We start from the raw sequence: 282,881 nt of genomic DNA on the forward strand, positions 1-282,881 counted from the left end.
AAAGCAAAACCTGAGGCAGCATGACCCAGGTCCAGCCATGAAGTTGAAAAAGATGCTCTTGAATATAGTAAACTTGAAGACCTCCAACTAAAAATCCTTATACGCACTTATTCCTTCAAATAAATGTTTTGTCCGTTCAACTTATGGATTTAACGTGGCAGTGCACCATTGGAACAGAATGAGAATCCATAAGCCATGCAACTTAACCATTTAAGCCATTCCAGTCCATCCCAAGCCAGTGAATCTTCCACTACTTAAGAGAACTAGTAGAATATGAAATACATTAAACTGCAAGTCTGAACTTGCCTTTCTGGAAAGAGGGCAGTTATAGGCAAGTTTTAAAGAATTTCCTTAAGAGAGATAACTAGTTTTCATCTGTCTAATTTTTGCAGGTTGAGGACTTATGGTCATTGTGGTCATGGAGTGCTGATTTATTCACAGTAGATAAAGCTGGCAGCAGGAGAAATCAAATGCTAAGGTAAGTTTTGAAAGCACTGGCCTTTCAAGGTTTAAATAGTATTTGTAGCTTTGCCACTGTCTAGCTGTGGTGTTGGCAAGTTTTTTTTTTTTTCCCTGATTCACACTTCATCTGCAAAAGGGGATAATATACAACTCTTGGAAATTAGGTTAGATTATTTAACGTGTGTTATCTGGCACATCCATTTTTTTTTTAAAGAGAGAATTTTAATATTTATTTTTTAGTTTTTGGCGGACACAACATCTTTGTTTGTATGTGGTGCTGAGGATTGAACCCAGGCCGCACGCATGCCAGGCAAGCGCGCTACCGCTTGAGCCACATCCCCAGCCCTGGCACATCAATTTTGAATGTAGAGGGAGGTTATATAGGTATATTTCCAGTAATATACTATTAGTCATGCAGTATTCTTGGCTATTTAAAACCAATTGCAAATCTCTCTTCATATTGCAAGAGTTCTCTTGACAGGATCTGTGTATACAGGTAATACTTTGGTATGTGAGCAGACTTTACATGAAGTTTGGGCTTCAGTGAATTTTCTCAGTGCTTGCTTATTTGTATAGCCATAATACAAACTGACTAAATGGAGAGTTATTGATATCAATTACAAGAAAAAGCATGTATTTAGGAATGGTGGGGGGAGTGGGGTACTATGCAGTATAAAACAAATGCTTTACCTTGTAACTTGATCCCATGCTTTTTTACAGAGTTGTTGAAGCAGAAGAATGCTGATTGTCGATCAGTCACAGCAGTCGCATAAGCAGTGCTCATCAGAATTGGTTTGGTGCAGGCAATAGATTTTTGTCTTCAAGGGTTCTTGTGGATCTGAGGAAGGCATTAGTGTTGGTTAACACTCTTAACTAGGGAGTGGTAGTTACTTAAAATTGACCAAATGGAGAAAGGGAAACAAAGAAATTGGCAAGTGGAGGTACTCAGGAAGTTCTTGTGGCTATTTATGTAGAGTTTATAGCTTTGGCTTTCATTTTGATCAGCTGAAGCAACTCTGCAATTTAGAATTAAGTATCACTGAATTTCAGAAAGTTGAGTTAGGGGCTGAGGATGTAGCTCAGTTGTAGAGCACCTGCCTAGCATGCCTGAAGGCCCTGGGTTCATCCCTAACACTGCAAAAAAAAAAAAAAAAAAGTTGAATCATGATAGGCATTAAGTGGTAACTTGTAACTCTCTTTCAAGTAATATCTTGATTTTTTTTTTCCAGCAAATGAAACTTATTCTGGCATTAGCTTATCAGGAATGAGGGTTCAGTTTTACAGCAAAACTAAAGCAAGGAGTAACATGGGGAAAATGAACGTAACAACTGGAAACATTGCTAGAATGGTGGAAAGCACACTTGAAACTGGAAACAAATTGGTCACTTGGTTATTGTATCGTTTTATAAGCTTACTTTACCCACAGCTCCCATTCTTGGAAACAAATCATGGTAAAACCAGTTTATTGCTTTGGAAACTAGAGCCAATATTTTAAGTATTAATGTTCTCAAAACAGAGTTGTTGCATTAGAGGAAGCAACTCAACTTCTGAGAGTTTTTGCATAGTATAATACTATCACATTTAACAACTGTGATTCAGGAAAATAAATTTTAACCCTCATTGGTCACATTCCTAAGTCATAGACCATGAGGATACTGACCAATTAAGTAGTTGCACTTGAATAGCTATCTTAGCTCAAGTCTTCCATAATCTAATTACTTGAGTTGGTGCTTCTGTGAGGACTTTTTTGGCTCTTGAGATTTTAGTTAGATTTCTTGAAGACAGTGTAGAATAGACTAATTGTAGTATGAATACTAAATTCAGAGTAAGGAGTATGCTTAAATTACCAGATACTTTTTTAACAGATAACTAAGGCTTAGTTTTTCCATTAGTAAAAGAGTTAGTCTTGATTCATTTTACTTTATATTGGTTGTAAAAGAAACGGAATGATAAATGTTTTCCTTATTTGACTGGTAGTTGAATATAGAACTTAGGTATTATAGATCATTTTCACTTTTTGGAATGTTTTGTATTGAGACAATAAAACTTAAACCGTGCATCTTTTTTTGTGGCAGTGGGTTCTTTTTTCCTGTTTTTAAAAAAACTTTTTGAAATTACAAATTATTTAGGCTTTGGAGTGTTTTTCTTTAAAAAGAAAAAGTCCCACTTACATTAGTTTTGATATACTTCTGGCACTTGATATGTTGAGTCACTGATTTGGCCAGCTTCTGCAACTAGGTAGCTGTCTTTATTGGGGAGTAAACTTAGATTTACATCAAAGTAATTAATACAATGAGGAAATTCAGATGATTTCATTTAATTTTCACCCCCTAAATTTAGTGGGAGCAATCGAATTGGAGACTAACTAATAATTATTAAATTATTTCTTTTACCTCTGATTTGCTTTTAAATATCAAGAGGAAAAGGTTGTAGCAATGAATCCAAAGCACTTTTGACCAAAGTCTTAGTGATGCTGTTGACCCATATGTGCTTTACCACTGAGCTGCATCTTCAGTCTTTTTGTTTTTGTTTTATTGTCTAAACTGACCTTGAACGTGTGATCCTGCCTGGGCCTCCCAAGTCAGATTATCGGTGTGCATCACCATACCCAGCTTATTAAATATACATTTGGCTAATGGATGTTGGCACCTAAATGGTAACATTTGTGTTAGGAAGCTAAGTTGAATGACAGCCCCAAGTAAATTAGCATGGGGTTTATACCAGTTTCAGAAAAAAAGCCTATCCATCCCATCAATTCTTTAGAAAGCTTAATAACCAATTCAGTATTTATGAATTTCAGGATAAAATTTAACTCATGTCCCATCATTCCCTTTATGGACCACCTAAAGATCTTAAATTGACCAACAAATATACCACTTAAGAGTGACTTTGAAATATTTTTTAAGTTTTTTTTTTTTTTAAGGTACTGGAGGTTTAACCTAGGAATTTGCTCATACTAGGCAATAGTTATATTTTGAGAAAATAGGTGAACAATTAGTGATTGTATAATTAATGTTAAAGTTCAAGATTATTTCCAACCTATTTTAATGCTTGCTTTGAAATATTTTCAAACTTAAGAAAATACTGAGTGTATTGAGTTGTGAGGAAAATGCATATGCTCTTATAAAGATGGAAACCATTGCCATTCCAGAAAGTTAACCTTCTGGCCCTTCTCAGATAATTCCTGCCTTCATCCTTAAAAGATGCTATTTTTCCCTCTAATATCTACACATTGGTCTTATCTCTTAGAACATTAATAAATGTAGTTAATCATGGGGCCTTGTAAAGCTTTCGGGAGAGGATATCAGTAGTTTTTATTGATAAGAATGAGAACTTAAAATTTATTTATGATAAAAACCTGGGCTTTTTCTAGTTTAGGGACTATTAGGAATATAAAGTTGCTATGAATTTTTCAGTACTGGAAGTTGAACCCAGGGGCATTTTGACTATTGAGCTACATCCTTAGCCCTTTTATATCTTGAGGCAGTGTTCCCTAAATTGTCCAGCATGTGCTTGAACTCTTCCTTAGCTTCCTGAGTATCTGGTATTTCAGGCAGGTATTACCTTGGCTGGCCATACTTATTTTTTAAATTAATGAGGATTGAACCAAGGGATGCTTTACCACTGAGCCTACAACCCCAGCCCTTTAAATTTTTTGTTTTGAGATGGCCTTGTGAAATTGGGGCCTCACTAAATTGCTGAGGGTGACCTCAAACTGTGATGCTCCTTTCTTGGCCTCCTGAGTGACTGGGATTATAGGCACCCAGTCTGGCTATGTTTTAAAAATATAATACACATTTATTATTAAACATACATAAATTATCAAAATAATTATGGCAAAATACACAGATCTCAAGTGTGCAGTTGGATCAGTCTTGAATAAACTTCTCATTTAGATTAAAATACAAAATATCCCTTAATTCCCAGAAAGTTACTGTGTTCCTTCCCAGTTAGTAGAACACTTCCCAAACCCAGGGAAGCAACACTGACCTGGTTTTATTATAGAATAATCTTGCATATTTTAATAATATAACATTTTTTTGTCTAGCTGCTTTGAGCATATTTTTGAGATTTGTTTATGTGGTTGCACGTATCTGTAGGTTTTTGTTTTCTGTTTTTACTGTGCTGGGGTTTGAATCCAGTCCTTGTGCATACTAGGCAGGTGCCCTCCAGTGGGCTATCCCCCCAGCAGTTCATTTTTCATTGTTGAGTAAAATTTCAGTGTATGAAATATACGTCTATTCTATTGATGGATATATGGACTGTTTGGTTTTCTTGGATATAAATAGTGCTGTGACTTCTTGTATGTCTTGACTGTATATTTTCATTTCTTTTGAATAAATATTTATTCAAGTTAAAGTGATGGGGTGATAGAATAGACAGTAATATTTAATTTTAAGAAACTGCAAAATAGTTTCCTAGTGGTTGTACATTTTATGCCCTCAGCAGTTTATGAGAATTTTGTTTGTTCAACAATAACCTTTCTCCAACATTTGCTGTGATGCTGAACACTTTTTTTAAAATAAACTTTTGGGATAATTTTTTAAATTTTCAGAAAAGTTGTAAAGATAGTGTTTCTGTATATGTTGCACCCAGTTTCCCCTGATTTTATTTTTTAACCCCAATTTTAATGTTGTCAATGACTACTATATTTGTCAAAACTAAGAGTGTAACATTGGTACATTACTGTTAACCCTACTTTATGATTCCATGTTTTCTATTGTTCTCTTTCTGTTTCAGGATCCAGCCCATTATCTCACATTGCATTTTATCCTGGGCAATACCTCATACTATTAAGCCATTTGTATAGCTTTCATAAAGTGTCAGTGTTTTGTCCATTTTAAAAGTTGGATTGTGGATTGCCTGTTTTTTTAAATGTAGGATTTTTTTTTACATATTCTGAATTATAAATTGTCAGATACATGTGTTGTGAATATCTCCTGGTTTGTCTTGCCTGTTCTCATTTTTTCTTGCATAAATGAAATCTTTAAAAAATTAGTGGTTCCTGTTTCCTGTGACCTATCAAGGCTGTCTACTTCATGGTCATGAAGATTTCTTCTAGAAATTTTGTAGTTTTTGCTTTTATGCTAAAGCTCCAGTACATTTTGAATTCATTTTTAACTGTGTGAGATAAGAACTGAAATTCATTTTTTCCCAACTATAGTTACCCATTTATTCCAGCGTCTTTTGTTGAAAACACTACCGTTCCATTGAATTACCTCAGAATCTTAGTAGGTCCCATATAAACCTGTGTCCACTACTGTACTTCACAATGGATCCGTACTGTCTTTTTATCTTGACTACTGTAGTTTTACAATAAACTCTAAAGACAATTTTTAGTTTCTTCTTGCAGAGTATTTTTCTCCTTCAGAGTTGTTGTTGCTGCTTTCTTTTCTACTTCAAACATCTTATTGGGGCCTTTCAAATGACTGGAATTTTTTTGCTCTGCTCATGATTGCAAAATGGGATTAACATGTTTGTAATCTCTGCGGGTTTTTTAACATTGAGCTTCACTGAGTATAGTTTGTTAGATAACCCCTGATGTCAATTTCTTTAGTCTTTTCCTCTTGGCTTGGTCAGATCCTCACCTTGAGAGTATAGGATGAGTTTATACTAGCTCAAGGAAAGGGTTGGAGTTTCCATGTATGCTCCCTTGTCCAGTTGGGCTCTAGTGCTGCCTCAGTCCAACCCACCTCCAGATATCCTGGTACCACTATTGTCTGTCTTGCAGTGCTGATGAATTAGGGAATGATCTTATCAGCACAATGTTGGAGAGTCCACAATTAGAAATTTCTTCTCTAGTTTCTATCCTGTATGCCTCTTGCATTTTAATCGACCCTACCCTGACTCCATCTTCATCCTAGACTTAATCCTCTCCTGTCTCTTGGTGTTTCTTGGTTCTATCTTCATTGACTTAAAATTCTAGGTTTAGCATTACTGTATGTCAACCTTGGGCAAGATCTTAAACTCTATATACTTGTGGATAATAATAGCATTTATCTCATGGCCTGAGAAGATTAAGTAATAGTGGCTGTCTTATGGTAAATGCTGTATAGGCATTTGATTTTATTATTACTATTTGTCAGTTTTTCTCATGTGTGTCATCTTTGAGACAGATAAGGGGGAGAGAGCCAGCACCTTACATTAAGATGAGCATCTTGTGAAGCACTAAAGTCCTGGCTAGAAGCTTGAGTTTCTTTTTTAGCCTGAGTTAGTCATACTCCATTTTTAAAAAATTATATTATGGTCAGTCCACAAAGCTTTTCTCATTTAATTTCACTTTTATCTCTGTTCCCCCCCCCCAAAAAAAACCTGGCAACTATTGAAACATATTCATTGAATATGTTTTTGTGTTCTTATTGAACAAATATATATTTTTGCTATGTTGGTGATTGAACCCAAGGTTGCACGTGTGAAAGACAAGTGCTCTGCCATTGAACTACATCCCCAGCTTTACATTGATGTTTTATATGTATTTATTTTTGCTACTGGGGATCTAACCCAGGATTGCTTTACTGTTGAGCAACATCCCCAGTCCATTTTTAGTTTTTGAGATAAAATCTCAGTTGCTTAGGCTGACCTTGAACTTGGAATCCTGTCTCAGCCTCCCAAATCACTGCAATTACAGGTGTATGCACTGCATCCAACTCCCATATATACATATATATAAATATATATAAATTAATGTATATAAATAGCATAGCATATATGTCTCTTGTTCTTTATGAACTGGTTCTCAGCACGGTTTCAAGGATTTACATATAGTGAAAATATGCATCTAGTTCCTTCTAGTTATAGGATTTCATGGTGTGCCTGCACCATATTTTCTCTATCCACTCTTCTCAGTTTTGTGTGTAACTTTTCTTCCTGGCTTCTGTTTATCTGGCCACCCAGAGCATACTGAGATTTGACCCTAGTTAAATGGTGGTTGTGATGGATCTGGAGAATAGTATCTTCTTTCAAGGAGTCTTCCCAGGCAAAGTTATCACAAAGGAAGACTTATTGCCAGACATTAAGGCAAGTTGCTTTTGTTTATTGGTTGCAGATTTAAAATGACTTGAAGGTTCAAGACTCAGTTTCAGCTGGGTCTATACAAATGTCTCCCAAGTTTCAGAGTACTATTTCATATCAACCAATGCTCTATTTTACGTGAGAGACTTGACAAGACTTAAATTCAACTGTAATTATATTCAGCATTCTTTCCAGCTGATCTTCAGCAGTACCATCCCTGTAGCTACAAGAAATGAGCTTTTGTCATGGAAGCTCCCTGATTTTCAGACTATGACTTGTGCTAAGGCTTAATGGACTTGAGCTTGTGATTTTTTCTTGGTAAGCACTCAAGTGAACTCAACAGAATTTACTCAATGTTACGGTCCTTATAGTCATCATTCCTTTATAACAGTGAAGTGCAGAAGTCAGTTGGGTTCTCAAAGCATGCACACATTGTGAACTACAATGAGATAGTTTGATTGTGATGCTTCTGCATGCCAAGGATTGCTAGTAGCGCATTTCCCATTTGTAAAAAAGTACTGTGCTCAAGACAAAAGAATGAACAAATCAATCCCCAAATCCCATTTCTGTGGATCTGTTCTGCATCTGTCCAGAGTCTTCTCTGGATACCAATTCAACATCAGTCTGGGTTCAGTCAGGAGAAAGAAATGACACAGTATGTTGGAACAAGGAAGATTTGACAAAGGATTATTATGGGTAGGTAATCACCTAGTGAATAGAGAATTCTAAAAAGTATAGGAATAAGCCAGGAAGAGTGGTAAATACCTGTAATCTCAACAGCCTGAAATGTTGAGATGGGAGGATTGTATCTCACAAGTTACAAAGTCAGCCTCTGCAATTAAACAACTTAATGAGACCCTGTGTCAAAAAGGGCTGGGGATGTGACTGGTTAAGTGTCCCTGGGTTCAATCTCTGGTACCCTCCCCCACACGTATAAATGAATGCCAGATAGAATAACCACAGCATATAAAGCTATGATGCAATAACAACAAAAATCACTGCTCCTAGGACTGAAGAGTACCCAAGGAAGAAGGAACACACACGAGTATCCAAAGAATACCCTTCCAGGGCTGTGGTACAGGATCCAAGGAAGAGTCGGCCAAAAATAACTGGAGAGGCAAGGCTGTGCCTTGTTGAAGAGTAGCCCCAGTGGTGCCACAATGACAGAACTTACTATAAACTGTCCTCTGGAGTGCAGGAGAAACTACATTGGAAGGTGTCTCACCAGAAGTGCCGAGCTATAATAAATGTTCAAAGACTTTTTGGGGAAGCTGCAAGCACTCTAGAGGCTGGAGAGACTACCCCAACTCCCCCACTGCAGAAGCCCAACTCTAGAATTGTCCCATCTTAGAGAAACATGCTGGAACTAGGAAGTATAACCTTCCTCTGCAGTCTCACTAATAGTATTTAGGGACAAAACCTGGCATCTTGCCAATTGGCAAAGGAATATTTTTAAAGGGCTTAGATTTCATTTTCATGGAGCAAGAAAAAGAATTTAGAATTCAGAGGTAATAACTGGTATGATGGCTAATGCTGGCCTCAAACTGAAACTGAATTAGGAAAATTTTTTTTTCCCTGTGATTTTTTTTTTTTTTTTTGGTACCAGGGATTGAACCCAGGGGTGCTTAACCAGTGAGCCACATCTCCAACCCTTTTTTAAAATATTTTATTTAGAGACAGGGTCACACTGAGTTTCTTTAAGACTTTGCTGAGGCTGGCTTTGAACTTAAAATCCTGCCTCAGCCTTTTGAGCCACTGGGATTATAGGCACGTGCACCGTGCCTGACTATTTTTTTCCTGTGAGTTTAAGATTGGTATTTTCTTTTTTCCTTAAATGTCAGAATTCACTAATGAAATCCTCTAGGCCTGCAATTTTCATTGTGGGAAGATATTTTTATGTTGCATATTTAGGTTTAGGTCTTTCAGTTTTTCTAATCCCTTTTGTGTCCTCTGTAGGCAAGATTCCATAATGGCCTTTTCTGGTTTCCCTTCCTTTATCATCAATAATTGGCATGATTTGTCACAAACCTGTGATACTTGGTAAAAGGGATTTTGAAGATAAAGGTTACCAATCTGTTTGAATTACTCAAAAGAGAGATTATCTCGTGCTATGACTTGAATGTGTCCCCTCCAAAATTCATGTTGAAACTTAATCTCCAAAGCACCAGTTTTTGACAAGCCTTATGGGCAGAAATGCTTCATCTACTATAAAAGGAGGAAAAGCAAAGAATGTGAGTGTACAAAGCCAGGGGTGGTGGCACACACCTATAATCTAAGCAATTTGGGAGGCTGAGGCAGGGGGATCATAAGTTGAGGGACAGTCTGAACAATTTAGTGAGACCCTGTTTTAAAACAAAGAGGACTGGTAGGAGTACCGCTGGGTTCAATCCCTAGTACTGTGTGTGCATGTGCATATACTTAGAATGTGGGTGTGCATTTTGAAATTTTGGTAGATTTAATTGTGGGACAATGAGGAAAATTTTTAATTGTTTTTTATTCTTTATACATGACAGTAGAGTGTAGTTTGATATACATGGAGTATAACTTATTCTAATTAGGATCCCATTCTTGTGGTTGTACATGACATAGAGTTTACTGGTCATATATTCATATATTACTGGTTTTAGTTGTGTAGTTAGCTGAGAGTGAGCAGGATGAAGGGATGGAAGTCTAAGGAAAGTTAGTAAAAGTCATTTTGAAAAGTTACAAATTGAACGAATTAGAGAAGTATTTGGTACTGTTGATTCCCACTTGAGATTTGTATCATAAATTTATAGAGAAACCAGTCAGCATGCTTGTGTATTTTCCTCCAGCAACATTACTGCTTGAGTGCAGGAGTAGGTCCCATGAATGAAGTAGTCAGTGAGGAAGAAGTAAATCCCCCAAAATAAGCTGATGTATCAAGAAAAGGCAGGGTGGACATGGAACAGTAAAATCAACAATAATGAAAATCCAGTACACTGCAGCATCCACATACCACCCCATTTCCTTGTTTTCCTTTACAATACAACTATGCCTGCTGTAGCAAGTTCTTCCTCTTACATCCTTTTTAATCCACTCCATTCCCATGTTGACTCATCACTTCACTGAAACTGCTCTTGTCAAGGTCACCAGTGACCTACACATGGCTAAATCAACTCTAATCTTCACTTGAGCCTCAGCAGCATTTTACTCAATTGTTTCACTCCTTCCTCACTGATAGAATTTCTTCATTTGGATTTCAGGATACCACACTTTCTTAGTTTTTCTTTCACTTTCCTGGTCAATCTTTTGTGCATCCTTTTCCCTAACCTCATACTATAGGAGTGCCCCAAAGCACAGTCCTTAGTTCTCCTTTCTGCATGTGCTGCCTAAGTGTTCTCACCTAGTTTCTTAGCTTTATATGTCATCTATGCACCTATAAATTCCTATCAACTATCTCAGACCTCTTCTCTAGCTCCAGACTCTCATATTGACATCATTGAATATCTACATCTCAAAGGCAATGGGTCCAAAAAATTTTTTGGTAGTACTGGGGATTGAACAAAGGAATGCTCTACCAATGAGCTACATCCCAAGCCTTTTTTATTTTTTATTTTTGGTACTAGGGATTGAACCCAAGGACATTTTACCACTGAACCATATCCCCTAGCCCTCCCCCACTCTTTTTGGGTACCGGGGATTGAACTCAGGGACACTCAACCACTGAGCCACATCCCCAGCTCTATTTTGTATTTTATTTAGAGACAGGGTCTCACTGAGTTGCTTAGTGCCTCGCAGTTGCTGAGACTGGCTTTGAACTTGTGATCCTCCTGCCTCAGCCTCCCAAGCTGCTGGAATTACAGGCATACACCACCATGTGTAGCATGAGTTCAAAACTTCTTTCCCCCCTAAACTCTTCAAATGTTGGCAAAAATCTTTAGGATAATCGTTGACTCATCTTTCTTACATATTACATCTAATTTGACAGGAAATTTTATGTGAGCCTCCTTAAAAATATATCCAGAATTCTACCACTTCTCACTATTACCATTGCTACTATCATAGTTAAAGCCACTACCCTTTCTTATCTACTCCTTCAACATTCTTTTCAACATTCTTCAGACTGGTCTTTTTCTTGCCCCCTAACCCCCACCATTTTAAAAGCAGTAACTAGCCTAAGTGGTCCTTAAAAATATATCACTTCTTTGCTAAAAACTTAACAATTACTCCTCGTTTCTTTCAGAATAAAAGCCAGCATCTTTACAATGACTTTCAGGGCCCTTAATAATCTGTAACATTATCTGCTATTATCCCCCACCCCACTTACTGACTTTAGTACAGCCATTCTAGGTTTCTTGGTGTTCCTAAACTATTCAGGTACTCTGTGGCCCTAGGGGTTTTGCTCTGGCTATTCTCTCTTCTTGAATCAATCTTCTTCCCGGATACCTACTTGACTACTTTCTTGTTTCCTGAGTCTACTCACGTCTTGCCTCAATGAGGCCTACAGTAACTGTCCTATTTAATACTGCAGCCTGTCCATTCCCTTTTATATCATGCTCAGTATGCCTGAAACTCCATCACCCTACTCTAGTTATGTTACCCTATAACTCTTACCACATTTTTAATGTAATATTTGCTATGGTTAGGTATGGTTCAAGTATGTCCCCCAAGAGTTTATGGTCTGGTTAAAACTAATTAGGTTATTTGGGGCACTGCTTGGAAGGAATTGATGTAATTCTTGTGGGACCCTGGTTCATTCTCATCAGAGAGTTGTTATAAAACAGCAAGACTGACTTCTCATTTATTTTCTGGCTTCTTGTCATTCCATGTCATCTCTTGTGTGTGCTTCCACTATCTGTTTTGAGGCCCTCACCATAGTTAGCAACATGCTTCTTGGACTTTCAGACTCCAAACCTGTGAGCTAAATAAACTCTTTTCTTTATACATTACCCAGTCTTGGGCATTTTGTTAAAGCAATGAAAAATGGACTGATACACTACATAATTTACCTATTTTTGTATCCATTGTTTATTTTCTTTCTTTCCTGGTTAGTACATAATCTCTATGAGATCAGTGATCTATTTTTTTTTAAAATTGATGTATCCCCAAAGCCTAAAATGGTGCCTGGTACATAGTAGAAGTTAGACAAATACGTGTTAAAAAATGAATGCATACACTTTATCCTCCATACCTATTCTTTCAAAAATGTCACTGCCTAATAGTTTTACAATCCCAAATGTACTGCTCTGTTGCCACCCCAAAGAAAGATAAACCAAAAATTTTTGAATAATTACATACAACTCCAAGGGCAGAATCTCTGGAATCTTTTTTTTAGAGAATTTTTTAATATATATTTTTTTTAGTTTTTGGTGGACACAACATCTTTATTTTATTTTTATGTGGTGCTGAGGATCGAACCCAGTACCGCGTGCATGCCAGGCAAGCACTCTACTGCTTGAGCCACACCCCCAGCTCAGAATCTCTGGAATCTTACCACCAAATGTTCCAACATGTGGAGTAAACTTGTTAAATTTATCCCCAACATTATACATCAAATATTGGGAAAAAAGAAAACCAGAGTATGATATAGTAAGGGAAAGAATTTAATTGGAGTCCACAATCCTTGCTTAGTTAACTAGTCACAAGGTCACAATAGGTATTTATAATGTTTTTTTTCTAAATAAATTTATTTTATATTCCTTTTTAACTAGTGAATGGTGGTACTTGGTAGTGTGACCTAGAACTTCATTCTTTAGGGTTCTGAGTCTCATCCTAAGTGACTATAAAACTGAACAAACTATAATGAGGCAACTATTTTCAGGCATTGCACAGTAAATATCATAAGAGAACAATCCCCAAGAAAGGGATTGAGAGCAGCCCCATGTTCACTCTAGTTCTCTGCCTGAGGGAAATTTTCTCACTGTAGCACCAGGAGGTACAGTCCAAGCACAGCATAGTGTTCGTAATAGAAAGAGCAGAGTTCAGAATTTGGATTTCAGAGAAGGATATACACAGGCCCTTTAGAAGTCACTGTGGGGTTTCCTCTTGGGGCATTTGTTGAGAGCTGGACTGCATATACAGAGTGTGACATTCTGTGCAGCCTGGAAGAAATCAGCAGTGGGGTTGAGAGAAGAATGTAGATAATAGAGGTGGCACAGTGCTGGGAGATAATGGAATTCTGACTTAAACAGAGTGGAGAGAACTTTAAATCCCAGTCATTCTATTTACATTTTAAGGAGAAAGAACCTCTCCCTAGAGTAAGGACTACTCTATATTTGCCCTAATAAAGCCTAAATTTACCTCACCTGGATAAAGGATCAAGTAAATTAATTGCCTCTCAGAAACTCAGTACTCTTCAAGAGATGCAACATAAACCAGCTTCCTTATAATGTCTCACCTACAGTGTGCAACATAGAATAAAACAAAACAAAAATAGTAATCCCAGATACCCTGGAGGTTGAGGCAGGAGGTTGCAAGTTAGAGGTCAGCGTAGACAATTTATCTAGGCCCTGTCTCAAAAAGGGTTGGGGACAGGAAGTGACAAGACTAGCTATGGTTGGTATTGTCACTTCTGAGCATTCCTGCATCAAGAGAGGAGGTTTTGGGAGATACATCCAAACTAAAACAATATGCCAAGATAATCTCCTTATTCAAAGTAAACAATTAGCAACTTTAATTCCTCTGTCATATAACACAATATATTCCCAGGTTCCAGGGATTAAGACACATCTTTGGGTGGTCATAATGCTGCCTGCCACATGGTGTATTACTCTATAATGGAACCAAACTAGAAAGCAATAGCAGAAATGCAAAAGGAAAATCACTTACTGCTAAATAATCACAGGTTAGAGAAAGTCTCAAAGGAGATTTAAAAATAATTTAGTTGCATGAAAATGAAAATGCAGCATCTCAACATATGTGGGACCGATAGACAAATATTTTGTACATACCAGTTTTATTGAGCTATCACTTACCATTTAAGGTGTATGATTCAATGGCTTTTAGTTTATTTAGAGAGTTGTACAACCATCACCACTATTTTGAGAATACTTTCACCACCCCAAAAAGAAACCCCATACTTATTCACAGTCACTCTCTGTTTCTATGGATTTGCCTATTCTGTACTTGCATGTAAATTGAATCATTCATTATGTAGCCTTTTGGGATTGATTTCTTTCCTTTAACGTGTATTCAAAGTTAATCTAGCTCTATACCAGCACTTCATAGATTTTTGACAATCAAATAACATTCCATTGAATGGATATATCACTTTATATTTATTATCCGCCTATTGATGAACATTTGGGTAGGATCACTTTTGACTATCACATGTTTTAGCACATTGGGTGAAAGAGATACCTAGGTGAAAGGGATACCAGGTATATCTATGAGGGTATTTTCAAAGGAGACTGGCATTTGAGTTGGTGGGCTGAATGGGGAAAATCTGCCTTCAATTTGAGTGGGCACCCTCCAGTCAGTTGGGGTCCTAAATGGAACAAAAAAGTTGAGGAAGGGCACATTTTACTGTCTCTTTCTGAGCTGGGATGCCTTCTTCTGCCCTCAAATGTCAGTACTCTAGGTTCTCTGGTCTTTGAGCTTCAGAATTCATACCAGCAACTCCTTTGGCTCTTGGGCCTTTGGCATTTCACTGAGAGTTACATCATCAATTTCCCTTGTTTTGAGACTTACAGTCTTGGACTGGTCCGTGCTACAGGCTTCCCTGATTCTTCAGCTTGCAGAGAGTGCCTATTGTGTGACTTTTCAGCCTCTGTAATTAAGACAGTTTCTCTAATAATTCCGTTTCTCCCTCTCTCTCTCTCTCTCTCTCTCTCTCTCTCTCTCTCTCTCTCTCTCTCTCTCACACACACACACACACACACACACACGTATATATGTTTATAATATATATATTCTGGAGAACACTGATTAAAGCAGATTTTGAGGTTTATTTCAGTAATGCAAGACTGGTTTCTATTCAAAGATCAATTAACATAATCCACCATATCAATAGACTAAGGAAGAAAAGAATATAATCATTCAATTATTGCAGAAAATATATAAAAGCTCATTGTAAGATTTGTTTAGGAAGGCACAGGACCTAAAATACATAAAACAAAATTGGAAAATGAATAAAATGGGAGGAATGACTCTACTTGGTAGTAAAGTTTGATGCATAATTATGGTAGTCAAGACAATGTGGTATTAGTAGAGGGATAGCACAGCAACCAATGGAACAGAATAAAGAACTCAGAAATAGACCCACTTAAATGATTTTTGACAATGGCATAACAGTAATTCAATGGACAAAGACTATCCTTTTCAACAAAAGGTGCTGGAACAATTGGACATCTAAAGAGAAAACTAACACTGACCTATAAACTTCATGCCTTATACAAAATTAATTTCAAATAGGTCTCATATTTAAATACAAAATGTAAACTACACATTTTTTTTTTGTCCTGGGGATTGAACTCAGGGGCACTCGACCACTGAGCCACATCCCATCCCTATTTTGTATTTTATTTAGAGACAGGGTCTCACTGAGTTGCTTAGTGCTGCACTGTTGCTGAGGCTGGCTTTGAACTCACGATCCTCCTGTCTCAGCCTCCCAAGCCACTGGGATTACAGGTATGTGCCACCTTGCTGGCTTAAACCATAGAATTTTTAGAAGATATATATGACAAGATTTTTGAGACTTTTTTTTTTAAAAAAGAGAGTGAGACAGGGAGAGGGGGGGAGAGAGATAGAGAGAGAGAGAGAATTTTAATATTTATTTATTTATTTATTTATTTATTAGTTTTCGGTGGACACAACATCTTTGTTTGTATGTGGTGCTGAGGATTGAACCCGGGCCTCACGCATGCCAGGCGAGCGCACTACCGCTTGAGTCACATCCCCAGCCTCTTTGAGACTTAAGGCTAGATGAAGTGTTTTTTTAATTTAATGCCAAAGCATAAACTCCAAAAGAAATAAATGGATAAATTGGACCTCATCAAAATAAAGATTTTGTTTTGCAAAAGACCCTCTTAAGAGGACAAAAAGACAAGCTTACATCTGGGAGGAAATATTTGCAAACCACACATATCTGATAAAGTTTTGACATCTAGGGCTGGGAATGTGGCTCAGGCGGTAGCACGCTCGTCTTGCATGCGTGCGGCCCGGGTTCGATCCTCAGCACCACATACCAACAAAGATGTTGTGTCCGCCGAGAACTAAAAAATAAATATTAAGAAAAAATTCTCTCTCTCTCTCTCCCCTCTCTCATTCTCTCTTAAAAAAAAAAGTTTTCACATCTAGAATGTATAAACAACCTTCAATATTCAATAGTCAAAAATAAACCACCCAATTAGAATTTAAGCAAAAGATAAACATATTTCACAGAAATAAATGACAAGTCAGCATATAAGAACAACATCATTAAGCATTAGAGAAATGGAAATCTTAAAATGCAACAGTATATCACTATATATATATCAGGTTAACTAAAATTTTAAAAATTACAGATAATATCATATACTGGCACATACTAATAGTATAACCACTCTGAGGAAATATTTTGTTAGTTTCCTAAAAAACCATACTTACCATATGATGCAGCAAGTACACTCATGGCCACTTATTTCAGAGAAACTAAACTTTATGTTCATAAAAAATTTATATATGAACATTTAAAGCAACTTTATTCATAATAGCCCAAACTGAAAATAACTCAAATGTGCTTCTGTGGGTGAATGGTCAAAGAAAATATACTGTACCCATACCATGGAATGTTATGCAAGAATAACAAAGAATGAACTATTTAAAAAAAATTTTAGTTGTAGATGGACATAATATCTTTATTTTTATTTGTTCATTTTTATGTGGTGCTGGGGATCGAACCCAGGGCTTCACATTTGCGAGGCCAGCACTCTACCAATGAGCTACAACCCCAGCCCCAATAATGAATTATTGATAACCACAACTGCCTAGAAAAACCCAGTAAAAATATTGAAGTAAGTGAAAAATGTCAGCCTCAGAATTTTAATTAATGTATAATTATATTTAAATAAAATTCTCAAAATGACAAAATAATAGAAATGGCAAACAGATTATATATGTAATTTATCTATTTTAATGCACTTAATATAAATATTTTAAAATTATACTCAGGCTTTTAAAATATAATGATGTGATATATGTGACAATAGCACAGGGGAGGAGAGAGAGAGTAAAACAATATTAAAGTAAGTAAATGATACCTAACAGTAATTTGAAACCACAAGAAAAATTGAAGAATACCACAAATGGTAACTATGTGGGTTAGTGCAAAAGACTTGATCAACCACTAAGAAAAATAACAACAAAAATAGTGAACTTATTTGAGAAAGAAGTTTAAAAAGTGCAATGAAAATGTGTTTAATACAGGATAAAGCAATAAAAGGGGAACAGAGAACAAAAAAGAATGAGACATGTAGAAAAAATTAGCAAAATGGTCAACATAAATCCAATCCCATCAATAATAAGATTAAATGTAAATGGGTTAAACAACCTAATTAAAGATAGATATGTGTGTGGGGGGGGGACAAGAAGATCTAACTATCTGCTGTTTATAGACATGCTTTAGTTTCAAAGACACAAATATGTTGAAAATTTTCTTTTTTTAATTAGTTGCTCAAGACAATACAATGATCTTGACATATCATACATTTGATTCAAATGGGGTATGAATTCTCATTTTTCCACATGTACAGATTGCAGGATCACATTGGTTATAAATGACAAAATAATAGAGATGGCAAACAGATTACTGGTTGCCAAAAGTTAGGAATTAGGGCAAGGGAGGAGCTGAATGTGGCTATAATGAGACTGCATGAAAGGGATTTGTGTTAATGGAACAATTCATTTGGGTTGTGGTGATGATTCCATGACTCTACACATGTGGTAAACATGTGGATTAACATCTGTCTTCCCAGCAGAAACAGTTGAGGCCACAAAGCAGTGGAATGATATACTCAAAGTGTATTTTTAGGGCTGAGATGTAGCTCAGTAGTAAAGTGCTTGCCTAGTATGTGTGAGGCCCAGGTTTAATCCCCATTACTAGAAAACGAACAAACAATACCCCATGTAAACTTGTTTGGTAAAATAGACTTTAAGATAAAAAATATTACTAGGGACAAAGAAGAACATTTTCTAATGATTAAATGTCAATTCATTAGGAATATATAATTTTAAACATGCATACATCGAACACTAGAGTCCCCAAATACAAAAAGAAAACTGAAGAATTGAAAAGAGAAATATAAATGTACAAGTTCATGACTTCCTTATTATTCTCAATAATGGATAGAACAAAGATAGCAGGGACTTGAGCTTACACTGGCAGCCAACTTGATCTAACATCTATGGAACAGTCCACCTAACAGTAGCAGAATATACATTCTTCTAATGCACATGAAACACTATCAAGGACTGATCATATGCTAAGCCATAAGTTTCATTGCATGTAGTAAATGAGAAAATACAAAGTATGTTTTCTGATTACATTGAAATTACATCAGAAATCGAACAGCAAAAGGAATACTTGGGGACTCACAAGTATTTGGAAATCAAATACTTCTAAATAATCTATGTGTCAAAGAAGAAATCGCAAGAGAGATTAATATTTTTAGATGACCGAAAACAAAAACAAGATAATGGAATTTGGGGATGCAACTAAAACAGTGTTTAGATGGAAATTTATAGTTGAAGATATCTAAATTACAAAAGACTAAAAGGATCTCAAATCAGTGACCTAAGGTTTGACCTTACAAAATTAGAAAAAGAAGAGCAAACTAATCCAAAATAACAAATATTAGAGTGAAGATCAAAGAAATAGAAAACAGAATAGTAGAGAAAAACCAATAAAGCCAAAAGTTGATTCCTTGCAAAGTTTAACAAACTTGATTTAAATTTAGCAAGACTGTAGCTCAGTGGTAGAGTGCTTGCCTGCATGTGTGAGGCACTGGGTTCAATTCTCATCAGTGCACACAAATAAACAAATACAATAAATGTTCGTTGACAACAATTAAAAATATATTTTTTAAATTAACTAGACTGACCAAGAAAAATATCAAAGAGGGGCTGGGGTTGTAGCTCAATGGTAGAGCCCTTGCCTAGTATATGTGAGGCATTGGGTTTGATAAAAAATATTAAATAAAAAGTATTGCATCCATCTACAACTTTTAAAAGTTAAAAAAACCAAAGAGAAGACGAATATTACTAAAATTAAGAATAATGAGGAGGCATTGCAACTGATGTTACAGAAATTAAAAGGATTGTGAGGGAATTTTATAAATGACTTCATGTGAATAAATTAAACAACAACAAAAAAAAATAAATTAAACAAAATGGACAAATTCCTAGGAAACCACACGTTGAAATCGATTCAAATAGAAATCTTAAAAAATTTAATACATCTTAGCAAGTAAAGAAATTTGGTTTTGAATTTAAAATCTCACAAAAAGAAGCCTAAGCCCACAGAGCTTTACAGGTGAATTCTTCCAAACATTTAGAGAATAATGCCAATCCATTACAAACTCTTCCAGAAATGAAAGCATGAAGGAGGAGAAAAGAACATTTCCCAGCTCACTCTTTTTGTTTTTTACTGGGAGTTAAGTCCAGGGGTACTGTCACTGAGTTTCATCCCCAGGATCTCCATAAGTTGCTGTCTGGTCTTGTACTTGTGATCCTTCTGCTTCAGCATCCCAAGTTGCTGGGATTACAAGTGTGTGCCACTTGTAATCCTAGCTCCTAGCTCATTCTGTGAGGCAAGTCTTATCCTGTTATCAAAGCCAGAGAAAAGTATTTTACACACACACACACACACACACACACACACAGCTCAGTATCAGGAATATAGCTACAAAATATTAGCAAACTAAATCTTGTGACATAGAAAAGATTATAAACCATGACCAAGTGAGATTTATCTCAGAAAAAGTTGGTTCACTATCCAAAAGATGAATTAACAGTATATACCATATTAATATAGGAAAAAATTCACATATTGTCTTAATAAATGCAGGAAAAATCATTTCTCAGCATCCAACACTTGTTCATGGGGCAGCTTTTATACCCTCAACAATCTACAGTTAATTCACACTTAATGATAAAAGACTGAATTCTTTTCTCTTCAGATCAGGAATAAGACAAGAATATCCACTCTCAACATTCTAGTGAAGTTTGTATCTAGTGGCATGATGTAAGAAAAAAACATAAAAGTCATCCAGATTAGAAAAGAAGAAGTAAAGATATCTCTATTCACACATGATATAATCTTGCACACAAAAAATTCTAAGAAACACAGAATTAATAGACAATTTCAGTAAAGTGTGTTAATCAAAAAATAAAATATTTAAGTTCAAAACCAATTGTATTTCTATATGTTAGCAGTGAATAATACTGAAATGAAATTAAGAAAGCAATATTATAATAAGAATAAAATACGGGGCTGGGGATGTGGCTCAAGCGGTAGCGCGCTCGCCTGGCATGCGTGCGGCCCGGGTTCGATCCTCACCACCACATACCAACAAAGATGTTGTGTCCGCCAAGAACTAAAAATAAATATTAAAAATTCTCTCTCTCTCTCTCTCTCCTCTATCACTCTCTCTTAAAAAAAAAGAATAAAATACTTAGAAGTAAATTTAATAAAATGAATGTAAAACTAAGTGTGCACTGAAAACTACAAAACAGTGCTGTAAAGAGTAGGGGATGTGGCTCAGTGGTATAGTACTTACCTAGCATGTGCAAGACCCTGGGTTCCATCCCCATCACTACCAGAAAATTGCTGGAAGAAATTAAAGAAGACTTAAATAATTGGAGAGAAATTCATGTTCCTTGGATTGAAATTCTCAATATTATTAAGATGGCAATTCTCCCAGATTTATGATTCAGTGCCAACCCTATCAAGATTTCAGTAGGCATTTTTGCAGAAATTAACAATCTAATTTTAAAATTTATATTGAAATGCAAAAGACACAAAAGGATTTTGAGAAAGAAGGATAAATTTGGAGGTTTTAGATTGCCCATTTTCAAAACTCACTAAAAGCTACAGTAATCTAGCCATATGGTACTGATACTAAGATAAATGTGTAGATCAATGGAAGAAAACAGAGTACAGAAACAAATCCTTACATTTATAGTAATTTGATTTTCAACAAGAATACCAATAAAATTAAACAAGGAAAGAACGGTCTGTTCAACAAATGGTGCTTAGACAATTGGATATCAACCTGCAAAACAAAACAAAACATAAATTTAGATCCTTCCCTTAAAACACACATAAATCACCTCAAAATGGATCTGGACCTAAACATGCAGCTTAAAACTATCAAACTTTTAAAATACATCAGGAGAAAATCTTCATGACCTTGGATCAGGTAAAATAAGAACTTACATAATACACCAAAAGCATAATAGAAAAAAATGGGAAAATTATAATTCATAAATAAGGAAAACTTGTGTTTCAAAATACTCAATAAAGAAAACAAGGAGATAAGACAATGACTGAGAGAAAATATTTACAAGTCATATATGGTAAAGGACTTACATCCAGAAAACGAAAAGAACTATTTTAAAATAATAATAATACCCAACTTAAAAGTAAGCAAAAGGCTTGAGACATTTAACCAAAGAAGATACAAAATGACTAAATAAGCATGTGAAAAGGTGTTTAATATTACTAATTAGGGGAATACAAATAAAATGCACTTGCCAGTATGACTATGATATAAAGGACAGATGTTAAATAACAAGTTAGAAAAAATGTGGAGAAATTGAAAACTATATTCATTACTGATAGAAATATTATATGGTACAGGCTCTGAAAAAGTTTAAGAGTTCTTAAAACTTCAACATAAAGTTACTGTACAACACAGAAATTCCATTTCTAGTTATAAACGAAAGATAAATGAAAAATATATATTCACAGGCAGATTTATAGATAGTTCTATAGTTGGACTTCTGAATGTCCTGCAAAGAACATGTTAAAGGCTTGGTTCACATCCTGTGGTGCTACTGGGAAGTGGTAGAACATTTATGTGATAGGACCTAGTGGGAGGCCTTCTAGTAATTGTGTGCATATCTTTGAAGAGGATATTTTGACCCTAGTCCTTTTATTTTCCTCTCTCGGTCTGGCCATGAAGTGAATGGTTTTGCCACATACTGCTGCCATGATGTGGTACCTTGCCACAGGCTCCAAAGCAATGGGGCCCACCAATCATGGACTGGAAACTGCAAAACTATAAACCCAAACAAATCTCTTCTTGTGATAAGCTGATCATCTCAGATACTTGCTATAGTAATGGACAGTGAATGTACAGATATTCACATAAGCTTTGTTTATAACAGCCAACAATTAGAAATGATTCATCAATGCTGGGCATGGTGGCACATACCTCTAATCCTAGTGATTCATGAGGCTGAGGCAGGAGGATCCCAAGTTTGAGACCATCTTCAGGAACTTAGTGAGGCTCTGAGCAACTTAGCAAGATGCCATCAGGGGATTTGGCTTAGTGGTGAAGTGCTCTTGGGTTCAGTCCCTGGTACCAAAAAAAAAAAAAAAATTATCAACTAGTGAATGGATGAATAAAATGTAGTTTCATTCAGTGGAATGCAATTTATCAATAAAAAGAACAAACTACTGACACATGTTACAACATAGATAAACTTTGAAAATTTTCAGAAACCTGATGCAAAAAAACCACATACTGTTATTATTTAATTTATATTAAATATCTAGAAAAGACAAATCTATATAAACAGAAAATAGATTCATTTGCTGTTGCCTAGGCTTGCAGGAATGGAGAATAATTGTATATGGACACAGGGATATCCTTGGGTTGATGGAAAATGTGTGGTGGATTGTGGTGATGGTTGTATAGCCCTGTAAATTTACTAAAATTATTGATTTTGACAATTACAACAGTGAATATTGCATGTGAAAATGTTTGCTTTCTGTGCTGGGGATCAAACCCAGGGATTCATGTATGCCAGGTAAACTCTCTACCACTGAGCCACATCTCCAGCCCTCTGTAGTAGTTTTATTTTATTTTTTGTTTTTTGAGGAACTTCATACAGTTTTTCATAATGCTGTACTAATTTACATTTCCACCAGCACTAATTTACATTTACCCTTTCTCCATGTCCTGATCAGTATTTCTTATTTTTTGACAATGACCATTCTAACTGGTGTAAATGATATCTAATTTTAGTTTTTATTTGCATTTATCTGATGGTTAATGGTGTAGAGCATTTCTTCATATACCTGTGGGCCATTTGTATGTATTCTTTTGGGAAATGTCTGTTCAGATCTTTAGCTCCTTTTTAAATTGAATTTTTTTGTATTGGCTTGATTTTCTTATAAATTCTAGATACTAAACCTTTGTTAGATGTATGTATAATTTGCAAATATTTTCTCCCATGTTGTAGATTGTCTCTCATTCTGTTGATTGTTTCCTTTGCTATGTTGAAACTTAAATTTATTGCAACTCCTTTTGCCTACTTGGGGATTTGTTTCTTGTGCTTTTGGTGTCATATCCAAAAAATAAATAAATAAGTCTGTGCCCAATTCCAATGTCCTGAAGCATTTCCCCTATGTTTCCTTCTCATAGTTTCACACTTTCAGGTCTTATGTTGAAGATTTTAATCCATTTTGAGTTGATTTTTGTAACTGGTAAGAGGTAGGGGATCCAGTTTCATTTTTCTGCTTGTGGCTATCTGATTTTCTCTGCCCCCATTTACTGAAGAGACTACCATTGCCCATTGTGTATTCTTAGCTACTTTATCAGAAATCATTTGGCTATAAATGCATGGGTTTATTTCTGGGCTCTCTTCTATGTTCCATTGGTCTGTTTTTATTGCCAGTACTATGGTGTTTTGGTTACCATAGCTTCTGAGTATATTTTGAAGTTAGTGTGATACTTTCCGCTTTGTTCTTTTTGCTAAAGGTTGCTTTGGTAATTTGGGATCTTTTGCGGTTCCATACATATTTTAGAATATTTTTCTATTCCCGTGAAAAATGTCATTGGAATTTTGACAGATTTTATTAATGTAAGTATGGATATTTTAACAATATTAATTCCTACAACCCGAGAGCCTGACACATCTTTCAATTATTTATATCCTTTTCAATTTATTTCATAAATGTTTTATAATTTTCATTGCAGAGATCTTTTACCTCTGCTATCATTTGGATGTGTTTTGTCCCCTTCATGTATTGGAAGCTTGATCCCCAGAGTGACAATGTTGAGAGGTGGCAAGGAACCTGTAAGAGGTGGAGCCTGGTGGGAAGTCCACTGGGAGTGCTGTCCTTGGAAGGGATTAAGGTAGTTGCTCTGGGACCTCATATTTAGTTCTTGGAAGAGTGAGTTGTTATAAAAACTTTAGCCTGATCCTTGAATCACTCTGCATCTCATGTCTGGCCATGTGATCTCTGCTCTCACTTCCGCTCTCACTACTGTGATGTCATCCATCAGGAGAGTTTCTAGCTAGAATCAAACTGATGATGGTGCCATGCCTTTGAACCTGTAGAACTGTGGGTTAAGTAAACCTCTTTTCTGTATAAAATTACCCACCCTCAATATTTTATTGTATTAACAAAATGGACAGTACAATAAATGTATTAACAATATAGTCTCTTTTGTTAAATTTAATCCTAATTGTTTTCTAATGGACTATTTCTTTTTTTGTCCTTCTCTCCCACACCCCTTCTTTCTTCTTTTTTTTTTAAGAGAGAGAGAGAGACACACACACACACAGAATTTTAATATTTATTTTTTATTTTTTTTAAAGAGAGAGTGAGAGAGGAGAGAGAGAGAGAGAGAGAGAGAGAGAGAGAGAGAGAGAGAGAGAGAGAGAGAATTTTAAATATTTATTTATTTATTTATTTTAGTTCTCGGAGGACACAACATCTTTGTTGGTATGTGGTGCTGAGGATCGAACCCGGGCCGCATGCATGCCGGGCAAGCGCGCTACCGCTTGAGCCACATCCCCAGCCCCAGCCCCCTTCTTTCTTCTTTTGATGGAACTGGAGGTGCTCTGCCATTGAGCTGAGCTACGTCCTTAGTCTTCTTTTTCTTTCTTTTTCTTTTTTTTTTTTTTTAATTTCAAGCAGAGTCTTGAGACTGAGTTTCCCAGGTTGGCGTCAAACTTGAGACCCTCTTGCCTTAGCCTTCGAAGCAGCTGAGATTATAGGCGTTAAATGGTTGCTCCCTGGATGAACTCTTTTATTACAGGTAGGAGATACAAGGTGCAATAAACTGTCATTCATTTTGGAGGGAATGTCCCAGCGTTCCCCAGACCCTAAGGCCACTGGATACTCAATGACTCATATGATTCATCATTGAATCTTTTCAGAGTTTATCTCTTTCTAGAGTGTATGTATTATCAGGGTATCCAAAATACTTCTGCTTCTTGTTCATCAGGTCTGGTTTACATGATACCATCAATATAATGGACCAATATGATGTTCTACAAAATACTCACATGGTTTAGGTCCTTTGAGATAATATCATCGAAGAGAACAAGGGAAATAATCTAGACTTGGGGTAAGAATGTGAATATATAGTGATATCTATTCCATGTTAATCAGACTGTTTTTTGAACTTCTTTCTAGATAGGAATAAAAAGAATATGTGTATCCAAATCGATGTCCATATACTACCCACCAGAGGTTTAATATGTTCTGAAGATACCACATCCAGCACAGTAGATTGAATTGGGACTATTCCTAAGAAGGTGCCAGACCTATAAATTAAGTTGGGATATGATGGGGCCACTACCTAATGTTTTAAGGGTGATGTTAATCCCTATCCATCTCCCAGTTTGTGATTTTGTTTTGTTTTGTTTTGTTACCTGGGATTGAACTCAAGGGCACTTGACCACTCAGCCATATTCCCAGTGCTTTTCTGTATTTTATTTAAAGATAGAGTCTCACTGAGTTGCTTAGTGCCTCACCATTGCTGAGGCTGGCTTTGATCTTTCAATCCTCCTGCCTCAGCCTATGTCAGCTGCTGGGATTACAGGTGTACATCACCATGCCCTATTTTTTTTTTTACAGTGTCATGTATTAAATTCAGGACCTTGCACATACTAGACAAATGATCTACTACTGAACTACATCCCTAGCCCTTTTAAAGGGTTTTTAAGCAAGACAGTGTCTTGCTGAGTTTCCCATGCTGGCCTCAAACATGTGATCCTCTCATCTTAGTCTCCTGAGAGTAGCTGGGATTACAGACATGCACACCATGCCCTGCTTGTTTTTTATTCATTATATTGGCCGTTAGAGGGCTTTTTATGGAGGAATGAGTTTCGGGGGCTCTCTCTTTTTTCTTTTTTTGGTACTGGGGTTTGAACTCGGGGCACTAGACCTCTGAGCCACATCACTAGCCCTATTTTGTATTTTATTTAGAGACAGGGTCTCACTGAATTGCTTAGGGCTTCACTAAATTGCTGAGGCTGGCTTTGAACTCATGATCCTTCTGCCTCAGCCACCTGAGGTGCTGGGATTACAGGTGTAAGCCACTGCTCCAGGTTCAGGGGCTCTCCTAATTCAAAAGCTTTTACTCCACAGATCAAGGAAGTGAGGTAATGATTCTGCCAATGGATAATATATTCATTCCAATTATTCATTTGGGAATCATGGAGATCACTACTGGGCCCATTGTGAGACAGATATGGACCAATACTTAACTGACATCCATAATCCCCTTTCTAACAAGGGGTCACAAATACAGTTTGGATTCCTGGATGTCAGTATATAATTACCTCCTTGGTAAAATCTGTGCATTCTGCTTTCCCTACCTATCTGAGTAAACGATCATAGATTCTTTTGGAGAGGACTAGGAACACTGCTGGATATACTTGCTGTGTTGTTGTAGGATACTTTCTCATGGGCCACTCCTTCATTTTATTGGTTCTGGGTCTGAGAACTAAAGTAGGTCTGAAAAGTAGAAAAGGAATTATGACTTTGTTTTTTTTCCCTCTCTTTTTCGATATTGAAGCTTGAACCCAGGAGCACTTTACCCCTGAGCTGCATTCTCAGCCCTTTTTATTTTTTATTTTGAGACAGGTCTTGCTGAATTGCTTAGGATCTCATTAAGTTGCTGAGGCTATCCTTTAAATTGTGATCTTCCTGCTCCAGCCTCCCAAGTCACTGAGATTACAGGTGTGTGCCACCACGCCTGGCAGAAGTTGTGACTTTTATTGTGGCAGTTCACATTAGACTTTTGCTTACTGAATTTTTTTTTCTTTTTTTAAAAAAAGATTATACGTACAGCAATGCCCTTAATGGCTGTTCTTCTATCTTGCCCCTGGGAATACAATATTCTATTATCCAATTCATTAGATCTCTGTGGGTCAGGAGACATAGGTTGCCATTCTGTTATGGTTTGAATATGAGGTGTCTCCCCCAAAGTTTATTAGGCAATGGAGCAGGAACCAGTGTTGAAATGATTAGATTATGGGAGCTGTATCCTAATCAGTGGATTAATCCATTTGATGGATTAATAATTTGAAATGGATTACTGGGTGGCAAACATAGATAGGTTGGGTGTGACTATAGGAAGTAGGTCACTGGAGGTGTGCCCTTGGAGATTATATATATTGTCTTTCTTTCCCTCTTCCTCCTCCTCCTCCTACCCCTCCCCTTCTCTTCCTCCTCCTCCTTCTCCTTTTTTTTTCTGGGGTGTGGGGGGGTACCAGGGATTGATCTCAGAGGTATTCAACAACTGAGCCACGTCCCCAGCCCTATTTTGTATTTTACTTAAAGGCAGGGTCTTGCTGAGTTGCTTAGCCCCTCACTGTTGCTGAGGCTGGCTTTGAACTCACGATCCTCCTGCCTCAGCCTCCAGAGCCTCTGGAATTACAGGAGTGCACCACCACACTGGCTCTTCCTCTCCTTCCCCTCTCCCTCTCCCTCCTGCCTCCTTCCTCCTCTTCCTCCTCCTCTCTCTATTCTTGCTGCCATGAGCAGCTGATCAGCTTGGATTAAGAGATGCTAGTAATGTGGAATGTCTGTTGCTGAAGAAAAATGCTGCCTACAGAGAGAGTCAGCCTAAGAGAGAGGCCACATGGGCTTCAACCAGCAAGATCAAAGGAGCATGACAGCACAAGCTCTTTGGTGAGCATATCTCACCATCATGTGCCCTCGGTGCAGGGCATGGAGCTATAGGACCTAATGTTTGCCCAGTTGGGGTTTGGTCTGTTTTGGTCCCATCCCTTTTTTTCTATGTCCCTATTCCTCCCTTTTGGAACAGGAATGTTTACTCTGTTCCATTATATATATTGAATATATGTAACTTGCTTTATCTTTACAGGGGCTCTAGCCAACAGTTTGCCTTCAGTCTCAAAGGAGACTTTAGATTTGGACTTTTGTGTAATGCTGGGTATGTTAAGACTATGGGGATTTTTGAGGATTGACTGAATACATTTTGCATGTGATACGGACATGAGATTTTGGGGGCTAGCGGCAGAATTTTATGGTTTGGATATAAGGTGCCTTCCCACAAAGCTAATGTTAGGCAATGTAGTAATGTTCAGAGGTGAAATATTAGATTAGAAGAGCTATAACCTCATCAGTGAATTAATCCATTTCATGGATCAATAATTGAAATGGATTACTGAGTAGTAACTGTTAGCAGGTTGGGTGTGGCTGAATAATAGTCACTGGGAATGTGCCTTGGGGATTATATATCTTGTCTCTGGCCTTTTCCCCTCCCCTCTGCTTTCTGGCTGCCATGAGCTAAGAAGCTTTCCTCCATCACATACTTCCACCATGATGTTCTGCACTCAGGACCAGAGCAATGGAGTCAGTAGACTGTGGACTGAAACTGAAACTGATTACCCAAAAGAAATTTTTCCTCCCCTGAGTTTTTCTTATCAAGTATTTTGGTCACAGCAATGAAAAGATAACTACCATACATTCCAGCATTGTTGCCCTTATACTCATCTTGCTTCTGATAGTTAAGTGCTGCTTCATGGCATCCCCTATTCCAGAATTTTAACAACCCTATGCTACTAGGAAGCACACTTTTGTAATAGTATCTTCTACCATCAACTTTGGCTCATAGAGGACAGCTACTATGCTGGTGCTCCTTCTCCATCATATTATTATTTTTTTCTTTTTTTAGAGAAATAGAGAGAGAGAGAGAGAGAAAGAGAGAGAGAGAGAATGTTAATATTTATTTTTTAGTTTTCGGCGGACACGATATCTTTGTTGGTATGTGGTGCTGAGGATCGAACCCAGGCCGCACACATGCCAGGCGAGCATGCTACCGCTTGAGCCACATCCCCAGCCCTCTGTCACATTATTTATCACTTTGATAGGTGAAATATTTTGTGGGCCCCACCAAAGAACTTAGTTTTCATTAGCTGGTAGGTCTTGTTTGATAATTAATCTGTTTTAATGGATTTTCATTTATTCCTTCACAGTCTACCATTGAGTTCTAGTGTTATGACTTCATTTAATGTGAGCCATTAATTTTTCCTCCCTTCTAAAAACAAACAAATATACACACAGTAATCATCTCAAGGGCCTTTGAGGCCCTTACCAGTGTATGGAACCCAGCATCATCAAAGAGTACCTCCATATTAACATGCTTTTCCTTATCCACTTTCATAGGTCTAGCACCCTCAGATATAATCTTCCTGTTCTTGCTAATGAATATCAGCCATGTTCTGCAGCTTTTTAAATGTATAATTGCTCTTCTCCGTCAGCATGTCAAAATACTTCTGTCCTCCCTTGTTAAAATTTGACTGTAGTTATTATTCTAGTTGCCCAGAAAGGAGAGGGACAGAACATTAAAAGAGCAGGCAGCGTCTTGGACTTGAATATTCAAGTTCTTTTTGTGATCTTCAATCAAGGAATGACTGCTGTTCTCTAAAGGGGGAATTAAAGCCTTCTACAGGCCTAGAAGTTTCTGGAGGATCATGTGGTTCAAGGATCCCAAATGCATATATCCAGCAATCCCTATCACAGTTATCAAGGTTCCATGTTTTTTCTTTACTAGGTCCCTGATTTTGATGGAGGAGGGTCACTGAAACTAAGAATTCAACTTTTTCTAATTTATGCTTCTCTTATGATTTGATGTTGTGCCAGAGAACAGTCAGTTCTCTGTCCATAGAAGATAAGGGGATGTTTAAAGTCTGTCAAGAAGAGTTTACAGCTCCACATTTTGCTTTGCATTGGTAAATGATTAACTCACAATTTCTTTCTTTCTTTGGTGTCTTCAAAACCATCAGTTGTACTCAGCAACAGCCACCCAACAAATACTACAGTACTTGTGATTACTACTTCCCCATATCTTTTTTTTAGTTGTAGATGAATATGATACCTTTATTTTATTTATCTATTTTTTTTATGTAGTGCTGAACATTGAACCCAATGCCTCACATGTGATAGGCAAGCGCTCCACCACTGAGCTATAACCCCAGTCCCTTCCCCATACCTTTTAATTTCCAGAGTTTACATTATATGCCATTTCACCTCCATTCACCTGTATCCTATCCCACTTTACCACAGATGAAAGCCTTAATAATTAATTGCTACGGAAGGTCAGTGATTACCAGTACACCAACTACCACTAGTTTTATTAATAATATAATAATAATAATTATTGTTTTTGTACTGGGGATTGAAGTCAGAGGAACTCTATCAGTAAACTACATCCCCAGACCCTTTTAATTTTTTTTTTTAATTTTGAGAGAAGGTCTTGCTGAGTGTGGTCTGGAACTTATTTATGATCCTCCTGCATCAATCTCCCAAGTTGTGGGGATCATAGGTGTATGCCACCACACCTGTCCTCCAACTATTTCTAGTAACAGAGTTATCAATGCCAATTGATTGTCAGGAAACTCAATTCTAGAATGCCATCCTTTGACTTTCACTTCCTCCTGATTCCAAGTGTCTTTGATTTGGTTTTTAGAAATCCTTAGGACAGGGATTTGGGTGCTTGCAATTTATGGACAGAGTGCTTTTTATGAAAAATCTGTAAAATTTTAATGGAAGTAGAATAGGGCAAGATGCTAAGTAATAATATGATCCATGGTAAAGTCTAGCTTTGGCTGGATTCATTGGCACAGGAAGGAGGCGTCTAGAATTACATTGCATTGCAGTTTGTCCCACCTTAGAGCAAAGAAGCTGGACTCTTATATCCCCATATTAGATACTGGTGGCCCCAGTGAGGAGGTGTATGTAACTTCCCAAACATCTCTGGGCATGTACAGTGGTAGTATAAGGACTAATACAAATTAAGAATAAGAGACTTAATTCTTCTGTTGAAAATAAGGAAGGAGATTTTCTTTCCATCTCCCCCTTTTTAGTGGACTTTAGAAAACTTTTAAGTACTTTCTCCTCTCTGTCAAATGTATATAAATCCTTTTGAAGAGTACATATGGGAGGGTAGGAGAACAACTTTGGTGGAAACCTTGCTCTAAGTAAATTAGCTAAATTAGCTAAATACCATGATACATGGTAAAATCTAGCTTTGGCTGGATTCATTGGCACTTTCCCTTTGTTTCCCTTTGTTCCTTGCTCTCCCTCCCAACCCCATTTTGAATCACCTCCCTTATATCAGAGAAGACATTCGGCATTTGTTGTTTTTTTTTTTTGGGGGGGGGGGATTGGCTAACTTCATTTAGCATAATGTTGAGAGCCACAGCCAAAGGGGCCCCAGCAAACTTCCAGCTGCCAGCAAGCTTCAGACTGCCAGCTGATGATTGGTTCACAGTGGCCCCAGCAACATCTAGCTGATTGGCTCCTCTGCGGTGATGTTGCTGGGGCATCCCTTCTGCTTGTCATGATCATTCAGCTAAAATTTGGGGGTCAACAGAGGTGAGGCAAAGAACCTCACCCCCCCCCCCCGCTGAGACCTCTCCACAGGTGTGGCTATATACTGGACCGGTAGTCAATGACGGGTAAGATCCAATTACAATGGTACCAACCTAAGACAGGAGGCTGACGCCCTGAGGTCAGCTCATCCAAAGATGGGTAAGGACCATATGTAGTATTGGACAACCTAAGGCAGGCACGGTCCCTAAGCCACATGCTTGTTGTTTAAACAGAGAGGGGGAGATGTTGAGAGCCACAGCCAAAGGGGCCCCAGCAAACTTCCAGCTGCCAGCAAGCTTCAGACTGCCAGCTGATGATTGGTTCACAGTGGCCCTAGCAACATCTAGCTGATTGGCTCCTCTGCAGTGATGTTCATTGGGCTGTTTCCCTGCCCTTCAGACTGCCAGCTGATGATTGGTTCACAGTGGCCCCAGCAACATCTAGCTGATTGGCTCCTCCACGGAGCTGCTCATTGGGGGACTTCTTTGGCTCCGCCCACGCGACCCAGCCAATCGGCCTCAAGAGAGGAGGATTGTGGGAGGTTGAGAGGTTGGTGTGGGGAGAGGCTTGTGGAAGCCGGTGGTGGCAGTTGGGCTCTGAGGGTTTTTTCCCTGAGGAGCTGTTTTGTTTGACATTTGTAGTTCTAAAAATAAAGTTAGTTTCTTTTTGACAAGTGGCTCCTGATTTGTGCCAAGCCAGACTTCGGCAGCATAATCTGCTCTAATGCCATCCATTTCCCTGCAAATGCCATGATCTTATTATTTATACATGCCACATTTTTTTTTATCCATTTATCCACTGAAGGACATCTATGTTGGCTCCACAGTTTAGCTATTGTGAATTGGAGGTGATGTTCCTTTCTGTCTTTGAAATCTCTTAGCTGATTGCCTGGGACATGCATTACCTTCTGGCTTAATGCTTATTCAATAATAAAACTATTTTCTTGCCTTACTACCATTGTGAAGAGAATTTGGGGGCTAAAAAATATTTTTTGTTTTCATATCTCTCCCACAATTGTGTGACAAGGACAAGGAAGAATCTGGTAGTTCCCAATTTGAACCCAAAACTTAAGGTGTATGGCCACAGAACAATGAGATAAAGAGACCCTGAGTTATAAAATCTCCCTTCTAGTTCTCCCTTTTTTTGGAATAGTAGCTAGAAAAATCCACCCTCTCCAAATTAAATTATTTTATTATTAAATAAGCATGGGTAATATGGACTCTAAAATTCCTTCAGCATCAATGTATAGTTAGATAATATGGGAAGTAGGAGTGTTTTCTACTGGTCTTTCATATAAATGGTTATTCTCTCTCTACTGCATGATAATACAGTCCTATATTGGCCAAAGGAGATTTTTTTTTTGTTGTTGTTGTTGTTTGTTTGTTTGTTTGTTTTGGTGCTGAGGAATGGAGGCAGGGCCTTATGCATGTGAGGCAAGCACTCCAACTAAGCTATATCCCCAGCTCTAGGACAGTTATTTTGTTTTGGATAAATGAAGACATCAGTGGAGTTTCTTGTATGTCTCTAATCCTAGTGAATGAATTTCTGGTATTAATGGGATGAATATTATTTTAAAAGTAAAGTTAAGAATGATTTAGAGGGAGTCAGGCATGGCAGCACAGACCTGTAATCCCAGTGACTCAGGAGGCTGAGGCAGGAGGACTGCAAGTTTGAGGACAGCCTCAGCATGCAATTTGTGAAGTTATAAGCAATTTAGAGTGACTCTGTCTCAAAGTTAAAAAAATAAAAAATAAAAAGGGCTAGGGGCTTAGCTCAGTTGGAAAGCACCTCTGCTTTGATTCCCAGTACAAAAAGAAGAAGAAGAAAAAAGGGAATGATTTAGAGGGATTGGGGTTACAGTTCAGTAGTGGAGCACTTGCCTAGCATGTGCAAAGCCTTGGGTTGGATTCTCAACACTGCAAAAACTTAAGTTTCATATGATTTCAATGTAGCTAGTGACCTAATTAGCCCCGCCTGAAGTTCATAAAAATAAAAAAAAATAAAAATAAATAGCCGGAGGTGAGGTGTTTTAGTCTGTTTATTTATTTATATATTTATATTTGTCCCTATGGCCAGAACACTCGGCAAGAACAACTTAGAGGAGGAGAAGCTTATTTGAGGGCTCATGATTTCAGTGTTCTCAGTTTACTGATACTAATGCCATAGTTCTGGGCCCAAGGTAAAGCAGAACATCATGGGGAAAGGGTATGGTGATGGAATCCTGCTCACCTCATGGCAGCCAGGAAGCAAGAGAGAATGAGGAACAGGTCTCAGGGAAGATGCACCCTTCCAGGGCACACTCCCAGTGACCCACCTGTTCCAGACGCAGCCCCCCTGCCTATAGTTACCACCCAGTCAGTCCATTCAAACTAGGATAGACTGATAGACCATAGCTCTCATAATCTAATTATTTCACTCCTGAATATTCCTTCATTAACAGGAGTTGTAGGGGGACACTTCATATCAAAACCACAGCAAGAGGGAGAAACCTTTGTTTCTCCTCAATATCCTTATCCCTCACCAACTCCTCTCTTGTCCCTTCCTTTCTACTCTCTCCCTCCCCTTCCTTCATTGTTTTTTTGTTTTTTGTTTTTGTTTTTAGTGGACAAATCTAACTCTTGTTTGCTTTTGCTTATGAAGGAGTCCACTATCTAAGGCAAAGAGTTTCTCAAAAGTTCTGAGATTCCTCTTTATAGGAAAACTAAGAAAAATTTGCTCCACCAGCAGCTTCTCTAGTTTTTCAAAATGTGGATGATTTGCTGGTAGCCTCCAATGAAGACCAATGAAAATTGACTTCTTCTTTTTTTTTTTTTTTTTACAATTATTTGCTTTGTGAGAGCCTAAGGCCTCACTAAACAAATTGCAGTATTGCTTTTCTAAGGTAAAATATTTAGAGCGTCTGTTATTAGCTTTAGGCTACAGAATGTTACAGTCGAAGAGCCATTCTGTTTTGCAGATCAACTGGCCAATGGGAAAAAATGTAGTGCTGCTAAAAAATAACAAGATCATGGCATTTGCATGGAAATGGATGGCATTAGAACAGATTATGCTAAGTGAAGTTAGCCAATCCCCAAAAAACAAAGACCGAATGTCTTCTCTGATATAAGGGAGGTGACTCAAAATGGTAGGGAGGAAGAGCATGAGAAGAAGATTACCTCTAGATAGGGAAGAGAGGTGGGAGGGAAAGGGAGGGAGAGGGGAATTGCACGGAAGATGGAAGGAGACCCTCATCGTTACACAGAATACATCTATGATGATGTGAGGGGGAAAAAAGAAATGTGTCACATTAGATTGGGTAGGGAGAAGTGATGGGAGGGGAGGGGAGGGGAAGGGGGATAGGAAGGGCAGCAGAATAAAATAGACACTAGTATTGCTGTAAGTATATACGTGACTGCATGACCAATGTGATTCTGCAACCTGAACACTCAGAAAAATGAGAAATTATATCCCATTTGATTTTAAAAAATGTAGTGCTGTTTTAGTCAGCTTTTTCACTGCTGTGAGTAAAGGATCTGACCAGAACAATTTTAGGGGAGGAAAAATTTATTTGAGGGTTCACAGTTTCAGAGTTTTTAGTCCCTATACAGCCAGCTCCATTCTCAAGGGCTCCAGATGAGGCCGAACATCATGGTGGCAGAGTGGGGGCAGAGGGAAGCAGCTCACATGGTGATCAGGAAGCAGAGAGAGAGGGAGAGATCTCCACTTGCTTAATACAAATATGTACCTCAAAGCCATGCCCCTAAAGCCCTGATTCCTCTAGCCACACCCCAAATGCTTTCAGGTACCACTGAATTAATCCCATCAGGTGATTAATTCACTGATTGGGTTAAGGATCTCACACCCCGATCATTTCCACCCTGAGCCCTCTCATACTGTCTCACATATGAACTTTTGGGGGACACCTCACATCTAAACCATAACAAGTGCTAGGATCTGCATTTTTGTGTTCCACCCGCAATTTATATATGTTGAATCCTAATCTTTAATGTGAGGATATTAGAAGGTGGGGATCTGGTTAGGTCATGATGGTAGAGCCATTATAAAAGAGCTTCTAGAAAGTTGCTGGCCCTTCCACCATATAAGGACCTAATGAGAACTTGCTGTCTACAAGAAAGCCAGCTCTCACCAGACACTAAGTTTACTGATGCCTTGATCTGGGACTTCCCAGCATCCAGAACTATGAGTAGTAAATATTTTTTTGTTTGTTAGCTATTCAGCTTATGGTATTTTTGTTATAATATCCCGTGGGCTAAAGTAGGTGGTTTAGAGCCAATCCAGTATTGTAAATAGCAGGTCCCAGTTTTTGCAGAGCGGACAAAACCTCCAGTAGAGCAATTATATGACAATCCTACAAATCTAGTTTGGTCTCTATAATCTGGATAGTCTTTTGAATACTAAAATTGGTATAGCCTCTTGTCCAGCTTTGAGGAATCCAAAACTGAAAAAAATGACTTAATTTATATGATGTTCCTGTTCAAAATGAAGATTTAATAATATTTATCAATTTGTAATATATCATGGCTAAAAGTGCCTCATGTAAGGTTCCCTAGCTGTAGTAATTTATCAGACATCAGTGGAAGCTTCTTTTCATCTGGAATTAAACCTGCATAAGCAGATGTATTAATATCAGTTACTATAGCTATAGTTCTTGATTTTGGACATATATATATATATATATATATATATATATGTTATATATATAATGATATGTATGTATATAATGTTTTAAATCCAGAATACACACACACACAAATAAAAATATATGTTTAGGGGCTGGGGATGTGGCTCAAGCGGTAGTGCGCTCGCCTGGCATGCGTGCGGCCCGGGTTCGATTCTCAGCACCACATACAAACAAAGATGTTGTGTCCGCCAATAACTAAAAAAATAAATATTAAAATTCTCTCTCTCTTTCTCTCTCTCCCTCTCTCACTCTCTCTTTAAAAAAATATATGTTTAGTATCTGTCATGTAACATAAATTTTTTAAAAAATACAGATTTTTAACTTCAGTAACAGCTAAAAAAGTCACGGAAAATTCATAGATAATTTGTTAGACTTTACAACTCCCTACTCAGATACCAGAAGGTCATTTTGCTGAAAGAGCTGCGAAACTCCATTTTGTGTGTGTGTGTGTGTGTGTAGATGGACACAACACAATGCCTTTATTTTTATGTGGTGCTGAGGATCGAACCCAGACACCGTGCTAGGTGAGCACTCTACCACTGAGCCACAATCCCAGCCCCGAAACTCCATTCTTAATACATTGAGAAATCATTGGTCATTATTAAAAATGCACTTCACAAAAGGAAATGGGCAAATTGATTGAAGAAGCAAGTGTTGTTTTGGATCTGGAATGTCCCCCAAAGTCTCATGTGTTGAAGGCTTGGTCCACAGTGAAGCAATGTTCTGAGGTGGGGTTTTCAGGAAATGATTGGATCAAGTGCACTCTGACTACATTATTTGATTAACCCATTGATAGATTCATAATTTGAATGGATTATTGGGAAGTAGTAGCAAGTATACAAGGTGGGACCTAGTTGAAGGGGGTGGGTCCTTAGGGCCATGCCTTTAAGGACTATATCATGTCCTGGGTTACTTCTCTTTCTGCTTTCCAGAACTCATGAGCTGAGCAGCTTCCTCAGACACACTTTTCTGCCATGATGTTCTGCCTCACCTCAGGCCCAGAGTAGTGGATTCATCTGATTTTGGACTGAACCCTCTGAAACTGTGAGCCAAAATGAATCTTTCTTCTTTTGAGTTGTTTTTCTCATGAATTTTGTCACACTGACAAAAAGCTATCTAACACATGGAGTAAAAGAAATTGTACTGGACTATGGAAATTACCTAACAATAATTCCTATACCTTCATCCAAAGTTGCTTGGTTAGTGTTATCAACAAAATTGCCTGAAAAAAGAGGAATTCTGATGGCACTAGACCCTTACTAGGCCTACCAAAAATATGAAATTGTTAAAAACATTTTAAGAGGGCTGGGGATGTGGCTCAAGCAGTAGCGCGCTCGCCTGGCATGCGTGCGGCCCAGGTTCGATCCTCAGCACCACATACAAAGACGTTGTGTCCGCCGAAAACTAAAAAATAAATATTAAAATTCTCTCTCTTTCTTTCTCTGTCTCTCTCTCTCTTTAAAAAAAAACATTTTAAGAGATATGTTATCTGCCTATAGAATTCTTTGTGTGTGTATGTGGAGGGGGTGGAGGTGGTACTGGGAATTGAAACCAAGGGTCTTATGCATGCTAGACAAGTGCTCTACCAGTAAGCTATGTCCCTAGCCCTTATTATTTTATTTTGAAACAGGGTTTCAGTAAGTTGCCCAGTCTAGCCTTGAACTTGGAATCCTTCTGTTTCTGTCTCCTAAGTAGCTAGAATTACAGGTGTGCATGACTTCTTCTTTTTTTGGGGGGGTGCTGTTAATCAAAACCAAGACTTTGTGCATGCTAGGAAAGCTCTATACAACTGAGTTACAGTCCCAGTCCTGCAGCAGAATTCTTTATAGGCCACCTCCAAATTAAGCATAGGGAGGTCTCCCTAACCAGCTTTACCAGGAATATGGTGGTAGCTGAATTTCACAGAAATATTGCTTGTATTTTTTCTGGTCATGGCATTTATGTCATTTTTTTTAAATACATGACAACAGAATTATTACAATTCTTATTACACATATAGAGCACAATTTTTCATATGTTTGTATAAAGTATGTTCATGCCAATTCATGTCTTTATACATGTACTTGTTGTTTTGCATTACAAATCTTACTATACATATATACCATAATTTTCCATGTCTGTTTGTATATAAAGTATGTTGACACCCAATTTGTGTCTTCATACATGCACTTTGGATAATGATGTCCATAACATTCCACCATCCTTGCTAATCCCCTGCCCCCTCCCATTCCCTCCCTCCCCTCTTTTCTATCTAGAATTCATCTATTCCTCCCATGCTCCCCGTCCCTACCCCACTATGAGTCAGCCTTCTTATATCAGAGAAAACATTTGGCCATTTATGTCATCTTGGTGGCCTGAAATCTTTCCCTCTGCAAAATCTGATGTTCAGTTAAGCAAGATTCAGCTCTAGATATCTGCTATAATACTGTATTTAAAAGAGTAGATATCTTGCTGAGTGATCTTACTATCATAAAAAATAATAAAAAGGCAGTGTTCAGGCATTGATAAGGGCTCTCTCACTACACACAATTCCCACCTTTAGGATACCAGAGCATATTGACAATGGCAGAGGAATCTATATCCTGCCTCTATGGATTTGCCTGTTCTGGATATTAAAAAATGAAGTTATATAGCATGTGATCTTTTATATCTGCCTTCTTTAGCTTAACATAATGTTTTCAAGATATAACTATGATGTAGTATGTATCAGTAGTCCATAATCATTATGACTAAATGTAACTAAATAATATTCCATTGTAACATGGACATTTGAGTTGTTTCTACTTTTTGGCTATTATTAATATTACTATGAGCATTCATTATAGGTTTATGTGCATACATATATTTTCATTTCTCTTGGGTATTTCTAGGGGTAGAATTGCTGGGTCAAATGGTAATTCAATATTTAATCTTTTGAGGAACAGCTAGTGATTTCGTTCAATTATACCCATCTAGTAGATGAAATGACTTGGACAAAGAGGTTTTACTGACTTCAGGTTGAGGTTGTGGCTCAGTGGTAGAGCACTTGCCTAGCATGTGTGAGGCACTGGGTTCAGTTCTCAGCACCACATAAAAAAAGTGAAGGTTTATTAACAACTAAAAAATAAAAATTAAAAAATAAATAAGTAAAATAAAGGCATTGTGTCCATCTACAACTAAAAAATATTAAAAAAATTAGTGATTTCAATGCACTGTTTTGCTGAAATTCTCATTCATTTAAAAGCAAGATTTCTGACGATTTCACACCTTGCCTTACTGACAGTTATTTCTCTGAACAGAAAGAGGAAGTAATAGGAGGAAGTATTACTTTAGTCTCAATACTGACAAATATGGTGGAACTCTGAAGTGGCAGGAACCTTGGGGAAAATAACCATGTCTAAGAGTTCATGCCAGTCAAGGAAGAAACACTGGGTAAAGTGGTCTGCCTCAATTTTAAGGAAAAAAGTTAAGAAGCTGAAAGAATATGCAAATATATTGTTAGGTCTTAACCTTGTATTCTGAAAGGGAAAATGGTTTGAGGGTAGGCTCTTGAAAACTACTATTTGTTGAATAAATATTTATCAATTACCTACTGTAGGGATAAGTGTGACCATGTAAAATACGATTCTCAACCCTATTTGATCTTTTATATGGACCATATTTTTGTGTACTAAGCAATTAGCACCTAGTGGTACTGGAAAAAAATTGTTGAAAGCATAGTTGATTCCCATTGAAGTTTACCTCTCTTTTTATTTTATTTTAATTTTTATTTATTTATTTATTTTTGGTGCCAGGGATTGAACCCAGGGATGCTTAACCACTGATCCGCATCCACAGCCCTTTTTAATTTATTTACAGAAAGTGTATTGCTGAGTTGCTTAGAGCCTTGCTCAGTTGCTAAGGCTGGCTTTGAAATTGTAATTCTCAAGTCTCCAGAGCCATTGGGATTACAGGCATGTGCCACTATGCCCAGATTTCACCTCTCTTTTTACATTATAAATTCTATGAGGGTTGGAAACATATCTATAATATTTATAGATGTATCTCCAATGCCTAGAACTGCAGTGTTCGATATGATAGCCACATATGATTACTGAGCATTTGAAATGTGGAAGTTTGAAGTGAGATGTACTCTAAACATAAAATGCATACTGAATTCAAAAGACTTATTATGAAAACAAAGTTTACAAAGTATCTCAATAGGTTTTTTTTTTCTACTGAGTATATATTGCTATGGTTTGAATATCCTCTTCAAAACACATGTTGAGGTTTTATATCCAATATAGTGATATTGAGAGGTAGGGCCTTTAAGAGGTGATTAGGTCATGAGGGCTCTGTTTTTGTGAATGGATTAATGCCATTGTTGTTGGAGATGGTTAATTATCAGGGGAGTGGGCTCCTGATCAAAGGATAAGTTCTATCCAATACCTTTTCTCTGTGTCCCAAATTTCTGTTTGCCCTATTATAACAGCACAAAGGCTCTTGCCAGATGCTGGTGCCATCATGCTACAGTTTGGACCCGCAGGGTGGTGTATTGGGAGGTAGTAGAACTTTTAAGAGGTGGACCTGATAGGACATTGGGGTAGTGTACTTGAAGGGGATTCTGGGACCCTGACTCATTATTCTCTCTTTCTTTTGCTTCCTGGCCATAAGGTTAGTGTTTTTTCTTCTTGATGTGCTCCTGTCATGTTGTACTGCCTCACGGTAGGCCCAAAAGTAATGGGGCCAATTGATCATGGATTGGAATCTCCAAAACTGTGAGCTAAAACAAATCTTTTCTCTTTATAAGTTAATTATCTGAGATACTTTGTTAGTGATGGAAAGTTGACTAACACACATACTCTTGAACTTCATTATCTCCCAAACCATGAGTAGAATAAAGTTCTATTTTTGTAATTTACCCAGGATTCTACTACAGTAGAAAAAACAAACAAACAAAAAACAAAAAAAAAAACCCCAAAAACAACCAATCAACCAACCAAACACACAAACAAATAAAAACCAGACTAAGACATGGTACAATGACAATATGTTGGATTGTTTGGTCAATATATCATTAAAATTATCTTTCCCTTGCTTTGAATGTTGTTGTTTGAAAATTTTAAATTACATATTTGACTCACATTTTGTTTCTATTGGACAGTGCTAGTCTAGAACAATGCATTGCATAATCAAATGTGTTTCCATGAATGAGGGAGTAAAGAAAAAAGATAGTCATACAAATTGATGTCATTATACTGGGAACTCTGGTGAATTCATATTTTAAGGATAGTTAGGACAATAGAAGGAAGAGTATCTAATAAAAGATAGACTTAAAAGGACAATTTTGGGAATATTAAGCATCAAGATAAACTTTAGACTCCAGAAACACTGATGACTCAAAAAATCCTCCTTTTTGTATGTTCAGAGCAAGAAAAAAAAGAAGAGGATATCCCTACTTTTTGGAATAGGTGAGATATTATTAACAATAAAATTGTAAAAAAGAGGCTCATTCAACTTTTGTTTTGCTTACATAATCTTAGACTTGACACCAGATCTATGTGTTATACATAACAGGAAAAATGGATGAGTTGGACCACATCAGAACTAAATATTTTGCTCAGCAAAAGTCTATGTAAAGAGGATGAAAAAACAAGGTATATATTGTGAGAAAATATTTATAAACTCCATTTCTGAAAAGAACTAGTGTCTAAAGTTTATTAAAATCTCTAAAAATTCAACATTAAGAAAATAATCTATTAAAAATGGAAAAATATATGAACAGACATTTCACTGAAGAGGATATCCAAATGGTAAATAAAGCTCATGAAAAAATGTTTAACATCCTCAACCATCAGGTAAATACAGTCAGGGTCTCACTGAGTTGCTTAGGACCTCACAAAGTTCCTGAAGCTGGCTTTGAACTCATGATCCTCCTGCCTCAGCTTCCTGAGCAGCTGAGATTACAGGAGTGCGCCATAGTGCCCAGCTTCTACTTATTTTTTAGGGAGTATGAATTAAAGCTATGTGTTTATGAGTCTCAGAGGACTTCATTCTTTACAAACACCATAGCATTCATTTCTCTATTTATGAAAGTAATGTTTTCTTATGATACGCAATATAGACAACACAGAAAGACATAAAGAATAAAAATCAAGGGGGGAAAGGAAGGACAGCAGAATTTAAAAAAAAAAAGAATAAAACTCAGCCACAATACTACTACCCAGAGATTAGTACTGATAGTATTTTAAAATTTCTTATTAGAGAATAATTTGCATATAATAAATTTCAGTAAATTTTTATATATGAATGCACTTGTGCAATCATCACCCAGATCAAAATATAGAATATTGTCATCGACCCATATGCGACCTCATGTACCTCCAGTCTATACCATCCACGAGAGGCAAATGCTATTCTAATTTCCATCACTGTAGATTAATTTTACCAATTTTAAAACTGATATACGTGAAATTATATGATATTTACTCTTTTATATGTATGTCTTCTTTTGTTCAAAATTATATTTTTAAGATTGATCCATGTTATTTGTGTCAGTAATTCATTACTATTGACATTCTGATATAAATTTCAGAAGGTTTTCCACACATACTCAGACACAACTATAAACATAAGATCAGACTATGTGATAACATTTTTCTCCTTTTATTGTCAATATATATATCTAAAATTGCTTTGTTCTGATTACAAAAGTAATATATGTTTACTATATATACTATATATATACTTACTATATATATATATATATATATATATATATATATATATATATATATATATATATATACTTACTTACTGAAGTATATAATTTACAAAGAGACTGTCTCCCATATTTTCCGTAATTTCAGCTACTCAAAATAAACAAACAAACAAACAAACAAATAAATAAATAAGCAAGCAAGCATTTAGAAGGCCATGGTACTTCTTTTGTGGCAGTTTAAGGGACGGAATTTAGGGCTCATACATATTTGGAAGGCACTGTATCACTGAACAACACCCCAGCCCCATGGAAATTCTGACTACTTTATTCATGAACTTAACACTCATTTATTGAATGCATTCTATGTGCTAAACATTTTTCTTGACACTGAGGTTATAGCAATGAACCAAACAAAGTCTTTGCCATCATAAAACTTACTTTATAGTGGGAACTACTAACAAATATACAATTAAATAGTAATATTAAGTAATACTTGATAAGAGAGGTAAGGATATTAAAAGAGTGATAGGATACTCAATAGTATTTTTTAGAAGAAATTATATTTTATTGTCAGAGAGAAAATGAAGGCAAAAGTCCTGAAATTGGAATGTGTTTGGTGTGCAAGGAGACTGGGGGAGGGGGCGGGGGGAGCAGACAAAGCAAGGGGAAAAGTAGTAGAAAGTGAGGTTTGAATGTAGGTAGGGTGTGTAGAGCCTAATAGTCTGGGATAAGTCCTATGGGTCTTATTCCAAATATTATGAAAGCCATTGGAGTAGTGGAAGCAAGTGAAAGAGATGATCTCATTTTTGTTTTAAAAGAATTATTCTGCTCCTGTGTAGTAAATAGACTGTATAGGGGCAAGAATAGAAGTGTGAACCTCAGAGTGATGAGCTATTAGCAGTGATCCAGGTGAGAGGCAAAGTGGCTTAGACCAGGGTGATAGCAGTGGAAGGGGTGAGACAAGGATGGGTCCTGGACTTGTTTATTGGTGACAGGACCATTGGTTACCTGGGTGTGAAGTGTAAGAGAAAGAAAAGGAATCAAGCATGACTAGAAGATTTTTATGCTTGGTGATTTCAGTATTCATATAGATGACCCATCCAACTCCCTCCCATCTCAATTCCTTTAGGCTTGATGTGTGTGTGTGTGTGTGTGTGTGTGTGTGTGTGTGTGTGTGTGTGTGTGGTGGGGTGGGAGGTCACATACTCAAGCTGAGTCACAATGAGTTTGAGGTTAGATCATTCAAGTGAATATGGTGAGTAGGAGTTGAAATATGAGTCTAGACTTCAAAATAGATGACAGGGCTGGCAAGTTACAGCCACAAAACTGGATGAAATCACCCAGGGAGTAAGTATTGATAGAAAAGCGAAGAGACCCAAGGCCTGAGACCTGGATCATTCCAATGTTTAACAATCTGGAAGAAGGAGGAGGAATAAGCAAAAGAGATGAACAGAAACTAGTGAGATCAGAGGAAAACAGTAGAGAGTCATGGAAGCCAAATGAGGAATATGTTTCAGCAGAGCCACTGCAAGGCCATGCTACTCTTTTGTGAAAACATAACAAAGCAAACAAAAGCCATCTCTTTCTTAAGTAAAAATAAATTCAATTACTATTGTATTTACTTTCCAGTAAGAAGAAATACAAAAACCATAAAGTCATTCTGTGTAGATTATACAAATCAAAATATTGAGCACAAAAGTAGAGACAATTTGCAAATTTGGTCACAGCAATTAAGAACTCAAAGCCACCAGAGTATAATAATTTATTATAAAAGAATTTCATATCTTACTTTTTTTCAGAATGGACATCTTTGTGGCAGTTTCAGTGCTTGCTTACTGTATTTCTATAGGATGGTGATTGTGCTGGAGCCCAGCCCAGGAAGATGGCACCTTCAGCAATGCTGCATCCCTCTTGTGGCTGCTGGTCCCACTGAGGTTCCCAAGAGGCTCTTAGCAGTGTCAAAATCCTACCCGAAGGAGCCACAGAATGTCAAGTTCATATAACTATCATTCTGACTTTGAGGTGGGAATGTATCGGGAGAGTAGAACCCTGGGTCTCTGATAACTATGAAGCCACATGCTAGGCTTGGACCACCAAATTCTGGCTGTGTTATGCATGACAGTGAGATAAAACATCTTATTCTTTAAAATAAAGAACTTCTGTTCCTTAAATGCACCATAGAATGAAAAAAAAGAGAGAGAGTAAGACTATATTTGCAAACATGTATCTGACATAAGTTTAGAATCCATAATGTATAACATTTATCAATTGGTAACAAAAAGATGACTTAATAAAAAATGGGCATAGAAATGAGCAAGTGTTTTACAGAAGAGAAATATATATGGCAAATAAACATATTAAAATACCCAACCTTAATATTGTAGTAATAATAGAAATAGAAATTTTATATCCACAATATAAGAAAAATTTAAAAGTCTGAAATACCAAGTATTAGCTATGATATGGTGCAATGGGAAATTATACCTTGCTTGTGGTAATGTAAATTCATATAATTTTTTTTCTTTTATTGTTGGTAGCATTGGTGTGATAGCTAAGAAGTCATTGTCTCATCATTTTGGAAAACAATGATTTGGAAATCTGAAGTTATGGAAAGATGGTAGGAGTAACTGAGCAAGTGGGTTGGAAATATAGGTTGTCTAGTAAATATGAGAGGCAGAAAATTTTGTGTGATGACAAAGTATAAGGTGAAACCTTGTACATGGTTTGCTAAAGTGGAATTGTTCTTTGAAGATAACAAGGTATATTAATTTAGATTCCATCAGGATAGAGAAACCCCACAGTAATTTGAACAGAAAAGGTTTAACATAAAAAATTAAGGATAGGGCTGGGGATGTGGCTCAAGCGGTAGCGCGCTCGCCTGGCATGCGTGCGGCCCGGGGTTCGATCCTCAGCACCACATACCAACAAGGATGTTGTGTCCGCCGAGAACTAAAAACTAAAAAATAAATATTAAAAATTCTCTCTCTCTCTCTCTCTCTCTCTCTCTCTCTCTCCACTCTCTCACTCTCTCTTTAAAAAAAAAATTAAGGATAAAAAATAAAAAGGGCTGGCAATGTGGCTCAGTGGTTGAGTGCCCCTGGGTTCAATCCCCAATACAACCACCACCAACAACAATAGAAAAAAAGAAGTATAACAGGATTGGAACATTGAGGGACTGGCCTAGTAAGAAAAAAGGGAACTCTAAAAGAATATAGGAATAGCAGATGTAATATTGAATAACAGACAATATAAAAATAACATGTAGGGGCTGGGGATGTAGCTCAGTTGGTAGAGTGCTTGCCTCGTATGCACAAGTCTCTGGGTTCAATCCCCAGCAACACACACACACACACACACACACACACACAAAGACAAATAACGTGTAATAGCCAATACTCGTAGAACTGTGATAACCCTCCTCTCTGATATCTAGGCCATATATTAGAGAAGTTGTTTGGTGCTGAGTCAGTGGAACTTGTTGGACATCTGTCCTCTGGAACTAGCCATAAATATGCTCCTCTAAGATACTAGTTCGCAAGGAAGGTGTCTTAACAGAGACAATTAACTACAGAGCTGCCCAAGGGCAGTGCCAAGGGAAACAGTACATTTGGTACATTGTGTCCTGGGGAAGCTAGTGCTTCAGAAGGTGGGCAAAGTAAAAATGTTTCAAAGTTCAGGTCCATTTTCACAGAGTAGACATAATGGTGCACCAAAAGGAAAACTGGGAGCTCAGCAAGAGTATGTGGAGGGAGCACACAGGAAACAGGAAGTAACCCCCCCCTTACTGCAGTGTCTCCGCACCATTGATTACTGGTAAAATTTAAAACCATACAAGCTGGCAAATCAAAATATATTTCAAAGTTCCAGGTCTATTTTCACAGAACAGACATGAAGATACACTGAAAGTTAACACATTAATTACTGGAAGAAGCAGTCAAATGACTGAGTATACATGGTGTTGGATTGTTTTGGTGGAGTTGAAGTGAACTAGGTGTTGGCAGAAACTGGAGTACACTAGAAGGTCAGAAATCAATTTATTTCTTCAAGTGTGACTGTGATGTTGGTCTATCTGCTGCAGAATCAAGTGTGATATTAATAATACATTTTCCTTTCCCCATTGCACATCTTCTGAGTTAGAATATATTTGGGAATTGGGCCCCCAAACCTTCTTTTTAACAAGTGTGCCATTAGATTTGAAATTTAAAAGTACATCAATTATGACTATTGCAAGTAGATAAAAGTGAAGGAAAAAAGTATAACAGGTCCCAGTGTACCAAATATCCAGTTTTAACAAACCTTCACACTTGCCTTATTTTCTGCAGATATTTTTATTTTACATCAAAAGCTATTTTAGTTCAAGTTCCACTTACTCATTCCTTTCTCATTTATCACTCTTAGGAGGTGATTATTCTGAACTTCCTTGTTTGTCAATCACTGCTTTAGGCTATGGAGAGCCTTTGAGGGTTTTGAGTAGGGATGTTAATGCTAGAGGTGCTTTTGGAAAATTGGTAAAAATGTGCTCAGCTGGAAAACTCATAAAATGAGAAGGGGAGGTGGACAAGTACTCCAGAGGCAGGTTCAGTGTCCCAGAGGGTGTGGTCCTAGACTTTTGCCCTTTTTACTCATGCTCATGAAGTCTGCTCTTTGTGTTCCTGTGACCTCTAGTATTCCCCTGCCAACCTTATTCCCCTAGTTCATTGGTTGCTTTAGCAAGCCAGCTCAAGTTCCACGATTAGTCATTTCACCAAGATGCTTGCCACTGCCCTGAAATTCCCTGCTTTTTTGACATTATACCATACCAATTGTGACTCCAATCTTTATGTTTTTTTTAAGAGAGAGTGAGAGAGAGAGAGAGAGAGAGAGAGAGAGAGAGAGAGAGAGAGAGAGAGAGAGAGAGAGAGAGAGAGAGAGAATTTTTTAATATTTATTTTTTAGTTTTCAGTGGGCACAACATCTTTCTTTGTTTGTATGTGATGCTGAGGATCGAACCCAGGCCGCACGCATGCCAGGCGAGCGCGCCACTGCTTGAGCCACATCCCCAGCCCCATCTTTATGTTAATAGAGCTGTTTCTTTTGTCTTGAGGTGGTGACCTTGCTTTCTTTTCTGGTTCTACTTTATTCCTTATATTAATTTGCTATAGCCAGCATCCAAAATGAGGCAGATTTTCATCCAGGTGACCTCAATAAACTCAAGCCTATTTTGGACTAGGCCAGGTTCCTGAAGTTACTCTTGCTTTGTTCTTCATTAGAAAATGAAATTGATACCTTAATAATACTGCCAAATTTTGTTGTCTGTAGAGTAAAATTTTGATGAGCAATTGTGAAAATTGTCCAAATGACATATAAAAGTGTTTATAGAGGTCAGACCGGGGAATTTAATTTCTTAACAAATGAATTCTGTTTTTATTTCCATTACATAGATTTGGCCATGGGTCAAAGGCAATAAAACATTTGACTATATTTTTTTGCTTATAAGTATATCAGCCAAAACATATGGGGGTCAAATCCCTATTATATGGATAGACTATGGATAGACACAACATGTATGAATCTCTAAATGATGATGTTGAATTAAGAAACCCCATGAAGTAGAACCAACCTAGATGCCTTTCAATAGATGAATGGATAAAAAAGTATGGCATATATACACAATGGAATATTACTCAGCAATAAAAGAGAATAAAATCATGGCATTTGCAGGTAAATTGATGGAGCTAGAGAAGATAATGCTAAGTGAATTTAGCCAATCCCCCAAAACCAAATACTGATTGTTTTGTTTGATATATGGAGGCTGATTCATAGTGGGATAGGGAGCAGGAGCATTGGAAGAATAGATGAACTCTAGATAGGGGAGAGGGGTTGGAGGGGAAGGGAGGGGGCATGGGTAATTAATGATGTTGGAATGTGATGATCATTACTATCCAAAGTACATGTATGAAGACAGGAATCGGTGTGAATATACTATCTATACAACCAGAGATATGAAAAAATGTGCTCCATATATGTAATAAGAAGTGTTATGCATTCTGCTGTCATATATAAATAAAAATGATATTATTAAAAAACAAACCCTATGAAATGAAGTTGTGTGCTGTATACTTCCATTTATACAAGATAATTAAAAATACAAACTAATCTTTTTTTTTTTAACCAACTAATTTAAAGAGACTGAAAACATTGGTGTTTGGTTGTCTGAGATGTCAGAGAAAGGAAGAGAAGAAGGTGTTAAAAGAGCACAAGGACACTTTGGGGGGTGATGGAAAGTTTATCTAGATTTTGTGTGTGATTATATCAAAAGTGTTGCATATGTCAAAATTCATTAATTTGCATGCCTTCAGTATTGCAGTTTATTATGTATTAATTATATCTCAATAAAGTCACAAAAATAATTAGTAAGACTGTCTTATGTCATTTAAAAAAAAACACAAGATGCAATGACACACGCCTGTAATATCAGCAGTTCTGGAGGCTGAGACAGGAGAATCTGTAGCTCAAAGCCAGCCTCAGCAATTTAGGGAGGCACTAAGCAACTTAGGAGATCCTCTCTCTAAATGAAATACAAAATAGGTCTGGGGGTGTGGCTAAGTGGTCAAGTTCCCTTGAGTTCAATCCCCAGTACCAGAAAACGAAAACATAAAAATAAAAAAAACCCTCCCAAACAAAATCCTTGTTATAATCAAGTGTTGTCTATACCTGGGACACCATCTGAGTTCATTCATTCACACATTCAGCATTACTGAACATCTATGGTGCATACCAGGCACTCTGCTGAGAGCACAGTGTTAAATAAGGAGATGAGAGTTACTCTAGGAAGCTTACATTGTGGCAGAGGAGACAGGTCAACAAATAATAACAGTGTGATAAGTGTTCTGACAGAGCAAGAAGGGGCAGTTTTGAAAATGCTTATCAGGATTATCTGAGCTGATTATTTGATAGTAGATGCCTGAAACTGTGTTGAAAAGGATTCTGAAGCTTAGCAGGAAAGAACTGTGACTGGATGTCCCCCAGGCATCAGGGGTAGTGATTTTGGTGAATGACATACATTTGCCAATGTAGAGCTATCCTATTAAACTTGGCTTTATTTAAATTTCTCAATAATATGACTATTTTAACTGGTTCTGAAAATATAGTTGAAAATAATAGAGCTCTCTTATTATGGACTTGCTTTTTTTTTTCAGAGCAGTATTTTAAATGCAAAGTGTTTCTTGTTGGGGAAACATGAACCTTCGAGCTGTAGTATAGACAGAGGATGAGTGCTTTTTTGTTCTCATACATTGTTTTTAAGTGTATTTTACCCACTTATGTGACTGTGTCTGAGCCTTTGCTAAGGGTACTGCAGCTGGATTGTGTAGTGGAACCAGATCCAGAAAAAGAATTGCTCAAGAATGCAAGTAAACAGGATGTCAGATGTTATCCTTAGCCTATTTCCCTAAACATAGCTTTTTGGCTGCAAAGTAAAATGCCATTCTTCTAACTTCTGCTTATACACAGTGATGGCTGACAGCAGGCACAATCTTCATTTGCTTGGCACAATGTCACTGTGCAACTCAATGTGTTTTGCAAGGAAGGATCATGACACCCAGCATCTCTCTGAGATAGTATAAGGACATCCGGTCATGTTTTGGAGGTACTTTCTCAGCCTGCCTAACTTTTCCGAGCTTTGCTGTGCCAGCACAGCTCCCCACCAGCTTAGATCTGTCTGCCCTAAGAGCCAGTTGGCATCTTCCCCCTAACAGAAGCCAGATTTTCACTGAGGCTACACTATTTATTGATAGTGTTTTCCCTGAATGTCTCATTTCTAAGGTCCCTAAAGTGCTGGCTCACCTCTGTTTTCCACAGCACTTGCTTCCTTTTCTTTCCTCCCTCCCAGCATCCTCCTCACTTCCTTTCCTTATAGCTTCTTGAACTGTTGGTTTTGTGTGTGTGTGTGTGTGTGTGTGTGTGTGTGTGTGTGTGTGAGAGAGAGAGAGAGAGAGAGAGAGTGAGTGCATGCATGTGTGCTTCTTCTTCCTTTTTTATCCCAATGAATTTGTTTTTCAGATTTTGAAAAAGAAAACCAGTTTATCCAGGATTCTTATCTGGTTTTTTTTTTCCTGTTTTCATATCTTTGTGTATGATCTCTGTAGTTTTCAGATCCCACGTTTTTGTATGGGTTCCACTGTTGTCTAAGGAAAGTTGTTTTAAACCTTTGCTCTGCAAGCACCAGCAGAGAACTCAGAAAAAGGAAGACAACAGCAGATGCAATCACGGATGTGGCTTAGTCCTTGCAGCTGCCCCAGAGAACTGTTCAGAGTGTACCATCCACAGTAATGAATCCAGAAGAGCGAATCGTGACATGGCTTATATCTTTGGGAGTTTTAGATTCCCCAAAAAAGACCATCTGTGATCCGGAGGAGTTCTTGAAGTCCTCGCTGAAAAATGGGGTAGTGCTATGCAAACTGATCAACAGACTTATGCCTGGCTCAGTGGAAAAGGTAAGGTCAATTTTGCATTATCTTTGGGATTGCTTGCCATCAGAAAGCAGTAATAATATAACTCTCAAGATTTCCCACTACTAGGTTGAGAGAATCTCCTACTTGAATATGTTTCTGAAAGTTAGACATTCCTTTGTACTGCTTTTGTAGTTTGAAATGGTCAGGAAGCTAAGTGTATTCCTTCAGTAACTGGCCCCCAAATTTTCACAGAATAATAACTTATTACACTACTGGCAAGAGGGGACAGGGCAACACCCATAACACAAATTTTCTGTGTCGTGGAGATGCATACTGCACTTCCCTGTGTATCTCAGACATGTTTAAAACTTGGGGTGCATATGAGTCTTTGGAATAATTGTATGATTTATAGCAGGTCTTGATGATATTTACTGACAGGCTGCCTAAAAATTGATGTAAATTTCCTTTTCAAAAAATTGCCATTGAAGAAGGGACTATTTAGCAAGCAGAAGTGGTCTAAAATGTCACATAAGGTTTGTGAAAACAAGAGAAACCAAATATATATTTTGAATGCAATGTGTGTTCAAAGTGAAACTAAACTTACCCTCTTAAAAAAAATCCCAAGATTTTTAAAAATATTTTTTAAGTTATAGATGGACACAATACCTTTATTTAATTATTTTTATGTGGTGCTGAGGATCAAACTCAGTGCCTCATACATGCAAGGCAAGCACTCTGCCACTGAGCCATAATCCCAGCCCCAAATCCCAAGATATTTTGATGTTGGGAGCCCATGATATTGACAATAGATAATTTCTAAGTTAGGCCCTTGAAGTAAGCTTAATGGTAGAGTCCTGAAATTATTTTCTTAAGCTCATCATGGAATATGACTGAGTAGCATTCTTTTGTCTTCTTGAACCAGTTTGTATTTTTATTGAGCAAGTAGATTTAATTTATAATCTCTTAAACCTGAGACACAGTGATAAAATGGGGGTAAAACAGAGAAATATAATCAAATTAGACAACAGCCAAGGGAAATAAGTTTTTAATAATTTGTCATGGGGAGGGGAGGTAAGAAGTATTGCTTTCTTGCTTGAAAGCAAGAACTGAACTCAAACAAATACTGTCTTGGTCTCTCTAAATTTGTTATCACCACCTGAAGGTTGAAGGCATGAGAAAACGCTCGTAAGTAGAAGTGGCTTGGTGACATTTGAAAGAAAAACCAACCATTTAGATTTTTGCATCACTTCCTTTGGTGGTTATTTCTCTTCCTGGTTTGGCAGCAGCATCACCCTCTGCCTTATTTAGCTATCAGCGAATGATGAATATGGTTTGCTGGACATGGGATGACAATCTCCAAGTGACATTTGACTGTATTTCTCTAGTATTGTCTGGAGCCCCAAAATGAAGCCAGCTGCATCAGTAACATCAATGGCTTCCTGAAAGGATGTGCGACCCTCCAAGTGGAGGTAAGCCTACCCAGCTTATTTTCCTTGTTGTCACTATTTTTGCTCTGCTGATAAAAATTGGTGAGTAAGAGTACTTCATCGATTTTCACTGCCAATGGCCACTGACTTAAACAGGAGTAGTATGTTATAGAAATCAGAGTTGAGATTGGTGGCCTGCAGAGGTAGATTGCTAGTGTTGGTCTTTTCCATAAACCAGTTCCAAACAAAACTCAAAAGATGGTGCTGGGGTTGTAGCTCAGTGGTACTGAGCTCACCTCGTGCGTGCAACACCCTGGGTTTAAGCCTCAGCACCACATATAAATAAATAAATAAATAAATAAATTCTGTCAACTACCAATAACAGTGGTGCCTATTACTATTATTATTATTTTTATTATTATTATTTTTCAGCACTAAGGATAGAACTCAGGGTCTCAAGCACTCTGGGATAATGCTCTACCACTGGGCTACATCTCCAGCCCTAAATTATGCCTTTTAAACACACATCCAATTCCTTAAAATAGGCTTCCAGTGACAGAGCTTTTGTGGGTGTTCTTCCCCACAAAGGGGAACCAAAAGTGGGCCACTGATAGCTGAAGAGGGTCACTGTAATTCCCTTGAGTTGGGAAGCAAAGAAAGGCTATTGCCATTCTTTCCCATTAACTCCTCAGACCAGGGGTCTTGAAAAGTTGAGAGAGCCTGGCCTCGAGATAAAAATTATATATTAAAGTATGTTGCATCACTAATGGGTCCTTACAGCTTTTATAATGGTGTTACTGAAAAGGAGGTGATGCTTCCACCTGTGTGTCAAGATACTTAACTTTTCTGTGCCTTGATGTTTTTATCTGCAAAATGGACATAATAATAGTTACTTTTCCTTAATGGATCAAATGAGACACTGAATAACAATTTAGGGCTAAAAGCACCAACCTCATGAGATAATTTATGTAATGTCCTCAGCATAGGGCTGGGACAAAAGTTTCCTTTATTAGTAGATTAGCATTAGCAGTGTTCCCTCTGGACAGGTAGTAGTGTTTGTGTTTTAATTTTTTTTTAGTTGTAGTTGGACCCAATACCTTTATCTCATTCACTTATTTTTATGTGGTGCTGAGGATTGAACCCAGGGCCCCGAGCATGCTAGGCAAGTGCTCTACCGCTGAGCCACAATCCCAGCCCAGAGTAGTAGAGGTTTGAGCCTGGACTCTGGTGCTAGATTTCTTGGGTTTAAATCTCAATTCCAGGGCTGGGGATGTGGCTCAAGCGGTAGCGCGCTCGCCTGGCATGCGTGCGGCCCGGGTTCGATCCTCAGCACCACATACCAACAAAGATGTTGTGTCCACCGAGAACTAAAAAATAAATATTAAAAATTCTCTCTCTCTCTCTCTCCTCTCTCACTCTCTCTTTAAAAAAAAACAAAAAAAACAAAAAAACAAAAATAAATCTCAATTCCAGGGGCTGGGGATATAGCTCAGTTGGTAGAGTGCCTGCTTAGCATTCACAAGGCCCCCTAGGTTCAATCCCTAGCACCACCAAAAATAGAAAAAAAATCTTAATTTCTCTTCACTAGTGGATTTGTGATCTCTGGCATATTACTTAAATATGCCTCTATGCTCTTGTGAAATGGGAATAATAGGGGCACCTATGTTATAGGACTGATGTGAAATCTCAATGAATTTAGTCATATAAAGCCCCCAAACAAGTTCTTGGAACATTTTCAAGTGGTAGTTATTCTTCTTATTAGCAGTACTAGGAACTTTACCCCAGATACTTAGCTTGCTTCACAATTTTCCCTAAAGCTAGCCCTAGTGTAAAGCAACACCTATCTCAGAATATCTTATTCCAGTTTTCCCTATTGCTCAATTTGAGAGCTGTGTGTGTGTATGTGTGTGTGTGTGTGTGTGTGTGTGTGTGTGACACACATGTGCATGCATGTGGCTTTTGGGGTAGACATGGCTTCAGACCACCACTTGATATTTCTTATATAATGATGTCTACTATGGAACAGATCATGGTATTTTCTTTTTTAATTTTTCAAATAAAAACATGGTGAAGTTGCCAATGATTGCTGTGCTCTGAAGCTGCCAGAAGGTAGACTGAGCTTCTCTGCAGTTCTAAGAATACTAGATGGTACAGAAATACCTCCTGGGTCTGGAATTGTTGGGGATTTTTCCAATAACTAATGCTTACTCCTTTAAGCATAAGTGCTTAAAATATTTTTATCCACTTTGGGTAGAAATCTTTCTAAAAAGTGCATCACAATAATTCATCTTCTTAAAAAGGATTTGGCATATTTTCATCTCCTTTTGATAATTCAGGCTGACCTGAGTGTGTTATGAATATGGTAAAAAGCAATATCTGCAATTGTAGTTACTCATAAGCCTTCCCTAGTTTAATCTGAGTTAGAGTCTTGGCTTAGTCAGTTACTGACTCTGGGAAAAGTTACTTGCCATGTCTATGCTCCTGTTTCCTCATTTGTATAATGAGGACATTAGCAATATGTACCACACAGGATTGCTTTGAGGATCAAATGAGATGATGCATCCAAGGCACTTAATATATCACTGCACAAAAATATGAATACTGGCTGTTCTTGGATGTGTTGTTACTCATGCCTGTAGGTGATATACAGGTGCCATACTGGGGCCCTCCTAGAACCCTGAGAGAAGACTCATAAAATTAGTAAACAAGGGATGAGACTGGAAGCTGAGCTGGGAAGCTCCAAGCAGCTATGTTGACCATAAAGTCTCAAGCCAGGAATCAGACTCAAACACACAAATATTTTCAAGTGTCACTAGACAGAGTATCTGTCAGGCCTAGCATAGTGCCTGACATAAGGCATGTCTAATGAAGTTTTGTTCACTCTATGAAACTGTGAATATATTAAAAGAAAGAAAAATCAGGGCTTGACTATTGCCCAGAACACACCGTTACTCATCTAAAGAATGAGTGCCAGCTTGAAATGGTCAGTTTGACAATGTAGAAAACATGGAGCCTGAGATACAGTTGGGAATCAGATTCTGGGGCATAGGGACCACATTAAAGAGCTGCTGCCTTCTGGACCTCTGAGGCCATTTGGTTTTTTCCAGATGACTTCTATCTTTGTGTTCTCATATTGTGACAATGTCTTAGGATCTCCAGAGGATCACACAAATAGTAACTGATGGGGGAAGTCTGCTGAGACACCTGGGTAACAGTGTTCTCTGAAGCACTTCCCCAACTTTGATAAAATCCCTTGAAACACAAAAGTTTAAAAAATTCTGATGAAGTCAAATTCATTTATTTTTTGTTAATTTTGTTATTTGTATCTTTCATATCATCTAAGAAACCCTTGCCTATTCAAAGGTTATGAAGATTTACTTTGATTTTTCTTTTAAGAGTGTTACAGTTCTAATTCTTACACTAGGTGCCTTGATCCATTTTGAGTTAATTTCTTTATGTGATAGGAGACAAGAGTCTAAATGAATTCCTTTGCATGCACACATGCATTTTTCCTCAGTATAATTTATTGAAAAATTATTCTTTCTTCAATTGAATTGATTAATGTAGCTTTTTAAAATCAGAAGGTGTGAGTCCTCAGCTTTGTTCTTCATTTTCAAGATTGTTTTGGCTATTCTGGATCCCTTATATGTCCATGTGAATTTTAGGACCAGCTTGTCCATTTCTGTGGGGGGAAAAAGCCAGCTGAGATTTTGATAGTTATTGTGTTCAATCTGCAGATCACTTTGGGAAATATTGTCATCTTGATAACTTTTCAGTCTTTGAATCTATAAACACAGGATATCTTTCCATTTATTTAGGTCTTCTTTAATTTTATTTGACAATGTTTTGTAGTTGTCAGTGTAAATGTCCTATGCCTCTTTGGTTTAATTTTTTCCAAAGTATTTTATTCTTCTTGAAGCTATTATAAATAGAATTATTTTCTTAATTTTGTATTTGAATTGTTCATTTCAAGTGTATAGAAATACAATTGATTTTTTATATTTCTATTCAACTTTGTATAAGATTATGTCATCTGTGAACAGATACCATTTCTTCTTTCCTTCCAATCTGGATAACTTTCATTTCATTTTCTTCCTTCATCTGTCTGCCTAGAACCTCCAGCACAATGTTAAATAGAAGTAGTGAGAATGTCCTTGTCTTGCTTCTGATTTTAAAGATTAAAGCTTTCAGACTTTCACTACTGAATATGTTATTAGCAGTGTATTTTTCATAGATACCCTTATCATGTTGAGGAAATTCCCTAACACTGCTAGTTTGTTGAGGGATTTTTTTTTTAAATCGTAAAAGGGTGCTGGATTTTGTCAAATGCTTTTACTGCTTCTGTGAAGATGATCATTGTTTTTTATATTGATATGTTCTATTACATTCATTGATTTTCATATGTTAAATCAATCTTCCATTATGGATAAATTCCAGTGAGTTATGTTGCATATGCACATAAAAATTGTGTACAATTGTGATTATTCTTGAAGAATCTTTCTCAGAAGTGGAATGACTGTGTCAAAATTTGATAGATAATATTCTTCTAGAAAAATGCTATCCAAAGTTACACTGCCACCAACAGTTAGAAGTGTCCTCTTCCTTATGTGTATGACAGCATGGGATATTATTTATCTTTAAAGTTTGCTAAACTAATGGATAAAAACTATATTTTATTTTTTGCTGTAATTTGTATTTCATGATTCCTAATGAATTGGGACATCCTCTCCCTTATAGTCCATCTGTATTGCTTTTTCTAAACCAAATATATCTTTTTTAGTTTCTTACACAATGAAGAAGGCCAGGGGGTGGTATTTGGGTCTGAAGTAAAAACTTTCCAAATCCTCTATGGAAAAAAAAAATCTTTGTTTCCAGGTAGTGTAACTAATGTGACTAGGAAGTCTTTCACAACATGACAACATGAGTTCTAGCAATGATAGATAGATTTGTTGGTGTTTTGCCTTTGGACTCAGAGGGTATCAGGGACACATATGATTCTCATCTGTTGGAAGTGACCTATGTAGTACCTCCCTGCATTGTTCTGGCAACAGCCACAGGACTGACTGGTCTTCGAAACTTCCAGCCTTATGGCTTTCCTCTGCTTAAAGGACCAGGCCTTTCCCCTGCTTCATCCCCAATAGGTACTCTTGTTTTGTCCTCTACCACCACTGCTACCTACTCACTGCTAGGGACATCCTAACATCTCGTATTTTGCTCCTGGGACCAGCTTACTTTTGTCAAAGGATGTTTTGCTCATGAAGGGTTTCATTGAATGAATATGAGGCTCAGTTAGTGTTTCTTTCACTTTCTCTCTTTCCCTCCTTTCCTTTTTTTCTTCCCCCCTCTCTTCATTTCTTCCTTCTTTCTTCCTTCCTTCCTTCCAATACCAGCTGGAAAGTGTATGGCTTTTTCTCTGTCCCCACCCCCTCACTCCCTCCTGTCTCCCTGAGTCACTCCATCTGCCTTGTCACCGGAACAGCATGGGTGCCTTCCCCAAAGTGAGGCCTGTGGGATGGACGATTTGCCATTTCCCAGGGGCTGCTCTGCAGGGAGGCAGGAGTAAGGCAGCTCTACTAATAATCATGAATCAAGGAGAAATCTCCAACCAGCCAGCTCCAGCTCTTAGGAGAGCTGTACCTCCCTGGAGCATGGACCCAAGGCCCAGAACCAACCCATAGCTGTAATGGTACAACAGGCCTTCTTCCAAGCCCTGACCCTGTCATCTGTGTGAAGTCGGAGCCTCCTCTCTAGGCCTCAGTTGACTCACCTGTGAAATGAGACTAGTGTAGGGCTTGGGTAATGTCTAATGGTCTGAGACTCCTCTTAATTTTTCCATTGCCATCATTCTCCAGTGGGCAAGCTTTGCATAATTAGCTGCTCAATTTGACTAGTGACAAGACTAAAGAGGATTTTGGTAAGTTTTTCTTCTCCTGCTGAGCACATATGACACACCAAATGGAATTTCCACAACTTAATTGAATGTCACCCATGACTCTGGCCATCCTAATTTTTTATTGACCACATTGTATTTCTGTAAAAATTAGACTTCAAGTAAGGTTGTAAATATTTCCCATCTATCAGGAAACTGATTTATTCTTCCTCAAAGAGACTATTTGATTTGAGGTCTGTTGTCAGAGAGCTTAGGAAGGGCATCTAGGGTAGTTCAGGGAGGGGAGGTATGTGAAGGGCCACTGAAAGCTTTGTGCTTGGGTGTCTCATAGCTCAGCAGGAAGCTTGGGGGTTCTGAGTAGCATCTGGGGGTGGGGGAGAAAGTGGGCCACTACTAGGAATGTCTAGTCCAGGATTCCCGCCCGAATCTTTGGCAGTGGCCCATGGCCAGCCAGGCACTGGTAGCCCAGGGCTTGGGACTGAACCCGGTGGTAGCAGCATGCGCAGTGTGGCTGCTGCTGTTCTACCACGGCTTTTGCTGCTGCCACAGCTAGCCAGGCTGCTGTTGTTGCTGGTGCTGCTGCTGCTGCTGGTGCTGCTGCTGCTGCTGCTGCTGCTGCTCTGCCCTATGCCGCTGTCACTTCCAGTTCCTACTTCTGCGATCCAGGTCCGGGTCACTGCTTCCCTGCCGCTGGCCCAGTCCCTCCAGGCCGCTTCCCCTCTCGGGCTCTGGGTAGGAGGGAGGTCAGTGCTGGCAGAGGAGTGGGGTCCCATGGAGCCTTACGAGCAGGCTCCCTGAGTAGCCGCTCCCCTCCCGCCACCGCCCCACGCGCCCTCACCAGGCTAGTCGCCAGCGCACCCAGCGGGGCGCGCTTCCCGCACCCCCAGTTGGGCCCCGAGGTCCCCCGCCCCGCTGAGCCGCACAGCTCTGGCAGCAAGAACTTGAGGACAAGAATGACTTCCCTTTAGATTAAAAAAAAAGGGGGGGGGGTTGAAAAAATCCCTGGACTGGAGAGACTGGCGGCGCGGCACGGAGTTTGGAGACGGGCGCCCCCTCCTCGCCCGCGTCCAGGAGCAAAGTTGCAGCCGCCCCTCCCCGCTGGGGCGAGCCGAGCCCAGCTCTCCAGTTTCGCTCTGGTGGCGGCCGTGCTCAGGGCAGGGTCCCAGCTCTGGCTGAGTAGAACGGTTCCCGCAACCTTGGCACAGGCTCGCCCGCCCGCTCGCCGGCCCCGTGACTTGGGAGGGCGAGCCGCTTCCAGGAGGCGGCGGCGGCGCGGCAGGAGAGAGCGAGCAGCTGGAGGACAGGCGGGCAGCGGCCGAGCCAGGTGACCTGCCCCGGGGCAAGGGGTCAGGGGTAGGGGAGCGCGTGAGGGCCGGGGGCTGGGTGCCGAAGGAACCGGTTAGAGAGGAGCCGCCCTTCCTCCCCAATTGCCACGGTTCCCAGCCCCAGCCGCGGGGTCCGTTCCCTGCCAGGGCCTCATGGTGCACTGGGATTCTGGGTGCCGCGAAAGGGGGGGAGCGGGGGCCGAGGGCGCCGAGCTAGGACGCGCCAAACTTAGGGGCGAGTTGTCCAGCTCTGGCCTCGGGGGTTTACATCAGACCGGATTCTTTCTTTCCCCCGGAACCAGAGCAAGAGTCAACAGTACTATTTCTGCTACTAATTTGATGCCCTCCCAACCCCAAGCATCCATACATTTGGGGATGTTTTACACTGGTCTGTCGCAGAAATGGTTTGTGGATGGGAAAGCCCTGTACCGAACAAGGTATTTCCTAGTGTTCATGGTTAATTTCGAGTTTTCATTTTCTAGTCATTTAGGAACCCAACAGGTATTTGAGCTATTACATTTCTTAGCTCCAGAGTGGCGAGCCCTCAAGTTTATCTGTCTCTTAAAACATTTTTATTTTCGGTTTGGCATTGTTTTTAGATATAGGGGAGACTCAATGAAAATTTCCCCCTTTTCTTAATGTGTAGAGGGAGTGAAAATACAGTCAGGGAATATATTTTCCTGTACAACTAAGGTATATTTTTGTCAAAACCTTCACATAAACAACAACCAAAAAAACCTTACAGAATAGGATGAATTTCACTTGATGTTTTGTAAAGTATTCATAAATTTTAAGACAGAATTTTGGATCTGAAGTGCTTTTCTAATTTATATTTGTCTGAAAAACCTACAGTTTGTCCTTGAACTTCCTATCTTAATTTTGACATTGGCCATGGTAAGAGGATCTTCGATGACATCATTTTCTCCAGCCACAGTTTGGTGTTCTGTGACTGAGAGTACCTCTATCCAAAATATACAGCCTGGGCCTGTCCTTGGACTTCACATTTTCAAGGAATTCTATTAAGCAAAGTATTATGCTACATGCCAGGCAGTGCTGCAGTCCCTTCTTACATAAGTGAGCTCAGGCCGGTGTAGCTCCTGGTGTGCTCAGAGTAGTTAAAACAAGAGTGTCTGTCTCAGTCTGGGGCAAAGTAAATTTCCAGCTAGTATTCTCATCTTGCATTTCTTTGGAGCTTAATTTTTGAATGCCTTTTACTTATCTCAAACTCATTGGGTCCTTATAAAGGATGTAGGAGAGATGGCATTACTTTCATTTGACAAACAGAAAAGTTTGGTTTTCCAAAGTCATACAACTTATTATTGCTAGAGTCAAAACTCTAACTATCTCCTGTTTTCAGCTCAGATTTTGTTTTGTTTGTTTTTGCGAAAGCATGACATTTTGTACAAAAGTGTTCATTTGTCATTTTATGAATAGTATGTCTTCTGGATTACTAGTTTTTTTTTTCTATTCTTTTTGTCAACTCACATTTTGGCCTCATCTTGACTAGCACATTCTTAGAGGTGAACACAGGGGTGAAGTCTTCCAAAGAAGGTCTGTGATTTGTATTTATCTATGATCTGCCTCCTCTCCAATCACACTCAGGGATAGTAGGTGCTGAACAGAGTGAGTGCTCAGGGTCCAGAAATTTCCAATATTCTTTTGGCATCATTATTCCAACTATAATGTTTCTTCAATCTTTAGAAATTCATTCAGGAGGAGAAACCTGGGAGCATGAGTTTTTGTTCATTTAGGGCAATATGTTCACCACTGTGCTTAGCAACTCAGATGCAAAGGATGAAAAGGAGTTGAATATCTACCATTTCTCCAGCACCTACTATGTTGCAGGCACTGTGATAGATGCTCTAAGTATATTATCTTATTTAGTCCTCACAACAATCCTGGGAGGCAGGCGGCATTGCAAACATTATACAGAGGCCGAGACTGAGGTTTGAGCATGATCCAGACAAAAGCTTCACGTTGCCAGCCCAAAGCAGAACCACTTTTGTGGTTTACTGATGTACCTTATTCCAGAGCTCATTTCTTTTATCATGTGCTGGGCTGCTGCCTCCAAGGAGCTGTTTACAAATCCAGGAACCAACTAGCCCCTTGGTTTTCAGATATGATGATACATTAGAGTCATCTGGGATGCTTTTTTTTTTTTTTTAAAGACAAATCTTTGAGTCCAATCACCCACAGATTCTGAGTTAACTAGCCTACAGTAAGGCCTAGGCATTGGTGTTTCTTTTTTAAAAAAATGTTTAAGTCAGGGCTGGGGTTGTGGCTCAGTGGTAGAGCACTTGCCTAGCACATGTGAGGCACTGGGTTCAATACTCAGCATCACATAAAAATAAATAAACAAATAAAATAAAGGTATTGTGTCCATCTATAACTAAAAATATTCTTAAAAAATGTTTAAGTCAACTTTATATTGAAATATAAAATACATTCAGGAAATTACACAAATCCTAAGTATTTAGTTTGATGAATACTCCTGAACTGAATACACTATATAATCTGCACCCCAATTAAGAAACATACCAGTACAGACATCCAGAGCCACCCTCATACCCCTTCCCAGTCACTCTCTCTCCTTAAGGGGCACTACCACCCTGAATTCTAAAACAATAAATTTATTTTTTCTATTTTATTTTATATGAGTAGAATCAAACAGTATGTACTCATTTGTATAAGGTTTCTACTACTCCGAATAATTGTACTAGCAACCCATGTTGTTGCAGATAATAGTGGTTCATCCTTTTTGATGGCCGAGTAGCATTTAACTGCACGGACGTACCATGTTTTATTTTTCCATTTACTTGTTGATGGATATCTAATTTCCAGTTTTTGGTTGCTATGAATGGTGCTGTCATGAATATCCTTGTGGGTGTTTCCTGAAGAACATATACCCATATTTCTGTTGAATTTATAATCTGGGTCCTAGGGAATATAACATTCAGCTTTAGTTGGTACTCCCCAACAGTTTTCCAAAAGGATCAAGCCCTGTGGTTATATTTTTAAAAGCTCCACAAGTGATTCTTATGTGTATCCAGAGTTGAGAACCAATTCCCTGGTTTATGCAGAGTTCAGCAGTGTGACCACCTCAAACATCTACCACCTGGCTGAGAACCATAAATGAGATAGTAGCCTCCTTTTCAACCTCAGATCTTCTAGATTATCTTCTTTGCTAAATTACACAGCTTGCATCAATTTCCCCATAATTGCTTTTGCCAAGCTACCCTCACTCTATTCATCCACTCTGATTTTGGTCATATTCAACACACCTGTATGCTAGTCTTAGACCTTCTCAAAGGCAGGAACCAAAGTTTGGTCATCCTTATAACCCTAGCACCCAGGATAGAACATGGTACATAGAGGTGCAGAGTAAATGCTTCATCAATAGGATGACTGAGTAGTTGGAGAGGATCTAGGCTGGAAAGAAGTCCTATCTTTGCACCAAGACTTATGTACTTTATTCCTAGGAGAATGCCTCAGGTCCTCACTCACAGCTTGATTGTTTTAACTTATCTAAACATGTTAGCATTATGGGTACCCTGGTTGTTCATCTTAAAGCTGATTAGAAATAGAAACTTAGATGAGATGAAGTAAGGTATGTGGAAGCACTTTATAAACTGGAACATAGCATCTAAATAGATAGAGCTAGGCATGTTGGTGCACAACCTGTAATTCCAGTGGCTTGGGAGGCTGAGGCAGGAGGATCATGAATTCAAAGCCAGCCTCAGCAACTTAATGAGGCCCTAAGCAATTCAGTGAGACCTTGTCTCTATATAAAACATAAAAAGGGCTGGGGATGTGGCTCAGTGGTTAAGTACCCCTGGGTTCAATGCCCAGTACCCTCCCCCCAAAAAGCAGACCCACAAACACGTATAACTACCTGAGGCCCTTTAGTGTGGGGTCAGGCATAATCTGTGTAGGTCTAATGGCAAGAGCTTTTCCCTTTCCTTGCTTTGGTCTGGGTTTGATTTCTGGTTAGGGTAACTTGTTTTTATTTTCCTTTGAAAAGTAGTACAGTAGCGCCAAGTCTGAAATCTTGAGCTTTGGATTTGAACTGACCTGGGTCAACCACTTAGTAGTATATGCTAATCTCCTAGATGGTAGTGGTAGGGAATACCATTTATAAGGTATGTTGCTACCTCTAGAGTTAAATGAGAAAGCAAGAATGCACCTAGTACAGTGCCCGACACTAAGTAAACTCTCAATGAAAGCCGGTTCCTAACTGGAATTTTCATGTACTTTAGTAGACTGGTGTTCATAAATGGTATTGCATTATCAAAAAAATGTTTACTTAATTCAGTTATGTTAAGCTAACTCTGTTTAACAACTGAGTCTTTGCTTTTTAGAATGATTTCCTCTTGAAATCTTCACATTTAAACAAATTGAATGCAGAGAAGGATAAACTGTGGGCTCTCTAAGGGTTCTGAGATTTTACATTAGTTACATTGCAATTTTAGACAGGGATGAAGCTTGAAATAAGAAAACAAAGATCCAGCCATCTTGTGTCTCAGATCCATGTACTATTTTGGCAGAGGTTACTTGTTTTTGGAAAAATGGTTTAAAAAATAAAGTCAAAGGTGAAAGCCCCACATATTTTTGAATACTTAATACACCTCTTCAGAAAGAAAAACAAAGTTGAATGTTTCTGGGTGTTTTAGATGAATAGTGATCATGGGCTTGGCTCCTGTTCTCATGCTCAGCAGCAAAAATAATCCTCTCAATATCATAAGCATCTTTCTTTCACTAATTGAAGTACCTTTTTTGAATATTTATTTTTTAGTTGTAGTTGGAAACAATACATTTATTTATTTATTTTTATGTGGTGCTGAGGATTGAACCCAGGGCCTCACACATGCTAGGCAAGTGCTCTACCGCTGAGCCACAACCTGAAGAATCTTTTTTTTTTTTTTTGAAAAATTTTTTTGGAGGGGCTGTGGCTGGGACTCAGTGGCAGAACACTTGCCTAGCATGTGTGAGGCACTGGGTTCAATCCTTAGCACCACATACAAAAATAAGTAAATAAAATAAAGGGATGCTATACATCTATAATTACAATTTAATTTTTTTTGTAGTTATAGATGGACAGAATGCCTTATTTTATTTGTTTATTTTTATGTGGTGCTGAGGATCAAACCCAGTGCCTCACACATGCCAGGCAAACACTCTACCACTGAGCTGCAGCTTCAGCCCTGAAGTACCTTTTTATTTTCCTGAACTTGAAATTCTCAGTGCCTTTTATCATAGAAAATAATTTGAATTTAGAGTGTTTTGAAATATTTTTAAAATCATTTAAATATCATATTTAATCTGTGTATTTATTTGGACGACTACAGTAAGTGTAAATTTCAGTGATATTGGAAATTCCAGTGATGTCCATGGATACAGTTTGGAATTTAAATTGTAATTTTAGACAATAGATGCATAATCTTAATGACCTGGTTATAACGGTTCTTGTTCTCTTTTCTGCTTATTGTATTGTTCTCAATGCTTAGCGGAGTCAATTTTTTAACTGATGAAATCAATTTGTATATGGTTTCCTTTATAACAAGTCAGGACTAGAAATGTTTGGGGATCCAGTTGTAAAGGGGGAACTGGAGAAGGCAAAGCAACTGAACTCTTCAGAGACTATGAATTATTCAGTTGTTAACCACAGTAACTTCTTTAGCTACTATTTTGTGTTCTAATAATAGAAACAGTTTGGACGGATTCCTTTTGGAGTTGAAAAATCAGGAAAGCTTTTCATTCTTTTCTAGTCTACACATAAACTAAAAGAATGTGAGAAAAGAATATTTGCAGCTTCTCATGTTTACCCAGATGAAGTAGTTTCACCTTTTTGTGTGTCTTTTTAAACAGTTTTATGTATTGTATAATTAAAATATCTCAGAAATTTAAAATACACCCCAGAGAAACATGCTCAATGTTTTGGTTAAATTAAACAATTAAATGAATCATCTTTTCTTTTTGGTGATTACTGACAGAAACGTCCCCCCTTGCATTCAGGAAATAAGTAATAAACCTGTTGAATTGTGCATAGCTGAGGGGAAATCAGTATCAATGGATCCCATTTGAAAAAAAAATAACAGTATATAATATAATTTCTAAAAAGGAAATACGATGTTTCTGAATTGAGTTGAATGTACCAAATACATAAGAAAAGGAAAGCATTTTGTTAGAAAAAATTTGATCAATGGAATTTTCCTAACTGGAGATGTAAATTATTTTGTTTTAAATTGAACTCTCTCTAAGTTGGTTTTAATGCTGACTTTAATCCAGACTGTTTCTGGAGGCAACAGAGCACAATATGTCCCACAATCTTGGCCAGCTATTCTCTATTCCAGCTCCATTATAATTTGGACATATGTGTCACTGAGATGGCCACCAAGATCAGTCTAAGAGATAATGCTGCATTGGCAGCACACAGCATAAGGTATGCACAGCAATTGGTGTGCATATATTTGGGGTTACTACAAAAAATATGCAAGGTCTGCTTTTTGAATTGCTAATGACTGAAGTGTGAAGGCATTTGCCAGTTTCTTGGGGTCCTTGTTTACCAACATTTTAGAGGGGGTGACCTCCCCTGAGTCCAGAGTTGAAAAATCAGAAAAGCTTTTCATTCTTTTCTAGTCTACACGTGAACTAAAAGAATGTGAGAAAAGAATATTTGCAGCTCTCCCTATCTGCCTTTCAACTTGGACATTGCTTTTTTTCTTTGCTGTCATCTGGAAGAAAGACACTGCCAGACTTCTGTCTGATTAGCTCCAGGCTTTGTCAGATCCTGGCAAACTGTACCCTACCAAACAAAGAAGTGTATGGGTTCAGAGATATGGATCATCCAAAACAGCATAGAGTCACACCTCATTTCTGTTTGACTTCTGGCAGAAGATTTACCTTCCTAATTAAGTTCTGCTTAGACAAATAGAGTAAAATCCCAGTTTTATATTTTCTTGGGGACTTGAATATTATTACAGAGATCAGACATGTCAATTGAGGGATTGAATAGGACAATAGGGAAAAGAAAGAATTAAATTAAGGTGAGATGAAATGCAGCAGTTTGCAAAGTAGCAAGTAAAACCGTTAGGAAGCATTTGTCTCACCCTCAACAATAACAAAGACATTTTCCTACTCTCTGGAAGTGTGGACATTATTTTAAGAGGCAGCTTTAAGGTGTCAAGATCCTAATATCTTTTATGAAGAGTCTGCCTGTGAAGCAGGCCTGAACACTAAGAAGTATTTTGTTTTATAATTTGTTCCTCATGTCTTGGTCTATAGCAAAATGGGGATATTTACTAATAGTGTCTGAGAAAGGTATACACGCCAAAAAAAAAAAACAACACAATATTTTATTTGCAAAAGAAATTTAATATCTTTTGTGGGGAAAATATGCATTGTGATAGTATAAGCATCTACATTGTAATTTAATCAGTTGCCTTCTCTGGAGGCATTTGGGAATATGTTGGGGAAAATATTGTTTTGGGATTAAAAAGAAGGACAATGAGCAGAATGGAAAACAATAGTTTAAGGGTTGGTATACTTGTGGGTGACTTCTTCATTTGCTGGATTTTATATACTGTCCTTCAGGGTTTTTTTGTACAGGGATTGAACTCAGGGGCACCTGATCACTGAGCCACATCCCCAGACCTATTTTGTATTTTATTTAGAGACAGGGTCTGGCCAAGTTGCCTAGGACCTTACTAAATTGCTGAGGCAATTTAGTGAACTCACGATCCTCCTGTCTCAGCCTCCTGAGCCACTGGGATTACAGGCCTGCGCCACCGCACCCAGCTGGATTTTTTCTCTTAAAATGAGTTTAATTATTAGTGCCTGGCATGTATCAGGTGTTCAGTAAATATTTGTTGAATACATAAAAGTAGATCTTGGAATAGAAATGAATTTTTAGAAATTCTCTTTGAGATATCAGCCTACATATAGATGATCAAGAGTTGACTTTTATTCATAGAAATGACTCTTTAGTGTATAAAAGAAAGTATAAACAGAAAGTATAAAAAAGAAAGAATAAAAATTAAGCCAGGGCTCCCCTAACATAGCATTACTCAGAGTCTCTATGCCAAACTAAAGTACCTATTTCATGTTTTTTATAACATTAAAATAATAAGGTTTGAGAGGTTAGGTAGCATGGTTCATATGGAAGCTCTTCTCTACTTTTCCAGTCCACAGGCTGCTTCTTGTTTCTTATATTACCCAAAGTCTTTTGATTTCACTGAGCTTTCAAGTTGTGAGCTTTGAACGCAACCTCCCTAAGCTGTGACTTTCTCCAAAGTGATCCAGTCAGCAACCTCACTTTCTTTTGGTGGTGTAGGTGCTCTGTCAGCATTCTTCACTTCACTCAATCATATTCTTTTAAAAGAATAATTTATTTTAGCAAGTGATGGAAACTATATGAACCATGATTTATCCAATTCTACAAGGGACAAAAAGGTTTTTCCTTTTTCTTTCCTTTGGGGAAAGGCATGCCAAAAGGACAGGTGTTTCAGGATAATCTGAATTTTAGATTGGGAAGAAAGACTGATATTCACCATCTAGACAGTGAGTACCAGGTGGGCTTCTGCCTGTGAATGTATGAAAGAGTGGAAATTAACAGGGTATAGCCATGTACAGCTGGGTGTCTAAGCTAGGGGATCCAGAGTCTAAAGCCCAAATGCAAGAGGAGTTCAGAAATAGGAAGGCCCGTTGTAAACAGAGGAGTAGTGGTTGGAGAAAACCCAACTGATGGGAGTGATTTGGGATGGTCTCTGATGAAGAGCTCAGATTCAGATAGTTGAGGGAACTTTCAGAAGGAGAAGTATAAATATTACAGAGAAGCACAGCAAAGCAAATGAAACATTCAGGGGAATACAAGGAGAACACGGTGAAAAATGATGGGCTAGGTTGGAGTCAGCTTGAGAAGAAATTTGGATGCTAGCCTGAAGAGGGTAGACTTCATCTTGTAAGTAGTTGTAGGCTGGGTCACATTCCTATTTTGCTGCATAGAATTTCTGTGCTTTGCGACGTGAGTGCTAACAGAAAGCATCATTCCTGATGTCTCTCATATCTGAGCTCCTGAATATCCACCTCACAATGTTTGGATTGTTTCTGAGGTGCAAATCCAGATTCTAAAAAAATGTAGCAAAATTGATTTATCAATTCATCAATTAATTGATGTCTGTTAGACATTAATGGTGTCTCTGAAAATGACATACTTGACATCTGTTTTTTTTTTCCTTATGTTGATGCTGAGGATCAAATCCTAGGTTTTGTGCATGCTAGGCAAGTGCTGTATCCCTGAGTTATATCTCCAGTTCCTGACAATGACATGCTTTTGAAAAAGTGACTCACACAGAGATAAAAGCATGGAGTGCCAAAAGTCTTTCCCAAATGAATTACTGAAGGTGATCTCTAAAGAAAGAAAGAAAATGATAGTAACTTTGGTACAACATCCTTCTTGCCCAAATTAGCTGGTGTTAGAAAGACTTTGGGCGTGTGCTTTATAGTCTTTTAAATTATTTGTTACCCCTTCTTGCTTCTGGTGAGATATTTTGCCACGCCCTACTATGCTCTGGCTATAACTTGGAGCTGGTTTTAGAGCACAGTATAGACAGGCGAGTGTAGCTTGTAGTATTTGTTATTTATTCTATTTTGTAATAAAAGTTAAAAAAAAATACAGCCAATTTCAGCAAAGCACCAAAATTCCACAGTTCTTTCCTGTTTCCTTCATCATAATACTTAGTTCACAGTGTTTGTGGTGGGATTGAAAGGAACTTCTATTGCCTGGAACAGGCAAGCTATTGTGGACATTGTCTATACTTGGTACATGACTTAAAAAATCTATGACCATGGAGGTGGAAGCACCTTTGGTCACCTCACAGTCACGGGGCTTAGTTTTGTAGATGGGAACAGATTTATCTCGTTTTATGTAATAGACATTTCCTGAAAAGTTGCATGGATATTGATATTTTCTTTCCTAACTATTATTTCTTTCTGAGTTTATTTTACTTCCAGAAATTCTTTTTCTTTAATTATTATCTATTAACAAGAGCATCTACACGCTCATTAATTAATCAAATGTTGATTGAGTTCCTACCATGTTATAGGAACTCTTCTACAAAGTGAATATACAGAGGTGAACAAAAATTATACTCGTGTCATTAAATTTTAGGCGTAATGTACCCATAAGTCTCTTTGAGAGAGCACTCTGTTGATCAATCAGTGAATAATTATTTATTAAGTATTTCATATATGTTGAGTATTAGGTCAGGAGTGCAGGGAAATTTGGACTTCAAAGAACCCACCTCCTACTTGGAAATCCAAGAATCTTAACACACAGAGACTAAATAAAGATTTTTATGCTGGTAGATCATTGAGGGCTCAAGTGTGCAGCAGCACAGCAGGCTGGAGCTGTTCAGAAGAAAAAAATGTAAAGGTAGGTCAGTGGAAGACTTGATAGAAACTACCAGAGGAACTGCTACTTAAAGCAACCTGCAACAGTGCCTTTGCTTGTGACCCTTGTCTCTCCTTGATCTTTGTGCAGAACTCATTTACCATCTGTCTCTCCTGTACCTGGATTACCTAAGTAATTGCTTCTACTAGGTTCTAGGGCTCCAACCCCAAACCATCAAATACTTCTAGGAAATCAGGGGCTGAGGGAGCCCTCTCTTTGTAGGTAAGCATCTTCCCTAGCTGCCTGGACAATTGCAGAGGTAGTTACTTTTAAAAAAAAATTTTATTAGTTATTAATGGATATTTATTTATTTATTTATTGTTCTGAGAATCGAACCCAGTACCTCACACATGCAAGGCAAGCGCTCTACCACTGAGGTACAACCCCAGCCCCAGAGGTAGTTACTTTAAAAAAATTTTTTTTAGTTTTAGATGGACACAATATCTTTATTTTTATGTGGTGCTGAGGATGAAACAGAGTGCCTTTCATGTGTTATATAAGAGCTGTATCTCTCTACCACTGAGATACAACCCCAGCCCCAGGCGGTTATTTTATTTTATTTTTTTGTACTGGGGAATGAACCCAGGGGCACTTAATCACTGAGCCACATCCCCAGCCCTATGTTGTATTTTATTTAGAGACAGGGTCTCACTAAGTTGCTTAGGGCCTCTCTAAGTTGCTGAGGCTGGCTTTGAACTCACGATCCTCCTGCCTCAGCCTCCCGAGCTGCTAGGATTACAGGCATGCGCCACCACGCCTGCTTCAGGCAGTTACTTTTAACTACTGACATTTTTGAGAATATTCTCATAGTCTTCATATATTTGCCTGGTTCTTTAATCAAGGAGAGTTCTAAAATAAATAGTACTATGAGTGTTTAGGGCATTTGTTCATCTGTTTTATAAAAGGACAAGGGAAAAAAAACCTAAAAGATATTGGACATTCATTGGAAACACACATCCAAGCACTCTTCAAAATGAAAATGGATTATTTTCCAACAATTTATTTGTGAGTTACTGTTGGGAACACAGAAAATGTTTCCCTGCAGAAACAAGGTTCTACATGATGATTATTTTAGTTGGCCCACAACAGCCTGTTTAATACTTAATGTCACTAAACTATAGAACTAACAGAGACTAAGTGACAGGTGTGATGCTGTGTCTCTGGGAAAATGTGTTCTGCATTCCAATTTGGAACACTAGGAAGTCAGTCCCTTTCTCTGAAGGAACAGGGGGGTGTTGGGAGGGTACCCCCACTCTGGTATACAGACACTCCAGCAGCTGAGGTATCACTCATCCACCTGCATCCTTTAAAACTGGCAGCCAGTGTGGCTCCTGCAAGGGCTGTGGTGACAGGATAATGGGAGGAGGGGCAGGGGCAAGCCACACTGGTTGGCTGGCTGAAAGTCAGCTGGTTTTAAGCCCTCTGCTTCTTGACCTTGGCTTGGCAAGCACTACTGACAAGAAAGATTTCATCTTTTCCTTTCCTTCATGCCTACTCTCTTTTTGGTGAGATTATCCTAAATCAGTTGTTCTTTTGTGATCTCTCCTTTTAGACCAACGTGTCTATTTTATTCCTCATTCATCTTCCTCTTTCCTGAACACTTAATAGTCAACTGAAGATAAATCTCTATTGTGGAGAAAGCTGAATTTCCCCTAAAGGAGTGCTAACAGAAGAATGGAAGTCATAAGGTGTGTTACAGTGACGGGGGTAGGGGGCAGGAAGTAGATTTGGTAAATTTAAAATGGGGAGTAAACAGTGAGGGTTTAAGCTCACATCTTGGCTCCTACCACAGGAGCTCTATGGAATTGAACTTCCTTGCTTCGAATTATATGAGGTTCAAGTCATTCAGAAGCCCATATTAGTTACATAAAATAATTAGAGAAATTCATAGAGACAAAAGAACATAGATGGTTTAAATTGTCCACAATCAAGTCCAAATGCCTCTTGGCAGCAAGATAGAGGTAGAATTTATAAATAGGTCATTTTAAAATGACATTTGAAACATCAACTTATAAAGAGATAATAATTATCTCAGTCTATAATACCCAAGACTCTCTTGTTCTCATTCTACATTATCCAACCCATTTATAATTATAACCTGACTTACCAGGTGGATTTATGTATGGAGAGAGAATGCCTGGCCATGAAATGAGAGTACCCAGTCCTTTTAGTAGTTCATTTTATCCAAAATTAAGAAATTGGCATTTTGGTTTATGTGTTGGTCTTTGGTGAGCTTGGCTAGTGTAATGCCATTCTCAAGATCCTTGAGGACTGAAGACCAGATTTTGGACCCGGGAGACCCAGCTAAGCTGCTGCCTTTGAGAGCTCCTATTCAAAGATGCACCATCAGGCCTCTCATTGATTTCCTTAAGCCAAAGATACCTCTCAATTTTCAGATGGGAAAGCCACAGAAAAGTAGTGCTGCCTCCCTAAGGTCCTTATAACTGCTTAGGAGTGACAAACCTAGGATTGGGATCAGGGTTTTCTGACCCCCAACACCAGTTTTCTTTTCAATATACCTCGGTTGCTGCAGCTATAGTACAAAAGTCAGATCTTGTTCTCTAAATTTCTGAAACATAGAGAAATGGAGAAAACAAAAGTAGAGTGCAGACTTTGGTCTCTTAAGTTTGTTCCACATCAATAGGAAGAGTTATTATTTAAAACCAGGCAGGGTACAAATGCCATCCACTGTATTCTATTAAGTGGAATGCCAGTGGGCAATGAATCAAGTTTCTGAACTAAGAACATTATTTTTACTGACTTTGTGACTGCTATTAGTAGGAGCTATGTGAAAGCATCCCAGGTCAAGTTCCCAGAGCCAGGCACAGTATTACCCAGTGAGATATGACTAAGCAGCTCAGATTTGCTTGCTCTATCTCACTATGTAATGACTTTTCCTCCAAAGTTCAAGGGTTCAGGTGCTCAGCTCTGAGGATTTATTTATAATCTATGTCAATTTAAAATTTTGTTCAGTAAGCTGGGTGTGGTGGCACATACCTGTAATCCCAGCTACTCTGGGAGGCTGAAGCAGGAGGACAGAAAGTTTGAGATCAGCCTCAGAAACTTAGGGAGACCCTATCTCAAATCAAAAGATCTGCGGATGGAACACAGTGGTAAATCACCCATGGGTTCCATGTTTAGTACCACATGAACAAAACAACAATAACAACAACAACAGCAACAAAGATTTTGTTCAATAAGAGTAAGAAAAATAAGGAAGAGCTGAAATGTTCTTAAATATTTGGAATCATTTTTTTAAAACGTAAGTTGTATATCCTTGTGGTCCCACTGAATCACTTGCTTTTCAGTTGATTAAATTTCTTAAAGTTGAGTGATGGAATCGACTGTGATCACCTCAAACCATAAGTTATCTTTAATGGAAGTTGATTGGGTATTACTGAAGCTAAGATGACATTAAAGACATTACTAGTTCTGAGTGAGAATAAAGTATGACTTCCTTTCTTAACCAGGATGTGGCTGGAGTGCTGTGACTGGTTGACTTAGATAATCACAGCATAATACCAAGGAAATTGGGGGCTGAATGTCACTGCATGTGACCGATACCTTGGGCCTGTTTGCCTTAGTTTGGTCCTGTAACCACAAGCTGAACCCCACCCTATTAGCAACTCACAAAATACCGACTGTGTAGCTCTTCCCCACTTCTGGCAAAAGTGGCCAAGTGCCTACTTAGTCAGAGCTATCCCCTGAAATCGGAAGGACAGCACAGGAATTAAGCAAAGCCCCTTCAAGACAGTCTAGGCATGTGGAAGATTTTCTCTTCCCCACGGTTAGTTGAATTAGTCATTTTACAGGTTGAACCAACTTGCTCCAGATGAGGAAGGTTCTGCTTGTGTTGACAGCAGCAAGGGATTTCTTTTTGTGTAGAAATCCACAAATTGCTTTTTCATGTTTTTCTGTTTCACAGAAACATAAAGCCTGCACACAGAGCTACAACACCCCTCAGGGCACTTATGTGTGTGTTTTTATTGGCTCTATCCCTTTCTTGTTCTGTGACTTAACTACTCCAAGTCTTATTGTTTTCCTAAGAAATGAAGGAAATAATTGTGCCCCTAGTGCAGGAGTTCTGGGAGAACCAAATGCAATGAAAAAATACACATTTTAGTCCATTTTTGCTGCTATAACAAAATACCATAAGCTGGATACTTTATAAATAATGGAAATATATTTCCCATGGTTCTGGAGGCTGGGAAGTTGAAAATCAAGGCACTAGTAGCAGATTCACTGTCTAGCGAGGACATGCTTACTGTGTCCTCACTAGGTGGAGGGGGCAAGACAGCTCTCTGGGATCCCATTTATAAGGCCACTGATCCCATTCAGGAGGGCTCCATCTTCATGAACTAATCAGCCTCCAACGACCCCAACTTCAATTACCATCAGAAATGGGATTAGGTTTAAATGTAAGAATGTAGGGCCTGGGTACAAACAATCCAACCATAGCAATATATATGTAATCTCCACATATGGTGTTAGGCACATGGTAGGGGCACAGTAAGTCAGTAATTGTAGCTATAAGATTAGTGAGGGAATGGAACAGGGGATCAGGGGAGTTTCTTCTCATGTGCTTCATTGCTTTTGTCAGTTTAGGGACAGTGTCTTAAAATAGCACATATGTTGAAACCGAAAGCTACTCCAAAAGAATCTACTTGTAAAGTCATAAAAATATTAACTTCTGCTCAATTTGTACTGACAGATCCCAACATTTCAGAATTATCACCTGGTGTTTAGTGGACAGAAAATAGATTTTGTTGTCATTGTGGATATCCAGAGTGGAAAAGTGTGGGGAAACATAAACATTTAAAAGCAAAATGTCTTTATATATATATTTCAATTCTGTATCTGCTCATATAGGATTGAACCCTAGGCTGGCAATTTATAAATGCTTAAAAAAATATTTAATGAAGTTTAGTCCCTGTCTCTCCTATTACTTACACAGAGTGGTGTAAATATTTTTGCTGTTGTTACAGTTGAATCTTGCCTCATTCTGTTGCAAAAGTGGTACTTTGAAACTATCTCTCTGTAATCTAAGAAGCAGTCCTTTTTTTTCTTGTTGGCGTCACAGTAGTGGTAAAATGAATGGGGGGCAGAAATCCTGCTGTTCATCTGATCTTCACAGATTTAACTGGAACTAACTAGCTTATTTCTGCTGCACAGTAGATGTTAAGAAAGTTCAGAGTTAGAGAAGATAATGCTAAGTGAAGCTAGCCAATTCCCCAAAACCAAATGCCGAATGTCTTCTCTAAGGAGGCTGATTCATAGAGGGGTAGGGAGGGGGAGCATGGGAGTAATAGAGGAACTCTAGATAGGGCAGAGGGGAGGGAGAGGAAGGGAGGGGGCATAGGGTTAGAAATGATGGTGGAATGTGATGGACATTATTATCCAAAGTACATGTATGAAGACACGAATTGGTGTGAGTATACTTTGTATACAACCAAAGATATGAAAAATTGTGCTGTATATGTGTAATAAGAATTGTAATGAATTCTGTTGACACATATAAATAAGAAAAAAATAATTAAAAAAAGAAAGTTCAGCTACTCTGGGACTCAGTTACATACTAGAGATGCTAAGCAGGCTAGTGAGGCTTGTACAAGATGCCAGAAGATGGGTATGTATCATCATAAGTTTGTCATGATGGAACTTTGAAAAATTCCTTTGAAAAGGACTTTGGAAAATCGCATACAACATAAACATGCGACTATACTTTACCTTTTAACATATTCCACTGCTTTTCAGACAGATAGAAGAATTGGTTCTCTATTTTGTATGTATGAGTGGCAGTAGGCCAAAGCAAGTGGACTATACTGCAATATACCTTTCTCACAGCTCTCCACATTGAGGGATTCTTCCTTGCTTTCTCCCAGTTGAGCATCAGAGCCATCAGTCTTTCTGCACATCATCATCTCTAAACTTGGTCTCCCACTCTCATTTCCACTAAGGCAAACATGAGTGATAAGTGGCTGAAAGTATGCTTTTTCCCAAATAATATTTCCATTTTGTAGGGGATAGATCTTTATGGAAGAAAAATCTGGGGTGGAATTTTTAATATTATTCAATTTGGAGCTTGGGAGGGTGTGGGGTGGTATAGGATATTCATAGTTGTATCTAAGCTTCTGACTACTTTGAAATAATAGTGGTGAGGCTTTGCCTTTTCTCTCTCCATACCAGTCCCTTGTGGCCTCTTGCAGTTCCTTCCTGTATAGTTCCTAGTACTATAGAATGGACTTAGCAGTGACAGCAACAGTACCCATGGATAGACTTGAGTATATTGTGGTTTTCTGAAAAGGGAACTGTACAGTCCAGGCAACTTCCCTCAAGCAGATGCAATGATTCTTGTTGGTGCACATTTCATTTTCTGATCAGTTTGTTCTTAAATTAGTACAAATGAATAATTCTGACGTTTCCATGAATAAGCAGTCAATTAACCTGGATAAGGAGCAAGCAAAACAAAAAGGGGAGAAATCTCATCTACCTTATTCTGCTAGTATTTACTTCTGGTTATAATTTTACTCTACTCACCTCCCCCCCCACCCAATGAATATATCTACATGCACACACACATATTCACTCTGCCTTTGAGAATCACAGGCTAAAGACAAGTGATTTTTTTTGATTTGTGACTAGTTTGGCATAGATGTCATTAACCCTTTACTACTTGACCACTTTTGAGGGGATTCAATATGTCTGGAATCCTCTGGGGTTCTAAATACTCTTTCTAGAGTTTACTGCATCTTGTTCACCCAGGGTTTGACAAAAATAGAATTCTTAATTTGCTCTTGGAAAGCTTCTCATTTTATATTGTAGCAGTCAGAAATTATTTGGATTGTAGTGTCATTTAACTCTTTAGTAATATTAATGCTACCCTTTTATTAAAAGTCTGGCAGTGTTTCCTTTTTAGGTACAGTTGGTCTCTTCAGTCATTTAACTTTGAATCCAAACCATTCATGGATTGGGTGAATAGTAGAATCCCAAAATAGTCAGACTTGTGTAGGCTCACATTTGCATGAATCTATATTGCCCCCAGACTTGGTGAATAAAAGGATATTACATATTTCCATTCTAGAAACAAAGTTTGATTCTTCAAGAATGTGTACAAAAATAAGATAAAAATTATCTTGACATGACTCCCAGAAAATATGCAGATTAAAAATGGAACAAATGGCTCTACCTAATGGGAAGACAGACCCTTCAAAATCAGTATTAATCATGTCCCATTTGAAAAGGTACTTGTGACTCTCATCACCATATTTGGGGATAATGATGTAATCTGTTTTCTTCAAGAGACTTTTAAAATCCTGGAATGAGATGTTTTTTAGAAGGAGCATTTCTGTATTTCTACACTGTCAACTAGCAATTAATAGATTGAGCCTATGCCTGAGAATGCTTCTAGTTTCAAACATATGTGTTAGAGATTATAAGAAGTCTCAACATTTGTTTCCTAAAGGCATAAAACAGAGGTTTATTTAGGAGAGTAGATACACATTCAAGGGACAATGGGGTGGGGGAACAATCTCACAAGAGACATACCTTTTGGGTAAAGCAAGGAATATGCACTCAAGGGAGAATGTGGTCTATCATCTCCAGAGGGAGAGATAACCCACTGGTGTGGGGTGTTAATATTTACAGAAGGTCGTTGCTAGGGGCTGGACAAGAGATGGAGGTGGGGTGGAGCTACACAATTTTGTGCCAGTTTTTCCTTTGCTTGCACATTTCCCTCATTTTACAAGGGCATGGACCAAGGGCATGTACCTTAAGCTCAAGATTTACAAGTGTGTTTTCTGCATCTCAGTGGCTTGTGGACGTTTCCTTTAAGATTCAGTATATCTCTCTCTTTATCCTAATTCCCTATCTCATTTCCCTCCCCGAGATATTGATCCCTTAATCTTGAGACTTGGTGAGGGGTGAAGATCCATCTTCTTAGGGCTACTTCAGGCCACCAAGAGGTGATGACCTGCTAGTCAGGGATCAGAAGTCTCACCCTCACTGTTATAAAGAAGATAGACACTCTCAATACATTTTAACATGTTGAATACATGGAAAAATTAACAATTTTAAACTGTATTTAAAACAATAACAAGTGATTGGTGTCTTCACTAGGGACAGTAGCATATCAGCATGTAATTGTGACGGGGAAAGTGAAATTTTCTATTTACTTAACAGTTTGTTGCTAAAAGATGAGTGGTATCAGGAAGGCCAGAGGTTATATTTGGAAAAGTCACCTAAGGCTGGGAAGAACCCATAGGCTCTGCCAGGCAAAGGTTTATATTCTCTCAGTTCTAAGATGAACTGCAAAGGGCAAGATGAAGCAGTAGAATCCAAAAACTGAGGCTGGGGGCAAAAGGCAGACCTGGGCAGAAAGTTTGACAACATGGAATTGGGATCCCAGGCAACTGGCATCCAACAGTCAGCACTAGGGAGGAAGGGGATTAGAGAGAAATGCACTTCAGAAAGTGCCCCTAGTGAACACAGAGAATAAACTGTAAAGATGAAAGTGTGTCAAAAAGGCTCCACCTGCTTATTTGTGGACGGTTGAGGACATTCTGTAGGTGATAGGCATTAACTATAACCTAGGCACACGAGCTTCCTGTAACTGGGCTGAGCATATTGATATGTTTAGGTCAAAAGAGCAGGTCTGAGTATGTGCTGTGCATTTCCGGGTGGGCGCTGCCTTCTCAGCTTGGCTCTCATTTCCCATTACTGCTTTGCTGTGACTCACTGATGGCCTGCCACATGTCATTAGGCAGCTCAGCTGCTGCTCTCATTTCTCCCAAAGGTATACAGAGGTTTGCATCTTGGCTTTTACATTTATTTTTTCCTCCGAGAGCTGGAGGAAGTGGCCTTTTCACAGTTTGGTTCATTGAGTTGAATACTTATCGTGTCTTACAGTTTCAATATTTCTTGCTCATAGGTATTTGATCCTGATGACCTTTATTCAGGGGTTAATTTCTCCAAGGTTCTGAGTACTCTTTTAGCTGTCAACAAAGCAACAGAAGGTAAGTAAAGTTTGTGATTTATGAGTTCTGGGTGACATTTTTGAATCCATGTGTTTCTGATTGTTCTAAGAGTCAACCATGCCCTGGATTGATTAATTGGTGAAAATTTGCCCCTTTTGCCCCCAAATAAACCCCAACAAATATCAAATACTTTAATTTTTCATGGTTTAAACATACTTATCACCATATTTAAACATGCATATCACAGAGGTATTCTAATGCCCTTAGTACAATAATAGGAACAAAGAAAACCCAATTTTGTTCCAAAACTTTTGAATAGTCAACTCAGTATAGCAAGACAAAAAAAAAAAAAAAAGAAAAAAAAGAAAAGACCAGTTCCCTCTTTTTAAAATAAAATTTACCAAGTACAGCCATCACTTCCCTTTCCACACTAGGAACACATTTTTCTCATAGTCTTCCCTGTGCCTGTGTGTATGTTGAAGGAACCCCTCAGTAACCTTGCACTGGAAATGAAACTTCAAGGTCTTAGTAAATTAAAAGTATCTTTTGTTTAAATGTTTACCATCCATTACATTGGAGATTATTAAATATAAATCCTAGTAAATTTGAGGAAAGTGTTGATAAACTTAAGAGTGGAATTTCACTCCTTCTATGATACAGTGTCTTACCTACAGTGGTAGTAATAATCATAGTTCAGATTCTTTGAACCCTTTCCCTGGGTCTAGCCTGTCCTAAGAGCCCTAAGTGGTCTTATTCCATGTTTGAAACACACCTGGGGATAGGCATTATTATTATTAGGTCCCTATTATCAATAAGGAAAGTCAGGTCCACAGTTGCCCAACTAGAAAGTGGATGAGTTAGAATTCAAACTCATACCTGACTTGAGAGCCCTTGAACTCAAATCTGAATTTTCCTGCTCAAACTGTTAGAGAGGCAAGAAGCTGTGTGTCCAGCACTGCCAGGTTTTACCAAGAAAGTGGAAGACATAGTTCCCCTGCCCTTGGAAAAATTACCATCTATTTAGGGAGACTCAACTTACCCAGCAGAAACAATTGGAGAGCAAGAACAGACAATATAATCAAGTGCCAAATAAGATGGAACATCTAGGAAGCTATCAAGTAATTATAGTTTTAGTCAAAAGAGCTGTATATAATAGCAAGACATGGAAAAATACTTCTTTAAAGTTGTTCTTTTGCTATTTGAAAAAAATGCATTTGAGCTATTGCAAGGCGTATAGCAGAAAGTACAGCTAATTCAAGTAACTATATTTAACACACATGACAACTATCCAGTTCTGGGCAGGGAGGATCATATAATTCTAACATTATGCCACACAAATTATATGTTCCTTTGCCAAACTCTCCTAGCAAGTTTTACAGTCTCTTCCCTTGCCGCAGATATTTATAAAAATACAAGAAGGTGAAAGTTAAAACCCACGGCATCAAGGAAATTACTTGGATACTGAGCTTGTCGCCTAGGGAATGTTTGGGCTTTAGACTTTTGCAGTTTATATCTTTTAAAAATAAATGGAGAGGAAAAGAACCCTCATTTGAATTTGTCAAGAAGCCAGATTCTCTCTTTAGTACACTTTCAGCATACTGAAAACATCCAACTCAGCTTTGGTCTGATCAAATTTCACAAGGTTTCAAGGAAGAGAAGACTCCTGAGTTTGATTTTAAACAGCAAATTATTCTAGTATCAAGATCGCATCTGTCTCAGACACGCACTCTTTCTTATTCTCATTCTCCACTCTTCCCACGGCACACTAGGGAGATTTTAGATTGTATGTGCCACATAAATCCTTACATGTAAGAAAGAGCCACTGAGTTATGGGCCAGAAAACAGGGCGAGAAATTTAAAATATTTCAAAGTAATAAGAGCCACAAACAGCTGTTTGGTACCCGATATAGTTCTGCCTTGGATAACAGGGCATATAGTTGCGACTGGTTCAGGAAGGAAGAGTTGTAGGGAATGGGTTAAGAGAAAATGTGGTTCTGTCGCTGCTTTTCATTCTACTGGAGAGCAATGACCAGTAAGGTTAAGAACAAGAAGTTGGCCACCAAAAAGGGAGGAGGCAGGGGTGGGGGTGGGTTTGAAACACAGTTGGCATGTTCATAACAATACCATTGGAATTATAGCTAGGATGCTTTTTATAAAGTCCCATACAAGATAATGTTATATTGTAGATGGTTTTCTGACCTGAGTGCTTCCTTTACCATGCCTTTTCCTCTTTTCACAGATCAGCTCTCAGAAAGACCATGTGGACGTTCCTCTTCTCTTAGTGCTGCTAACAGTTCTCAGACAAACCCACAGGGAGCAGTTTCTAGCACAGCTCCAGGGCTGCAAAAGCAGGCAAAGACAGTGGTAAGTATAGTCCCCAATTCTCCCTGTCTGTTTTAAAATTCATAAAATAGGACTCATATCCCAGTTGCATTTTCATTTGTGGTGAAATTGTCATTCTGTTTTTTTGGGTGCCACCAAGAAAACTAGCTATAAACTAAACACCCATTCAGGCTAGACTTTGGAACAAATCAGGTATGTGGGGCCCAGAGTCTGAAAATCAGGGTTAAAGCCCCAGCTTGGCTGCTTATTAGAATCTGGCAAGTTACTTAACTGAGAGTGCTATGCAAATGTAAGTTATTATGACAATTCTGGATGACACTTTGCTGTTATTTTCCCTATTCCTTGGTTTATTAGAACTAAGTGGGTACCTGGCACTTTAGTAGGCAATCAATAAATATTCAGTGCTGTTCTTAGCATTATTGTCACCTTTATTTTTCTCTTTGAATAAGACTTGATTTTAAATATTAGCCTACGATGAACTTTTATATTGAGATCTCCCAGTTGTCTTTGCATTTGGTCTTTTTTTGTGTGTGTGGGGGGGAGGGTATGGGGATTTAACTCAGGGGCACTTGACCATTGAGCCACATCCCTACCCCCCCCTTTTTATATTTTATTTAGAGACAGGGTCTCACAAGTTGCTGAGGCTGGCTTTGAACTCGTGATCCTCCTGTCTCAGCCTCCAAAGCCACTGAGATTATAGGCATGTGCCACCATATCCTGATGCATTTTATCTTATTGGGAGTTTTTATTTGGGAGGAAATGCTCCATCTTGTCTTTGGGTGAAGCCTCTCTTCTCTGTCAAAAGCCACCTGCTCCCTGTAGGCCATCATGTCCTGTTACTTCCAAAGCAGTTAAACGGGTGGTTCTTAACCTTTCTGAGACCACAGATCTCATTGAGAAGCTGATAAACATCATGGCACCACACCATTTGTACCCTATTAAATTTTATACCAAAAGTCATGTTTATGAACTCATTTGGGTAAAGAGCCATTGTGCTTATTATTTTCTCAAAAGGGTCTCAAAAATTTAAGCCCAATTGATGCAAGACAGGCTAATATTATTCCTAATTTAGTTAGCTATGAGATATTCGATCTTTGCTTGGGACCAAGTGTAACCAAATTAAGATGTTCTTAGTAATTGGAAGGTAGGAACAGATTTCTGTGAGAGTTGATTAGTACCTAATATGTGGGCTAAGATTGTGTGTTGGGTAGAGTCAGGGTGAAATCGTTTATCATCACTCACTCTATTACTTAGGTTGGTTAAAATAGGTATCTTTAGATAATAGATGAAGGGAGAGGGAAATGAAAGCTATGACCCCATCCAAAATACACATTCTGACAACGCAAAAATTTGCATAAAATTTCAAGGGGTTAATTAATACCTCCAGAGGGCCATTCATAGACTCCTAAGTTTAAAAATCAGAACTGAGATGGATATAGGGTTTTATTCTTGGTCACTCAAGGATAGGTCTTACCTAAAACCATATAATTTCTACTATGCCTCAATTAGATGCCTCTTAATCTGCTGTGGCTTTTGTTTCTCTAGGAGATGACGGAAAATGGAAGTCACCAGTTGATAGTGAAGGCAAGATTCAACTTTAAGCAGACTAATGAAGATGAGCTGTCAGTCTGTAAAGGGGACATCATTTATGTCACTCGAGTTGAAGAAGGAGGCTGGTGGGAAGGCACATTAAATGGGAGAACAGGCTGGTTCCCTAGTAATTATGTCCGAGAAATTAAATCCAGTGGTAAGTGAGACCTTTAACTGTCTTTTTGAATATGACTTTTGTGTTTTCTTATTGAAATTTTCTTATTGAAAATCTTGTAGTTTTAATTGGTTAATAGAAACTGTTTATACTTACATGTGTAGTCAAAAATAAGACTAGAACAGAACTGGGAAAAATCTGTGGTTAGATATTTTGAAACAAAGTTGTATTTAGATTACATCAAGGCAACAGAAAGCTAAAAAAGCAAAGGAATTCAAAGCTTAGACAACTGTTCCACCTTAACTATGTCCCTTTCTGTCTACTAATTCAGGCCCCTGTAATATAGTACATAGTCCTTCCTGCTACTCTGAGTCTCCATGGCAGAATACAATAATAAAGGAGGCCAAGTGCTGACTTCCTTTTTTAGCCCTAAGTAGACCTAAGACTACATGCCTCAAAGATGTGTTTGAGAGATAACAATCATAGGGTTGTAGGAAGTTGTCTGGCTGCTTTATTAACATTATTGTCTTTAACCTATTGTATATTCTTAAGAAAGAAGGGAAACTCTACTTATATTTCAAAAACCAAACTAAAAAAAAAAAAAAAACCAAACCAAACTAATTCCAATACTCTGATACATAAAAGTATGTTACAACACAGACTTCACTTTCTAATAATATCTACCCAAGGGCTCCTTTAAGTTAATAGCTCTTTGTGTGTTATCTCTTCTGTAGGTATCTTCATTGCTTTTTTTTTGGAGGGGGGGGGCTGGGAATTGAACACAGGTGCAATCTATTACTGAGCTACATTCCCAGACCTTTTTCATTTTTTGAGATGGGGTTTCACTAAGTTGCCTATGGCCTTGCCAAGTTGCTGAGCCTGGCCTCCAGTTTACAATCTCCGTTTCAGCCTCCCAAGCTGCTGGGATTACAGATTTTCACAACTACACCTAGCTTCATTGCTTTCTTAATGCCTCCAAATTGCTACTTTTAATTAATAAAATTATGGATTCACTGTAAATAAAATGAAACATTATGGAAATATAGTGTAGACAATAAAAGTTCCTTTTCTCTTTACCCCTCCTCCTAGATAACCATTGTTAGAAGCTTCTCCCAAAAGTATTTAAGATAAAATTTAGTTTGCACACTTTCTGTGTTTGGATAAAAAGGGACATATCCTTTAATGGAATATGTTTACTACCAGATTTGTAATTATTTTTGTGGTGCATAGACTTCTCAACATTTTTCCCCAATACTGGGGATGGAACCCAGCTCATGCATGCTAGGCAAGCAATCTATCACTGAATCACATCCCCAGCCTCCAGTATTTTTAATTATTGGGAACTGAGATGTTTCAGTTAAGCCTTGAAGTATTTTCACAGGCCTTGCCTGGAATTTCCTTGGTTCTGATGATTTTTACAGCTGATATTTACCCATGGCTACATCTTTCCATTGATATAATCTGCTTGTTAGGACTCCTAAAACATTTTCCAGATTTACTCTGACGTTTTTTCCTTGATTAAGTGTCATCATCTGCAGAACCAAAAGGATCAGGCCTTGTTGCCTGGTCTGGAAATTCCAAGCATTGTTGAGGGGACATGGGAAGTGATACCTTTTGTACCAGTCTGGTCACTCCTTTGTGGACTGCCCCAGACTGTTAGTTCTGGTGTCCAACCCCTTCCCTTCAATTTTTTTTCTATATGCTCTTTGATTTGGGACTCATATGGTAAATTCTGACTCTGAGTCAAGCACCTAGGTAATCCCTAGAAATAGCTAAACCAGATGTTAAGGATAGGTCTGAGATTTGGGAGACAGGAGGCCTGCTAGTCAGAGATGGCCTAGGATTAGAAGTTTATGAAACAGCATCTCTCATTAGCTCAGTACAATAGTTTCCTAATTGGTGTCCTTGGTCCTGTTCTTGTCACTTCTGTAATGTGATCTAAATTCAGGAGCCAGAGTGATTCTTTCAAAATTTAACTTGAGTCACAACTCCTCATCTCAAAAAGGATAAAGGCCACGTTGGGGATGTGGCTCAAGTGGTAGCGCGCTCACTTGGCATGCGTGCGGCCCGGATTCGATCCTCAGCACCACATACAAAGATGTTGTGTGCGCTGAAAACTAAAAAATAAATAAATATTAAAAAATTAAAAAAAAAAGATAAAGGCCAAAGTCATCACAATAGCCTAGAAGTCCTCCAGGATCCTGCCTCTTTTCTGACCTCTGACCTATCACTCATTCATTCTAGCTATACTGGCCTCTTGCCTGCCTGTGCCAGACAGACTTCGGTCTCTTGTATGGTCCTTCTATGTGGACCATCTTCCTCAGATGTCAACATGGTTGCTTCCCTCACCTCCTTCTGCTCTGCTTACTTTCTGCTTCACAGTAGAGACTCCTGGTCACACAGGAGAAAATCAAACCCTGTCCCCACTGCCTCTATGCCCCTCTCCTGATTTCTCTTTCTTTCTTTCTTTCTTTCTTTCTTTCTTTCTTCCTTCCTTCCTTCCTTCCTTCCTTCCTTCCTTCCTTCCTTCCTTCCTTCCTTCCTTTCTTTCTTTGTCATTTCTCTCCATCTAACATGCTATATTACTGCTTATTTAATTTACTCTCTAAATCTCACCATTTAAATGTAGACACCACAAGAGCAGGGATATTCTTTTCTATTTTGCTTGTGCTCAGTAAATATTTATAAAATGAATGAATATCATATGGTATGTAATGAAATTCATTATTTTCATTGAGTATCTCTTGGGTACTCAGGGCATCTAGAACAATCTATTCCTCATGGATCTGCCCCTTAGGACCTTCTGATAGTCAAGATAAGTGCGTGTACAACTAACAGGATAGGCTAGAGTAAGTGACAGAGAGATCTAAATAAGATGCTTGTGGAGCAGAAAGACCCAATTCAATTAACAATGACATACATGGGTCTAAGAACTTGAACTGGGTCTTAAAAGATGGAAGAAGATAGAAGGTTAGGGGAAGGTAGTAAGTTAAAGCACAAAAGTAGGAAAGCATGGTATATGGGTGGCAGAGTGATTTGGGTTTAAATTAGGCACATAAAGAGTATTACTGAGGTCTTGAGCTAGAGCTGCATGAAGAGGGTGCCAATGTAAAGTTTTAAGCAGAGGATAGCATGTGGTTTGAGAAGATATTTCTGGTGGTAGGAAGATCTTTCTGTTGGGGGCTGAATTTCAGGAATGCCAGCAAAGGCTATTGCTGAGGTCCAGGCAGTCTAGATAGTGGTATAGACTAATCTTGGTGATAGTAGGGAGGAAGAGAAGTGGAGAGATACAGTACATGTTGTTGAAACAATTAAAAACTTGCCAGTGATTAATTATGAGGACAAGGGAAGAGGTGAGGATAATTCTACATCTAGGGGTTCAGCTTGATGGTGGGTTCTTTAGGGCATGCACTATAACCCATCCAGCCATCCAGTAAAGATGTATTTCCCATGATTAGGATATTAATTCTGTCCTGGGCACTGGTAGAGTAGAGAAGAATAAAATATGACTCTTGCCCTCATGGTACCTAAGGCTAGGTACTCAGGGCATCTATAAAAATCTATTCCTCATAGACTCTGCCCCTTAAAACTTTTTGATAGTCAAGATAAGTGGATGCACAACTAATAGGATAGGCTAGAGTAAGTGACATAAACAGAGATCTAAATAAGAGGAAGCTATTAGAATATAGTACGATAAGTTCAGTGATAGAGCTACTACAAGGTTCTATAGAAAGTGGCAAGGAAAAGAGGGGCATCTAATCATCCTGATAGGGAGGTCAAGGGGAACTTATTGATCTTTATGCACCTTTCTGTCTCCATAACACAGGGCTTTAAACATAAGACATGTTTTATCCATACTTATTATAGTTGGATATGGTTTGAACATGTCCCCTAAAAGTTCATGTGTTTGAAACTTGGCCCCTAGTGTGGCAGTGTTAAGATGTTGTGGAACTTTTAGAAGTTGGGCCTAGTAAGCAATGATTACTCACCAGGGCCATCACACTTGGAAGAGACTAATGTAGTCCTTGAAGAATGTCAGTTAGTTTCTGTGTGAATGGGTTGTTATAAAAAGAGTAAATCTGGACCCTGAACATTTCTGGCTTTCTGCCTCACTAAGTGATCTCCCCTTCTGTACATGACTGATTTCCTTTCCATTTTCTCTGCTATATTGTGACCTAGCCAAAGGAGCCCTGACTAGAGGCCAAACAGATGAGGCCACTCAATCTGGAACTTTTGACCTCTAAAACTTCAAGATAAATAAACCTATTTTATTTATAAGGTACCCAGCTTCAAGTATGTTGTTACAGCAACAGAAAACAAACTAATACAGTGCTGAATTCAGTTAGTGGAGAAAATAGTAGGAGGTTGTTATTGGTCGTGTTGGTGGTGGTGATGGGTGGTGGTGGTGTGTGTGTGTTGGGGGTTAGTGATGATTGATACTGAAGATGATGGATTGTTTGAGAGTTGCTGAGTGAAATTGTAGCAAGTCATAGTTCCAAATATTTCCATCAAACAGTGTGGATAGGGACATGGGAGGGAAATTAAGAACTAGAGATGAAACAAATGACAGTATAAGGTTATAGGCAATGAAGTGTAAAATATATTGCAGATCAAAACTCTGAGGCTGAAAGTGCATTAAGGATGGAAGTGATAGGGCTTGAGCTGAATGCTGAAAGACAGACAGGCTGTGGACAGGCCCAGAATAAGGGGAGGGACAATCTAAGTCATAATAATTGGTTGGGAAAAAAGACACCATGAAGGTTCTCTGGTAGAACAGAGCAGAGGGAGCCTGGGGGATAGTACAATAGATTAACATAGTATAATGAAAATTTCTTGTTGGGAAAGTTAGATGAGCAATAAATCTTTGCTGACCTGAATTCTTTTTCAACCCAACTCTTTGCCACTTCTACAAAATGGTAAGCCAAAATCTATCTAGGATGCTGCAGAGGGACATTATGAATTCTAATGCTTGTTTTTTCCTGTTTAGTCTAGAAAATATTGTCATTTTTTATTGTTTCCATAAACTCTGTTCTGTAACTTAGGAAAGAAGATTTGTCTTGCAGGAGGTTTAAAAATAGTGATTCTTAGATGAAATGCATATTTCAGGGAAACAAAAGCTTCAATTTAAAAATTTAAACCCCACTGCCATACAAACTATTGGGCCATTTATGAAGTTGAATTAGGAATATAACTGAAGAACTTCAGTGGTCTCCATGTGATTACTCTTGGGTCCAATGTGTGATACTGGGGTTGCTTGGATAGTCAGCAATTGAGACAAATTCATACATATAGCTTGACAGTACACAAACTTTTGTAATGCCTTAAAAGTTAAGCAAAGCAAGTCCAGAGCCATATAATCCTCACCCTATAGAGTGCTGTTACACCATTGCACTCTGTGATGTAGTAAATTTTCCCTTGGTATTGTAAGTTTCATATTCCACTGTAGCTCTTGTCTGTAGATAACTATGGCCAAAGCCCTATGGACAGCTTTGTTCTGCTCTTTGAGAGAAGACGGATTTCAAGGGGTGTATAACATAAAGAACAGCCCACCTAATACTATAGAAACTTAAGAAATAGAATATTTGAGCATAATACTCAAATATGCTTTCAGCATGAGCTTGAGGCTGAAGATAGGGTGTGTCTTTATGACCATGATTATAAAAACATCTCACCAAAGGGCTGGAGATGTAGCTGAGGGCATAGTACTTGTTGAACATGGTGAAAGCCCTGGGTTCATCCCCAGCACTACAAAAACAAACAACCAAACAAGAACAAAGATACAAACCTCTCAGCAAAAATGATGGAACCTGGACACTGATGACATCAAGAAGCCATTGTTACCAGTTATTCTTGCCTATCTCTAAATTTCTTATTATGTGAGGAAAACCCCTTATTTTAGCAGAAATATATTTTTCAAAGATCTTATTTATAAAAGTATATGTATTGAAAACTCAGTCATTATATAAGCCATAGAAGGGCCTTTACTCCTTTGTTTCATTTGAGTCAGATACATTGAAAATAAGAAAATTAGTCATTTATACAATTTCCTGTTCTTTTTAAAAAAGTAGTGGTAATCTATAAACTAATATGTTATTAATACAACAAAGAAATTTCTGCCAGTGCATGTATAACATCATAAATTATATCTTTTTTATTTTTGTCTTTGTTCTGTTACCTAGAAAGGCAAAGGGTTTTGTTAGGACTTTGCATTAAAAATTTTCCTGGAAAAAATTTTCTATGCCAGGAAAGCATTGAGACAAGTATGATTAGAGGAGATATTTTGAACAAATTCTATTTTCTCCTTCTAATTCTGTTAAGGGATCATTAAATCCTTCTAAAACATTAGTAGGCAAGTATAGATACCAATTGAGGGGATTATTAGGTACATGGTTAATTAAATTTGTATTAAAGCAGATTAAGAAATAATTCTTCCTGCTCATTATAAAACAAGGTTAGGGTTGAGCTTTATATTTCAACGTTCTGTTTTAATCCCTCAGGTGTATCACATAGATGCCCCATGTCCACAAAAATTGTTTATCACTATATTTCTTTTAGTTCTATCACCATCAACAAATACTAAGAATCTGGACATTAGCAAAAAAGAGGAAAGAATCAAAAGTGAATATTTCTTTACACTGACTGATTATTTTTCACTGATTGAATTAAATTGACCAATTTTTGTTCTTTTTAATTACAGATGACAGTAGAATGTATTTTGACATATCATACATACATGGAGTAAAACTTCCCATTCTTGTGGTCGTACATGACATGGAGTTACACTGGTCATGTACTCATATATGAACAGAGGAAAGTTATGTCTGATTCATTCTACGGTCTTCCCTAATCCCATTCCCCTTCCCTTCCCTTCATTCCCCCTTGTCTAATCCAATGAACTTCTATTCTCCTCTCCTCCACTTTTTTTTTGTGTTACCATCTGCATATTAGAGAAAACATTTGGCTTTTGGTTTTTTGGGACTGGCTTATTTCACTTAGCATAATAGTCTCTAGTTCCATCCATTTATCAGCAAATGCCAGAATTTCATTTCATTGTTGTTTCTGGCTGAATAATATTCTAGTGTGTGTGTGTGTGTGTGTGTGTGTGTGTGTGTGTATAAAATAAAGAAAATATGGTGTGTGTGTGTGTGTGTGTGTGTGTGTATGTGTATATATATATATATACACACATACACACACACCATATTTTCTTTATTATATATACATACACACACACACACTATATTTTCTTTATTCATTCATCTGTTGAAGGACACTTAGATTAGTTCCATAGCTTAGCTATTGTGAATGGAACTGCTGGGAATATTGATGTGGCTGTGTCACTGTAGTATGCTGATTTTAAGTCCTTTGGGTATATACTGAAGAGTGGGATAACTGAGTCAAATGGTGATTTCATTCTAGTTTTTCTGAGGAATCTCCATACTGCTTTCCATAGTGGTTGCACCAATTTGCAGTCCCACCAGCAATGTATGAGTTGAGCTTTACTCCCACACCCTCATCAACATTTATTGTTACTTGTATTTTTGGTAATTGCCATTTGGACTGAAGTGAAATGAAATCTCAGTGTAGTTTTAATTTGCATTTCTCCAATTGTTAGAGATGTTGAATATTTTCATATATTTGTTCTCTGATTTTTTTTTCTGTGAAATGTCTGTTCAGTTCCTTTGGCCATTTATTGATTGGGTTATTTATTTTTGGTGTTAAGTTTCTGAGTTTTTTACATATCCTAGAGATTTAATGCTGTATCTGAGGTACAGGTGGCAAAGATTTTCTTCCATTCTGTAGGCTCTCTCTTCACATTCTTGATTGTTTCCTTTGTTGTGAAGAAGCTTTTTAGTTTGATAACTCCCACTTGTTGATTCTTCATTTTACTTCTTTGTGCTTTAGGAGTCTTGTTGAGAAATTTGGTTCCTAAGCTGACATGATAAAGATTTGGGCTTACTTTTTCTTCTAGTAGGCACAGGGTCTCTTGTTTTATTCCTAAGTCCTTGATCCACTTTCAGTTGAGTTTTGTGCATTTTGTTACATAAGGATTTCCAGTTTTCCCAGTACCATTTGTTGAAGAGGCTTTTCTCCTATGAATGTTTCTGGCCTCTTTGTCTAGTATGAGATGACTGAATTTATGTAGGTTTGTCTCTGTGTCTTCTATTCTGTACCCTTGTTGACCAATCTTTTTATTGCCTTAGAAACACCATCAAATATTTATGTTTTCATGTTAGTTCTGATTAAGTCACTTTAAACTACCCCTAGGGACTGAATTTGTCTCTTCTCAACCTCCACATATTTATTCCTTCTTTGCATGTTGCTGAGCATGGATTTCAGAGAGAACTTCACATGGTGAGAGTAGTGAAAGGCGGGTGGGGAACAAAGGAAGTACAAAAAGGCCTTAAACTGTCACTGAGTTCATAGTGCTGGTGTTTTTTCTCTTTGCATCCCCCTCTTGAATTTTTTTATGAAGCCATTTATTTGCAAGAGCTGTGTTATTTTAGATTTCCCAAGTTTGTCCTTCCAAATTAGTCTTCCTTCTGTTCCTTGTGTTGATCCCTCTTCCTAGAGCAAGCCTGCAGAGAGAACTAGAAGTTCAGCATGGTGCTGAATGAAGAGTGGTGAGAACATACATCCTTGTCATGTTCCTAATCCCAGAGAAAGCATTCAGTATTCAGTCATTCACTGTTTTATAAAATGCTGGCTGAAGAAGGTTTTTTGTAGATGCCCTTTGTTGAGTTGAAGAAGTTTCTCTTTCTTCTTTTTTTTTTTTTTGGAGTTTGTTTTTCTTAAATGGGTGTTGAATTTTGTCAAGTGCTTTTTATGCATTGATTGATAATTATTATGTAATTTTTATTTTTAGACTTCTAAGGTCACAGGTTATATTGATTCTATTTTTTTTTTTTTTTTTGGTACTGGGGATTGAACTCAGGGCTGCTTAACCACTGAGCCACATCCCTATCCCTTTTTACTTTTTGAGACAGGATCTCAATAAGTTGCTTCAGGCCTTGCTAGGTTGCTGAGGCTGGCTTTGAACTTCACGATCTTCCTGCCTCAGCCTATGGAGCTGTTGGAATTACAGGCATGCACCACTGTGCCCAGCCTCTTTGATTGTTTTGAATATTTAACCAATCTTGCATCCATAGGATGAATCCTCTGGTATATAATTTTTAATACATTGTGGAACTCTATCTGCTAATATTTTGTTAAGTTTTTTTTTCCTTTTTTCTTTTGTATTTTATACTTGAGGGATGCTGGTCTGAAGTTTTTTTTTCTTTCTTTCATTTTTTGTACTGTCTTTGGGTTTGTTTCAGTCTAATAGAGACCTTCTCAAAAATGATTTTAGGGGCTGGGGCTGGGGCTCAGTGGTAGAGTGCTTGCCTAGCATTTGTGAGGCACTGGGTTCAATCCTCAGCACCACATATAAATAAGTAAAATAAAGGTCCATTGAAAAATTAAAAAAATTAAAAAATTATTTCAGAAGTAATCTCTTTATTATTTTCCACAAGAGATTTTATATAATTGATTTTGATTTTTCCTTAAACATTTGATAGAACTCTCCAGTGAAACTACATGTGCCTGGAAATATCTTTTTTAGAATTTTAATTTACAAATTTTATTTCTGTTGAGAGCCACAGCTGAAGCGGCCCCAGCAAACTTCCAGCTGATTGGCTCCTCTGCGGTGATGCTCATTGGGCTGTTTCCCCACCCTTTCAGACCATGGAGCTGCTCATTGGGGGACTCTTTTGGCTCTGCCCACGCAACCCAGCCAATCAGGCTCAAGAGCACGAGGAGTGGAGCTGTTGAGAGGCTCGTGAGAAGCCAGTGGTGGCAGTTGGGCTCTGAGGGAATTCCTGAAGAGCTCTTTTGGTACAGCGTGTGTGTTCTAAAAATAAAGTTCGTTTCTTTTGACAAGTGGCTGGTGAATTGTGCCCAGCCGGACTGCGGCACATTTCCTTAATATTTACAATTCTATTCAAATGATCTATTTCATATTGGGTAAGCTATAGTTTTGTTTTCTGAGGAATTGGTTTGTTTCATACAATTGTCAAATTTTATGTGTGTAGGGTTGCTCATAATATTCTTTTGTTTTTCTTTTGATAGCTCCTTGATCTGGAACAATATCCTCTGTTTCATTTCTGATTTTGGTAATTTGTGTTTTCTCTCTTTTTTCCTCTCAGTCATGCTAGAGGTTTGATAGTTTTATTGATTTTGAAAAATTTTATTGATCTTTTTAAAGCACCAATTCATTTTGCATCACGTTCACACACTGAGAATCTCTAAGACAGTCACTTCTTTCTTTTCAGTTTGTTTCTCCTCTATCCTACTTTTACATAGTTAACATTTTCTTTCAGTTGCATTACACATTCCTGTGGCCTTTCCTCTCCTCTTCTGTGTCTTGGCAGGTGCTCTATTATGTTTACCCTTCCTTTTGGCCTTGCTTCTGAAAGGTGACCACATCTTGCTGGTATTTCTAGGTTTCATTTTTTATTAAGACTGCTTTAAATAATAATTTCACAAGACAACTCTGAGTTCTAATTAGAACCATTATAGCTACATTGTAGAAATCTTGCCTAATAAAAAACCCAAATAATTTGATAGTTGCCAATTTTGAACACATCTAAGTGTGCAAGACCATAGTGTACTGGAAAGGCATGGTGATACCACACTAGGGTTTAGGTCCTGGCTATATTGCTTACAATCTAAAGAATAGCCAGAGTGACTCTTCATTGCTTAGGTCTAGTCCAATGAAGCCGTATAAGGTCACTAAGTGGATTGAAGGTAGATCTTGAAGTAGCATCAAGTTTTTAGAAACTGGTCATATCTACTGTCATCCCAGGGGAGTAACAAGTTGGCATTCATTGCTGTGTTTTTGACTTATTACCACCTTTCCCAGCTTAGCTGAGTTGGAAGACTTCAGTGTTCCATGTACACAAGTGCCTTGAGTATTGTCATTTTTGCAACTGTGTTTTAGGAATGCTCCCTGCCTAGAAATCTCCTTTCTTTCTTCTGTACTTCTCTGAATTCTAGCCACTCTCCAGGGCTAAATCAAGTAATCCCTGACCAGATTAAACTGATGGACACTCTGAACTCTAGTAGCATTTTCTGCCTATGCCATTGAGCTTTTTTGTTTGTTTGTTTGTTTGTTTGTTTGTTTTTTTGGAATCATTGGTTTGGGAACACAAGGTCTTGTCAAGACATTCCTGGGCTTCAGTCTTGGCTCTGCCATTTCTTAGCTGCATGACCTTAGGCAAGTGACTTTGCTTCCCTGAATCTTGATGGCCTCCTCTGTAAAATGAAAAATCATCTCTGCCTATCCCAGTTATTATAAAGATCAGATAAAATATCTTAAAAGCTATTAAGTGCCAACTAAATATTGTGGGGTTTTAATACAATAATAGTTAAAAATCAAGGTTAAATGAAAAAATATTCATGATATAATGATGTAATAAGAGAATTGTAGCACTATAGGTAAAGTAAGAAAGATTCACGTGTGTTTAAGTGTGTGTTCACAAACATGTACATTGAAAGAATAGAAGACACTCTTCAAAATGTTACTCTGAGTAATGGTTAGTTCTGGGTGATGGGATGATCACTGTTTTTCTCTGTATTTTGAATTTTTAAGGATGGGACTAGAATAGATTTATAAATTTAAAATATTATTTAAAAAAGAAAAATCAAAGTCTGATGGTATGTTGTTATTTTATTATTTATATTCCACCATATTTTGGAAAGGCTTTAAAGTAGCATATAATATAGTAAGATAAAACTGAAATGTAAGACAAAAAGAAACAAAAGAGAAAATACAGATAGGGAGATGATATGTAGTGACACTTTTAAATATTTGATATTAACTATCTTGTGTTTTTTTAAAGAATGTTTTCGTCAGTCATAAATTAATAGGTAAGATTAACTTTGTAAAATAAAGGCAGCATTTTACAATATAATGTAATCAAATTAAAATGATGCACAAAAATGACTGGGGCTGTGGCTCAGTGGTAAAGCACTTGCCTAGCATGGGTAAGGCACTGGGTTCCATCTTCAGCACCACATAAAAATAAATAAATAAAAATAAGGGTATTGTATCCACTAGAACTAAAAAAAATAAGAAATTAAGAAATGATGTACAAAAGAATTTTCTGGTAGTTTTGAGTGAATTAAAAATTCTAGTTTTTTTTGCATCACTATTCTCATTACACATATACAGCACAATTTTTCATATCTCTGTATATAAAGTATGTTGACACTAATTCATGTCTTCATACATGTACTTTGGATAATGATGTCTCTGGTTATTTTATTGTTGGGACAGTAAACATCTCCAAGAAGGCATGGTTGCTATTGATTATATTATATTATACTCATAATATGCAAGTTACAAATATACATTTGATTAGTGTTGAGTTTTCATGTCTTTTTTTTTTCTCCTTGGTACTGGGGATTGAAGTCAGGGACACTCAACCACTGAGCCACATCCCCAGCCCTATTTTGTATTTTATTTAGAGACAGGGTCTCACTCCATTGCTTAGCACCTCACCATTACTGAACTCGTGATCCTCTTGCCTCAGCCTCCCATGCTGCTGGGATTACAGGCATGCGCCACCATACCTGGCTCATATCTGTTTTTTTTTTTGTTTGTTTGTTTTAAGAAGAGAGAGAGAGAGAGAGAGAGAGAGAGAGAGAGAGAGAGAGAGAGAGAGAGAGAGAGAGAGAGAGAGGATTTTTTAATATTTATTTTTTAGTTTTCGGTGGACACAACATCTTTATTTTACTTGTATGTGGTGATGAGGATTGAACCCAGTGCCCTGCGCATGCCAGGTGAGTGCGTTACCGCTTGAGCCACATTCCCAGCCCTCATATCTATTTTTAATAAGTTTAATGGAGAGGCAAACTAGAGTAATGAAATTCAAATTGGGAGTGATATTCTTGCCCAAACTCTGCCATTAATTATGCTTAACTCCTTGGCTTATTCTACCTTGCAAGTTGAATGGCTTAAACCATTTATAGTTTAGTAAAGTTGTAGTTTTATTTATTTAGGAATGTATATTTCCCTTAGTATTTCCACTAAGAATAATTATAGTATGTTAGTTGATCTATGTTATTTCGCTGAGTTGTTGGATATTAACATAATTTAATTTTTTTTTCACAGAGAGACCTCTCTCTCCCAAGGCTGTCAAAGGATTTGAAACTGCTCCACTTACCAAGAATTATTATACTGTGGTGAGTGTTCAGATGATGAGCAAAAATTTTCTTGACTCTGTGTGGAAACTTTCTACTTGTCAAACCATTGATGTTTTCAGGTGACACAAAGGAAAAACTGGATAAAGTTGTATCATAAGGTTCCAGTGCCATTTGCATTACCACATTGCTCTTCTACTTGTAGGACTCTTATGGATGTCTGGAAGTTCTACATACATGGTACTAAACAATTCAAGGGTAGCGCAAAGAGTGAGGTCTGTTAAATACCAGTGAAAGAGAAATTGGTTCATACATAAGTATTATGGAGAAATTCAGCAGTTAGACAAAGTCTTTCCAGATATCAAGAAGGTGATTTCCCAAGTTTCTCTATTGCTGTACGTTTTAAGTGATTATGTTCTGTAAATTTTACTTTAGAATCAATCAATCCATTATATCCTCTGGAATATTATCAACTCTATTCTTGAGGAGAGCCTTAAGGAAGACTACTCTTTGGCACAGAGGGAAGAATGAAACAGCTCTGGCTTGAACACAGATATATCAAACTTTATTAGCTATAAATAGGGCATGTGCAATACTCAAAATAAGTTCCTGTTTGAAAAGAAATCACATCATTCTCCTTAATCTACTCTCTGCTTGCCTTCATGCCTCCTTTTCTGACTTGGCTCAGTCACTAATGAAAAGGCCAAGTCATCATCACTCTAAGTTGCCCTGTCTGGTTGCCTCCCTCCAACCTCTGCTGAAACACAGCTTCAGTTTTTACTCAGTGTTTTCTGTGAATTTGTACTGCATGCTCATTTCATTTTGTGCATGGAAAAGAAGTTTTTAATCATCTCTATATAGGTATGTGAATGTCATTTGGTTTCCAAAAATTGAATTTCACTCTTCAATGGATTTGTTCCATACTGGTGACATAAGCAGTAGGTAATGAGAAAACTTAAGACAGGAACTTTATAGGTAACATGGACAGTAATCATAAGGAAACTATTTTGTCAATATTTTTTTTTCTCTAAAATTTCTGAGGAAAAAAATGTATGACTCAGCAAAGCTGGGTTCCTTCATCCCTTTCTTCCTGATCACTTTTTTACTGGTCCAGGTGACCTCTAATAATTTAATTTTTAAGGAAAGAAGACAGTTGAGTGATAGATGAAAATGTTACCATAGTTTCTTCTCTAGAGATCTGGAGCATACTATAAGTCTGCTTGCAATTTCTCTCTTTGTCTGCTGGTTCCACCAGTTCAAACTGTTGTTAGGGGTCTGGGGTATAGCTCAGTGGTAGAGTGTTTACCTAGCATGCACAAGGCCCTGGATTTTATCACCTACACTGAGAAAAAAAATGTAGGGATTACCTGACAGATTACCTGGCAGATTAACTTCTGTGGTTTTTATGGGCTTTATGTAAATCCTATACATATATTTTATAGAAACTACAGTTTATATAACCTACCTCTTATTGGAAAATATGTGCATTGTTTCTAGTTCCTTTATACTATAAACAATTTTGCAGTGAACATCTTATATATACAACTTTATCAAAGCATATCAAGATATGTAGGGTAAATTCTTAGAAGGCAAATTATTTGTTTGAAAGATATATATGTTCTTAAAACTTATTGATGGATATTGTCTCAAATCGCAAGCTTAATGAAGAGAATAGAAAGTCTTGGCCAATTTATAATGACTTATGAAGGAAATAGAGAACTTTCGAATTAATATTGTTAAATTATTGACTAGAGGCCAGTTGGTCATGTTGTAACTATATATGGATGTGAAGAGATTTTAGTTGGTGTTGTTTTACAATGTACATTTCTTTGGCTTTGAGTGTTTATACACATTTTTAGTGGTGCTTAACTCAACATAAGTTCTCAGTGTTGTGATTGCCTTCTTTATTTGAATTGAATGCCTGAAACAAATTTTAAAAATACTGTCCCATCAAAGCTGGGCACAGTGGTGCATGCCTGTAATCTTAGCGGCTCAGGAGACTGAGGCAGGACGATAGCACGTTCCGAGCTAACTTCAGCAAAACCAAGGTGCTAAGCATTTCAGTGAGACACTGTCTCTAAATAAAATACAAAATGGGGCTGGGGAGGTGGCTCAGAGGTTGAGTTCCCCTGAGTTCAATCCCCAGTACCCCCTACCAAATACTGTCTCATCTATAGGATTTGGAGAAGTGGAAAGTCACATTCACCACATGAAAGATGTCTCCATCTGATCTTATATTAACTCTTCTTCCCACTAAGAGTCATTAATTGTGTAGCTTTCCTGTTGCTAGATCTATAAAACTACAAGTGACTGATTTTTACTCAATTTCAAAAACAACTTTTATGATTATTTGACCTATTACATAAAAAATTGTTATTAAATATCAGACAGTACAGGAGAAGTCTAAAGAAGAAAATAGATACACCTGTAGTCCCCACCACTTAAAAATGATCAGTATTAACATGTGAGAGAATCTCATGTCAAACTTTTTATGAAAGGCATATGTTATATGCATATATATGTATATATATACATATATATAGTGGGATACATGTGTGCATATGGTATATGTCTGTATCTTTTTAAAAATAAAAATAGGTACTATGTATTCTTCATTATTTCCCCTTCAAGGAGATTTTTCTATCCCCACACTCCCCTAGTACTTATCTCTGACCAGACCCATTATTATTTATTTATTTTAGATATACATGACAGTAGAATGTATTTTGACATATCATACATACATGGAGTATAACTTCTCATTCTTGTGGTTGTACATGATGTGGAGTTTCACTGATTGTGTGTTCACATATGAACATAGGAAAGTTATGTCTGATTTTATTCTACTGTCTTTCCCATTCCCAGCCCCACTTCCTTCCCTTCATTCAGACCCATTTTTGTGTTCTTACATTCGAAGAATTTTTGCTAGTCCAAGCTCCCTTTATACTTCTATGTATTGTCAAATTCTCCAAAGGGCGGGGGATGGAGAGAGAGACAGAGAGATAGAGAAAAATAGAGAGAGAGGAGGAAATATGAGTAGGGAGATTTCCTGTAAGAAATTGGCTTATGTGTCTATGGAGGCTGAGAAATCCCATGACCTGCTGTCTGCATGCTGGAGAGCCAGGAGAGCCAGTACTATAATTCAGTCTTGAGTCTTAAGGTCTGATATGACCAGACAGCTGACAGTGTGAGTTTCATTTTAAGGACAAGAAAAGACCAATGTTCCAGTTCTAATAGTTTGGTAGAGAACAAGTTTTCCCTTCCTTTACCTTTGTGTTCTATGTAGGCCTTCAGTGGATTGGATGATGGCCACCTACATTGGGGAGGCAATCTTATCCCAGAAACTTCCTCAAAGGCATATGCAGAAATAATGTTTAGCTAAATACTATATCTGGGCACCCCAGGATCCAGTCAAGTTGACATGTAAAATTAGCCATGAATTTCTGTAAACTTGGGCAGGGTAGAGAGTTCTTGGAATTTGAAAATCAACAGTTTTCTCCCCAATTTTCAAATTTCCAGGGAATTGTTAGCTGATTTCAGCCCCACTTAAACCTCGATGCAATTCTGGTGTCATATCAATTTTGAAATGTTAAGAAGTTCTTCATTGTAACCAAGATGGAGTTAGGCACCCATCTTAGACCCATACCTGCCATGGGACATGTTTAATGTGTATAATTGAGGCTTTTCTACCAGCAGCCTGTTGTTTTGAATGGGAACTTAGCATCCATTAAGAATGTGGCACTGCAGAGGAAGACTTAGCTGCACCTGACCTTGGTTTCTTCATTGTCCTCAAACTTTTCTGCCATATGTTATACTTTTCTTATCATTGAAAAAAATTCATTTTCTTATTTATATATTTTTTTCTAATAGTCTTCATATTGGCTTTCTTTGCCCATTGAAACTTGATGTTATGTGCCAGGAAGGATTAAAAAGCAAAGAACAGGAGCCAGGTGTGGTGATCCCAGTTGCTTGGGAGGCTGAAATAGGAGGATTGTGAGTTTAAAGCCAGCCTCAGCAAAAGTGAGGCGCTAAGCAACTCAGTGAGACCCTGTCTAATAAAATACAAAATAGAGCTGGGGATGTGGCTCAGTGCTCAAGTGCCCTTGAGTTAAATCCCCAATACCAAAAGAAAAAAAAAAGCAAAGAACAGAAAAAGGAATCTATGCAGCCTAATTGCTAGACTGTACATAGGCCTTGGCACCCATAGTCTCATTTAGGAAGGTAGGACTGACATGATAGCTTTAGCCACAGAACAGAGAATGATGTCATAAGATGGGTATCTCAAAATGTGGTTGGGGATGTTTTGCATCAGAAGCGCTCAGGAAGCTTGCTACAACTACACACAGATGGGCCCATAGATGACTTGCTACATTAGAATCTCTGGACATAAATCCCATGAATTGAATTTTTAAGCAACTTATCCTGTCTGTTTCACAACCCCCTTCCCTCCCCACAGGTGATTTTGGTGCTTACTTAAAGTAAAATATGAGAATCAGTAGGGGAAAGGGAATGGAGGAGGTAGTATTCAAGATGTGTCTAAGAAGAAAATCAGAGCTTATATAAGCAGAGAAAAACTGAAAGGGAATTCAGACAGGAAGAACTATATGAGCAAAGTTCACCAGGCAAGAATGTATATGCCTGCAATTCATCCCTGTAGGTCATAGAGTTGACCATACTCTCTTCTTCCCCCATCAAAATATCCCTTGGAACTATTGCAGCACACTGTAACAAAGCTGTCTTTTGTGGTATCACAAAGGCTATATGCACAGTTTTCAACTTTGGGAATGAGCTTCTATCTGCAGAGTGAGATATGCTATCTCTGTACATTCAAGTAAGATCCAGTATTATTTATTTTGTTCTGACTTTCTTTCATTTTATATAACTTACAGTTAATGCCTAAAGGGCATGTCTCACAGAACCGACATGCAGTAGGAAAGGTGGGAGGAAGTCTGTGGCATTTAAAATAAAATATCCTAGGAAGCCTCCTGTAACTCTTGCTCTAGCCTCCTACCTGCTTACCCTCATTTTCTCTCCCATCTCTCCACCCACTTGCTCCCACCCTGAATTTTCTCTACCTTTCTAGTGCTTATCCACTCTTTTTATTCTGCTAGTCTAAATGACCTTACACAGCTCTCCATTAATTTTATTTTCTATATCCTCTGTTATGGTTTGGATTTGGACTGTTGCCCAAAGGCTCATGTGTTGAAGGCTTGGTCTCAAGTGCAGTGATGTTTAGAAATAGGGATTTGGGGAAGTGATTGGATCATGAAGACTTTGATTTCATCAAGTGGATTAATCCACTGATGGATTTATAATTTGAATGGACATTTGGAGGTGCTGGAAACTATAGGAGATAGGACATGGTTGAAAGCAGTGATTCCCTGGAGGCTTGCTCTTAGGAACTATATCTTGTTCCTGGCCATTTCCTCTCTCTTTTGCTTCCTGGCCACCATGAGGTGAGCAGCTCTGCTCCATCACACCCTCTCTGCCATGATGTTCTGCCTCACCACAGGCCCATAGCAACAGAGATAGGTGAGCATGGACTGAAATCTCTGAAACTGTGAGTCAAAAAGAACCTTCCTCCTCTAGGTTCTTTTTTTTTTCCAGGTATTTTATCACAATGACCAAAATCTGACTCACATCCCCTATTTTTTTTAACCTAACCTCTTCCTGTCTTATTCCTCCATATATCTCTTCCATCTAAATGCTGCAGGTAGAAGAAGTAACAAAATTTTGTGGAGTTGGTGAGTCTGTCTCCAGATACTGAAGGATAGTGCTGCATGTTTTGTGAAAGCTGATGACCTGGTGGTGTAAAATGAATTCCTACTCTTGAAGGTAGACAGATAGTTCCACTGGTATAGAAATCGAATATGACCCTAATACAGCAATATATTGCCTTTTGCAGTTGCAAAGTACTTTACCAATATTAACTCATTCTTAGGGGCATCATAATTATCTCAAAGTAAAACAACATTGTTTTACTTTGATTTCAGGTCTCCTGAGACCATTATATTCTTCTTTTATCATGGGACATGTCTCAAAATATATTTTCAGACATGGTTTGTGCATTTTAAACCCTTAAAACAATTTCTTTGTACTTATATGACTCCTTCCTTTTAGAAACCATAGTTATAGAGATGAACTGACTCTACAGCCTTTATAGGAAATGTAGGAAATTTATTTTACTGGAAAATCAATAGCTGAGAATGGACGTACAAAAGGCTTCCACCTCTTTTTTGTGGCTTCTCACCACCTGATTTCTTCTCGATTCAGGCAAAGGTTAGTTGAGCAACATGATGGGCAAAGGCAGTGTCTGGGCAGTCTATTTTAGTTAAGTTTGAATGGATTTTGTCTCGATCAAATTGTACTTCTCTGAAGTTGGTTGGCCTGCCAAACTCCTTGCCTTCTGACTCACCACTGAGACCTTCTGTTGGGAAACACACAGCCTTTTCTGTCTGCTTCCCTTCTTATCCTTTCATATTACATGCCCTGTGGCCTGAAAAATAACCAGTCTCAGAAGTTCATCAGTCAGTCTTTTGAGATTGAAGAAAGCAGTAAATGTCTAAGTGAATTTGGGAAAGAATCTCAAGCATCCACCCTGATGGGCATTTCTGCTAATCAAAACATGGCAAGGACAGTTCTATTTAATATACTACCATCTATATATAGTTTGGGAGACATAATTGGTGACAAAACTTATTAACTACCTTTGTCCCTTTAGTTTTATGAAGCCAGCGTCTTGCCACCCTCAAAACTTGCAGTAATGTGAGTTTAATGTATATTTCTGTTTAGCTTTCTAGATTTCACTGAAAGGCAGCAGGAAGTATCTGTCTGTCTCCCTTGCCTTTGTCTTTTGTTTGTCCCATCCCAGTGGTTCCAGTAGAGATGGCACTCCTAGAATACATGCTGCCCCACCTAACAAATGAACCCTTGGGAGCAGAACAGTTGGCACCTTTCTTGAAAAATCTTAGCAATTTCATGTAAAAGAGTCCCAGATGCTAGGACTTAAAAAATGAAATTATAAAGCTATTTCATTGTGGGAGATGGAGGTTGCATTGCATCAATCATGGAGTTAAAGGAATGTTTAGTTTTTTCAAAATCAAATTTTATGATGAAAATATCTTTATTTTTCTCCCCCCTCCTTCCTTCTCTCCCTCTGTCCTTTCCTTTCCTTTCCTTTCCCTTCCTTCCTTCCTTCCTTCCTTCCTTCCTTCCTTCCTTCCTTCCTTCCTCCCTCCCTCCCTCCCTCCCTCCCTCCCTCCCTCCCTCCTTCCTTCCTTCCTTCCTTCCTTCCTTCCTTCCTTCCTTCCTTCCTTCCTTCCTTCCTGATTGAACCCAGGTGCACTCTACCACAGAGTTACACCTTCAGCCCTTTTTATTTTCTATTGAAACAGGGCCTTGCTAAGTTACTGAAACTGGCCTGGAACCTTTGATCCTCCTGCCTCAGTCTCCAGAATTGCTGGGATTATAGGTGTGCACCATCACACCTGGCATATCCATAATTTTTCTAATTTAAGAATTTCCTCCAGCAGAACACATGCCTAGCATGTACAAGGCCCTAGGTTCGATCCTCAGCACTGCAAAAAAAATAAATAATTTAAGAAAGAAAGAAGAAAAAATTCCCTTCAGGCATTGAGTGTTCTATTTTGTTTTTCTTTATTTCAATAGACTCTATAATTCATGTGGTGTGATTGTTATAGACAACAGTGCTTGAAGGGAGAGTGAAGGAGATGGCTTATTACCAGACGCAGTCATTTTAGAAAAACATATGGACAAAAATATGATGAGAAGATTTAATTCCCCCTTGAAAATAAGAAGGAAGGCATGACACCATCATTTTTGACTCCCAATACAAACACTATAGACGACCAAATATTTTTTTTTTAAATAAAGCCATCTGTATGTGAGTCTAGCCCCCTCCTTTTCTTGTAAGAATATAGTACTGTTGAATTCTAGGACAGTTCTATCCATTTCTTTTAAATTTTTTTTTTTTTAGTTGTAGCTGGACACAATAACTCTGTGTTGTTTATTTGTTTACGTTGTGCTGAGGATCGAACCCAGTGCCCAACACATGCTAAGAAAGCGCCCTACCACTGAGCCACAACCTCAGCCCCAGTTCTATCCATTTCTATGAATAAGAAAATGAATATTAGGGCTGAACATGACTATAAGTGGTTGTTTTTGAAGTACTGCAATAAACAGCAGCTGAGCTGGGCAGAGAGCTATGAAGATGGGCAAACTTGAACTTCAGACATCACACAACACTGGAAAAGGACTTGGAATCAGAGAAGAACCAGAATTTTTATTAATAGATGGAAAATCAGTGCTTTGAGTGTTTGTTTGTTTTTTTGTTTTTGATAATGGCTTCATTGAGATATCATTCACATACCATAAAATTCAACATTTTAAGAGTACCACTCACTGTTTTTATTATATTCACAGAGATGTACAATGAAGAACACTATCTCAGTTAATTTTATAACATTGTCATTACTCCAAGAGGAAACCTATTAGCAATCCCCAATTTCCCCATCCTGACAGCTTTTTATCTATTTTCTGTCTCTCTGGATTTTGCCTTTTCTGGAAGCTTCATATAAATGGAATTATATAATATGTAGTATTTTATGTCTGGCTTTGTAGCATAATTATTTTCAAGTTTCATCCATATTGTAGCATATATTAGTATTTCTTTATTTTTTTATGGATGAATGATATTCTGTTGCATGGATGTACCATGGTTTGTTTATCCATTTATCAGCTGATGGACCTTTGTGTTGCTTCCAATTTGGAGTTATTATTACTCATGCTGCTATGAACATTTGTGTGCGATTGTTTTTTGGTAGGGCATATGTTTTCATTTCTTTAGGAGTAGAATTGCTGGGTTATATAGTAACTCTTTGTTTGGCTTTTTGGTTTATGGCTAAATTGTTTTTCTGGTAGCTGGACTGTTTTACATTCTTACAAGCAATGTACATATGTTCTAGCTTCCCCACATCCTCACCAACACTTTCTGTTGTCTGTTTTTTAAAGTTTTATTACACCACCCTAGTAAGTGCAAAGTAGTATCTGATTGTGGTTTTGATTACAATTTTTCTAACATTTAATGATGTTGAATATACTTAATGGCCATTTGTAAATCTTTGGAGAAATGTCTATTCATATCCTTTGCCAACCTCTAATTGATTATTTTTGTTTTTTTTGGCTATAAGAGTTCTATATATATTCTAGATACTAGACTTTTAACATAGATATGATTTGAAAATATTTCTTTCATTCTGTAAGTTTTCTTTTTACTTTCTTGAAAAATTTTCAATTTTCATGGATTCCAATTTACCTATTTTTTTCTTTTGTTGCTAATCCTTTTGGTATTGTCCAACAATCTGTTGCCAAATGCAAGCTCATGAAGATTTCCTCCTCTGTTTAAGACTTTTGTAGATTTAACTTTTTTTTTTTTTTTTGAGATACTAAGGATTGAACTCAGAAGCACTCTACCACAGAGCTACATCCCCAACCGTTTTTGTTTGGTGTTTTGAGACAGGGTCTAAGTAAGTTGCCCAGGTTGGCCTCAAACTTGCTATCTTCCTGACTTAGCCTTCTGAGTAACTGGGATTATAAATGTGCACCACTGTGCCTGGCTATAGATTTAACTTTGAAATCTAATTGAATTTTTTATATATATAAATGATGTGAGGTGGGGATGCAAATTCTTTATTTTACATTTGGATATCCTGTTTTCCAAGCACCATTTGTTAAAAACATGGTTCTTTTCCCATTGAGTGGTTTTGATATCCTTGTCAAAAATCAATTGACCAGGGCTGGGACTGTGGCTCAGTGGTAGAGTGCTCGCTTAGCATGCATGAGGCCCTGGGTTCAAACCTCAGCACCACATAAATGTAAAATAAATTTAAAAAAAAATCAATTGACCAAAGATGTTTGGTTTCATTTCTAGAATTGCAATTGTTCTCTATTGATCTATAGATCTACCTTTATGTCAGTACTACACAATCTTTTAAAAACTATTTTATCTTTAGATTGACAGATAAATAATATTTATCATGTACAACATGAAGCTTTGAAGTACATGTATATTGTGGAATGACTATATCCAGCTAATTAACATATGCATTACCTAACATAATTTGGTGAGAACACTTAAACATCTACTCTCTTAACATTTTCCAAGAAAACCTTATGCTGTTATTAGCTGTAGTAATCATATTGTGCCATAAATCTCTTGAACTTATTCCTTCTATCTAATAGGAATTCCACACTCTTTGATCACCATCACCTTAACTCTTCTCCTACAACTGTCCTAGCCCTTGGCAACCACCAGGGGGTTCAACTAGATTCCACATATAAGGAGATGATGCAGTTATTAGTTTTTCTGTGCCAGGCTTAGTCCACTTAATATGATGTCCTCCAGGTTCTTCCATGTCATTACAAATGGCAAGATTTCCTCTTTTTAAAGGATGGAACAGAAATGGATGACATTAGAGCTGTTTATGCTAAGTGAAGTTAGCCAATCCCCCCCCCCCCAAAAAAAAGCAAATGCAGAATGTGTTCTCTGATATAAGGGGGGTGATTCAAAATGGGGTAGGGAGGAAGAGCATGAGAAGAAACTTACCTCTAGATAGGGAAGAGAGGTGGGAGGGAAAGGGAGGGAGAAGGGGAATTGCACAGAAGATGGAAGGAGACCCTCATTGTTATACAGAATATAGGTATGATGATGTGAGGGGGAAAAAAAGAAATGTGTCACATTAGATTGGATAGGGAGAAGTGATGGGAGGGGAGGGGAGGGGAAGGGGGGATAGGAAGGGCAGCAGAATAAAATAGACACTAGTATTGCTGTAAGTATATACGTGACTGCATGACCAATGTGATTCTGCAACCTGAACACTCAGAAAAATGAGAAATTATATCCCATCTAATTCAAATGTATGATATGTCAAGATCATTGTACTGTCATGTGTAACTAATTAAAACAAATAAAAGATTAAAAAAATAAAGGATGGAACAGTATTATATTGTGCATATATACCACATTTTCTTTATCCACTAAATAACCACTGATGGATATTTAGGTTGATTCTATTTCTTGATTATACCAGGTAATGTTACAATAAATGTGGGAATACAGATATATCTTCAACATACTGGTTTCATTTATATATGCAATGATGGATTGCATGCTAGTTCTATTTTTAGTTTTTTTTGTTGTTTAATATCCATTTTTTTAAAATAACAGCTATGCTAATTTACATACCCACTAGCTGTGTACAGAGATTCCTTTTTCTCTACATCCTTGCTAACACTTGTTTTTTTTTTTTTTTGTGTGTGTGTGTGTGGTTCGGGGGATCAAACTCCAGGGTCTCATGCATCCTACACAAATCCTCTATCACTGAGCTACATCCCCAGCCCAATATTTTATCTTTTGGACAATAACTTTCCTAACAGGTGTAAGGTGATATCCTTGTGGTTTTGATTTGGGTTTCCCTGATGATTAGTGATGTTAAGTATTTTTTTAAATATACCTGTTGGTGATTTGTATATATTATTTTCAGAATGTCTGTCCAGACTATTTGCCATTTTAAAATCAAATTGTTTTCTTGCTGTTGAGTTATTTGAGTTCCTTATGTATTTTGGATATTAACCCCTTATCAGATGTATAGTTTGCAAATATTTTCTCCTATTCTGTGGGTAATTCTCTTTATTCTGTGATCTTTTGCTGTATGCAAGCCTTTTAGTTTGATTTTTTTTTGCTCTTCTTTCTTGTGCTTTTGTGGTGTTGTATAAAAATATCATCATCCAGACCAATGGAATGGATGAGATTCCCCCGTTTTCTTCTAGTAGTTTAACATTTAGTCTTACATGTAAGTCTTTTATCTTTTTTGTGTGTGTGGTACTGGGAATTGAACCCAGAGACAATATATCACTGAGCGATATCCCCAGCCATTTATGCTTTTATTTTATTTATTTATTATATATTAAGAACCCAGGGGTGCTTAACCACTGAGCCACATCCCAAGCCCGCCACCCACACCTTTTTTTAATATTTGGGTCTCACTAAGTTGCTTAGGACCTTGCTGAGTTGCTGAGGCTGGCTTTCAACTTGTGATTCTCCTGCCTCAGTCTCCCAAGCTACTGAGATTACAGGTGTGCGCCACTGCACCAGCTTTTTATTTTTAAGTTGATTTTTGTATATGGCATAAAACCACAATCTGTTTTCATTCTTCTGCATATGGATATTCAGTTTTCTCAACATGATTTATTAACAAAACCATACTTTTACCATGTGTGTTCTTAGAACCTTTGTAAAAAAAATCCATTGGCTATAAATGTGTGATTTATTTCTGAATTGTTATTTCTGTTCCATTGGCCTGTGTGTTTGTTTTTATGTCAGTATTATGCTGTTTTTATTACTATGGCTTTGTAGTGTATTTTGAATTCAGATATTGTGATGCCACCAGCTTTGTTCTTTTTGGTTAGGATTGCTTTATCTATTCAGGGTCTTTTTTTGTTGTTGTTGTTGTTGTTTTAGTTCCATATGAAGTAGAATTGTTTTCTTTATTTCTGTGAAGAACAACATTATACATAACACATACAATGACATTTACCCACCATTATAGTATTATACTAAATAGCTTCACTACCTCAAAATTCCTCTGTTTTGCCTATTCATTCTTCCCTCCAACCCATTATTTCCTGGCAACCACTGATTTCTTTCTATTTTCTTTTTTACAATCTTCATAGTTTTGTCTTTTCCTGAATATCATATAGTTGGAATTAAACAGTGTGTAGGATTCACAGATTAGCTTCTTTCACCTAGTAATTCCAACTATCTTTCTTTCTTTCTTTCTTTTTTTTTTTTTTTTTGTACCAAGGATTTGAACATAGAGGTGCTAAACTACTAAGCCACATCCCTCGCCATTTTTGTTCTTTGTTTTCAGACAGGGTCCCACTGAGATGCTTAGGGCCTCGATAAGTTTCTGAGGCTGGCTTTGAACTTGTAACCTTCCTGCCTCAGCCTCCTGAGTTGCTGAGATTACAGGTGTGTGCCACCATGCCCAGCATCTAACTTTCTTTTCATTAGTGTTAACATGATATCTCTTTCTCTATTCCTTTTCATTTATATGTTTTATGTTTCAATTATATTTCTTGTAAATAGCATGTTTGGGCCTTGGTTTTTTTATCCCTTCTGAAAATATCTGTCTCTTAATTAGAATATTTAACCAATTGGCACTTAAAATAGGCATTAATATGGTTGAATACCTATCATTTTGTTGCTGTTTTCTATTTGTTGCCCTTTTTTTTTTTTGTACTAGGGATTGTACTAGGGGCATTTAACCACTGAGTCACATCCCTGACCTTTTTTTTTTAAAAAAATATTTATTTATTTTTTAGTTGTGGGTGGACACAGTGCTTTTGTTTTATTTATTTATTTTTATGTGGTGCTGAGGATCAAACCCAGGGCCTTGCACATGCAAGGTGAACACTCTACCACTGAACCACAACCCCAGCTCACATCCCCAGCCTTTAAAAATTTTTTTTGAAACAGTTTCACTAAGTTGCTTAGGACCTCACTAAGTTGCTGAGGCTAGCTTTGAACTTGAGATCCTCCTGTCTCAGCCTCCTGTACCACTGAGATTACAGGTGTGAGCCACCATGTCCAGCTTCTTGCCCTTGTTCTTGTTCTGTTTATATCTTCTATATTTTTCTGTTTTTTATTGTTTTAATTTAGCATTTTATAGGATTCCATTTTCTCAGCATATTAATAATAATGTTTAAAACTGTTTTTTATTGATTGCCCTGGAGTTTAAAATATACATTAACATCGAATCCCAGTTTATTTTCAAATAATACCATACAAGATATGCACTATATCCACATTTATTACAATGCCTTATAATAACATGTTTGTCCTAATCACTTCTTTATTTCATCATTGATGTTATTAATTTCACTTATATATAAGCATACCTAAGTGTATACATATACACAAATAATCAAATACATCATTGCTATTTTGAATAGTTTATTGTTTCTTAGATAAGTTAAGAATGAGAAAAAAATGAAAATTTTTATTTTGTCTTCACTTATTCCTTTTCTATTCTTTTCTTGTTTATGTACCTTCAAGTTTCTGATTTATATCATTTTCCTTTTCTCTGAGGAACTTTTTTTTAACACTGTAGTATGCTTATTGTTGACAGTTTTTGTTTGTCTAAGGAAGTCTTAGTTTTCCTTCACTTTTGAATAATAGTTTCACAAGGTACAGAATTTAAGGTTGGTGTTTTGTTCCTCAACATTTTAAATAGTTTACTGCACTCTTTTCTTGCTTGCATGTTTTCTGAGAAGTCAAATGTAACTTTTACCTGATCTCCTGAATAGATAAGCTGCTTGGTTCCTCTATCTTCTTCAAAGACTTTATTTTATTTGTCTTTTTAAAAAATTTTCTGGTGTCTGAATATTATATGCCTAGATTATTTTGCATTTATTCTCCTTGTTATTCCCTCAGATTCCTGGATCTGTGTTTGGTGTCTGACATGAATTTTGGTGAAATTCTCAGCCATTATTGTTTTAAATATGCCTTCTATTCATTTCTCTTTTAAAAATTAAATTAATTTTATTTTATTTTTTACACAAATAAAGCACAACTTTTCATTTCTCTGGTTGTACATGATGTAGTCACACCATTCATGTAATCATACCCATACATGGGGTAATATTGTCCATCTTATTCCACCACCTTCCCTCCTACAGATCCCTTCCCCTCCCCACCCTCACCTCTGCTTAATCCAAAGTTCCTCCATTCTTTCCTTGCTCTCTCCATTATGGATCAGCATCCACTTATTAGAGAGAACATCTGGCCTTTGGTTTTTGGGGATTGGCTTACTTTGCTAAGCATGATATTCTCCAGCTACATCCATTTACCTGCAAATGCCATAATTTTATTCTCTTTTAATGCTGAGTAATATTCCATTGAGTATATATACCACAGTTTCTTTATGCATTCATCTATTGAAGGACATCTAGGCTGTTTCCACAGTTTAGCTATTGTGAATTGAGCTGCTATGAACATTGTTGTGGCTATATCACTGTAGTATGCTGGGATTACAGGTGTTGAGTGGGATAGCTGGGTCAAATGGTGGTTCCATTCCAAGTTTTCTAAGGAATCTGCATACCGCTTTCTAAAGTGGTTGTATCATTTTGCAATTCCACCAGCAATGTATAAGTGTGCCTTTCCTCCCACATCCTCACCAGCAATTATTGAAGTTTATATTCTTGAAAACTACTATTCTGACTGGAGTGAGATGAAATCTTAGAGTAGTTTTGATTTGCACTTCTCTAATTGCTAGAGATGTTGCTTGCTTTCCTTTATTTCTGGTATTCCTATTACATATATTTGCTTCTCAGTTCCCACTCAGGTGGGACAGGATGGCTAGAGGGGAATGGAGTTGGGGTGTTTTCCCTTCCTCCACACTGAAGGGTAGAAGATGGTTGGTGTTGAGCATTTCTCTTCTCCATGTCTCTTTAGCTCTCATGAAATTCTAATAACTTGTGTGCTGGTAGTTTCTCCTGAGGGCAGGACATTTTAAGAACTGTTCTGGTGTTATTCAAAATGGCTACTTTCCCCCTCCTCCTGTATAAAGCATGAGGATATTGCCTCTGTTCTTGACTGGGACAACTTGTAGGGCTTTTGGAGATAAAACTCAAAGAAGTGTGGGTGTATTCCCTTAATACTGACCCTGTCCCGGAGTTCTCAATTCTCAGGTATATCCATACTGAGCCCCTACCAATCTTGTCAATTAATGCTTCAGGTTTCCCTGCCTGGTCCTGATTCCTGTAGAGGCTTCTAATTGTGGGTCTTTCCTCTGATAAATTGTAATTCTCCTTATCAGCTGTCACTCAACTTTTTGGAGTAGCAGTGCTCTTATGGCCTCACTTTTCTAACAGATCTAAGAAAAAATCTGTTTGCTATTTTTTCATTTTGTCTAGCTATTTACTTCTTGTTAGGATGAAGTAACAACATCCAAGTTCATTGTATGCTGGACTGGAAATCAGAAATCCATCTTTATTCTTTTTAATATAGTTGTTTACAATAAGAACTACTTTAACTGTATTCCCTAAGTTTTTATATGCTATGTATCATTTTAATTCATTCCAAATTTTTCTCATTAGAAAATTTGTGTTTGTGCTTGGATTATCTATAGGGGACAATGTTTCTTTTCCATCACTGGATTAACTTCAGAGAATATCAATACTTTCAGAACTCTGTATTTATATTTTTAGAGAATAGTTTCTGAGGAATAAAGGAACTGAAAGTAGATAAGAGTGGCTGGGAGTGGGGGTTACAATTTAACCTCTAGTTTTTAAAGTTACCCTGTGGCCTGTAACCTTCTAAGTTAGTGATTATTAACCAGCAGCAGTATTTCCCTTTAGCTGATACTTGGAAATATCTGGATACATGTTTGGTTGCTATAATTGGGCTATGAGGTAGGACGCACCTTACATCTAGTGGGTAGAGGCCAGGAATGCTGCTAAACATCCCATGATGCACAGTGCATCTGCTCACAACACAGGGATCATCTGATCTGAAATGTCAGTAATGCTGCTGTTGAAAAACACCCTTTAAACCTCTTAAATTAATCAGACTATTTCCCACTCACCCAGCACTTGCCTGTATAGTAGCTCACTACTTGTTCACAATGGTCCCTGAGGTAGCTGAAATGTCACAATCTGAGATGAGGTGAGTTAAGCATTAAAACTTAAGTAACCTGTCAGTCAGTAGCAGAGTCAGGATTACCATCCTCCAGTCCAGTTGTTTCCTAGAAAGTCCACAGCTAACTACCTGTGCCTCCACTTGCTATTCCATTCCATCTTTTAAAAGCAGACCATCATGCATTGCCTTGTGAGTACAGCCACTCTTTAGTATCTTTGGGTAATTGGTTCCACGACCCCCCTACCCAATAACAAAATCTGTGAATGCTGTGTTCCTTATATAAAAGGGCACACATAGTATTTGCATATAATAGTGTACATCCTCCTATATACTTTAAATAGTTTCTAACTACTTATAATATGTAATAAAATGTGAATGCTATGTAAATAGTTGTCATACTATATTATTTACTGAAAAGAAAAAAAGTTTATACATGTTCAGTACAGATGATATTACTAAAAATATTTTCAATAAAAAATACTTTCAAGCCAGGTGCCATGAAACATGTCAGTAATCCCAGTGGCTTGGGAGGCTGAGGCAGCAGGATTGCAAGTTTAAAGCCAGCGACTTAGGCCCTAAGCAACTCAGTGAGACCCTGAATCTAAATAGAATACAAAATAGGGCTGGGGATGTCGATGTAGCTCAGTGGTTAAGTGTCCCTGGGTTTAAACTCTGATACCAAAAAAAAAAAAAAAAGGTGACTTTTTTTTGGTGTGTGTGTGTGTGTGTGTGTATGTGTGTGTGTGTGTTGCTGAGGATGGATTCCAGGGCACCACATATGCAAGGCAGGTGCTCTGCCACTGAACTATATACCCTTTCCAATATTTTGTGATGCTTGACATATCCTTAAATTATCTTGGCATTGAATCTCTACATCTTAAGGTAGTTGGTCTCAATTTTCTCATCCATAAAATGGGGATAATAATTCTTTGTTAACTAACTGAGCCCTTTCCTGAGAATCAAATTATTCAACACACATGAAAGTATTTTGAACATGAAAAGCTCCTCCAGATACGGGTGACTCCGAAAAATTGTGTTTGTGTGAGTTATGCAATATAACCAGTTGCTAGATCAAAATAAAGTGCATTCAGATTCTGTGCTCCTTACTTATAGTGCCAACCTAAGTAAATAAGGCCTTTATTTTGCTAGTAATTTGGTTAAACTATCTAAAGCTACATTAGACTTTGGACTCTCTTGACAATTATAATACCTTAACCTTTTTTTTCCCCATAGGTGTTACAGAACATCTTGGACACTGAAAGAGAATATGCTAAAGAACTTCAATCTCTTCTTGTTACTTACTTGAGACCCTTGCAATCCAATAACAAGTAAGTTTTTCCTTTGAAACTCCTTGCTAAATAAAGAAAGATAATGTCAGCATATGGAGTCATTACTCTTATGTCACTGAATAATTGATTTTGCCCTTTAGAAGAATTTCCACAGATCACGGGTTGCCAAGAACATGGTCAGGGCAACAGAAATTATGCAAGACGTTGCTCTGGGAGAGCTTGGCTTGCTTTCTGTGTAAGGAATGAGTAGATATGAATTTCTCCTGTTGCAATTTTTTATTTTGTACATTTTTGTGTCTTTCATTATTTAAGTTTTTTTAAAACGTAATCAACAAATACTAATTGCACATATTTATGTGATACAGTATAAAGTTTTTTTAAAAAAATTTAGTTATAGATGGACACGATATCTTTATTTTTTATTTTTATGTGGTGCTGAGGATTGAACTCAGTGCCTCACATGTGGTAGGCAACTGCTCTACCACTGAGCTACAGCCTCAGCCCAGTATGAAGTTTTTTTTTTTTTTTTAAAGAGAGAGTGAGAGAGGAGAGAGAGAGGAGAGAGAGAGAGAATTTTTAATGTTTATTTTTTAGTTCTGGGCGGACACAACATCTTTGTTGGTATGTGGTGCTGAGGATCGAACCCGGGCCGCACGCATGCCAGGCGAGCGCGCTACCGCTTGAGCCACATCCCCAGCCCCAATATGAAGTTTTAATACATATGTGTAATGATCAGATACAGCAGATTGGTGTACCAGCACCCTAAATATGTTTTCTTTGTGTTGGGAATTTTCAAAAGCCTCTCTACCAATTATTTTAAATATACAATTAATTGGTATCAACCATGTTACCCTATGGTGCTATTGGATATTAGAAGTCATTCCTCTTATCTAGTTGCACCTGTTAAACATCCTCTTCCCTTCCTCCTTCCTCACACCCTTCCCAGGTTCTGGTAACCATTATTTCACTCTCTGCATCTATTAGATGAACTTTTTTTTTAATCTTCCATGTATCTAGTACATTTTAAAAGTGGCATGTCTTATTTACCATCACTAAGGACTTGTTGGTGCTTTTATTGAGAAAGCACATAAACTGTAAATTCTCGTGCACATTTGGTATTTCCTTGCCAGGACAGAACTTCTTTGCCATGCTGTGAGAGTGCAATGCATGTAGCATTTTGTAGATATTCATAACAACAATTCAAGACAGTCTTTCGCTGAGCAAATGTGAATGATAATGAGATATCAAAATGTTTATTTTTTATTTTTTTATTAGTTGCTCATGACAATACAATGATCTTGACATATCATACATTTGAATCAAATGGGGTATAGTTTCTCATTTTTCTGAGTGTACAGATTGCAGAATCACATTGGTTATACAAACATGTATATACATACAGCAATACTAGTGTCTATTTTATTCTGCTGCCCTTGTTCTTTAAAACAAAAATGTTTGAACCTTATTTTGGTGTTAGAAATTTAAAGTGATTGTCAAAGGCCTGAAATGAAAACTTAGTTTTTACAAAAGAAAACTCTTGACCATTTAATATGCTAAAAAATTAAACATATAGGGGCTAAGTGCTTTATTTGTATTATTTTAATTGATTATATATCACTAGAGATTGTGATACATAAATAAAGTAGAAAATTTAGCAATCAATCCAAGGAATGAAGGACAAAAGTCTCCCCTTTAATCTCCATAGGAACTGACTTTTATTTATTTATTTTTATACTGGGGATTGAACCCAGGGCTGCTCCTTTATGTGTTTTTTTTTTTTTTATTTTGAGGCAGGATCTTGCTAAGTTTCCTTGCCTAGACCTTGAACTTGCTTACTTTTGCTAGACAGTGGTCTACTATCAACTTAAATGAGTTTTTCGCTATTTGTCTTCCTTTTTAAAAATTATGTTTGTTCAGGTTTGTCTTGCTGAATTTCTGGCTTATTCTCATGGCATTATAGGAATCTTTCTTCAGTATGAAAAGATTGTGTATTCCCTTGTGGGAAGAGTTTGAACATGATCAACAACATTGTTCTGGGCTGATATTGCTATGCAAACTATGAAGTTTGATATGAATCATAGTTCTTAGAGTTGGATGGCACCTCAGGGTCCAGTGCCCTGGGAGAAAATTGCTATCTCCATTGCGCAGACTTAAAAAGAGAGACTGAAGCTCAGAGAGGTTTCCTGCCTTGTCTGTACGCAGATAGTAAGAGACCCGACTGGATCCACCATGTCTCTTGACACCAGGTGAAATATGCTCTTTGTTTTCTGGAGGTGACAAGCAGAGGATAGAGGAATTTAAGTGGTAAACCTGGGAGGGGAGGGGTAGTATTTCAAATGAGGAAGAGACTGATTAGCAATCAAGACACAGTGAGAGGAAAAGATAGGCCAAGAGCCAGGGCAGGGGAGGTGAGAGACCTGAGTCAGACCTGCATTGTTCCTAAATATATTCGGTATGTAGTTGTAGTTCAGTTTCCATTAGTTCTGTCTATCTGGTCGATCCCAGAGTGATCTCAGAAAATTAGAGTGTTTATTGTCTGATCCTGAAGGTGCCAGAGAAGCCCTGTGTCAGGCTTAAGTAAGCTCCTGATTCGGGCCTTTGCTGCTACAAAGAGCAGCAAGCAGACAAGCTGGCCGCTAGCAGTTTCGCTTTTGTCACCCATCATTGGGGAGGTTTTCCAGCTTGTTGTTCAAGAGGGCATTATAGCAGAAGAACTGGAAGCTTTTACACTCTAGGGGTAACTGGAGATGTTTATCTGGGTCTTCCCATTTTTTATTAGCAAAAAATTCTCTTGGAAATACTTTCCAAGGATCATTTTATTCTTAAGGAGAAAGAACAAGTGGCAAACACTAATATGTTGAGTAAATCTTTGGAAAATTTTCTCTTTAGAAGTGGTTGGGAGCATGGAATCTGGAGATAGGATGTTTTGTTTCAATTTCTGTCTTTCCAATTCATTGGCTTTGTGACTTTGGTTGGTGTGCTTAACCTCTCTGGGTCTGGGTTGTCTAACCTGTAAAATAGATACAGCAGTAGTACCTATCCCATACAATTATTATAAGGTTGTTAAAATGAGTTCTTATTTGTTAAAAGCTTGAATAACTGTTCATCACTGTATGAAGGTTGGATCTTGTTCTCATTATCATTTACTGTTTGGTAAGGGAAAACTAGACAAGAACATTCTTCATAGAGAGACCCTAGGTAAAATTATTCAATTTGCTTTTATTTGACTCTACTCCATTACAAAAATGAAGAAATAAACATCAGTATATTCTTTTCCTCTTATTTTCTTTCATAAAGATTTCTTTTAGTTGATTTATGAGCATTTTAGTTCAGGAGAAAGATGATTTTTCTGTTTTTTTTCTGTGCATTATTTGAGCATATGTCTTTCAATTACTTTTCTGGTTTTCCCAGGAGAGGGTACACAAAAGTTTTTACACTTATTCTTAGCCCTGATGTATATTTTATCTATTTAGATTACTTAGGTTTTTATGCACTTGTTATTGATTTTCCTCATGGGTTTATAAACTACCAAAATGCCACCATATTACCACTCATTTTGTTTAGAATTGTTAATATAGGAAAGGGATATCAAAGAAAGAAACTTAAAAAGTTTCCTAAGACCAAGAGTTGGTGTAAATTAAGAAGCAACAGTTAAAATACAGGGATTGCTACCTTCATATTTGCCAGACATTAGCAATCACTCTGCTAACTAGACTATAGATAATGTAACAGCATCCTTCAATTTTGTTAACTGAAACTCCGTGCATTATTATTTTTTTTTTCAGTCTGAGTTCTGTGGAGTTTACATCTTTACTGGGAAACTTCGAGGAAGTATGTACATTTCAACAAACACTCTGTCAAGCCTTGGAAGAATGTTCAAAGTAAGTGTGGCAAATTTGTTAGGATGGCCAGCAACATTGAGTTGTTCTTGTCTTATCTGTTGCCTTACATAGGGTGCTTTATATTTATCCATTTGCTTTAGTTTTGATACATTGTCCCAGAACAAAATAACAATACAGAGAAGATGCACTAGGTGGTGTTGTTTGCAGTGTCAAAGTACTAGATGTGTATCAGGGCTGTATGTTTGGTAAATTATTTCTAACTTTAATTTAAAATCATATCAATTTACTACTTCTGGTCACTTTAAGAGATACATAAGTTCTTTAATTGACCATGGATGACACCTTTGACTCTGATTAAATATTTTCTTTGGTACATTGCAAATTACATGGAAATGGCATTCAGATTATTCTATTTCACACGTTTGTTTTCTCTCATGGGAATTGAACCCAGGGTCTTGTGCATGCTAAACATGCTCTCTACTACTGAGCTACACCCCAGACCATTTTCTCTCTTTTACTCATTCCTTGAATTGTGTCTATTATATTAGGTGTTCAAACACATAAAAGTGAGGAAGGAAAAGTATATCTTTATATGAACTACAAAATAATTTGATGGCTGGTTGCTAAGGCATTCAACTTTGTACTACAAAGTTAACAGTCCTAGTCATTGTGCAATGTATTTCTGTTGCAAGATTAATTTTCTAAATAGCATATCTTGGAGATATGGGTAACTTTCATCTCTATAAAGAAAATGAGGGTAGTTGCCTGTTTCTTTCGTTTTATGGGTCTGGGAGGGCTGTCCAGGGAGAAAGATGGAAAGATCTTAAACTACAGAGACCTGAGGAGCCACTTCAAATGCCAGTAGAGATCTAGATATTTGATATGGAAAGACGTTTACCGAGAAGGGCAGTTTTGCAAACTAGATTCATGATCTTTGTTTGCTGTTCTATGGAGAAACACATAGAAATAAAAGCCCATGGAATATGCCAAAATTATTACAGCAGATATAATTGAAGGGTGTGATTTTGAGTAAGTTTTTCTTTCTCATGCTCCTCTGAGTTTTCTACAAACAAAAAGGGATGACTTTTAATTTTTAAAATTAAAAAAATCTTGAGGCCACCCTGCCAAGCAACCACCAGGCCAACAGGACTATATCATATTCTTTTGTGGTGTGTAGCTTTTGGATTTGATTAGTTTTGTCTGTATTTCATATAAACCAGTCAAGAGTATTTTTAATGTGTCAAGCTAAATTTGAATATAAGCATCTTAGAAATAAACAAACAACCCTACCTACTAATTCTAGGTAAGCATCTGACATACGTATATAGCTGTATTTGGTGGTTAGAGTTTAAAGCAGTGCTCAAAAAAGCCTATATTTCATGGATAAAATGGTTTTAATACAGTTTCATTTTTATCCATGGCAAAACAGTCAAAAGGTTTACATGCTGCCAAGTTTAACTGGAATCATCTTTCACCTTCTGTTTCCTATTTTACATTCTGCGTTTCACCTGTTTCTCTTACAGATTTCCAGAAAATCAACACAAAGTAGGAGGTTGTCTGCTGAATCTCATGCCTCATTTTAAATCTATGTATCTGGCTTATTGTGCAAATCATCCTTCAGCTGTAAACGTGCTTACCCAGCACAGGTAAATTGCTAATATTTTCCCAACTATGTTGTTTTGTAATAAGATCCTTTCTTAGGACCACCTCATTTGGAAATCCAAGGCCTCAGTTGAACTCTTGGTTATCCATGTTCTTGATTCCAGGAATTATTTCATTGTTACATGAGTTAGTCATTAATCCAACACATACTTTATTGAGCACCTACTATGTGTAAGGCCTCGTAGTATCTGATGGGAATTTAGTAGTGAACAAAGAATAGAAGAACCCTTCCCTTGTGGAACATAGATTCTTGAGGGAAATACAGGTATTAAATAAAACATTGTGAACACATTGTATTCCAAAAGCGTAATTAAAAGAATCTGGGAGAGTTTGGTAATGTGGTATGAACTTAGCCTTCCCCACCCTGATGAATGTTTTATTGGAGTATTATTATATTATTATTCAATGTTTTATTTAATATTTTGTGGGTAGAGGAAGTCACTTCTCGAAACAGGTATTGGTAAGGAATGGTGAAAAAAGACCAACACTTATGTGAGCTGTGTGCCACAACCTTTAACAAAGGGTTCTAATGATAATTTACACAAATATAAATTGTTTCAGGTTCATGAAGAACAATAAAATAGTGTCTCCTTTAAGAATAAGGGTCTTGGGACTGGGATTGTGGCTCAGCAGTAGTGCGCTCGCCTAGCATGGGTGGGGCCCGGGTTCGGTCCTCAGCACCACATAAAAATAAAGGTATTGTGTTGTGTCCATCTACACCTAAAAAATAAATATTATAAAAAGAATAAGGGTTTTGGGGGCTGGGGTTGTGGTTCAGAGGTGGAGCACTTGCCTGGTACATGTGAGGCACTGGGTTCAATTCTCAGCACCACATAAAAATAAATAAAATAAAGGTGTTGTGTCCATCTACAACTAAAAAATATTTGAATAAAAATGAATAAGGGTCTTGGGCTGGGGATATAGCTCAGTTGGTAGAGTACTTGCCTCGCATGCACAAGGCCTAGGTTCAATCCCCAGCACCACATTAGAAAAAAAGAAGAAGAATAAAAGTCTTTTGAAGGGACCAGGATGAATGCCACAACTCTCCTACCTTTCCTTAGCTTCAGACTACCCATCCCTGACACATTCGCTGACACATTCGTCTGGACCAGAAAACTGTATGAGAGGCTCAAAGGTGCAGCTTGCCTTTTGATGTCATATGTTAGAAATCCAAGTGGGACAATAGCAAGACTCGTGCTCAGGGGCTTTTTTTTTTTTTAGTTGTATTTGGACACAATATCTTTATTTTTATGTGGTGCTGAAGATCAAACCCAGGGCCTCACATGTGTGAAGCGGGTGCTCTACCACTGAGCTACAGCCCCAGCCCCTCAGGGGTTCTTTTGACTTTAACTCTGGGACTAGATTCAGAGTAGACACAGATTCTGGAGACTGCTTGACACTGAAAGAATAAGTTTCTCTTAATCTGGCCTAGATTAAAAACTCCCAGAATCAGGTGAGAAAATTAGTTAACACCAACCCTCAGAAGTGACAGAAATTTTGGTTTTTGCCTTGGTTTGTTTAGAGCTTCAGTTGTATTATAGACCTGTTATTTAAGGACATTTTTAGATTTGAATCCAGTAGGTCCTAGCAGAAGGTCAATTTTCTTCCCTGAACAAAGTTATAAACACTTTTGAAATAGCAAACATGGAAGTTGGATTTTAAAGCAAGAGAGGCATGGATTTTTGTTTTTAAGGCAAGTGGTTCAAATGCTTAGAAGTAACATTAGCTAATAATAGTACTGGCAATGTGCCAGGCACATGATACAAAAGCCTACCAGGGAGTTACTATTATTACCATCTCTGCTTTACAGATAAGACATTGGAAGGCTTAGGTTAAGCAATCTGCCCAAGAATTCATAGTTGTTAAGTGGTTGAACCAGAATTCAGGTCTGTTAGACTCCCCAAAAATGCTTTTTTTTTTTTTTAAAGAAAGAGAGAGAGGGGGGGGGAGAGATAGAGAGAGAGAGAGAATGAATTTTAATATTTATTTTTTAGTTTTCGGCGGACATAACATCTTTGTTTGTATGTGGTGCTGAGGATCGAACCGGGCCACACGCATGCCAGGCGAGCGCGCTACTGCTTGAGCCACATCCCCAGCCCTAAAAAATGCTTTTTAAAAAGATGTTATCCACAAAGAATAATCTAAAATCAAATTTAGAGAATTAAAATGAGCACCAAGTTCCTACTACCAGTTCATTGAAAAATAATTCACAAATCTTACACTTCAAAATGGAGGAACTGTGATTGGGCAAAGGGGAAGGAGAAGTGGGGAGGGGGACAGGGGTTAGTGGGAAGGAAAGATGGTGGAATGAGATTGACATCATCCTTTTCAAGTGTACAGTGAGTTGATTTTTAGTATATTCATAGACTTGTGTAACTATCCCCAGAATCAGTTTAGAATATTTTTTGTTTGGTTCATTTCCTAAGGAAACCTATACCACTAACAGTCCCTTCCCATTTTCCCCAACCCTACCAGCCCAAGGTAGCCACATTAAAATACTTTATGTCATTATGGATTTCTTTATGCTGGACATTTATGTAGAATCATAAAAAGTATGGACTTTTGTGTCTGTCTTCTTTCACTTAGCATGTTTCCAAGGTTCATTCACATTTTAGTATGAATCAGTACTTCAGTTTTAAATCAATAAATACTATTCCATTGTATGGCTACCATATTGTTCTTCCATCCACTAGTAAATAATGTTGGATTGTGAATAGTGCAGTTTTGAACCTTCATGTATAAGTGTTTGTGTGGGCATGTTTTTGTTTCTCTTGGATAAACACCTAGGAGTTAAACTGGTGGATCATGTAGAAACTCTGTTTCACCTTCAGAGAAACTATCAGACTGTTTTATTTTTTGTTTCTGATCTGCTTCTTTTTACCCAAGAAATGGTATACTGTGAAAATGTTTCCAAAGCAGTGATTACATGGGCATCACATGTATACATCAGTTCACAATTATTTTCTTTTTAATATTTTAGACAATAAGGTTCTCATATTTAAAACACTATAGTTTTTATATATAAAACAAATGTACTTAAATTCATTAAAATATAGTGTAGAAGCAAATTTATGGACTAACAGACTGTTTCTAAAGGGGCTATATCAATTTGATTTCCCACCAGCAGTATATGAGCGTTCCATTTTTCTCCATGCCCTCACCAACATTTGCTATTGTCAAGCTTTCTGATTATTACTCTTATTAGTGACAGTGAAGTAGGTTTCTCATTGTGGCATTGATTTGTATTTTTCTAATGACTAATTGAGAGTTTTTCATGTATTTATTAAGAATTTGTACATATTTATTTGCAAAATGACTATTCAGAGCCTTTACCTATTTTTATCTTATATTTTTATCTTTTCATACATATTAATAGGTATCATATGAAGTTTTAATAAATGTATGTATCATCTAATGTTTAAATCAAGTTATACATATTTATTTAGTCAAAAGTTCTCTTTCTCTTTCTCTCTCTCTCTCTCTCTCTCTCTCTCTCTCTCTCTCTCTCTCTCTCTCTCTCTCTCTCTCGGTACTGGGATTGAACCCAGGGTGCTTTACCACTGAGCTACATCCCCAACATTTTAATTTGAGACAGTTGAGACAGGTTCTCACTAAGTTGCTGAGGCTGGCCTTGAATTTGCAATCCTTCTGCCTCAGCCTCCTGAGTCACTGAGATTACAGGTATGCAACACCATGCCTGGCTACAGTTATCATTTCTTTATGATGAAAACCCATCAAAATCCTCTAATCCTCTAGCTTTTTAAAACGTGTTGTTGTTGTTGTTATTATTATTATTATTATTGTCATTATCTATAGTCCCCTACTGTGCAATAGCACACCAGAACTTCTTGCTCCTATCTATAATTTTGTACCCATTGATCAGTGTTTTTCTATCCTTCCCTTCCCTGTACTCTCTCCAGCCTCAAGTAACCACCATTCTAAGCTTCTGTGAATTCAACCGTTTAGATTCCACATATGAGTGAGATCATGTAGTACTTGTCTTTCTGTGCCTAGCTTCTTTCACTTAATATAATTAACTCAAGGTCCATCCACACGGACACAAATGACATTATTTTGTTCTTTTTTAATGGTTGAATAGTATTCCATTATGTATACCATACCACATTTTTTTTTAACCATTCATTGGTTGATGGACCATTAGATTGTTTCTATGTCTTGGACATTAATGAACAATGCTGCAACAAATATGGAAGTGCAGATGTTTCTTTGACATACTGATTTAATATCATTTGGATAAATATCCAGTATCAGGTTTGTAGGATCATATGGTAATTCTATTTCTAATTTTTTGAGGAACCTCCATACTGTTTTCTTTAATGATTGTACTAATTTCTTTTCCCTCCAACGGTGTTTTAGGGTTCCCTTTTCTATATATCCTTGCCAAGAATTGTCATTTTCTGTCATTTTGATAAGAACCATTCTTATGTGATAATTCATTGACTTTTTTTTTTTTTTTTGGTACCAGGGATTTAATCCAGGGGTCTTAACCACTGAGCCACATCCCCAGTCCTTTTTAAAAATATTTTATTTTGAAACAGAGTCTTCCTAAGTTTCTTAGGGCCTCACTAACTTGTTGAAGCTGGTTTTGAACTCAGAATCTTCCTGCCTCAGCCTCCCAAGCCACTGGGATTAGAGGTGTGCACCTCCATGCCTGGCCTTGATTGTCATTTTGATTTACATTTCCTGATGATTAGTGACATTAGTATTTTTTAAATTTATTGCTCATTTGTATGTCTTCTTCTTTTTAAAAAATATTTATTTTTTAGTTTTGGGTGGACACAATATCTTTATTTTACACATAAATGTAAAATAAAGGATCAAACCCAGTGCCTCATGCATGCTAGGCAAGCACTCTACCACTGAGCCACATCCCCAGCCCCTTATATGTCTTTTTTTGAGAAATGTCTATTTTGGTGTCTTGTGCATTTTTAGATCAGGTAATTTTTTTCTTTTGCTATTGAGTTTTTGAGTTCCTTATAATTCAGCCAAATGTATAGTTTTCAAATATTTTCTCCTGTAGTTTGTCTCTTTACTTGGATGATTGTTTCATTTGCTGTGCTTTTTAGTGTGTTGCAATATCATTTATCCATTTTTGATTTTGGGATGTTGGTATATATGCATCTCTTGGGGGTCTTGTCCCCCAAATTGTTGCTCATTCCAATGTCCTGAAGCATTTGCCATATGCTTTGTTTTTTGTAGTCCTATAGCTTCAGGTCTTACATTTAAGTCTGGAAGCAGATTTGAGTTGATTTTTGTAACTGCTGAGAGATAAGGGTCTATTTTCATTCTGTTCCATGTGGATACCCAATATTTCCAGCATCATTTATTGAAAAGATTATTAAATAAAGCTCTAATTTTGTTCTCAGCACCTTCATCAAAAATTAGTTGGCTGTAGATGCATGGGTTTACTTTTGGGTTCTATATTTGATTCCATTGGTTTATGTGTCTGTTTTTTATGCTCATAACAGGTTATTTTGATGACTATAGCCTTGTAGTATATTTTTGACTCAGGTAGTATAATACCTCTGGCTTTCTTCTTTCTATTCAGGATTGCTTTGGCTATTTGGAGCTTATTGTGGTTTCATATAGATTTTAGGATTTTTTTTTTAGTTCTGTGAAGCTGTGTATTCCTTTGGATAGTATGGATAGTTTTAATAAAATTAACTTCTAATCCATAAACATGGGATGTCATAGCATTTTTTTTTGTATCCTCTTCAATTTGGTTCAGCAATATAAAAAAGAATGTTCTTTGTAGAGATCTTTAGCTTATTTGTTTAAATTTATTCCTAGGTATTTTATTTTTGTAACTATTATATAATATGTAAATGTTTTTTTAATTTTTATTTCAGATAATTTACTACTTGGATATAGCAGTGTTTTTTTATACATTGATTTTTTATTCTGAAACTTTGGTAAAATTTGTTTATTAATTCTAATAATTCTTTGGTGAAGTCCAGGGTTTTCTATATACTATCATGTCATCTGTAACCAACGACAATTTGACTTTCTCTTTTCCAGTTTGAATGCCCTTTCTATCTCTTGCCTGATCTCTCTGGCTAGGACTTGCAGTACTAAGTTGAAAATAATGTTGACAAGTAGGCATTCTTGTTTTGTTTCAGATCTTGAATGCTTTCAGCTCTTCTCTACCTAGCATAATGTTAGCTTGGCAGCTTATTATATAAGGTCTTTATTATGTTGATGTATGTTTGTTATATGACTAATTTGTTGATGTTTTTTTTATCATGAAAGTGTATTGTTCTGAATCTAGTGAGATGATCATATGGGTCTTGTCCTTCATTGTATTGATGTGGTTTTATCATGCTTATGATTTGCATATGTTGAACCATCCTTGTACTACTGGGACAAATCCAACTTGATCATAATGAACAATCTTTTAATGTGCTGTTGGATTTGGTTTGACAGTATTTTGCTGAGGATTTTTGCTTCTGTGTTCATGATGGATACTTCTCTGTAGTTTTATTTTTTTCTTGCATCCTTGTCTAATTTTGGTATCAGGTTAGTGCCAGTCTTGTAAAATGGGTTTTGAAGAACTCCTTCCTCTTCATTTTTTTTGGAATAATTTAAGAAGAATTGGTATTTGTTCTTCCTTAAATGTTTGTAGGACTCAGAAGTGCCATTATTTGGTCCTAGGCTTTTCTTGGATGGAAGGCTTTTTGAAAAGTCAATCTCATGACTTATTATTGCTTTGTTCTTTGAGATGCAGGGATAGGTTGTTTGAGATCATTCTGATTTTTTTTTGTTACAGGCATTGATTGCTAAAACTTCCCTCTAAGTACTGCCTTTGCTGTATCTAATAGATTTTGTTATATTGTGTCACCATTTTCATTTGTTTCAAGAAACTTTTAAATTTAATTCTTAAATTTTTTCTCAATACATTGGGTTGTTCCAGTAAGTTGCTTAATTTCCAAATTTTTATTGTTATTGATTTGTAGTTTTATTCCATATTCAGTATGATTCCAGTTCTTTCAAATTTGTTGAGAATTGTTTTGTGTCCTATCATATCTATCCTGGAGAATGTTCCATGTGTTAATGAGAAGAAGGTGTATTCTACAGCTGTTGGATGGGATGTTCTGTAGATGTATGCTAAGTCCATTTGGTCTAGGCTGAAATGTGGCTCTCCTGTTTTTTTTTTTTTTATCTGTCCCTTTAGTTTTATTAATATTTGCTTCATGTATTTGAGTGCTATGATACTGGGGTCATAAGTATTTAAAATTAACATTTCTTCTTGATGAATTATCCCTTTATCATTGTATATAATTATTTTCCTTATCTCTTTACTGCTTTTGATTTGAAATCTGTTTTATCTGACGTAAGCATGGCTACTTCTGCTTTCTTCCATTTGCATGGAATATATTATTCCGTACCTTCATTTTGAGTTTGTGTGTCCTTACCAATGAAGTAAGTTCCTCATAAGTGATATACAATTGGTTCTCATTTTTTAAAATCCATTCAGTTTCTTTGTGTCTTTTAATTGGAGAATTTGATTTATTTACATTTATGGTGATTCTCAACAGGTAATGTCTTCCTACAGTGGTTTTGTAACTTGTTTTCTACTTTTAATGTAATTTCTCTTCTTATACCTTTTGTAGTTATGTGATTTACTCTAGTGGTGTGATTCAATTCCTTGATTGTTGTTTTTGTTTGTCTCCTTTTAGATTTTTGCTTTGTGGTTACCACAAAAGTTACAAAAACATCTTTTGATGGTAACAAGATATTTTAAAATGATAGTAACTAATAAAGATAAGAACAGAAACACCAATAAAAAAAGAAACAGAAAAAATAATACTGTTAAAACTCTACACTTGTATCCCATTCCTTTCTACATTGTGAATTTTAGATGTTTCACTTTGCATCTTTATGTGTTGCCTATCTCTTAACATATTTTTTATATCTTTATTTATTTATTTTTATGTGGTACTGAGGATCGAACCCAGTACCTCATAAGTGCGAGGCAAGTGCTCTACCACTGAGCCACAACCCCAGCCCCCTCTTAACATATTCAATGTATTATTATTTTTATTTGTTTTGATTTTTGGTCTTTATACTAAAGATATGAATGGGTTATACACCATGTTAACAATATTAGAGAATTCTGAATTTGTCTACATAGTTACTCTTACTAATGAATTTTATGTTTTCCCATTCTTTCTTTTTGTTCAATAACATCTGTTTCAGTTTCAAGAACTTCCTTTAGCATTTCTTGTAGAACAGATATGGAAGAGGTATAATATAATTTTGCTATGTGCAATTGCTTTTATATCAGTTAAGAGAAGGTGAATAAGCATGTATTTATATTATCATTCATAATTGCATAATTCCATTTACTGGTACTTTGTTTTTATATGTGGATTTAAATTTACATTTGGATTTTTTTGTTTTTAGTCTGAAGAATTTCTTTCACTATTTCTTATAAGGTGCATTTTCTAGCAAAGGATTAACTCAGTTTTCGTTTGTCTGAGAATGCTTTCATTCCACCTTCAATTTTAAAAAATAGTTTGAGTGGATACGGAATTCTTGGTTGGCAGTTTTGTTTCTTTCAGTACTTTGAGTATGTCAGCCCACTGCCCTTTGGCCATGATTTTGATGAGAAATCAACTGTTAATATTATTCGGGTTCCTTGATGAGTTTATCTCTAGCTGCTTTTGAGATTTTTGTCTTCATCTTTGTCTTTAAGCAGGTTCACTATGATTTGTCTGAGTATGGATCTCTTGTTTTTACCCCATTTGGAATTCGTTCAGCTTCTTAGATGTATGCATAAATATTTTCCTCAAATTTGAGAAGTTTTCCATCATTATTTCTTTGAAAAAATTTTGGCTCCAATTTCTCTATTCTTTCCTTTTGGTACTCCCATGCTTAAAGATGTCCCATATTTCATCTGGGTGTGGTGGCATATCGCCTTTAATCCAGTGACTCAGAAGGCTGAGGCAGGAGGATTCCAAGTTTGAGGGCAGCCTTGGCAACTTAGGAAGGCCCTCAGCAATTTAGTGAGACACTGTCTCAAAGTTAAATAAAATAAAAATTAAAAGACCAGGAATGTAGCTCAGTGGTAAAATGAACTGGGACTCAATCGGCAATAACTACCCCTCTCCAAAAAATAGATGTTTCCTATTTCTTTGAGGCTTTGTCCATTTTTCTTTATTCTTTCTTTTCCAGATTGCATAGTCTCTATCAATCTGTCATTAATTCATTGACTTTCTTCTGCCAATTCACAGATCTTCTGTTGAGTCCCTCTGATGAAATTTTGAATAAATTTTCAGTTATTGTCCTTTTTAACTCCCAAATTTCCATTTGGTTCTTTTTCATAATTTAATTTTACTTATATTTATTTTTTTGTGGTGCTGGAGATTGAACCCAGGGCCTTGGGCATGTGAGGCAAGCACTGTACCAACTGAGCTATATCCCCAGCCCTTACTTGAATTCTTTATTTGATGACACATTGCCCTCATATATCTTTAAACATGGTTTTCTTTAGTTCTTTGAACATATTTATAATGGCTACTTGAAGTCATTGTTAAATCTGATATTCAGTTGCTCTTATTTTTCCCCCAGTGTATGGGTCACACATTCTTGTTTCTTTTTCTTTTTTTGCATACCACATTTTTTGGGTTGAAAAATAAACATTTTAGGTAATTTTAGGTTTTACAGCTCCAGATCCTGATTCCACTACCCCTTCTTTGGGGGCTTTGGTTGTTGTTGTTTGTTTGTTTATTTAGTAACTTGACTGAACTATTTTAGTGAAGTCCATTTCCCCACAGTGTACAGCCTCTGGTGTTACTCCTCAGAGGGCACAGGTACGCTGTCTCTTGGAATGACAGGAGTATGAAAAGGACTCTCTTTGACCACCTCTGTCCCTAATGTCTCTGTTAAAACCAATTTAGTATCATACCTACTGTTAAACTCCACTGATTGTTTCTAATATTTTTGACAATTCTCTGGGGCATAAATTGCCCCACTATTTAATCTAATTAAATTCAAGGAGGAGTAGGTTTTTTTTTCTTTTGAGCAATTTCTATTTTCTTTCCCTAGTTCTTTCTGGTGACCTAGCTGGCCTAGAGTACAGGTTATTGCTCTTCAGTTAAAGGAATCACCAGATTCCTTTTATTTTCTTATTACCAAAATCTCCATTGTTTTTGCAAGAGCCCTTAGGCTTAAATCTCAGACCCTTTCAAATCAAACCAGTTCCTTGGAAAGACCTTCAGAGCTCTCTGTTCCTATAGATGACCTTTTTCTCTGAGTCACTACTCTGGACACTTGGCAGGGTGATGTCTCCTGGTGTTCTCAGCTTTCCTCATCTGCCAGGGAACCTCCTTCAAGTGAGCTGGGGTGAGGGCGATTTGGCCCCACGATTTTCAACCTGCCAGTCCTGGGGTACAGCTTCAACCCTATGTGTGGGAGCTTAGATGAAGGGAGTTTCCTACCTCTCAGCCACACTCTCATAAATTTAGTCTATTTTACCCAAAGTTATAGTGGATGAGATGTGCTGGTGGTCTGCCCCGCTTGGTGAAATACGCCTATTGATTGAGAACTGAGGAAGGAGAGGGCTTGCTTTCTTGGCCACATTTGCCTGGAATGGAGCATCTGTCAAGATGAGTTGGGAAGAAGGATACAGCAGGTTGTGATTCAAATGCCACACTTTCCTGTTGTTCATGAGTTTTAATACATTTTTTAAATGAATGTTTCTTCATCTGTCATATGCCATTAGAATAATTTTTAGACAATTTAAGTGGTTGTTTTTTATTGTTTCCACTTATTCCAGTTTCACTGGAGAGTGGGTCTAATGAGCAGCTCATGCCACCATCCTAAAAGGGGATTTCTTCCCCATTTCCTTTTAAGTCTTCATGTGCCTCTACCTGATCTTAGCCTAAAAGTTTTACTGCTTTTGTATTGTCTCAAAATTGTATGTTCAAAATTCAACCACTTAAAAGTTGTTTTACTGAAGGCATTTCACTTAACTTCTACATTTTGGTTTCCTCAACTATAAAATGAGGATAAATCCTCACATCAACCTTGCAGGATTGATGTGAGGATTAAATGAAGTGATATACACAAAGTATGTAGTACACAGTATGAGGTAGTTGACACCATACACCATATGACTTTATTCATCTTCTACCTGCTGCTACCAGTGGCTTTCAAGAAATATTTCAAGACACAAATAATAGACAATATAATGTACATGCCCACCATTTAACATTAGAAACAAATTACAAATGCAATTCAAGTCCTATATTTACTCTTTAATATATTTTGTTCCTCCTTTCTCACCAGAGGGAACCATAGTCTGAACTTGGTTTTTTCATTTCCAGGAATGTTTTCATACTTCATATATACAATAAGGAAAAAGTCATTCAGAGGCATTTCTCCCTTTCATGAAGATATAAATATCCTGTTTGTGTAAGGGAAAATTGCTTTATACCAATAAAATATGAGATCCCTGGCATGTTAGTTATTTATATGAGTGCATGTTCTTTTTCTTTTGATATGAGAACAGCTCTGGATAAATACCAGAAAGAAATGGTTTCCTTTAAAGACTAGACTCTCTGTGGTGTTTCAGAGAAGTTTCTGTTGTAGCCCTGTGTGCTAAATAATATTTTCTGCATTTACCTATGTTAAGAATTTAATTTTATAACTAAAGATGCCTTCAACTTTAATGATTTAAAATTTGTTACCCAATGGATTTAAAGATTTCTCAATTATTTTGAGAATCACAATACTGTTTGCTTGATTTTAATTAGTGTTGTTTTTTTTAAAAAATATTTATTTTAGTTTTAGGTGGACACAATATCTTTACCACTGAGCTACAACCCCAGCCCCTAATTAGTGTTGTTTTTTGAGAATTTTATTATACACCCTGAAATGATGGAAGACTCACTGAAGTCTTCATAAAGCTAAATGCCTACATTCTGATTCATTTACATAAAAGGGATGAAATTTGAACTTAAATACTTGGGATTTTCCTTAGATATGCTTCTAATGTAATCGCTGGTATTTTCGATGAGTCTCTTGTAAATATATGAAGACATATTAGAGGCAAAACATAGTTGGATGAAATTAACAGAAAATTCAGATTAAAATTTTATTTTTGATGAATATTTTGGCTGAAATAGGGACATCCGTGGATTTGAGTTCCTCCTTCTGCTGAATCTTTGATGCTCAGGTAACTTCTTTCTTTTGGTCTGTAGGTGGCAATCTCAAACCAGAAATGTTCACAACAGTCAACGATGACAAGACATCCAACCCTAAAATTGTTTGATTGCATGCAGATGCTGGGATAAAAATGCAGTAACATGTTGCCCAAATTTGGACATGTAATTGACCCCAACCTGGTGTATCCCCATATTTACATATATTCGTATGGTTGCCCCAGCTTTTTGTTATCCCCTGGGTGAGGCCTTTGGGGATTTCCCCTATCTCTCCCCTGCTGACTTGCTTAGGTAGCTTCTGTCCCTTCCTGGGAATAACTTCTCCCTTACAAAAATACCCACTTCTTTCCTGTGCTTCGGTGTAGTGGTGTAATATCCATTCTTTCCATGAGGGAGAAGGTTCCAAGAAAGCCAGGAGAGGACAAGAGTTGATTAAGACAGATGTGGATCTCACTTCCGTCTATGTTGTAGCAACTTCCACAAACACCCTGTGTACTTTTTCTCTTGTTAGTTTTATTCACCTTCTGTTTACCATTGTTGCCAGCAGTGACGACTTTCAGAAAACCCCCCAAAAGCTGTGTATTTGCTTTGGGGGTAAGGAGCATAGGAAAAATTCTGAGCCTCAATCCTGTTTTGCTACTGTCTTTGAGAAACCAGGAAAAAAGAGAATGATTGCAAACAAAATGTGGTAGGGACAAGAAAGAAGCAGTCAGCTTACTCTTGGGTCTGGATAAATGAAAAAGGGAAAATAGGGATCCACCCAGTCCAGTGTGAGTAGCAAAACTGGGATTTTTCACTTGCCAGAAGTTAGGCCTTCCAACTCCTCTTGCTTCACCTAATCTGTCCAGGCCACAGAAATTCCCATGACAGGCTTGTGGGAAAGGAATGCGATGGGAAACAGGAATCTTTAATCCTCTTTTAGGGAGAGTCATGACCTTTCAAATTGAAAATCTACACAAAGATTCCACAGAAACACTGTTGTATGAGATGGTTAAGTTTTGTAGTGTTATGAGGTAGAATAGTTTTCTCCTGCCTTCCTATCCAACCAGGAATATAAAAGAGCCCCATCTGCTGTGTATTCTATTAGATAAATGCATGTTGAGTTTTAAATATCATTTGTACATTGAGAACTTCTTTTATTTTATCACAGCACATATACAGAACATTAAGCTTGAAAAGTAAGTCTTAACCCACTGTTGTTTCAAACAGATCATTTAAAATTATAAACTGCATTTTAAAGACAGATTGTTCTTAGTATAATGATACATATTTGCATATAATGATATTAATTTGTGTACTAAGCTTATTTGGTTAAGTGAAATGTGCTTTTTAGGATCTGCTTATAATAGGCAGTGGCCATATAAAACAGTTTTGTTCTTTTTTGCAGTAGCAACATTTTCTTGTCTGTCCAATAGCCTCTGTTTTAATCTGAGATATTGAGCTCATATTATACTGAAAACTTTAAAAATTAGTTAAGCTAGGTGTGGTGGCACATACCCGTAATCTCAGTGCCAGATGCTGAGGCAGGAGGATCACAAGTTCAAGGCCAGCCTCAGCAATTTAGCAAACCCCTAAGCAACTTAGCAAGACTGTGTCTCAAAAAATAAAAAGGGCTGGGCCCTAGCTCACTGGTAGAACACTTGTCTCACACATATGAGGCACTGGATTCCATCCTCAGCACCACATTAAAAAAATAAATAAAGATATTGTGTTCTTCTACAAGTAAAAAATTTATTTTTAAAAATAAATAAATAAAAAGGGCTGTGGTTGTGGCTCAGTAGTAAACACCCCTGGGTTCAATCCCTGGTACCAAAAAAATATATTGTTTAATAACATTTAGTAAGCCTAGAAGTTAGTATGTTGAATGGAAAGTAATAATAAAATACCTATAAGCATTTTCTTTTAATTGCTGTAACTCTTTCATCAATTAGAGTAGACTATTGAAGATATAGCAGTCATTTAGTCATGGAAAGAAAACATAGGACTTGTTAACTCTAAAGAAGTTAGGATAGTGATTTTCTCCAAATTACATTTCTACTCAAATGTACTCTCCAAATCTGAGTTATTTTTCTAATTATATTTTACATGTGATGAATTTTTAAACCTCTATGTGATTTATGCTCTTGGTTGGAAATTAAATATCAATTGAATTTTAATTTGGGAATCATGGGTACTAGTAATTTTTAAAGATCAGATTCTGGCAAGGTGTCTTGGAATAAAGATAATAATACATCTATTGACTATAGTTTAAACAATCCTTTTCTGCAGTCAGGCAGGGCGGTAACATGGAATGACCTGAAGCTTTAGCTTCAGACCTGGTTATGAACCCCATCATAACTATTACTCACCCTTCCTGATTCTCAGGTTTCTCATCTGTAAAATGGAGATAATGCCTATGTTGAAATACTGTTGTGAATGTTAAACAAGAATGAATTCATGTAAAGATCCTAGCATCAAATTGTAGCCTTAACAAACCCCACCGATTTAATCAGCACAATTTTATTAGGAAGTAGGTTTTACGAATGAGTCATTTGAGGCTCAGGCAACTCACCCAGGGTCACCAAATCTGTTTTCTGATTCTAAGCCCAGGGCACTTCCTACTTCTCAGCTGCTTCTGGGACAAAACTGAAATAAAATACTTAGTAGCCATGGTTTGATGGGACTCCCCAAATGTGATCTAGTGTTCAGTAAGATGCCCATTCCTGCCTTTCTTCTCTCTTCTTTTTAAATTGATTTTTATGGTGTTGGGGATCAAACTACATCATTTTTTTCTTTAAAAATATTTTATACCTTTATTTTATTTATTATTTTTAATGTGGTGCTGAAGATCGAACCCAGTGCCTCACACATGCTAAGCAAGTGCTCTGCCATTGAGCTACAACCCCAACCCCTCTTTCTTCTCCCTGACATACGTGTGCTAATGCATGACTCCAAGCTACTGATGTGTTAGTTGCTTACAGATGCCCAAGGAGGAAAGGTGTTTATTATTAATAGAAATCAACTGTGATCCACTCTATTCCCAATCCCCCATACTTGAATACCAATAACAAGTCTCTTTAAACACATTTTGCAACCTGTGGCAGCATACTACACTTGGAACCACAGCATAAGATGTGCTCTAGGAAGAATAAGTAGGTCACTTCTCAGTATAGGGGTTCCTGTTGGGGAGTGGTGAGAAAGGTTGTTGCAATCAGTAAGAGTCTAAAAAGTTAATACTTGACCTTGTAGGCACTCAACTCACTGAGTTGCTTAGGCCTTGGTAAGTTGCTGAGGCTGGCTTTGAACTCATGATCCTCCTGCCTCAAGGCTTCAGAGCTGCTGGGATTACAGGCATGCACCACCACACCCAACTCAGAGGTTTTTGAGTAGGAAAGTAGTGGGACTTAAGTCGTGGTCTGCAGGATGATTTGCAGTTGAAAGAGTCTGGAAGCTAGGAGATCAGTTGGCCTATTGAAGCAAGCCAGATTTGGATGCAATGAAAGCTTGGATTTAGGGTGTAGCAGAGGGAATGGATCCAAGGAGAACTGGGACTGGTTGGATATGAATGGGCAACCAAGAAAGTCAAGGAGTCAAGGGAGAAAACAAAAAATTCAAAATATGTTGTCAGTCAGGCATAAGATTACTAAAATGGCCAAGTGGTCTCAGGACTTACCCCTATGAGTGTAAAGGAGATGATTTGGAAGCATGCTAAAGGGCTGAGAGTTAAACATTTATAGGACATAGTTCACAAGCTATTATTACTCTTTTCACATATTGCTGCCTTATGGAAGTGTTCAGGTATTCTGCAACACTGGATTCAGATCCTAGGCTAAGTGACTTTTTGGTGAGTCTTACAACATATTGTTACCTGAATGTAGGACTTTATTCTAGAACATTGCAAATGGGTGACAGGGAGTACTTAGTGAGTTGCTAATCTTAGTATTTGACCAGCAAATACATAGAATATTTGAAGTGACTAAGAAAATATATTATTTTTTTAACTTAAGTTGAGGTCATCTGATGGTCTCCATGCCCCATCCCCCTGGGTGCAAGCTCCTGAAGGATGGGTGCCCCATCCTGCGGATTTTTGCTTCATTCATTGCTATATCCCCGTCAGAGAACAGAGCATACCACTTAGTAGATGCTTAGTCAGTAAGTGCTGACTGAGTCAAGGACATCAGAGATCGTGACTGGTCACCACTGGAGTCCCCTTGCTGGGCACAGGGCCAATGGCAAAGGAAGAACTGAATAAATGTTGGTTGAATTGAGTTGAAATAAACTGAACAACTTTTTGGACCAGTTAAATAAATTTTTATTTGGTTTTATATTGTGGTAAATACAGTAAAATAATGTTTGATTGACAACTGTTTACTTGGGATAGTCAGCAGTAACAAAGCTATATTCATTTTTTGCTAGTGATGATCTGGAACAATTTATGGAAAATCAAGGTGCATCCAGCCCAGGTATCCTTATTTTAACCACAAGCCTCAGCAAGCCATTTATGCGACTAGAAAAGTATGTTACTCTTTTACAAGAGCTGGAACGACATATGGAGGTAAGGCAAGGCAAGCTTTTCTAAGCTTCTGTACCTGTATGACCCTCTGCTCTGGAAAGCAGTCAGTTTGCCTCTAAACTAGCCCTGATGAGGATCCAGAAAATGTCTACTTCAAAATTTACTCACTCCCATCTTCCTTCTTCCAAGGCTTCTACTTTACTTATTTATGCAACCAAGTAAGATCTATTTTCTTTTGTACTAAATGTTCATGATTATTATCCCCCTCCCTTCTTCCCAAGTCTTGGTCCTGTTTCTTGCTTCAAATCTATATTTACTTAGGTTTCCTTTTGCCTTCTCATCTGTAGATGGTGGTGCAGTCAAAATCAGACCTAGAAATCTCTGTTCTGGTCTATTAACCAAATGTATTGTGGGAGGTAAAGCAAACCAACATCAGAAAATACAAACAACACATTCATTGTAGACAGGAATATTTAATCTCCAGAACACTGCAATCATTCAGCTTTCTGACTCTGGATTACAATGGAAGATTCTGGTATTCCTTCAAGATTAATCCATGCATCCAATATTAATGCATTTCTCTGTACACCAGTATATCTACATCAAAGTCCCATCACATTTTGGCTCATAAACTTACAGTTTACATGACACAGTGTATAATCTTTTGTAAATATTAAGATTTGTGATGAAGACTGATCATTGAATCATTTTTCATCAAGAGCCCAAATCCTGTTGTGATTAAAAACCAGTCAACAGGGATAGCTCTTTAAGCTGTTCTTTGGTGATTATGCATGGGGTGTGGAGGTGTGGGTGGGAGAGGAGGGCCCCCTGGGGGAGGCTGCATTTACCCTAGTTGCTCTTCCTGTGTCTGGGGGAAGGTTTTGAGGTTTTAAAAGGGCTGATTATCTTTAAAGCAAAAGGTTGCATGCTGTCAGGCTTGTCAGCATTTGTCAGGATTGAAATCATATACTCTGAGGGAAACCGCATTCTCAGGGTGTTTGACCTGCCTGAAAGCTGGAGGCAGTGGGGAGCAGGTGAATAAAGCCTGCTGGAATGAAATTTCAGTTAGGGCTTGGAAAGGTCTTGGCCTCTGGAGGTCTTTCCATAATCAAACTGGTTGGCTGAACCGTTTGAGGTTTGCCCCTCCTTGCTTATCACAAAAATCCAGAAACCAATGGCCTAAGTTTCTGTTACTTCTTAGTACTGAAGTACAAATACACATTTAATTTGGGGAGAAAATAAAACCTCAAAGTAGTAAGAAGTTGCTCCCACAGCTCAGATTCTCTATTTTGGCTTTCCTTGTAGTGGAGCCTGTTTCTACCCCTGCCTTCAATTGTTCACATTGTCTTTGGCTTGCTTCCCATTGCCCATCATCCTATAAGACACCTCCTTCCTGCTAGTTCACCAGTGCTGAGACACTATCCGTATTTCTGATTGCTGGGCATGATTGCTGGCTAGTAGTAGAATGGAATCTGAAATTCTCAATTGTCAATTGATTTGGGTGACTACAAATTTTGTTATAAAGGAATACAAACCTACTTTCCATGAGCAATATTATTCTTGGCTTGAGTCAGACTCTGATAATGTTCAAGTTCAGCTCTGTATTTTCTCACCCAAAATCGGTTGGGCAGATTGCATCTTCCTACCATGCCAGCTGAGTTCTAGGGGTTAGGTTTACATACATTTAACATACACCCTTCAGGTGAGGTATAACCCCATATAACTCCTCAAGGTTAGGTATATGCTATGACTTAACATGGTCTCTCAGGTAATTATTTAATTACCATATTCATTGCTAAATATTTATTATCTAAAGCACAACAGCAAAAAAGAGAAATGGGAACTCTTGCTTCAATAATTATATCTACTGTGCTGTTACTAAATATATGCTGTGATACCTGCTGTTTTAAAAGTCCATTATACTCTATGCTAGTTTAAGGATTAAAACACAGACTGACATTTGGAATCTCAATTATTAGATAATTAAATTTTCTTTTGGTTCACTGTTCTTTGACTTTAACACAGATTTAGACTTGTGTTATCATCACTACAGTTGGGATGATTCTGTCACCTTCCAAAATTCTTGCTTACTATCATTTGGGGCCACACTTTCCTCCCACCTGGAACCCCTGGCTACTGATGACCCGTTCTCTGCTAATATTGTTTTCAATATTTACTTTGATAGGATACTCATCCAGATCATCAGGATATTCTGAAAGCAATCGTAGCATTCAAAATGCTCATGGTAGGTCATGTTTTAAGTGGAGAATGGTCACTCTTCGTTTTCTGTATTTTGTTCCTGAAAGAATGATTTCTGTGTAATATTTTCTTTATTATGCAAAGGTCTTCAGACCTTTCATGACAGTATTGCAGTGATTGTTTCATGTCATTTTGTCCTCCCAAAATCATGCTTATCTATGAAAGGTTGCCAGGCTAAAGATATAAAGCAATCACATTTGAAGTCTTGGCCACATTAAGCATTGGTGTGTAGGTGGGGGGTTTCCTTTTGTCTTTGTCTTTACCCCCTTTCCTCACCATATGTCTGTATAACTCGTCATTCACTGATTGGCATCAGCACTGGAATCAACTATGTCAAAGGGCTTGAGTTTGTTCTTTGCATATGAAAAAGAAATCCTTTATAAAAGGAAAAAAACTCTATCATCTACTAAATACAATTGCTTTATATAAGTTGCTACCAAAGGTACTTAAATCTTGTATCTTGAACATCATGATTAATGTGTGTTCTTGAATCCACTGATGTAAAACAACTTGGTGCCATTTTAAAAGCAAAGAAAATTTTATTTTTGGTGATGGATTAAGTTTAGCTACATTTTTTACATTTCTGTAGCATACTAAGTTATTTGGATCAATGTTCAGTTATTTTCCTTGCTGTAAGTTTGTGATGCAATGTTTACCATCACCTCATTTATATTGCTGTTAAAAGATCAGTAACTGGCATATCCATGGTTAAACAGCAAGTTGAAGACCAGAGTAAGGTATTAAGTTAACATCGCTGCTGTTGTGCCTTAAAAACAATCAAATCCTGGCAGTTTCACATGGCTCCACCTAATTGAACAGCCCACTGAAACCCATGGATTTTGTGGTAATTTATTTCTTATTTTTCCTGTGTCAATGGAATATAAAATGCCTCTTTGAAAAAAAAAACTGCTTTTATTTTTGATCATGTAAAACCTGCTTTGGTGGTTGTAGTCTGTTTATTTTTGGTATAGATGCAGGAAAGTATCTTTATAATAAATTTATTTCTTCAAGTATCCATTTAGCTGAATGAGGCAACAGAGATTTTATGGAAAAATCACTTCCAAAAAGCTATTACATTACAGTCATTTGGAAACAGTAATATAACTAACCATATGCTTATTTTGTATTCAATTTGGAATGAGTGCTGTTAAATTACTCTAAGGTAGCCTCACACTTTCTAAAGCAGGGATATGTGTGTGTGTGTGTGTGTGTGTGTGTGTGTGTGTATATATATATATATATATATATATATATATATAATGTTCACACTCCACAATTTACTGTTTGCCAGTGTGAACATAAACAGTAAATTGTTTCTTGGTTTGAATTTTCAGTTTGTCATCATGAAATTCTGTTGTCCTCCTTTTCCTAATCCTTTTGGAAAGGAAAATTAATTTAGTATTTTTTATAGCAATCTAGTATTGCTCCCTCTGCACAGAGCAGAGTGGTGCATGTGTTTCATTATAAGCTCAGTTTGGTTCCCTGTGCCATAAAAATGAATTTACATTTTTCTTGCCAGTCTCTTTTCTATAAGTCTTGTAGCTTTTATTTGTTTGTTTGTTTTTGTTATTATGAGGATGTTACCTTGATGGAAAGTGAAGATATGCTAGAAAAATAAAATTACTTTGTAATAACTGAAGCCCTATTTAATACCAAGATAGACAAGATGGCAAGGATCTAGAGCATGGTACCAATCTACAGATCTAAATCTGTCAGCTGTTTTCCTGCCTCTGCTTTATCTGATTCCACTACTTGTCCTTCTAGACTCTTACAAGGAGGGACAAACAAACCCTTTCTATCCTTTGATCTTTTTTTTTGCTGTGTGTGTGGAGCTGGATTGAACCCAGGGCCTTTTGCATGCAAGGCAAGGACTCTACCAACTGAGCTGTATCCCCAGCCCTCTACCCTTATTTTGATGCTTTGGTGAAATGAAAAGTAGTTCATCCTCATATAACTTTTAGGAGCTCAAAGCTTGAGACTAAAGATAGTGGATCTTCTGTCTGTCAGGAATGGGTCTGTTCATGGAATTCAAGGTGAAGAATAATGGGATTCGTGAATGTGAGAGGCAAATGTCGCATCTTACGTTGATCTTCTGTTAGGTCTGATAACTTTCACTGATCTGTTTCATAAGAATTCTTGTTTTGCAAAAATGTGCTCTGTTTTGGTTCTGTAGGGACAGTGCCAAGATCTGAGAAAGAGAAAACAGCTGGAGTTACAGATACTTTCAGAACCTATTCAGGCATGGGAAGGGGAAGATATTAAAACCTTGGGAAATGTGATTTTTATGTCACAAGTAATGGTGCAGTATGGAACATGTGAGGTAAAGTGCTTTAAATATTAACATTTTTCTTCTATGTTTCATATTTTTCTTCCTTTATTTGTCCTTCTATCAAGGACAAATGCTTGAGCATTCAAATCAGAAACTGAACACCCCTTCTTTGCCCAACAGTCTGCTAGGTGCTATGGGAAATAGAGAGAAGGAACAAGCTTTGCTTTCAAATAACACACTAAAATAGATTCAAATGCAAATTGCAACTAGAAAACAAACCAAATAGCCAGCAGTAGAGTCCATAGAAATTCAGAGAAGGGAGCAACCAAAAAGACCTTATAGAGACAGGACTCAAGGAGGAAGATGCTAAAAAGAAAAAGGGAGGATAAAGTAGAGGTCATTTTTATTTCAAGCGAGAACAGGAATGTGACTTTTTTTCTGTAGGGCAGTAAGAAAACTAGACTTCGGGCATCAGAAGAAGCATTTTAGACATAGTGAATGAAAGAAAAGGTTAATTGAATCAGGTTTTGAAGAACATTGGACATTGGACTAGAGCAGTTTAGATTGATGCAGCAGGCAATAGGAAGTAATGAAAGAGTACTGAGTAGCAGAAAAACATAATGAAAGGGCTGTTTGACACTTAATCTGGTGAACACATATATCAGATGAGGATGAGACTAGAAACAAAAAGGGCAACCTGAATGGGAAGTGAGAAGTACCCCCAGCCAAGGTGGTGGTAGAGGTAATAGAGCATAAGAGGCAACTCTGAAACATGCTTAAATGGGAAAGTCAATGGGAATGGGTGACCCATGGGCTAGAGGAGATGATGAATGTAATTTTAGACCTGTTAACTTTCAAGAGACTATAGCTATCCATGTGAAGATGTCTTGTAGGCAGCTGTTGAAATAATATGGAAATGTGGGTGATAGGTCAGAGTTACAGGCAGAGATTTAGATGTCCCTGACAGATGTGCCTTCCTAGGAGGTAAATATTCAAAGAGAAGCACAGGAGCTGAAGATAGATTATTTCTTTTAAGAAGAGAGTAGGGTAAGGGAGAAAGGTTGATTATGTCACCTGCTATGATTTATCGGGTGTTAGAATTGTCTTCCCTCTCCCAAAACATCTTCCTATATTCCCAGATGTGTCTCTGGCAGAGATTCATTACTTTGGGTTAATAAGCAATCTCATTGAAAATGCAGATACCCTGGGGAAGGTTAATGCAATGAGTCTAACTATTAGTCATTTCACATCTTTGGGATAAATCCCTTGGGTGAAAGGAGGAGGAACAAATGCCAGAAAAAAGAAAGACAAATAGGAGGGTAGAAAAGAATTGGGGGTTTGTGGTATTATGGAAATTCCTGGAGGAGCACTTGAAAGTTGTCAGTAAGCTGAGTGCTCCAGAAGGTTCAAAGGTCAAGGAATGTGAGAACCAAGAAGAAGCCATTGGATTTTGCTAGAAGGCAGTTATTGATGGCTTTGAGAAAGCAGTAGGGGTGCAGTTAGGGAGGGATCAATGGGAAGAAAATGAAGGCAGCAAGTAATTTGGCAATAAAATGTCAAGAAATGAGATATTATGTATAAGGAGTCACATGGGAAGAGCAAAGCCTTTTAGGACAGCAGATCCACATATGTTAAAGGCAAAAGAGGAAAAGCTTAGTAAAGCATGGGAGGCTGCAGGAGGAAGGAGGAGAGGAGATATATGCAGAAGAAAACTATATGAGAGAAAGGTTGGTGAGAATGTAGAGCACTTGTTAGAATAGTTAGCCTCTGAGTGTTAACTCTTCTCAAATAGGAGGAGGTAAATACAGACAGGCATGCAGACAATTGTGGCTAAGATGGCTGGGCATGAAAGCCAAATGGGAATTTTGCATTTACCAATTGCATGTCTATTTAAGGGATTCCAAGAACCCTCATATATGAAGATTCTTCTAATGCTATAAAAATATAGTTAACATTAATGCATTATATGTATCTCAAAAGAGCTGAGAGTGAGGATTTTGAATGTGCCCACTGTAAAGAAATGAGAAAAGTTTAAGATGTTGGATATACTAATTATACTGATTTAATCATTACACAATGTATACATGAAATATAACATTGTACCATATAAATACATACAATTATTATGTGTAAATAAAAAAAACCCACAAAATTGGGCTGAGGAGTGCAGCTCAGTGCTAGAGTGTGTGTTTAGTATGCATGAGGCCCTGGGTTTGACCCCCACCACTATTCATATACAAAACCACACAAAATTTTTTAAAAGTGTGTTTACTTCTGTGTTTTATATGGATATAATTAATTATCCTATTTTTGATGATTAAAAATAATTTTGTGAATAAAAATTCACATGCATTAGAACATAACTCAAAAGCCACTTCATGGGCTGGGGATGTAGCTCAGTGGTAGGGCCTCTGCCTAGTATGTGTAAATCCTTGGGTTCAATCCCTAGTATCACAAAAAAAAAAAAGAAAGAAAGAAAAAAAGAGTAAGAAACCAATTCTTTTGCCACTTTTCAAAGTAAAATTGTATTTTTGTTTTGTGAACTTAGAGACTTATTTGTGCCCAGGCCTAGCTCATTGCACTGGCTACATAAACTGTTGACCTCTCAGGCTTATGTATTTGGGAAACATGTGTGGTTATTTGTATTTAACTTTATGTTTAAGAAGGAGAGAGAAATTGTGTGTTTATGTCCATGTGAAAGTATAATTAAACTAGTTTTGTGCTTTGAGGTTGAGTATGGTTTTTAAAATCTAAAATTCTTAATAAAAATGACCAATTTCTATTCTCCATTTAATATTTTCATTCCACCACAGGAAAAAGAGGAGCGATACCTTATGTTATTTTCAAATGTCTTGCTAATGTTGTCTGCAAGTCCTCGGATGAGTGGCTTTATCTATCAGGTTAGTAGATTTCATATAAGACAAATGGCAGGACCCACATGAAATAGGCTTCCATTCAGACATAATGTCTCCACTATAGCATTAAAAGTTCAAGCCAGCAAAGGCAGGCAGAATGTTCTGATCCTTCATTGTAATTAAACAGCTTATCAGAACAGATGTTCATTAGATCAAAGACCTTTGTGTTAGTAATGAGTTTGTCCTGAATATCTATTGGTCTGCTTCTGAACTGGGTTTTGAATGTATAAATAGAAATCTAAGTCTACAGTTGGATAAATTAGCAGCAATATTTTATAGGTCCATATCATCATTGGTGAGAAAATACAAAGCTGGCACCTGCTCCTGTGATTGTCTTATTACAGTCACATCACACAATTTGGGTATCTAAGATGCAAGTCATTAAACTCCTTAGGAAATTAAACTTCCCTCAGTGTGCTCCCAAGATACAAAGTGTTATAAGTTATTAATGCCTGTTATATCCTGGCCTGACCATGGCAAATTTTCATAAAATTGAGCCTTTTCTTTGTTTACTACTTCATGTGAAAACGTGTTCAAAAAGTAAATTGTTTTGTAAATCCTGATCTCATTGTTTAGGGTGTGTTAGGCAAACACAACCCTGGTTTCCCCTTTGCTTCCTTGTCTGATTAAAATTTTAAACAAGGAAACATTATCTATCAACAGGCTAGAGAAATATATCTGCCTATAATTCAGCAGTGATTTCAGAGAGGATCAAAGAATCTAAGAGAGATATATAAAATCATAGAATTAATGGGAATCTACTTTTTTTTCTGGTAGGGAAAAATACCAATACCAGGAATGGTGGTGACTAGATTAGATGAAATTGAAGGGAATGACTGCACATTTGAAATCACAGGTAGGCAATTTTCACTTTTTCATGTAGCTACTTCAAATCTTTTTTGGGATGAAGTGGAGTTTAAATAAATAAATGCAATTATTTTCTGTTATACAGTCCATGAGAAAGTTTTATGTGGACATGGCACAGCATATTCCATTTCTTGGAATAACTAGGGTACAGTGATAGAACAGAGAAGTCACCTGATCATTTAAAAGCCTTGGCTTTGCCATTAGTTTCAATCTTCCCTTGCATAAGAGCTACTGGTGAGAGCTAAAGAATAACAAAATGGACTGACGTAAATGTAATTTTCTCTCTCTCTGTTATCTATTCCCTAGTGGCAGAGGATCCCAAGATGTAGACTTTTACCAGCAATCTTAATATCCCCCTATGAATTAGCAAGATTTGGTTGTGTTTCAAAAAAGTGCTAAAAAGCCATGAAACTTTCTTCACAATTTGAGCAAAATGCCAGGTCTTGATAATGCTCTCTGACATTTTGGGCTGTTATTCCTTTTGCCAGGCCTGTGTGATTTACATGTAATGACTGCACTTTTTGCACTGATGTGGTTCAGCAGCTAAGACTGGGATAATGACCCCTGGCCTTACCAGTACTCTTCTTTCCCAATAGAAAGCATATCATTTGGTATTTGCCTAAATCTTATTCTGACTTTAATATTGGGGGATCCAGTACAAGAACCTCACTTTAGACTATGAACTAGATGCACATTCTGCTTAAATTTTTGGATTGCTATTTTGTTCATAGTGAAGTTTTACTCTACTTCTAAGATTCTGTAAGTGGAAGAAATCAAGTACAGTTTTATAACACAGACATGAATATTTATTTACTTTCTTATCATAGCTTATCTATTCCTAATATAGAAGTTTGAAAAGGTTATCCATGAATATGAAGACCCCAGAAAATAGACACCAAAGTCTTAGTTGCATGAGGTATATTTATGAATGAGACAAACTCAAGGTTTTCCTTGCCTTTTCTTTTCAAATGTTCACAATCGGATGATGCAGGTAACATAGTAGAGAGAGTTGTGGTCCATTGCAACAATAGCCAGGACTTCCAGGAATGGCTGGAGCACCTGTCCAGACTGACTAAAGGACCTGCCTCTGGTGGTTCATTATCCAAAACATCATCATCGTCATGTAGTGCTCATTCCGTAAGTAGTCCATTTTTTCTGCCCAGGAATGCTTACTTCAGATCTTGCCTGCCGAATACTTAATACAAAGTAGTGAGCACAACCTTCGTCTTTGGTTAGTCTTTCATTCATAGATTTTGAAGTACAGTTAAACCTCACTAATTCTGATTTCTCATTGTGAGGCTCATCCAAATTAATAAAAAGTTTCATTTAGAGGTGTGCAGTTTTGTTTGACAGTATTCAGATTCTCCAAATAACTACTAGCCAAGTGTTTTCAACCGAGAGTCCTGCTAAGATGTTTTCATGATCAACAAAACTTACTTTGTTTAGCAACTGTTATTTTCATATTAATAATATGCTGAGTCAAAACAAATAGGTTATTTCCCTAAGTACTTAAACATTTCCATGTAACCTCATTCATGCTATCACATTTGCTCAATAACCTTCTTCAAAGATAAACTTTCAGTATTGTCTTCCTCTGAGTTCCTGCATTTAGAATTCATGAAAATTGAATTGATGAGATTTTACTGTACTTGTTGAGTGAAATGGAAGATATGCTGTGTTGTCTGTTAACACTCCTGTGATGCCAAAATTCCTATTTTGAGCACTGTGCATTGTGGTGGTAGAACATGGGCTTTGGCCTCAGATCTGTGTTCAAATCTTGACTTTGCCAACTACTAGCTAGATTTCAATTGCTGAGTCTGTGCTGTATGTTGTTCTGATAAAATAACCTATTTAAACACCTGTTTGAGTTCTAAACACATCACTGAACTCAAATGTTGCCTGGTACACAACTTTCCTCTTTTCTAGAGGGGGAACCTTCTGACTTCAACGAAATTGCAGAAGAGAGAGAGAAAGGACAGGATCATGGGATGTTGAGTCAATTTTGTGCTATTCTTTAGAGACCCCATAATCTCTAGTGGAAAGTGCCAGTTCTCAAACTGGAGACTTTTGTTTCCCCATCATTTCCTTTCTCTGGCTGGCTTTGCTGACCCAATGAAGTGATTGTGGTTGTCTTACTGTGTGACCCAAGGTCGGGTTCAGATGGCAGATTGCCAACATCTCATAAGACGTTTTCCCAGTCTTTTAGCTCTACTGGACAGCCCCGAGGACCCTTGGAGCCTCCTCAAATTATAAAACCGTGGAGTTTAAGTTGTCTACGACCTGCACCTCCACTTAGACCATCAGCAGCCCTAGGTTATAAAGAGGTAATTTTGCTACATATGGTATAAAATGCTTCTGACAAGCTAATCTTGTAGCTTATTCCAAACAGTTCTGTGAGAATGTGCTAGAATGTACGATAGGTGATATATGTCAGTTAATCTTGAATTACCAGGCTCAGTGATTTTTTTTTTTTGTTTCTTAATTTTCTATTTCCCTTTTGTCCATCTACAAAAGTTTATCAGATTCCTACATGGTTAATGTGCACTGCCTGAATTTTTCCAACCTCCTCCTGAAGTGCCTCTGGTTTACCTTAATATGATTGTGAGAATCCTTTAAGTTAGTTAACCATGCACACACATCTCGAATGAGAGCCACTTTATTTGGAGTTGAATTTTCAACAAAACAGACCCAATTCTGTATTTTGGAGCATTTTGACCTATTAAGCCAAATCAGGAAAGTGTTATAGGAGCAGGCCATGAGTTCAAACTATGAAAATAATATTTATTGCAGTGAGAATGGGAAAAGAATTCAATGGAAGAAATGTCTTTTTAAAGAGAGGTTTCTTGTCAACAACCTTAAGGGACATTGGATATCTGAGTAGGTGGGATTTCAAGGTGGTGGTGTTTTTTTTTTTCTCTCATAGTTGCAGTTAGGTCAGTCACTAGCTTCTATAACTGTGTGGAGTGTTAGTTTTTCCATATAGTGGGATTTTTTCTCCCTCTAACCAATTTCTTATAGTTTTAGCTTTCAGAATAAGTGCTTGTTTATTAATATCTGTTTTTTAAATAGATCTCATTGAGGGAAGAATAAGTTTGTGACAATTATGATATAAGCTTTAGAATTATACTGCAAAGGCAGCATATCAAATGTGTGTTTCAGTGGATGATGCAGACTTAGCTCAATTTTGAGTATGTTTTGATTTTAACCACCATGCTTCTGCTTTGATTAATTGTTGCCTCCAACTCTTAGTGCAGTAAAAATAGAATGATGTATGAACATTGGAGGAGATTTTTTTGGACACTTTTGACCCAACACAATAGGAGAGAAAATGCTTGAGTTGAATCTGAATTGTTCACCTCTATTCAGAATTTGGCCATAGATTTTCCTTGGAAATTAACCTGAAATTCCTGCAATCATCTACTTTTCTTCTTTGATTACCTAAAGCAGGAGTGCCACTTCCTAGTTATGTAGGTCCCCTTTTCAATGCTGGGTAATTTATAGTTGTCAGTTATTAAATTCAGTGCAGGGGTGAGCTTTGAAGTGTACAGTTGACTTAATCCTTCACGTAACTAATCTATTAAAACTAAGGCATGATCACTTTGTTTCTGCTGGAGAAAGAGATTTATTAATATATTCTTACTATGCAGTGTGTATTTCAGTTATTTTCAGTTTTCGTTATTCTTCACAGTACTGTATTCTTTGGACTTCTGCATGATGAAATTGCACCTGAAACTAATGTGGGAAATGTGATGATATTCTTTCTGTGTAATTTATGATAACACTAACATTTCAAATGTTGTTTTAGAATTATTGATAAATGGATTTGGTCATTATAACCATCGACCTCTCACGCTCATCTTCTCTTTCTTTACATATTCATTTTAGAGGATGTCTTATATCTTAAAGGTAAGGGTAGAACAATATCTTTGGCTTACAGTGACATATGTTGTGCTGTAACCTTTGATGAATGAAGCTTTGCTTTATGCTTGTTTTGTCCCTTGTTATAATTGGTGGCTCAAATATGAAGATGCGATTCTGACATGTAAGTACTTTCTTCAAAAAGCAGGCTTGTGAGAGATACATAAAAAAGTGTCATCTTCTATGTAATGCTTTAAAAAGGTCCATTTCCTGTTTTTTTTTAAATACTATTTTTTCCTCTTATTTTTGTCACATGTGAGTTTTTCATGTCTGTCTGTTTTTAAGCCTAAGTGGATCACTGTGGCTAAGCAAAAGGAATGAAATTCTTTAATATATTTTCTTTCTTTCTTTTTTCTAATTTGTTATATATGACAGCATAATACATTTCAATTCATAGTACACATATAGAGCATAATTTTTCATGTCTCTAGTTGTATACAAAGTAGAGTCACACCATTCAGGTCTTCATACATGTACTTAATTCAGGTCTTCATACATGTTCTTAGGGTAATGATGTCCATCTCATTCCACCATCTTTCTTACCCCCATACCCCCTTCCTTCTCCTCTCTTCCCTCTGCCCTATATAGAGTTCTTCCATTCCTCCCATGCTCCACCTCCCATCCCCTTTATGGATCATCCTCATATCAGAGAAAACATTTGGCATTGTTTAATATATTTTAAAATACTAATGATCATCTATGCATCACATATATACATTACATGGAAGATTGGGATAAGGTAATCATGACAATTTTTCCTTAATGTAAGATTTAATCCATTTGCTTGGATATTGACAATGAGCACTCTTTTTCAATTTTCTCATCATTCTTAAAGCAAAAGCAAATTTAGTCATTCTCTTCTCCACTGTCTACTAATTCAAAGTATGGCTTTATACATATATAGGTCAGCTTGTCTGTCGGTATATTACTCTTTTTTTTAAAGAGAGAGAGAGAGAGAGAGAGAGAGAGAGAGAGAGAGAGAGAGAGAGAGAGAGAGAGAGAGAATTTTAACATTTATTTTTTAGTTTTTGGCGGACATAACATCTTTGTTTGTATGTGGTGCTGAGGATCGAACCCGGGCCACACGCATGCCAGGCAAGTGCGCTACTGCTTGAGCCACATCCCCAGCCCGGTATATTACTCTTAACCCAATCATTTATTGGAAAATGCTTCACTTGGCTCTTCTCTCTGAGTTTGGAAAAATTACTTAATCTCTCTGTCTTAATCTTTCTCATCTGACAAACGAACGTTATATTTTTTTGTGGTGCTGTTGCTAAAAATACTCTTAAAAGTAGTTTTGAAGCTCTTGAAAAGTGATAAATGCTATATTGTTAGCCACAGTTATTATTTAATTCCCTTCAAATGGTACCAGTGGAGAACATAAACCAATTTAAAAATATTATTATTTTTTTTCTAGGGTTGGTACCCATTACTTTCTCTGCAGATGGTACCCTAAAGGCATTTGGCCTCATCTTTAGTAGACTGTCTCCATTCTTATTCTCATTGTTATGGCACTTGAGAGGATAATATCATTGCCTGTATTTTATCTAACCTTATAGAGTTTATTTGAGTCATTTTTATTATGTAAAGTATTAAATTCTGATGCACTCCTAACTATCAAAATAAGAGAAAGGTATTCTATTGTGTTTAATTTGCTCTATTTTAATTTGAATTTGGGAGAGAATTTTAATTCATTAAGAGAACTTTATCCTTACAGGAGTCCAGTAAAAGCCCCAAAACAATGAAGAAGTTTCTTCATAAAAGAAAGACTGAGAGAAAACCATCAGAGGAGGAATATGTAATTAGAAAAAGTATGTGTTTTGTATTTTCTTAAAGTTATTTATGGATGAACTAACATGAGAATTTTTTCAAAGCACATGATCAGAGCAGTTTGTTCTTGGCATCAGTTACATAAATGCATGGATAGGTTTAGTCATCTCTAAGACTTTTAAATAAGTACTTCTTGTCATCTTAGGCAGACATCATCTACATTATTTTTATGACACCGAACATTTTGCCCCACCTGGTTTAGAACTGCTAACGGGACTCATTTGCTAAGGATGCATATTTCTTCCTCTTAGTTTCTGATGGCTGAAATGTTTTCCTGTACAGTGTAGACTAAATAGATCTGAATACTGAAGCCTTTCAGGAAGTCTAAAGCTCAGTGATGTTTTCCGTCAAGGAATTGGCCTACTGACATCTAGAAACAGGGCTTTATTTAGAGGCAAGCTGTAAAGCCAGTTAGCCAATCATACATACCTATTTGGCTATAATACTGTGGACAAGGTACTTTGAGACTCATGTAAAAAAAGCAAGTCTGAAACAGGAGGTAGTACTATGTGCATTAGTAAAAATTATAGTTTGGATGAATTCTTGCTGGATTCTAACTTCTGCATGCCTCATCCCCCACACACACCTTAAGTGTTTTCATCAACTTATTAACAGGGTGCCTTCCAGTCATTTCAAGAATGAGTTGGGGAGATGGGTGAGAAGAGGGACAGTCAATGAATATGCCAGCTGGTTGGAAAGATGGATGGGGGTTAATGTGGAAAGTTTTCTAGAGAAGTCGAGCCTTGAAATTTGAAGGAGAGGAAGGTTGTGGTATATTGGGTGAGAGCTGAAGCCAGTATCAAGTCCGCACTGTGATTTTGGCCTCCAAGAAATGGCAAACAGGACTCTCCAATTTAGAGTTCTGGGCTGCAGGAGCAGGCCTCTCTCAGTGCAGAGCTCTGTGGGGTTGCTATCACTCTTCTCTAGCATGAGGATCTAATAGTTGTTTCTACTGCCTTTTAGAAACATTACTCATCAGAGAGGTTGGTCCTTGGTGGTGAAGTGTGCTGCATCATTTTAAGGGTTCAGAAGCATTGATCTATGAAGTCCTTTTTAATTCAATTTGACAGGTACAGCTGCTCTGGAAGAAGATGCGCAGATTCTTAAGGTGATCGAAGCCTACTGCACCAGCGCCAATTTTCAACAAGGTAATGCCTCAACTAGATTCTTTCAAACTACTTTCTCTAATGACTGGTGTTTCTTCCTTTATTGCTCACTGCCTCTTAGGGGAGAGAGCGGGGGAGGGAGGGGCAATGCATATGGGGTTGCAGGGTGTGGAAAGCAGGTGACTGAGTGCAGAGGAGCGGTGCAGGACTGCATCTTTCAGATAAGGCGGTTTTAGCTACTGAGCGGTTTGTTTACCACTGTTGCTTTTCACCCAGAGAGAAAGAGATGCAAGAGGGAAAAAGTTGGAGGTGATCGAAATGAAAACAATTTGAAAAAGCCATTCATTCTCCTTTGAAGTACACAGATACCTGCACCAGCACTAGTTAGGAATTAAAGAGCCCAGAGAGTTCCTGTGTCTGTGAACTGATGCTAATCTCATGTTAGAGGCAGATTTGGAAAGGAAGTCAAAATACTATCTTTGATCAGCTGCATTTTAAACAAACAATGCTTCACCAGAATCAAGTTTCAAAGTTTCTCTGAAAATCTGGATATGTAGCAGTCTGGCAGGGCTATTCAAAATGTATGAGATTGATCAGGGAGCTCTGAGGTGAGGTTATTTCCCTACACAACTTGCAGGCTACAAAATGAAAGCTGGATTATGTTTTCTGATGCATCTTTGTGCTTTATAAAAGCCAGGTCGCATGGATAATGTCTTTTGTCTGCCATTATCATGGACATTCAAGATACTGATTGTGAGGTTTTCACATTTGCATAAGAAACAAATGCCCCACAATGCTCCATTTGAACAGCCACTTATCAATCACTTGGTGTGGGAGGGGATTTTTTAGGCAGACGGCTTTCACATATTCTTTCAAAGTATCTGAGTCTGTCAAGAGGAAAGAATTCCACATGGAAGTCAACCATTTGATCATGAAGGGACACTTTCTGCTTCACAGACAAAACCTGGCTGTGACTTCAGGCATGCCCAGTTTTGAAAACAAGTTTGGAGGATGCAGAAGAAAAATGTCAGAGCAGTTTTTATTGTGAAAGTTAGGAGTACAAGGCAGACAAGCAGACACCAGAAGGAGCATATTCCTATAGAATCTGACCTCATCTCTGTCCCCCACCACTTCTTTTCACTTCCATAGTGTTAACCCATCTACTCACAAGCGAAGGTGTAAGCAGATGTCCTAGCCTGAATATAGCCACGTTATGCCCCTTCTCCTTAGCCTCTCTTTTGCATGTTTGACAGATGCCAAGCCCAGTCAGATGTCCTGTTTCCCAGGAACTGACTGCTCTTTGTTTTTGCTGCATTTATTTATCAGTTAGCCAGTCTTCTGTACACTTATTATGTATCTACAAAGTGCTATTCCCTGGAGAATGTAGAGACACATCTTACCTCATGAAAGCAGGGCATGATCAAGTGAAGGCAGTGAGTTTACACAACTCTGAAGGAACTTGGCCAGCATCTCAGAGAGACCAAGGATTAAGCAATTGAGCTCATAGAGGAAGGATCCAGAATGAGGAGGAAGTTGAAGATTCAGGAGAGCTGTTTGGTCAGGCCTTCATGTCTGTTTTGTCACCTTTACTGTGCCATTGCCTGGAGACAGTCTGAGCAGAGAGAAGTGTGGACACTTGAAGCTTTTCTGCTCGCATGATGATCTCATTCTACCCAGGATCAAAATAGTCTTAAAGTGGCTGGGCATGGTGGCACATGCCTGTAATCCCAGTGGCTCTGGAGGCTGAGGCAGGAGGACTGCAAATTCAAAGGCAGCCTCAGCAACAGTGAGGTGCTTAGCAACTCAGTGAGACCCTGTCTCTAATAAAATACAAAAAGGGGCTGGGGATGCAGCTTAGTGGTTAAGTTCCCCTAAGTTCAACTCCCTGTACCTCCCCAAAAACAGTTTAAGTGACCCACCATTCCCCTTTAGGACCACAAAGAAAAGAAATGAGCAGGAATGCTGCTTCTGGAACCCTTCAAGAGCATTGTGTCTAATGCAGTGCTGCTTTCAACCTGAACTTTACTAAAATTATAGAATAGCATAGCATAGGACGTGGTGTGAATGTCCTAGAGAACTGCAGGCATGGAGCAATTGCTAGTTAGCTCTTTGCTGTAGTGGGCAAAACAGGAAATTCTGGGAGTCTTGATTGAGAACAACTATTACAGTGATCATTTCATGTTATTTTTCTGAATGCAAAATGCCCCCTCCAAATTAAGTAATATATTTTGGCATTTAGAATTTCTTGTGCCAGGAAAAATAATCAGTAAATATTCATCTCTGAGTACAAGGTAGCAGGATGTTATGAACAAAGACCCAACCATAATGATAGTGGAAAAGAACTAATTCTTACAAGTAATCTTTCCTAGTCATTTATCCCTCTGGCAACCCTCATTTATAGGTGCTCGCAAAGATTCTGTTCCACAAGTCTTACTCCCTGAGGAAGAGAAACTCATCATTGAAGAAACCAGAAGCAATGGCCAGACCATAATTGAAGAAAAGTGAGTAGAGCAGGTGACATCTTTCCTGTTTTTTCCAGGGGCTGGAAAGAAAGTCTAGTCCTCTGCTGAGCATGCAGTTGGGGGCCTTGGGAGGGATATCTCCCTTACAAAGGGAAAGAAAAAGGGGAAAGGAATGGTGGAAGGACCAAAATCCTCCAGAACAATTTCATTTGCAGCCAGCTCCCCCAGAAAGTAATGTGCTTCAGAGCACCCAAGAGTTCAGTGCTCTGGAAGGTATATAGGAATGCCATAGCTGTGATTTCCCTGCCTACAGGGGTGCCTCTCACATTTTTTGAGTCAGGGCTAGTCTTTCACATGGTTGACCTCAAAGTCCTACAGTAATCCAGTGAGACGAACATGATTCTCACCACTTTTACAGATGAGGAAGCTGAGATTCAGGGAAATTAAGTCTCTGATCTACCTTTCACAGAAGTAAGTATGACTTGGAGGATAGATACCTTATGGCTCATAAAATAAATACAAAGTAGTTAAAATTAATTTGTTTAATCTTGAGTCACTTCTGAAGTCAGACCTGAATTTGCACAAGATAGCACATTTCAAAGTGCTTCACATCATTACGTATTCTTATATCTGGTGTATAAAGTGATATGGCAGAAATGGTAAAGCACTTGGGCTGGGGTTGTGGCTCAGTGGTGGAGTGCTCACCTTGCATGTGCGAGGCACTGGGTTCCATCCCCAGCACCACATCAAAATAAATAAATAAAATAAAGATATTGTGTCCATCTACAATTAAGAGAGAGAGAGAGAGAGCGCAAGTGAGAAAGAGAGAGCGAGAACACGCATGCACGCCCAGGCCTGGTTCAACTCTTGATTCTGCTACTCATTAGTTGTATGACCTGGTGCTACTTCCTTCACCTCTCTGGACTTGTTTCCTCAAATGAACAATATGAATGATAGCAATGCTTTTAAAGTTGTTGTATGAACAATTATAGTTAAGTATAAAAGCTAGTACTCAGTACATAAATATAATAATAATAAATTTTATTATATCTATATTCGTCTTCACAATTTTCCTAGAGTTTCAGGGAATGTGGTTTTTATCCCCATTTTATATGCAAAGAAACTAAAACCAAGAGAAGATGAGAAGGAAGCTGATTATCCAAAGTTAAAAGACTAGTAAGTGGCAGGATCTGAACTGGAATGTAGATCTCTAAACTCCTTGTTCAGGGATAGAGCCTGAGAGGAAAGACTGCTTCACAGTTTATCCAGGGTACTTCCTCATTTTTTGTAACATATGAAATAGTCCAGAAATAATGCCCTGATTTTGTGTCATGTGAGGTCAGTTATGGTCAGGTAAGTGAAAAAGGCAATGGTTTAGCAGAGCTACTGTAGTATGGACAGGGCCTTCTGACACTTCTCATTATACATTAAGTGATATTCATTCCTGCCTTAAAGCCACAGAAATCCAAACCTTATGATGGGAATCTAAAAAGTTAAACTCATAGAAGCAGAGAAATGGTTGCTGGAAGCTGTCATGGTGTAGAGGAAATGGGAACTTGTTGGTCAAAGGATATGAAGTTTTGGTTAGGCAGGATCAGTACTTTTTGGTAGACTTCATGTACAGCATGGGGTCTAAATTAACAATACAGTACTATATATTTGGAGTGTTCTAAGAGAGTAGATTATAAGTGTTCTCACCAGACACCTTAAATATATACAATTTTTTATTTGTATACCTTAAATATAGACAATTTTTATTTGTTAATTGTATTTCAAGGTGGGAAAAACTTTATGATAGTCTAAGTCTCTTGTTTTCTGGTTATACAAGCTGGGAGTAGCCAAGGAGGAGGGAATTACAGAGAAGGTGCATTACACGGCTCTGGAATGCAGCAGTTGTTCTTCCATGAAAAGAAAGCAAGGACTAGTCAGTGCAGTCCTATTCCCCACTGGCTAGAGATATACTGCTTCCCAGGATCCATATGTTTATGGAGTTAAGTATTACTTAATTGTATGTTGGTGCCAGTCGTTCATCTGTGAATTTTCTCTTTATGTTCTAGAAGCCTCGTTGATACTGTTTATGCCTTGAAGGATGAAGTCAAAGAACTGAAGCAGGTAATAAAATTAAAAGTCATTTTCTCTGATAACAGAACCTCTCCATCTTCCTTGCTGCCCACTGGGAGATGCTGTCAGGAAAGGCCCAGGAGCAAGGTGATAAGGGGGAATTTTTATTTTCCTTGTGTCATCAAGGTGGGTTTTATTGATTTTGCTATATGGCCTGGAGTTTAGATTTCTGAGGCTTACTTATATTCCTACTTATCAATTTGAAATAGGGTTCCAAACTTAGTTATGATTATTTTGTTTTGACATCTGTAAACAGAGCTTCAGGAAAGGCATATCAATCAATTGTGTGTGTGTGTGTTAGTCAGCTTTTCATTGCTGTGACCAAAATACCTGACAAGAACAACTTAGGGGAGGTTTATTTTGGGCTCATGGTTTTAGAGGTCTCAGTCTATGGTCTACTAACTCCACTGCTTTGGGCCTGAGTGAAGCTGAATAACATAGTGGAAGAACCTACTGGAGGAAAGCTGTTCAGCTCATAGCAGCCGAGAGGCAGAGAGAAAGAGACTGAGGATCCAAAATATAAACCCCAAAGACATATCCCCAGTGACCTGTCTCCTCTAGCTTTATGCTACCTGCTTACAATTACTACCTAGTTAGTCCATTCAAATTATTAATCTATAAAATGGATGGATTAATACACGAGTTAGGTTTCAGATCTCCTAATCTATTTCATCTCTGAACATTCCTGCATTAATCCAGGTACTTTCAGGGGACAACTCTTATTCAAATCACAACAGCATATAAATGTAAAGTGAACCATCAATCATGGTTTGTGGATCCCTAGGGAGTTTGATGTGATTGGAACCTCTTAGGTAGAAATACCAAGCTGGCATTTGGGGTTGTGGACATTGTGCTCAGGAGATGGGGTCACTACCAGAGTTGTTGTTGTTGTTGTTGTTGTTATTTTACTTTTTAACTGCTTTATTAACTTTAAATTTTTCCATGCAAATGGGTAAAACTCTACTGCTGGCAGAAACTTAGGCTGGGTGCAAAGGCAATCTTCATCAGAAGCTGGCAACGTAAGACCCACTTGACACATGGAAATAACAAGGTTCACAGCAAAAAGATCAGTAAAGGCATATAGGGAAAATGCAAGGAAAAGGAAAACAGGGGGAATCAAAGTATTAATCTCATGGAAAATTGCAGAAGTCAAGGCATAAGCAAAATTCATTATGATGGTCATGGTGATTAGAGAGCTCCCCCTTAAGAATACCAAGACAATTTCTCAACTGCGGTTCCCTAAGTTTTCTCCTGATTTCTTTCATCTCCTCCATGAACATTTCCATATCATCTCCATCTCCTCCCATCCCATCATTGATCTGCCTATTGGGTATGGCCCATCGAAAATTAGGGGCAAGTTGGCAGGCCTTTCCCCATCTATTATTTCCTGCAGGCCGGTAGCCTTTACCTCCTCCCAAAGGGCGGTCTTCCTCTCCATTCTGCACAGGCTGCTCCATTTCTTTGTTTTCCTGGGCCTATCCTTGCCTTCTCCCCCTCCTCTGGATTCTTACAGCCAGGTGCACTGCTGCAACACTGGGCCCCGCAGACCTGCTCTGCTTTCCCTGGGCCCGATGCCAGCCCACCATGCGCAGGGCAGCAGGGAGCTGGTAGCTAGACATGAGTGACCACTACCAGAGTTATTTGGGAGGTCCCTTAGTAGACACTTGGGTTGAAAGAGAAGACACTAAGTGACAGGAGTGTTAAATGAAAAGAATGCTTGTATTTCAGTAAAGAGGAATGGAAAGGGTTGGGCAGAGGCATGTGAGAAAATTGCTTTGTCTTAGAAGCTGCAGGAACAGAGTTTGAGAAAGAAAAAGTGTAATCACAGGTAAAGGGTGCCAAGAAGATTAGCAGGAAGAGCCTGGGAAAGGCTCGCTCTGTTCAGTAATTGACAGATCTTTTTCCATTGTAGGAGAATAAAAGAATGAAGCAGTGCCTGGAAGAAGAATTGAAGTCAAGAAGGGATCTAGAAAAACTGGTCCGGAGGCTGTTGAAGCAAACAGATGAGTGCATTCGAGCTGAATCCAGTAGCAAGACCCCGATTCTTCCATAACCATCACTGTGCGGCTGGGCATTGTGCTTTTGGTGCATCTTCAATGTCTGGCTGAATGATTTGACTCATTTTGCTCACTTCTATGGCTTCTGTTTTGTGTTTGAGTCTCTCTCTGTGTGTATATGTGTGAATGTGCTCAGGTATATGTGTGTGTGATTCTGTGTGTTTGGGTGTTTGCCGTTGATCGATTATTGATTGATTGGTTTTTCTTTTCAATGGGAAAAAGCAGAAGGTGGTGGTAGAAGTGACCCCAGCATCTTCTTCTTTCAATAAGAAGAGAAAAGCTAATGTAGGCAAATGGCTTCAGTGTTCTTCAGATGGCCTTCATTTCGCAGTGCCTCTGCAATAGCCATTGCCCTCTGGTCATGCTTGTTGGGTTGACTGTTTTCATAAAGTAGCTGGCCATGGAGTAATAATTATGAACCCAAGTTTCCCTCTTCACTTCCTGTGCTCAGCTGCTCCTCAGTACCTGATTTACTGAAGGCAATCTTCCTGAGCTATGAGTAGAGTAGGGATCTACCCGACTATTCCTAGACTGTCACATGCCACCCTTCAATCACACCATTTAAAACTATTGCCCTATGTTGTCTACAAGACCAAGAAAACTATAGTACCCTGATATTTTTTGTGCTGGTGTACATTTTAACTAGGTGGAGCAGAAGCTCTGGTCATTCATGCCAACACCAAATCCAGCAGCAAATTACATTAGGCAATCCTCCTTCAACTGCAGTGTTGACCAGCTCTTCCTAGTGCATGATGGGGTTACCTCCTCCAAGCCTTCTGCCTAGTGTGTAAGTTCTATATTTCTCCTGTGCTTTTAGCCAACCATATTGAGTGCTGTGTAAACTAGTATGTATGTGCTTTGCTTACTTTTTAAAAAAATGAACTTAGAATGTGAGTGGTTATTTGACATTGCATATTCAAACTGCAACCTCTCATTCTTTGAAAGAATCTACATTGAGAAGATATTGTGCCCTAATAGACATGTCACTCACTTTATTGCTTTCCCCTTTACACCATGAGAAGTTGTAATAATAATTAGCCTCTTTTGAGTAGGACTGTAAGAATTATTTGCAGAAATGTGAAGTTGGTCCAGTTTGTATATCCAGAATGAAAGGGCTCCTCTAGTAGCTCTGTTGGTTCCTAGTGATGCTGATTATTTGAAACTGATTTACTCAAGTTACTTATTGAATCAGACCATTGATTTTGTAAGTATCCCAGAAATTAGAATTGTGAGAAACCAGGTTTAGATGAGAGTCACAAAAGAACAGTGCACATCCAAATTCAGCTCAATTCAATGTCTATCCAAGACTATAGGACAGAGTAATACAGCCCACTCCTCCTTCCCACCTAGACAGGGGACATTTGGACAGATGGGGACCGTTACTGGAAAGAAAGGCAAACGGTCAATAGGCTGATAAAAGTTGTCCTGCACAGATACATTTGATGAATTCCTAATAAATGTGCAATTTGCAAATGTTTAAAAATCAAACTTGGAACTTGAATCCCTCAGCTTGCTGAGGAGCCCTTTTGCTTTCTGGCACTGAGAGTCTCAGGGTTCCATAGCTTTATGGTACAGGGCTTCTGTGTGCCTGCTGCATGGCAGAAATTACAGCATCCACAATCCAACATCAGCCAATCACACACAGGCATCTTCGGAAGGTGAATAGTGAATATTTCTAAGAATGGTTGTTGTTCGGTTTTTAAGCACAGAAGTTTAGATATGACATCTTTCACCTCAAAATTAAAACAATAACAACACAGATCTTCACATCTGCCCTGTCTGCGTTAGTTAATGGCTTGCAATAAATGTGCAAAGTATATCCATAGGAAACGTTTTTGTGATTATAAAATATTTTAGTTGATTGCTTAAGATATTGAAAGATCTTTATTTTAAAGTGATATGTACATATGCATGTTTTGGGGACTTGGCCCTTCTGATGAGAGGCCCTTGGTACTCTGGGTAATGAAGCTTGTGCAGAGAGCTGTCCGTGTTCATACACTAAACAATAATATAAAGGAAATGAAGCCATGTTAACCCGAGAGAAGTGTCTTCATAGCTGTGTTGTTTACAATACTCTATAAATGGGTTCTTGTTCCTCTGTAACTAAACTGCTGCCTTTAGAGGCCTCTCAGTTTCTTCTCTGTCATGTCCCTTCTTACACAAGCGCAAATTTTCTAACTTGTTTTTAGTTTAAAAACTTTTAAAATTGACATTTTCCATAAAGAAGAATAAACAGTGCTTTATAACATAAGTGACTTGTTTCTATTTTTTCTAGGTGGAGTGAAGAAAGATTTCTTTTTTTTCACTTTTAATTGTTTAAAGTTTCATTTTATTTTTAATTGAAAAATAATTGTATGTACTTATGGGTATAGTATGGTGTTTCAATATATATATATACACACACATTGTGGTAGATCATATCAGCTGTCAAACATGTCTCTTGCCTCAAATAGTCATCATAGCTTTGTGGTGAGAACATTTATAAACTCTCTCTTAATTAATTATCATTAGCTGTAGTCAGCGTGTTTTACAATGGTCTCACATACTCATTCCTCCTAACTAAAACTTTGTTCACTTTGATGAGCATTTCTTCATCTCCCCACCATTCTATTCTCTACTTCTGAGAGTTTCACTTGAAATTTTTATTGGTGTACATTAATTGTACAGAGTAATGGATTCCATTGCAGCATATTCATACATGCAAATAATCTGATCAGTTTCACTCCTTAATACCTCTCCTTGCCTTCCTTCTTCCCTCCCCTGATCCTCTTCCTCTGTCCATGATTTCCTTCTACTTTTCACAAGAGATTTCTTTTTTACCCTATAGCTTCCATATAAGAGAGAAAATATATGACCCTTGTTTTTCTGAGTCTGGCTTATATCACTTAACATAATTCTCTCCAGTTCCATTTATTTTCTTGCAAATGACATAATTTTGTTCTATTTTATAAAACTCCTTTAGTTCCTTTGGATAAACACTGAGAAGTGGTATGGCTATATCATATGGTTGTTCCATGTTTAGTTTTTTGAGGAACCTCTGTACTATTTCCATGGTAGCTGGACTGATTTATAGTATCACCTTCCTCCCACACATGCTTGCCAGTATATATATATATATGGAGAGTATCAGGAATTGAATCCAGGGGCATTTTACCACTGAGCCACATCCCCAGCCTCTTTTTATATTTTATTTAGAGACAGGGTCTCACTAAGTTGCTTAGTGTCTCGCTAAGTTGGTGAGGCTGGCTTTGAACTTGTGATCCTCCTGCCTACCTATTGTTTACCAAGCCACTGGAATTATAGGCATGTGCCACCACACCTAGCTTTGTTATTTGTATTCTTTTTTTTAACTTTATTTATTTTCTATTTTTTTCTAGTTAGTTTACATGACAGCAGAATGTATTTCGTTTCATTGTATACAAATGGAACACAACTTTTCATTTCTCTGGTTGTAAGCGATGCGGAATCACTCCATTTGTGCAATCATAAATATATTTAGGATAATAATGTCCATCTCATTCCACCATCTTACCTACCCCCATGCTCCCTCCCCTCCCCTCTCTCCTGAGATGGGTCTCAGTTCCTTCATTCTTCCCATACCCCCTCCCCCCCATTATGGATCAGCATCCACTTATCAGAAGAACATTTGGTCTTGGTTTTTTAGGGGATTGGCTTACTATGCTTAGCACGATATTCTCTAACTCCATCCATTTACTTGAAAATGCCATAATTTTATTCTATTTTAATGCCAAGTAATATTCCATTGAGTATATATACCACAGTTTCTTTATCCATCTACTGAAGGGCATCTAGGTTGGTTCTATAATTTAGCTATTGTGAATTGAGCTGCTATAAACATTGATGTGGCTGCATTACTATAGTATGCTGATTTTAAGTCCTTTGGGTATAGACCATGGAGTGGGATAGCTGTCTTGAATGGTGGTTCCATTCCAGTTTTCTAAGGAATCTCCATACTGCTTTCCAGATTGGTTGCATCAATTTGTAGTCCCACCAACAATGTGTGAGTGTGCCTTTTTTTTTAAAAAAATTTCTTGTTTAGTTGTAGGTGAACACAATGCCTTTATTTTATTTATTTTATTTTTATGTGGTGCTGAGGATTGAACCCAGTGCCTCACATGTACAAGGCAAGTGTTCTACCACTGAACTACAACCACAGCCCTATATGAGTGTACCTTTTCCCCCTACATTCCCACCAACACTTATTGCTGCTTGTATTCTTGATAATTGCCATTCTGACTGGACTGAGATATACTTGTTGATCGATTGTATATCTTCTGAGAAATGTCTGTTGAGTTTCTTTGTCCATTTATTGATTGGGTTATTTTTTTTTTGGTGTTAAGTTTTTTGAGTTCTTTATATATCCTAGAGATTAGTGCTCTATCTGGTGTGCATGTAGTAAAGAAGTTCTCCCACTCTGTGGGCTCTCTCTTCACACTATTGATCATTTCCTTTGCTGAGAAGAAGCTTTTTAGTTAGAATCCATCCTATTTATTGATTCTTACACTTGATCTTAGCCAAAAGGCCGAGAAGCAATTGATTCTTGATTTTTTTTTCTTGTGTTTTAGGAGTCTGGTGAAGGAAGTCAGGACCTAATCTGACATGATGAAGATTTGGGCCTACTTTTTGTTCTATTAGGCACTGTTATTTTTATCCTTGATGGCTGCTAGTCTTACTGGAATGAGATGGAATCTCAGTAAAATGTTGATTTGCATTTCCCTGATAAGCTGAACATTTTTTTCATATAATTGTCAGCCATATGTACCTCTTCTTTTTTTTTTTTAAAGCGAGAGACAGAACCATCTTTATTTACTTCTCCTTTTTTATTGGTGCATATAGTTTTACAAAATAGTGGGTTCATTGGATACATTTATATAAATACATAATTTGGTAAATTTCATTGCTCAGTACCTCCTCTTTCCCTTCCTTATTCCCTCCCTCTTAATTCCCATCCTCTACTCTGCTGATCTCCCTTCTATTCTTGTGAAAATCACCCTTTTGTCCTTTATATATCTCTAGTTTATATATATATAAAACTATACACACACACACACACACATATATATATATATCACAGTTTCTTTATCCATCTACTGAAGGGCATATGACAGAAAATATATGACCCTTGATTTTCTGTGTCTGGCTTATTTCACTTAATATGATGTTCATATTGATGCCACCCCATTTATTGATTCTCATAGTTTGATTCTTTTAGATTGCATATAAAGTGAGTTCATACCATATCTGTCTTTCTGTGCCTGGCTTATTTTACATAGCATAATGTCCTCCAGGTTCATCCATGTTGTCATAAATGACAGCATTTCTTTCTTTTTAAGTATGAATAGTATTCCATTGTGTGTACGTATATCATATTATCCTTTCATCTGTTGATGGAAACCTACTCTGGTTTCACAACTTGGCTACTATGTATAGTGCTGCAATAAATACAGGAGTGCAGATAGCTCTTTGACATTCTAATTTCATTTCCTTTGGAAATGGTGAGAAGGAATATAGATGGTTTTTAGTTAGGGGTTACAATTATTTGCTTGTCCAGTCTCATTGGGACCCCTAGCCTATCTTTACCTTTTCTACTCAGGGAAGATTCTATTTCATGGCATGTATTATCTCTGTAAAGTAGGGAGCAAATATCATCTGCCCATGAATTTGAACTTTTCTTAACTTCCCTACCTCTATTATTTTGGCCCCAAATTATAAACTATTTGTACCTGTTCTCATCATTTCCCTTTTAGTACTAAAAAAGGATACATTTATTTTCCCCGTTCAAGCTTATCTCTTGATCTTTAGTCTTGTCCTTGTCTATCTTTATATTTTATATGACTTTTTTGATCAGTGAGATCCTCTATTTTGTCCATGGTCAAAGGCTAGTGTCATCTGTCAGGAAGAAAACATTTGTTCTACCTAAAGGTAGACGAGCTGTGTAGGATCCCTTGCTATCCACCATCCATTCCTATCCCTTTTTTATTTATCTTCCTGCTAACAAAGGCCAAAAAGTACATTTATGAGAATTCCTTGCAGCTATATTTCTGTATAAAATGAGGATTCTGATGCATTTTAATTTCTGCCAATGAGATTTGGAGTACTTAAATTAGGCAGGAGCTCTCTTGGAGCATGGTGGCCTGTAGGCAGTTCTAAATACATGTTTGTGGCTTCTGTATTCCACATTCCAATATGTCTACTAAACCTTTGTGGGTGAGAGGCTATGTGACAGCCAGCATTCATGGGCAGTAGTAGCAGCAGTAGCTTCATGACATTTAGATTCCAACTGCAGTGGGATGAACTTGAAGCCGTTAGGTCACTGGAAGTCCCTTGATTCCTACTTCTATAGCCCTAGGTTTTGGTAGACACCTAATAGCCTTTCTGTCTGATACACCTTCAGTGGTTAACCTTTCCTATTCTGAACCAATAGATACAGTATTGTACCTCTCATGTGCTAAGCACTGTACTGTGTTTTATATTAAGCTCATGTAAGCCTCCCAACAACCATATGATGTTATCTACCGTTATCTCCATCTTACAAATGAACAGAGGCACAGAGATGTTGAACAATATACTAGTACGTGGTGGAGCTGGGATTTAAGCTCCTGAGCTATCTGCCTCTTGGACTCCATCTATCTACCTTTTTCTACCACATTTCCTCCTCTGCACTTGATACCTGTTAAGGCTTCTATCTTAGCTATCTACCCTTGTAAGGTCAACGATGAGCCTTATTTATTATTGACTCTTTTTAGTTATATGTGATGATAGGATTCATTTTGACATAATTATAAAAGCATGGAATATAACAATGAGCTCTTAATTGACAAATTCAGATGATTGCCTGCTAATACCCATCTTGACCTCTCTAGAGTATTCAACCCTGCCTTCTCAATAGAGCTCCTTTTCCTTTGTTTTTGTTATCCTTCACTTCCTTGCCCTTCATTCAATCTTTCTGGTCACCCCTCTATCTTCTTTTCTGTACCCATATCCTTTGCCTGTCCCCTGAATATTGCTGATCCTTAACATTCTTTTCCACTCTCTAGCCTCTTCCTGAAGTAGTCCTATTATTTCATTTATAAAAATGCAATGACTTCCATATCCATACATTTTTTTTTCATTCTGACCTTTCTTTTGAGCTCTGGACCCATGGATGCAGCTACAATTTCAGGTTGTATGTCTGTATAATCTCAAAGATAAAATGTGCAAAATTTTCAGATGAGGAGACAAGGGATGAGAGGAGGCAAAAAGACTTGCATATGGTTATAACGTTGGTAAATAACAGAACCTCAGTTAAGACTATATCTGCTAGGCTCCAGAATTAATCTCCACACTACAATGAATATTTCTGTTTTTTTCAAATGGGCATGTGGTTCACAAAAAAGAGCATAACTAAAATTATAATTAGTTCCATGTTTCTGTGTCTCAAAGGGCCTTAGGTTTATTGAGAGACCTAAGATAGCACAGGTCCCAACACAGTGGTATCAGACTCTGTAGAAATAGTCAAATGTGGTTCAAAATGGGTTCTCTCCTGAAGCCCAAGTGTTTATGTGTTGTTTCCTGTAAGTGGGGTGCCCTGTACTGACAGCTTGCTACACACCCTATTTGCATTTTATAGTCATTTGTTTCCCATCAAACAACAAACATTGTAATATTTTTACTTTGTTAATTTTTTGTTTATCTAGAAATAAAAATTTTTAGGAATTTCAAGCATTCCTTCTTCATCTTTAGATGGAATACATAAGTAACATGTTTATAAAACTGGAACTAAATTAGATGACTTACTATAAGTAGGTCAGCAATGTACTCAAATTCTTGTCATTTATTAGAACAACTACTAAAGTGTTCAAGTGAAGTTTGGAGCAAGCATCATGTACTATTTTTCAGACTACAATGAGATTATAACAAAGATAAATTATCTATTTTTATTCTCAGTTTAGTTCTAAATTGTCTTCTACTCCAGGGGCACATTTTTATTATTTAGATATTTTTGATATAATGAGTATTTTGTAAATTTTGTTTTGTAAATTTTGCTTCAACTAACACACAGAACTATTTCCTGGACTCTTGGGTTATAAGCAGCTGCATTTATTCACTCATTTATTCCTTCATGCAACAAAAAAGGGGCCAATTCTATGCTGAACATTGTGGTAGACAATGATGTTACCATGGTGAATAGGACAAGGTCTTGGTCCTCAAGAATCTCACAGCACAGTAGGGAAAATCCCAACCACATTAAATGCCATGAAGTACTTGTTAACTGCAGCATGCATTTGGGGAATGAAATGGGTCTTACATCTGGAGACTTAGAGGTGATGGTAGAAGATATGATAAGTTAATTATTTTTGTCTTCATTCTTAGGTCAATAAGAATCAGGAGAGTGGTAAAATCATAACTGTGTTTAACAGCACTATAGCTGTGCATGGAGAATGGATGAGAAGGGTCAAGAAATCTTGGAGGCTACTTTACTATTCCAGAAGAGAAATAATGATAATTTAGGCTGGACTAGTGACAGAAGAAATAGAAGTAAAAAGTAAGGAGATAGGGGTGTAGTTTGGTGGTAGTTGGCTGTGCCTAGAATATCTCCATCCCCAGGAGAAAAAAAGAACTAAGAAATAGGGTTGATGAGTATAAGCAGGCAGAGTTGCACATGGGGAATGAGGACATTGAGAGATAGTTAAGCCAGGTTTCTGGATTAGACAGAGTAGAGGAAGATGCCACTCACTGGAGTGAGCAACTGTGAAAGTGGATCCTATCAAGTGGAGGGCAAGATCAAGAGTTCCATTTGGATGCATTAGGTTTAAGGGCTTGGGCCTACCATTTGGAGATGGAGGCAAATTCAAGAGGATAGGTAAAAACTAAAAGTACTACATTAGAAGCATGAAAGTGGTAATTAAAACCATGAACCTGGGGAGATGGCTCATGGTAAGTACAGAGGACATAAAGAAAAGAGGGTGATGGATGGGATCAAGATGGCCTCCTGATGAAATAGTCTGAGAGGCTGAAGGCAGTTATCTACATGAGACTGAAGCTTAGGGAAAAGGTCTGGGTTGGTACTACAGGAGATGACATTTAGAGGGCAGTAAAAACCATAGGAGAAAATGAGCCTAGAAAATGTAGTGTTTTGTATCAATAACATTACTTTTGATAATAGATATTGTTAGGAACTTGGTTACTACATGTAGAAATAATCTTGAAGTTAATGATTCCCAAGGAAGAAGAAAACAGGGTGAAATGCAAGGTGATGTTTAAATGAAAAGAGGTCATGAGTGTAAAGTATAAAAAAAAAAAGTGTGCCTACGTGGACATGAATTCCCTTCTGATGAACCTATTGGTATGGTTTGGATACGAAGTGTTTCCCCAAAAGCTCAAGTGTTAGAAACATATATGATATCCCATGTAACCATGTTCAGAGGTTAAATGGTTAGATTATGAGAGCTGAAACCTCATTGGTGGATTATTCAATTCAATGGATTAACAATTTGAACTATTGGGTGGTAAGTGGGGTGGGAGTGGCTGGAGGAAATAGGTCATGTGGAATGTGGTTATTTTATAGCCACTTTTTATTTGTTCTAATTAATAATACATGACAGTAGAATGCATTTTGGCAATACTACAGTGGGCACTCGCCCACTATAAGGGAGAGAGAGCTGGGACCTGTGTATTGTGTCCTTCTCTTTTAACTGGGCCAGGTCCTTCCCTCAGGTATTCTTGGAATCCTGGCCTTCCTAAGGAAGGCCCATACCTGTAAGGTTATCATAGTGTCTCCTCAGCTGCCCCACTTCCTTCAGTCCTCCCATGCAAAGGTTAACAGGGTAGAAAGATCTTTGCTTCTGGAGGATAAGAAAGCACTGTGGACCCATACACAGTGAGCTCCCGAATCAACATCACCCTTGTTCATATCAAAGTTCTCCCATTGGAGAAAGTATACAAGCCACCTACATTGGTCTGGCATATCAGCCTTGTTTTGGGTACTCATACTGCAAGCTCTTCAGAGTCACCCTGTCCAGACAGGGCTGTGCTAGCCACAGGGCTGAAGAGCAGGGGTGGTGGCCAAAAGTGGATGCCATACTTCTGCTTCTTCCTCTTTCTTATTTCTACAGTAATAGTTTTTTAGATGGATAGATGATGTCTGTCTTAAAAAGCACTCTATCAGTAAAGATGAAGATGCCACTCTGCTTTTCTTACATGAACAATTCCCCGATTAGAGGCAACTAGAAATGACTTTATTGGACTCAGTGGAAGACTATGGGGCCAATAAACCCACAGGGTATCCTGTTTCCATTTCCTCTTGTCTAAGATGGAACAACCTAGACAGCTGTTAAAATGATAGGCTACTGCTTCTCATTTAAGGCCCTCCCTCCAGTTTTTCTTATCTGTGATTAAGTTTTTTAAATGTCAATCTCCTTTAACCTTTTTCATGCAAACTGGAGATAAAGACCCAGATTGCTTTTCACCGAATAGGCCTCTTTGTCATCCATTGAAGAATTGAAGGTAATGACAAACTTTGGAGAGTATGTTGTCACCAAGACATTTTGTTGTGTTCCAAGCTTGAGAACTAAGTTTATGAGATTAGTACAAAGGTTGGCAAAATCCCCTCCAAATACTTCCTTCCTCTTCCCCCGACCTGGCTGTGAGTTTTAGGTACTAAACAATAACAATAATGTTAAGGGATCTTTATTATTCAAAAAATAAATAACAAGATAATGACAAATTCACTCTGGAAACAAAGGATACCATAGGGACACAAAATAGATTTTCTTTAAATACAGTCATTTCATGATGAGAAGAGGGCAGGCTTGGAGCTGATTTCTCTGTTGCCGCCTCTCATCTCAGTGCTGCAGATAGGGACAGGGTAGAAATAAGGCAGCTGATTACTAACAGCCTGACAGTGTGTGTGTGTGTGTGTGTGTGTGTGTGTGTGTGTGTGTGTGTGTGGTGAAGTGAGAGAGACAGGGAGGGATGGAGATTGAGAAAGAATGAATGAGTGTTAGGGTGGTAGTGGGGTAGGGTTTCTCAGTTCTCCACAATGGTAGACTTTCTAGAACCTGGCCTCCTCCATCAGGGCCTCAGGGACCCACAGTCAACCACACATGAGTGTGAGCTGAGGCTCCTCATTTCCCTTCTGCATCTTCACTAGTAAATCAAATACATTATCCACTGAAAGACACGCACATAAATAAACAAAACTGAACTTGGCTAATAATCTGCTGTTTACTCAGATTTCTATCTGTGCATAATGACCTCGTCTTTTCATGGGAATCTCTGGGTGTCTGCATCAGTGGGGTTGCTGCTTCAGAATATAAGCTCTTATGGAGCAGGGTCTGTTAGGGTGTTGCCCATCCTGTAATTCACTTGTTACAGACCTACATGCCTTGGGGTGCATAATAAATATTTCTCCATGAGGAGGATCCTAAGGTTATAAATAGGCAGTTCAACAGGGGGTGGTCTCAACTGCTTTGCTGTGTTATGAAGACTGCCACTGTCAGCTTGACCACAGCCTAGGAGGTTGCACTGTTCAGAGTTTGAGTAAGCCAAAAGACGTGAAGCCGGTCCCATGGCTCACTTGGCTTGGATCAGTCACGTTGACAAACAGTGAAGCACCTGATTGCAATTCAAATACTCCTCCCAAATGAGTGGACTGTTGGCCGCAAGGTTTGGAGGAACTGTGGCTGGTTGCCGCCCTCAGTAAGATTCTCTCAGATTCACTTGAGGACTTCAGACAGAGGCTGACTATAAATGGAGCTTGACTCAAAGCTTCCCGGTTGGAACAGAAGGTAACTTGGGTGTAGACATAATAGAGTCCTTCTCTTTTAACAGTCAGCTGTTTCCCATTTTCAAGGGTTACCAAGTTGTTACTCATGGTGTAATATCCTTTTTTGGCCCACTGTAGAACTGAAAAAAGAAAATTCTGGTTAAGGGGAAGCAAGAGCATGGAGCATGGTTCACATTCTAACTGGAAATAGCTTTGTGTAGGAATGGATTCTCAAGGCTCCTTCTAGCCCTCAGAGTTATGGAGGAATTGTGGATAACAAATTAGCATGGGCTTTAGAGTCAGAGCTGGATTTCAGTGCTAGCTTTCTTCAACCTTGGACAAGTCACTTAATCTCCCTGAGCCTCAGTTCCTCATTGGCAATATGGAGCTGATATTAAAACAAACACATTTCAGAAACTTGTGGAGATTAAATAAAGTAACAGTTCACAGTGAGTTTCCTTGTCTTTTTAGTTCTTAAAAGCCAATTTTCCCTTGGATTTAAGAAAGTGCAAGTGATTTCAAAATTCCACATCATGAATTATGCATACCAAATTATTCAGACAAAATCATTGCTAATATTAACATGGATACCTTGCTTGCCTTGAATTTCATAAAGTCAAAGAGCTATTACCCTACCTAGCTCTGCCTTAGCTCAGAGAAAAGCCCCTGTTTCTTCCTAGCTGATCATGTAGCAAAACCGACCTGCCTCCCACAGCAAGGACTAAAATTAGGCAAGGAAGTATGAAAATAAACTGTGTGTTCATTTCACTATGTGCATTTTGATCTCCCATTGTAGTGGGTGCCACCAACTTGAAAGTGCCCGTATTCTTGTGGCTAAGCCAGAGTACCCACCAACCATGTGCCATTTTCTCTGCTGAGATGTTGAGTGGGTTCAAAGTAGTATATGTGCCCAACTTCAAATCTCAGCTCCCACAGAGAGCTAGATTGGCTAACAGGGGGTGGGGGTTGAGGAGAAGAGAAAGTATTGATGCATTTGCTACCTTGAGCATTTTTTTAAAAGTCCTATTCAGTGGTCTTAGATCTATCAGGGCACTAGACTCTATCTTTAAGATTCATCCTTAGGGGCTGAGGCTCAGTGGTAGAGCACTTGCCTAGCATGTATGAGGCACTGGGTTCAATCCTCAGCACCACATATAAACATATAAAATAAAGATCCGTTGACAACTAAACAATATTAAAAAAAAGACTCATCCTCAGGTAAGAGAGAGGTATACTGAAATGCCTGACATTTTTAGGTCCCCCCCCCAACAAAAAAAAAAACCTTGGAAATTTTGCTTCCCATATGATATTTTCACTTTGGGACCATTCAGAAAAAGGGACAGGTTCTCTATCTTTTATTCCATTTTGTTCACTTTGTTAATTCTTTATTTTAGTCCTTGCTGTAAGATGTAAGTCAAGTATACAGCAGCGTGACTGGGTAGGAGTGAGAAATTGGAGACTGGGATGGAGAGGGATGTTATTGTCTTCCCATTTGACCCCCTGCAGAACTACTTGATACAGACTTTAGGATATTGTAGGACTGATATCAGTCATGAGCCTTTGGGGAAAGTCTGAATTCCAGGAAATATATCCAAGAGCAAAAATTTAGGTATAGGTGGACAAAGACTAGTAGGAGATGATTTTAAGAGGTTTCCCTGTTGCTGTCATGTAATCCAAAAGAGAAGGTGTCATGTGAATGGCTTCCATGGGCATAACAATGTAGTTACAATGTAGTTGTGATGTTCTCCATTAAGTGTATTTTCTGAGAAAGGGACATCTGATAGAATTATTAACTATTATAGGAATAACTGATATTAATTAGGGACTTTATGTCACTCTTTTGACATCTAAATCACAATGAGGTAAGCTAAGTAGTGGCACCTTTCAGTGGTATAGCATAATTTGACAGCATAACTTTCTTTCACATTAGCTGACTTGATACTCAAAGTCACCCTGTCAAGTAGGTAAGGCAGGAAACTGATGCATAGTTAAAGGAACTTGCCTAACGCCACTCACCACTAAGTGGTGGTCATGGTTCTTGAATCCATTGTTCAAAAGCTCTCTATCAGGTGCTTTTATTTCCATACCATGATCCATGATAACCATGTATGTGTTACATGGTCCACTGAGAAGCCCAAGCTGCCTCAGCAATAAGACAGTGTCTTCCTCTCTTTCTTTCAGTCTCTGTTTCTGTCACATGTGTGCTCACACGTGTGAGTGCTCTCTCTCTCTCTCTTTAGAACTCCATTCCAGAGCAATCTGCTGAAATTTTCAAAGACTGCTCTGATGCTCTTGCCTTTATGTAGATGGGGGATTTTATGCTAGCGTACGTGTTTCCATCATTTATCAGATGCGACACATTCTCTAACATCAGCTTTTGCAAGGTACAGATTTGGGAAAAAATCTAAGGGCTAGAATGATGGCAGAACATATATGGAAATAAAATCATTCAGAGTTGAAAAGATCACAGTATGTCGTCTGTTGTTACTTCATTGGAAAATCTAACGTCTTGGCACCTATTGATCTTTACAGAATGATTTTACCTTTAATTTCCCTGAGGTTGGCCCCAGTGAGGCTGGGGTTAATCATACAGGGATTGACAGAAGACAGAAAAGACCCCCTGAGGCCCATTTACACATAGTGAAGAGGGGTTAGGAGGAGGGATGCTCCCAGGCAGGAGGTCACTACATTCCATCTCTTCTATGCTGTCAGAATAATGGTCCCTCCACCCAGTAATTCATCATTTAGAATCAGCCATTGAGCAAGAACATAATGAGAACATGGGGACTGCTTCCCATCTCCCTTTGTCCCTCTAAGTCCCATCTGTGCATTTGAGCTCACTTTGAAGACAAAGGACAGCATTTGAGGTGTATGAGTAGGTTTGTAAATTGGGCCCCAGAGGAAGAGGGGAGCCTCATCATTAGGCTGCATTGCTTCTATATCCCAGCTTTCCCCCTTGAGTGGCTGGTGCTCAGATACTATGGGACTTACCAGATGCTGTTTTACTGGCCTCACTTACAACATGTACAGCAATTTGTGGATTCTGATCACCTGAAATGAAACCAAAAGCAAACTGTCAGGCCAAGAAAATATGAAACTGCTCATAGGACTATATGGTACAGTTTCTATAAGTGTGTCACAGAGACTATGCTAAAATAGATTATAAAAAAGAATGATTATGTGGTCTGAAATTCTTCCCACTGAAGGAAAAGTTGGTTTTTAATATCAATAATTAAACTAGAAATTTTTCACTGATTTCATTCTCCTAATAGTTGTTCAATACTCAATTCCAATTGACACAGACTTAAAGAGGCTAAAATACTTTCTTCATTAAGCCTAATTTGAATCTTGCTTTTAGGAACAACTCTCACACATTGGGGGTTTCAGTGGGTCCCAAAGTTGTGTCTGCAGACTTTGCTAGTAAGATGCTTATTGAGTCTGATTTGGTCAAGAAACTGGCTAAACTATTGGATTTTTCTCTGTTTCTCATGTAGAAAGTCTTACTCCTTAATTAGATGTGCTGGTCTTGAAAGTACAAAGGCTGTCTGGAAGTTTCTTTTTTTCCAGTTATATGTGTGGTGCTGGGCACTTTGAAGGTACCCTGTAAATGTTGACATCAAACTGCATGACCTGAAAGGCCAGTTTGGTTAAGTTTATGATTTTCCTGAAGACTACAAGGCAGCATCCACATGAACTGTTTTCTCAAATTTCACTGTAATTAACATACAACATGGTACCACTCAACCTATCTTGTAGTCATTCTGAGGATGAAACTTCCATGGGAATCAGATGACTCTTTAGCATACCAACCAATGGTTAAGGCTCTGAGTACTCTTTTTGTGTCAGACAATAGTATCTATGTCTCTATTTATATGCATTTCTTCATGTGTTTTAGATTTGCACAAGCTATAGCATTTTAGTCACCAACTTTGTGATATACTAGTGTCTCTGGCAATACTCTCTCCTGCTTTAGTTGCTCAAGTCATGTCAGGTATTATTGTGCTGCTTTGGGGGTGCTATAGTCTAAAAGAAATAGGTAAAAGTGGGTGTTTCCAGAAAAGGAGGTAACTAAAAGAGGAAAAAGCCTAGAAACTGTTGTCAAAGGAATACTAGAAGACACAGAGTATTTTAAACCAGAAAATAAAAAACCCAATCAAAGTACAGGGGCCATATTTGTTGTCTTCCATATCTAGACAGTTGGTTAGTTTAGCCCCAAAGAGCAGAACTGGGTTCAGTGAGTGGAAACTACTGGAACTAAATTCAACTCAAAAGGATGAAAGACTTCTGTTGAGTAGTATATTAAACTTACCACAATTTTTAGAGCTATTCAGAGGTAGACCAGGCCATCTTATGAGGTAGAAGCTACCTCATACCTAGGCATGTTTGAACAGGGACCTGATAGTGTCCCCTTTTATTTTTTACTAAAAGAGATTTATATTCTGGGGATTGTGCTAGATTTGAGAACCATCATAGTCCCTTCCTAACCCTAGATGTTCAGGATACTCTGAGTTCAAGCATAGGACAAAAATTAGAATGCTGTCACACTATCATTTTTGGATCCTAGAAGCTCTACTAGCTACTGTCCCTGATGAAAAAATTGTTATCATTGGGTGATCGATGCCGCCTTTACCAATTGATGGCTTTCTTGTCATTTCATCCTCTGAAGGTGGTACCAGGCTGTATGTTTTTTGAATTAAGAAATTGAATATAATGGGATTTTTCATATTTAGTAGTCATCATTAAAGGAACATACACACCAAGCCTTTCCAAATCAGAGGGACCAGAGAAAGTACCCATTTGTAAATGGTATTTCTGTTTTATTTCCAGGGCTAAAACTTTCCTGATTCATCACTGGGTTGTTCAATATGATCAGCCTCAAACTTCCTTTTACTTTTCACGTGTTCACCAAAATTGGTAAAAAGCAACTTACCTTTTTGCATTTCAACACTTTCTTTCTTCTTTTCCTCTTTGTTTAACATTATATCCTAAAAGAAGAATGATTGCAAAAGGTTATTTTGACAGGAACTCTGCTACAGGATTTTAGAAATATCATTGATTTGGTATCCGTCATTACTTTGTAGTCTGTTTCTGGTGAGGATTATCATATAGACAAAGATGCTGTCATTAATTCTATCATACCAATTGGGAGCCCATGGCTCTGACAGATGGGTTGACAAGGCCAGAAATCTCAGGGGAGAATCTGGAAACAAAATCCAGGCCTTATTATCTCCATTCCAGTGCTCTCTCTATACCAGAGGCTGTGGTACTGAGCCTCCCTATGACCCCGACCTCCCTGGCTTTGACAGGTATTGACAAATAATGCTGAATGGAGAGCTGATTCTACCCTGGGAACTTGTAATGGCATATTTTTTTAACATAAAGCATAGTGTATATCTATTAGGATAAAATTGGCCTGAAATCTCATAGGAAAAGATAATAAATAATAAATTTAACCTTAAGAGAAAAATTCCAGAATATGAAAAGACCTTCAGACATTTTAAATTTTGTTATTCTTGTCAATGGGCTTAAGAGATTCTCTCAGTGGTCATCCTATATGGAGTGTATTTATTTTGAATTTATTTGAATTTGTATTTATTAGGAAAACAGGTCATCTCCCAATGCTGCTTTGTTCAAAGGCAGATACAACACTTAACAGATTTATTTTCACTACAAACTAAAGGGATATTAGAGGTTCTTAAGAAGCTAAAAACAACTGCCATTGACATTGGTTGAAAGATGATCAAGGCCATTTCTGCCATTTTAAAGAGACTGAACAAAAGGCCTGGGAGGCTTAACTGGCTGATTGGAGGTCACCCAAAGAGTCCAAGGCTTAAACCAAGAGTAGAAACATATTCGCAGGTCTGGCTTGATTTGTTCCATTATTCTATATTAGGAACACAAGTGGGAAGATAATGGTATTTTCCCATCTTCTGATAGTCAAAGTCCTGTTCTTCCTCCCATTCCTGAAATCAATTGCATACAGAGCCCTCCCTTTGCATCCCTCCCCAAGAAGGAATTTGTGTTGCTCCTGTTAACTGTTTAGCTGTGGGCTCAGCTCAGTTGCCAGATGTGAGGGTGTAAGTCACAGAGCCCCAAGGAGAACCTGAGTCTCAAAACTCTCACAGGGGCCACAGGCCTTCAACTTTCCATTTGAGCTGAAGTGGGGCCTGGTGAAAATGCGGCAACAGGAAAATGTTTGCGAGATAACAAGTAAACAAATGACTATTTAGTGTCTTTTAAAAAACTAGAGTGTGATGATCAAGGTTGAGATACTTTTAGGCTAGATGTTTGCATTGGTGTCAGGACCTGGCCAAGATGAAAACGTGAAGTCAGCAAAGTTTGTCTTTTATGCACCCCGCCTTGCCTTTTCGTGAACTTTCCCCAGCCACACTCCCCAGAGCCTCTCTCTCATTATCTCTCTCTCTCTCTCTCTCTCTCTCTCTCTCTCTCTCTCTTTGCTTCTCTCATCATTTGAACAGAAAGACTTTTTAAAGTTGATTTTCAGAAAATCTAGGAATAGTTATTTCTCTCTTAATTAGAACTCTATGTGGCACATATGGACAGGTTGCCCTTTAACTTGAAAACAAAATGATTTGAATCTTTCAAAGGCATCTCAGGGATTATGTGCAGATAATCATTGAATAGAACATTCTAGCAGGGAGAGAGACAGGTAGTTTTTATGTGAAATTTCTCTTTTCAAAATGATGCCTTCATTTAGCCCTGAGCCCTGAATCCCATTTTCCTCCCAAAGTGACAGCATGGTTACCTGCCTCAGATGATAATGAGTTCCTTGTCAGTAGGTATGCTAAAATAAAGATGGGGTGAACACTTGGTTGGGGTAGTGGAAAAAGACTGATTTTTCCTTCCTTTCTCCTTTTTGCAGTGCTACAGATTGAACCCAGGGCCTTGTACATGCTAGGCAAGTGTTCTACCAGTGAGCTACATCCCCACCCCTTTAAAAATTATTTTATTATTTTTTAGTTTTAAGACAAGGGTTTTTGCTAAGTTGCTGAGACTGGCCTGGAACTTGTGATCCTCCCACATCAGCCCTCTAAATTTCTGGGATTATGGCCCAGTGGATCTGATAATTTCTAAGACTCTGTTAAGCCCTATGACTCAAAGCCCTAAAATTTAAGCTTGTTGCTCTGGACAAGCCAGATTATAGCCTGGAAAGAAAGCCTGCTACCATTAGATGAGAAAACACAAATCCTATCTGAGGTTATTCTGTAGTTGGACTGTTGGATTAAAAAGAGTCCAAAATATTTTTGGAGTGAGAAATTTGGGGGAATTGGTATTTGAAAAGGGGTCAGGCATTGGAGGAGGATTGGGCAGTTGAAGGACTTTGTCAGATGGCTTTGATCAGGGTTCCATACCTGCTACATTTCAGACAAGGGACCTCCTGGGTCACAACAAGGAGGAGGTCACTGGTTGACTTGCCTGAAAAGGTCTATCTTTTTAAAATAGATAGACTTTTTTTTAAAGAGAGAGTGAGAGAGAGGGGGGGGGAAGAGAGAGAGATTTTTTAAAAATATTTATTTTTATCGGCGGACACAACATCTTTGTGGTGCTGAGGATGGAACCCAGGCCGCACGCATGCCAGGCGAGCGCGCTACCGCTTGAGCCACATCCCCAGCCCCTACATTTTTTCATATATGTATAAACAGAGAGATCAAACCAACTGTTTTCCTTACACCTATCCGGTAGTTGATTTTGGAAGTTTTACAATTCTGATCTGAAATAAGGACACGAGGAATTGGCAGTTCAACTGTAAAACTCTCCATAAGAGAGAGAAGGAAAAACCAACAAGCTGTTCTCATTGCCATTGGAAGGGACTGAGGGCTAATCATATTATTACAGACTGTCAGAGCTGGTAGTGCCCTTGCAGATAATCTGAGCCTTCTCATGTTATACATCAGAAAACAGAGGCCCAGAGAGGTGAAGTCATTAGCTCAAGGCACATAGCCTTGGATTATGCTATTTGGATAATTCATAATTTTTTAAATGTGGTTTTATTTACATTTAAATTTGTAATACTTCCCAATACTCTTTGCTAGAAACCTCCAAGAACTGGACAAACCCCAAATTTCCAAATCTGGTTAGTCTTACAGATAAAGGGTTGGAAATTTCATTTAAAACCTAGTATAGGGGCTGGGGCTGTAGCTCACTGGTACAGCAGTTGCGTAGCACATGTGAGGCACCAGGTTCCATCCTCAGTACCACATAAAAAATAAATAAATAAATAAAATAAGGTATTGTGTCCATCTAAAATTATTTTTAAAATTTCCATAAAACCTAGTGTAAAGAATCTGAAAGCCAGCTACAAATTTGAGCCACATTTTGATCCCCGTAGGTGACTCAGGAATAAGCTCTTTGAGTTTTCACTACTGGGTTAAATTATACATTGGTGACAGTACAGGAGGACAAGAATAAATTCTGAAGTCCCTTACTACCTTATTCAATTACACATTATCTGCATGTGAGAACTAATTCCTGTTGGTTTATTCAGGTGTCCATTCAATCTGACACAGGGCTGTCCTCAATGTGGTGTGCTGCCTCCTGGACATGACCCCTAAGTGAGCTGAAGGCCAAGGGCACTTGACTCAGTGTTCAGAGAGGGAAATAGGCAGAGAGAATTCCTGATGGTCTGTTTCAGGAAAAAGAGCCATTTGATATCATGTCTGTGATGACCAAAGTAATATAAAAATTCTAGAAGTTCTTATTTTAGGTACCCATTATTGGCCATATCACTAGTGGGTGGCTAATAGCCTTTTGTGTTAAAAGGCTTCAAACCTTCTCTGCCTCTGGCCATGATTGGCTCTACTGGACTGACTTTGTGAGCAAGTGGTATGTTATGAAGTCTGGTTTGATTGGCATGGAAATATGTTTGTTAGGTAGGTAGATATGTTTGTTAGTACCTGGAAGTCCTTCATGGGATAAATACTAGAGACTGCATCTGTTAGGAATCCCTACTACTCCTGGTGTAAGCAACACATTCACTTGTGACCTGCCAACATGGCAGCTGCCAATGGTTATTGCTTTCCTGGAAAATGGGGAACAGACTATGGTGCCCCAGTGGGAAAACATCAAGGTTTGGGTGGGGAGATAGAGAAATGCAAAAAATAGAACTTGGTGTACTTCTTCATCATTTTTTCTCAGTGGCATCAACATGTGTATGTTACTGAGGATGCATGAATGTGCCCACAAATATATTTTTCCCAGAGAGAGCCTTTTTGTTTTTATCAAGCAAGAATGTACCCATTTCCACCTTTTTTTTTTCGGTTCTAGGGATTGAATTCAGGGGCACTTGACCACTGAGCCACATCCCCAGCCCTATTTTGTATTTTATTTAGAGATAGGGAAGGTCTCACTGAGTTGCTTAGCACCTTACTAAAATTGCTGAGGCTGACTTTGAACTTGCAATCCTCCTGCCTCAGCCTCCCAAGCTGCTGGGATTACAGGCATATGCCACTGTGCCTGGCATCCAACTTTCCTTTTTTTTTTTAACTTTTTAAAAATATTTTTTTAGTTGTAGTTGGACACAATACCTTTATTTTATTTATTTATTTTTATGTGATGCTGAGGATCAAACCCAGTGCCTCACACATGCTAGGTGAGCGCTCTACTGCTGAGCCACAACCCCAGCCCATCCAACTTTCCTTTTTAATGTAGGATTTTGGCTTAATTTTTGCTTTTTTTTTCATACACACATTCTTATCCATGCAAGTATGTATATATTTTTACATATGTATGTGTATATGTGCATGTGTAGATATAACAAATCTTCAAACTTTCACATTGTCAGATTTCAGTTTCCCAACCTAACAAGTATAATAAAACTTTTAAATGACTTTTACCAGTAACTGAGTGCATTACCTTGACAAAGCCTTCAAATTGACTTCGGATTTCCTCACAGTTCAGCAAGGATAAAGATCCATCTCCTTTGTTGCATCTCTGTATCGTTTTCATGAATACAAAATCCTCATGAAGATTCCTTTCATCTTCTATCTGTTTTGAAATAACAAGGAGATGAGAAATGTCATTCATTAGAAGAATACAGCTAACAATGCCTGCCTCCACATTCAGTTCCATCATACCAACAAGAGGACGTTGAGAAAGCATAAATGGGGAAGATTATAAATTATTATGTCAGATCATTGCCTTTGGTATTTGCCATTTAAAAATCTGAAAAATCCAGCAATTAAGAAAGCATATTATCTGAAACTGTAGGTAGAATCACAGCTATTCTAATGAACTGTCATTACAAAGTGTATATTTTTCAATGTACCATAGTTACAATATTGTATAATTGTCATATTTCCCATCAGTCTATAAAATAGTTTTCTGCTGGGCTAATTTACCCACTTTATTTTATTGTTCATGAAGAAGTGCTTTCAAAAGAAGTTAATTTGTGATGTGAGTCCATTTTACTTTGATTCTAATTACAATTTTCTTCCTTCATAACTTCAATATTTGTAGAAAATATTTGCATTTTTAAAGAAATTGTTTTTAATCCCCAAAGTTAACAAGATATTTTGTTTTCCAATGTTCTAGTAATTAAATGTATAGAATTCACTTGTGTCATCAACTAATCCTATAGCATTATCTTGTTTTAGGAGCAGATTTCTAAGATTCAGAACAAGATCGAAAGCTGGGCCTATAATCCCAGCCACTTTGGAGGCTGAGGCAAGAGGATCACAAGTTTGAAGCCAGCCTGGGCAACTTAGAACCTGTCTCAAAATAAAAATTAAAAGGACTGAGGAGGCAGCTCAGTGGTAAAGTGTCCCTGGGTTCAATCTCCAGCATGAAAACAAACAAACAAATAAAACCCAAGTTAACCAGCAGCTTTGGGGGTCACTAAGAACACACCTGAATGTTATGGTACATTTAAGTCTACCCAGGTCAGTATTTCTCCTTTAAGAGCTAGGCCTATGTCCAGGCATTTGATTGACAGAATCTACCAGACCAAACACAAACAAAGGAGCAAGCAGTCCTAGAACCTATCTTTTTTTTCAGCAGTGAAATCTACAATTTGAGTTTTGTAGATTGCCTCAGCCCTCACTACCGCACCTTTTACTGATAGAGAAGTCTATGTCCTTAATTCTAGATCTGCATTCCAAGAGAGGACAGTCAAGGATCCCTGAGAAACTGCAGTCACCCAGGTGCTGTCTAGCCACAGTTGCCACCTCCAGACTTTTAGGAACAACCAGATAATTGATTCATTTTCTCCTAGTCACACTATGATTGGTGTTTTATCAATAGAGCCAATAAGTGGACAAATACATGGAAACAGGAAAACTCCTGTTATCTTTTTCTGAGAATGCAAAACTTTGTGCTAATTTTACTCTTTTCTTCTGTTCCTATACGTCCAACTGTTTAAGAAGGTAAAACACCTCAGAGGGAAACTGAGCAGCTTGCAACTACAACTGGTGTTTGAAGCATCGTACAGAGAACACCATTTTTGCTTAAAAAAAAAAACCCTGCCAATTTAAGCACTTTTCCATGTCTGTGCTAATCTGCAGCACTTTGACTTTTCAGATCAAATTGATTCTCTCCTCCCCTAGATGGAAGTTTAAAAGAAAAAAGTTGTCTCTATCAGGAAAAAAAATTACTTTTCAAATAAAACTTTAGCAAATAATTATAGCTATGCCCACATAGAACTTACTATGTGCAAGGCAACTGTTCTAAGCTCTTTACAAGGTTGGACTCATTTGATCTATGAGAGGGGTACCATTCGCATTTCTATTTCTCAGGCATGGAAACTGAGGCATAGAAATGTAAAGTAACTTATCCATGATCACAGAGCTGGTAGGGACAGAGCCAAGATTGGAAACCAGGCAATCTGGGTCCAGATCCAATATCTTAATCAGAGGTAAGAACATGACACTTGACTGAATAGACAACAAACATGCCACAAGGCCAGTAATCAGCTTGGTTTTCTACCATCGACCATCATTTGGTTAGAACTAAAACCAAGCAACCCACAGATCAATAAGAGTTTGAATTAGTTAATAAAGGCTCATGGTTCATCTTACCTTGTCCAACCTTCTATGAAGATACACAGCAAAAAGTGCCGATCCAATCATCTGGGTGATAAGAAAAACAGTAAGTAAACACATAAAAATTTTCATGCTGACAGGCAGTGCAGTGGCCACAGATCGGGGAGTAGGTTGGCTGTACGTTTCGATCATGCTGGGTTAAAATTGAAATGATATCTTCTGACCAAAAAGGTGGCAGAGGCAGCATGAGAAGACTGTCAAAGTGGCCACCTTACTCAGGATTAGTTAAGAGCGCACAATCGTTGCAACCCACACTTCCTGGAAAAAGTGCTTCGTAGTCTTCTCTCCTAGTTAAAAAGTTACGTAAAGGTTTTTTTTTTTTTTTTAAATTATACCCATATCATTCACTTCCAGGCTTTCCTTTTTGTTAGTAAAGAAGAAACAAGTTTCTTCTTCCATACATTCATTCTTGCCTTGAGATGTCATAGACTTCTTAACAGACAATGGCAGCATTTTCCTATCGCTATCTAACTTTTGGGGTTCACCAGTTTCAAGGAAAGTGACAAATTCATCCACAAGCAATCGACTCATTTCAATTTCAATCTTACTAATATAAAGTGGGAAACTAGTATAAGAAGACAGAAAAAAATTGTCAACAAAAGTCTGGACTGATTTTGTGACTGGTGTGCTACTGGCTGATTTCTTCTCAAGACTATTTCTTTACATTTTCAGCTCAATAAAAATCCCTGAAGCTTTGCAAGTCAAGACTACATGGCATAAAGAAAAAAAATGAGTTCTAAAAATTACTGAATAAGATTTAGGCAAAAAGGTGATGCAAGAACAATATTATCTTTGTCCGAAGGCAGAGCTAAGTAGGGTCTTTGAGGAAATCAGGCCAAAACTCTGGGACAGAAATTAAAGCAGAAATATTAGCTTGGCTTAGCTGTTGCAGATCTCAATTGCTAATGCTGATACAATGGTTCAGAATAATGAAAATAGGCTGCACTTGAGACACCTGGATTCTATTCCTTGCTCTACCAACAAATTGCTATGGTCTTTGTAAATCACAAACTTCTGTAGATCTCAGATTCTTCAGACCCAAAGAGGGTACCTGCTTTGTTTATCCCATAGGCTGTTGTGAAGACAGAAAAAAGATGTACACAAAAGAGTTTTGAAACATGTTCAGCAATAGGTAGCTCTCATTCCTATTTTTTTAAACAATTATTTAGCCTAAAACTTGAGCTTTATAAATCATTGCCTACTCTTTACAGTGGTTTTAAAAAACATATGAACAACAAACATCAAGTGGCTCATGCCTGTAATCCCAGTGGCTTGGGAGGCTAAGGTAGGAGAATTGCAAGTTCAGGGCCAGCCTCAGCAATGTCAAGGCAATAAGCAACTCAGTGAGATCCTGTCTCTAAATAAAATATAAAATAGGGCTGGGGATGGGGCTCAGTGGCCGAGTGCACCTGAGTTCAATCCCCAGTGCTGCCCCCCAAAAAGCACCTAAAGTTGTGACCATAAATTGAATCATTGAGGTGTGTAGGATTATCTATTCCCGACTGGCTACTGTGTGCTATCTTAGAAGTCTTCAAACTAAATGCAGTTGTGGTACTCCCTAGCCCACATTCCAACCTTGTCTAGAAAGTGATAAAATTGCTTTGGTGATTCCTATACAATTGTTTTGAGAGACAAATAGAAAACGTAAAAACTGGTCTGATAGGCATGCTCTCTGTGGAATTAGCACCTGCCTTCTTCCCTCCCACGCCCCAGCATCCTGTCCTGGGCCCCGATCTGTGCAGCTAGCTTTTCACTACGTTTGCCAAGTAGGTAGCTTCAATGCACATGATGAACTTTGATCAGTCAAGTCAGAGGCTTCAGTTCTTAGAGTAGTGACTTTAGTACTGCTGAAGGAAAATTAATATGAGAGCCAAAATGGGCTCAAGGCCTCCTCCAGAGTCAGTTTCATACGATTACAGAGTATCAGAGTTGCAAGGTCCCTGTGAAGATCGGTTCAGCCAAGCCCAGAGGAAGAGGATGCTGAAGAGACCACAGAGATGCAATGTCAGGATTTGTTTGTGTGATCAGTTTCAAGAAAGAGTTGTTGTCTAACCTTTCTGGTCTCCTTTGTGATCTCCAACCTTCTTCAGTATGACTTCTGCCCATAAATACCACTGAAACTGCTCATACTATTATTAGCTCAATAATAGTTTGAGTTGCGTAGTTTTTAGAATTCATTTTTAGTGACCACTTTATTATCCTATTGACCTATTATTCTGTTGTTACTCTTCTGAATACACTCCACCCTTGAAATCTATACCATAATACACCTGTTTTCTTGTTTGCTTCCCCAGATTTATTGAAGTGTAATTGAGAAATGCAAATTGTATATATTTAAAGTATACACCATGATGATATATGTATACACTGTAAAATAATTAGTCTTGTTTTTACCAGTATTTTACAGGCTTTCCATGACATGTCCTATTTAGACAGTCCTTCCAATTTAAGGTCCTCCCCTTATGTACATTCAAATATTGTTTCTTACTTCAATATTGGGAATTTGTAAGTCCTGATTAATAATATTTCCATTGCCCAAATAATAGGCCACTTGGACATCCTAAAGACTGCAGTCTTGAAAGTTTAGCTACCACTAAATATCTCTACTTAGATGTTCCAGATCCACCTTACACTTGAGATGCCCCAGACTTATCTCATTTCCAACTCAGACTACTTCTCCCTTCAAGTTCTCCGTATCTTGATGAATCAGGTTCCACCACGCTTCTAATTGCCCAGGCCAGAGACCTGGGAGTCATTTATGATTCCCTCATCTTTCTTACCCACATGATTCCCCAATTTCAATGGCTTCTTCCTCCCCAAATCTTCTTGATTACCACTACTTATCTCCATGTCTCCTTGCAAACATCCTAGTCCAGGCCTATACAGCCTTTCTTTTGTAATTTATGAAACTATATCATCCTGATTTATTTATTTCCTGCCTCACCCCATCTATCTTCCATGCCACCAGCAGAATGTTAATTCTAAGTCTTTTAAGTGATCATATTAACTAATCTGATTTGACTTCCTGAGATTCTATCCCAGACCCAAGGAAGCATATTGATATAGTGCCCTGGTGTGTTCAGCATAATAATAGCTCCAGAATGCACTGCTTGTATTTCAATCCTTGAAGCTTCTTCTTTCTCCCATTCTTCTTCTGCCTAGCCTCCTAGTTTGGTGCCATAATTGGCTACCTGCTTAGTTCCCAAGCTGAAGCTCCATTTTCTGATATCTGCTTCTGTATCAGATGGCCTTTGTGTCAACCCCCCATACCAATCTCTCCCCAACAAAGAGTGGGATGGCCATCGAGTTTTCCCCAGTTAAAAATCTTCAGCTGCCTAACACATTAGAAAAGATTCTAACATTGCTTTCACGAAAAGGGGACATCTATGGAGTTCATGAAAGTGCCTGTTGTCAAAATCAAATATTGACCATCTTTTTCTTATTGAACAGAAATAATTAAGTTAATGATACGTATTCTCATTTTTCAGTTTTTTCCTTTTTAAAAAAAATATTAGTGCATTATGGTTGTACATAATAGTGGGGTTCATTTAAACATAATCATAGATGCATGGAATATAATATGCTCTACTTCAGTCCCCAGTATTTCCCTCTACCTACCATCCTACCTTTCCCTGTTCCCCTTCCTCTACTCTACTTGTCTTTCTTCCATTTATTTATAGCTTTTTCAAAATGAGTGCTTTCTAATTTTCTTGAATCTTTGTTGTTCTTTTACTACTGCTTTGTTGTTCTTTTACTACTACTAATCTATAGCAAACAAGTAGCAAGGGAAAAAATTTAAATGTATTATAATTTACCAACTTGTTTTGGGTGCAAATATATTTGTGGTTGTGATTTTATATAGATAACATAGAATACAGTCATAGTTTCTGCAAGGAGAATGATTTCCAGTATATGCGAAAGAGTTAAATATGTCAGTATTTTTTGTTGTTGTTCTACAAAGGGTTTCATGAAGACTATTTTTCCTGAATATATCTGGAAGATTCTTGTGTAGAGGATAAGACCCCTGCCCACATTTCTGTCCTTAACTTGAACATCAAGCATATTGAGCAAGTTTTATTTCCATAAATGTGCATTGTTTGTTGATGCTGCTCCCTGTGCACAGGCTGATTCCCTCCTCTCTTATCCATTAATGTCAAAGTGAAAGGTCCCATTCCAACTGACAGAGTGTCCTCTTCTGTGCTTAATATATCAGGTATTCACCATACCACATCAGCAGACATAGACTCAAACCCTCAGAGGGAAAGTTTGAACCTCTGCATGCATGCACTAGTGAGTCCCCTGCTTCACCTTCCTTAGAGGGGAAGAGTAGACTCCCCTGAGAGTGAAGTTCACCCATTTCTTTTCAGTGTCTTAGAACTTATTACAACTTATTGTCTGACATCTTTACCATCAGCTCCCAGAGGAAAGAGACAAAGTCTTTTAAAAAAACATTTCAGAGTCCTTGGCTCCTGACACATTGTTAGAGATTAGTAAATATTTGTCAAATTACTAAATTTTCTTTCCATGGATAGAAGGGGAAGTTGTAAAACATTCTAAGCTGGAAGAAAGATACTTGATAGCCTCTCTGGTGATACAGAACAGAATATATTTGTTTTACATTTTCTTCCATTCTTTGAATTATCTCTTTTTTCTCTAGGAGTCAATTCCTTTTGTTTATTTCAGTCCTTTGCTTTCATGTTAACAGTTTTCCTGAAATGTCTGGTGATCCCTAGTTATCTGGTCATATTTATGAATGAAAAACTATGTTGGTTAATATGGGTAGATGGCATAGGTTTCCTCTGCAATTGTGTTGATATGCTTCCCCTTACAAACCTCTCTCCGGAATGGGAGGGCAGACTTGTGGGTTCTGTTTAAGTGGGCAGGGCCTGTAAACAAGTAGGCTGGCTTCCCTTTAGGTTATGTGGGTAGAGAGGCAGGAAGACCAGGGACCCCTACAACTGATAAGGTAAGGAGGGCTTTTCTCTGGGGGTGGAGCCCTTTAAAGGGTTTCACTCCTGACTGCTGCTGGTTTTTCTTTTGCTTTACTGTTCCCGTTGCGGTGGAGGTCTCAGTGTTTCAGCACCCTCCCTGGCAGCACTCCCTAGAAAACTTTGGCCTGCTAGCAAAGGCCTACAGGGGAAAGGGAGTGGAGGGGAGAGAAGTCCACCTGTTCCAGCTGCTTCTACTGCAGCTCTTTAATGAGGAACATAATCATTCCTCCCAGCTTACACCTGCTTTTCCCATTTATTGACTCTGAGATGGATGCTTTTTGGGAAAACATACTCTTACCTCTGATTTCTTGAATTGCAATGTTTTCTGTTTTGATTCCTCTGTTAGTCGAAATTCATTGACTTTCTTTTTTTGGTACCAGGAATTGAACTCAGGTGCACTTAACCACTTGGCCACATCCCCAGCCCTTTCTTATGTTTTGTTTAGAGACAGAGTCTCAGTGAGTTGTTTAGGGCCTCGATAAATTATGGAGTCTGGCTTTGAATTCATGATCTTCCTGCCTCAGCCTCCTGAGTTGCTAGGATTACAGGTGTGCACCACCATGCCCAGCTCCAATTCATTCACTTTCTTACTTCCTTGTGCCCCTCAATATTCATGTCACATCAATGTTACCTTTTCTTGTTTCCAATGGCTGTGGCTTCTTTTTATTTTTCACATTTATTTTTGACCATTTAATATTTATGAAGTTAAATTTGTTTTTTTATTATTTTAAAATTTATTTTATTTTATTTTATTTTTTAATTTATTTTTTTATTGGTTATTCAAAACATTACAAAGATTGCAGAACCACATCGGTTACACATCCACATTTTTACATAATGCCATAATAGTAACTGTTGTATTCTGCTACCTTTCCTATCCTCTACTATCCCCCCTCCCCCTCCCATCTTCTCTCTCTACCCCATCTACTGTAATTCATTTCTCTCCTTATTTTTTCCCATTCCCCTCACAACCTCTTATATGTAATTTTGTATAACAATGAGGGTCTCCTTCCATTTCCATGAAATTTCCCTTTTCTCTCCCTTTCCCTCCCACCTCATGACTATATTTAATGTTAATCTTTTCCTCCTGCTCTTCCTCCCTGCTCTGTTCTTGGTTGTTCTCATTATATCAAAGAAGACATTTGGCATTTGTTTTTTAGGGATTAGCTAGCTTCACTTAGCATAATCTGCTCTAATGCCATCCATTTCCCTGCAAATGCCATGATTTTGTCATTTTTTTAGTGCTGCATAGTACTCCATTGTGTATAAATGCCACATTTTTTTAATCCATTTATCTATTGAGGGGCATTGGGGTTGGATCCACAGTCTAACTATTGTGAATTGTGCTGCTTTGAACATCAATGTGGCAGTATCCCTGTAGTACGCTCTTTTAAGGTCTTCAGGGAATAGTCCGAGAAGGGCAATAGCTGGGTCAAATGGTGGTTCCATTCCCAGCTTTCCCAGGAATCTCCATACTGCTTTCCAAATTGGCTGCACCAATTTGCAGTCCCACCAGCAATGTACAAGAGTACCCTTTTCCCCACATCCTCACCAGCACTTGTTGTTGTTTGACTTCATAATGGCTGCCAATCTTACTGGAGTGAGATGGTATCTTAGGGTGGTTTTGATTTGAATTTCTCTGACTGCTAGAGATGGTGAGCATTTTTCCATGTACTTGTTGATTGATTGTATGTCCTCCTCTGAGAAGTGTCTGTTCAGGTCCTTGGCCCATTTGTTGATTGGGTTATTTCTTTTCTTATTGTTAATTTTTTGAGTTCTTTGTATACTCTGGATATTAGGGCTCTATCTGAAGTGTGAGGAGTAAAAATTTGTTCCCATGATGTAGGCTCCCTGTTTACCTCTCTTGTTGTTTCTCTTTCTGAGAAAAAACTTTTTAGTTTGAGTAAGTCCCATTTGTTGATTCTGGTTATTAACTCTTGGTTTATGGGTGTCCTATTAAGGAATTTGGAGCCGGACCCCACAGTATGTAGATCGTAGCCAACTTTTTCTTCTATCAGACGCCGTGTCTCTGATTTGATATCTAGCTCCTTGATCCATTTTGAGTTAACTTTTGTGCATGGCAAGAGAAGGGGATTCAGTTTCATTTTGTTGCATATGGATTTCCAGTTTTCCCAGCACCATTTGTTGAAGATGCTATCCTTCCTCCATTGCATGCTTTTAGCCCCTTTATCAAATATAAGATAGTTGTAATTTTGTGGATGGGTTTCTGTGTCCTCTATTCTGTACCATTGGTCTACCTGCCTGTTTTGGTACCAGTACCATGCTGTTTTTGTTACTATTGCTCTGTAGTACAGTTTGAAATCTGGTATCCCTACACCTCCTGATTCACACTTCCTGCTTAGAAGTGTTTTTGCTATTCTGGGTCTTTTATTTTTCCATATGAATTTCATGATTGCTTTCTCTATTTCTACAAGAAATGCCCTTGGGATTTTGATTGGCATTGCATTAAACCTATAGAGAACTTTTGGTAATATCGCCATTTTGATGATGTTAGTTCTGCCTATCCATGAACAGGGTATATTTTTCCATCTTCTAAAATCTTCTATTTCTCTCTTTAGGGTTCTGTAGTTTTCATTGTATAAATCTTTCACCTCTTTTGTTAGGTTGATTCCCAAGTATTTTATTTTTTTTGAGGATATTGTGAATGGGGTGGTTTTCCTCATTTCAGTTCAGAAGATTTGTCGCTGATATACAGGAATGCCTTTGATTTATGTGTGTTGATTTTATATCCTGCCACTTTGCTGAATTCATTTATTAGTTCTAGTAGTTTCTTTGTAGACCCTTTTGGGTCTTCTAGGTATAAAATCATATCATCCACAAATAGTGATAATTTAAGTTCTTCTTTTCCTATCTTAATGCCATTAATTTCTTTTGTCTAATTGCTCTGGCCAGTATTTTGAGAACTATATTGAATAGAAGTGGTGAGAGAGGGTATCCCTGTCTTGTTCCAGATTTTAGAGGGAATGCCTTCAGTTTTTTTCCATTTAGAATGATGCTAGCCTGAGGCTTAGCATAGATAGCTTTTACAATTTTGAGGTAAGTTCCTGTTATCCCTAGTTTTTCTAGTGTTTTGAACATAAAGGGATGCTGTACTTTGTCGAATGTTTTTTCTGCGTCTATCATATGGTTCTTATCTTTAAGTCTATTGATGTGGTGAATAACGTTTATTGATTTCCGTATTTTGAACCAGCCTTGCATCCCAGGGATGAATCCTACTTGATCATGGTGCACGATCTTTTTGATATGTGTTTGTATACGATTTGCCAGAATTTTATTGAGGATTTGTGCATCTAAATTCATTAGGGATATTGGTCTGTAGTTTTCTTTCTTGAGGTGTCTTTATCTGGTTTGGGAACCAGGGTGATATTGACCTCATAGAATGAATTTGGAAGTTCTCCCTCTTTTTCTATCTCCTGAAATAGATTGTGGAGTATTGGTATTAGTTATTCTTTAAAGTTCTTGTAAAACTCTGCTGTATATCCATCTGGTCCTGGGCTTTTCTTAGTTGGTAGTCTTTTGATGGCTTCTTCTATTTCCTCACTTGATATTGGTCTGTTTAGGTTGTTTATATCTTCCTGACTCAATCTGGGTAGTTCATATGTCTTAAGGAATTTATCAATGCCTTCACTATCTTCTATTTTATTAGAGTATAGGGTTTCAAAATAATTTCTAATTATCTTCTGTATTTCTGAAGTGTCTGTTGTGATGTTGCCTTTTTCATCCCGTACGCTAGTAATTTGGGTTCTCTCTCTTCTTCTCTTTGTTAGCGTGGCTAGCGGTCTATCAATCTTATTTATTTTTTCAAAGAACCAACTTTTAGTTTTGTCAATTTTTTCGATTGTTTCTTTTGTTTCAATTTCATTGATTTCAGCTCTAATTTTAATTATTTCTTGCCTTCTACTGTATTTGCTGCTGATTTGTTCTTCTTTTTCTAAGGCTTCGAGGTGTAGTGTGAGGTCATTTCTTTGTTGGCTTTTCTTTCTTTTAAGGAATGAACTCCATGAAATGAATTTTCCTCTTAGTACTGCTTTCATAGTGTCCCAGAGATTTCGATATGTTGCGTCTGAGTTTTCATTTACCTCTAAGAATTTTTTAATTTCCTCTTTGATGTCTTCTGTAACCCTTTGTTCATTCAGTAGCATATTGTTTAATCTCCATGTGATGTAGGATTTTTCCTTTCTCAATTTATTATTGATTTCCAATTTCATTCCATTATGATCAGATAAAATGCATGGTAGTATCTCAACTCCTTTGTAATTTCTAAGATTTGCCCTGTGACATAATATATGGTCTATTTTTGAGAAGGATCCATGTGCTGCTGAGAAGAAAGTGTATCCGCTTGATATTGGGTAGTATATTCTGTATATGTCAATTAAGTCTAAATTATTAATTGTATTATTGAGCACTATGGTTTCTTTATTCAACTTTTGTTTGGAAGATCTGTCCAGTGGTGAGAGAGGTGTGTTGAAGTCTCCCATGATTATTGTATGGTGGTCTATTTGACTTTTGAACTTGAGAAGAGTTTGTTTGATGAATGTAGCTGTACCATTGTTTGGGGCATATATATTAATGATCGTTAAGTCTTGTTGGTGTATGGTTCCCTTGAGCAGTATGTAGTGTCCTTGTTTATTCCTTTTGATTAACTTTGGCTTGAAGTCTATTTTATTTGATACAAGTATGGACACCCCTGCTTGCTTCCAGCGTCCATATGAGTGATATGATTTTTCCCAACCTTTCACCTTCAGTCTGTGTATGTCTTTTCCTATCAGATGAGTCTCCTGTAGGCAGCATATTGTTGGATCTTTTTTTAATCCATTCTACTAGCCTATGTCTTTTGATTGGTGCATTTAAGCCATTAACATTTAGGGTTACTATTGAGATATGGTTTGTATTTCCAGCCATATTTGGTTATGTATGATACTTAACATGATTTGTTTTTCCTTTATGAGGTTAAATTTGTAAAGGATATAAAATAGTATGCAATAAAGATATAAAATAATCTTTTCATATCCTATTTTAGGATATAAAAGGATACAAAATAATCTTCTCCCCTTTTCCTCCCAGTCTTCCATTGTCAACAAATGTTGTCAGTTTCTTATGTGTCTTCCAAGACTGTTTTCAAGCACATTTAAGCAAATACATATTCTTTTTCATCCATTTACATATAGAATACAATACATCCTTCTGCATCTTTGGCTTTTTATTTAACAATATATCTTGGAGAATATTCCATGTCAACAAAATCCTTTTTATTCTTTTTTACAACAACATATTACAGTAGTCTCCCCTTATCCAGGGTTCTACTTTCCATAGTCTCAGTTACCCATAGCCAATCATAGTCTAAAAATATTAAATGGAAAATTACCAAAATAAATATTTATAAGTTTTAAATAATTTAATTATAGTACATTGTTATAATTGTTCTATTTTATTGTTAGTTATGGTTGTTTGCCTCTTACTGGACCTAATTTAATCACTTAAACTTTATCATTAGTATGTATGCATAGTATTTTAGGTTTCTGTGCTCATTTGAGTGTATCCTCCCAAATTCATGTGTGGGAACTTTAATTCCTCAAAGCACAGTGTTGGGAGGTGGGGCCTAGTGAGAGGTGTTTTGATTATGAATGAGGAGCCTTCATGAATGGATTAAGGCCTTTCCTCGTGTGGGTGAGTTGTTGTTGCCACAGGACAGTAGTAGTCAAAAGAGTGGGTTGTCATAAAGCAAGGTTACTCATTATATTCTGTCTCTTCCAAATGTGCCTGCTGCACTTCTCCTCTCTGCCATGAGTTGAAGCAGCATGAGTCTGCAGCCATTCCTCTGTGTATAGTGTTTTATGTCACTGTGTGTGATAATATTAAGCATTGTTAAAATTAGTAATTAGAATACAAATGGAAAGTTCAATATACCCTTTGAAATACTCTGTCCTTGAAACAAACAAAAAAAATGTGAAAAATGCCACAGCAGTGGTGAAGACAGAAGCTGTGGACTTGCCACTCTCCAAATTCGTGAGACAAAAGAAACCTTTTATTTTTTTATAAATTACATGATCTCAGGTATTCTATTATAGTAACAGGATGTAGATTCAGACAAGTACTATCCACAGTATGAGATATATACTAGGGGTGCTGAAAACTATCCCCTGTGTATAACAGGGGACTACTACCTTCCATGGTATGAATGATAGACTATAATTTATTTAATCTCCTATTGATGAACATTCAGGTTGTTTCTAATCATATGGCAGAAAACAATTTTAAAGTGCTGCAATATATAACCCGTACTTAGTCATTTTTTTAAATGTTTCTTTTCAGACATTTTCATGTGGTCTGAAAATCCAAAAGTCATATATATTTTAGCGTTGACCAACCAATATGTCACCCTAAATATCATACTTAAAGGAAGATGATTTAAGAGTGATTATTTTCCATTACTCAGACCAATGCACAGTAAATATAGAGTTATACACCATCTTCAAAGCCAGACATCACATTTTAAAGCTTCCAATGCAAAGTCCTATCTGGCCTTAAGAATTTCAGTTGTATCATGTGAGAGTCTTCATGTGGGTCTGCACCAGAAAGCCAAAGATGTTGTGATATTTGGTAGTTCCATCTACAATGCTTCATTGGTTGACTAGATTAGTAAGAAGCAGTTTCAGGAAACATTTCTTTGAATTAGTTTATTTGTTCAAATCAACATTCACCGAATGACTACTGTGGACCAAGTGCTGAGCTGGACTCTAGAAATACAAAAAAAAAAAAGTTTCTGTCTTGGCAGGAGCTCCCAGTTCAGAGAAGATGACCAATACATGAACAGACAAACATAAACAATGTGAAAAGTGCCACAGTAGTGGTGAAGTTGTGAGAACAGTAAGAAGGCATACCTACACAGCCAGGAGGGTGGAATAGAAAGGATATTTCGAGAAGAGTTTCTGGAAGAAGAGACACTAGTAGTAATGTTGCATCCTTATTTATAGCATTATACTGACAAATTCCAACATTCTGTGTTCATCTGCTGTCTGTGGCTTTTCTAGCCTGGAATCTTGCACTCTTTTTTCATTCTGCAGAAGGCTTCTAGTTGATTATAATCCAAAGGCTCAGAAGAAACAAGGTAGGAGGAAATGGCAATAATCATCTCCAGCATAGATGAGTGCAATTGGGAAGGGGGATGTTTAGACTTTGGCCTGGTTTCTGTTCAATAGTTTCAATTATGTGATTGCAATCCTCAATTTCCATTTCTACAAACTGCCTACCTCCATTCCAGGCTTCCAAGGTGAACTTTCTTGGTAAATGCCCACTCCTTGTTTCTGACTTGTGAGTACTCTGAATCCACTCTGAATTTGTGTAAGAAATGAAGCTATATTTATTGATGTGCTTAGCTAGACAAGAAATGCAGGTAGCAGTGGCAACTACTGGGAAGTAGAAACAGGGCATGGGGCAAGTTTTACTTTTACCCATGCCTTCTGTATTCTTTGCATTATTTTTACAATGAGCATATTTTACCTTTATAATAAGTTTTTTTTTGGGAGGGGGTACCAGGAATTGAAACTCAGGGGCACTTGGCCACTGATTCACATCCCCAGCCCTATTTTATATTTTATTTAGAGACAGGTCTCATTGAGTTGCTTAACACCTCGCTGTTGCTGAGGCTGGCTTTGAACTCACTATCCTCCTGTCTCAGCCTCCCCACCTGCTGGGATTACAGGCGTGCACCACCGTGCCTGGCCTATAATAAATTATTTTTGACAAACATTTTATTGAAGTAAACTTTTACTTACAGAAAAGTACACAGTCATAAACTTCATGAAGTAGACATAAAGTAGACATAAAGTAGACAGATTAATTGTAATCACCCATATTGTCAGCCTTAACTAGTATCTCAGAAGTTCATCATCTTGTCTCTTTCCAATCACCTCTGCTTCTCCCCAAGGTAACCACTTTTCTGCCTTTATCACCAAAGATTCATTTAAAAAATAATTGGTACATTATAATTATGAATAATAGTGGAATTCATTGTTACATATTCATACATACACATAACATAATTTGGTCAATTTTCATTCCCCAGTACCTCCACTTTCTCTCCCCTCCTCCCTCCCCCTAACCCCTTTCCTCTACTCTGCTGGTGTCCCTTTAATTTTTATGAACTTTCCCTATTCTGCTTTTCCTTTTTTCTCTCTACCATCCACATATAAAAGAAAACATATGATCCTTGACTTTCTGAGTCTGGCTTATTTTGCTTAACATTAATGCTCTCAAACTCCATCCATTTTCATGCAAATGACATAATTTTGTTTTTCTTTTTATGGCCGAATCTCCATTGTATAGATGTACCATATTCTCAAAGATTAATTTTGACTGAGAGTTCCAGTTACTCCTTATGCTACTAGTGCTTGTTATCATTGATTTTATTTACCTTAATCATTCTAATAGGTCTGTAGTATTGTCTCACTGTGATTTTCATTTGCATTTACTGGTTGGCTAATGATGTCAACATCTTTGCATATACTCATTTGCTATCCATATATCCTCTTGGTAGTGAGATCTTCCATAAGTATGGAACATAATAATTCTTTAAAAAATTATTTGAAAATAATGGCATCATTAATGTGACTTGGTAACATTCTTTGAGAATAACAATCCTCCCAAGAGGCAGATTGGGATAGTGTAAATAGCCAGAATTTGTTAGTAGACATTTTGGACTACTCTACTTTCTGTGGGATCTTAGACAAATTATTTAACATCATTGTCAAAAATAATTTACTAAAAAGGTAAAATTTTCTCATTTTAAAAATAATACAAAGATCACAGAGTTGGTTTGTCTATAAGACAGGGATTTTAATAGTTTCTGCTTCATAGAGTTGTCTTGAGTATTAGATGAGAAACTTATATAAGGTTCTCTGATCCATTCCTGTCACAGTATATGTTCATTGATGTTCTCTCTGTTCTTCTGGAAATGCCTGGAAGGAAGATAAGGAAAAGGGATATGCTTGAAGTGGTCAATGACTTAGTATCTAAGGGAAAATGTGATTCTCTTTTATTTCTCTAAAGAAAAAACTCCTGAGTTGTATCTTAGAGGCAAGATTCTGTCCCCTTACACCCTGCCACGCACCACCCCACTAAATACAGCAGGTGAATACTGTTGAAGGGGAGTTCTAGAAGAAATTTCTAGTCATAACTGGGCCCTTGGAGGCTGTTGTACCTTTGTATGATTTGAACATTGGTTGTGTATTTAGCAGAAAGACACTGCCCCTACGTCATCTGTCTATATAATTAAGGTTCTCCCAGATGGTTTCTATTACAAGACTGCCTGAGAAACCTTGTAGCTGACATCAAATAGTCAATTTCCTTTCAAGAAATATTTGCCCAGCACTTAGCAAGCACTAAGCTCTCAGGTCTGACTATCCAAAGTGAAAAAGAAAGGACTGCTAATTAAGGAGAGAGAACAGCATAGAATTGACCACAGTGTACCAGGTAAGCAACACAGTAGAGAACTGCAGGGGGAATAGAGAGCATGGAGGAGAAACAAGGTTGAGGAAGAGGTGAGAGAGTCAGGGAAGACTTCCTGGAATAAGAAACATCAGATGGAGTGTGGTGGTACACTCCTGTAATCCCACAGTTTGGGAGGCTGAGTAAGGAAGATTGCAAGTTCAAAGCCAGCCTCAGCAACTTAGTGAGACCCTGTCTCAAAATAAAAACTAAAAAAAGGCTGAGGATGTGGCTCAGTGATTAAGCACCCCTGGGTTCAATCCCTGGTGCAAACTTTTTAAAAAGAAGTAGAAGAGGGGTTGGGGATGTGGCTCAAGCGGTAGCGCGCTCGCCTGGCATGCGTGCGGCCCGGGTTCGATCCTCAGCACCACATACAAACAAAGATGCTGTGTCTGTCGAGAACTAAAAAATAAATATTAAAAAAATTCTCTCTCTCTCTCTCCCTCTATCACTCTCTCTTTAAAAAAAAAAGAAGTAGAAGAGACTTTTTAGTTTGAGTCCATCCCATTTGTTGATTCTTGGTTTTAATTCTTGTGCTATAGGAGTCTTATTAAGGAAGTTGGGGCCTAATCCCACATGATGAAGATTAGGACCTACTTTTTCTTCTATTAGACACAGTGTCTCTGGTTTAATTTCTAGGTCCTTGATCCACTTTCAGTTCAGTTTTGTGCATGGTGAGAGGGGTTTAATTTCATTTTGTTGCATATGGATTTCCAGTTTTCCAGCACCATTTGTGGAGAAGGTTATCTTTTCTCCAATATATGTTTTTGGCAACTTTGTCTAATATAAGGTAACTGTAATTATGTGGGTTAGTCTCTGTGTCCTCTATTCTGTACCATTGATCTACTAGTCTGTTTTGGTGGAGCTGTTTTTGATACTATTGCTCTGTAGTGTAGTTTAAGATCTACTATAGTGATGCCACCTACTTCACTCTTCCTGTTAAGGATTGCTTTAGCTATTCTGGGTCTCTTATTTTTCCAGATGAATTTCATGACTACTTTTTCTATTTCTGTGAGGAATGTCACTGAGATGAATAGAGAGCCTACAGAATGGGAGCAAATTTGTAATGTTTATAGCAGCACAATTCAAATAGCTAAACTGTGGAACCAACTTAGATGCCCTTCAGTAGATGAATGAATAAAAAATGTGTGGCATGTATACACAATGGAATATTATTATTCATTCAGAGAATAAAATCATGGCATTTGCAGGTAAATGGATGCAGTTAGAGAAGATAATGCTAAGTGAAGTTAGCAATCCCAAAATACCAAATGCCAAATGTTTTCTCTGACATAAGGGGGGTGACTCATAGTGGGGTAGGGAGGGGGAGTGTGGGGGGAATAAATGAACTCTAGATAGGGCAGAGGGATAGGAGGGAAAGGGAGGGGACAGAGGTTAGCAATGATGGTAGAATGTGGTGGACATCATTATCTAAAGTACATGTATGAAGACATGAATTGATGTGAACATACTTTATATACAACCAGAGATATGAAAAATTGTGCTCTATATGTATAATAAGAATTGTAAGACATTTTGTTGTCATTTATTTTTTAAAAATCAATAAAAAAGTACAAAGGGGGAAAAAGTAGAAGAAGAAGTAACTTTAGATCTCTGAAGGAATTTGGGGGGGGAGAAGGGGAGAATGCATACCTGTTGCAAGGAATTACATATGGAAGGAAACAGAGGTTGGGGATCAGGGGCTCTTTTTCCTCTTGGGCTTTTATGCTTGAGACCAAAACCTTGCTCTGGGCTCTGCATAGCACCCCAGAGAGTGCTAAATGTGGAGCATAAAATATCAGGCCTAAGTAAAAAAAAAAATTCTTTTCATTCCAGGGTTAAGGGTCTCAGGGATCAAGTGCCCTTTAGGTAAATATATAACTGGCACACATTTTCCTTTAAAAATCATCGTGACATATAACACTCCTCAGAATTTAGCTTAAAAAATGAAGTTATTGCCGGGCATGGTGGAGCATGCATATAATCCCAGTAGCACAGGAGGCCAAGGCAGTAGGATAGCAGGTTCAAAGCCAGCCTAAGCAACTCAGTGAGATTCTGTCTTTAAACAAAATATAAAAAAGGGATTGGGATGTTGCTCAATGGTAAAGCACCCATATGTTCCATCCCCAGTACAAAAAAGAAAATTGAAGTTATTAGCTATATGATACATGCATACCCATGTTATAGTAGCAAAATTCCCAGTAGGTCATTTATGGAACCAGCCCAAGTATCCATCAATGGATGAAAGGATAAAAGAAAAATGAGGTATATAAACACAATCGAGTTTTATTCATCCATAAAGAAGAATGAAATCATGTCACTAGAGATTATTATGTTAAGTGAAATAAATCAGATTCAGAAAGTCAAGGGTCATGTGTTTTCTCTCATATGTGGAAGCTAGAGAAGGAAAAAGGAAAAGAATAGTGGGAGAGGGTCTCATTAAAATCAAAGGGAGATCTGTAGAGTAGAGAAAAGGGACCAGAGGAAAGGAAGAGGAAAGGGAATGGGAATGGGGATTAACATTGACCAAATTATATTGTTATATCCTGGGCATGTCTGAATAGGTAACAACAAATCCTATCCTTGTGTATTGTTGTGTATAGTTATAATGCACCAATAAAAATATGGGAATAAAATCATCCATAAAAGCTGGTCACAGTGGCACATACCTGCAATCCTAGCCACTGGGAGTCTGTGACAGTTAAGTCAAGTTAAGTTGTGATCCTCCACAAGTTCAAGCCTTGAAAACTTAGTGAGGCCTGTCTCAAAACTAAAAATTATTCATAAGGGCTGTGGATGTAGGTCAGTGGTAGAGCTAACCTGGGTTTAACCCCCCAGTACCAAAAATTTAAAAAAAAAATCATCCCGACATGATTGAGAATTGAAGAATAGTCTAGGTGGTTCTAGCCCATTTTGCAATCTCCTTTGCTTTAGTCTCAGCCTGCCTTATTATGCATTTTCTCCAGAGTTCCAGAACTCTAGTAGCCTGGCCTCTAGCTCCTATGCCCAGAAACCCTTTCACATAGCATTTCCTTGGGGCTTCCCGAATTCAGCACTACCCTAATCCTTTCTCTTGACTTAACTTCTTCAGAGTACTCCCTGTAATTTCTCTCTCTTGCTTGGTCTCTCTTTTTCTCTCCTAATTGCTGCTCTTCTGCAGGTTTCCCTCTTCAGTTCTGACCCTAGGCTTTGGCAACCCTCTCTGGTCCCTTTTAATCTCCCTGGAGACAACCTTTGAAATAAGCTGTTTCTGAAGTGACCCCTCTACTCCTAATTTTCCTCTGAGGTATCCTCACAGGAGACTGAATTCCTGGAACCTGTCTCAGGAGACCTTTAGTACTCCCACAGGGTCTCCTGGATCCAGCTCTATTGTTTCCTAAGGGGGAAATTGGTGCTTAGAGGAAGGGAATGACTTACCAAGGTCTTGCAGCAGATTGGTGGCAGAGCTGAGACTAGCTCTAGCTTCCTGACTTCCAGCCCAGTGCTCTTTTCCAGGAAGTAGGCTCCTCTCACAGGGCTTGGGTCTTCAGAGCAGCATGAGCTCACCCACTGACTGCATGTGCACCCATCTCTCCCAACACTTCCTTCCTGAGCTACTTCATCAAAACCGAAGCTGGCCGGTCCAGGCTTCTGACTCAGCAGCCTAGCAGAGAACATTGAGCCATGTCTGCATATGATGAAGGAAACATCTGAGGCAGGAAGCATTCTTTTTTTCTGTTTGGGTTGGGGTGGTGGTGCAAAAAATGGTAGAGAGATTCAATTAAATAATAAGACTTGAGTGGAAGGTAATTTCTCAGCACAAAATGTACCACAGGGACCATGGTTGGTAGGAAGAAGAAGGTCTATATCCAAAGGTGTAAGATTACCAGTGAAATACATTTTGGCATAGAAGTATATTTATTGGGTTCAAAGGACTCCTGTTATTACAAATATGGCAAAAAAAGATGTCCCCACAGTTCACTTTTGTAAAAAAAAAAAGTAAGTTGAGAGTGTCCCTAAACTGTCCTTGAGTGGTACTTAGAAATTATCTGTATGTTTCCCTCCATTCTCTGCATTCATGTTAATTTTTCCCCACAGGTTGATAGTAGAATAAAAATTACCATAACCTTCCAGAGCTATGGTGGCACAGATTTCCCCTGCAAATAAATGGAGAAGACAACTTTTTTCCTCTACCATATCCTGCAATGAAGTGTGACATCTGGGTGTCAGTTTGGAACAGCTTCCACTAGAGGACATCCATATCGATCCCAAGGGCCCTTGATTTTTACCTCAAGATATCTTCTGGAAGGTGGTGCTGTGGTGCATGTCTGTAATCCCAGCAACATGGGAGGCTGAGGCAGGAGTATGGAAATTTCAAAGCCAGACTGGGCAACTTAATGAGATCCTGTCTCCAAAAAAAAAAAAAAAAAAAAAAAAAAAAAAAAAGACTGGGGATGTAGCTCAGAAGTAGAAAGAATGCTACTGGATTTGTTTCCCAGGATTGGAAAGGAAAAAAAAAATCTTCTGATTGGGAATTGCAGGGAGTCCTGGTGCCCCCTATTGTTACCAGGTCACTGATATGTGGGAACGAACCAGATCCCAAATATATTTACATAAGCAGCAGACTGACACTCTTACAGGATTGAGTAGTGTCCTCCCCAAATCAAATTCACATGGAACTTGTAAATGTGATTTCATCTGGAAAGAGAGTCTTTCTAAATGTGATTAGTTAAATTAAGATGAAGTCATACTGATACCGCCAGTTACTGGTAAAGAGTTCTGCTTCCTCACATGTTGAAGCTTGAACATTAGAGAAGCACACTGAGACAAGCATATAAAGCAGGGTTTATTTAAAAAGGGGTAACATAGACTTCTCCCAGGAGGGAAGAGGAAGCCATAGCTGGTATAGCAATAAACAAGGGTGTTCTGTCTTTTTATAAGTCCTAGGCTTCCTTTGTTCTCCTGCCCTCTTCCCCTTATCTCCCTCCTTCCTGAGTACGTGACTAGGCCCAGGGATGCTTGGTGGGCTGGCCAAAAGATGGAAAGCAGATGGGCTGGAGAGGCAGAGGAGGAAGGGGGTGTAATTAACCACTCTCTGTAGGGACAATCCCTGGGACAGTTTACCTTAGCAACAAGTTGGAGCAGGGGCAGGTTATCTTGATTAAGGTGGAGAAAGGGCTCTGCAGGAATTCACATTTCAATCTCTCTCCAACTTCTCAGACCCAAATTGGCCTCCTTGATATGACCTGACTTGATTTACCTATCTATACCGACTGCCTCTTTTAATTCTGGCTTCAATACTAGAATAAGATGGACCTTAATTCAATGACTAGTATCATTATAAGAAGAGGAAACTTCGGACATACACACTCATGAAAGATAGCCACATGAAGAGATGGAGGCAGAGATGTGAGAGTTGTTGCAACAAGCCAAAGGACATCATGATGGCTGGCAACCACCAGAAACCACTAAGAGGCAAGGAAGGATCCTTCTCTAGAGCCTTCAGAGATAGGACGGCCCCACTGACACCTTGAGTTCAGATTTATGGTTCCCAGAACTGTAACATAATGCATTTCTATCATTTTAAACCCCTCAGTTTGTGGTATGTCATCCCCTGAATATTAATACAAGATTTCCATGGAGGAAATTTTTTCATCTTCTGAAATGCATTTCAATAATGATATGAGGAAGCAAAGGGACTGTGTGGCTCTTTTGATTATACTCTGCACTGGTCTCTATACGAGTAGGGAAACAAATTGGTAAAGTATCATAAAATTTGCTTTAGGGAAAAGTTCTGGGATATTTTTGTCCTTTTGTAACAAGGACTTAGACTCTTCACTTGGGCCTGCAAATGTCAGATGGATAGCTAAAATTAGGATTAAATATTTGGCATCACTGCCTCCATTTTGCATTCCTCTCCTTTTTTCTGAATCACGTTGGATTCCATGAACAAAGTCTGATGGAGAAACATCTTGTGATGAGTCAAGGCTAACCTTCAGATAACATCAATTTTCTTGTCCTCAACAAGGCCCTGCTTGACCATCCTGAGATAGTGATAAACCAGACCATATCTGATCAATATCACCTGCTTTGCAGCTATGCAAAGCCTCCAGCTCTGGAAACTTCCAACCTTACCCTCATTCTCTTTTCTGTAAAACCTCAAAATCATTGTCAACCCCTTGAAAGCAGGGCTAAGAAACCAAGTTCCCCTTGTCTTCCTAGTGTAGCTACACTGATTGAAGCTCTTTGTTTGATTTTCACCATTACTTTTTCCATTTGTTTTTTGGGGCAAGTCACCAGACCTGATTTGTTGGACCCCTAGAATCAGACCTCTGGCCAAGACTCTAATAACACTTTTGCTTTAACTCACCTATAATTTTGAAGTTTTCCACGATGAATATGCATTGCTTGTGTAAAAATAGACATTTATATCTATATACACCCATCATTTACTTATCCATCCATGTATATCTTTAATCAATCATATTCTCATTCACTTGCAGAACCCTTCTAAGTGAAATAGTTCCAGGGTAACTTCATTTCTTATAGTCCCAAGGCTAGGAATTATTCCTTAAAAGCTGTGGCAGGGATAAGAGTGGATAATAATAATACCATATATTTATATAGCCTTTGATACTCTTCAAAGAACTCACCTCCTTATCCATTGATATATTTAACTTGATAATCCTTTGATAGATAAACGACAGTGAGCACACTGAGTGATAGGAACATGAAGCCAAGGGGATAATTCTATGAACTGGGCATACATGCTAGACTTCCACATATTTTCCCTGAATAAGAAATTTACCCCAAAAGCAATTTACCTAAGGCCATTCTGGCACTGCTCTGACTTCAGTCAATAAGATGTTACATTTCTTGACAAACCTGTTATCCTTAGGGCTATTTTCTTAGGGCAGAGGAATTTAAGACTCCACTCTGCCAATAAGAACATAAGTTACCCCCAAAGGGTGACTTTCGTGAACTTTACACGGAACAAAGATTCCAAGACTCAGGAAAACGGGATAAAAAGTGAAGCCCATAAATAAATGATGGTGGAATGTGATGATCATTATTATTCAAAGTATATGTATGAAGACACGAAAAAAAAATCTGTTTAAAAAGCAAACAATTCCAATTAGAACCAGTCAGCATGGGCCAAGGTGACTAAGAGTTATGTTAAGATCTTTAGTGTATCCTTTTAATAGTAACTCCCCCATTGGTTTTGCTTGAGTACTTGTGGGTAAGTGCACAGTAGGCACTTAAAAATCTGATGTAATAGCTGGGAGCAGTGGCACATGCCTGTAATCCTAACATCTTGGGAGGCTGAGGCAGGAGGATAGCAAGTTCAAAGCCAGCCTCAGCAAATTAGCGAGGCCCAAAGCAATTTAACGAGACTCCGTCTCACAATAAAAAATAAAGAGGGCTGGGGATGTGGTTCAGTGGCTAAGCACCTCTGGGTTCAATCCCTGGTATCAAAAAAAAAAAAGTCTCTTGTAATCCTACTGTCAGTCAAAAATTAAAAGTAGGCTTATCTGGTTGGAACTCTCTAGAAAGTTCTCTAAGATCTCAATAAAACTAGGGATCAAAGAAGGCACAATGTTGCTCTCTCTTAGAGACAAACTACTCTCTCTCCTACCCCTTTGAGAGTGCTTTCTTTCTTAATAATCTTTATTATATTTTTAACTAAGTTTAATTTCATGTCCTGACATTTTCCTCCTGCAAAAACAGAGAGCCAAGAAACACAATGCAAACTCTGAATTCCCAGGTCCCCTGCCAGTTACATAAAGAAATTGAGATTTGGACAGTTGTTAAGCAACCCCTCCAAGGTCTCATAGGATGTCATGGTCTTAATACTTAGTTTGGCACCAGTTTCTAGAATATAAGATACATTAGCTTTCATCTGCTTCTTTCACTACTAAATCTTCAGTACTTAGAATAGTGCCTGGAATGTAGTAATTGTTCGGTAAATTTTCATTAAATGAATGTATAATTACAATGCAGGCTCCTCCTGAGAAGTATTTTATGCTGCTTGGAACGTTTTTATTCAAGCCAGGCTGTTGTGCTATGCAGAAGGCAAGCAGGGCTGCTAAGGAGTTCCCATTAGCTTTCTTCCCAATCTGTGTCCTTCCATGGCCTGGTCCTCACATCACCTACAAGGAAGCTTCTAGTTGTGTGGTCGACGTTGGGACTGGAAAGGGCTCCTTGTCCAAAAATAGTACCACCCAGCAAAAAGATCCAGGGGCAATGGGAGGGCAGGCTCTGTAAATGTGTGGGCTTGTTACAGAAAATTTGGTTCTGGGACAAGTAACAGGACACATCAAAAAATATTCAGAGAGAGAGAGAGAGAGAGAGAGAGAGAGAGATATGGAGAGATAAGGTGGTGGGAAACATGGATGGAATAGTGAGGAACAGAGTAAGAGGTGTGCAGAAAATATCCAAAAATCAAGGCAGGAGGGGAAACCTTGTTGGAACAAGTATGACTCTTTGACTTTGAAACATGGATGAAAAGAAAAGTGAGGCTGGGTGGGGCCGCACATCTGTAATCCCAGCAGCTCAGGAGGCTGAGAGCAGGAGGATCATGAGTTCAAAGCCAGCCTCAGCAACTTAGCGAGACACTAAGCAATTTAGGGAGATCCTGTTTCAAAATAAACAATAAAAAGGGCTGGGGATGTGGTTCAGTGGTTAAGCATCTCTGGGTTCAATTCCTGGTACCAAAAAACTTTTTAAAAAGTTATGTGAGGCAAGCACAAGAATCCTATCTTTATACCTATGCCTTACTGCAGTTCTAGCCCAATCCCCAGTTCTCACATCCTGTCCTAAGGATAACCCTCTATTTCCCCCATACAAGTGACAACTTCCCACAAAGCTGTGTCTCAGATGACAGACTTTTGTGCAGAGGGACTTCCTAATGCAAATCCTACTGGGAAAGCTGCCTGGGGAGTAAATTTCCAGGAAGCATTAAAGGTACCCCTCCCCTGCCTGGGACAGTTAGGTGTGTGGTTACTCTTATTGCTGAAGAGGACTAGGGGTGGGGGGAAGCTGGGGAATTCCACAAAGGGACAGACGGAGGCCAGGAGACCTCTGAGGACTGGGGGTCAGGAAGCAGAGCCCTGGAGACCTGGGAAGCTTCAGGATTCCACAGCCCTCTCCTCTCTTGGCCTTTTCCACACATCCCAAAACAGAAAGAGGAAATTTGAGGATTAAGAGCCAACTAATTATAGGTAAGAAAATTGCCTTTAAAAGGCACCACTGTCTTAATTAGGGACCATTTCTGGCTAATTTGCAATGCAAGGGGAGGGGTACAGTTTTGATAACAAAAGAGTTTGGGAAGTCATGCATTTCTGCATTCAGGTAGAGCTGTGTATATTCTGGTCAGGGAAGTCTTCTAGCACCTTTGAGCTGTATAGGAGGGGAGTCACAAGGGTCTTTTTCTTCTTTTCCAACATTGTGTACTTCTGTTCCCAACCTCCTAGGCTTCACAGGACCAGTACACACTAGGTAAAAAAATGCCAGTCTAGGATTTCATTCATGCAGCTGAACCCAAGAATATGCATTTTGTCAATTATCAATTTTCCTATTTTCAGTTTCTTAACAAAAAACGGTCTCAAAATCTGCTCCTATCTCAGAGCAGAATGACCATTTTCCACTTAGGACACCTAGGAACTTTCCAACAGTAGTATGGCATTTGGGAGCATCCTTCACAGAGTTGGTGAACAATGAAAATTACTGCATTTTCAGAGTTAGCTCCCCTGAAACCGGAAATGTGAACAAAGCTGACTTAGTGTTAATACTTTCTCTTACTCCTTTAAGAAGGAGGAGAGACTGTGCTCAAGTTAGCAATGATGTGTGAAAACCACAGTAGAAGTTTTGTGAAGAAGAGCAATTGTGGCTTTTGCACAAGTTATTCCTAAACCGAGGCTGGGGACTGTATGTGACACTTTTCAAAGTAGCTTCAGGATTGGTATTTCACTGAAATCAAGATCTTTAAGCAAGACCGGAAAGCCAAAATCTACGTTTTATGATCTCTGCAGGAAAGTAATAGTTGCATTATGGAAAATTCTAGAATGGCAGGCTCAAACCGTGGCCCGGAAGAACAGTAGGCTTTTTCTGGGTGGGAGGGGGCCAGACAGGGAAAATCTAATTCCTAATAAAGGTTTCTGATAGGTTTCCACTCTCGCCCCACTTACCAAGCTCTGCAGCCCTGGCAGGGGATTTGATTCAATAGAGGAAAAAGAAAAGAAAATTAACATCAACTTCAGGAAGTCCAGAACATTTTTAACTCAAAAGTTGCCTGCATATGGAATGAATCTATACCAGGTATCCAGTCGTACTGAGAGTACACTAAAGTATCTCATGCACACAGTTGTGACCTGAGGAAAAGTCAGTGCTATTGTATAAATAATCCAGTTAGGGATAAGAAGAAAGTATGGAAGATTTACTTGGGGCTCAGAAAACAACACCTTAAAGTATGTGTCTTTGGCGTGCTGAGCACTTTGAATTAAAGGAAAATAGAAGGCTTTAGAAGCTGTCCAACCAGGTTCCTCTGATCTTCCCTCCCCCACACTCCCACCCAAGCATAGGGAAAGGATTTTCTCTGAACTTACCTTATCTCTCTGAAGGCAGGATCCAACATAAGGGAACACAATTGCCTTCAATCCCCTCTCTGAAATTTCATTAACCAGAGAAGATTAAATTCATATTGCAGGGAGGAAGACTCAGGAATGTCATCGCATCCAGACAGATTTTGTCACAAGCTGTTGTCTGTCCTTTGCTCCCATATTCATTTCCAAACTATGTTCTGTGCTTTGGGCTCATTGATTCCCTTTACAAATCATTGATTATCCCTCCAAAATTTCCTGCAGCCCCCCTACCTCTCTCTCGCCTATGAAGAAGATGTTTAGGCTTCAACTATTTGGCCCTTCTTGTTTATGGCTCCTGGGCATAAGTGCACTTAAAATATTTGTCTGCTTTTTCTCCTGTTAAATGGTCTATTGTCAACTTATTTCAGCAAATCTTCAGAGGGAGGAGGAAAATTCCCTTCTCTTTTTATAGTTATCATTAATATTGAACAAGTAAGTGAATGAAAAGAGTAAAGAAACAGTTTGACAGTAAAATGAATGTCTTCTGCCCCTCACTTGATTCCTTGGACTGGTTTAAGCCCTGTATGGAATAAATTAGGACTGTTTTAAAGTAGCCCACTTTCCTAAACACCATCAGGCTAATACAATTTCATGAATGAATTCTTTCAGATTTTTAAGGGATGTGTAATTTTGATACTTTTCCATATGTTCTAGAACAGAGATAAATAAGAAAACTTCCCTCCCTGTTTTTTTTTATACTGATATCAAAGTCTAACACAGAGCATAGAAATTAAGTTGTCTACCAATCTCTTACATATTTATTAAAAATATGCCATGTGTAATATTAGTAAATAGAATCTGGGACTATAGAAAAGACTAAACCAAGAGAAGAGACTTCACCAAGAGGATACCATTCAAGTCATGACAGAATGGTTTAATATTAGAAAATCTATGAGTCTAATTAATTGAACTGGCAGAACAAAGAAAAAGCATTATTGTGATAAATGGTGAAAAACCAAAAAATTCAATATAAATCCCCTATGATATTTTGGAAGAGGAAGAATAGCAATGTTTTTCATGCCTAAGATAAATTTGTATTTTAGTGTTAGTGTCTTTATTTTCTTGGGCATGTCACTTAGTTTTCATATTTTCTTTGTGCCTCAGTTTCTGCATATTTTCAATCAGGACAATAATGTGTACTTCTCAGTATTGTGAGGATTAAATAACATATGTAAAGTGCTATTGCACAATAACCAATACACCCACGCTCTTATCACCTCATTTTCTCACCTGTGTAATACTCATTAGCACTGAATGGAGTACACTAAGTTTTTCATTTTTTTCTGATTTTCTGTGGTTTTTCATTTGCACCAGTGGATTTGGAATGTATTCCTGCTGCTCTGGCTTGCTGTATTTATGCATGATCTCATAAGTCAAGTAATACTTTTCCTGATCACTTTCTGATTCAGCCTGTCTCCATGCTAACTCCTAGAGCTCCTAAAATGAGATTGTGCTAATGGGCATCATTGGTTGTAATAACATCCAATGGTATCTGTGTTTACAATTAGAATCATCTGAAAAGCTTCCCAGGTGATCCTATTTGGTTGCTAGAATTTCAAACTGATGTAATCATCGTTTCACTCCAAGTTCCAAAAATTTTTTTTACTAGCTGCTATAGTTTAAATGGCCCCACCAAATTCATGTTGAAATTTAGTCTGTGGTGTGAGGCATTAAAAGGTATTAGCTATATTCTTTGGAGTTGGGATATCAGGGAGGTAATTAAGGTTAAATGAGGCCATAAAGATGGGGCCCTAATCCAATGAAAGTGTGACTTAATGAGAAGTGGAGGAGAGACCTAGGCTAGGATGCTCTTTCTCACCACCTGGGCACTCTGAAGAGAGTTCCCACCATCAGGAAGGCTCGCACCAGATGTGCTGCCAGATCTTGAGCTCCCCAGCGTTTAGAACTGTGAGCTAAATAAATTTTTATTCTTATAAAATACTCATTCTGTGGTGTTTGGTTATAGCAACAGAAAATGTGCGAAGATACTAGCTCTACACGAATTAATGTGCATGTCATTTGCTTCTGAAATCAGTTTTGATTCATTACTGAAAATTAACTGGATGATTCCATAATGCCCTGAAAGACTATTCATTCGAGTGAATGCACACTTTCCAGAAAGAGAACTTAAAAGAAAGAGCAGAGGAATGGGGCTGTAGCTCAGTGGTAGAGCTCTTGCCTACCACTTGCAAGGCCCTGGGTTTGATCCTCAGCACCACATAAAAATAAATAAATAAATAAAGGTATTGTGTCCAACTACAACTAAAAAATAAAAAATAAAAAAGAGCAGAGAGCAAGTAACTGAACTATGGGGGGAATCTCAAAATTAGGTAAAAGTAAAAAAGAGAAGCAAGAAAGGTTCAGAAGAACCAGGAATGGGAGAAGATGCAAGGATTAAGCTCAACTTTCTAGTTTCCCATCAAGCATCCCCACAAAAGGGAGGATTTTCTGGACTAGTTGGTGTGGCTTGACCCTCAGAACAAAAAGTATGCTGTCTGTCTTCAAATCTCAAGCCCACCATTTTCCAAGAACACAACATTGGATAAATTACTAAACTCCCTGTGTCTTCATCTCATTATGTACAAAATGGGAAGGACTCTGAATATAGGGCCATTGCTCTAAGTAATACAGCAAGAATAGCACCTCAGAAACAATATGTATTAGTGTAAGTGTAAGTGGTAGCTATTGGTATTTGAAATACCCCATTGTGGAGCCTTGTGCATTCCCTTTCTGCAGCATTTGTCCCAGTTGTCATAGTTGCCTTTGGAGATTAAAATTCAACTCACCCAGAATAACCTCCCTTTTGAATAACTTAGAGCCAACTGATTTTGGATTTTAATTATATCTGCAAAATCCTTTCTTTTTTGTCATATAATGTAACAATTATGGTAGTAATATTCCACCATTCACTGGTCCCATCCACAGACAAGAGAGGGAATTATAGAAGGTATGTACCAGGGGGTAGTAATCTTGGGCACATCTTAGAATTCCACCTATTACTGTGATCATTTTATTAATTTCTCCCCTCAACCCTAGATCATAAATCCCACGTGTCTGTTTTGCAGAATGAACAAACAAATGAATAAATAAAAATTGAAAGAACTAAGGAAAAATAGTTGTGGTCATATCCATTTTGCCTCACTGAAAACTTACCATGGTGTTTAAAAAGCTGAAAAAAAACCTTACAACTTCACAAAACGCTGTGAGACACGGTGAGGCATTCATTTGGGTGAATATCAAGGCTGAAGCCCTTTTTTTTGTGCTTGTGAAGTCACCTTGGGGTTATGGAGACTTGACCTAGGACCTCTGTAGCCTCAGGCAGATCCCCACCACAGGGGAGCTCTAGCTCTTTGCCAGCACCTGGAACCTAACACCTGGCACTCCAAACATAGTGGCACCATGTGATCTCAACTGTTTACGAAGACATCAAGGGCATCCTGAGTGGGGAAAGGAGGGGAAGAAATGGTATCTACAGGCCAAACCTAGGAACCTCAGAGTTGCCCAGACTTTTTCTTTTCTTCTTTGTTTCTTTTTCTTTTTTGCTTGGGGTGTGTGAAGTATTCTAGTTGCTATTATGGTCTGAACTGCACATGGCTCTGTTGTTTTGTCATTCACTGGCCTCATTCCTCTCCCACTAACTGAGACTCTGTTTGGGTTAGGATGTAAAATGGATCCATTTAGTATATTTTGTAACACCTTTATCAAGATATCATTCCCATATTATAGGATTCACCCAAAGTATAGAGTTGAATAATTTTAGTATATTCACTAATTCCATTATCACCTTCATAGGAGACTCTGTCCCTTTTATCAGTCATGTCCTATCTCCTCCTCATGCCTCCCACTCAGTTTTGATTATAGGTGAGTGAACAAAAAAGCCCAGGCATAATGGAGGCAATAAGAATGCCTTATATACAAGGAATCTGTGCGTTTTGTGTATACCTAGAGAATAGTACCCCACAATGATACCCCTCTTTCTTCACACTTGTCTTAGTGTTTTTGTGATTCTCTTCTGTTTGACATCTTCCAATATATGTCAGTACTTCAGAACATGGGTTAGCAATGGGAAGGAAATAAGATGGGACTAACCCTATTTGGCTACTTAATAATAAGGCCAGTCCAGGGGATGGATTTGAGATGCTGTATCATATTGGTAGCACCCAGCTGCCCATGACAGAGGTCTCTATAGCTATCACACCCAGCGCTTGGATGATCTTGTATTGCTCCAGCTTTGGGTGATCTGTCAGCATACTGAAATATAAAAGCAAGTGTGCAGGGAGGGTGTGGTTGCTTCCTGAATCTCAGTGGGAAAAAAGTTTATAAGGCCAAGATTCTGTTAAGAATTCATTTTCACTGACCCTGAGATTTCTTTCAAATTGTTCTTAAACCTATTTTATTATTTTTACAGAGAGCTGTACATCTGAGAATGCTTCACCAACCAATGCCCGATGGAGCTCTGGTTTTCTGATGAGAAAAATGATAAGCTCTCATTGTGGGAAACTTTGAACTGCAGAAAAATATAAAGAAGGAAACAAAAAGCACCCACAACCCAAAGATAATCACTGATAACATTTTGGAGTATTTCCTTCTAGACTTACCAGCTTGCATGCTCTCTCTCTCTAAAAAATACAAATATGTGTAATATATTTTGTACATATATATTATGTATATATACATACATTTATGCATCATTGAAATTACGTTAAGTATATAACTTTATACCTTCTTTATCTCTGAACAAATTACCTGCTTTATCTCAGCGTAGAATTGTTTCCAAATTTGTCCCTATTCAAAATGGATTTTGTAAACAAATAAGTTGATCTTAATACTGACTCTCAGAAGCACTTTTCATAGCCATCAAATACCGAAATATAATCAATGAATAAAAAGGGGCTCCAAAGCCCAGAGTGTGACAAAGTACTTGGCAGAGTTGTTTTGGTAGCCTAGGAATTCTCTTCCATTCATGTGGTATTTAATTATGTAGCACCAGACACTGATAATTAACTGTTTCTTGTCTCCAAAACTAGTTCATGAGCTGCAGAACAAGCATAAGATATTAACCTTCTATAGTATGTTCACTTCCAAATTTCAATGAACAATTGCAAAAATTGTTTCAAATGTACTTTTGAGATCTTTTTGTCAGTCAGTATGGTAAGCAATCCCCCTAAAAATATTTTAATGAGTCTAGTGATTCACTTGATTACCTGTGGGGACCAGGGAAAACTACATGGCAAATCTTAGCCACAAAGGTCATCTTCTTGCCCAGGAAGTAGAGGTATCTTCTTGTACCCAGCATTGCACTTTCCCCCTCTTTCCTACTTTAGGCCCATCCACACCGAACTTTTGAAAGCACACATTGTTCTTCCCCTTGAGGATCAGCTTTCTGAAAAACTCTCTGGCAGGCACACACAAAAAATGGGTTTCATTGGGGCCTCTACTTAAAGAAAAAAAGGAAATGAGGCTATTGGCTTTTGTTCTGGGGTGACTCAGAGTTTCAGGCCTAGTCCCTGAGAGTCAAGAGCCAAGTTGAGCCTCTCTCCTAGATGATCTTCTTAGGATGAAGAATTGCTCACCTAGTTGAGATTCTTAGTTTCTGGAAGATTGGGTTAGGCAAGGGGAAAAATCAAATCATGCTTTCAACCTGGGAACTTAATTTTACAATAACTGCAGAGAAACCTCTCTTTTACTTAGGTTTATTAAGAAGTATAGAAGTAAGTTAATGCTATCAACAAAGAGAAATACAATTACTCAAATTCTAGCATAACCATTGTTGTCCTATTTCCTTATAGCCTTTTCTTCATATATTTTTATGGTTGTAATTACAGCATCTATATAATGTTTGCATTCTGTTTTTGTCATTTAGACTTTCCTAATAAGCATTTTATGTGATTTTCCTAATTCTAATTACCACCATTTAAAAAAGCAACATTTGGAATGTTTCTTTTTACTAACATTGCATCATTGTGAGATTGTGGGTTTTCTCCTATTTCTTTGCAATAGCTACAGAGTTAGGAGGTTTAATATAGGGTTACTCCCTCAAAGAAGATGAACTCTTTCTGGTAGAGATAGTAATTTATTCAAAGATTCTTATGTTGGATCCCCAAAACCACAAGCAGCGTCAAGTTCAGGACTGTCTAAACAGTCCATGTGCAACAGAATACATATGGATGAAGTGGATGACCCAAGTCTACCACCCTCAAACTCAGATTTTGAATTGGCTCCTAAATGCTGTACTCCTGGCTAGGGAAGCATTTCAGTTGGTTTTGATGGGGGGCGGGTTATGTGTATGCAATGCACCCCCATGGCTCTATAATCTCATTGGATGGTTCAGTGGATAGTGTGCTCTGGTGAGTTTACACCCCATCTCCATGGTGATCAAATGAGAAGATCTACCACCTCAGAGGATATCAAATTCTTTTTTCTTTCGTTCTTTCTTTTTTATCTTTCTTTTCTTTTCTTTTCTTTCTTTTTTTTTTTTTTTTTTGGTGCTTAGGATTGAACCCAGGTCCTTGTGCATGCGAGGTAAGCACTCTACCAACTGAGCTATATCCCCAGTATCAAGGACATCAAATTCTAAGGTGAGAAGCAGAATCTTTTTGGTACCAAGTGGCTCAGCTGATGAAGATGTTGCCGACTCTGAAGTTCTGGTAAGGTTTACTACATTTTATAATACTACTGGAAACCTCCAACCTGTTTTACTTATAGACCAGTAAATGTCTGAGAATTTTTTAAATCTATAATTTATGTTTGTTGATTTGCACAATCATTAACAATCCAAATGATTTGCCCCATGAATCTTTTTTATTAGTACAGACTCTTTTTAGTATCCTAGGTTCCATAAAAGAAGTGCATTCTCTATACAAGGAAACAAGGAAATCTTCATAACTGACTGCCAAACCTCAGGAAATAAAACTAACAGCACCAATGTATTCTCAAGTGAAAAGAGCCACTTAAACATTTGGTGGCTTTCAGTCTGCTAATATCTATTCTGACTTCTAAACAGGGCACCTCTGCTTGGGCCAACATTCAGCTTTGCTCAAAATGACTTTTCTAAATAAATCTATAGTGTGATTTTATACTGAGCTCAATAGCATATTTTTTAATAAATTTATTATTGGATTTGACCAATAGTATCCTGGATTGATTGAAATAAGCAGCTTTCCCTTAGGGCAGTGACCTAGTCACTAGGATGTGGGCAAGTGCCATAACATCTGAAAATCAAAATTTATGCTTTGAATTATAGAAAGGTAGTGAACAATATGTTACAGAAGGGCTCAGAGAAGTATTCTTCAATGACACTCCCTACTGCTTGACAGAGGGCAATCTTGAATTCTTGTATTTTCTCCTCTCCTGTAAGAACAGCTTTTGGGCAGCTCCTTGCTAAAGGGCAGAGATTTGCTTTCCACCATTGCAAAAAGACATTGCCCACTTGAATTATCTACCTGGCTTCCTTAATAGAATATTTCAGTAGTTTTGTCCACAACCATTAGTCTTCCTCTAATTGCTCTGACTCAAATGGAGACCGACTTTGTGGTTGGAAATTTTGTGACATTACCAAGAAATCTCACTCAGAACCAGGACTCTTCTCAAACTCCTGTTTATAAAGCCAAGGAAATGCCTTTAGCAGGAAAGGCCAAAGTACTGATATGCAAAGTAACCGTGTGATGTTTGGTAGAACTCAAATTCTTAGTGAACCTACCCTTCTGGTTTTGTTTTGTTTTGTTTCTTTGGTCAAAGAAACTAGTTCAAGGAAAATTTTAGTGAGGCTACCTACTGATCATTTGTGTTCATGAGGGACAAACAAGTTCTGGAAAATTAAAAACCAGACAATATGAAAAGCTATTTATGTTAAGCTAGTAGTTTCAAAATTATTCCCCAACCAAAGCTCTATTTTTTAATTTTCTCCTTGCTGTGGATCATCATTTGCTGGAAGTGGAAATATGGGTTCTCTAGTTAGAAAACACTCAGGACATTACCATCTGTACAAAGGGTGAAAATAGAGGCTAAGAGTAGCAAAAGGCCCAGGCAAGAAAGTGACTCTATTTATAAGCAGATGATAGGAATAGGGCAGACTGGATAATAGAACATAGACATGTGAAATGTTAAGTTGAAAGAACTTACAGCTATGGAGCATTTAAAAATGCAGATTCTAAGACCCCAAGGTCAGAGATTCTGACCCAGTGCATCCCAGTGCATCTGGGATGATTGTGCTGCAGATTGTCCATGCTGAGGCACCTTGAGGCAACTTCCGTAGAAGTTACAGCTCATTCACTTTACAGATAAGGAAAAAGAAGCCCTAAGAGGTTAGGTCATTTGCCCAAGGGCCTTGAGAGTAAGATTCAGAAATCAAGATTCTCAGTCCAGGGCATTTTCTTCTCTCTGATGGTCCTAGACTGAGCTCTTTTTCCTTCTTTTGGGCTCTCCACCTGAGTCTATTCCAATTGCCAAGGATCATTGTTTCTAACTGGGACCAGTACCTCTGCTCACTAAAGGTCTCAGACTGGTGGGCTATGCTAGTAGGGAAGAGGCATCAAATAAAATGCATCTGACTCCCTTATTTTCATTATTCCCAGTGAACTAGCTCAATTGTAGTGCAGGATTTCCTGGGGCCAGAGTGTCATGCTTTAAGGATAAATTTTCATTGCTATTGGCTAAACTAACCAGCTTTTTCACATCCGATTACACAACTGGGCCCCTAGGCCCAATCTAGCTGTCCTACTGAGGATTTTCCACAGGACACCTGGTCCCTTGACATATACTGATCATTCAAAACTTGGCTATCTGATCACATTACCTAGCCAAAAAGAATAATATTAATTGGATTGAGGACCTACTCTATTCCAGTGTAATCTCACCTAACCTACTTTTATCTGCAGCAACTCTATTTGCAAATAAGGTCGTAGTATGAAGTACTTGGGGTTAAGACTTCTGTGAGTGAATTTGGGGGTGGAGGGGCACAATTCATTCACATGTAGTCTTTACTCATTTCTCCAGAGAATGGAGATGAGCAACTGATGCTGGAGGTGCGATGGGTGGCAATGGAGAGAGGAGCAGAAGAGCAGAATCAAATCCAAGTGTAGGGCAACTTAGTGAAGTGAGAAGTGTTTGTTAAGTAAGAGAACTCAGCTGTCAGGGAGGAAATTCCATCCTAAAATTATGCGCCATATATTTTTATTTGTACTAAATCCAACATTTCATAAGAACAGATGAAGTTTTCATGAAACTCTCCATATGCATGAATTAATATTTCACTTTACTGATAAAATGTGCTTTTCTGAGTCAAGAAAAAAATATGCCTTTTTTTATTGTTTGGAATGTTCTAAAACAAGATTCTCCCAAGTTTCTTAACTTTAGGGGAAAAATAGTAGCATTACCTAAGAAAATAAAAAAGCATCAAACATTTCCTCACTGAGAACATAAGTAGAGATGTTTCTGACTTCTTATTCAGATAATCCTAAGTAAAATGGGATTTGCTCAGGCTGACGACAAAGTGGAGGATACAACTTGAGGGTAGCCTGGCAAGAGGAGGGAGGACAGCAGGAGGGGGATGGGAAAAAACATGTATTAGTGACAAAATTGTCTCAAATGTGTCCCAACAGTTCACTAACAAAGATTAGGAAGATAATTTAAGTGAGGGCTTATTTGTTTGGGGAATATGAGATTAGGCTGTTTGAATAGGTTTTGCTTAATCAGAATCTCATTAGGGAAGATCTGCAGACCTGAACTACAATCTGAGTCTCTTTGCAAGATATTGCGCACATCTAGGGTCATTATAAGGGCACTGGGTGCCTAGGAGAGAGAGTGAATGAAGGAGTGAGAGGGGCCACCCAGTAGACATGGCCAATGTCACTCACTATTGTGGTTTAGGCGATTCTTGGGTATAGGGTACTATGGGGGAATTAGAAAGCGAGTGCTGAGTCACATACTCAGAGTTTCTAGAAGACAGAGGTGGGCAATTCTGAGTTTTGGTGGTCACAGAGTGTGGCTTCTGGTGGGCCACAGTCTACCCTGAAACTCAATAACAAAAAGCTTCTTAGGAAAGACAGATACTCAGTGGGCAGAAGTTTTAACTTGCAAGCTTAACCTCCAACTTGCTGCTTTTATTTTGTCTATTTGGTGGCCAAACAGTAGAACAGTTTTCCATGACAGAATCATTTCTCATTTGAAGGAGCATAAAACTTATGTAGTGTTTATTGTATGCCAGATACTGATTTAGGTACTGTGCAAATAAAACTCATTTAATCCATGCAGCAGTGTTGAAAAAAAATGGAGGTACCCAGAGATTCAAATTGCCTAAGTTTATAGTATGAGCAAGTTTCACAGAGCCAAGATTAGGACCTCTGACTTCAGAGTCTGTGTGTACCAGCACTGTAAGTTAATACTGCTTAGTTACTGCACATGAAGGAAAAGATGGTAGGGACAAACAAGCCCACTATTCTGAGCCATCAGGGGAAACACTTTTTTAGAGAAGTTTATTTTCCATATAGTTGAAAGCCAGCCATTACATGTGGGATCTTACAAATTACAGCTGTCGTTGGATTGAGCTCTCCTTAAAATGTTACTTCACAGCAGAAGATTCTAAACATATGGTCACATTTTTTCTTGAAGATCAAATGACTTTGTTATGAACATTGTCCATGCATTCATTCAACATTTGTTGAGTGTTTGAGAATGGCTCCAGGTGATTCGCTTCCAAGTGGCTCTATTGCTCATTAGCTTTGTGATCCTGAGCAAGTCAGTGAGCTTTAGATTCCTCACCCTGTCAGAGGGAGATAAAGAAATTTCTAACCTCAAAGGTCATGAAGACCCAATGAGATAATGCAGGAGGACACAGGGCTTGGCTGTAGTGAGCATTGTGATAACAGACCAATCAGATTCCTTTCATTCTACACAGGAAACCCACCATTCTTAAGCACTGGGTGTCACCTCAAGGGCTCTGGTCTTCCCATCTTTGCTCATTTGCAGCTTCTAGGCTGTCAGAGAACCCTTTCCAAGTCCTAAGCCAATCAAGCTCAGAACTGTCTAAATGGGAGAAATAACATGGGCTATCAGTTGAAAGAGCTCAAGAATTATGCTTGCACAAAGTAGGCGCTTAATGACTAGCAATTTGAATGGAGTACGCAGTAAGCCGGCTTGTTGATTCACCTCATTCCGCCTTGGCTCTGCCTCACTTTCTCCACCTGCACATGGGTCTAATAATAATTGCCACCTACGTGTCTTATTGCTGTTTTGAGGGTTATTGTAGGCAAAAGCATGGAGAGCGGGGGATCATTAGAAGATGTACATCTAACAAAGTGGAAACCTTTGAACTTTCAAAGCAATGGGGATGTCGTGCGGAGACCTGTTATCTTCATCTTTTAAACTCCTCTTCAACAGTTCAATTGTGTTAGAAGTGAATTGTTCTCTTCCCGTGCCAAGCCAGTGTGTACACATCCAGGAGAGAATCCCCAATTCTTGGCATCCCGTGCTCCAGCTTATTTCTCACTAAAAGTTCTTTGAGTGATGGTAACTAAGTAACCCATGCTCCCTATCATTGCCCTAGCCCCATGCTATTTAGCATACAGGGAAAATAGAAGATAGTCTCATTTGCCCATACAGAATTTATGAGGTGTGAGTTGTAATAAAACGCTATAGAGCAGTGAATGATTTATTTTCTGGAGTATTTGCTTAAAGTTGATTTCAGTTCATTATCTCCACAGAGATTTACTGAGTAGCTATTATGTACCAGACATGGTTCCAGTGAACAAACTAAGTCCCTGTTTGTGTACACATTATATTCTTGAGAGAGTAGATAAATAATAATCAAATACATAAATTAAAGAGATGATTTCTGATAGTAATACGGATCATGAAGAAAGTTAAATGAAATAATTGGTTAGAGAATGACCAGGATCGGCTTAGCTGGAATAGAAGAAAGGTCTCATCCAAAATAACTCATCTCCTCTTATGGTTTGAGAACTACAGGTCACTAGGCTTGGCCAGCCATGATTAGAGATTTGTTATCCTATCGGGGATTCTCAACTCTAAGGGCCACGTAAAGTGATGGTACCCCCACTGCCCATGCCTTAATATGAATTCAGTGTCAAATCATTTCTACCCCATCGGAAGGGTGAAGCAAAATGTGAACCAAGGGACCCAGTGGGGTAGAGGATGAGGTGGGGTACAGATGAAGCCCTTTACAGCCTCTGTGTCATTGTTTCCGCCTTCACATCAAGGTGCTTTACCCCTCAGGAACAATCTTTAGATGACGAGTGACTAGAAATTGGTTTCAGAGGTTTCCAAAGCCATAGATCTTGTGATCATGGTTGCCATACCTGCATTCTTCCCTTCCTATCAACAAACACTGGAAAAGCTCTGATTCATGGCGACAGGCTTGCCATGCGGGCCTCTTGTTCTGAGTCACAGTGGAAGAGCTCGGAGGCCTTCAGTTGGTAGGGCTTAGTAATGAGGAAGGAAACGGTTACTAGGAAATGAAGAGTTATACTCATCAAAGTGATCAGTAACCAAAGAACGGTGAGTTGGTTCTTTGTTACATGGTAGAACAGAAAAGAGTAGGTGTGTGACAGAACCAGACCCAGATGACCCCGCACTGCTCAAAGGGCCAGTGCCAGCTTCCTATGAAGCTGCCTAGGAAGTAGGTGGGGACGGTCCCAGGTGCACCTCCATATTGTTTATTTTTGCTTTCCTGAAATAAGCAATCTCAATCTTTAATTTCCATGTGGAAACACTCCCCACTCTCCCCTGCCCTCAAAATGTGGGTGTGTAGAAGAATAAGAACATAAAACAACCTCAACAATAGATTTTGCAGGCAGTAATCAGTGACCCAAACTGGGAAATGTTACTCACACTAGCTCTCATCTCACCTACCTTTGATTGATTCTGTCATTAATGGCTGTTCACTAAGCTGACATAGCACCAGTCTGTTGAATATTCTAGAAACATTTGGAGCTCAGCGACAATAACATTAAACACTTAGTATACACTTAGCTCTGTTTCAGTCACTTTCTGTGTAATAACACATTTAATCTTACAATAACTCTGTAGGGTAGCTCTACAATTAGTATCTCCATTGTACAGATTAAGAAATGGAGGCCCAAGAAGGAATATTTAGTCCTCCAGTTATGGAATGACATGGCAGGATCTAAATCTATGAGGCATACTTCCCAAGTCATTGTCTTAACCATCATACTATCCCTGTATCTGTCACTGCCTGTGGCAGGTATTCCACAACTCTCCATGTTTCTAATTGCTCTTGTGTGTTTATTTAAACTCTGCCCCTGCCACTCATTCATCTATTATTTATCTCCTCCCAAACTACTTCCAGAAAAGATTGGAGGTGGTGACTTAGCCTCTAAATGTTCAACTAACCTAGAGATTAAGTTCACCAACTGTCTACCAGCTGACTTATAATTATTTGTTACCCACCCACACATTTCCCTCAAGTGTTTTTTATACGTACTCTTTCTTCAGAGTACCAGGGCTGTGAACATCTGAAGCCAAAATGAGCACCACAGTATTTTCTGTAAAGTATGATTTGGGTGGGCATCATGCCCAGATATCGCCTTGGCAGACACCCCATTTTTTTTAAAGAGATGACTGATTTCATTTTCAGCAGCTTGGAGCCAAAGCAAAATTTTACTAAATACTGGGATGAGAGCCCAGAGTTTGGTTATTACATATAGCAAGAAATCCTGCCCCAGGCTAGAAGGAAGAACACTGCTATCGATGAATTGGTTAGCTGGTTGAACGAGTGTGCTCACAATGGGAAAGGTCATGAGTTTGCTGCTAGGGGCAAGGACATGATGGTCTCATGTGGCTTGTGTTTTACCCTCAGGAGCACATGCTGAAGGGAAGAATCTGAAAGATTCCAAGCAAAAATCCGCCCATACTCCTGGAAGAACAGGTCAAAGTGAAAATGGGTACTGGAGAAGCACAGCTTAACTGGCATTTGTAGCATACGTCATGAATCAGTCCCAGGAAGCTACGTGCCAGCTTTGTACTTGTTACCATATTCCACACATCAATCTCAAGATGTCCCCAATAAAAGAAAATGCAGTAGCAGGGCAACCTTGAATTCTACTCTCCTTCCTCCACAGAGATCTTCTACCACTTAGGTTGTCTCGCAGTATTTTCTCTCTCTTTTTGACCATATTTTAAATTCCCTTTTTTTGACCACATTTTAAAATCCAAATGTTTTTACCCAGGGGATGATAAAAATCATGTCTTCTTTTTTACAGAGAGAAAAGCCAGAGGAAATAAGCATGCATTTAAGACTCAGAGATGTGTCTGATGACCAAAAGCCCAGTCCTGACATGCATGACACTCCTTAATTCGTGGTCACTTCTGCGATTGAAACTTCTCTTTCCAGTTTTTTTTTTTTTCTTGGCATGTGGCTATCTGTTGCTTCTAGATGGAAGTGCCTGCATTTTGTTTGCTGGAGTGCTTGCTTTTCCTGACACACAGACTCTTGAGGCTTCTCACAAACCTACATCAGTTTTGAATTACTCAAATCCATTGGATGGTGTGAAGCAAAAACCTAAAGGAGTTGTTTTTGAGTCTAGGTGAGCAAATGGAAGGAGTTTGTGCCCAGTGTGTGATAGCAGCACTCTCCAGGCACGTAGTAGCCTTTTTAGTGACTCCTATACACTCCATTGTGAACTCAAAAGCACCCAGAAAAGTCTGTATAGCCTGAAATGACTGACAGGTGCCACTCATTAAAGACACCAGACTTCCAATTAGACTGCCCCTTCTTTTTCTGAAGGCTGCGGGGGAGGCCCTTCATCTGAGTGTACCAGGAAGTTGAATGAAATGAAAATGCTCCCTGTTTTGTGAGCACAGGCTGTGTCCAAGGACTTCACAAGAATTTGCTCTGATTCTCACAGGAGCTCTGTGAGGTAGGACATGTTGGGCTCATCCTTATTTTTCAGGCAACTGAGGATCAGAGGGATCTAAAAACTCACCTAAGCTTACTCAGCTGAAAGTGGCATAGCTGAGACTAAAACAGAGGCAGTGACAGGCATTTTGCTCCTACCCTATACTATCTCTCAGAGGTCCCCAGGACAGGAATGTGGGGCTGGAATTGGACTATAGGTACTATTTAACTCCTTGAACTTCCTTGATTCAAAGACACACCAGGTATCTTAACAGGCACCATTGATTTAGAAATAACTTTTGGGAAAGAACCCAGTGAAGGAAATAGAGGGAGGCAGCTCCACAGTAACACAGGTTTATTCAGGACAAACCTGCAGAGGGGGGCCCAGTGGAGACTGAGACCCATTTTCTGCTCACAGCCTGGAGTAGGTATAGGGAATGAGGGAGGGTGGAATTTTTTGCTGTTAGGCCATTGCTAGGGGTTTGTCAGGGAAGAATCCTTGTGGTGTCACCTTCATGAGGAACCAGGTGCTTTTCAGGATTTCAGTCCCAGATAACAATATCATTTCTTGTGATGATGGAATGTTTGAGGTTTCTTTGCATGATGATGGGGTTTTGTCTGGGGTTTAGGTCAGACTGAGTCAGAATGACCTTGAGGAGACTCTTCTAAGATGGAGGATATGTTTCCAAATGGTGTTGCCTATGTCAAATTATACTCAACACTGGTGAAATTGCATGATAGTGTAGTAGCTAAGGTTATTGATGCTGCCCACCTCTTCCACTTAATAGGGAGGTGTGTGTGTGTGTGGGGGGGGGAAGTGTGTGTGTGACCTTGGAAAACTTACTCAGCCTTTCTGTGCCTCAGTTGCCTCATCTGACAAAGAAAGAGTAACTGTACTATACTCATAGGGTTCTAAATGGATTAACACAGATAAAACACTTAGTACCTGGCACATAGTTAGCTGGATGTGTGTTAGTTATCATCTTCATCACCATCACCATCTTTATATATTGTGGTTTCATTAGTGCTAAAGTGTGAAAAATGTGCTTTTTAAAAGCAAGAGAATAAAGACATTGTTCTGATTGACTGCTGGCCTAGATTGTAAATATTGTCTCATAATGTCATAATTTTTGTGACGTAAGCATTATTATTCCTTTCTGCCACCCCAATGGTCACTTTTCCCCCTAAGATCATTGGAAAAAAGCTTTCATTCATCAAATTTACTCCCAGTCAGAGCCATTTTTTCTGTGTTTGGATTCTTCCTGGCTACTTTCTGACTCTTCAGCCCTGGCAGTTGCTCTCCACTGTGCTTGTCACTAAGTGGAGCTCTTGCACAATTGTTCTTTCCAGAGTGCTGCTGCTGCTTCTCTGCCTGGACCTCAGCCCCAAAGGAATGTGCAATAGGTCCTCTCCCCTTACAGTTCACCCTTGATGCTCCAAGAACTCCATCACACAGATTTTTATGGGAATACTAGCTTTTACTGTAGGCTTGGGAGTGGAGATAACTAAGAGAATTATAATGAGAAAGGGAACCATGCAAAACTGTACACTCAAAATGACTTTTGTCCTTGTGTTATGCAACAAAAACATGAAAGAATAAACCCCTACATGAGGATCTTTTGAGGATACTTTCTAGTTCCTAAGTTTGGTCTCCCCTGTTGTGTTAGTCAGCTTTTTGTTGTTGTGACCAAAATACATGACCAGAAAACTTTGAGGAGGAAATACTTATTTCGTTCATGGTTTCAAAGGTCTTAATCCATGGTCAGACAACTTTATTGGGCCTGAAGAGAGACAGAACATTATGGTGGAAAGGTATGGCAGAGGGAAGCAGTTCAGGACATAGTGGCCCAGAAACAGAGAAAGAAGGAGGAGCCAGAGGAGACAAGACACTGATCCACTTCCTCCAGCCATGTCCTATGTGCCCATAGTTACCACCCAATAATCCGTTTAAACTAATAATCAAAAGGATTAAGTCATTGATTAGGTTCCAGCTCTCATAATCTAATCATTTCACCTCTTCATATTCCTGCATTAACACAGGAACTTTGGGGCAGCACCGCATATCCAAACCACAACAACTGTTGAAGGCTTTGAGCTTTTCTTCTATGCCTCCACTTTCAAGGTGGAAATTACTACCTTTCTTTAGGGAAATTCCACTGCATCATAGCAAGCGTTGAGCAGTTACTATGTGCCAGACACTTCCATAAGCACCGTAACAGTATTAACTATTATATCTCATTGATCTTAAAATGTACCTGTATTTCACATTTCAACATATCTGAAACCAAGACATGTCTTAAAACCAATGGCATATAAAGTTTAAGGGGTAACTTGATTTTTTTTCTCTTTTGGTGTGATATAAAATATCCATTTGACTTAAATTGATGATCTCTTATATTTGAACTGCGGCAATTTAATCCTCACAATGACTCCATCACATAAGGACTAGCTTTTATTAACGTTTTATAAATCATGGAATCAAGGCACAGAGAGGTTGCACAGTTAATAATCTCAAGATTGTTTAAGGTCACACGACTGGTAAATGGGAGATTTGAACTAGGCACCCTGGTTCAGGGGCCCATACTCTTAGGAGATGACCTGTTACTCCTGGATTACCTCCCTCAAGGGCCCCTGTTTGTGATCAAGAATGGTTTAGTCTACATATACTGATGAAGAGAAGTCTTCTCTTAAGGTACACAAAACCTGATCAGGTGGTCCTTCCAGATTATATTTATTTGTTTATTTATTTATTTTTACTTTAAACAACAATTATTTATTTACTACATTTCTGGAAACTAGGAAATCCAAGCTTAGTGTGGCAGTATGGTGGGCTATGATGAGGAAACTTCCAGGTGGCAGATTGCTAATTTCTTGAATGTGGAAAGGAAGAACAAGCTCTCCGGAGTCTTTCAGAAGAACAATAGTCCCATTCACTAGGGCTCTGAGGAAAGGAAGAACATCATAGTGGAAGGGTGTGGCAGACTGAAGCAGTTCAGGACACGGTGGCCCAGAAACAGAGAAAGAGGAGCCAGGGGTGGAACAAGACAGTGATCCACTTCCTCCAGCCATGCCCTATGTGCCCATAGTTACCACCCAATAGTCCATTTAAAATAATAATTAAAAGGATTAATACACTGATTAAGTTACAGCTCTCATAATCTAATCATTTCACCTCTACATATTCCTGCTCATGACCTGGTTATTTCCCAGTGGTCCCACCTCTTAATATTAAATTAGTGATTCAGCTTCAATTTATGAAATTTAGAGGGACACAAACCTTCAGAACATAGCAGTACACTAAAAAGGAGGTGAATTATTATAGAAGTATACTTAGTTGTTGGAATAAATCAGTCAAAAGGGATGTTTCTTTTACATTTTCTGTTCTATCCAACCAGGTAATGATAGATTTTTCAGTTCAGTTTAAGGTAGTATTAGAGACAAGGAAATTACTGTTACAATATTAGCCCTCTACAGCCATATTATATTTATAGTTGTATTATATTTATAGTTACATTGTCAAGCAAAACAAGTTCCAGTGTTCTTATTAGTTCTTTTTAGTTATACATAACATCAGGATTCATTTTGACATAATTATAAACACATCCCCTTCCCCTTTCATCCTCCCTCCTTCCATTCCCTTTCCTCTACTGATCTAACTGCTATTTACCTATAGTTTTTTTTTTAAATTAGTGCCTCATGGATATACATAATGATGTGAGTTACTGTGATGTATTTACATATGTACATAGGAAAGTTAAATCAGACTCATTCTACTGTTTGTTTCTTCTTCCCCTTTCAGATGTGCCCCAGGATGAAGAGGGATTCCAGAGGCATTTAAATTAGGCCTGTCACAGAGCCCCCTACCCCCCAAGAACTAGCAGAAGCTTTGAAATGGAAATTTTCTTTTTCCATTTTGGAGGCCAGATCAAATGCTGGGACGGTTCTGCCTCCTGCAGTCTCTGAGAAGTGAGGCTGCGAGGATTCACTATCTTTGTCCTAACCATATTCCTGGTGGAGAGATGAGGGAATAGACAATGTTTTCCTTCTGCTTATGCATATTTGTGATAAAATGTATTATGTCTTGTCTATTAAATGTGTATGTTTCATCTACCCATTCCCTGTGGGCCTATGGGAGAACGAAAGAAATTTAACAGAAGTTGAGATTTATGTGTCTCAGACTGTGTCTGCATCAAGCAGGCAAAAAGGCAGAATACTTCAAAGTGAGGATGGCCCATTCCAGCCCCATTTCTAAAAATGGAAGGGAAACAGCTATAATCTATGAAATAATTCATGAGATTTGGAGCAATCTATCCTAAGAGTTCATAAATGCCACTGAAATGTGCAGTTCATATTCTTTTTGCTACACAGACCTTTGTAAAGCAGGTTTTTCCTATTTCTAGGCAAGAAAAAAACAAATTGAGGAATAAATTTAATATTACACCTAAAATGAGGTTCATAGGGATTTATTATAACATTTAAGTGAGTGTTGTAGAGACTTTTTTTTTTAAAAAAAGAACATCTTAATGTTCTCATAATTAGAAGTTTTGCAATGTTATATTTTAAACAAAAATGTAAATGAATATTCCTTTATCTTGTTCTATTTGGTAAATTTTACTCAAGATGATTTAATTTTTAAAAATACTACAAGATGGGGCTGGGGTGTGGCTTAGTGGTATAGTGCTTGCCTAGCACACATGAGGCAGTGGGTTCAATCCTCAGCACCACATAAAAATGAAATAAAGACACCAAATTCACATCTTCATACATGTATTTTGTATAATGATGACTATCTCCTTCCACTTTATATACAAAAAATTGTGCTGTGAATGGATAATTATGAATGTAATGCACTCCACTATTGTCATATATGTAAGAAATAAATAAATAAATAATTGTAAAAAATGAAATACAGATATTGTATCCACCTACAATATACTACAAGAAGCTTCCCAGTGGAAAGAGGCAGAACTTATTTAAAATTTAATATTAATTTATTGTATATATTTAATGTGAACCACATAATGTTTTGGTATACTTACATTAATTCAATTTTTCTATTTGAACCTTCTGAAATAATAAGTAAATCAGCATATGGATCACATTTTGGTCATTTTTTTTAGCAACAACTAATTGTGAAAACCACATTTTGCTTTTTGCTGTTTGCATGTGCTATTTGTGGGCCCATGTTGGTTTGTTAGGAATAGGTATAAGTTTAACGGATATTTAATGGGTCAATGCATTTGAAAATTTCCAACAAAAACACTGAACTTTTAACTGAGAACTGGAATATTCCTCATAGCCAAGGCATAGGATCAACTGAGGTGCTTGTCAATGCATGAACAGATTAAAAAAAAAAGGTGGTGCATATACACAACAGAATATTATTCAACCAAAAAAAAAAAAAAAGAATGAAATCCTGTCATTTGCACCAATGTAACTGGGCCTGGAGGGCATTATGTGAGGTAGAAAAAGCCAGACACAGAAAGACAATTATGATATGCTCTGTCTCATTTGTCCATACTTAAGAAGTTGATTTCACCATGGAATGAATCTGACCAAACTATGCTATATACATTTGTGAATATACCACAGTGAATTTCACCTTTACGTATATTTAGAAAGCATGAATAAAAAAAAACTGTAAATAAATAGAAGGAAGACCAGTAGGGTAGAGAAAGGGCAACAGGAGGAGGGAGGAAGAAAGGAAAAGGGGAAGTACTGGGGACTGCATTACGGCAAATTATATTCCACGAAGATGATTGTCAAAATGAACCCCAATATTATGTATCACCATAATGCATCAATAAAATATGAAAAAATTGATTTCAGAGAAGTAGAAATTGTAATAATGATTTCTAGACACTATAAAGGCTAGGGGGAGGGGATATAGGGAAAAATTGATACCAAAGCATAGTCAGATGGAATGAATAAGTTCTATTGTTCTACAGCATAGTAGTGTAACTCTAGTTCATAATAATTTATTACAGATTTGATTAAAAAATAGAAATGAATAGTTTTAAGGTTCCTAACAAAAAGAAGTGATAAATATTTAAGGAAATTGAAGCACTAATCATCCCGATTTCATTGTTACACATTGTATACATGCATTCAATTATCCCATGACTATGTACTTACTGCATTGTGGCAATTAAAAATGTTTTTAAAAATTAAAAAGTAAAATCAAAAAATAAAATAAAAACAAAAATGTCACAACCTCTATGAAGGTCAGACTTCAAAAAGTTAACTCTCTTGTTGTTTTCTTCTTGCACAGTACACCCTCTCTGTGCAGGTCTTTCCCTTGTGTTTCATTTATACTGCGAATTTTGGAAGCACAGCACTGCTATTCTCTGCTCACTTTAAAAATACTAAGGGATGGGTGTATGGTACACACCTGTAAACCCAGCTGCTTGGGAGGCTGAGGCGAGAAGATTACATGTTTGAGGTGAGCCTCAGTAACTCAGCAAGGCCCTCAGCAACTTTGTGACAGAGACCCTGCCTCAAAATTTAAAAAATAACAATAAAATGACTGGAGATATGGCTCAGTCATAAAAAGGCTCTGGGTTCAATTCCCAGTACTAACATAATAAATAATAAATAAATAAAATGTAAAAATACTTTGAGATGATATCCTACTCTGAAGTTCTATAAGATGTGACTGTGATATGAAAAGTCACTTGTTGGTCAGTTAAAAAAAGTTGAGCCACTATCCATTTTCCAAAAGAAGAAATTGTTCCTTCCCTGCAATCCCTTGCCCTGCAGATTGCTCTGACCTTAATGTGATGTGTCCTACGAGCAAAAGCAGTTGCTCTTCTAAGATCTAACAACTCCTTGGCAAAGACTAATGCCATAAGCCACGAATAGATTCCCTTACACTTTCATTCTTAAAAGTGATGTGGGAGAATCGTGACCTCTGACATGGAATTTCACTATCATGCCTAACTATCTTTAGCTGGGATTTGTACCTCTTTGATTTCATGACTCATCTCATGATGACACAAAGCATATTGGAAGTCAGAGTGTCTCTTTTTCCTTTATTTGAGCAAATTTTCATAGTTGGAGAAAAAGTCTCTTTGCAGTTTGAAGTTTTGAGAGACATGAATTTTAGTATATTCACGGATATGTGCTCTGACCCCACAATTGATTTTAGAACATATTTGTGAAACCTCATACCCTTTAGTCGTTACCCTTACCTCCCAACCCCTCAGTTTTAAGCAACTACCAATCTTTTTTCTATCTCCATACCTTTTTCTAGTCTAGACTCGTATGAATGGAACTATATACCATGAAGTATTTTGTATCTGGCTGCCCATCCTTTGTATAGTGTTTTCAAGATTCATCCATGTTGTAGCATGTATCAGTCCTTCATTCCTTTTTGTGGGTGAATAATATTTTATTGAGCAGGCATATAGCATATTGTTTCAACAAAGGGATTTTTAAGCTATGGGGAGCAGTGAGCAAGGACAAGGATAAGGTATCTGTAGATCTGATGGAGCTGAGGCCCTGACAATTTGGGAGTCTCTGAGAATAGATAGGACATAGAAATATCTTGTAGGACTATCAAGGCTTTAGTCTATGTTTTCATGACCAGTTTCCAAGCCTACCATACTAAAGATGCTGGAATGATTTCCTCAGAAGCTTCACTTGTAGCAAACCAGTGAGTAGAAAAAGGAGAATGGAGGAAATATTCTGAGAGGAGCAGAGATGGCAAGGGTGAGATCATGGGCCACCAGGAGAGCCACAAATTGTAGCTGCCTTACTTCCTTTGCTAGCTGTCACTGTGATGTTTGTTTTGGGAAAGCCATGAGACTTTGGTCTCATTACAATGACCTATGCCCATCTTTCACCTGCCTTGTAGTTGAACCAGCCTGAATGGATCTCTGTTGCTTGCATCCAAAGGACCCCTAACTGAAGTATTTGCAGAATGAGTATATAGCCCAGAGTCTAGAGTAGAGAGAGCACAAGTTTAGCAGGATGTTGGCCATTGGGCAGGCAGCGCTGGGACAATCTGGCACCAGGAGAAAGTGCCTGGTGGCAGGGTAAAGTACAGAAAGACAAAGGCTTCTTGTAGACTTTCTGCCCAGATCCAGATGTGTGTGTGTGTGTATTCGCGTATGCACAAATGTGTGTGTACACACCTTATGTGTGTCTCTGTGTAGCAGGCGTATGCAGGAAAAGGGGGATCTTAGAAAAAAATCTTAGCCCAAAGTGGAATCTAGAGTAGATCATGGAGGCTAAGTGGCACAAGGGATGGTCATATTCAGTTGGCAGCAAGAGCACAAACTGGCCCTTCCACTTTTGCTTCAACCATGTAGAGCTGCATCTTTCATTTAACCATTGCTTAATGTTGGCAAAACCATTCTGCTTCCACATGCGTCAGGTGAGAGCAGCTGAGGTAAAGCTAAGAAACAAGCTTCAAGATATGAGTAAGGGAAAAGTATCTAATGAAAATATTTTTTCAATATTTTCTTCTTCAAATTTTCTCTCTCTCTCTCTCTCTCTCTCTCTCTCTCTCTCTCTCTCCCTCTGAGAGAGAGAGAGAGAGAGAGAGAGAGAGAGAGAGAGAGAGAGAGAGATGCACATAGTCCATGATCATGAAATTAGCAAGGCTTAAAAACAACAGCCTTGCCAGATGTGGCGGTGCACGCCTGTAATCCCAGTAGCTTGGGAGACTAAGGCAGGAGAATTGAGAGTTCAAAGCCAGCTCAGCAATTTAGTGAGGCCCTAGGCAACTTAGTGAGTCTCTGTCTCTAAATAAAAGACAAAATAGGGCTGGCAATGTGGCTCAGTGGTACTTGTTTTCAACCCTGGTAACAAAACAAAAAAACAATAACAATTACTACAACAACAACAACAGCAAATACAATAGTCCCAAACTCCTAAGCTCACACCTTGGAAATTCCTAATAAACTGAAGCAGAGGTGATTCCACAACCCACTGACATTGGTAAATGGTTACTACCTAGTACCATTGCTCCAAAGTAAGCTAGAGGCATTTTCTAGGACCCTCTCAACCAGAGCAGTGTGGTAGAATCCTTCTAATATCTGGAGGCTGGGCAACCCACTATTTGAGGAGGCAGGACGAGATAGCCTTTAAAATTTGGAGGTGAGATTGTGAGTATACACATACGTCTAAACTTATCAAGATTCATGTTAAGGGATGGGACTGTGGCTCAGTAGTATAGCACTTGCCCAGTACTTTTGAGGCTCTGAGTTCGATCCCCAGCACCACATAAAAAAAAAAAAAACTAAATAAACAAAATAAAGGTATTGTGTCTATCTACAACTAAAATATATTTTAAAAAGGATTTATGTTAAATGTGTGCAGTTTATGTATCAATATGGCTCAGTAGAGCTATAAAAATATTAAATGTTTTTACTTTATTCACTCCTCAAGTTCATAATGGAGAAAATAAAAATCATGCAGAAAAGCACAGAGAAAACTTTAATGATCCATGGCAATCCCATGCACATAGATAGCCACTGGTCACATGGTACTGTTTGTTAATTTCAGCCTTTTTCTTTTCTATATTCACACCAGTCTTCCTGGCTTTCTACCATTGCCGGGCCAGCACGACTGTGGCCTCTGATGCACACCAGCCTGGCATAGAGAGCACAAGTTGAAACAATCCTGCCACCTGCTGCCCAACCTGCTTCCCTAAGCAGCTTTGGCTATTTAAAACTTTTTGTTTTAAAAATTTCTGTTGTTGATATTCTTCTAATTATAAAGGTAAACACATAGTTGCTGTAAAAACGTAAATAGTAGAGATGCATATGAAGTAAAAAAGAAAGTCCTCCTTCTATATTCCCAGTCTCCATTGTTGCATCACTGTGACTAGTTTAATGTGTACCCTTACAGAAGTTCCACGTGTTTACATGAGCACATATGATTCATTCCTTCATTCCAAAATACTTCTTTATTTTTTTTAAAAAATAGTTGTAGTTGTAGATGTACACAATACCTTTTTTTATTTGTTTATTTATATGTGGTGCTGAGGATTGAATCCAGTGCCTTACATGTGCTAGGCAAGCACTCTGCCACTGAGCCACAATCCCAACCTCAAAAACATTTCTTTAGAGCCTCACATGTGCCAGGCTATACACTGGGACTAGATATGAAGAAAACATCATTTCTTCCATTTTTGAGCTGACATCTTAGTTCAAGGAGTAAGGCCTCCAAACAAATAAGTAATCCACAACACTCCAGGTGATGATAGAGAGAAAATAAGACATAGTAAAAAAATTGGGGAGTGCTCAGCAAGGTGGAAAGGGTGTAGCTATTTAATAGAGTGGAGAAGGAAAGCATATTAGAGAAGGTGACATTTGGACAAGCCTGTTAAGGAAGTGAGGGAATAATTAATGTGCCTCTGTAGGGCAAGAGCAAAAGTACGGAAACATACTTGAAAAACATCTGGAGGCTTGTATAGCTGAAATGGTGACTGTGCTTGGAGTAGAGTGACCGAAGGGGAAGAACAACAAGAGACAAGGGCACAGTGATGAAGGGTTAGAAGGATCCACCTTGACATGACTATAGCCATCTTGCTCATCACCACCACTTTGTCTGCCAAGTAATCCTGGCACATGTCCCAAGTCCTAAAAGACAAAGTCATAAGATAGTCAGTTGAGCATGACATTGATGCTTAGGTTGTTTTAAAAAACAGATTTTGGATATATACATTTGCCACTAGGGATTGGAAATTTAACCCATGGCCATTTACCTTGGACCTACATTCCCAGCCATTTTTTAAAAAAATTTTGAGACACAGTCTCACTAACTTGTTTACGGCTTTGCTAAGTTGCTGAGACTGGTCTTGGACTTGACATCCTACAGCTTCCCAAATCACTGGGATTATAGGCATTTGCCACTATGCTGGGCATGTAAATAGTTTTTGAGAAAGGCCAGATAACTGGCCTTTGAGTTGGCCATTTATCATCTTTATGTAGTACAGTACATAAACCCCTTCTTCCTGCCTTATTATCTTTCTTCCTTGTTATTGCTCAAGACATTCTTCTGTCCATTAAATCCCAGTAACTTGCACATTGTGCAATCCTAGATCTATCTGCCTCTTTCTATGGTCACATGGCAACTTCCACCAGTTCTCATACACAGGATCAGATTTTTCTGAAAAACAGGGAAGCCCTAGAACTGGAGGGACAAGGAAGGGAAACAACTTTCTTTGGGTCCAGTAGAGGAAAGTTCCTGAGACAGTAACCTCTGGGGTTCTTTGAGCAGAGGAGTGGAGGGACATGATCTGACTTCACATTTCAAAGGATTACACTAACTGACATGTTGAGAATAGACTGTAAGAAGGTAGTGTAGACTTTGGAGGCTGAGGCAGGAGGATCATGAGTTCAAACCCAGCCTTAGAAACTTAGGGAGGCCATAAGCAACTTAGGGAGACCCTGTCTCTAAATAAAATATAAAAAAGGACTGGGGATGTGGCTCAGTGGTTAAGCGCCCTTGGGTTCCACCCCTGTTACTCTTCTATCCCCAAAATAAGATACCATAGAGTAGTCAGTAGAGATGGATAGCAGAAATCCTAGAATTGAGGACTTCCATCTTTAAAGTTAAGAAAGATGGTGAAGAACCAGGTGGAAGACCATGTCATGCCAGTGAGTTAAGGAAAAAACCAAGGTAAGGGATGTTGATTTGGTTGGTAAGGGTTAAGAGTATATCAAGGATGAGGGTGTGATCCACTGTCCCAAATACTTCTGATTGGTCAAGTAAGAGAAGGTATAAAAATTGGCCATTGGATTTGGAAATGTAGAGGTCATTAGGGAAGCGGAGATCCTTGGCAACTTTGACATGAATATGTAGTGTGGGATAAAAATCTTAATATAGTGAATTCAAAAGAGAATGGGGGTAGTAACTGAAAGACACTGCAAACACTAGGTAAACAGAAAGCAAATAGGATGAGGGAAGGGAATATGCAATAAGAACTCTTGTTACAGAGCAGTCCTCCCCAAAATATGGTTCCCAAATGGAGCAGAGAGGAGTGTTGCTGTTTTATAGGAGACACAGAGGCATGACAACTAAATGCAATGTATGATATCAAAGTAAAAAAGTATCAAAGGATTATGAGATAATTTTGGAAATAAGAATGTTATTTATGAAATTATTACACCAGTGTTAAATGTTCAAGTGTGATATTGGTGTTTGTGGGAGAATATCCTTGTTTTTAGGAGGAAATACTTGCTTAGGAATTTAAGGATGAAGTGCTGGTAAAATGTCTGCAGTTTACTTTCAAATGTTCCAGAATACACACACACACACACACACACACACACACACACATACACATATAGTGAGAGAGAGTGTGTGTGTGTGTGTGTGTGTGTGTGTGTGTGTGTGAGAGAGAGAGAGAGAGAGAGAGAGAGAGAGAGAGAGAGAGAGAGAGAGAGAGAGAGAATGTGTCTAAGTGGTTAAAAAAAAAGTTAAGGACCAGCATGGTGGTGCATGTCTGTAATCCCAGTGGCTGTGGAGGCTGAGGCACTAAACAACTCAGTGAGACCCTGTCTCTAAATAAAATACAAAATAGGGCTGGGGATGAGGCTCAGTGGTCGAGTGTCTCTGAGTTCAATCCCTGGTACAAAAGAAAAAAAAACAGTTATGTGAACTGTAAATTAAACATAAATATTGAATTTTTGCAGAAGTTGCACCAGGATTATCTTTGATACTTTTTAAAAATACAGATTTCTCAGTCACTTCAACTCCCTTTTCCTTTTTTCAGCTTACTTCTTATTAAAAATACATATTTTATTTTTAACTTCTAAAAATGTCTTTTAAATCTGCAGAAATAAAATCTGATTGTCCAAAAAACTGAAACAAATGACAAACAAATACATCTCTTCACACATTACAAAAATAGAAAATGAAAACTTGTCTTCTTATTCTTCCCAGAGGTCCTACCCACTGTCCACAGATTCTTGTATTTTCTTATGGACTGTATTTGTTCATATGAACATATCTTTGGTTTTTTTCCCATTTTGTTTTGCAAAAATTGAATTATCACTTACATATTGTTCTGTGTCTCTTTCTTTTTTACTTAATATCATATCTCAAACATCTTTCCATGTGTGTACATGTGGATCTACTTCCTGCTTTTTATTGTCTACATAGGACTCCATTTCTCTACTGATAGACATTTGCATTGTCTCATATTTCATAGGAAAAAGTGGTTCATGAAACTACTTTGTTCCCATAGAGCAAATGGCAGAAAAAATATATTACCTAAGGTGAAAAGGGTAATAAAAACTTTATTTTATGATTCTGTCCAATAAAAGGGGAGGGATGGAATGAGCGTGGCCACCCCTCCTTCTACTGCTATCACCATGCTCATCATGTTACCTGTATTTTAGATGACAACAAAAGTCCATCACAGTGAAGTTTAGGACTCATTTCTTAGTCCTATTAGTTGCTTGAAGGTCACTAGATGGATAGGGTACAGAGAGTGGGGATAGTGTATTCAGATTTGTGACTCAGAAAAAAAATTCTTTTTTTCATTCCAAGAAACAAACAACTACAAACAATTGACACCAAACAATCTTCTGAAGGCTTTGTTGTCTCTGGCTTTTTTTCACAATTTCTACTCTAATAACTTGCTTGTGATTGGCATGAAATAGTTGAAATATGCCTCAGTTCAAATCTTTTTGCAGGAATCACTAGTAAGCTCCTTTATTATTTGGCTTCAGGGGAAGTGAAATGATTCATCTGTTTGGAATATTTGTGACTAACAAACTGGACAGGCTAAGTTTTGAAAAAAATCACAGAACCTGAGCCTGTCCAGTTGAAATATGCCTTAGTTCAAATCTTTCCCCAGCATTCCTAAAATGAGAGACCTTTGTGTTGTTGTGAAGTAAACAAAACAGATAATCTTAACAGAAAAAAAGTTCTCCAGAACAACTAAGAGACCCAAATTTTTATCATGATAACATTTTTATTTTCCATTACCCTTACCTTACTTGAGACCTTTGACGTACTTTTCCCCAGCAACACCAGTATGTTTTCCTTATTTCAAAGATAAAATCAGTGGCTTTGTTCTTCTTTAGCTCTGCAGTTACAAATCTTCACTGTGAATGAAGTCCTGCAAATTTCCTAGGTGGTCCCTTCTTCTGGTCACAAGATGGGGACACTCTGGAATTTGTAGTTTCTTCAGAGAATCCCACATTGGCTGGTTGTGAGCTGCAGGATTCATAAGGGTTCTCACCAATGGCCATGATAGTAAGATGGACATACGTTCTCCTTGAATTGTGTCAATAATTGGTAAATATTTTCTTCATGATATTTGATTTGCTCTTATTCAAATTGATGATATCAGCTATATTTTCCTTGAAATTACAATGATCACCTGGTTGATATTCACAGAATCCAGTTGGTATGAAAATATGTACCTTGGCAGAGGCTAGGAAGGGTGGCAATACCAAGACCTCTTGACAATGGAGCAGTTCCATCCAGTAAAAGTCTGGGGCCAAGAAGGTTCCAGTCATTATAAGTACTAATAAGAAGCTGTCAACAATTCTACACTTCGTATTTTCCAAGAAACTGAGAGTTTACAAATAGCAATCAAAAGCATTCCATTTGGATTCTACTATTGCCTACATTGCCTTCACAATATGAATTTTGTAAATAAAAATAATAATTTTGGTTTATCTGCTTTGATCTAAGAAGAAAAATTTAGAGTGTCTAACATCTTAAAAAACACCCATTTTGTGGGCCACCATAATGATGCTGGTGTTAAATCCTAATATACTGGGTTGAATAGTGTTCTCCCAAAACACATGTCCTCTCAAAAACCTCAGAACACAATTTTATTTGGAAATGGGTCATTGCAGTTCTAATTAGTTAAATTAAGATGATATATATTGGATTAAAGTGGGCCCTAAATCCAATGACTGATATCCTTATAAGAAAGTCATGTAAAGACCCAGAAACATACACAAATTCCCCTTAGCACCTACAAAGGAATTATACTTTGATTTCTGACTGTAAGATAACCAATTTCTGTTGTTGCAAGTCACCCAGTTTGTGGTAATTTGTTAACTGCAGCTTTAGGAATCTAATGCAAAAGGTGAGATCTTTTGGGGGAGAATACAAATACCATTTTAACATTACCCAGATACCTTTCCTGCACTCATCTGATATTTGGCCTTTAATAATTTAACCTTCAATACTTCTGTAGACCACCAAACATTCATTATCCATTGAGGGCCTTCCAGCTAGGCGACTTTGTTTTGGAATTTCTATTGATTCTATAACTGTCCAGGGTTCCATGGACAGTCTGATTTCTACAACTCCTCCAAGTAGAGGATCATACTCCCTTGATGTCCTGGTCATCACATGTGCATAAGACAAAGAAGTAGAACAATGTCAAGGAACCTTGCATTCTTATTGCACGTGTTTTAGAATAAGCAAAGCCGTTTGTTCAGCTGGAACTTCAATATCCTCTTCTGCTGCTCCACTCATACTGTTGAGATTGATTTATCCCTTATACAAGTAACCCTATGCCTCCTTCAAATTAAAGAAAAACTGTAGACTTCCTGGTGGGGGAGATTACTCAATTGCCATTACAATTTTTTTAAAGACATCATGAGGATCCACACCCAGATTCACCCTCTAAAAAATTATGAGGACTGAAACTAAGAATAACAGGATGTGATATTCAATTAAAGAGATGAATTTTAGCATAATACCATCATGCTTTGATGGTATTATATATATATATAAAATGATGAAGAAGGAAGAGTTTAAAAACGGCTAAGACTTTGAGTTTCCTTAGCTAAGGTGCCTGAGATGACAGTGATATGTTCAGACATGAACTGTACAAGAGGAGCAAGTAGTTGGGAAGGACCAGAGATGTATTTAGAATGTCTTGCATTTCGATTAAGCACATATTTAAGCACGTAGTTCTTTGTTTTCTTCATTTTGTTGCAAACATAACAATGGTACTGCTTTCAAAAGAACTTTGTGAAGTCTATAAAAAGATTTCACAGGAATTATTTTTGACACTTCAGATCTAAAATGTATAGTGAATGTTTGTCTAGTTGATTTTGTTAGAGCTGCTGAGTCTGCAAAATCCAGACTTTATTTTTTTTTTATTTTTATGTTTTGCTTTTAAATGTATCACTGAATGACTATATGATCCCTGGAGGGAGAAAGAGCACAGTGGAAAGTAAGTGTCACTCACTCTGGAGGCAGCAAATGCTCTGGCCATAGCATTGGGGTGATCGAAGTTCAAAACCGAGTTTTGGCAAAAGTCTATGTTACTTCACATCTCTCAAGCTCAGTTTCACCATATGTCAACTGGAAATGATGTACTATTAACCTTATCACATTATTATGAGAATTTAGTATAATTATAGTGGGTTGAAATTTATCAGGGCCCTAAGCAACTTAGTCAGACACTGTCTCAAAATACAAATAAAATTAAATAAAATTAAAAAGTCTGGGGATGTGGCTCAGTGGTTAAACACCCTTGGGTTCAATCCCCAGTACCACCACCACCACCACCACCAACAACAACAATAATAATAGGTTCAACCTTCTGGAATTCTCATTTCTGTATATAAAAGCCAATTGAATATCAGCAAGTTTTTAATGCTTTGACCTACACATATGAAACACAGTACACTTAATAAACCTCAGAAACAATTATGCAGGAGATGTGGGTTACATTTCCAGTTCTGTGGAACAGTGTGTTATTCCAGTCCTCTGGATCCAAACCATTTGTTCTAGCCCTGAAGAAGGTTGAACTACCCTCAAGACTCTTTCATGCTTTCAGTTAAGGACGTTAATTTCCTCTAACACAGGGTGTGGATTCGCGCCTTGAGAGATCTTTGTCTTGTTAATTGCTGTTTCCTTAGTGCTTAGTACAATCAGCACCTTGCACCTAGGAAGGGCTCCCTTAAGTCTTTGAGGGTGAATGACCAAATGTAGGCAAAGTCCAGAAGCAAGGCAATTCGTCTTGATAACTTGGGTACATTTTGGCCTTTCCTCCCCACCAACCTGTTGAGATCAAGTTAAGATGAAGTGTTCTAGATTGTCAACAGTGAATACTGATTGACTTCTCAAGATGATGACTCCTTCTCTACCTCATTTTCATTTAGGAGATACCCAGACTTTTTATTTCCACAGAGGGGTCAGGTACTCAACTTCTTTCCTGACTTAAGTATTTAAAGGGAAAGGATGAAATGATGATTGAATCACTGGTTGGAAATGTGAAGATGGCGTGCCATCAAGTCTTTTGAAAAAAATTGTAGGAAAAACGAGAATTTCCTATAAAGATAGGAAAATAAATTTTTTATGTGTAGAAAAAAAGATAGCGTTTTTAAGAAAAAATCTGAGTTACATTTTGAAAACAATTTAAATGCTATTTTCATAGTACTACATTTTTAGAAAGGTTATAAAATATTTTGACAAGCATTCAGTTTCTACATTTCCTTGGGGGAAGAGGCTGATAGTAAAATATTGAATTCAAAATAATAAATGAGTATTCTTGCTATCGCACAGATCCCCCAACCATTATTTGGCATGTTTTGACACACTAGGCTATTAAAGAATTAAACATAACAGAAGCTTTTTTAAAAATGACATCTGTTGATTTTTTAGCACAATAAAAATGTTTAAAAATTTTTCAGATTATATAGATTTTACTTCAAATATAATTCCTTTATAAGTCAAACAGAAAACAAACCAGTTTTGGATCTATTATCCTACAGCAGTGGACTACCATTTGAATTGTTTTTTATTTATTTCTATGAGTAATACGGGGCAGGACAACTTCCTAAATCCAGATTGAGATCAGATAGTACAATGGGAGAGGGGAGAAGAAGGTAATAGAAGATGTTACCAGGCAAGGACCAGGACTCATCTATCCCCTTCCTCCTCCAGAACCACCATCTGCAAACATTAGTTTAAAAGGATTTTCAAGGACAGTTCAGTATTTTTGTTTATTTACTGACATGATTTATTTTTAAAATATTTTAAAATTTATATATAATATTGTAATTATTTATAAGGCACAATATTGTAATTCAATGCACATGTAAAATATGTAACGATCAAATTAGGGTGATAAGCATTTCCATATCCTTGAATATTATCATTTATATGTGTTAGGAACCCTCAAACTCTTCTCTAGTTATTTTGAAATGCACAATGAATTATTCTAGATCAGAGTTGCCCTACTGGGCTTCACTACTCCAATTATATTTTGATACCCATTTTCCACTCTCTAGCTCTCTCCTTTTTCCTTCCTTTCCTAGCCTCTAATGACCTTTATTGTACTCTCCATTTCTAATGATCAACTCTTTTTGGCTTTCACTAATGAGTGAAAATGTGAGGATTTTGTCGTTCTGTTCCTGGTTTATTTTACTTAACATGATTTCATTCAGTTCCATCCATGTTGTCACAAATGACAGGATCTCATCCTTTTTATAACTGAATACTGTTGTGTTGTACATATGTACACTTTTTTTTTTTGGTAAGCAGCAAAGAGATATTTATTGCAAGCTAGCTCGGTCTTCCGTGCGCACACAGCAACTGGTGATGCTGAGAGGCCCCGAGCCCAGGGTTTGCAGCAGTTTTATACACTCTTTGGGGAAGGCAGGGACTTCACATACATCATAGCATCTCTTAGCAAATCATCACACACCGCGGGAAAATCATAAAACAACTCTAAAACATGATTAGCACATTCACTGGCGGGAACAAGTTGGGTAAAGAGAGGTATGTATACTTTTTATCCATGCATGCATTGATGGACACCTCAGCTGATTCCATATTTTGGTGATAGTGTATAGTGCGACAATAAACGTTGAGAATGCAGATTTTTTTTTGATGTAATGGTCTTATTTCTTTTAGATATATTCCTAGTAGTAGGGTTGCTGGATCACCCACTAGTTCTATTTTTAGTTTTATGAGGAACTTCCATACTGTTTTCTTCAATGGCTATACTAATTACATTCCTACCAACTGTGTATAAAGGTTCCCTTTTCTCCCCACTCTTGCCAACCCTTGTCAACATTTAAAAAAAATCTTTTTGATAATAGTCATTTTTATTGGAGTGGGGGTAATATATCATTCTTGTTTTGATTTGTAGGAGCAATTTTTTTTGGGAGGTACTAGGGATTGAACCCAGAGATACTTAACCACTGAGCTACATTCCTGATCCTGTTTACTTTTTAAAAAAACTTTTTAAAATACAGTCTTCCTAAGTTGATTAAGGCCTCACCAAGTTGCTGAGGCTGGCCTTGAACTTGCAATCATCCTGCTTCAACCTCTCAAGTTGTTGTAACTGCAGGCATGCACCACTACACCTGTCATGTTGAACATTTTTTTGTATACTCCTTGGCTATTTGTATATCTTCTTTTGAGAAATGACAGTTCAGATCATTTTGTCAATTTTTATTTTTTTGTTTTGCTATTGAATTGTCTGAGTTATTTATTTATGTATTCTGGATACTAACCCCTTATCACATGAATAATATGAATAGTTTGCAAATATTTTTCTCAATCTGTAATCTGTCTCTTGACTCTATTACTTGCTCCTTCGCTGTGCAGAAGCTTCTTATTTTGATATAATTCCATTTCAGTTTTGTTTTTGTTTCCTATGCTTTTTAGGTCTTGTCCAAAAAATCTTATCCCAATGTCTTGAAGTGTTTGCCCTATGTCCAGTAGTATAGTAGACTCAGGTCTTACATTTGGGTCCTTGATCCATTTTGAGTTGATTTTTCTATAAGATATGCCAGTAATGAAATGCTGAAATGAAATTTAAAGTAATACCATTCACACTGTCTACCCCAAATTAAAGTATCTAGGAATAAACTTAATCAAGGAAATGAAAAATCCCTACAATGAAAATTACAAAACACTGATGAAATAAATATAGAGGGCACAAAAATGAAAAGACATCCCATGTTGATTGATGGGCAGAATTGATATTATCAAAATGTCTACACTGCCCCAAATGATATACAGATTCATTGAAATCCATCATCAAAATACCAATGGTATCCTTAACATAACTAGAAAAACTAATCAGAGAATTCATATGGAAGCAAAAAAGACCCAGAATAGCCAAAGGAATTCCTAATGACCACAAAGCAGGAGGCATCAAAATCCTAACTTCAAAGCATACTAGAAAGATATGGTAATCAAATAACACGTGGCATAAAAATAGATGAATAGACCAATGGGATATGATAGAAAATCCAGAAATTAACACATATATTAATATGCAACTGATTTTCAACAAAGGCACCACCCAAGACACACATTGGAAAAGGACAGTCACTTCAACAAATGGTTTTGAGAAAATCAAGGGTAGTTTGGATGGAAGAAAGAATTTACCGAAAGATGAGAATAGTTGAGGGATGGGGAAGGAACAGTCAGTACTCAGGAGCTGGAGTTGACAGTGCATGTGTTGATTAAGTGTATTTATAGGTCTCAGAGTTTTGCCTTTTAACTGTGGTTGTGCCTTCTCTTCCATCTTACTGAGTGGCAGCCTATAGATTTGCTCTTTGTTGATAGGGATATAGAGGCCCAATCCAGACACAGTCGAATGCTTACTCTTGGACTTTCTCACCTCCAAGTTTTCTTTTCTAGCAAAGCCTTGATTGTCTCCAGCCATTATCATCACTGGTTCATTCTCCTTGGCATCTTTTTTTTCTTTTCTTTTTTCTTTCTTCCTTTCTTTTTTTTGTAGTTGTAGATGGATACAATAGCTTTATTTATCTATCTATTTATTTATTTATTTTTATGTGGTGCTGAGGATCAAACCCAGTGCCTCACACATGCCAGGCAGGAACTCTACCACTGAGCCACAACCCCAGCCCATCTTCTTGCCATCTTTATAGAGGCTGTGTGCCTCTTTGTGGGCAAATGAGACAATAAAAGTCCACGGGGGAGCTTATGGGAAATATTTTTCTCTTTAATCATAGAGAGAGGCAACGAAAGTCTCTTCTCTTCACCCATTTCCTGCTCTTTAAAGTCCTCAGGTGATATGAAGCTTGGAGCTGTCAAGTACCCTTTAGACCCCAAGGAAGATATTGCCGACCCACGGAAGTGGGCAGAGTGGAAAGATATAACTGGGGACTTAAGCTGTGGTTCCTTCCCTGGAGGGTGCCTACTTTTGGACTTTGTATTACAAGAGAAAATATATGTATTGTTGGAAGTAGGAACCAGGCAGAGTAGTGCACACCTGTAATTTCAGCAGTTCTGTAAGATGAGGCAGAAGGATCACAAGTTCAAAGCCAGCCTCAGCAACTTAATGAGGCCCTAAGTAACTTAGAGAGACCCTGTCTGTAAATAAAATATTTTTAAAAGAGCTGGGGATGTTTCTCAGTGGTTAAGCACCTCTAGGTTCAATCCGGGGTACCAAAACATAAAAATAAAATTGAATTAAAAAAATAATGTAGGGCTGGGGTTGTGGCTCAGTGGTAGAGCACTTGCCTAGCATGTGTGAGGCACTGGGTTCAATCCTCAGCACCACATAAAAATAAATAAAATAAAGATCCATCAACATCTAAAAAAATAAAAAATAATAATGTAGTGTTGAGTCAGTTACTATATTATTTGCAACAAAAAACAGCCTAAGCACTACAGAATACAAGTAAACTAAATAGCACTTCCAGGAGCACTGGGGTTGTTGTCAGCACAAGGGCTAGATTTGGAGTGAATATGGAGTTTGGAGTTCAATAGACCCATGTTTGAATCATTAGCTTTCTGTGCTGACAAGTTATTTCACCTCTCTGTGCCTCTTCTATCCTCTGTAAAATGGGAATAACATAAGTACCTACCTCCTGCAATTGTTGTGCTGGTTAAAAGAGACCATGTAATGTGCCTGATGAATAATGGATGTTATCTCTCTTCTTCTCTGACTCTGCTTCTGCTGCAATCTTCTTTTTTATTTTTAAAAAATGCATTGATTTTTAGAAACTTAACTTTAAATTTTTAATAAAGTATTTTAATGCAGTGAAAAATTTTAAACCGATTTTATTTATTTTTTTTAAAAACCATATAATCTTTGAAACCATATAATCTTTTAACTTTGTTTTCCTTTACATCCATATTAGTGGTTGGATGTTGATGGCAAAAAAAAAAGTTGCAAACAATTTCAGGATCCCTAGAGAATTTATTTGATTGTATTGTAAATGTTTTTCCATATTTAGAAAGCACCTTTTCTTTGAAACCGCCCCCCAAACAGTAGATTGCTTTATACTTTAGTAACTGGAAGAGCAACTACCAAACATCTATAATTCTCTTGCTCTGAGAAACAATGAGACTTCCTGAAATTTGATATATCATCTCGAAAATCTTTAAGTGTTTCTTAAAAGTAATCCTTAAATTTCTGTTTTTAATGCTATTTTCAGTCACAACAAAAACAGATAAAAATAGAGTGGCTCAGTTTTTCCTACCTGTAGAAATTGGAAAACAAAATGATGTTTCCATAACAGTAACTAATAAAGTTGTCATAGTAGTTCTCCAGAGCAAATGCTAACAACTTCACAAAAGGTTAAATACTGCTTTGAGCTGGACCCTGTGCTAGTTCTTTCCAGTCATGATCTCATTAAATCATGTCAAGAACCCATGTGTTACACTCATTTTAAAAATAGTTTTATAGTTTTTCAGGTTGTGTTTATTTTTATTTATTTATTTTGTAGTTGTAGATGGACAGGATGTCTTTATTTTGTTTGTTTATTTCTATATGGTGCTGAGGATTGAACCCAGTGCCTCACACATGCTAGGCAAGCACTCTGCCACTGAGCCCAGCCCCAGCCCCAGATGTGTTACAATCTTATTCCTATTTGAGAGAAAAGAAGATTGAGAATTTAGAAGTTCAGTAATCTAGCCAAGTTCACTCAGTGAATTAAAGTGATACAACTGGTATTCAACCCAAGTTCTGTTAGACTTGGGAGCCCATGCTAGTTAATTTCTACACTGGACTGCTTCCTAAAGGATCTGCTAAAACTTTCTGAGTTGACACACTTTCTTATACAACTGGACCTAAACATATATCGGTCATTCATTAAATGTTATCACTCAATAAATGCTAGTTGGATTTATTGAGTGATAACATTTAATTATCAGAACAACTCTGAAAAGTAGATATTATTGCTGTTATTATTATTTCAACTTAGAAATGAAGAAAGTGAGGGACTCTTGTGGGCTGGAATTTCTCTGGGTCTGCACAATTTGTGTTGGATATTCAAAGCCATGAAAGTGTTGCTCCAAAGCCCATGTCCATTTTATTTTACTATGTAACTTCCTGTTATAACAAAAGTGAAGCAACAGGAAAGCTGTTGCACATATAAGAGGGAAAATATTCATATATTTTAAGTGCTTCCAGGGCATTGCATTTCTTTAGCCCTTGAACAACTAGAATCATACTAGGTACTTAACTAGTACTCTATAAAAATTGATTAATTGACTGATTGATAGCAAGTAATAATATCTTACTTGCACACATTTCCTTCATTCAAGGGCCTGACAATGACATAAGTCATATCCAAAATACACACATATATGCACAATGTTTGCAGAATGATTTCACAACAATGACAATTTCATCAGTTTGTAGAAGTCTCAAGGACACAATTGTCAAAATGAAAACTGGTCACATCATTTTTAAAAAGGCAAATATAGTAGTAGTTTTCCAAGAAGAAAATCAAAAAGGCTGGAGACCTGAATTTCCTTTAGAAAATTGAGAATTAGATATGAATCAAAATAGCTTGTAGAACTAAAATTTTATGTGTCAATCAACATAACCCTCAAGCAGATATATATATAAAATCTTGAAATTCATGGCACTTTATATACTCATTGTCCGAAAGGGATAGAACAAATGAGGGTAGAGTTAATGTGTATTTCATTAGCAAAATAAAGTCCAGTGTTTAAAAAACGCATTGTTATTTTATTTATATAATTTCAGATTGGAAGCTGTGGGAAAACCGTGGGAACTGTGGGAAACTAGTGTATTAGAAGAAATCAGGAGAATTGGAATCTAGTTCTGACTATGTTGCTAACTTACTATGTGACTTGGGGAGCATACCATTCTTTTCCATCTCTGAAGCTGCATTTCCCCAACTATGCAAAGAAAGTTTGATAAAATGATCTGAAAAGTCCCTTTCATGTACAAGTACCCGAGGATATCAACCCGTTGTTTTTCTTTCAATTTCCAGGTTATTGCCATGTGAGAAAATGGATGTTCTTGAGAAAAGTCCCTTTGATAGAAGAAATTCTGTCTTGAGCTGAAAGAACTTAGAGACTATAAGGCTCTGCATTCATTTCCAGAGCTAATAGCATGCTCCATGTGTATATCAGTCAAGATTCTTGTGATTTCCAGTTACTGAAACTAGACTGGAACTTTGCTTAAGACAAACAAAAAAGGAAAAAAAGAAAAAGGAGACTTATTCTTCCACACAATCAAGCCATGGGAAGAACAAGGACAACTGAACAAAAGATGCAAGTAACTGAAAGGATTCTCTGTCGTTCATTTTTCTCTCTCCCTCCCTCTTTCCTTCTTCCTTCCAGTCCTCTTCTTTTTCTGCCTCTCATCTTTGCTTCTGAGTATCAGCTTCATTGTCTTGGACTTCTTCCACACAGCACTCATGGCAGCTGGTTAGATCTGTACTTGTACTTCCCAGAGTTGCTGACAGAGAGGAATTTCTACTTACTCCTTTTAATCACAAGTATTAAAAGTCCCTGGGAGGAATCTGATTCACCCAGCTTGTATCAGGTGCCCAATCACTGTGTCCAGGCATCAGATTTCTGTAAGAACATAGCAGTTGTCTTTCAAAGGGTCATTTCCCACAAGGAGAGTGTTTCTCTGAGTAGAAGATTAGACTAGATCCGAGTGAGGTGGTGCATACTTGTAATCCCATCAGTTCAGGAGGTTGAGGCAGGAGGATCATGAGTTCAAAGGCAGCCTCAGCAACAGTGAGGCTCTAAGCAACTCAGTGAGACCCTGTCTCTAAATAAAATATGAAAAATAGCTGGAGATGTGGCTCAGTGGTTAAGTGCCTCTGGGTTCAGTCCCTGGGGGGGGGAGAGAGAGAGAGAGAGAGAGAGAGAGAGAGAGAGAGAGAGAGAGAGAGAGAGAGAGAGATATTAGATAACCACTGCAGTGTGATTTTATTGTGTGTGATAGAAGACTGCTGGGCACACTCATAATGGCAACAGAAGACTCTATGACATTTTTGCAATTAGGAGAGTCTTGGAAAATCAAATATTTTTATGTTGAATCCAAAAACCCAAAGGGTTGAATATATTTTATTACTCTCATTTCTATAATGCAGATTCCCTGTGGTTTGGCAAGAGACATCTATTTTCTATAATGTCACTCGAGGAGTAAGCAACAGAAACTTCATTCCTTTTTATTATTCATAACAATACCTGATACTTACATACTATGGCATTTTCATCAAAGCATCTTAGAATATACAATTAACAAGTATTAGTCAATTTTCAGATGGGAATTCACAGATGCTGAGAAGACAAAGCCAGGCACTGTGAGTCTGCCTGGGATGATAAACTTCTGGAAAGTACCTTTTCTAACCCTGGCCTAGTCAGTCAGCCAGAGTTCCAGGGTGAAATACCCTCCAGTCCAGAAACCTGGTTCCAGTGAAGGTACGTTTACCATGTACTTTAAGGGGTCTTAGCACTTCTAGGGTCATAGATTGATTAGAATCTAATGAAAGATTAGGGGCCTCATCCCCTAAAGGAATGCATGATCATACATGCAAAGCACACCAATATCTTGCCCATAACTTTGCTTACCATGTCATGGGAGCTCTAAAGCCCATTCATGAAATCATTCACTCAGTATCCTAAGGGAATTAGAGACCAGAAGCTGACACTGTGTTGTTAGGTGCTGGAGACAGGATAGTGTTATTTTAAGTCCTAACACCCAGTTATCTCAAAATGTAAACTTATTTGGAAATAACATCTTTAAAGAGGTAACCAATTTAGAATTAGGTTATAGGGAAAGCTCTATGTCAACATAGCAAATGTTCTTGTTAAAAGAAGAGATTTAGAATCAGAGGCTCACATACAAGGAGGCACCTGTAAACACAAAAGCATGGATCAAGGGGATACATCCATAAGCCATGAAACACCAAAGATTGCCAGTAAACCATTAGAAGCTAGTATAGATGCAGGGACAGATTCTTCCTTAGAGCCCTCGGAAGGAACCAACCCCTCTGACACTTTAATCTTGGGCTTCTGGACTCTGAAACCATAAACAATGCATTTCTGTTGTTTAAACTACCCAGTATGTGGCATTTGTTGACAAAATAACACAAACAGTAAACAGAGAAAAATTAAGTTCTATCTTTATGGAGCATGTACTTTTGCAAGGAAGAGAAATAATTGAAAAGGTACAAAACTGTATGCTGTGTATTTTGAGAGCAAGACTCCAAGGGTTGATGGGAATATATAGAGGAGACCTAATTTAATATAAGTGATCAAAAAATACATAAAAATATCAAGAGTGAGCAGAAGTAACACATATCACAAAGGTGATGGGGTAGGAAGTGGGTTATGAGAGGAGAAAATATCCATATGCAAAGGCTTAGAGGTGAGAAAAAGCATGATGCATCTCAGGAACAGAAAGAAGCTCACTATGACTGAGTCTAATGTGTAAAGAAGAGAAAGGTCAGAGAAGAGGGTGTACACTTGGAGTCAAATCTTGGAGAGTCTTATAGACCAAATTAAAGTACTCAGACTCTAGTGTAAGCACAATAAGAATCCACTAAAGAGTTTAAAGCAGGGGACTCAAGATCATATTTATATTTGAGAAAGATGATTATGGATGCAGGGTAGAGGATGGATTTGAGAACACAAAAAGTGGAAAGAGAGACCAAGTTAAGAGACTATTATGATAGTACAGGGACAAATGTTGATGGCTTGGATCAAAGTGGAAGTGGTGAGTGTAGAGATAAGTAAATGGATTTGAGGAATAAGTTTGAGTAAGATCCAATAGAATGGGAGGATTTGGGGTTGAGGAAGAGATGGGAATGTAGATGATTTTTAGATATGGGGTTTGGACAAGTAAGTGGATGGAAAAAATAAGCAAGACTGGAGAGGAACAACTTTGGGGAGAATTCTCTTTTGCAGGTAGGCACTGGAGGCCCATAGACACCAAGTTAAGAACTTCTGCTGTATGAAACGAGGGAAGGGAAAACACTGAGAACTCAAGCAGACTGAATGAGCTGAATTAATTGTCGGATTTGAAAGATTACTCCAGCAACTGATTAAGGGTAGATTAGAAGTGAGAATTTAGGCCAGGCCCAGTGGTGCATCCCTGTGATCCCAGAGGTTCGGGAGGCTAAGGCAGGAGGACCATGAGTTCGAAGCCAGTCTCAGAAAAAGCTTCACACTCAGCAAGTCAGTGAGACCCTGTCTCTAAATAAAATACAAAATAGCGCTGGGGATGTGGCTCAGTGATTGAGTGCCCGTAAATTCAAGCCCTGGTAGCATGCTCCTCCCCGCAAAAAAGAAGTGGGAAATTAGAGACCAGGATCCAACTTTAGAAAATTTTTGCAACAGTATAATTAAAAAAAAATACAAGCATCTGAGATAGAGCAGTGCTCGTGAGAATGGAGAGAAAGGGGACATATTTGAAAACTCTTGAGAAAGTAAAAAGAACTTATCGATATTTTGGAAAGGGGAGTGATGGGAGCTGGAGTCTAGGATGATTCATATGTTTCTTAAGCATGGAGACAGAATCTGTTGAATTATAAAATTCAGAAGATCTTAGTGGTAGGGATATAATAAATTATGTTTGGGATACATTATGGGGTTAATAGGACCTTCAGGTAGAGTAGTTGGAAATATCTGTGCCTCAAGTCCATCAACATACAAATAGGGGGCTGGGGATGTGGCTCAAGCAGTAGTGCACTCGCCTGGCATGTGTGTGGCTGGGGGTTCGATCCTCAGCACCACATACAAAGATGTTGTGTCCGCCGAAAACTAAAAAATAAATATTAAAAAAATTTCTCTCTCTCTCTCTCTCTCTCAAAAAAAAAAAAACAACATACAAATAGACTCTAATGCCTCCTACCTTAAAACACATACTTTTTGATCTTACATACCTTTCTAGCCACTTCCTCTCAAAGAATTTCCTGCACCTTATTTACTTTTTAATTTCCCATTCATTATTTTTAAATATCAATTTTATTGAGATATAATTTGTATAACATGTAATTCACCTATTTAAAATGTACAGTGGTTTTATGATATCACAGAACTGTGCAACTATTGCTACATCAATTTAGAAGCATTTCTCCCATTTCCAAACTACCCTTTAACTATCATCCCTATCCCCTCAACACTCCCACAAGCCCTCAGCAACCACCAATTTACTTTCTGTCTCTATAGAATTACTGACTCTATACAGTTTTTTATATATGGAATTGTATAATATGTTCTCTTTTGTAACTATCTTCTTTCACTTAGTATAATGTTTTAATGTTCTTCAATTTTGCAGCATTTATCACTGTTATTCTTTTTTTGTGGTGGAATAATATTACATTATATTACTATGCCCCATTTTGTTGATTCATTCATCAGTTGACCCCCCTTCACTCTTCAGCCTTTTCCAACTGGCTTTTATCTTCACCAAGCCACTATAAATGCATTTGTCAAAGTAACCAATGACTTCTACATTGCTTATATTTTATTTATTTTTTTGTTACTGGGGTTTGAACTCAGGGGCACTCAACTACTGAAACACATCCCCAGCTCTATGCTTTTGCTGAGGCTGGCTTTGAACTTGCAATCCTCCTGTCTCAGCTTTCCAAGTAGCTGGGATTACAGGCTTGCACCACTGTGCCTGGCTGCACATTGCTGATTTTAATACTTCTCTTTTCTTATATTATTCAACCTTGTGAAGATTCAACATGTCTAACCCTGAAATACTTTCCTCTATGGGTTTCAGTGATACCATATTTTTCCTACACAACCATTGGCTTATTTCAATTTCTTTGCTGGTTTCTCCCCTTCTATCCCACATCTGAATGTTGAAGTGCTCTAGATTTTGATCTAGAATAATGCCTATTCCCATTAAATGATTTCCTCCAATTCCATGGCATCATCTATTATCTATGTATACTGATAGCTCCAAAGTTTTTATCTTCAGTCTAGATCCCTTCTTTGAGCTCCACATTCATGTATTCTACCTCCCACTTAACTGCTTCCCTTAAACGTATAATAGACACCTCAAATTTAATAAGACCAAAGCAAAATATCTGGCTCCCTACCTCCTACACCATTCTCACAAACCTGTTCCCCTTGAGTCTTCTTCCCCTCAATGAATTGTTCAATGGTGGCTCAAAGAAAAACCTAGAATTCACTCTTAGCTCTCCCCTTTTTACCCAATTCTTGAAACATTTCAATGGAATTTATCTACAAATTATACCTGAATTTGGCCATCTATTACTACCTCCACTGTTACCCATCTAATTTAAGTCTAATGCAGAGAGACTAGTGATCTCTTGCTTGGACCACTAGAATATCATCCTCACTTCTCTCCCTGATTCTTCTTTTGGCCCCATTTTATTCCATTCTGTACATGGTGATCATTCAAAAACATAAATCAGAGCATGTGTTTCAAAATCCTTTTAAAAATACTTCTTGCTACAAAAATGGAATCTCCTAGACTACAATTCAAAGTTCTGAGTATAATTTATAAAGCCCTATGAGACCAGCTCTTGTCTAATTCCATCTGCTACTTGCCACCTTGCTCATGGTATTATAGCCTCACTGATTTGTTGTTTTGAAGCACATGCGGTATATTAGCATCTCAGAGCCTTTGCACTTCTATTTCTTTGCCTCAGAGGCTATTCGCCCAGATGTATAGCTAGATTATTATTGTATCATCTCAGCTCAAATGTTACACTCTTTTGAGGTGTCCTTCTCTGACTACTCTACTTAAAATTAAACCCACCATTTTGTTCATAATCGTGAAATGATTCAATTAATTTTTCTTAAAATGGAAAGTCATATTGCATTGCTCCTCTTAGGTCATCAGGAAGATTATACTTTAAAATTTTTGGTTGGAATTAAATGTATTTGTTTAAAATAAATATCCCAGTTGAATTAGCATCATAGCATGAAATTGACGGAGGAAAGAACTTTTTCCAGAGAAAACTCTGCAAAAAAATCTGTTAGTAAAGGAAAGGAATATGCATATTTTTAGAAAGACATAATTTATAGCATAGATCATTTTAAGTAGAAAATATAAAAACATCACTATTGACCATTGTAAAAGCATTGTCCTTAGTGAACATAATGTACCAAAATATTGGTCACTGTAGTAACATAACAGTGGTTTAGAGCTACATCTATATTTTCTTGGAAAGTTCTGGTTCCGTAAAAACCCATGGGATTTCATAGCAGTTTGGAACACTACAATCAGCTTCCTTTAGAGATCACTAAAATTTTCAAAGATGACCTAAACTCAGAGCAGATGCCAATAGCATGATAGCTTCCAAGGGTTAAGAAAACTTTTTTTCATTGGAACTAAAGTCTACATGCACAGGTCAGAACATGCAAACTAAATCTAAACCAGGCAACTACCCTCTAAAATATAAGATTTAAATAAAATCAAGAGTCTACTTATATAATAAAATTCATAAGATATAATTTTAAAAATTACCTGTCATACCAAAAGCCAGGAAAATCACTGCCTGAGAAAATAATCAACTGACAACAGTACTGGAATGAATCATACGTAGAATTATCTGATAAAGGCTTTAAATCACATGTCATAAAAATGCTTCAACAATCTATTATAAATCCTATTGAATTTATTGACTTTTTTTGGTATTAGACAGGTATGGTACAGCTTGAGGAGGTGGACAGTGGAGGGTGTGCCTTAGGAGTTTACATTTTGTGAGCTGAGCTTAGCCTCTCTGCTTCCTGGTGCAATGTCTTGAACTGCTTTCCTCTGCCACACTCATCTGCCATGATGTTCTGCCTCACCTCAAGCATAGAGCAATGGAGCCTGCTGTCTATGGACTGAGACCTCTGAAACCATGAGTCCCAAAATAAACTTTTCTTCCTCTAAAATTGTTCTGATAAGGTCTTTTGGTCACAGCAGAGGTGAAAGGCAGTTCTCTAAACACAAAGGAAATTTTAAAAGAAGTCATGGACCTTCTGGAAGTAAAGAAGAACAATGGAATGGTTTAAAATAGAAGTAAATATAATAGACTATCTTTCATCTTGTGAGTTTCTTTAATCATATTTTATAGTTGAAAGAAATGTCATAACACTATCTAATGTGGAGTTCAATGATTATAGAGAAAATATTTAAGATAATTATATTTTAAACATGGGGATGGTAAAGGGACCTAAATGGATTTAAGTTCCATCTTTCACTCAAAGTGGTAAAATGTTAACAACGGTAGGTTGTGATAATTTATGTCTGTGTGTGGTAATACCTGTAGCAACCACTAAGAAAACCATTTAAAGCAATATACTCAAAAGTTTTATAAATAAATAAATGGAACTCTAAAAATTATCTGAGCGCCATATAAGAAAGCAAGAAAAAAGAAACAGAGGAACAAGAAACAGAAAATAAACAAAAATAAATATTAAAATGGAAGACATAAACTCTGGAAACTCAATAATTACTTTAAATGTAAATTGTCTAAATTCACCAATTAAAAGATATTGGAAAAGTACATTTAAAAAATGTGACCTAACCATATACTGCCTATAAGCAAAATATTTCAAAAATAACAAGATAGTTTGAAAGTACGGGTAGAAAAAGATGTGCCATGCAAGCAATCAATACAAAACAAAAACGACAATGTTAATATCAGTTAAAGTAGGCTTCAGAGCAAAGAAAATTACCAAAGACAGAGAGGGATGATACATAATGATAAAATAATTAATCCATTTCAAAGACACCAAAGATAAAACTGGAAAATGTGTGAGCACAACCTATAGAGTGAAAAGGAGAAATAAATCCACACTAATACTGGGAGACTCCAACACCTTACTCTTAGTTAATGATAAGAGTTGTTAGATAGAGAATCAGAAAGGATATATCAGAACTTATCACAAGCAACCACCAGGATTTAATAGGCTTACATAGAATGTTTCACCCAAACACAACAGAATACTCAATTTTTTCAAGTGCTCATTCACTATTATAACTATGTCCTAGATCCTAAAATAAACTATAACAATTTTTTTTTACAAAATGTAAGTCATACAAAATGTGTTATTTAACCAAGATGGAATCAAATTAGAAATCAATAGCAGAAAGATAAAAGGGGAGTGTCCAAACACTTGGAAACTAAATACACACTTAATTATCTGTAAGACAAAGAGACAGTCTCAAAGGAAATTTAAAAATACATAGAACTGAACGAAAATGAGAATTCATCATATTGAAATATATGTGGATATACTTAAACAGTGTTTAGAGAGAAATTTATAACAGTGAATACTTACATTAGAAAATGGGGAAAATCTCAAATCAATAAGCTCACACATTTGTACCACGAAAAAGAACCCAATAAATCCAAAGAAAGCAGAAGGAAGGAAATAATAAAGATGAGGACAGAAATCAATGACACTGAAAACATGGAATCAACAGGGAAAAAAGAATAGAATAAAAAGCTGGTTCTGTGAAATAGCTCAATAAAATTTATAAATCATTAGGAAGTTTGACAAAGGTAAAAAGAGAGAATACAAATCACTAATATGAAGAACAAAATAAGGATATCATAGCAGATCCTGCAACCAATAAAAGGATAAAAAAGGAACTCTACAAACAAATTTATGTTCATAAATTTGTATTCAGGAACCTGTACAGGAATGTTCAAAACATTTTTATTTGTAACAACCCCAAACTAGAAAATATCCAAGTGCCCTTCAATGGGTAAATGGTTAAACAAACCATGGCACATGTGTACCATAGAATCTTACTCAACAAAACAAAGGAATGGACTGCCAATCTATGCAACAACTTGGATAAATGTCAAGGGAATTATGGTGAGGGAGGGGGAAACGGTCTTAAAATTATACAGACTGTATGGGTCCAGTTATATAGCATTCTCAAAATGGCAAAACTATAATGATTAAGGGCAAATATTTTTTCTCAGGGTTAAGAAAGAGTGGCTTGGTATGGTTTTCCAAAGATAACACAAGAGAGTTTCATGGTGATGGTACAATTAAGTATCTTGATTGTGGTGGTGATGATTACACATATCTTCATCACGTGATAAAATTGGAAAGACACCACACACACACACACACACACACACACACACACACACACAGAGGCATATAATTGGCAGAATTTGAGTAGTCTCATTTGCTCATCTATAAAGTGGGGGTCATATCATGCCTACCCCAGAGGGTTGTTGGAATGAAATATGAGATAAAAAATGCTTGGCAGGTCACCTCCTGACTTACTGTTAATGGTAGTTATTATTACTAACACCTACCTTTAGTGGCAGGCAGCCATTGTCTAGAACCTATGGTTTTATACTTCACTCCTTATTAAAATTGTGAATGAGTTTTGTCCTTTCTATCTGTACCATCTTAAAAGATTTTGAGAAAATCTCCAGGTTTCAAATAAACCTTTACTTACGTGGGGTCTACACTGTGGTTTTGACTGAGTTTCATGCTGAGATATGGGTTCAGTCAAAGGTAGTGTTCAAAGTGAAATTTCAAGGGGAAGGGCTTTTATGCAACTACAATGGAAGAAGATTTGCAAAATGGAAACTGCAGAGTTTGCACAAATCTTAGGTCAGTTTGCTTTCTTAGGCCAGAAAACTCTGTCTATACTGGTGCAACCATAAGACCAAAGGAGAGAAGTGGGTGTGAGAACAGAAGAGGCCCCTTCCTGTATCCAGTAGCTACCCTGGGTACAAAGGAGAGATGGTTTTAAGAAAGGTAAGGCAGGATCCTGTCCAGCAGCTGTGTCTTTTGATGTATCAAGTCACCTTCAGGTGATTTCTCCTTGTCAGAGGCACAGTGAGGCTGTGGGTAGGCAAAGGTCAATGCAGATGCCTTTCCCTAACTCTCAGATGGGAAGTAGCTGTGGAAACACAAGCAGAATTACATTTCATGAATATATGATTATGTCAAAACAAACCCCAATATTATGTATGACTATAATGCACTAATAAAAATGCCAAAAAAGCACATGAAATCTTCTGTGTAAAGTAGAAAACATGAGCCAACAGGGTAATCACTTCTATAGCAGTGGGAAAATAATTGGTCTTGAAGATAGAGCATTATAACTCAATAATGTCATGTTTACATGCTTACATAATCAGCACTCCCACAATATTTTAATCTTATCCTACTCGTGACTAAGGTCACACGTTTACCAATGAAAGTGACTTTCCAGGGTGTCTTCTGAGTACATGTATCCAGATGTTGTGCATCTTTTAAAAGTCATGCTAAATAACAGTTTTGTCAGGAGTAGCCAAGAAATAAACCCCTGGGAACACGAAAGCTGGGAACATCTGTTCAGGGAAAAAACTGAGCATACGGGTCCAAGGAACCTGCAAGTATAAAACAGTTTTGGAGGGCTAATTTTCTACATTTTTGCTCAGTTTTTGTGCAGATTTTGTGCTGCATTGCCTGATAAGGAAATTAGAAAGAAAGGAACATATCAAATAATGTCTCCTTCAACCCAGCTGAAGGCATCCTCCTGAGTTTTTCCAAATATACTTCTCTAGGGAAGTCTTCTCTGACCTTTCTTCCAGTCCCATTAGGGCAAAGCCCACTTTCATCTCCCTGCTGCTCACCCCTTGCCTTCAGAGTGCACATTACACTTAAAATTAAATTACAAATTGTGTAATTAATAGCTGGACATGGTGACAAACACCATGTAATCTCAGTGGTTTGGGAGGCTGAGACAGGAGGATTACAAGTGAGATCCTGTCTCTAAATCAAATACAAAATAGTGCTCGGGATGTGGTTCAGTGGTCAAATGCCCCTGAGTTCAATCCCTGATTACACCCTCCCCAAAGTGTGTAATTAATATTTTTTTCTGCTAGATGGTACATCCTATGAGAACAAGATTATGTCCACTTTAGTTGCTGCTTACCAGGGACTCCTAGCTCAGAACTTCAATTTCTCCACCCATCCTTTATCTGAACTCACTTGATGCGTTTCGGTTATTTGTAAACATGAAACTTCAGTTTTCAGAAGGCAAAGGAATAACTGAAAATTCAAAGTCTCTGAAAAGTTCAGTCCAAGTTTCTCCCCAAGAGTTTACCTGCAAACAGATTATTTCTGGGTCCACATTTCAACCTTTACTGCTTGGATGACTAGATCTGCACCCTCTTCTTAGTGTTCATTCTAGTTTCATTTTTAGGTTGCTAATCTGACCTTTAGGGTATTTTTAAAGGCAATGAATGCAAAGAGAAAGTAGGTATTTTCCCCAAGAGTTATTACAAAAGTGAGACCGCATCATTTCTTAGATTCTCTGTACATAGGGACCTGTCAGCAGTTCAAGTTCCCAGTTCCTCACACTTATGCCAAAAAGTAATCCATCCTTATTCCACCATAAGTTTTTCTAGGAAATATTAGGCTCTGGTATTTATCAAGCATTTATTATTCTCTTAATGATGTGGTTTATGCCTTGTCCACTAAGCCTAAACATTTAGCAAACAGTCCTAGACTTTTTTATTTGTTCTTTTTTTAGATATACATAACATTACAATGTATTTTGACATAGCATACATACATGGAGTATAACTTCCCATTCTTATGGTTGTACATGATGTGGAGTTTCACTGGTCTTGTATTCATATATGAACATAGGACAGTTATGTCCAATTCAGTCTGCTGTCTTTCCTATTCCCATCCCCTCCCTTCCCTTCATTCCTCTTTGTCTAATCCAGTGAACTTCTTCCTGCCCGCCCCCTCACTTATTGTGTATTCATCCACATATCAGGGAGAACATTCAGCCTTTGGTCTTTTGGGGATGGGCTTATTTCACTTAGCATGATAGTCTCCAGTTCCATCCATTTACTAGCAAATGCCATATATTTTTCTCTTTTAATGCTGTGTATATATACCACATTTTCTCTATCCATTCATCTGTTGAAGGGCACCTCAGTTGGTCCCATAGCTTGACTATTGTGAATTGAGCTGCTGAACATTGATGTGGCTGTGTCCCTGTAGTATGCTGATTTTAAGTCCTTTGGGTATATACTAAGGAGTGGGATAACTGGGTCAAATGGTGGTTCCATTCCAAGTTTTCCAAGGAACCTCCATACTGTTTTCTAGAGTGGTTACACCAATTTACAATCCCACCAGCAATGTAAGAGTGTACCTTTCCCCCCACATCCTCACCAAAATTTATTGTTACTTGTATCCTTGATAATTGGCATTTTGACCCCTAGACTTTTGAATATAGGACTCAGTAGTCCCCCCTCCAAATGAACTCTTTCTTTCATTTAGTCCATAATTAAACAAATGCACCCCATTTTTCTTCTCCCCCAGTCCCCACACCTACAGTATTCAGGCAGACCTTGGAAGCCCTCATCAGCACTGTTGGAAAGAAAATCCCCATACTTAGTGGGAGACTTCAACAAAAACTAAGCCCCTCACCTACTCACAAGGCAAGATTTCAAGGAATATATAAATTCTCAAATAGAGTGAGGCACTTCTTGAAAATTCCTTTCAAAAGCACTGATTACTCTTATGCTGAATATGTTGGCAATGTATTTTAATATATAAGAAGACATTACTTTTCTATCTCTATTTTCAAGAGAGGCTACTTCTAGGTCTTTTTTTTTTCTTTCTTTTTCTTTTCTTTTCTTTTTTTTTTTTTTTTTGGTACCAGGGATTGAACCCAGGCGTGCTTAACCACTGAATCACATCCCCGGCCATTTTTTTTTTTTTTTGTATTTCATTTAGAGACAGGGTCTCACTGAGTTGCTTAGCGCCTTGCTAAGTTGCTGAGGCTGGCTTTGAACTTGTGATCCTCCTGCCTCAGCCTCCTCAATCCTAGTCCTCTTTTGATCTTAGCATAAGATGCCACATCCCCTCCTCCCACATTCTCTTCCAATACATCAGCACGGTATTCTCTTCTGTGTTCCTGTCATAGCCTTAGAAGACCACTTAGGCTATTGGTCCTTTCACATTCTTCTACCTATTTCCCACTAGACTGAGAGTCTCTGAGAGAAAAGACTACATCTTTTATATTCAATCAATTCTGCCCTATGCTGCTTCTGGGCCTTAACTCCTAATTACCTGTCAGAATTTTGCTCAATCACTTTCCCTTATGTGAAGCCTTTCTCAATGCTTTCCCACACTGCTTCACCCTAGACTAAAATCCCACAGCTATGTTGTCCACTGCATTTATTTTAATTATCTATTTGGTAGTCTATCTCCAGTGTGTGCTGGTAAATGTTTAATAATTGGTTTTATGAAAGGAAAAATAACTTCCTAGTTCATACTGATTGCCAATTTCCATGACCTCAGCACAGCTGATTTCAATATAATGACATGAGGTCACACAACATTAAGTTGAAGAGAAGTGGCCAAGCAGCAGCACATTATTATATTGTATAGAATTTCCATCATATTGGTTCAATAAATGCAGATAACCTCAAAAGCACAGATAGTCATTAAAGGCAGCAAAATAATTAGGCATTGAGAAATTTTGAGTATTTGTGAACTCTGTTTTAAATATATTTTATTTATCTGCCAGTTTATTTAGTTGTCCCTCAAAATCCAGAACAAATTGGTTCTAGGTCTCCTCTCAGATAACGAAAGTTGAAGATGCTCAAGTCCTTTATATAAAATGATATAGTATTTGCATATAACCTATGCATACCCTCCCATATACTGTAAATCATCTCTAGATTATTATTTTTTTACAGTGCTGGTGATTGAATACAGGGTCTTGCATATACTACACAAGTGCTCTACTACTGAGCTATGCCCCTAGTCCCTAGGTTACTTATCATAGCTAATACAATGTAAATTATATGTGAATAGTTGTTTTTTTTTTTTTGCATTGCTTGGGGCTAATTACAAGAAAAAAGTCTGCATATGTTCGGTAAAGGTGCATTTTTTTTTTTTTTTTGCCAAGCATGGTGGTGCATGCCTGTAATCCCAGCTGCTCAGGAGACTGAGGCAGGAAGATTGTGAGATCAAAGCCAGCCTCAGCAACAGTGAGGTGCTAAGCAACTCAGTGAGACCCCGACTCTAAATAAAACACAAAATAGGGGCTGGGGATGTGGCTCAAGCGGTAGCGCGCTCGCCTGGCACGCATGTGGCCGGGGTTCGATCCTCAGCACCACATACCAACAAAGATGTTGTGTCCGCCGAGAACTAAAAAATAAATATTAAAAAATTCTCTCTCTCTCTCTCCCCCCCATCTCACTCTCTTTAAAAAAAAAAAATAAATAAATAAAACACAAAATAGGGCTGTGGATGTGGCTCAGTGGTCAAGTATTCCTGAATTCAATCCCCAGTATCCCCTGCCCAAAGATGCAATTTAAAAAAAAAAAAGTAGTTTTGATTCACAATTGGTTAGATGCACAGTTTGTGGAACCCAGAGATACAGAAGACTGATGGTATAACTTATTTTTTTAAAAAACTATGTGTTTAACAACTGGTTTGTAAGATTTCTAATCATCTACCAACTTTCATCAGCCTGTAGGCCCTGACTCCATCACACTACTCTCCCTCAGTAGACTGTGAACTTGAGAACTGAGATAGCCTTTCTCACTCCTCTCTGTACCTCCAGCATCTGGCACAGAGCAAGGCACTTGCGAATGTTCATTGGAAGCAGCCAGGCATATCCATCATTTTGTTCTCATTTTTAAAAGAGTTGAGAATCCAGTGTGTTTTTAACCACAAAGGCCACTTGGTAAATACTCTACAGGAAGTCACACAAACCTCAGCTAAGAACAGAGTCAGATCTCCATTATATATTGCACTTCACTACTAGCTTCCTCCATGTTAAGCTAATGTGCCAGTCCCCACTGAGAAACTGAATGAGGCTCTGCTATGTGCCATCCTCCTCTTTAGAGACTAGAGCCAGCTTTTCTCCTGAAGAAGCAAGCAACATAGTACAAGTTTGATCTTAATGCCAAATTCACAACAAATTCCATGCAGCAAAAGAGAATTCTTGTCTATCCAAGCCTTACATACCCAATTATGCCAAGATCCATTAGAGCTCACTAGATTCCAGCCCTATAGGAGTGTTTGAATATTTTCCGAAGGTTTCTTGTAATGATTTTGATTGCCCTGGAGCACCAGGTTAGCCACCAAGAGGATAGAACCACAGTCACACTATGTTTGAGGCCAAATCCCAACCATAGTGAGCCTACCTTTCAGCTATAGGAGGGATTCCTGGAAGAGAATTCTAGTACTCATAACAGCTGATAAATGCAATGAGTGCTTCCTACCTCTGTGTCCAGATCATGTGAGGCTATCCTCATAGAATAATTAATAAGGCCTCACATAAAGTACTCAACATCATTTGTCAGTTTGCTGGGGTTCTTGTCAATCCAATAAGACAAGACTGTGGTTGGGATTGAAAGGTTCTGCTTCATAAAGCATTGGGGAAAATTTCAGGGTTCTCTAAGCAATCACAGTTGGGGGAACAGTCTTCCCTCAGTGACTATTTTACTTCTTGCATAGATGATGCCATTCAAACTGGCAGGAGATGTGGCTTTCTCAATGAGTGTGCCCAAGTTACCTTGAAACACTCCATTGAGAAGAATGGCAGGAGGTGATTCCACAGGCTCAGCTTTGTCCTTCTCTGACATCCATTCAGAGAGTTGAAATTCATTGGCTTTTCAGGGTAATGGGTGACACTATCCACAAGTCCCCTACAAATCTTCAATGAGTTCACATTTCAAATCATTTGATAAGTCAAAGTGACAAAGATACCGTAAATTGCTGAGTTGGGAAGATGATTATGGAGAGTGAAAAAGACATTTTCATTTTCTTGCTGATGAGCAAAATAAGCAAATTTTGAAAAGGAAGTGGGACACTTTGTGAGGGGAACCTTCTCAGAGAGAGGGCTTGCAGTGGTATCTGTCTTGGCCAGTAATATACTGGTGGGAAAATGTTTCAAAACTATCCATACTGTGTACCCTAAAAACCTCTTATTGAAAACAAGAGACCTCCTGATTTGGTAATCCCTGACCCTGGAATACAAGCTGTCAATTTCACCTAAAGAAGTGAATCCAGTTTTCTGTAAGTGAAACTTGAACTTTAGTCCCCCATGGCTGTTCACCTTGATCTTTTCCCACAAAAGACCATTGGTAGAAACACAAGCTTAGGTGCTATTCTATTTGTTTGCAGAAACATCCTAAGTCTACTTTCAAGATGCTTCATTGAAAATGTGTTTCAAAGACTTGGTGAATGGTGGTGAGGGTGGGAGCAAGCAAACAAACAAAAAACTTTATCTGATCTGCAATTTAAGGTCACAATTTGGAAAATATAGTTGTGAGATCTAATTCAGGAAGGAAGCTCTTTTTCAAGCTAATCAATACTAATTATAAAATAGGTGATAGCAGGCATTGTGAGGAACTAAAAAGCAGGGGGTGGGGGAAATGCTACTTCATAATTTAGTCACCCTTGATTGGAAAGTGGGCGTTGTAAGATTTGGCACCAAACCCCAGCGAGTCACTCTGTAGTGTGGGTTTCTCTCACTTTGGGCTTTCAGTTTGAACACAGAAAGAGCAAGCCAAAAATAAGAGCCAACAGGGACGATTTTAAAAGGCCAGCCTGCACAAAAAGAGTTCTAGGCTCTTTTGCTGATGAAGATGGCATAATGAATATAAACTCTCAAAGCCAGAAGGGAAGAAAACACAGGGAGAGGGCTAGCTGTTGTTCTCAAATATTGTCCTTAGAGTAGTCTCTAAGATCCTGGGCAAAAGAAGGAGTGAGGGAGAGCACTAAAACCACTCTAAGACCAAGTCATAACATCACCATTGTGAAGTTTCTAGAACCAAGTCAGGGAACTGTGTTCGGGGCTTAGAAAGGAGACCTAAGGCAGTGGTCTCAATCCTTCCAATATATTATAATCAGCTGGTGCGCTTTTAAAAACCTTGATGCCAGAGAAGTTCTCCAAATAAATTAAATCATAATGTCTGGAAGTGAGCTCAGAAATAAGCAGTTTATTTATTAAATTTAATTAAGTAACTTCATTGATTGATTTACTTATAGTTGTTGGTATTTTTTAAAAATTCCCTAGGTAATTCCAGTGTGCAGCCAAGGTTAAGAACCATGAATTAGAAAGCAATAAAGCATACCAGAAATGATAAAGGACCCTCATGTCTATATAGCATTGTGTTTCTTCAAATGGTTCTTTCTCTTATAGCTAACATGCAATAATACACTAAGTATTAGTGCTAGTATTTTTCTTAATTTAATAAGACTACTGTAACAATATCATAGAGTAGGAGGCTTATAAACAAAACACATTTATTTCTCACAGTTCTGGATGCTGTGAAGCCCAAAATCAAAGTGTCAGCATATTCATTGTCTGGTGAGGTGCTACTTCCTAGTTCATAGACAGCTACTTTCTCAAGGGTCTTCCCCTGGCAGAAGGCACAATTGAGCTCTCTGGGAACTCTTTTACTAGGGCACTAATTCCATTCATGAGGGCTGCACTCTTATGACCTAATAACCTTCCAAAAATCTCACATCCTAATATACTATCTTGAAGATTAGGTTTCATCATATGAATTTTTTGGCAGACAAGCATTCAGTCTTTGGCAATGTTAGTACGTCATTTTAGCATTGAGATAAATATAGAGAAAACACCTAATCAAGGATTCAAATCTGGGCCTTGATATAGACATTCTAAGTGAAGACCTTCTTAGAGATATGGGCTTCTGAGAGCTCATGGGCTTTCCACTTGGTGTGGTTGGCTTATAAGTTGCTACCAGGTGATCAAGATGGAGTTAAGATATGAGAGTCACATAGGCAGGTGTAGCCTGATCAGAGCAAGACTTCTCTGAGATTCAAGGTTAAGATAAGGCAGAGAGATATACATATGGAAGCCCCAGTGATGAGATGGAACACTGGCATGGGCTCAAGGAGGGAGAGTTTTTCAATCTGCCCCACGCTAGAATCCTTTATTCAACTTCAAGTGGTACCTCCCTTTTGCAGTTTTAGGAGAAGGATCTGCTATGTTCTGTGCTTCATATTAGGTCCTTCTTTATTTCATGCTTAGTGTGCTCTAGTCAAGGGTCATCTTCTTTGGTTGAGCTCAAAGTCTGGTGGCACCTTAAGATTGTCCTGTCTGGGGGATCTGTGTAATGGTGTGACCAGGCCATTTCTGCACATTTGAAGTCCTTGTCTACTCTGGCCCAGTTGCCTTCAGGGTCTCACTGTTTGTTAGGATAGCACCTAACAAAATGCTGTGTTGCAACTTTCTGGGGCCTTTCATTCATGCAGTAGCACTTCATAAAATGCATGATAAAATTTCAGATGGTGGTGAGAAATGAAGAAACCAGCTAAGTTGGGAAGAGTGTCTCAGTCTTCTGGGGAAGACAATTACAACAGGACTGAAGGAGTACACAGGCCAAAAAAGAAATGATAAGGGAAGAGTTTCTCAAGGATCACCCTAAGTAAAGTAGAGCTGGGAAAGAAATCCAAGACCGAGGAGACAGGGAAGGAAAAATAGGTTTCTGTTGGAGATAATGCATAAATTAGTGTGGCTAGGGGTAAATATGAGGCAGAGTCGGGTATGAGATGCACATGAAGAAGTAAGCAGTGTTCAGATGATGAAGGACCCATGGACCATGATAGGGAGTTTTAACTTTATTTTATGAGCACTTTAGAGCAACTCAAGCAGTGTCTCTGGTTTTGGCTACACATTGGAATCACCTAGAGCGCTTTCAGAATACTGATGCCTAGACACCACCTCCAGAGATTCTGATTTAACTGGCTTGGGTACAGACTGGGCATCAGGACATTTGAAATCTATCCAAGTGTTTATTCTAGACAGCCAAGGTTGAGAGTCACTGCAGATCAATGATATTTTCAGGTGCCTGTTTTAGAAAGCTCACTCTGATAACAGACAGAGGCAAGAATAAGTTTGGAGGCTATTGCGATAGTTTGGGTGAGAAATGATGTAGAACTGTCCAATAGCAGCAGTGATAGGACTGAGAACAAGGAATGGTTTTCAGAGGTGTTTAGTATGTTAAATTGGCAAGACTTGAGTCATTGATTAACTATGGACTGAGGGAAAGATGGAATCAAGAATGACTCTCAAAGAAAATTAAACCTTCATACATTGCTGTGAAGTTATAAAATGGTGCATTAACTTGGGAAAAGAGTTTAGCAGTCATCTCTCATCTTGAAAATGCCTGCATTCTCCCTTGAACATGCATTACTTGCTTTACTCTTACAGGCCTCTTTCTTAATATTACCCTCATTCTTCCTTGGATATGTATCTACTTTCCCAAATAAACTACCTATGCCTTTGAAAACAAGAACAGTTTAATGGTTCCTCACAAGTTTAAACCGATTTACCAAGTAACCCAGCAACTTCAATCCAAGTTTACACTCAAGGGAATTGAAAACATATGACCACACAAAAACTTGACTGTAGATATTCACAGCAGCATTATTCATAATAGCCAAAAACTAGAAATAACCCAAATGCCTGTCAAATGATAAATGGATAAACAGAATGTGGTATGTTTATATAATGGAATTTTTCAGCCATAAAGAAATGAAGAAGGAGGGTATGGTGGTACATGCTTCTAATTCCAGGGACATGGAAGATTGAGGCAAGAGGATCACAAATACAAAACCAGCCTTGATAGCTTAGTGAGACATTGTCTCAAAATAAAAAATAAAAAGGGTTAGGGATGTGGCTCAGTGGCAAAGCATCCCTAGGTTTAATTTCAAGGACAAAAACAAGAAGAGGAGGAGGAGGAGGAAGAGGAGGAGGAGGAGGAGAAAAAATGAAAAAGAAGAAGAGGAGGAGGAGTAAGAAAGGACTTTGCATACTATAACATGGATGAACTTGTAAATATTAATGCTAAGTGAAAGAATCCAGTCACAAATCATTCCATAAAGTGTGATTATATTTATATTGAAATATCCAGAATAAGTAAATCCTACCAGACAGACAGAATGCACATTAGTTGTTTCTAGGGACTGGTGGAGGGATAGAGAAAGATTGCTAATGATAAGATGAATACTTTTGTAAGTGAAAAAGTGTTCTAAACCTGAGTTTGGGGGCCTCTTGGGAAACTAAGTGAATTTACTAAAAAGCACTAAATTGTACATGGTAAAAGGGTAACTATTATGGTATGTGAATTATGTCTCAATAAAACATGGAATTTATTTCCAAGTTCTTATCTTGCTTGGCTGGGTTAATGATGTTGTCATTAAACGATTCAGAAAATGCAGGAGTAGGAACATACTTGGCAGGGACTGATGATTGAGGGGCCTCTGGGAACTGGTGGCCAGTAGACAGGTGGATGATGAGTCTGGAGTCTAAAGAGAGGTCTTGAGAACAGACAGAGATTTTGGAGCCATCAATGTAGTGATAGGTGGCCATTAATGTTAATGGAAAGGATGTGATCACTTGGGAGAAAGGTATAGTGTGTGAGGATAGTAGGCCAAAGAAAGATCCGTGGGGAACACTAACATTTAAGGGGTGATAAAGAAAGAAGAGCTCACAAAGGAGTTAAAAGAGAACATATCAGGAATATTTAAGGAGAAGCAGCAAAGGAGAAGAAGGAGATTTTTACAGGATCCCAGAATGCTGTGACAGAGAGAAGATCCAATTTATTTTTTAAATTTTAATTTGTTCTAAACATGTATACATGACAGTAGAATGCATTTTGACACATTGTACACAAATGGAGCACAATGTCTCATTCATCTGGCTGTAGAGAAGGTCCGATTTAAATACTATTATAGGGCTGGGGATGTGGCTCAAGTGGTAGCACGCTTGCCTGGCATGCGTGCAGCCCAGGTTCGATCCTCAGCACCACATACAAAGATGTTGTGTCCGCTGAGAACTAAAAAATAAATATTAAAAAATTTTCTCTCTCTCTAAAAAAATAAATTAATACTATTATATAATTAAATCTCTGCCCACATTCCCAGTACAAGCCCACACTGACCCTGTTTTGAAGATATTGGTAAGATGAATTTTGTTCAATGATAAATCCTCTATGACAGACTCTTAAAAGTCTGGACCCTCTGACAGTTTTCTTCTGCCTTTTGTCCCTTCCAAGGCAAAGATCAGCTCTCCAGGGCAGAATGACTTCCTCCACTCTCTGTAGCCCCATTACTTCTGTACTCTAGGAGACAAGAAGAAGGGGTTCTGTCCCTGGAGGACTGAAAAATGAATGGACTCTACATAGAAAGCCAAAGGGTTTTTCCTGTTCACCAAGGAAGAGTAACCAATCAGATGGGACTTCTGCAGCACTCAGTGCCTTCCTTAAATTTACAGCACACTTCCTCTTCACACTTGCCCATAGTTGTTCTGCCTCATGGGTTGACAGTGACGTTAAAGCTGACATTTATTTATTGTATTGATGTTATGACTGGTATAGACTTTTACTCCTCAAAATAAACTTAAAAGTTAAATACTGTTAATTCTTCCCATTTAAAGATCAGGAAAATGAGTCTCAGGAAAGTTAAATAATTTGCCTGATGCTAGACAGTGGCAGGGCTTGGGTTTGGACCCAGGCATCTTGACTCTAGGAGCACTTGATCTTAACTGTTATCCTACTGACCTCTCAGTAAGCAGACAAAGCAATGTAGTATGACATAGAGGGAGAGAACTGTTAAGTCACATGAAGTCCATACCTCTGTAATCTAGAAACTAGCTGTGTTCCATTTGGCAACTTATGCAACCTTTCCTGGGTCCCAGTTTCCTAATCTATAACATGAAGCTATTAATATTAATCTGCCCCACAAACCTCTCAGTTATTTTTTTTGTGATAATCAAATGAGATGTGTACCAAGTGGACAGTTAAAATGATGAAGCTCTGTACTTGTTTTCCCAGAATCTCACTTGGCAGTTGACATGGAGTAGGAACTCAGTACAGTTGCCCCTCCATATCACTGGGTTTTGTACCCTCAAATTCAACCAACTCTAGATGAAAAATATTTGGGAAAAATTGCAAACATGCTGAATACATACAGACTTTTTTCCAATAATTATTCCATATACAATACAGTATAACAACTATTTACATAGCACACATCATATTGGGTATTATAAGTAATCTAGAGATGAGTAAAGTATACAGAGGATGTACATTGGTTCTATGCAAATGTTCCATCTTTTTATATAAGGGTCTTAAGCATCCTCAGATTTTCATATTCACAGAGGGTTCTGGAATCAATCCCCTGTGGATACCAAGGGACAAATGTACCGTTGATTGAGACAGTACATGGATGCTTTTCCATTTTCTCTTTCAATACTCTATAGCAATTCTTTGACAATTTATCTTCCACATTAGACTGAGCTTTCCAAGGATAAGGACCAGGTCTTGTCATCTCTGTCTTCACTGCACCTAGCTCAGAACTTGACACTAAAAGAGCACTCAATAAATAGTACTATGTAGTGGTAGTGATAATGAAAGCCACAGTAGTAGGACAAGCCCAGCCACAGCACTTTGAATGAGCCACTTTCTTGGCAGCTACAGCAATGGCCTGCAACTAGCAGAGAGCAGCAGAGACCCCAAGCATAAACCTGCCTGTAAACAAGCCCCTTTCTTCTCTGAAAGTTGCACAGCAAGTGGCCTATCTCTAAAGGGATGGAAATTGAGCGTGGTTTGACTAAAATGTGCTTCCTCAACACTTAAGCAATTTGCAAATTTCAGATCAAAACTAGGGCAACAGGAGCTACTTGAGTCACTAAGATCATTCCCAATGTTAACTAACCTACAGCATCCATGAGATCTGAAACTGTCCTGGGAAGGACAGTATAAAGGGTGGTCACTACTTCCTGTATAAGGAGTTAAATGCAACTGACAAAGGGGCTTATTGAGTGTTGAAAGAATTCCTGGTAAAAACTAGTGACTTCTGCTTCCCCCACCCCCAACAGTGATTGCAAAGGTTCCATAAAGAACTGTCCAGCTACATATTATTTTGATGTTCTACAGCTTGGTAAAGAGCCAAATGAAAGCTCCATATCTCTGGGCCAGGAGTCATTAAATGGATTGAATGGATGGCAATTATTTTAGCTACCAGTGGGAACAAGGGCCTAGCATACTGGTCAAGTGGCCTGTTTACTTCTACTAACTGATGGGCCAACTTTATTATTTTTTCCATTAAACACCAAAGTGCGGTTGGAACTAATGGCCTTTTAAGGGAAGGCAAAAGCTTTTCTATTTATTTATATTATTCTTTGACTGTTACAGATTTCTACCTTAATACCCCTTAATTACTCTGCAGCAATCAAGTATAGGGATTGAGAGTATGGGCTTTGGAGTCAGACAAAATCAGTCTTGAATCTCGGCTCTACAACTAACTGGCTGTATGGCCTGGACCAATTACCAAACCACTCCAACCTTTCATTTACTTATCTGTAAAACAGCACACTGATTCTTATATTATTATAATGTTTATTGCAAAGGCTTGATGAGATGAGGCATCTCGAGCACTTAGCCTGGAGCCTGGTCCATGATGAACACTCAGCAAAGAGTAGCCTTTCTTACTCAAACATTGTAAAACTTCTAAACACACACAGTTATGAATTCACTTTAAGGAGAGTTAATGGCAATGATAAGATTTTTTAAATAAGTCTTGATAAAGAAATGAGGTACATAGAGATGAGGTAATTGTCCAAAGTCAGAAAGGGACTGGAGATGCACATTAAGCCTTCATTTGTCCAAGTCCCAACATTAACCACAAGAAAATTAAGGCTCCTCCTGACAACTTTGTTCTTCTTTTTTTTTTCCTTTTGGTACTGGGGATTGAACTCAGCGGCACTCAACCACTGAGCCAAGTTCCCAGCCCTATTTTGTATTTTATTTAGAGACAGGCTCTCACTGAGTTGCTTAGTGACTCACCATTGATTCGGTTGGCTTTGAACTCATGATCCTCCTACTTTAGCCTCCTGAGCTACTGGGATTACAGGCATGTGCCCCTGTGCCGAGCCCACAATTTTGGTTTTGAGAAGCAATCTACTCTTCCCCTCCAGCTTTAGGTCTCTCTCAGAGCCCTGGTGTCAGGAAGTGTCCTGACACCCCCCTACCTTCTGCTTGAAGGTCTGTCCATGGTCCCACTCCTCTAACAGAGGCTTGCTCTCCAGAAGCTGAGTTATTTGCCCATGGTCACACAGTTGGTTGAGCAAGGAGACTAGAGAAATAATGTTAAAACCATTATTCCTTAAAGTCAAACTTGTACTTCTGGAACACACAGTAAAATTAATATAGTATGCATTAAGTTATTCATAAACATGGTGTTACAGATGCAGTGATAGTCAGGAGAGGATTCAGATTGTAGTCTAGTAGGAAAGACAGACAAGGAAATGGTCAGCTGGGATGAACATTCTATAACTGCTTCTGGGACATGGTGTCGGGGTAACAGGAAGAGCCCAGGGAACTATGGGAGCTCAGAAGAGGAGAACTAATTCAGCTTTGGTGTGTGGAGAAGTAGGATCTATAAAGTTCATTTTCTTCTCTTAGCTAAGCATAATATCAATTTATTAGTGGCATAAATGCTATCTTTACTTATTTATTTATTGAACAAAAATTTGCTGAATTAGGACACCATGGTAGAAATGATAGAAAACAGACATGCAGGGCTGGGGCTGGGGTTCAGCGGTAGAGTGCTCACCTGGCACATGCGGGGCCCTGGGTTGGATCCTCAGCACCACATAAAAATAAATAAATAAAATAAAGGTATTGTGTCCACCTACAACTAAAAAATACATTTAAAAAAAGAAAGAAAACAGACATGCTTCATACATGGGTATTGCCCCTGTGAAATCTGGCTCTTTAGGAAGTGGGAGAGAGTGATCCTTTTCAATGTGTTCAGAATTACAAACTCCATTAGCTTCAGGTAACAGGTAACAACAAGGCTGAGGAATTCACTGGTTGAGTTTTTTCTGCCTGATTAATATATCCATTAAGTATTTGTTATTTTTATGTCATGAAGTATGTTGATTTATGAACAGGATAATGTTCCTGAATTTCTGGAACCTCCTGCATGGTTATATGTTATGGGATTAGCTAATGGAATATTTTTATACATATATAGGGACCTTTTTAAAATTTTTTTTAGTTGTCAATGGACCTTTATTTTATTTATACGCAATGCTAAGAATTGAACCCAGTGCCTCAGACATCCTAGGCAAGCACTATACCACTGAGCTACAAGCCCAGTCCATTATATATGAATCTTTATTAGAGCATTATATTTATATGCATTACTTGGGTTTATTTTGACAAAATCACACATACAAGGAATTTGATTTCATTCCTTTCCTCCTCCCTCACCCTATTCTCCCTCCTCTACTCTACTGACCTTCCCTTCACTCCTTTATTTATTTATTTTTGATTGGTACTTTCTACATATACATAAAGGCAAAATTTCCTGTGGTATATTTATATATGTACATAACATGATTTTGTTAAATCAATTCTGCATTCCCTCGCTTTCCCTTCATTCTTTCCTCCCTCCCTCTCAATCTCCTTCTGCTCCACGGATCTTACTTATATTTTTATGATATCTGATACCCTCCTCTGCTGCCTTCTTTCCCTTGTTTTGCTGTAGCTTCCACATAGGAGAGAAAACATTCAACTCTGAGTCTGGCTTATTTTACCTAGCATGATTTTCTTCACTTCCATCCACTTACCAGCAAATGCCATTATTTTATTCTTTATGACTAAGTAAAATTCCATTGAGTATGTACACCACATTTTGTTGATCCATTCATCTATTGATGGGCATCTGGGTTGATTCTATAAATTGGCTATTGTGAATTGTGTTGCTATAAACATTGAAGTGACTGTATTACTACAGTATCCTGATTTTAGTTCATGTACATGAATACCAAGGAGTAGGACAACTGGGTCATATGGTGCTTCTACCCCTTGTTTTTTGAGGAATTTCCACACTGATTTCCAGAGTGATTATGCTAATTTGCAATTCCACCAACAACGCGTGAGTGTACCTTTTTTGCCCACATCCTTACTGGCATTTATTATTATTCATGTTCTTGATAATTGCCATTCTGACTGGAGGGAGATGAAATTTCAGTGTAGTTTTGATTTACATCAGGGGATTGCTAGAGATGTTGAAAATTTTTCATATATGAGTTGGTCATTGGTGTTTCTTCTTTTGAGAAATTTCTATTAAGTTCTTTTGCCCATTTATTGATTGGGTTATTTGGTTTTTATTTTGGTGTTGAGTTTTTTGAGTTCTTCATGTATTCTGGGTACTAATCCACTATCAGGGGAGTAGCTGGCAAAGATTTTTTTCATTCTATAAGCTTGTTCTTCATTCTTAATATTTTACTTTGGTGTGCAGAAGCTTTTTAATTGGATGGCATTCCACTTATGATGCTTGGTTTTATTTCTTGAGATTCAAGTGTCTTGTGGAGGAAGTAAGTGCCTGAACCTATATGATGGAGTGTTGACCTTCTGTTTTCTTCTAGCAGTTGCAAGGTTTTGGTCTAACTCCTAAGTCTTTGAACCATTTTGGTTTGATTTTTGTGCAAGGTGAGAGAGGGATCTAATTTCATTCTTCTACATATAGATATCCAGTTTTCCCTGCACCATTTGTTAAAAGGCTGTCTTTTCTCCAATATATATTTTTGGCACATTTGTGAAGTATCATTTGGCTGGAAGTATGTGGATTTTTCTCTGTCTTCTATTCTATCCTATTGGTCTTGGTGTTTCCTTTGATGACAATACCATACTGGTTTTGCTATGCATTATACCTCTGTACTATAATTTAAGATAAGGTATTGTGATGTTTCCTGAATCATTATTATTATTATTATTAAGAATTGCTTTGTGGGCTGGAGTTGTAGCTCAACGGTAGAGTGCTTACTTTGCGCATGTGAGGCACTGGGTTTGAGTCTCAGCACTACTTATAAATAAGAAAATAAAATAAAGGTCCAACTTTAAAAAATTTTTTAAAAGAATTGCTTTGGCTATCTGGGTCTCTTATTCTTCCAAATTAATTTAAAAACAGTTTTTTCTAGTTCTTTGAAGAATGTCATTGTTATTTTGATGACGATTGCACTAAATCTGTATATTGCTTTCAGCAGTGTGGCCATTCTGACATTATTAATTCTGCCTATCTAAGAATATGTGAAGTCCTCCTCAATTTTTTTCTTCAAAGTTCTATAGTTTTAATTGCAGAGGTTTTTTGTTTGTTTGTTTGTTGCCTCCTTGGTTAGATTAACTATCAGGCATTTTATTTTATTTTATTTCATTGAGGTTATTGTGAAAGGGATGTTTTCCTGATTTCTTTCTCAACTGAATCACTGTTGGAGTATAGAAAAGCTACCGATTTTTGAGTGTTGATCTTGTATCCTTTTGCTTTGCTCAATTCATTTGTCAACTCTAGAATTCTCCTGGTGGAATGTTTTGGGTCTTCTAGATATTGTTTCATGTCATCAACAATCAGAGATAGTTGCTAATGGAATTTTGAAGACTGACTATCCTTCAGCTATTGAGGATGAAATCAAACTCAATGTCAATGATGCAAGCAAGCATGTTAATACTGGAATTTTCTCTACGTGTCATGGTACAGAGTGATTAGAACATGATAAATTGTTTTTCTAGAGATCTGAAATATTTTCAGCTGTGTTTCTGGGTAAATAATGAGGAAATGTTCAAATGGTGTGCTTATTATACATTCCAGAATGTTGTATCGTGGCCCTGCTTGAATATAGTTTCCTATACTCTTTTATTGGTTTGGGGAAGCATCACTACTTCCATCTATGTTTCCATTTACTTGTTCTCATGTTCATCTTTTGCCATCTCTGTCCAGATCTTTCCAAGTGCCTCCTGAATGTTTCATCCTGGAACTTCCAACCATGCATTTTCTCATATCTTTGCATCTATAATAGAAACCTGGGTTTATGAAACTTAAAGATCAGAAAACAGTCATGATTCTGATTTTCCAATGAAATACAACAGTGCTTCCAGCTGGGTCTTCATGGGTCATTTGGGGAAAAATGACAATTGGCTCAAACAGTGACTGATTCTATTCTGGGTAGATATTGGCCTTCCTGCTTGGTGAGTTATCTAGAAACTGCTCAGAAGAACTGCTCCAAGTCCTGTTGGAATTTAACCTTTTGCTAATAAATTTAATAGGACATAGGTATTAACTCCTCTATCTAGAGAGAAATCTACAAATCTTTTCAGCATCAAAAGGTGAATTAGTCAGCCTTCATTTGTTGTGACAAAGTACCCGACATAAAGAATTTAAAAGAAGGGGGAAAGGTTCATTTTGGCTCACAATTTCAGGGATTTCAGTCTATGGTGACTTGACTTCATTGTTTTTTGGCCTGTGAAAAAGACAGATCATCATGGCATGGAGCATGTGGTAGAACAAAGCTGCTTACTTCATGGCAGCCAGGAAAGGGATCGGGATTAGGGGTCTCAATGTCCCTTTCAAGGGCATACTCCCAATGATCTAACTTCTTTTAACTATGCCCCACCTCCTAAAGGTTCTATCACTTCCCAGTAATGGCACAGGCTGGCAACCAAGACTTTGTCATAATGGGCCTTTGAGGACATTCCAGATCTTATGACAGCAGAAGGCTTTAATGACCACCTCCTGAGAAGGGCTGCACTAAATCACAGTTTTCAGCTCCAGGTCAAGGAACTATTTCAATTTCAATTCTCTCAGCTAGTCTTGAATTCTCTCATTCATTCTCTGGACAAGCTGAAGAATATCCTTTCAAATTGGAAGACTTCAGTAATTCAGTCTTCATTGACTGAGATTACCTCTCTATTTTGGCTCTTTGCAGCTACAGTAGAGTGGAAAGAATGTTGACTTTTAAGTCAGTTCAACCAGGGGCTAGAGTTGAGACTGCACTACTTCCTAGCTGTGTGATGTTACACAAGTAATTTAGCCTCAATCTCTCATTAGGAAAATGAAAACAATAATAGCTCCTAACTAACAAGGTTATTGTGAAGGCTAATGAAATAATGCATGTAAAGTAATATGGTATGACCAATTGTTCCAGTTTGCCTGGGAATGGGTTTTCCTGGGACATGAGACCTTAACTGCTAAAACCAGGGCAGTCAAGGGAAACCAGGATTGTTGGTTACTGCAGATGAATGTGACAAAGATGTTCCCCTTTCTCTTTGTTACCAGTAAGATAGTCAACATTCCCAGGACAGGAGACCTTCCAAGTATACATGTGATCTGCATCTCTTCCTTGATCCAAGCAATCTATTTCACTTATATTAAAGTCAAGGATTCAGCCAGGCATGGTAACACATGCCTGTAATCCCAGCTACTTGGGATTATGAGACACGACAATGGCAAATTTGAAGCTAGCCTCAGCAACTGAGTGAAGCCTGGTCTCAAAATAGAATTTAAAAGAGGCTGAGGGTATAGCTTAACTATTACTGTTAGTCTTTTATTTTTGAGGAAAAAACTCATTATTAACTCATTGGTAATGAGTTAATAATTATAATTATTTTAATTAATAATTAATAAAATAATATCATCTTAACAATAATATAAATTATAATATTTATATAATATATTTTAAAATATTATATAGTATAAATAAAATTATAAATAATAATAAATAAAATAATAAACATTATAGCAATATTGATTATGATAATTAATAAAACTCATTATTAATATTGAGAAAATGTTAATGCTGTTATTATGTATTTCCTCAAATTTCAATAATGACAGATCTAATAGTAGGATATACAATAACATTAAAGGAGATTCAGTATTTGTTGAGTGCCTATTCTGTGAAAGATACTATGGTAAACATCAGGAAAAAAATAATGTACTGGAGGAAATGAAATAATAAAATTATATTGTCTATTTTTGAGTAAACTTCTTCACAGTACTGGGTTGAACACAGGGCCTTCCTTGCATATGCTAGGAAAGGACTCTACCACTGAGCTACAATCCCCAGTGCTTTGATAAATGTTTCAATGAAGTTTAACATACATATAGGAAAGGCACAAATCTTTAGTGGACAGCTTAATTGTTGGAAACAGAAAACACAGGTGTAAACATCAACCAAATCAGAATATAGAACATTACAAACACCATTATCCTACACCCCCACTTAGCCACTACCCACTGTCCCCAAGGGAAACCTTGATTTTTGTTTTTATCTTTATTAATATCCATCCCTGTACTCCCTTTTGGTTTACCTTGTTGTTCTTTTTCTAGTTTTTCAATTTGAGAATTTAGGAGCTGGGGTTGTGGCTCAGTGGTAGAGCACTTGCCTGACACATGCGAGGCCCTGGGTTTGATCCTCAGCACCACATGTAAATAAATAAAATAAAGGTATTGTGTCTAACTATAACTAAAAAAAAGAGAATTTATTTATTTTTATTTGTTTATTTCCATTGTTGTAGATAGTTAAAGCTATGAATTTTCCTCTGGCCACTGCTTTAAATGTATCTCAATGACTCTGATGCATAGTATTTTCAGGAAATCTATAGTTATAATTTTCCCCCTTTCACCCCAAAATTGTTTAATATGAATTTTAAATTTTTTTCAAATGGAAGAGATTTTCATTTTTGTCTTTGTTTTCAAGTTTTAGTTTCATTCCAGAAAAAAAACCTTGACATTTGAGATCATAGATTTGAACTGTTTTTCAACTCTATACAAGTGGAACCCTGATGCATTCTTTTCGGAACTCAAAAACATTTCTCTTTTCAGAAAAGATAAAATATTATCAAGGTATCAAGCTCTTCTGATCTAAAATTGGAGATTGTCCTACTATAATTTCAAAATTCTGGATGTTATTGAGGTTTAGCTAGTTGGGTGGACATATCACCACTGCAACAAGATTTTAGAACACAAAAAAACAAAATTTCACAATTGGGAAATTTTGGCGATGTGTCTAAACTATCTTCCTTGAATATGTCTTTTCTGTCATTAGCTTAGCTGGAAGTAAACTAACAGAAAAAGAGAATGTAATGCTATTTTATCAAGATGTTATTCTAATGTATTTCATTTTCCAATTTCACAAATAACATATTTCAGAGTTTTTCAAATTAATACTCTGTCATTGTCTTCACAACATGACAAAACCATTATCAGAAAACTATGTTTTTGTACCATCTAGTGGTGTGTCCAAATATAGCTGACATGTAAATGTTTTTGAACAAAACAATTCTTTGAGGGCTCAAGTCATTTGGATTGTTTCACAATTAGATCATAGGTGCCAGGAGATGGTCAACGCCTTTACTCTTCACTATTACTATGAGTTCTGTGGCTTAGTTTCTCACCTGTCATGAATACAATAGGTTTAGGTACACAATCTGAACATTCTCTGTCTGCATTGGCTACAAGGGTAAAAGCAAGTCATAAATTTAACAGTGTTAGAATGAAGAAAATAGCATGCTCATCACCTCTCTCTCACTTTCATTTTTCTTTCTTGAACATTATCCAGAAATCTCCAGAACTCTCTAATAGGGTTTGTTTTTAATTTAAAGCATCAGTTTAAAAAGCACATAGCATAAAACTTATATTCTTTACCATTTTAAGTGTAAAGTTCAGGAGCATTAAGTATATTCACATTATTATACAATAGATCTCTAGAACTTTTTCATCTTGCAGTACTGAAACTCTAGACCCATTGAATATTACTTCCAGATTTCCCCCTCTGTCTTCCAATAGGATGTATCATAGAATCATTCATATACATTCCTTTATGTTCAGTGTTTTAACTAAAAGAAATTACCACAAAAATAAACTGCTCTTTTTCCCTGCCCACTACCACAGGAACAAAAGAATAATTCTGAAATAGTGCTTTTTTGTTAACTAAATCTCAGAATTCCTCTGTTCACATTTGTAATGATTCTTGCTCACAGGAGCTTGGGAGAGAAATTTTGAAATTATCATATGCAGGATTCTGTAAATTTCAGGGTCATATCAGGAGAATTCAAGACCCATCAGGGAAATGTTGCAGAGATCTCAACAGGCTAATGGAGAAAATACTACCCTTACAAAAGGAAGGGCTGGTTTGGAATTCTGGCTCTTTCAAGTTTCAAACTATGTTTTGAGGGAACCTCTCTCAGCCTCAGTTTCCTCATCTGCAAGATGAAAAAAATAGCCCCTATATATTGTGAAGATAAAATGAAGGAAGTTATGTATCATAACTAGTACATAGTAAGTGCTCACTAAATGTTACTTTTTCTTCCCCTCTTTCCATTTTCACAGTACGTATACATCTTCTTGAGTCTCAATTTCCTGATCAAGGTCACTGTGAGGCTCAAATTGTGACAATGTATGTAAAAGTACTTCATAATAAACAATGAATATTTAATTTTTTTTTTTTTGGTACTAGGGATTGAACCCATGGGTGCACATCCACTCAACCACATCCCCAGCCTTATTTTTTGACTTTAATGTTTTTTTTCAGACAGGATCTTGCTAAGTTGCATGGTGTCTCACTAAGTTGCTGAGGTTGGCTTTGAACTCCTGCCTCAGCCTTTTGAGCCACTGGGATTACAGGCATGCACCACTGTGCTAGGCTGAATTCATTTTTATTTCTGTAGACATTGTGACTAAACAGTAAAGAAAATAATCACTGAATACAGGTAACTAGTGTTCTCCCATTGAAAGTTATTACATTTGCCTGATAAGCAATGATTTGTCCCAGATCACTTAAATAATTTATCTCTTTGAAAAGAGGGACCTGGCCTGGGTAGTCTCTTGCGCCTGTATCTGCCCCCAGGTGCTGTATGATTCACTTGTAGTCTTATGAAACAAACAGGAGAAGAAAGGAGAGATAATCTGGGTTATTAGATACTGTTGTGTGCGTCATGACCATCATGACTTCAGAGACAGCTACTGTTTTGTTTTGTTTTTTGAAGATTTTCTGTTTAAGATATATATTAAAGTGGTTTTCTTGTGGAAGCAACACAGGCATGTAAGGATTGAAATATCACAGAAGGACATAATGTGTAAAGTAACATTTCTCTGATTACCACCACCACATACACATATATACACACACATACAAATTGTCCTCAGGCACACCCCCCAAGGAAACCACTGCTAATACGTTGTTGGCAATTATCCCAGACATTAATTATGCATTCCCTATGCATGGGAAAATGCACATACATACAGTTTATTAATATTTTATTAAGAATTTTTGCATTTGTGTTCATCAGAGATATTGTAGTTTTCTTTCCTGCTGTGTATTTATGTGGTTTGAATATCAGCATTATACTGGCTTCCTAGAATCTATTTGGGAGTGTTCCCTCCCATTCTATTTGATGGAATAATTTGAGAAAGACTGGCATTTGTTCTTCTTTAAAGGTGTGGTAAAACTTGGCTGAGAATCTGGTCCTGGGCTTTTCTTTGTTGGAAAAATTTTAATAGTTACTTCAATCTTATTGCTTGATATTGGTCTGCTTAGGTTTTCTATATCATCCTGGTGCAATTTTGGCAGTTCATATGTGTCTAGAAATTTGTCAATATCTTCTAGATTTTTCAGTTTATTGGAGTATAAATTTTTAATAACAGTTTCTAATGATCTCTGGATTTCAGCGGTGTCTGTGGTGATATCTCCTATTTCATCTCTAATTTTGCTGATTTGGGTCTTTTTCTTTTGGTTAATTTGGAAAAGGATTTATCAATTTTGTTTATCTTTTCAAAGAACCAACTCTTTGTTTTATTAATCTGATGTATTATTTCTTTAAATACTCATTATTACTAATTTTGGCTCCAATCTTAATTATTTCCTATCTTCTACTTATTTTGGAATTAATTTGTGTTGTGGTATAGATATGAGATGTCCCTCAAAAGCTCGTGTGTGTCACAATGTAAGAAAGTTTAAAGGTGAAATGACTGGCTTATGAGAGCCTTAACTTAATCAGTGAATTAATCCACTGATATGCATTAACTGAGTAGTAATTGTAGGCAGACAGAGTGTGTCTGAAGGAGGTAAGCTACTGGGGTCAGGCCTTTGGGGCTTATATCTTGTTCCTGGGAGAGCAGAGTCCTCTCTCTGCTTCCTGATTGCCAAGTCTTGAGCTGCTTTCCTCCTTCACACTCGTCTGCCATGATGTTCTGCCTCATCTCTGGCCCAGAGCAGTGGAGTTGGCCATCTTTGGACTAAATCTCTGAAACCATGGTATCCAAATAAATCTTTAAAGTTGTTTTTTTCAGGTCTTTTGGTCACAGTGATGAAAATGTTTACTGAAACAGATTGTCCTTTCCTAGGGTCTTAAGGTGTAGCATTAGATTATTTACTAAGATAGCACAGATAACTAGAGGCATAGCTAGGATAAGAACCCAGGTGACTCAATTCTCAGTCCAGACTTGCATTAAGAAAGTCTTCGCATTTGGAAATATTGGTGAAGGGTGACAATTTTCAACCAAAAGAGTAACTGTAAATGCTATAGTAAACTAAATAGGTTAATTTGCTCCTGAGCATGAAAAATCATTAAAATGAACAATAAAATAACCAAATTTATCTTTGAGAAGACTGTTCAGAAATTATTATAAACTTATAAAGAAATAGTGATAAAATAATAATTCTTAGGAAAATGCTACAGCCTAGTTCATTTGTTTAATCACCACTATTCTACAAAAATTCACAGTAACACTATTTTCAGAGGCTTGAATGCAACTTAAAATTTATTAATATATTTACATAATTTATAGTCTTTAAGCAATGGTTTCATAAATATGGACTGTAAGTTTACACATTCTTATTTTCCCTAAATTAAAAAAAATTGACAGGATTTACATTAATTTCTTTACCCTCTCTTTCTTCTTTCTCATTTTTAAACTTCTGTTAATCCCTTTAGACCATATACAATTCATTTTTTCCAGGAAGCTTCTCTAGGACTATCACAATGATGCCAACAATGTGCTACATACATGACAGGGTTAAAAGCAACCCAGGGTGAGCTAGTGACCACTGCTTTGGTGTTAGCTTTCTGTGTGTAGCTGAGGCTAACATATTCCATGGAAAATGCTTAAGAGACAGCAAAGATGAATCTATCTCCATCTGTCCTAGACATAACCCATTTCAGCTTCAAATGGCAACTGCCATCCCTCTACTTGCAATATCCTAAAATTGCCTCCAACAATGGTAACAGGAAACCAAGGAAATAACAATATCCAGTTTTTTTCCCCTCAATGACCTGAAAGTTCTGGGTGTGGTGGCATTCACCTGTAATCCCCAGCCACTTGGGAGGTTGATGCAAGTTCAAGGCCAGCCTCAGCAAGTTAGCATGACCCTGAATAAAAAAATATGCTGGGGATGCAGCTCAGTAGTTGAATGTCCCTGGTTCAATCCCCTGTATCAAAAATAAATAAGTAAATAAATAAATAAATAAGAGAATAACAAAACACACAAGTGCTAACGTTCCCTTTACAAATGAGTAAGACACTACTTTAAAACCCTACCCATTGCAGGAACTGGAATGGACTAATGCATTATTACTTTATATCTTGAAAATACAAATGGTTTACAGAATTATTTTCAATTAATTATGTTAAGCTATACAAATAATTAGGGAAAGGTCAGCATTTATTATGTATCTGGGAGAAAAAAATAACTGTTTAGTTAGCATTTGTTTGTGGAGGGGTGGTTTTAT

The 282,881-nt window shown here is 37.8% G+C and overlaps 3 protein-coding genes across 10 annotated transcripts; 1 reads left to right on the forward strand and 2 right to left on the reverse strand.

Annotated features, from left to right (window-relative positions):
- The first annotated feature begins 51,246 nt into the window (after positions 1 to 51,246).
- Positions 51,247 to 161,603, forward strand: Arhgef6 (Rac/Cdc42 guanine nucleotide exchange factor 6). Of its 8 annotated transcripts, XM_078034217.1 has the most exons (23): positions 51,247 to 51,265; positions 52,000 to 52,112; positions 53,456 to 53,539; positions 80,086 to 80,170; positions 82,371 to 82,495; positions 84,020 to 84,221; positions 97,333 to 97,403; positions 115,312 to 115,406; positions 119,153 to 119,248; positions 120,733 to 120,855; positions 137,452 to 137,590; positions 139,734 to 139,793; positions 141,981 to 142,127; positions 144,890 to 144,976; positions 145,769 to 145,847; positions 146,850 to 146,995; positions 148,057 to 148,182; positions 149,744 to 149,764; positions 151,494 to 151,587; positions 152,677 to 152,754; positions 155,114 to 155,213; positions 157,232 to 157,286; positions 159,208 to 161,603. In XM_078034217.1, the coding sequence occupies exons 2-23, from the start codon at positions 52,092 to 52,094 to the stop codon at positions 159,346 to 159,348; spliced, it is 2,175 nt and encodes a 724-aa protein (XP_077890343.1). In that variant the 5' UTR covers positions 51,247 to 51,265; positions 52,000 to 52,091; the 3' UTR covers positions 159,349 to 161,603. The 8 variants fall into 8 exon arrangements, with proteins under 8 accessions (XP_077890343.1, XP_077890342.1, XP_077890344.1 ...); XM_005325170.5 differs by lacking the exon at positions 51,247 to 51,265 and having other exon boundaries at positions 51,606 to 52,112; XM_078034216.1 differs by lacking the exons at positions 51,247 to 51,265; positions 148,057 to 148,182 and having other exon boundaries at positions 51,595 to 52,112.
- LOC101971600 (protein BEX3) lies at positions 158,395 to 158,796 on the reverse strand. Its single transcript, XM_040287651.2, has one exon. It carries the CDS (start codon positions 158,750 to 158,752, stop codon positions 158,426 to 158,428), a length of 327 nt encoding a protein of 108 aa, XP_040143585.1. The 5' UTR covers positions 158,753 to 158,796; the 3' UTR covers positions 158,395 to 158,425.
- An 8,428-nt stretch (positions 161,604 to 170,031) lies between the features above and the next one.
- Cd40lg (CD40 ligand) lies at positions 170,032 to 183,372 on the reverse strand. The gene is made up of 5 exons (XM_005325173.3): positions 183,152 to 183,372; positions 180,993 to 181,124; positions 176,050 to 176,104; positions 174,111 to 174,170; positions 170,032 to 171,259 (listed from the first exon to the last, which is right to left on the reverse strand). The coding sequence occupies exons 1-5, from the start codon at positions 183,305 to 183,307 to the stop codon at positions 170,883 to 170,885; spliced, it is 780 nt and encodes a 259-aa protein (XP_005325230.1). The 5' UTR covers positions 183,308 to 183,372; the 3' UTR covers positions 170,032 to 170,882.
- Positions 183,373 to 282,881: the final 99,509 nt, after the last annotated feature.

This window comes from Ictidomys tridecemlineatus, chromosome X (genome assembly GCF_052094955.1).
Source record: "Ictidomys tridecemlineatus isolate mIctTri1 chromosome X, mIctTri1.hap1, whole genome shotgun sequence".
NCBI lineage: Eukaryota > Metazoa > Chordata > Mammalia > Rodentia > Sciuridae > Ictidomys > Ictidomys tridecemlineatus.

Excerpts from the sequence above, each read along its gene's own strand:
- Arhgef6 (XM_005325170.5), top strand. The coding sequence starts at position 51,948 with ATGAATCCAGAAGAGCGAATCGTGACATGGCTTATATCTTTGGGAGTT. Across the intron at positions 80,171-82,370 it reads TGTCAACAAAGCAACAGAAG|ATCAGCTCTCAGAAAGACCA; the intron begins GTAAGTAAAGTT and ends CTCTTTTCACAG. Across the intron at positions 120,856-137,451 it reads AACGTGCTTACCCAGCACAG|TGATGATCTGGAACAATTTA; the intron begins GTAAATTGCTAA and ends ATTTTTTGCTAG.
- LOC101971600 (XM_040287651.2), bottom strand. The coding sequence starts at position 158,752 with ATGGAGCAGCCTGTGCAGAATGGAGAGGAAGACCGCCCTTTGGGAGGA.
- Cd40lg (XM_005325173.3), bottom strand. The coding sequence starts at position 183,307 with ATGATCGAAACGTACAGCCAACCTACTCCCCGATCTGTGGCCACTGCA. Across the intron at positions 176,105-180,992 it reads AATTTGAAGGCTTTGTCAAG|GATATAATGTTAAACAAAGA; the intron begins GTAATGCACTCA and ends TTCTTCTTTTAG. Across the intron at positions 174,171-176,049 it reads AAGTGTTGAAATGCAAAAAG|GTGATCAGAATCCACAAATT; the intron begins GTAAGTTGCTTT and ends GTTTCATTTCAG.